The sequence below is a fragment of the Vipera berus genome (assembly GCF_964194415.1).
Source record: "Vipera berus genome assembly, chromosome: 2".
NCBI classification, from domain to species: Eukaryota; Metazoa; Chordata; class Lepidosauria; order Squamata; family Viperidae; genus Vipera; species Vipera berus.
The window spans coordinates 48,401,525-48,689,882 of record NC_138203.1 but is presented as its reverse complement, the minus strand read 5'-3'; the positions used below and the strand labels follow the sequence as shown (position 1 = coordinate 48,689,882).

The 288,358-nt window shown below is 36.4% G+C and overlaps 1 protein-coding gene across 2 annotated transcripts; it reads left to right on the top strand.

Moving 5' to 3' along the window:
• Positions 1–54,869: 54,869 nt before the first annotated feature.
• EFNA5 (ephrin A5) lies at positions 54,870–244,719 on the top strand (the record flags this gene model as incomplete). Of its 2 annotated transcripts, XM_081315580.1 has the most annotated exons (5): positions 54,870–54,994; positions 211,436–211,728; positions 241,018–241,083; positions 241,494–241,574; positions 244,598–244,719. In XM_081315580.1, 5 exons carry the CDS (start codon positions 54,870–54,872, stop codon positions 244,717–244,719), a joined length of 687 nt encoding a protein of 228 aa, XP_081171706.1. The 2 variants fall into 2 exon arrangements, with proteins under 2 accessions (XP_081171706.1, XP_081171707.1); XM_081315581.1 differs by lacking the exon at positions 241,494–241,574.
• Between the last annotated feature and the right edge of the window lie 43,639 nt (positions 244,720–288,358).

Sequence of the window (288,358 nt, the reverse complement as noted above, 5' to 3'; positions counted from 1 at the left end):
TCTTCCCTTTCTTGTGAGCTATGCATGTTATGGAATGCTTCAACATGCCTTTGAGAAGTGACCATGCACAGCTCAGTAGAAACAGCGTTAGCAATGTATAAATACATCCTTCAGAACTCTTCTAACTTAGGAGTCCAACTGTGTATAGTAAACATATATTAAAATTGTGCTGCCCCACACACAACTTCCTGTCAGGAACTCTCTTCAATAACAAAAAAGATCCAGAAACAAATTATTTTTCTGGCTTTAATGAACACATCCCACAATAACTGCAATTGTTATCACAACAAAAGTGATGAAATTAGTGACTGTGTCTGGAGTCTTGTAAAGACTTCTATTTTCTGGCAGAGCCCCCCACTGGGACTATTTACAACTCCTAGTGTTACAAGGCACAGACATCTAATTATGCACATTTGAATTGGTTTCTATTACTTTGCTCCTTGATTTACTCTTAATATTCTCCCCCTCCTTCCCTTTTGTTTTATTTTTAATCATTTAATGTTGAAAATGAAACATATGACCAGGCCCAGCAAATATGTGTTGAGATGCTAGCCAAAGGGAAGGGATAGACAAAATGCAATATTCTGGGATCTGTTGTGTCATCTAAAGAATATTTGCTAGATGAGTCCCCAGAGATATATTATATTATATTATATATTATATTAAGGCTGTGTGAATGATTTTGAGGAAAACTCAGGAAAGGAAAGCTAGAAGACTGGAATTGCTGCATTGGAAACTGCTGCACTGAGCCTTTGACCAAATTGCCAATGAATAATATACTGTTTATCTTAATTATTCCTTGGATCACAAGATGTTGTTTTCTGATATCAGACATTGATTCTCTCTTAAGTCTTATCTACATTAACTTTCTGGAGGTGCCAGGCAAGTATTTTTCCATAACTATTTGAGAATGCTAGAAACAATCCGGAATATTCTATAAAATATCCTTCCCTAATTGAGCAATTGTCCCTTTTCCACAAAATCTCTGTTCAGTATCAAGATGAATATCCCTGCCTACAGGAACCTATTATGATAAAATGGTTCTAGATTCCATGAAGAAGTTTATCAAGTAATAACTTGAAAATATCCTATGGGAATAAATTGATGCTTCTGTAAAACTGTTGTTTACAACTAGTGTAGAAGATTCTAATTAAACTAGAGACTTTCTGTAGCTAAGGACTACACAACTGAAACTCTAGGCCAGGGGTGTCAAACTTGCAACATCATGTGATGTGTTGCGACATATCGCAACTTTTTTTTCCATTGCCGGCAATGGGGTGGGCACATTTTTGGCATGACGCATCTGGCCCACGGGCCGGCAGTTTGACACCCCTGCTTTAGGCCTAGGGCCATGTATTATACCCCAAAGCCTTGATATTATCCCAACGTTTTGAAAAGTTGCCATCAAACTGTAAATCAAAGTTTTGAGCATGACAAAAGGGAAATGTCATGTTATCCCTGAGGAATAATAAGATAAAATTGCTTTTAATAAAAATTGTATTGAATCAAATAATGTTTATCCTGGTCTCATCTACATTTTTGGGCTATGGTCTCCAGAATAAAACTCAAAGACCAAAGGCTTTGTACCATGAATTATTTGATTGGGTTATGTAACTATAAATTAGTTAAATTTATATTAATACAAACAACTAAACAAAGCATAATAATATCTATTCATTTTTTCTGAGTGTCTAAATTAAATTTCAGTACCATTGCACATCCCTGAATTTTAATGACTATTTTCATCTCTTATTAGTATGGTTTAAAATTGCCATTCTGTCACTAACTGTATTGTGAAGCGAAGAACAAATGAATCTCTTTAACCCAAAACTGTCAGTGGTGCAAAAGGGTGGAACAGCTGTAAGGAAGAAAAGGCAGGATCTGTTAAAGGGGAAGGAGATCTACCTCCTGGGAGCAATTCTAGAAGAAATAAACATCAAAATGAATGACTTAACAAGGCACTGCAACCTCATTTGCTGGCAAATTGGATAATCTTACCACACAACTAAATATTCTTCAGAGTGATCTGATACTGTTGACTCTCAGCTATTAAAACAACATGGTCTTAACAGCATATGGGAAAAAGGTTAAGCAAGCCTATTAGCTGTAAAAGCCATTTTTGAGCATGGAAATCCTTGTCTGTCAGACTTTTGGCATTTGTATCTTGAGAAAGTTAGGAGTAAGTAGTGTTGGCTGAAGTAACTGTATCTGGTGCTAAATATCCATCAGACTCCTGACTGAGCCGATATGGTGTATTAGTAAAGACACCAGGCTAGAAAGCTTGAAAGCTCGTATGGTATTGTGGTTTGGTATGCTGGTCTGACAGCCGCGGACAGGAAAATATTACAGAGGGTAGTGAGCACAGCACAAGACATTGTGGGCTGTTCCCTGACACCACTGGATGACATCGCCAGGGCTCGTTGTCTTGGAAGAGTGAGGAAGATTCTCAGGGATGACTCACACCCTGGACGGTATCTCTTTACTCTCCTACCATCCGGTAGGAGATATAGGAATATAGCCAGCCATACCAACAGACTGAAAAATAGCTTTTATCCGTGGGCTGTTAGGCTTTTAAATGGGACATAATCTCTGTGAACTTATGCAGAATTGACTTGGGTGGCTGGTGTGTGGTGTAGTTGGTTCACATGGTGTGGTAGGATGGAGGGTTTGTTGTCACTGTGTGTTGGGGGGAGAGAGCACGGGGGGGGGAGGCTCAGCTAATCTCAATGTACACATGTTGTACTTTGACAATAAAGGTTTTATTATTATTTATTATTATTATTTGAGGCCGTGAGTTCTAGTTTTTCCTTATGCATGAAAGCTGGCTGGGTGTCTTTGAGCCAGTCACTGTCTTTCACCCCAGCCCACCTTGCAGGTTTGTTGTTGTGAGGAAAATAGGAGGAGGAAGGAATATTAGACATGCCTTGAATTATTTATAAAAATAATAATGGCAGGATATAAATAAAATAAATCATCACTATCACAAACATTTGGTTTGAACCCTTATAGAAATCAGAATTCTCAGTTTGAGTTGTTCCCTTGTAGTCCTACTCTTGCTAACAATATTAGTTTAGTTTAGTTTAGTTTTATTGAATTTTTATACCGCCCTTCTCCCGAAGGACTCAGGGCGGTAAACAGGGCATATAAATAGAAATACAAAAGTTAAAAAAGGATTAAATTATTGCCCAATTAAAACAATCAAAATATAAAAACATTAAAACCCTAACATTCCCCCATCAGGCCAGGCCAGCTTGTTCGAATAGATGGGTCTTTAACCCGCGCCGGAAGGAGCGAAGATCCGGTGCCATCCGGAGCTCAACCGGCAGTTGGTTCCATAAAGCCGGGGCGCCCACAGAGAGGGCCCTCCCCCTGGGGGCCGCCAGCCAGCATTCTCTGACCGGAGGCACCCTGAGGAGGCCCTCTCTGTGGGAACGCACAGGGCGGAGGGGAGTCAACGCCGGCAGCAGGTGGTCCCCGAGGTATTCCGGACCCATGCCATGTAAGGACTTAAAAACCATCACCAAGACCTTGAACCTCACCCGGAAGACAACTGGTAGCCAATGCAGCTCGCGGAGCAAAGGTGTAACATGGGAGTACCGGGAAACTCCCAAGACAACTCTCGCGGCCGCATTCTGTACCAGTTGGAGCCTCCGAGTGGTCTTTAAGGGAAGCCCCATGTAAAGAGCATTGCAGTAGTCCAGACGAGAGGTCACGAGCGCATGAGTGACCGTACACAGGGCATCCCGGTCCAGATAGGGCCGCAACTGACGCACCAGGCGAACCTGAGCGAAAGCCCCCCTAGTCACGGCTACTATGTGATCTTCTAGAGTAAGCTGTGAATCTAGGAGGACTCCCAAGTTGCGAGCCCTATCCACGGGGGGTAAAAACTCACCCCCCATAGAAAGAGATGGAACATTTTGAATGTCCCGGGATGCCGGAATGTACAGCCACTCAGTCTTGTCAGGGTTGAGCTGAAGTCTGTTCCTCCCCATCCAGACCCGAACCGCCTCCAGGCAACGGGACATCACAGCGAGGGCATCACTGGGATGGTTTGGGGTCGAAATGAAAAGTTGGGTATCATCGGCATATTGATGATACCCAACTCCAAAACCACGAATGATCTCACCCAGCGGTTTCATGTAGATGTTGAACAGGAGAGGCGAGAGGACCGACCCCTGAGGAACTCCACAAACGAGAGACCTAGGGGTCGACCTCTGCCCCCCTGCCAACACCGACTGCGAGCGTCCCAGGAGATAGGAGGAGAACCACCGAAGAACTGTGCCTCCCACTCCCAATCCCCTGAGACACCGCAGCAGGATACCATGGTCGATGGTATCGAAAGCCGCCGAGAGGTCTAATAGGACTAGGACAGAGGAATATCCCCTGTCCCGGGCCCTCCAGAGATCATTCACCAGAGCGACCAATGCCGTCTCCGTGCTGTACCCGGGCCTGAAACCCGATTGGTACGGGTCTAGATAATCCGCTTCATCCAGAACCAGAGGGAGCTGATGCGCCACCACACTCTCAACAACCTTCGCAAGAAAGCGAAGGTTGGAGACTGGACGAAAGTTACCCAAGAATATACAGTGCCCAGATGTACAAATGTCTACTGGAGGAAAATATTTGCAGATACAATTACAGTAATCACATGTGGCTTATATGTAGGGTAGGCATGTCAAACTGCAGGCCTGTGGGCTGGATGCATCATGCTGAAACCGCACCCACCCCATTGGCGGCAATGGGGGAAAAGTCATGATATGTCACGCAACGTCACATGATGTTGCAAGTTTGACATGCCTGATGTAGGGCATCTTATAGTGCAGATTCTAAGTAAAGATAAAGTTGCGTATAGAATTTCTAGGTATAGGTAAACTCTTATCATATATCTACTGAGTTTTTAAAAAGTCACTCTAAAAATATTTAGATGCCACTGATTATTCAGACAGTATACTATACAGAAGCTACTAAGAAAGTTCTGTGTACTGGCACCAGCTTTATATCAATATGTGAATTGTTTTTACAGCAGAAAATATTTTTATGCCACACATAGTGACATTCGCTACGGCTGTCACAGAGACTCTTTTCCCCTTACATGCTGGTTTTGATTCATAAAGTCTGACACAGCTTATGAGATTATTATCTGAATAGACCTCTTTTCTGTGTGTAATGTAGTGTGTACTGAGATCATAACCAGAGTCTCTTTTCCAATTCTCTCCTCCATCTGAAACATAGATGGGAGCTACCCGATGGAAGAGCTTTTCAGAGCTTTATGAAACCTAGCCTAGCACTTATTTTTAGGACAAACCCATGTTATTCTCTTGGGTCTTCATAATTCATCTTAAATATTATTTTACTGTGTAATGTTAATATTTTCTCTTCTAAAATACCTTATATTTTAACTCTGTTAGCAGATTTTCAACTTAATGCCTCCAAACCTTAACTAGTTGTTTTAATGGATTTGAAGAGAGTAAGATTGTGAAGGTTGTAATGAAATTTTAACTTCTCTTTCAACACAATGAATGGGACTGGAATGACCTTCCTATGGCTGACAGGCAATGGGTGTAGAACATCATTTCACCAGAATTTCCTTTCAATAACAGCTTCTTTGTGTTCTGATGAACTGATGACATCATTGATTGTATCTAGCCATCTTGCTTCTCATCAACCTCTTCCTCTATAGCCAGTGATAGTCCCAAGCATCCAGGCTCTCTCTAATGGTTCTTACCTTCATCAGGTGTCCCAAAGGCTTTAAGCTTTTAAAAGACTTTTGCACTGTTTTGTGACAACCTCTAATAGGAGTTCAAAATATTTAAGCATTAGCTTAATTATTACTGCTTTCAATGTCCAATCTAGTTTTAGTTTATCTGGTATTGAACAATTTGTTCTCCATGTGGCAACAATATTCTTAACAATTTTTCCAACATTACAATTCAAGGGTATCATTTTTTTCCTCTTCATTTAGTCTTTCTGACAGTTGAACTTTTGCAGACTTAGGTTGTAATTGTGAAGACAGTAGAATTGATATTAGTAACATATATTGTCAATTGAATGCCTGTACTTTTTAAAATAAAATTTTCATTCCTTTTGAAATAACAACAGAAAAAGAAGAAAAAGGGAACAAAACACAAAAATACAAACATACTGTAATTAAAAAAATAAGTGCTTAAAATATGTGAAAAAATACAACACAAAAAAGAAAATGTAAAGTATAATATGCTGTTACAATAAACAGTTACAATTCTATAATTATTTAATGTAAATATATTGCATATATTTGTATGTATATATATGTGTGTGTACATATATATATACATATATATATATATACGCACACACACACATACACATACATATGCATAATGTTTACATTGTGTGTGTGTATGTGTATATATATATATATATATATATATATATATATATATATATATATATATATGTATATATATATGTAAAGGTAAAGGTAAAGGTTCCCCCGCACATGCGTGCTAGTCGTTTCCAACTCTAGGGGCCGGTGCTCATCTCCGTTTCAAAGCCGAAGAGCCAGCGCTTGTCCGAGGACGTCTCCGTGGTCATGTGGCCAGCATGACTAGACGCCAAAGGCGCACGGAACGCTGTTACCTTCCCACCGTAGTGGTCCCTATTTTTCTACTTGCATTTTTACGTGCTTTCGAACTGCTAGGTTGGCAGAAGCTGGGACGAGTAACAGGCGCTCACTCTGCTACGCGGCACTCGGGATTCAACCCGCCAAACTGCCGATCTTCTGATCGACAAGCTCAGTACACACACATATATATACATACAAATATATGCAATATATTTACATTAAATAATTATAGAATTGTAACTGTTTATTGTAACAGCATATTATACTTTACATTTTCTTTTTTGTGTTGTATTTTTTCACATATTTTAAGCACTTATTTTTTTAATTATATATATATATATATATATATATATATATATATATATATATATATATATATATATATATATATATATATATATATATATATATATATATATATATATATATATATATATATATATATATATATGTTTTCTGAGGTTTTCGCGGGTGTTTGTATGTGGATGTTTGGTCATTCGGGTTTTTCCCCACGTAGAACTAAAGGTGTAGGAGCAACGTTTCGACAAAATCCCATCCGTCATCATCAGGCTAGTGGCTTCAGCTTCCTTCTTCTGGGAGAAGCATGTGTTAACTATTTAGATTACCTTGCTAGGCCCCAAACATGGGGCAGTTAACAAGTATTTGACACATATCTCCCCTTGCTTCTAAAGCTAACAAAGCGAGAGAGATCCTCTGGCTCAAGAGGTAAAAACAACTGCCTAATGTGCAATCAGCCCAGGTTCGAATCTCAGAAGGGTATGGCTGACTGATGAAAACTAATAAGTTTGAAATGCATTTCAGTCTTCCTTAATTCTTTGTTAGTAATTTACATAAATATATGAGCTGTCACCGGTGTGACTACTGCCTGTTCGATGGCCTTCAAGATAGGCTGAAACAGGAAATAAAGATTTGCCCCATGTTTGGGGCCTAGCAAGGTAATCTAAATAGTTAACAAGTATTTGAGACATATATATATATATATATATATATATATATATATATATATATATATATATATATATATATATATATATATCACAATGTTTACATTAGATAATTATATATAGAATTGTAATTTTATTTAGATTACTTTCTTAGGAATGTCATGTTTTTTTATATAAAGGTAAAGGTAAAGATTCCCCCGCAACATGCGTGCTAGTCGTTTCCAACTCTAGGGGCCGGTGCTCATCTCCGTTTCAAAGCTGAAGAGCCAGTGCTTGTCCGAGGACGTTTCCGTGGTCATGTGGCTGGCATGACTAGACGCCAAAGGCGCACAGAACGCTGTTACCTTCCCACCTGTATTTTGTAAAAATGAGTCCCATATTTAGCCATAAAAATTAATGCTTATAGGCAGTTTTTCTCGTAAGTAATGATTGTAGTTCAAGAATTGTACATTTGATTAAGGATCTTTTTTATACAGTTTTGTACAGTTCTTCTGTGTAGTCATTTCTCCTTTATATCATATATCTTTCTTCATTATATCTTTGCATTCTTCATCTTTTATAGTATTATGCTCACTTTGCATAAAAATGTTCTTTTGGAATTAAATACATTTCTTATCCTTCCCATTCAGTTGTTATCATCAACTGCTTAGTTAGAAATAATTCTTTGTCTCCTCATGATCTTCTCTGGAACTTAAAAGTTTAGTTGGGCATAGTTTCCTTTGCCACTATTGTCATTTTCTTTTTGCCTTTCTTTACTAATTTTCAATGTGTCTGCAAATAACCATTTTGGGTTTTTTTTGGGCTTTTGAATTTCAGGATGTTTTTGTTCTGTAATAATATCACAAATTTCAAAGTCCTCCAGAAACTTTGTTTGTCAAATTTAATTTTTAATGCATAATCACATGGAATATTGCTGAGATTGTATCCTGTTGGTCTGGTGATTTTATTCATTTTCTTTAATTGAAATTCTAATTTTGTAAAAGGAATTTATCTCAGCCACAGTCAGCATTAGATCTTGTTTTTGCTGACAATAAAGCTTCTTCATCATTGCTTCTAGAGTATGTAGGCAATTTGATTTTATTCTTATCCCTCTGGTGATGTCCATGTCATATTTTACAATGTTAAGGAATTGCATTTATTTGGCAGTACTCTATTAGTCTGTCTCATCTTTCTTAATACACCAATCTTTCCCATTATTCCAGATGCTGTTTTATTTCAGTGTCAGCATTCCAGTTTCCTATGATTCATACAATATATTTTTTCTGAATTGGTGTCAATCAGGTGTTTCAAGTTAGCATAGATCTGTTCAGCTTGAGGTTTCTCTGCAGTTACTGTTTGCAGAGCACAGAAACAGGTCAACAAAATCTTGATTGGCTCACATTGGACCCAAATTTTTTAATTTAATTCCATTTATATCCCGCCCTTCTCCGAAGACTCAGGGCGGCTTACAAGCTTAGCAGTAGCCTTCATTCTATGTATATGCCTGCTTATTAGGGCTTTCACACACACCCCAGCGGCATTATTACAAAGTCAGCTTAATTGCCCCCAACAATCTAAATTATCCCATCATTTTTGGCTTCCACATTTTTTCTGATTTTCTTGACTACAATAAAAATAATGTTCTTTTGGTGTGAAATAACAAAAACCAGTCTATTTTAATTTACTGATTCTCAGATGCCAATATTGAATCTTTGTCACCTTGTCCTACCTAAATATTTTTTCCTGAAAACATATTTATTTATAATTGAATATTGATAATTGCATAATTTAACACTAACCCTATTAATGAAATAATTACTAAATTATTTAATGAACTGTTATTATTGCACAACTTTTAATAGACTGACAAGTTCAAGTTTAAAATAACAGCCAGGATTCCTAGACATTACAGAATGAAATAATTCAAAATAATTCTTTACATTTTTAAATTAGAATTCCAATTTTAAGAGTTTATGTGCAAGAGCACATAATCAAATACCAAACACTAATATTGATGCAAAATTACATTGAGATATCCAGAAGGAAGTTGGGTTATAACTGTAAATTGTTATTCTATAGGCTAAAATTTAAGAATACAACCTATAATAAAAATGATTATACATCTACAAAATGAATAGTTCCTGAAAATTTAAACAGACTTTTGGCACTGAGTTTGATGCAGTTGTATAACCAATATGCTTTTTACTCATTGTCTTGTATCACTAGCAGGATATCAGATGTGTATCAATAAACTGAAAAGTTTTGTGATAATGTAAATATTTATACAGAGGGAAAGTAAGTGCTTTCTTTGGATAATATGAAAAAGGACACCGCTGCCACCACCATCCTGGTGTTTCAGAAGTCTGCACTGAGATGCTTCACTTTCTATCAGAAGTATTCATTTTCAAGCACCTATTAAATTCTTGTTCAATTATTAGTCCTTGACAACACAATACAGATTTAGAGTTTTATTTGGATTTTCAGAAGAGAAAAGGATAAATGGAGGGCTGCTTGTGTTTAGCATTTCCAGCATGGGAAGAAATTATATTTTTCTTCACACTTCAATAAAATCAGATTAGTGCATTCCAAGTCTTGGCTATGAAAAGTCTCAGAGCTAAAGAAAATTAAAATAAAGGTCACTGAAACTGGCTTCATTTATTTGTTTTCACCGCATATCTTGGCTCTATGCTTGCTTTTTTGTTGTAATTCCTTCTTATTTGTGTCTAGCATATTTAATATAATCATTTTTCACTTGTGCTTTCTTATTCACCTAGCGTGGATTTCTCAGGCTGAAATTGTTTGTTTGTTTTAAAATCACAGGTCACTTCTGTATGTGTATTTCCAACTGGTTGGGTAATAGCCACATCTTTCACCTCACAAGAGTGACAGAAAACATGTAAGCACTGAGTTTTTTTTGAAAAAACAAACAAACAAACTTTCCATTATAAGCAAGAATAGATATCATGGCAGATAAGAAGAAGAGAGAAGAAATATGGTCTCCTTTTCAAATATTTTAGTGTGATGTGGAAATATTACATATTCCTTTATTCTTGTGTCATTTTGATAGGGGATAGCCAATTTTTTTCTCCAGAAAGTGCTCTGGATACTAGAAACATATTTGTCACACATCAGGATGCTAGTAAAATATCAGAGCTGTATACCAAACCCTTAAGTATGTGTTGTTTGAAGTACTGCATGTAATAGTCAATAAACAACAATGTGTTAAAGAAGAAAATTAATCTATATTGTTTATACTGTCAGTCTTGGGATATTGCAGTTTTAAGCATGTTCAACAAGCAGTATTGGTTTGGTTCACCCTTAACATTAACCATAAACCATGATTTTAAAATACGGTGACTTGATTGATACACTATATACTAAGTCAAACCCAACAACACACTTTCTGGCTTAACAGGATATTTTTTTTTTTAATTTAATTTATATACCGCCCTTCTCCCTGGGGACTCAGGGAGAATTCAGTGAGGTTTTCATTCAGTTGAATTCAGTGAGGTTTTCATTCAGTTTTGATCTGGAGCTATTAAACTAAGCCAGGAGTACTTGGCCTTTTATAGAGCTGTTCAGTGGGGGGATTCAAATATGTGAACAACCGGTTCTCTGTGTGGATGCTGCTTCTGGAAATCCATTCTGGGCCTGGGCAACAAAAACGTAGCTACCGGTTCAACTTCAGGATTTGGCCTTCTAAAGAGCAATCAGGGTTGATCTCCTCTAGGACTGACTGGTTTGATCACCTTGCAGTCCAAGGGACTTGCAGGAGTCTTCTCCAGCACCATAGTTCAAAGGCCTCAATTCTTTGGCGCTCAGCCTTTCTTATGGTCCAACTTTCACAGCCATACATTGCAACTGGGAAGACCATAGCCTTGACTATAAGCACTTTTGTTGGCAGGGTGATGTCTCTGCTTTTTAGTGTGCTGTCTAGGTTTGCCATGGCTTTCCTCCCTAGAAGCACGTGTGTTTTAATTTCTTGGCTACAGTCCCCATCTGTGGTGATCTTGGAGCCCAGTAAAATAAAATCTGTCACTACCTCCATTTCTTCCCCATCTATTTGCCAGGAATTAAGAGAGCCGGATGCCATGATCTTGGTTTTCTTAATGTTAAGTTTCAACCCAAGTTTTGCACTCTCCTTCTTCACTCGCAACAAGAGGCTCTTTAGTTCCTCTTCACTTTCTGCCACTGGAGTGGTATCATCTGCATATCTTAGGTTGTTGATATTTCTCCCGGCAACCTTAATTCCAACTTTTGATTTATCTAGCCCTGCCTTTCTCATGATGTGCTCTGCATATAAGTTAAATAGGCAGGGCGACAGTATACAGCCTTGCCGGACTCCTTTCCCAATTTTGAACCAATCAGTGGTTCCGTGTCCAGTTCTCACTGTTGCTTCTTGACCCGCATATAGATTTCTCAAGAGACAAATAAGATGGTCTGGTACTCCCATCTCTTTAAGAACTTGCCACAGTTTGTTGTGATCCACACAATCAAATGCTTTAGCATAGTCAATGAAGCAGAAGTAGATGTTTTTCTGGAACTCCCTAGCTTTCTCCATGATCCAGCGTATGTTGGCAATTTGATCTCTAGTTCCTCGGCCTCTTCGAAATCCTGCCTGTATTTCTGGTAGTTCTCGATCCACATACTGCTGGAGTGTAGCTTGTAGGATTTTAAGCATAATTTTACTAGCATGTGAAATGAGTGCAATGGTGTGATAGTTTGAACATTCTTTGGCACTGCCTTTCTTTGGAATTGGAATGTAAACTGATCTTTTTCAATCCTGTGGCCACTGTTGAATTTTCCAAATTTGCTGGCAAATTGAGTGTAGCACTTTTACTGCATCATCTTTTAAGATTTTGAATAGCTCAGCTGGAATACTTTCACCTCCACTAGCTTTGTTGTTGTTCAGCTTTCTTAAGGCCCATTTCACTTCACATTCTAGGATGTCTGGCTCGAGGTCAGTGACCACCTCATCATGGTTATCAGGGACGTTAAGCTCATTCTTGTATAGTTCTTCTGTGTAATTTTGCCACCTCTTCTTAATCTCTTCTGCCTCTGTTAGGTCCCTGCCATTGAGGTCCTTTATCATGCCCATTTTTGCATGAAACGTTCCCTTCATCTCTCCAATTTTCTTGAAGAGATCTCTAGTCCTCCCTATTCTATTGTTTTCTTCTATTTCTTTGCACTGTTCATTTAAGAAGGCATTCTTATCTCTTCTAGCTATTCTCTGGAATTCTGCATTCAATTGGGTGTATCTTTCTTTTTCTCCCTTGCCTTTCACTTCCCTCTTTTCCTCAGCTATTTGCAAAGCTTCCTCAGACAGCCATTTTGCTTTCTTGCATTTCTTTTTCTTTGGGATGGTTTTGGTTGCTACCTGTTGTACAATGTTGTGAACCTCTGTCCATAGTTCTTCAGGCACTGTCTATCAGATCTATAAGAAGGATACAAAATATCTAAATCATTATCTGGATTCTCAAAAAATTCTCTTGATAAGATAGAGGGAAATTGGTCAATGAAAGTCTCATCTGGTAATATTCTAGGACTGCAGACATAACAATTCAGATTAGTGAAAGGACAGGAATGCAAGAGATTTTCTAGAATCACCATGCAAAGCAAGGCATTTTCTAGCATTTACATGGGACATTTCCAGTCCTGTTAAGATTGGGTAGCATCCTGGTTGAAGAATCCTAAAATCTACCCACTGTTATGACTTCAAATTTCATGAGGAAATCTCTATCCATTAAACACTCTTTATTTTGAAGAGTTTCTGAGGAGCTGAAAGGCGCCTAGTGTAGAGCTTAGAAGTCTCAAACATAATGAAAAATAGGTTCTCCTACAAATGCAACAGCCACATCATTGGAACTTATGTGCCTATAGGCTATCAATCAAACTCTCTACTAGTGAAAGAAGGTAGATTGATACGTTCCATTTCTGCAGAGAAGACAAGTTGCTTCTATCTGACCATCTTTTGTGTTTATTGACAGGAATTCTATGCTCATGAGCATCTACAGGGTGGGAGAGGGCTAATGAGGAAACAAGCATTGCAATATTGAGCTGTAAGATTCTCTTGCAATCATAATATTGCACCAGGTTAATCCAAAAGGAGCAGAGCTTGTGCTGCAATGATAGTTTTTTCATCCTGATATAAACACCAAAGGTTATGATTGCGTCTGTCAATGAGGTATGATTTCCTCCCATTTTTAACATATGTGTAAAAATTTCTATACATGTGGAAAGCTACAGATATAAATACAGATATAGATGTAAAGAGATATATATACACATGCAAATGTCTTTCCAATAATTTCCAAGAGAGTATGCAATCACAATTTTTATTATTATTCTGAGCTAGATTTCAGCTGGAGATTTAGCTGCTACAAACTGAACATTTTTATTATCAGTTCTTCAATTGTTTAATCGTATCTTTGCATCTTCATAGGTTTTCTTTTTTTCTTTGGCAGGGAAAGTTCTGTTTTTGAAAACAGGTGTTTTTTTTAATATCTGAATTTTAATAAACTCATATGTCCCCTATGGATAGACTAGCAGAATTGCATCAGTAGAGCTAAGATGATCAGAAATGATCATCGTAGATTGATTAATATAATATTCATATTTAGACCTGTGCTGTTTTTTGATGTTTAATTTTACAGTAAGTTACAAATGGTTGGTACACACATCACACTAAAGCATTAAATAGAGTTTATAAACTGTGCATGGCTAGAGTCACACAGAATTGTAAGTCTATCAAACAAACCATATTAGCATGGCATGTAAAGCCAGATAATATTGAACATATTCATACAAAATGCATAAGTAATTTAAGATGCCCAAACAAAAGTGCATATAACACCCTCCACTGAGTGCTAATTTGCATCTGGATCTAATTCAAGATGTTGATTGTGACCTATAAAGCCCTACATGACATGGAACCTGGCTACCTAGTCAACCTATTCCGGAGGGGGTAAAACATAGCTCTGCAGCTTCATGTGGATAGCTCAGAGGAATAGGCTGCTGCGGGGCTGGTTAGTCTCCTGAAAGGCCTCCCTTTGCCTTTTAACTATTTTTAATCTCCTGCCTTCCCTTAATTTTTTTTTAATTTAAAAGGAACCTTTATATATGCTATTTTATATTTTAACACTGTATTGTACACCACTCAGAGTCCCTCTTCGAGGAAGATGGGCAGTTCAGAAATGTGAAAAATAAATAAATAATCCATTAAAAATAATGTTAAGCATTTATACATATATATGAAATACGTTCCCAGAGAAACGCAAAACATAATTCGTTGTTTATATGCACATTTGTTTAAAAGAAATTATTTAGTTGTCCATTGTACAATAACTGTGTTTATTATTAAAAGCATCAATAAAATAATCAACCAATAATACTCGTGACTAAGGATCATGGTCAGGGGAAAAAAAACACACTCTCAATTTGCCATAAAGAATAATCCAACCTATTAAACAATCAACCTGCAGAATGTTAGAATAGTCCTAATTTATGTTCCTTCTGGAAAGCTAACAGGGTGTGGCAATCATCCCAATAGACTGAGTGGCTGTGCATATCGGCATCTCGGGTCAACCAGACTATTCCATCTCTAACGATGGGGGGTGAGGTGTTACCCCCTGTTGATAGGGCTCGCAACTTGGGCGTCCTCCTGGATTCACGACTCAATTTTGAAGACCATATAGGAGCCGTGACCAGGGGGGCTTTTGCCCAGGTTCGCCTGGTGCGCCAGTTGCAACCCTATCTGGACTGAGATGCCCTACGCACAGTCACTCATGCGCTCGTGACCTCCTGTTTAGACTACTGCAACGCTCTCTACATGGGGCTGCCCTTGAGGACCACTTGGAGGCTTCAGCTGGTGCAGAATGCAGCCGCGCGAGTTGTGATGGGGGTTTCCCGATACTCCCATGTAACACCTCTACTCCGCGAGCTGCATTGGCTTCCGGTTGCCCTCCGGGTGAGATTCAAGGTGCTGGTGATGACCTATAAAGCCCTAAATGGCTTGGGTCCGGGATATCTGAGGGAACACCTGCTGCCGGCATCAAGTTCCCTTCGTCCAGTGCGCTCCCACAGGGAGGGTCTTCTCAGGGTGCCACCAGTAAGAGATTGCTGGCGGGTAACACCCAGGGATAGGGCCTTCTCAGTGGGGGCGCCTGCCCTTTGGAACCAGCTGCCAGTGGAGCTGAGGACTGCCCCCGACCTCCGTTCATTCCGCCGGGGCCTGAAGACCTGGCTCTTCGAGCTCTCTGGCCCAGGCTGAGGATTAATCTTATTTTAACTGGGGTTTTATTTATTTATGCAGGGACAAATATAATTTTTTTAAACTTGTTTTTAACTTTTGTATCTTGGTTTTTTAATCACCCTGTAAACCGCCCTGAGTCCTTCAGGAAAGGGCGGTATATAAATGTAATAAAATAAATAAATAAATAAATATCTGGGGGAGATAATAATGACACTGAAAGAAGGGCAGAATTAAAAGGTGACAGTTCTTGCAATGAAAATAAAATAGCTTGTTTACCTGCTTAAAATGGAGTATTATGAAGCATAAATTACTAAAGCTGGCAATGGTTTTCCTGTAAATCATGTGTTATTACTTATCCATGTGTGGCTGCTTTTTTTAAGTATTATCTTTAGTGTTCCCTCTGTGAGAACATACTACTCATGTGCATGATTGTGAACCAGGTGTTGACGAGGACCTCTGAAATTTTATAAATACTACAGGTTTCTGTTGGCAAAAAGAAGGAGCAGATGACCATATATTCAGCTCTTTTTGTTTCCCAGAGTCTCTCCAGGCATTAGTGAGATCTTCCTACAATGATGGTAAAGACTTTTCCTGGATGGTGCATAACTTACCCAGTGACCCCAGCCATTCTTTAAATATCTGTCAGGATTTGTCTTGAATGCCAGAAGAGGCCAACTGCTGTGAGCTGATTTGTTTTCTGAAGATGAAGGCCCTGCCCCATGAAAACATCCATAAATGGACCAATCTGTAAAATGTTGTGTAGCATACACTTATAAATTACCAGGGGGTCAATGTACCTGTTTGTAGCTGAAAAACCTCTGCTGATAATGCTATGATACAGTGCACTGTTGTATCTGTATTGCTCAGATGATGTGATTATGGACAATCTGAGCTCTAGAAATTAGATTGGTCAAAAAGCTTTGTTCAGTCGAGTGATAAATGCGGCATGCCAGGAAAACATCAAAGAGACCGCTCTTAGTTTCCCACTTAAAGAATCAGTTGGGGAATGACATGCTAAGTAATTGTGTGGCAAGTTGTGTGTGAAAAATTATCTTGCTTGCAAAAATGCCATTGGTGATAGATAATCAGAAATTTCAATGGTCCTCTACATTTAGAAAGCACCTTAAATAATGGTGCTTGTATAAAACCATTTGTATTTAAGGGAAAGCCTAAATAATTTATTGCTGAGCAGAAATTTATTGCTGAGCAGAAAAGGGTGGATAAATGAGGAAATCCCAATGCAGTCTATCTAGCACAGTTGCCACACTAATTACAGATCAATTACCTGCCAGTTGTTTGCAACCTTATCAAAGAATATAGTAAATTTACTGAGGGGAGAGTGTGATAAGATGACTTTTCATCATTAGAGTAGATTTGTTGGAATAACTCTGGCACTGATTTAGTCAGGGCTTCCGTAGAAGCTTGAGAGCTGAAGAGATGAATCACTATTATCAAAGTCCTTGCTTATTTTTTTTTAAAAAATGGTCATTGAAAACTCCCTATCAGACAACTGGCCCAGTTCTCTGCACTGATTGGCAGTATCCATCTATGAGCTCAGGCAGGACTTTCCTACAGCCCTTGGAGATAGCAAGAACCGAACTTGGATCTTTCTGCTCTGCTACTGAGGGATGCTCCTCTGAGTAGATCATTGATTCCAGCTCCAAATCTACCACAATGCAAGAGCTCTACATTTTCAAAAAAAATAATAAAAAAATGGTATGAGCAGTAATAAACCACTAATGTTCCAGTTCCCTGAAGCCCTTCATAAAACTTCGAAGCAGCTCTGACCAACAAGACTTCTTTCCTACTTACATTTCACTCCCTTTTAGACATGATGTGTGACTTTCCATTTTTTGATGATCTGCTTCCATCTTGAATTGGATTAATTCTTATAAGCCATATCAGCAAGTAAATAGCCAAGTGGCTAGGGAACTTGTAAACTGAAATTCAACACATCAATTGCCATTTGATTAGAGAAAAGTGGCATGGGCTATTTGTCCAATCCTTCAGGGTTGTTGTAAGGTTTTATTTGTTATGTATTAGTTATATGATCATATAGAGATCTCTGCAGAATTAGCATCTTACCACCCACCATCCCAATTTTCTATTTTCTGTAAAAATAGAAATCTGCAAACATCATGGAGCTAAGTATAATAATTTCCAATGTCTGCAGGCTGCTATTAAAAGACCATGATTAGGAGTGATCCATGAGAATAAAAGTCTACAAGTAGTAATTTACAAGAATTGGCTATCCAAAATAAGGTGCAGGACTCAGAAACTTTGCTCAATGTAGGCACAGCATATTAGAAAAAAAATGTATAGTTTTTATAGATCTCTGGAATTGAAAAAACAGTGTTTTTGAAACTACCATCTTTTGGCAAGGATACCTTGGAAAACTGGAAGTGATTGATACCTGTTGAAGCCTGCTGGTTGCTTGCTGTGTATATAATATTAATTCCCAGTCTAATGCAACTCAACTAAAATTCAAAGGGAGTTACCTCTTGAGCAAGTGCCAAAATCTTTATTACTTTTTCACCCGAAATTGAGTATTTTCTTAGGGGAGTATAACATTGCTCAAAGGAAAAAACACCATAAAAGTTAAAACACAATATATACCCTTGGAAAAATATCATCTGATAAAGATATTTGTGCAATGGAACCCTTGGGAAAAGGCCAGTTCTGTGTCCTCATTAGCACTCTGTGCTGAAATATACTTAAGCCAGGACAACAACCTTTCACTACCAGACAGTATTTCAACCCATCCTTCATAAGCTAGCTGTCCCTGTGATGATTTCCCCTGTTAGTAACAGGAATAAAGAATTTGTAGTACAAAGTAGTGCAATAGTATATAATATGCATCTTGCAGAAGCAAGTGTTGTCTCCCATATGTTGTCTTAAATTTTAGCACAACCTTTCCAACGCATAACTTACTGATTTTTTTAAAAATGTAAAACTCCATGTAAGGAGTCTGAAATATATGTTAGAGGTAACTAGCTTTAATATTATTAAATATATATTAACTAATATCTTTACCTCAATTTTTCTAATAAATGTAGAATCGCCTGTCTCCAGCACTGAATATGCCAAATGTGCATGCAATAATATTTGCAGACAGAAAACTGGCCTCTGTGTGGCAAACTTTGTTAGTAAACCAGAGTAATAAATGAATTCTCTAGTACTCACCAAACTTTCACTTTGTTTTCTATTGTTGTTTTCTTTTCTTTCTGTTAATCGGGGTAGATCATAACCTTTAACCCTTGAGGCTGAATGGTTCAACCAGAGTACAACAGATCAGAGCTGTTCTCCATGTCCTTTGCCCTCCAATATGTCTGAAAGGCAACCTTCTCACAGAATCTGAGATAATCACTTCTGAAGACTTTGCACCCCTGGGGTTTCAAACAGCCAATTTAAAATCATGATTCTAGCGAACCCTCTCTGAAAGTTACAGTGTTGACTCCTGCCTACATTTTTATTTGAATGTAGTCTCTATTCCTATTTAGAAATATTCAAGATTTAGGTACAATAATGTATATATATTGTGTGACCCAATCTTTCTTTCCAAAGGAGAATCTAATATCTGCTAAAAAAAAACCATGATTAAAGATGCAAAGAATCTCCCATATTAAACTCACCTGAATCTACTTAAGAAAATATCCAACCATTTGATGACAGACTTTATTTTTCATTGGGTTGCTTTAGAAACATCTTTTTTTATGATTAGGATTGTCAGAGAGTGGAAGTGATTGTTGTTGTTTTTTAATTAGATCTGAGTAACATAGATATTTGAGTTACATTTAAGGTAATTTTTGTTAAACAATCACCTTCATGCCATGGAATGTTCTGTAAATAACTCTTAAAATCTTTGGAAATCCTAGAAAAATAAAATTGGAAGTAATATTTTAGCTAGATTTTTAAAAAGAAAAAAAAACACCAGCATTTTTTTCAGTTTTATTAAATGAATAGCTCAGCAACAGATTCTGGATGAGAAAACTCATTAGAATAATATTAATGATCATATAAATACTGGAGAAAATCACAAAATACAAAGACCTACAAATAACAATAGAATAATTATGGCAAAAGAAAAGAAATGTAACATCAATAGTAACAGGTATCTTGGGTGCACCACCAGTCATTTACAAAAAGCAGCTTTACTTAGAACAGCTTACATCCTATAACAGTATCTTTAACACCACCAAACAAACCCTGTGTATCCCAAATCCACGGAAAGACCTGATAGTCTTTCTGTGGATCTGGGATAGGCAAATGCAGTCTAAGCATCTACATAGCCAACCATAATAATAACATGAGAAAGAAGCAGTAATGGTATATGGAAAAAACTGCAAGAAATACCATTTGACTGCAAACAAGAATTATTTTTAGGTAGATAAAGTAATAGAAAATGAAGATGCTAAATAGATAAATTAATAGAAAGTGAAGATGCAAAAGTGCTCTGGGACTTTAGAATTCAAACAGATAGGCACCTACCACATAACACTCCAGATTTAACAATTGCCCATAGGAAAGACAAAAAAGTCAGGTTAGTGGACATTGCAGATACCTGGAAAGAGCAGAATAAAACCAAAAGGACTGGTCAAAATCACAAAATACAAAGACCTGCAAATAGAAATAGAACAACTGTGGCAAAAGAAACCAAAGGATAGCAGCAATAGTAATACAGTAGGTGTCTTGAGTGCTATCCCAAAACTGGAGCACCATTTAAATCACCATCACTCAATCACAAAAGGCAGCTTTACTTGGAACAGCTTAAATCCTGTGATGATATTTTTAACTCCATCAAACAACAACTGCCTATGCCAGGTCCCTGAGGTAGAACGACTTGATAGTTGGACAAAAATCCAGTCTAAACATCTGGCTGACTGCACAACCAACCACCACCATCACTACCACCATCACCACCACCACCTCCATGACCATCATCATCATCATCTTGTTGTTGTTGTTGTTGTTGTTGTTGTTGTTATTATTATTATTATTATTATTATTATTATTATTATTATTATTATTATTATTAATCACACAGTCAGCCAAATGTTCAGACTGGATTTGACATTTTTGTCTACCTATCGAGTCCTTATCAAGAACCTGGGATAGGTAGATGAGGATGTTTGATGGTATTACAACTATTGTCTCAGGATGGAAGCATTTCCTAGTAAGGCTGCCTTTTGCAATTGACTAATGGCGAATCTGTCAATGCCGATGGTGTTCAAGTGGTGCTCCAGTTGTTTGCACCTAAGGCAACTATTATTATTGGTACTACCCTTGCTTGCCTTTACCACAGTCGTTCTATTTCTATTTGTATGTCTTTGTATTTTGTGATGTTCTCCAGTCCTTTCTCTTTTATTCTGCTCTTTCCAGGTATTGTTTATTATTATTATTATTGCTGTTGTTGTTGTTGTTGCTGCTGCTGCTGCTGCTGCTGCTGTCATTGAATAATAACAACAAGGCTTTGTAGGCTTTTAAGATGGAAAGAAAAGGGCACAGCTACCAGCTACTAGGAATTTGACAGCAGGGTTCACAGGGAGAAAGAGATAAATGTCTCAGAGAAGTAAACTAGCAAATCTCTGCATGGTCACCTGTGAGTGCTGAAAAAGCCCTGTCCTCAACATTGAAAGGTTGTGTGTGGTCTGTGAGTTGCTGATTGCCTGTTGTGGGAGACTGAATAATTTTTTATTTTGAGCAAACAGAGACTGCTGTAGAAATTGTAGAAGGAAAATAATGCAGCCAGTTCCCAGGAGGAAAATCACGAAGAGTGAGTTCATCGAGCAAGTGAACAGGACTGTTAACATGAATTTGGCTGCAGACTTCAGCCGGACTGAACAAAGAAAGGAAGTGAGAAAACTGATCAGAGCTTTGTACTGTATTCTGAGGGATTATGTGCTCAGCAGTGTGAAATATCATTCAGGAGTTGTCAGGTCATCTCTTAAATAGCTGCTGATTATTAGATTGTCTAGAGATATGTTGCTAGTATAAGAGAGTATGAATATGGCTGTAGTGCACAAACCCTCATTCAGGGTTTGTATTTCTGAGCTTCAATCTCCTAGGGAATTCAATTTAATGTACATTCCCATTTTTGATGTTCACTACTGCCCGTCTAATTAAGGAGATGTGGATAATACATATTTATGGGGAGCTTTAATTGAATATACATTGGATGTACCATTTTATCATGCACGGTACTTCCAGAAGATGTGTCATTTATCTTGCTTGATTTTTTTCCCCAGAGAATGGAGTAAGGCACAAGAGCATATTCAATAGGCATACTCATTTAAGGAAATTGTTGAGGAAATGTTGCAAGGCTATAGTCACTATGTAACTATGAAATTGTTGATATTAAGGAAACCAATAATACACACACAAACACACACAGACACACACACACGTAGGTTTCCAGGGCAGGAAAGAATACCCTAATATGAAAAGGAATTCAATACAATAAGAGATTTTTGTAAAAAAAAAAAGCAGGAGGAAAAACATAGATAAACATGGTAAAGGTAAAAAAAAGATAAATTTCAAGCAATTTTATTGAGGGGAAAACTAGAGAAAAGCAGAAGACCACAGAAAAAATTAGTAATGATCTGATTTTTAAAAAATAGCATACAGGAAATAAAAATTTAAATTAAAATTCAGTAGGACCAAAGAAAAAATATAAACAAGAAGCTGGATTTGTAGAGATGATTTTAGGAAGCTAAAGTTAAAAATTAGCTGAAATTGATGAAGGACGAAGAAATAGTTGCTTCATAAAGAAGGCAAAAATGCAATAAATAGCAGAGAAAAGCAGACCATTTACTTTATTCCTTTCCCTGAAAAGAAAAAAATGGAGTCTAAGAAAACTTTTTTTAAAAATCCTAGAAGAAATCGGTATCAAACCATTTCTGTGTTATTGCTAAGAAAATTATACAAATTTAGTTGCCAAGAGTCAACTTATCTAGAGGGAAAGTTTTAAAAACAATGGGTAGTTATTAGTTATTCTGTACCATTCCAGAGTGCATGACACATCATAATGGCTCTGATACAGAAAGGTAATTCTAATTGAATCTTAGAGAAAAAAAGAAAAAATCTTAGAGGGAAAAAAAGTAAGAGCAAGTCAAAACTACAATCAGTTAATGACAGTGCTGGTGAGTGCCCCTTTATAGGTAATCTCCACTTAGTCTATGTAATTGGGACTGGCAACTGCATTGCTAAGCAATGCTGTCCATAAAAAAGGAAAAATCACACGACTGCACCCTGCTTGAGAAGTCAGTTCTGGCTGCAGCCTTTTAAGTGAATTGCTGTGGGTCATTAAGCACAATGTCATGTGACCACAGCTTTTGACTTCCTGCCACCTTCCCCCAATGAATTTGCCTGTGGGAAGTCGGCTGTGGGGGGATACAAATGTTGATCTCATGACTGCAGGATGCTGCAATGTTATAATTGCGAGCTGATAGCCATGCACCCACATTGTGTTCTTGTAATCTTGGCAACACTGCAACAGCTGCAGATTCAAGAGCCCATTTTAACTCCCCTTATTCAGTGCCGTCATAACTTCCAATATTCATTGAACAAGTGGTCAGTAAGTAAGGGCTACTTGTATTTGAAGTGTTTAAACAGAGGCAAGAATACTCACTCGTCTATGAGATGAACTCCTGCACTAAGCTAGAGTTTGCATTCATTGGCCCAATTGTCCCCTCTCAGCTCTGTTATTCTGTGGCTATTAAGTATATATGTCTTTTTTTCCTGCAAGGTAAAAGTCAATCTGGTTTGCAAAATTTCAATAATGTTCTTTTAGTTGAAATTAGTGCCGTACCGAATGCCCCCTTTTTACCATTTTCACTCAAAGTGGTAGAAAAGGAATTGTTTAAAACTATTTTAAAAGGAGAAGAAAAAAGTTATGCAATCCTCTCATGGGTAAAAAGCAGTATTTCTGTGCTTAGTTTAGTTACAAATTAAAGGATGTGTAAGTATCCCCCCCCCGCTTTATAAACATATCACTAGCAACATGTCATCTGCAACTCCTCAATTTCCAATACTCAAAGTGCCATGAGTTATCTGTTTGCATGCTGTACTAACAGATCAAGAGCATGGGTGGCAGGCTATCAACCTACCTTACCAGTAAGAGTCTTTGGGCAGAAAATCCCTAAGGTTTCACCTGTCTATCTCAAATATGAGAGTGACACAGAGAGTATCTAAATGGGGGAACTGGAAGGTAATTCTCAGCATAACACAAATAATTCCAAATAGGCTGTTCGAAACTCTTCAAAGCTTGAATTTGAGAGGGGGGAGGATGTTACACTTAGTTGTAACTTTTGGCACAGCATTGGAAGAGAAATATATTGCAGTTGAGAAATGCCATGTTTAAATAATCTATGAAAATAACTGTGCATGGGCTAGGCTATAAAATGTTTTGAAAATATCACCCTTCTTTGCAGCATATTAGTAAATGTGTTAACTTCTCAGAATATAAAGTCAGCATTCTATATTATATTGATTAAATACCTGTCATCAAATTTTAGTGTACCTCTCCTGGTATTTATAAACCACAGATATTTTCAGCAAACTGCCATGATTTTTTAAAGTATTTATTTTTAAAAAGAAAAATATCTTGATGACAAATAACAAAGTGTATAATCACTTATTCCTGGAAGATATTTCCTAGTTGCCCAATATATTTATATGCCTAATTATTTTATTCTGATGAGAGCTGCAGTTACAAGAAGGATTAAAGAGCTCTTAATGACACCACATTTTGAACAGAATTGCCCTAAGAGGTTTTACAATTGGTTATATATTATTCCACATATAGATTTTACCAACTCCATATTGTTTTAACTGGTGCTTTGATTTATTTCAATTTTCACTTCTTTATTTTTAAAGCTTTGTGACAGGTAAGAATAATTTAAGAGGAAAATACCAAAAACACTTTGCCTTTCCTGCCAAGACACTAATATGCAACTAAATGTGATGCCTGAGGAGGTCAAAACACAAAATATATGTAGCTGACTTTCTAGCAGGATGTTATGAAGAAAGAATGTAAAACATATACATGAGTTATATACAAACTGAGGTAAAAAAAACCCGTATCTTGAAAGGGTTCTCTCCAAAATGAATGAAAAACAAATGTAACTGCATACTTTTTAATCTGACTTTTATTCTGGATCAAACATCAAAGGAAACTTTTAGGAAAGGAATGTCTGGATTCCAACCGTCTGTCACATAATTTGGCTTAATGTGCTATATGAATTCAGAAATTGTGAATGATAAACAATGATTTATGGCTAGGATCCCCCATGTGGCATTTGTGGGAATCAACTTGACTTTGATTACCTGCCTTGGAGTTGCCTAGACACTCATGCAAAATGGAAAAACAAAATGGAACTGGCTCATTAGGTCTTTCTAAGAATGCCCTTGGTTTCACCTGAAAGCCAATTGCACAGCAGTTGTACGTATAAGATACAAGAAGCAAGTGGGTCTCAGATAAAACCATCAGAATTACCAATTGATATATGCAACCAAAGCAGCAAGCAAACTTGAGGAAGCAAAGAAATTGAATGCAGACCAGCAAGGAAAGTTACTTCGACCAGCAAGCACCTTGAAGAGGATGGCAAGAAGGGCCACACCATGAATGTATTTGTGTAAGTCAAAAGAATTTGAACACCATTTCCTGTCCATAAAAGCATCATCAATGACAAGCAAGGGAAATAATTGTCTGACCAACAAGGTGTCAAGAACAGATAGTGAGAAATACAGAAAAGCTGTATGCCATCAACAAAGAGCTTTACTCTCGTCAAGATGATGAGGAAAGGGAAGCAGGATTAGAACCACCCATCCTTCAGGAAGAAATTATTGCAGCAATGAAGCAACTGTCAAACAAAAAGACCCCTTGTGTATAAATACCATACTTGCAAAAAATATGGGAAAGGAACATATGGTAACAGGATTGGAAATGATCAGTGTTCATTCCATTAGCAACATAGGGCGACTCCAAGAATTGATCCAATTACCGCACAATTGTTCTCATGCCTTGCACTAGAAAGATTTAAGATTACACAACCATGTTCGATCATCAGAAAGAAACTTACCAGATGTTCAAGCTAGCTTCAGAGGGGGCTGTGACACTCATGACTTTATTGCAAATTTGTGCTGGATCATAGAAAAAAACTTAATAACATCAAAATAACTTTGATTTCTGCTTTATTGGCTACAAGGAATGTAACCAATGACAAGCTGAGGAGAACTCCAAAAGACCTGGGGTTGTCTACACATTTTGGTCAAACTGATGCAGTCACTATACACAAATCAGGTAGCTACTGCATGAATGCCATATGGAGACCCTGACTGATTCAAGATGGAAAAAGGAATGTGGCAAAGTTTCATTCTTTCACTTTTTTATTGAAACTCCATGCCAAAGTGTTCATGAGAAAGTTGGAACTTGATAGATGAAAAATCAGAGTAAAGATTGGAGTAAGTTAGATCAACAATCTTCAACATGCTGACAACATAACTTTCCTCTCAGAAATCAAAGACCTGAAATATCTGATCAAAAGGATTACAGAAGAAAGGTAGAAGTTTGGCCTCTTCCTGAACATCAAAAAGACTATGCTCATGACCACGGCAAGAAATGAAAATGTCAGAATAACAATTGACTGTGTGGAGATTGAATGTGTGCAAGAATTCATTTTCCTAGGATCACTGATTGATCAAAGCAGTGAATACATTCCAGAAATAAAGCATTGAATTGCATAGCAATGATGAATAAGAACTGAGTATGGAAAAGCAAGGATATAGGCCTGGCAATTAAGTGCAGATTAGTCTGCATTATCATCTTTCCCAATTGCTAAAGTTGGACTGTGAAAAAACTAGACATGAAAAAATCAATCCATTCGAGCTGTGATGTTGGGGAAGGCTCCTGCACATTCTTTGGACAGCAAAAGTGACAAACAAGTAAGTACTGTATGAAACCAGAGGCACATTGCTGCAAGGCCAAATCACAAAATTCCACTTTACTTATTTTGGACATATCATGTGATCAAACTCACTGGAAAAAGCAGTTATGCTGTGAAAGGTCAGCAGTCAAAAGAAACGAGGCTGCTAAAAAACATCATGGCCTGACACTATCAAAGTGACACCAGCCAGAGTAAAAACAACAACAACAACAACCAAAAGAAGCTGTACAATATCAAAATTTGTGGAGGGAACTGTTTCATAGAATCACCAAGAATCGAACAAAATTGAATGGATAACCTCATCATCAAATCCAGAAACAGAAACCCAAAATAGTAACACATCCCATTTTATCCCTGATCAAATACAATAAATATATCTTCTAGAATGATCTTTCTTTGAAATCCTTTCAGATAGTTGTTAATCCTTACTGCAAAGTTCTTCAGTGCTTTGAACCATCCTTTTTGTGAATCCAACAAAAGGAAATTATTCCAATTGTCCTCTGGAATTGTCATTTTTATTTCCTTCTTATTTTTTAATCCTTATGAGGCTTTCTCTTTATATCTAATAACAAATTCTTATTCAGAATAATATTCTTTTTCATATTACCATTTTTTCTTTCATTTTTTTTCCAGGTAAAAACATATTTTTTTCAAGTAAATTTTGCTGCATATCTTGTTTCGTAACATCTTCAGAAAGAAACTGCTCCCAAGAAGATATACCACAGCAGACATAATAGAATAAAATTCCCAATAAAAGTTGTGGTTCAGTTTCTCAAAGATATTTCGGAACCCTATTATAAGTTACCTATCTTATTATGTGACCAATCTCAAAAACATTTTCCCCCACATATTCACACATTTACTCTTTAAAGATGGTTTTAAAGTCTCAATATTCAAAGTTCTAAGCTCTGTTTTCTGAGCTCTTAAAACTTTCTATGCAAAACTGTCAGGAACAAGTAACCATACCTACACATGTACTGTTCAAGCCCACTACTTTATTATATTATGCCTATTGTACAGGAATCTTTCCAGTCTACCAGCCATAGTCTGTGAACAGATAAATAAGGTTCTAAGGAACTTAAAGGGGGGGGGTCACTTCTGGACTTCTTGTGGCTGTGTAAGGACTTGGATTTAATTCCACACTTGAGGTCTTCCTCGTGTCTGGCTAGGTGTTTCCCAACAAAAACCTTATATCGCTTTTTGGTGTTGATTTTTAGTTCTTGAAGGTTATAAAAATAGGACTTCATATTCTTATACTGAAGATTGAAAGAACTCACCCAGTATTTCCAGCCTTGTTATTTTTCAGGCGTTTAACTTCTTTGAAGTTAGGAATTTTCTGAACATGGCAAGGAAAATGCATGAATTTGGTGTCCATTGAAAAGGCTGCATTTGTGGCTGAAGCAAGTATGGTGAATTCTCCCATCTCCCAATTCCACCCCCACTGCTACACGCCACTGTCTCGTGGTCTCTTTATGAGAGGCAACTGCAAGGAGAAACAGCTTGGGCAATTTCATGTCTCTCTTTTACACAGAGAGCATCATAGGAGCCATTCTACTCATCAGTTCCCTTGCTAATGCTACAAATGTTGGCTCTATTTTTCCACAGAGCTGTCTTCAGTTCACTATCTTCTCCTGGAAACCAACAATAGTTTAATTCTAATCATACATAATAAAAAATAAAGTGCCCTATTAAGGTGCTAGTAACATTAAAATGTCTACATCAAATTATTTGTTTAGGGATATGTAATCAGTCTTCCAAAGTAGGTCTGTTCAAGAATCAGATATTGCAAGGACTATTGGAGTACTTTATTGTTACAGAATGTGATAATAGAATCATGAAAGCATGCCAGAATTTCTTTTTGTCTTTTGTTATATGATGCAGAAGCAAGGTAAGGTTATTCTGAGTCTCTTCTTTATAGTTACTTCTTTATCAATATTTTGTTTACTGTCCTTTTTATCTGTTAATTGCTTTGGATTCATTTTATAGCTCTTCTTCCCTCATACAGATTGGATTCAAAATGTAATTTTCTGAGCTATAAGTAGAAACTGGGAGAAAGTTTGAATACAAATCTAACAAACAAATAAATGCACCAACTGTGCAGTATATACTTGCCATTGAAATCCCAATTTGCTATCGCTATTCAGGATGAAATTTTGAAGTGCATCCACTCCCCAAAACTTGCTTTAAATAATAGTTCTGTAAGCAATGAAAAATTCATTATACACTCCTATGCATGCATATTGGGAACTGTCCTCCTATAGTTAATGAATTTCAGCCTCTGCAAACATACTTGGGAATGCTAATTCTAGTCAGTATTTAGCCATTTAGGAATCTCCCTGTATATTATTATGAGTTTTGAGTTTCATAATGGAAGAAAGGCATAAAATAAAACCGAAAAAATTATGTTCAAGTAAGGACATAACCTTGGATGTTCTGTGAGGCCTGGAAGATCTTAGGCAGGTTTAAATGAAATAGCAAGCTTTGTAGGGCTATTAAACAAATCTGTCCTAGATGAAGCTTCATTTGGAACCTTATAAAAGGGTTCCTGAAAGAACTGAAATGATCAGGGCATCCTTTTTAACAAAGGAAATTCACAAGATAAGAACTTTTTCACTTTCAGTAGGACTCATATCAAACGATTAGAATTTAGATGATCCAATTAAATTGATTGGCATAAAGTTTAAGACCAGAAAAAGAAATAAGTTTTTCCTACAATGAATAATTAACATCTAGAATTCATCTCTGAAGTTGTAATGATATGTTATTGACGAGGTTACACATAAGAAGAATGAAATATTATCTAGCCTTATTTTTATGATCTTTATGATAGTTAAATGTGACAGCGAGAAGCAATGCATTTCTAATTACCAGACGGAGGGGGAAAAAAACCACAGGAGAATCCTGTTGCCCTCATATCCTGTGCTAATAAATTTCTCAGTAGCATCTGGCTGGTTAAGACAAACTATACTGAATTAGGAATAACTTTTTGGTCTAAACAATGAGGCAGTTATTAAGTTCTTGCTACTGAATATCATTAGAATAAGAAAAAGAGAATATTTTGTTCAAAGAAAAGGCTTACCTATTCCAGTATCTCATTTCCAAAGAAGTTAATCAGATGCTCTGGGAAGCCCATAAATAGGATATTAAGCAACAATCCTTTAAAGACTATTGCTCTCAAGCAACTGGCAATTTAGAAATATTCTGCTATTGAATTTAAAACTATAGAGCAACATTTCTTAGCATGATACTATCCAGCTGTGTGAACATTCTGACTAAGAAGTCAGGGAGTTGAAATCTATGCATTTGTAGGATGCTCAAAATATAGTATGACTTATAATTATTAGTAAACTTATCTTTTCTACTGCACTATCTAAAGAGGTTCTTTGTTTTGTCTGTGTTATACCTTCCATTTTGCAGTATCATTGAACATTTCAGGCTTTCATATTATAAGGGAGAAAATAATACTTGTACTTGTACTTTGCCCGTAGCATGTATCATTGTCATTTTGCCTTAAGTGCCATTTCTCTAAACAAAAAGCATTAAATATTATGACCTTTCCTTGATTCCCATTTGACTTAGTATGCATGCTCTATAGCAGGGGTAGGCAACCTTGGCTCTTTTATGACTTGTGGACTACCCCTGCTCTATAGTGTGGCTAACCTTGCAAACCCCAATCTGCAATTGCTACAATTTGTGGCAGAGGATTCATAATCCAAGGCACTGCAATGCAGAATGAACATCGTGAAACAGATTCACGTCCAGATTAAAATAGGACTAGATAAGTCATTGGATCACTGTTTCAGAGATATGGTTTTTTTAAATTTTTTGTACCTTACCCCTTTTATCCTCATTTTTCATCATAATGAAGATTTCATCTGATTACTTTGGTTTTCTCCTTATAGTGTCATAAAGAAATTTACAGAAAAAAAATTGAACCTAAGACAGTCAGAAGAGTTATGTGAGTTTTTTCCCCTTCCTAATTTAAGAGCGGTAATCACTCAGATGGTACAGCTTTAGCTGAATAGTTGAGTAGGATTTCAGCTTCTTTTCAACTTTTTTCTGTGATCACATGCTGGATGATGCCATGACTCTAGTTCTGCATATTCTGTAATTTGCATAATGAATGATGTATGTGGCAACTGTACTTTCTGGCCTAGTAGGAGTTGAAAAAAATAATAGTCATTCCCAATATTTCTATCCTATCCTAAACTAGAATCTCATCCGAATGGCAACTAATGAAGTTCTTCTGCACCATTACTATGCCATGATTTACTTCATCATGGTGTCAGTAAATCCCAGTTAGCTGAATTTATAGAATATGCTAATTCAAAACCATGATTCATCATTCACAGTGTTTGGATTTGCTCAGCAGACTAAATCAAAACCAGCTAACCCACTAATGGGCACACAATGTGTGCTTCTCCTAAGGTAATTAACTACAATTCCCATTACAACTCGCAACAGAATTATAGCTGATTGTGTGGGAGGTTGCAGTATATGAACCAGTTCTGTTCAAAAATTGGAAAGTTAGCTTAGATGATGATGGAAAGGTTTAGTAGCCTTTGATATGCCCCTCAACTTGCTCTCAGCATAAAATAATCTCATCTGTTGTCTGATTTCAAATATTTTAAAAATTGCTTAGAGGAGACAAATGTTACACAGCAGAATCAAGCAGACACTCCTTACTGACATTTACTGAAAGTAATTTTCCTTTACAGACTCTTATAAAGATGCAAGTCAGGTACTGTCTGGAAATGTGGGTATTTTAAAGTGAATGAAGAATATGTAATTGTGAGACAAAGTAATGTGGCAATTTTAAGATAGCTTTGTGTGAGGAACTGGGGAGGAGACATGGGGCATCAGGGAGAAGCAATGATACTTTTTGTGTTGTAGACTTTTGTGTTGTTTTTAGTTGTTGGACCAGTAATTCCATGAAACTGTTATTTGCCTTACTGGATAATTTGCAATGTGCCAGTCAAGGCTTGTAGTTACTTTTTTATTCATATGCATAATAGAAAATGATAGGGATCCTTTAACTTGAGATCTAACTATCCCTGACATTAAAAATTTTGAAGAAAAGAATGCTGATCACAGCATTTTATATTTTGGAAGAAGAACTGCTAAATGGATAATAAGAGCTAAACAGTGCAGAGTAAATAGAAAAAGGTTCAGCAGAGGCTGGAAAATGTTCTCCTTTGCTAGCTAATCTGGTTGCTGACTGTCTGAATAAGTAGTCTGAATCCAGCATGTTATATACTTGATAAACTTTTAATTATATTTAGAATCAAAACAGAAAAGATGGATTTTTTTTAAAAAAAGATAATTCCCTGAAAGGTTATGGGCAGAACTGGGTTATTTCAGAAGGAAAACATCATAGTGTACTTAGGTATAAAAATATCCTCTGCTGTGCCCAGTTTTTAGGCAGCATAGAAGCAAAGCTGCTTGGATATAATACACATATGGTTTATGTTCCAACATTATTCCTTCCTTTGGACAATGTATGTGATCATCCAGAAAGAAGGGAGAGTTAAAAGTTGGTACTCCACACATTCTCATTAGCTTTCTCTAATGGGTGAACTGGGAAGGGATGACCAAAACAGGAAGCAAGTAGATATGCCTGCCCCCAGACCTCATACACCTAAGAAACTCAGCCCAGACAACGATATTTGGATTATAGTGATGTATTTCTGTAAGATAACTCATTTTTTCAACAAGCATGAAAATTTGGCATCCAACTTGGAGAAAAGGAGGAACAGTTTTGCATTCAGAATGCTTCACTAGGCCAATTCCCTTAACTGCTTTCCTAATAATTTGTGACCAAATAAGTTTGAAAAAAAGATGCAGGCATACATATTAGTTTCCTACTACTCCTCAGTTTTCTTGAAATTGAAAAGCTATGCCTACTACTGAAGTACAACGCACAGAATATAGAAAAACTTACTTCTGAGTAAGCATGCATAGAATTAAACTGCACTACTTGTTGTTTTTCCCCCTCCAAGAACAAAGGCATAGCTTCCTTTTATTGTAATTTTTGTGAGACAAGAATGCCTCCCTGTGCACAAGTTCCCTTTACAAAAAAAAATTTGCTATTCTTTGATGTAGTCCATTTAGTTTGCACTTCTTTTCTTTTAAATGCATGTTCTGGTCCAAATTAAATGGTGAGAGAGCAGACAAACAAGCAAACAAAACATACCTCTCTTGGTGCTGACTCTCAAATTGGTTTCTTCTTGTTAGGGAAGACCATCTTTTATTTTTAATAGAAAACGTCTGACAGAGACAAAAGACCAAGAAAGGAGTGTGTGCCTCATGTGAAAATGCCAATGGGGAGAAAAAATCTCAACCATCACAGAACACCTCGGTCCTGTAAATGAATCAAGCATTGTTGAAGCACATTGTAATTTATCCAGCTGTGTATCTACATCTGTTAGCTTAATAGGTGTCACAAGGCTCAATTTTAAATGACTTTAAATCTATAACTTTGCTCACACAATAGACTTCAGGAAAGAGGAAAAGAGGCTTCGGTGTTACGAGACCCTAGCTCACTGTATCAATTCAATCAGCTGAATGGCTGACATTAAAACTTTCTATTCTCCGCTGCAGCTTTTCCTTCTTTCAACTTCTTTGCACTATTCCTCCTCCCTTTGCCCTCTCCATCAGTCTCCACAAATGTTCAGGTGCATGCATTATAGATGAACAAAGATGCTCTATTGTTTGTGGGATGCCATCCTGATTGAGGTTTCTTACAAAAGATGTATACGACATGCTGCCATTTTCCCTCTTAATTACACCTGAAACTTCAGCTATCAGATTCAGCGTCCCGTTCGTTCTTGTTTCCCAAGTTGAAACTTTTTTTCAAAGGCTTTCTTATTTGGCTGCTGATGATTGGCAGGAAATCATGCCTCTGAAATTGACCTTGATTTAAAGTATGGAAGGAGGACATATCTCTTAGGTCTCCTCTGATGCCTTTTGTCTTTTCTCAAGTTTGCAAGTAATTGGCAAGAACTTTCTCACTTGTCTATTTCTTCCATTGCACAATATCCTAGCAAAAGTTATGTACAGTAGCATCCTAATTTGTTCAGTGTGCCACAAAAATAATTTGTATACATACAAAAATAGCATGTGGTTTCGGCTTAATAACAAGTTTGAAGCACAATTGTATGCATATTTGCATAGAAGAAGCACAACATCCATTGTGCCCAGAGAAGATAGGATGCCAGCTGAACGTCTTCACACAACTAGTTAAAAATGATTGAAAATGTGTGGGTGTGGATGTATATATATACTTACATACATACACACACACACACACACACACATGCACACACACGTATCTTACTTGAATAGTATCTGAGTAATGAATTCAATTTTGCATTGTTTAAAAATAAATTAAAAAGTAAGAAACTTTTTATATTTCTGAGTTAACCAATGTGCAGCAGAGGGAATCTAGTGAAACATACCTTACTCTGTTATTCACGGTTATATTTTATTTATTTTTTTAGATAGTAGGCTTCCTGCAGGTTTTAGAACAATCAATTTCTCACTTCTATCTAACTATCACTGACTGTGCAACTTCCATTAATTTTAGCAGGGCTTGGTTTTAGAGTCTTTTATTGAAATGAATAGAATTGTGTACCAGGTGTCTGACATATTGTTAGTACAGGCTGTTAAGATAAAGGAACATGATTAATTTGCCTTGTTTTTCTCTTTCATAATGATACAGTAAAGTTCACTTTTTCTAGGATTACCTTTGTTAGGGATGGAGAAAATAGCATCATGGTGTGTGTGCGCACCTGTGGCCTTTAGTCTGTTTCTTTAATATCAATTTGTCTGTTAGTTCCCAGTTCAAACTTATCTCTCTTCATATATAGACAATTCCTTTTCCTCAGCCATATGGGCTGAATATAGCCGAAATATATGAGAAAGAAAATGCCTGAAGAAAACCAAAGAAGATCTTAAAGTCCAAACTTAGTGATGGAAATACCATTAATAGCAATAGAAATAGCACTTAGGCTTATATACTGCTTCACAAGGCTTTACAGCTCTCTCTAAGTCGTTTACAGAGTCAGCATATTGTCCCCAACAATCTGAGTCCTCATTTTACCAACCTTGGAGGATGGAAGGCTGAGTGAACCTTGAGCCAGTGAGAATCGAACCGCCAAACTGCAGGCAGAAGAAGCCCTGGGTAGGAAAACCAGAAAAATATGACATTGAATCATGTATTGAATAACATTGAATCACGATGCAGTGATATTGACATAAAGATGGGTCATACAATAAATCAATCCAAAGTTCTTATATGGATGGACTTGATTAGAGCAGCAATGGTACACTGAAGGCCTGAAGGGCTAGACAGGAGACAGATGATCCTGGATAAAATCTTTCAGTATGGTTGCTAAGAGTCAACATTAACTTGATGGCACATAAATAAATCACATAACCATCCCCTTGCTTAGAAAAATTCCTTCCATAGCTTTCCTTTCTTGATTTCCTAAAGGACATATCATACAACTAGTACTTTCCATTTATAATTAATTTTGCTACTACTCCCTGAAGAACTCTCTGGAAGATGCAGTGGCAATATTTACTATCTCCTTGCTTCCCCTGTTCCACTGCTCTTCTTCATTATAAGTTCTTTTTCTTCCTACTGACTATCTATGACAATATGCTGTATCATCAACTTGTCCTACAAGTATCAACTAAAATTCTCAGAACCTCCATCAGTGTGCTGGGAGTTCAGTACCTCTGCAGCAACATAAGCTGTATCTTTAGCTCTTTCACATTTTTAAGTTTACAGCCTTGCCTTATTTTTCTCTATCAATACCTTTCTTGTTGATTTCAACATTCTTGCTGACAATTTCAGGCCCAGCTGACTGGCCCAATCAGTCAGGCTGATAGATTTTTTTTTTAATCTCTAAGAACTACTCTGTTGTTAGCCTTTTCTGGATAGCTTTTTTCTGACCATGTTAAACAACATTTCAACATTGCTCGTTCTCTGTCTTTGGCTTCCCCTACTTTCTGTGACTTGTAATGAATTGTTGCTGGCTCAGAAATATTCTAGCCTTCTGTTTGTTCCCACTCTCTGCACCTTCATATTATCAGTTCTTCTCTGTTTCTACCTGTTTATTTATTTATTTATTTATTTATTTATTTGTTTTTATATACCGCCCTTCTCCCGAGGGACTCGGGGCGGTGTACAGAGTAAGGTAGGTATACAGTTGAACAATAGTATAAAAAACAATAGTAAAAACAACTGAGACCCCAAGAGCTATCAGGCCAGGCCGGACTGCTGGAACAGGTAAGTTTTTAAGTCGCGGAAGGTGCGGAGGTCGGGGGCCATCCGGATTTCGGTAGGCAAGCAGTTCCAGAGGGTTGGCGCACCCACTGAGAATGCCCTCCCCCTGGGGGCCACCAGCCGACATTCCTTGAGCGGTGGCACCCTGAGGAGGCCCTCTCTGTGGGAGCGCACAGGACGGAGGGGCGTTGACGTTGGCAGAAGGTGCTCCCGTAGGTAGTCCGGACCCATGCCATGTAGGGCTTTGTATGTCATTGTTAGCACCTTGAATTTCACTCGGAAGGCAACCGGAAGCCAGTGCAGCTCACGGAGGAGAGGTGTGATATGGGAGTATCGGGAGGCCCCCAATAGTGTCCGTGCAGCTGCACTCTGCACCAGTTGAAGCTTCCGAGTGGCCTCTGGGTTTTTACTTTTGTTGTTTTTGATCACTTTCCTGGTCAAGCAAAGCTATTGCCGAGCTGAAATGAAGGACATGATGTATTGCATTTATTCACATCCATCTACTATTATGTTAGCCTCTTACAGAACTTCTGGTTGCACAAATTAAATTTATTTTGTAATATATTGAGATAGAGATCTTTCTTTTCCTTATAATAATCTGTAAAGCACAAGTATATTGATATGCAGTTATTGTCATAATTAATATCCTTGATCCTTGGCTCACCTTCTTATTCACTGATATTATTTCCTTCCTGCACTTGAAAGTCATTTACTATATGCCTACAACATCACAGCCAAGGACATTTCTATATAAATAGGTGATATATAAAGTTAATCAGTCTTCAATAGTCCAGTATAATAAAACAAGCTTGTTAGGAATAATGCCGAATTATTTTTGATTGGATCAATTATAGCGATTTTTCTCAATGTAGCTACTATTGAAAAGTCCAGTTTTTCCCCTCCAGGAAAAAGCAAGCTTGGAAAGGTGCAATTGATTTTAGATAAAGCAAAGACAAATAAAAACATGGTGCAAAATAAGGGAGCTATTTGTATTGTTTAGAATCAGAAATTAATGGTGGTCTTCTAAATATCATGACATTCACCTAGAAGACTAAATTCAAGGTTATCTGCAGCAATGACCAAACAATACACAGTTTGTGTTCAGAAAGAACTGGAGCAAACCAGGAAATTATGAGTTTTTAGGCATGAAAGCCAGTTGGGTGACTTCAGGCCAGTCATTCTCTCTTAATATAACTCATCTCACAAGGTGGTTGTTGTGGGAAAAATAGAAAGTGGAGGGAGTATTAGGTTTGTTCACCATCTTAAGTTATTTTTAAAGGAAATAAAAGTGGGATCTAAATATATGCATAAATAAATATATAACAATTTTAACCCAATTTTCCTCTGAAGGAAAAATAATATATTTTTTGTTCTACTTTGAGTAAAGCAATTATTTAAATGGTAAAGGACATAGTTTTATTTTAGGCACCCACATCTAAAGGAAATGAAATTACGTAACAATCCAATGGGCATGATGTTCAAAGAAAGGGAACAAAATAACAACAGCACCAACGATAAACAGTCTTGTTTAAAGCAGGGCAATGGTCGCCAAATTCGCATTTAATGAGATTTTCAATTTCTTTCTCTAATCTCATACAACAATTCTGTTTATTTCTGACTTCTGATCAAGGACAAGGCCTTTCTATGAATAAAAGGCTAAAACAACAAAGGGTTTTCACAGAAAACCCTTTTCAAGAATGCAGAATATTATTGTGGCAAATGAGTGTACTGAATAACTGTACAAATTTTAACTTGTGTACCAGTTATGTCCACTCCTTGCAGATAGTGATTTGAATACCATCATCCCTCAGTCAAATTATAGGATACTACAAATGTTTCCACAGAAGATAATTTAAATTTAATTTAATTTTATTTTAATTTGTACATTGCACTGTTTTAATTTGCCCTGTAAACCGCCCTGAGTCCTTCAGGAAAAGGGCGGTATATAAATCGAAATAAATAAATAAATAAATAAATAAATAAATAAATAAATAAATAAATAAATATGCAGCTTTTAAAATTATAGATATCTAGGAAATTGTACAAGTGAGTCCTGTATGATGTGACCTCAGATTCAGACAGCTGCATTTGCTCTCCAGCACAATTTAATCCAACTTCTTTGATTTAAAAGGATGAATGCTATTTGTCTGAATATTTATAACTTATAACTTATTCCTTATCAATAGAGCTCAGAATACATGCAATAGTTAAAATACAATTAAAAACACCATAAAACAACCTCATATGCCCATGGTTTCAAGTGCAATCACTATAACTAGAAGTTAATTATCATGGTCAACTGCAATAAGAAAGATGGACTGGATGTCTTAGGAAATGTTTTTTTATTATTATCATTTGCTATTATTATATGTACTGTTCTCCAGTATATAATGTAGAAGAGATTGATCTGAATGGTGAAGTATCTGTATACAGAAAGACACTTTTGTTCAATCAATGAAGTCAACACCTAAGTATATTTGGGGGCAATGAGATCTTTATGAGAGCCAGTTTCGTCTTGTGGTTACCTGCTGATGTAGAAACCAGGAGATTGTGAGTTCTAGTTTCGAAAACTGACTGGTGGTTTTTGGCCAGTCACTCTCTCTCAGCTCAACTCATATCATAGGCCTGCTGTTGTGGGGAAAATAGGAGGAGGAAGGAGTATTAAGTATGTTCGCTGCCTTGAGTTACTTATAAAGTAATTAAGGCAGGATAAAAATATAATAAATAAAGAAATAATCAGGATTTTCTCCTTGTCTGAGATTTGCCTGATAGAACAAAATTAAAGTCTCCCCAATTGTGGACCTACCCTGATTTGAATTATTGCTCTAGATAAATTTGTCAGATCCTCTCTTTTCAACATTTGAAAATCATTCACCCCCAATATAATTCTTTTAACACTTCATCTGACATGATCTTGTTTTGCTTGATCTAAATAGTTTTCATAGAGGTACATACAGATTTGACTGTGATAGTTCCTTTCTATGTAGTGTAAATAATATATTATTAATGGATTGTCTTTTGTAAAAGACCCCTGAAGCTATATAGTAGAATACAGATGCAATAAATAAAAAAAATATCCTAGTAATACAAATAACTATAGTCAAATTATTAGGAAAATTCATAATTAGATAATGTTTGATTCTGTGCAGAATTTAATAATGGACTTTTAAGACATTTTTGTATATGTGGAAATTTCCATTTGCATGTTAAAATATTGTATTCTTCAAAGTTAATCAAAGAACTAGAAATTGCATACAGCTTAAGTCCCAAAAATGTTTTAAGTCCAAAACTGTGGGTTAAAAAAACAGAATCAAACATTATTTTAGCTGTTCTTAGGTGAAATTACATGCTAAGAGGTTTGATGTTACAATGTCAGCACAACTCCATATCTCTTCTTCTATGTGGTTCTTCAGGAATGTTCCCTGTAATCAGTGCAAATCAAAATAAAGATATTATTTACTTTCTGCATGCAGCTAGGATTCAAAGATCTAATCATAGGATGCTGCATCTGTAACAGGTTTCCCCCCCAGTTTTTTATATCATGTGCCATGTTTTCTTTGGCCCCCATAAATACCCCAGGAAAAACTATTCTGAGCTACATGTGAACAGCCAAGAATTATTTTGATTGCAGTTGCATAGAAGATGTTTAACAAAAAATACATAAATTTCTTCAACTTGTGGGAATTTCAGTGGAAAATTTCTCAATCAATTGTATTATTTCCATGAATGCTTTTTTTCCTGTAGTCTAATAGCATGCAACCAAATCACATGCAATTCAACATGTTTTATATTTACTTCATTCTAAGAACGTTTTGAATAACTTAAAAAAGTATTCTGTGCTGAATCTTAAATTAGTAATACTGTAAATCATATTTACTTAGGAGCGTATGCCATATACTTAATTGTGGCATATGCATACAATTCATAATTATATAATACCTTTATTAGGATTTGAGAAACTTGCATGCTCTTTGGGGTTAGTTTGGTTTATTGTGAAAAAGTATTAAGTATTAACTGGTTGTTGCAATCATGATTTTTCTTTATACTGAAGGTTGGGCTACCAGTGAATTTCCACAATTTTCATCTTTCTTTATAAGTACAATAGTGAGCAAATTCGTACACGTATAGTTTATGTACAAGAAAAATCTCACTCTTCTCCTGATACAACCAAAACTTGCATTCCCCTATAATAGGGGTCTGCAACCTTGACAACTTTAAGACTTATGGACTTCAGCACCCAGAATTCCTCAGCCAGCTGGCTGAGGAATTCTGGGTGCTGAAGTCCACAAGTCTTAAAGTTGTCAAGGTTGCAGACCCCTGGCCTATAACATGGGTAAGTTGGGATGAAAACATTGTGTCCTGGCAAGCAATATACACTGGCTTTCTCTTCCCGCTCCCCAAATTTAATGAATAGAACTTCTGTTTTAACCAAACAAGTCAAATTCTGTGTTATCTTTTCTTCTTTTTCCATCTTCAAGCTGTGAATGCCATTGTTGTAGTCATCAGGTGCCACTCCCACCTTAGAGGGCTACACAGGGTTTTAACTTGTGGCCCAAAATGCTGCGGAGGAGTCAAAAAGCCTATTTAGATAAAGTTACCCAAACTAAAAACACGGACCAAGTATGCTGAATGACAGAGAAGGTGGACCACCTGAGGGTAAGGACAGTGGATACTATAGAACAACAGGCAGAATTTTACAACTTGTGTCATTCTGTTACGTTGTTGCTCATATTACAAAAACAGCATCACTCCGGACAACCCAATGCAGCCAAATGAGAGCAGAATGTGCTGAAAAGCCACAAAAAGCAGAGAGGCAAAATAAATTCAGATGTAAGGAAGCATGGAATACAGTATCCAAGAAGATGGCACAGGTCACTGACTGCAACATGATCCATGTCTTCCAGGTCCCACTTGTATTGTATATTACAGTAGTTCTTAAACTTGGGATAATTACCCCCAAAGGCGTAATTTGGGCATCTCCTGAATAATGGAATAATTTATAATTGCTTGTTTGTGAGTCAAGATCCAGTTTGGGAGTTCTGCTGCTGAGATGCTATGTAAAACAACAGTGTCTTTTGTATTTGTGTGTGTGTGTGTGTGTGTGTGTGTGTGTGTGTGTGTATAGAGGCAATAACATTATTTGAGACCAGGAAAAGGGGTTATTGCACCAAACAGTTTAGGAAACACTGATTTATTGGAGGGATACTATTGCTTAGTAACATGGAACTAGTTTTCATTGAAGTTGTAAATTTGTCTCTTGGCTGTGTTGGTGTCAACGCTGTGGCAATTAAGAAATTGCAGCCATTTTACCTTTTGCTTTCCTTGTGCTTTTTTGGTTGTTTGGGATTCTCAGATGTAGAAGGGGGGGAAGGGGAAATGCTTGAGCATTTTCAGTTAGCCTAAACAATTGCAGTTGGGTGAGCTTCAAGGTCAATTCTAGATAAAGTTTTGGCGGGCTGAAAAGTGAGGAGAGCCTGCGTTTTAGATTAATTGGTGAATGTGATTTATGACAGCCTTTCAGGGGTGGGAATTGCAACATTGTTACATTGTTTCAGGGGGGAGGGAACTTTAGTCTTGGGGTCAACTATCTAAGTGCCGATACTTTGTTTCCTGAATAAAATGTTCTTTAAGGAAGAAATCTTTGCCTTGAAGTTTTTTTAATTGGTTTCATGTATCGGAACCATGACAGTTGGTTGATATAACAAAACAGTTTTTCACTATCTACCTACCTATTATACTGAGCTTTCTTAGCCTGTTTCCTGCCCTTTCTAATTTTCTATGTAGATGTTGTTATTCATTTCTATAATGGTTCAGTCATTTACTAAGATCTCCCTTGCATTCTGGATATAGTTCAGATACAGCTTGCTAACTGATCTTAGTCTTCAAGAACTTTATGAGTATGTCCATCTGTGATATACACTGTTTTCTAATTAGTGTGCTTTACTTAAACATGAGAAATATACTTCTACACCATTTGTTGAAACATTTTAAATCCAATAACTTTGGCACAGGTAAAAGGCATTAACTGCTTTGGGCAGGTGTGGAAAAAAATACCTCATTCTATATTTGAGGCTGATGTTGAGTTAGCATGTTGCAATATCAAATCATTCAACAAATGGAAAGACCATTCATTTATCACCAATTACAGCGATTGCTTCCAATACAGTAATTAATTAGATGGACTTCGGCCAGTTCTTCATTCATTATATATTTATGACGTATTAAGTTTACAGGGATATTCAAATGACTTATTATACAACAATTGATGTACATTTTCTATGTGTAAAAACAAACAAAAATTAATATCGAGACAAAATTATATTTGTGATGGACTTTCCTCTTTGGCATGGCATGTTGCCTCCGAGTTCTCATCAACTATTTAGCAATTTCTTGTGCAAAAAGGAAACAAAACAACTAGGTCTACATGCAGAAAATTCCCATCAATTTTTAATATAGCACAGCATAGACTCTCTTCCGTACACAAAGAGGAAAAGCATTGTATATATTGCACCATTTCTCAATTCAGCTATCATAGTTAGGTTCTATGTAGCTGCTAACTTTTTATATACTTCAGTTACTTGTTTTCAAACTTTACCTCTATGTTTCCTTGTCTAGATTTCTTTTTGACCTACCACACCTACCACTCTTCTACTTCATTCACAAACTGCCTCTTTAGCATCCTTAGAAAAACAGTGGTTTGAAGACTATCATAAAACAAATTTCCATGTCTGACTTTTTGACTCCCTAAATTATTATTCTCTTTGAAGTGATAATGTTCAATGATGTTAATTATATTTCTGTGTATGCTTTCCGAGTTCTAAATTCTTGGGCTGGATTTCAGTGAGCAGACATAAATATGTGGGAAAAGTTTCATATTCTCTGCTTACAATACAAATCTGCCAACTCGTCATCTTAAGAGTTCTGTTAGACTACATATCCTATTATCTCCGGCCAATATGATCTTCCCCAAAGAGATGCAAGCTCCTTTTCTAAAACACCATCTTAGTTATATGATAGGAAAATGCAATTAAATATATTTATCTGTGCATGCTCATATAAAAGGCTACAATGTGCAAATTACTAACTTTTGGATGATCTATATCAGGGGTATCAAACTCAATTTCATTGAGGGCTGCATCAGCATTGTGGTTGCCCTCAGGGGGCCGGGTGGGTATGGACTGGGTGGGCGTGGCCTACTGGGTGGGCGTGGCTAGAGTGCGTATGGCCTACTGGGTGGGCATGGCCAGCTCTACATCGTTTGCATCAAGGGTGCCTATGGGGGCCTGGGCAGGAGTGGGACATATCTGAGGGTCTCCGGCAGAAGGAGGGTCTCTGGGCCAGGGCCAAGGAAGTGGGGGCCGTTCCCTCACTGTTTCCAGGATGGCTTCACAGGCCACATGAAACCACTTTGCGGGTCGGATCCGGCCCCCGGGCCTTGTGTTTGACATGTCTGATCTATATTGTCCTTATAGAAAAGACAGAAAACTGAATTAAATCAAAGCAAGCCAGAGCTGTCCTTTTCTAATATCATCCTTGACGATCAGATATTCAACATATTGATTTTTCCATGGTTGAATATCAACAATTTGGGGAGTTAATTCACTGAGGATTAGGCATATGTACACTGCTATATATGTCATAGGTATATTGCCTGAACTGAAGCATTTATTTAGAGATGGAGGAGAAGAAGTCCCCTTTGTATATTGCACTATTGAAAGAGATGCAGGCAAAATTTAAAATTAAAATTATGTATAAATAATTTATCATTAGTGAATGCTAACATTCAAATATATGTAAAGTACTGAAATGATTAAATGTGAATTTAAATGTCCCCCACATTTTATTTTGTGGTTTTCATGCAAGTCAGTGTCATGAGGAATATTTTTGTGAAATGTTTTTAACTAAAAAGAAAAAAGATATCTCTGTGAAGTAGGGACATTATTATGCATATAATCCAATTAATTATGTTACACAGATGAATTGTTTGGCCTCAAGTTCTCAAAAATGCAGAGTCAGAGCAAAATAATTTGGCTGTGTGTATGTACATAACAGATGCTTCGGGCTCTGCTTCTTCAAATGTGTTAATATATGAGAAATACACATACTGTAGCTACTTTGTTGTTGATGACCTTATCCATGCATTCCTTGAAGTGCTCAGAGCTGTCTATGGCCAAAATCATGTAAATGCAGCTTTTAAAAACACAGTCAGAATCACATGTAAATGCTTGATTTTAAATTTAAATATAAATACAGTCATTTAAATACCATGAATAAGGACAGATTGATTTTACTACCCATTTCATAGAATACGCAATACAATAATATTAAAAGCAAATTAAAATGTGATATCTTGGTTGTCAAAAATACTGTCGTGAATGAATCTGGAGTATTATTGAACCTTGTCACTGAGTTTACAATCCCTGTAGAAACAAAGTTGAAAAGTGCAGAATGGTAGAACGGATAGCGCATAGTTTGCAAGACACGGGAAGACTTTTGGAGTCTATAATATTGATATATTTTATTTTCATGGATAGTGAAAATTTTCCCTTCAGTCCATCTCGCTTCACCCAGCCCTTAAAAGGGACTTAACCAGCCAACCCCAGAGAAGAATCAAACATTCTGCTGTGCTGCCTTTTGTTGTACATAAGTACTTTAATGTTGTAATTAGTTGCTATTAGCCATGTTTATAATCCTATGAGATCTGAGGCAGCTTAATTAGGAGAAGGCATGGGCACTATTGTGGCATGCAACGGGCATCTGGTACCCTTGTCTTAATTCATTTCATTTGAACAAAACACCTGTAATCCAAAGGAAGGATTCTTTCATTTCTTAGAGACACGCTATTGATACACTCTTTGTTTTAGCTGAGCCTTATTTCTGAATATAGGATATGATACAAACAGAACTATTGTGATTTAATTCCAACATTTGCCTAATGATTGCCACCTTAAGTCTTCCCCCCCCCCCAGTACTCTTTGTTTTCATGTCTGGTGTTGAATCCACAAGGCTAACCCAATTTGGTTTTCAGCAAATTATGGCTCCCAGCATCAATTAAGAAACAGACATCAAATGAATGGATACATAAATGTGCATGTGATTTTCCTAATGGGATTTTATTTCCAAATAAGAGGAAACAAAAAAGGCAACAGAAAAGAATGTGCAAAATAATATAACATGGACAAAGATGGTGTATTAAAACGTTTGGACTGGCATTGGTGTATAGCCTGAACTCCCAATGAAATAGCTGAGTATACAATGTGGCCTGTATTAAGTTTCTTAATAATGTTTTAAATGTAACCTAACATCAGATAGCTACATTTTTATATAGTGTATCAAATAAAACCATTAAAGACACAATTTGGGTTGGTATCTATTCCCTGTTCTCAATTATGACACTTCCAATATAGTTATTTTTAAAATCCATGTAATCATATAACTTTATTATACCATAAAAATCCATGCCATCCAAATCTCAAGTCACACTCTTGTAAAACGCTTATTTCTCAGCAGCATTCTCTTTTTTATCCAAACCAATATACAGTTTCAAACCAGGAAGTCCCAATCCTCTTCAAACTTTTGTATTTTGAAGGATTTTGCACGTGACCCCTGCCTTTTTCCTTGCTGTACAAAACCAGATATATGTATTCTGGCTATTATTAAAGCATATTACATTACATTCTCAGACAGCTAAGAGCTATAGTAACTTCCAGGGACATCCATACAAGGTGTCAATGGCAGCTGCCACACTTAGCCCTTTTTTATTCCACTGGCAGATACCTCGGTTCCAACTATTTTTGTTAAATATAAAAATTAGCTCTTGGTTCCTTATAGGCAACTGAACTGCAATGACGAGAGTTGTAAGAAATGGTATTGTGAGTCAACCTTATATAGTTAGGCTGGCAATAACTACGATCAGTGATCATATAGCACATTGGCAGGTTTGATGGATCAGCAGCCTGATTTTATTTAAGCAAGCTTATTCTGGGTATTTGAATACATATGCACCATACAAATGTCCCTCGGCACCATTGCTCTTTTAAATAAATATGCTAATTAAGATCAGACTACGGAATTCAGTACATTGTTACCCAATTTAATTTTTATCCTATTACTTGATCCTTATTTGCAAAAGAGGACTTTAATAGGGCTGTCAGAAGGATGATTTTATTGTAAAGAAAAGGCTATTTGCATGTTAGATAACATCAGTTGTCTTTTACAGAAAACTTTATGTGTAATAGGCAGTATCTAATGTCAGTTATGTCCTCTGTATTGAAGTTACTTTCTCCTGCTTCCTCAAGATCTGATTAAAAATGTCACACTAGTAAAGTCAAAATCCTTTTTACTATACATGCTTTTATAAAAAAGATAATGCACAACTTTGTAAAAGTTACTACCATTTTTGTTTAGATGCCTGACTTGTGAATTCTTTTAATTAACTTTCTCTTTTACAATTTACCAATCATTATACAGCTCTTGACGGCTCTGCACTCATGTTCTGCAAAGCTCCAGTGTGTTCATGCATCTCAGAAAGACTCTTTAGAATCAGCACTGCAGCTGCTACGCGTTCTTATGATTGAAACAATGAAGGTGCATCTGAAACCTCTCTTAAAAAAAATCATACAAGGAGGCAGACATAAGGATCTTTGCTTCTGCTTGGATGTACCCCTCTGTTCCCAACAAATGTGCAAACCAATTATAATGATATTGTGTGGAACTTCAAATTTATAATTATTCGGCCTCTTTTGAAAACATCTTGGCATACTTATACGACTCTCTCTCCCACAATCTCTCATGTTATTGTCTTAGGGGAAGTCTGATGCCTTTCAATATCTGAAATTGCTGAAAAGGATGACAATAAACAGATGCTTGGTATACTGGAGAAATGTGATTAGATGGTGTACGGCTGAGTTGTCCTGCCTTCTACTTTTATATCTTTGAAGTTTCTAGTTCCCAACTAGACCTCACTAATCTCTGGTGAGAGAGATGAAATCAGTCTAGATTTTGATAAGCCAATTTGTCTATGGATTTTTCTTCTATTAAGCAAGAAAAATGTAATGTTTTGTCCTTTATTATACATTAATAAATAGATATCATGATTATTCATGTCACTCTACAATTAATTTTAAAATATCCTCCTCAAGACACTTTCTGAAGGCCCTCTTTAGTAAACACAAAATGTCTTGTGTGTTCCAAAAGAACTGGAAATCAGGCTTGGTCAGAGAGAGTCTTTATCTTTTTTTTTTTAAGACATTCAAGTGTTCAGTGTCAAGCAATCAAAATCTATACCAGAGCAGGCAGCTTTCTAAAAGTTTCCTGACTTTAATAAAGTGGCAATAAAGATTGACACATACCTGTTTTTTCCTCCTCATCGCAATAATAATAATAATAATAATAATAATAATAATAATAATAATAATAATAATAATAATAATAATAATAATAATAAAAATAAAAAGTTGGAAGGGATGTTGGAGGTCATCTAGTCCAACCCCCTGCTGAGGCAGGAAACCCTATACCATTTCAGGCAAATGGCTGTCCACTTTCCTCTTAAAAACTTCCAGTGTTGGAGCATTCACCACTTCTGGAGGCAGGTTGTTCCACTGGTTAATTGCTCTAACTATCAGGAAGTTTCTCCTTAGTTCTAGGTTGCTTCTCTCCTTGACTAGTTTCCATCTGTTGCTTCTTGTCCTGCTTTCAGGTGCTTTGGAGAATAGCTTGACTCCCTCTTCTTTGTGGCAGCCCCTGAGATATTGGAACACTGCTATCATGTCACCCCTCACCGTTCTCTTCGTTAAACTACGCATACCCAATTCCAGCAACCGTTCTATGTTTTAGCCTCCAGTCCCCCAATCATCTTTGTTGCTCTTCTCTGTACTCTTTCTAGAGTCTCGACATCTTTTTTTCATCGTGGTGACCAAAACTGGATGCAGTATTCCAGGTGTGGCCTTGCCAAGGCATTGTAAAGTGGTATTAGTACTTCATGTGATCTTGATTCTATCCCTCTGTTAATGCAGCCTAGCACTGTGTAGGCTTTTTTGGCAGCTGCAGCACACTGCTGGCTCATATTGAAGTGATTGTTCACTAGGACTCCAAGATCCCTCTCACAGTTACTACTATTGAGCAAGGTACCACCTATACTGTACTATACCTGTGCATTTGATTTTTCCTGCCTAAATGTAGAACCTTACATTTTTCACAATTGAATTTCATTTTGTTAGATAGTGCCCAGTGTTCGAGTCTGTCCAGTTCCTCCTGTATCTTAAGCCTATCTTCTGGAGTATTGGCTATTCCTGCCAGCTTGGTGTCGTCTGCAAATTTGATGAGTTCCCCATCTATCCCCTCATCCAAATTATTGATGAAGATGTTGAAGAGCACTGGGCCCAGAACAGAGCCCTGGGGCACCCCACTACACACTTCCTTCCATGTAGATGTGGTTCCATTGAGGACCACAAGCTGAGTACGGCCTGTCAGCCAGCTACGAATCCATCTGGTGGTGATGCTATCTAACCCACATTTTTCTATCTTATCAAGTAGTAGGTTGTGATCTACTTTATCAAATGCCTTACTGAAATCCAAGTAAATTATATCTACAGCATTCCTTTGGTCCACTAATTTTGTCACTTGGTCAAAGAATGCAATAAGATTTCTCTGGCATGATCTGTTTTTGACAAACCCATGTTGACTTTTAGTGATGACTTTGCATCACGGTGTTCGCTGATTTGTTGTTTATCTTTTCCAGAATCTTCCCAGGTATTGAGGTCAGGCTGATAGGTCTGTAGTTTCCTGGATCTATTTTTTTCCCTTTTTTGAAGATGGGAACTACATCAGCTCTCTTCCAGTCCTCTGGTAGTTCCCCAGTACTCCAGGATCTTTGAAAAATATAGTTCAGTGGTTCTGAGATCACGTCTGCCAGTTCCTTGAGAACTTTGGGGTGTAATCCATCTGGTCCTAGTGATCTGAACATGTCTAGTCTGGACAGGTGCTCACTTACCATTTTCTTGCCTTTCTTGCCTTGCGTTTCTATTCTGTTTTTATGGCACTGGTTTTGGTAGGTTGGACTGTTTTTTCCCTTTATGTAAAGACAGATGCAAAAAACGAGTTAAATAGTTCTGCTTTCTCCCTGTTGCTTGTCACCTTCTTGCCATTTTCCCCCACTAATGGACCAATCATTTCCTTAACTTTGTTTTTTATATGTTGAAAGAAGCTTTTTTTGTTATTTTTGACTTTGGTCACAAGCCTTAGTTCATTTTGAGCCTTAGCTTCCCTCACTTCATCTTTGCAGGCACGGGCTATTTGCTGATATTCTGCCTTAGTTATGTGCCCCTCTTTCCAGTTTTTATACTTGTCCTTTTTTTTGCAAAAGTCCATGCTGATATTTAAAGGGAACCTGCTTCTGTGCTGGAAATCATTTTAAGGAAGCTTCTGTTTCTTGCAAATATTAGGGCTGAATGAGGAGTTTGTCATTTTCCCCAACTTTTGAGATTTAAGTCAGCATGAGGGAAGGCAAAGTCAGTAAGTTGTTTTCTTTCATTTTATCTTTACAAGAAGAAGGCGAACAACTTAGTCTTCACAATTGCTGCCTTTTTCCTACTGTGCTGTCCTTTCAATCACAAGGCACAAGTAACTATTGTAACCAAGATCCAATGAAGCTGCAAGTTTATATTTGAGGATGCAAGAGCTGAGCTGACCCCAGGATCTGTGAAAGTCAACCCTTTTTTTTTGGCTGCCATGGGGAATCTTTCTCTTTCTTATCATATAAGGCAAAATATTATGTGGATCTATTTCATCAAACACGTTAAGTCTTTAAGATGCTACTTAACTGACTGAAACAAACTAACATGGCTACCTTTCTAAAAATAAATGCCAAAATGAAAGGCTTCTGAGATTGTCAATAAACCATGTAATATACTTTTCAAACATGATTTCCTTTTTTGTGTTTTGCCAGCTTCTCTTCTGGAAAAATGAATTTAACATGCAGCAAACGAATTTTACATGCAGAATATTCTTTATACATCCTCAATAGTATTAGCTATGTGTTAATAAGCCTAGTTTATTATTGTGTATGTTAGCAAAGTCAAAAGGCAAGTAAACCCCTTGCAACAATACTTTAAGCATGGACTATTTGGGTTTAATTGGCTAGTATCAGGTAGCCATCAATTTTTCTTTCTCCATTCTGCATTCTTAATTAAAATGGTAAAGGATGGGAATTAATAAGCCCCCTTAAAACAGCACAATAGCCTAAATGTAACTCTTGAGCCCAGTTCAAGAAATGAAAAATAGTAGAAGATAAATGGACCAGTGAACTAATTTGTACATTTTTATGTTGAGTAATAAATATCTGTAAAAAAATATTATTCCATTTTAAAATAATTGTCTTCTGCATTTATTTCCTATTAGCAACTCCTATGTCATGCACTCTAGATATAAGACATGACTTGTAAAATAATCTCCACTCTTTTAGTAGGTCCCTTTTTTATTTTTCATTTTAGCTAAGGAAGAGGTTCCATGGAAGTATTTGTTGATTGTTACAGAGTGGCCAATCCACAAAGGGAAGCTTTGTGACTACTGAGTTATATTTTTTTGCATTCCTCAGTAAAAATTATTTATTTCAATTTTTAATGCATCTTCATGCAGAATAAATCACTTATTAACTACCTTATGATTCTAATTATAGGCAAAAGTCAAAGATATTTATTGGCAAAAATAAGTAGCTTCAATAATTGTTTAATTACATCATAATGAAAGGCACATAGATTAATAGATAAATGAACAAATTTAAGTCAATAAACTCATATGAATTGTTTTGTAGTGGCTCTTGCCAATCTGAAAACCATGTTACTTTCCTTTGGGGAAGAAACGCTAATGGATCCAAAGTTATTGTGCTACTGCTTCTGTTTATTCTTTAATGTCAACTGCTTCAAAATAGAACTATGACAATTGCATTTTATTTGTAACCTGTTATTCTATTAATAATTTATCACTATACCTGCTTAGCATTATAGTGGCCAATTTTAGGAAAAAAACCCAGCTTCAGCAATATGGAAAACCATAATACAGAATACTGTGGCATGCTTGTCTGTTTCAGTCTGCGTCACACTGTCACTAAATATTATATTTGCTATCAAGGTACTTCTATTATGGTATTAAGTTGAATCAACCTCTCCATGATATGAAATATATTTTGGTAGATTTGCATTCTCAAAACCTTTCCTATTCTTAAGATTGTCTGAAAGGACTAATTCCATATTTTTAAAGCAACTGTTAATAGATTTCTTTAATATTGAAGTTATCTTACCTAGTATAGGCAAACTGATTGAAATAAACTCAGTGCAATCCCTTATTACAAATGCCTCAGGTGCTGTCTTACAATTCACCACTAGAGGGAACATGGGCACTTTGAAACAACTGAGAAGCCTCAAAACATTAGAGCCAAAGAGACAGCTCAGTCAAAAACACATACTTTTAGGGGAGGGGAGGGGTTGCTGAAAAACTATTTTGTTACACTTGAAAGAACATTTCTCACAGAATTAAAAAGTAATGCTGTTAGAACGCAAGGAGGAAACCCCTGCCCAAAATGTATTGTCTTTCCCCAAGTTGCTGAAAGAACAGACACAAAGCAGGCTATATTCCTTTAGGATTTATTTTATTTTACTTATAGATCAAATTTAGAAACTGTCCATCTCACTTACAGAGCGAATGTGAAAGGCGTACAATTAATTACACTTCCTTTCTTCCTAATTTACTTCCTTTAACAGTAAAGTTCTACTTGTGGGACAGCGTTTATTCTTATAGTTATTGGCCTGGGATTTTGATCCCCACCCAGGTGTTTTTTTTTAATGTGAAAAGATGATGGGTGGATCCATATAAAAGTACAACACAGTTGCTTTCTGGAGAAAGGTTACCTGAGCTGGCTCACTAGCAGGGCAGCATAGAAATGCATCCGCTTGCAGACACTAAGATGTCTCTCCTGGGAACAAAGCTAATGAAATGGGACTTGCTAAGGTCCACAATTTCTCTCTCAGCAGCACCTCTTCTGACATTATATTCCTCGCTTGCACCAAACCATGACATGGCATTAACCTGCTCTGGCATACTTTTTTCTGCCCCGTCATCTGAGTTTGCCTTGATCTCGTCCCCACCAGGAATAACACAGAGTTAAGGCATCATCCTCTGTGATCTTTGTAAAATAGACTTTATCACCTGATATTTTGGAAAGAAGTCAGGTGGGTAGCTGGCAGACCCTGGAAAAAAGAGAGCAGGATATAGATGGGCAGGTACTGTAATTTTCTGCTGACTCCAGGGTGGGAGATGGCACTTCAACTCAGCAGTGGGGAAAAGACCTGCAGAACTAGATGCAGATTGAGAAAAGAGCACTTTATTGTTAACAATCTTACTCAGACCTTCAGGATTGACCTGCTTTTTTTTATTTTAGCAAGACATCCACTTCCAACATCCGCAACAGAAGATTCCACGCAAATTGTTTACCAGACAGTTAAGTTCATTTCTCCCCCCTACCTCCCTTCCCTTTAAAAACAGATCACACTCAAAAGAGCCAGATTAAGCGGGCAGGTTCGGGTGAAATCCCACGGATCTCGGCAGACAATAGCTTCGTCCGGCAGCCGATGCGGCATTCCTTCCTCCCAGATCTGGGTAAATTGGCTTTCGCTTGGCTCTCCCTTCCCCTCGCTTTCCACGGGGGGGGGGGGGGAGGCGAGAAGAGCCAAAAGCCGGCCCCAGACATCGCCCTGCCATTCTGCCTCGCAGTCCCCCCGCGGAAACGGTTACCTGCCGCATCAAGAAACCACTTCTTGTAATTCAATTAGTCAGGTTTTCAGAATGTGGGCGAGTCTGTTTGGCGTTAAGGGCGGGCCCTCGAAGCGAAGGAGCCACCTCTTTTGATAAGATCGGAGTCCAATCGGGTCGGAGGGAAAGCAAGAGGGAAAGCAATCGATAAGCAAACAATCTGGGCTCTGACTGGCTGCTCCGCGCTTCCTCCTCCTTCCCCCCCCCACCACAAGTAAACTGCACGCAAAAATCCCACAAGATCTACCGGCAGCGCTTTCCGCTCCCTAAGTCAGCCTACGTCTGTGCACAGGCACAGACTTAAAACGGAGCCTTCCAAACCCGACACGCGTACACACGTGGGTGTCTGCTACAGTCCCCGTATAGCATCTACGCAGCCGTGTCTGTTTGCCCACAGACAGCCATCCCGCGAGCATCCCCGCTCGTCCTTGGTGGCTGCTGACGATTTATATACGCGGGGAAAGAAACCGGTCGGTGCAAAATATAGAAGAAAGGGAAAAAAAAAAGGGGGGGGGGAAAGAAAGTGGGCGTGACTATTTAAAGACCCCCCTCCCCCTTTTTCCTTTCCTTCCTCCTCTTTGGCAGTGTTGACTTCTGCTCCTCCAATCCCGGCTGCTCCTCGCGGTCCCTGCCTGCCAGCCGCTGCATTCGACTTTTCTTTCATTTGCTTGGCGGACTGGGGAGAGAGGCGCTCCCCCGCTTCTCTTTCCGCTCCCGCCGCGGCCGATTTCTGAGAGCGGGGAGCAGCTGCTGCCTGCCGGGCGAGCCCCGAAAGCTTTCCTTCCTCTCTCTCTACCCCCCCCCCCATCTTGCTTTTCTTGCCGGCCCTCTGATGTAGGCGTCTGCTAGGTTTCCTCAACCTCCCCCCTCCCACAACCCCGTTTTATTTTTTAATCCCACCACCGCCTCCCTCTTTCGCAAAGTTGACATTCCGGGGACTCGGACCCTTCCACTTGGGTGAAGCTTGAAGGCGAGGCCGCCTTGCTCCCACTTCCCGCGGAGCGGAACTGCTGCTTCCTCCACCCTCCCAGCGAAAGAGACCCCCCCCCCGAGAGCTGGAAGACGTCCTTTCTGCCACTTTCCGCTTCTCATCCTCTTCTTTTTCCGAGCACCCCCCCCCCCGCCTTCCTTCCAGAAGCCAGTCGGTTGGGATTGCGAACTCCTCTCCAGCTTTCCATCCCCTTTTTCCAGCCGCCGGTTCTGGGGGGTCTGTGAATTCCGGCCGGGTTTTCCTCCATCCGTCAGCCAAAGAAGAGGAACGGAGCCATCCCTCCCCAGAAGCCTCAACTCCGGCCTCCCGCAGCAGGTCCGAGATAGGCGAGCCCGAGCGGCCCTCTTGCTGCTGCTGCTGCTGCCGCCTCGGAAGATTTGCCGCAGCAGCTAAGCCTTCCTTCCCCGGGTCGGCCTCCGTCTCCGCTCCCTCGGAACCTTCGCGCCAAAAGGCAGAAAAAGAAGAAAGTCGTCCCAGAGAGGGAGAGCGCGGGGCGGCGGCGGCGGCGGCGGCGGGGGGGGCAGAGCAGTCTTTTCCAAGGGGAGGAGAAGCCAGGACGGCGGAACCGCCCATAACAGAGCTGGACGGGGCAGGGCCGGTGCATGTCTCGCCTTAGGCTCCGCACAGGACTCGCAGCCGTGAATGAGCGCCTCCCGCCTTCTCCTTCGCCGCCTGCTGCTGCTGCTGCTGCTGCTGCTACTACTACTGCTACTACTGCCCGACTCGTCGCCCAGCTCCCCCTATCGGGGCGCTCAGACTCCCTACTAAGGATCTCTCCTCGGGACCGGCTTTTTTTCGGCGGGCATCTCTTCAAGTCTCCTCGTTTTCCTCGTACTTTTCTCTTTGTGTGTGTCCTGTGACTTTCTGTGGTTTGTCCTGCCTTCTTTGTTTTTTTTCCCTCCTCCTCCTCCTCCTCCTCCTCCCTCCTCCGCTTCTCTCGGTGTTTTCCTTTGTTCTTGTCTTCTTTTTTTGAAAAGACGCACACGCGCTCGCAGCTTCTCTTGTCTACTACCACTTCGCCGTTGTCTTGTGGCGGGAGTGATGTTCCACGTGGAGATGTTGACGCTGGTCTTTCTGCTGCTCTGGACGTGCGTCTTCAGCCAAGATCCCAGCTCCAAAACCGTGGCCGATCGCTATGCCGTCTACTGGAACAGCACCAATCCCAGGTAAGGCAGGAAGACGGCGCAGTTTTAAAGCACCGGCGCAGTCTGAGGAAGGGGGGGGGCGGCGTTGTCAGGGGTCCGGTGCTTCTTTCAAAGGGGAGCTTCGAGGAAACGGGACAAACGACCTCTCTCTTTTGGGCGCTCCCGGCGGCTTTGCGCCTTCAAGGACGCGTAAGTGTGTGTCTAGGAGGGGGACGCTTGTTTGTTAAAAAAATAAATAAATAAAAAGGGAGCAAACTTTTTTCTCCTCGTTATCAGCCCGGGCAGCTTCTAAAAGGCGTTTGCCTCGGACCTCGCTTCTCTTGATTTAACTAGGTCGCCTCAGAGTGATTTTCACTTACCGTAAGTGACCTATTTGTACAGCTGGCAAAAATCTCTTCTTAGATCGTACGTCCGTCGCTCACGGAGGCAACTAGGTGGGCTGAAAAAGTCCTTCAGCGCGATCCTGAGGAGGGGCCAGGTTTGGTGGGTTTCTGGTTGATAGGTAACAAATGCATCAGGGAAGAAAAGAAAAAAAATACCCTCGGGAGATTTTTGAAGAGGCAGCGCAGCTAGAATTTACCACGGCGCTCTGAGATCCTGTCAGTCTGAAGTGTGCTTAGGTTTAAAATATTAAGCTATGTTTATATTTGTAGCCGCCCTGGGCTGTTGCGGGGAGACTCCAGTTACACGTAGCACCTGTTCTGAGGGTGCTAGAAAGCAGAACTGTTGCTCTTCCTCTCGGGGTTCGGTTTTCCCTTGGTTCAACAGGGTTAGTCTGGAGTAGAAGTGTTCCAAGTCAGATTAAAGATAACCTCATCCTCCCTTCCCCAAGGTTTCAGTGCTTTCAGATGATCCTTGCTTGGGCTTGGCGGCTTTCCACAGCAGAGTGACTCACGCTGTCAAAAGAGTATGCATTCACTCACTTGCAGTAGTTGGTGATGTTCTCGCAAAGTAGTCTCCTCTTATCTGTAGCTGATGATTTAGCATCATTTGACAGTGAATGAAATTAAGGTTATTCCGCTATTGACTCTACGCTTTAGATCACTGAACAAAAACATCCTTAATATAAAATGTTCAGTCGAGATTATGCAAAAACAACTTTTCTGTTTTTTCTTTATTTTCTTCGCTTTTTTAAAAAAAACAACCAACAATTGTGAGTACAGTAAAACTTTTTGGGGGGATGGAGGGTTTCTTAACTCTCATGTAACAATTCTAGAATGAATCAGGCAGTTGGATAAGAAAGTTCTTTCAGGGTCAGCCTATCCCTGGCATTTTTCTTATTTTTCACTTGCTGATGATAGCAATCCTTCCATTGCTGTTTGTGCATAAATAAGGCACCTGAGTGTTTTGTCAGCTTGTTAAAATGCAAAGAAGTTGTTCAAATGTACTTCAGTAGAATTTTTGTTTTGCTTTTCTTAAGCCTTAAGTCTCAGTTTGTGGATGTTTTTCCTTACATTAGCTCTGTGCTATGGATTCAGAATACTGTAACATATTGATTCTGTTGCTGTTGTAGGTAATGTTTTAAAATAGTTTAGTAGTGCTTGCCAAAAACTGTTTTACTGTGTTTGATGGTAGAGAGAAAGTAGACGTTGCCAAAATAAAAAAGAAAAGGTAAAAACTGTTTATTTTTAAGTACATCAAATTTAGCTGGCTGTTCAGCAAGTTAATTTTAATGTATTGTTTTAAGCAAAACAATAACTGAGGATTAGCAGTGAAAAGTGTTTCTGTAAGTTAATTTCCTTGATAGTTACTGTTGTACTTCCAAAGCTTGGCACAACTTTCCATCCTATCAAAAATAAAACTAGCAAAAAGATGTTAGGTAAAATCAGACAATTTTGTAGAAGGTAGAGCTTTGGGAGAATTTGTCTTTTCTGAATGATGAGTGTTATGTCATAGAATAAAAGTAACAAACTGAAATATGCATTTGTCAAAGGTGGTGACATAATAAACTGAATTTGCCCACTTTGCTTGTGAAAGCGGAAATGTTTTGCTGGCTTTGAATTTGACCAAATGACTTGCACATGTTGCTCTTTTGCTTAAATCAAAGCACAGTATTAAATGTTTTGTTTCTCTGCCTGTTGTGGTATCAATTAAACATGTAATGTAGTGCAGTACTTCAATATAAATAATCCCTAGGACGGTGAGGTCAGAACTTGAACATTTAAACCAATGAACCTAGAAGCCAATTGCATAAGTGAATATCTTTTTTTAAGACTGCAAAGAAACAGTCTTGTACATGTGTATTTTGAAATACCAGAAAGTAGTGAGTTATACTATAGAACTTTATCAAAGTAACATGTGGTTGATGGAGTAATTAATACATTTCCTACTATATTGCTGTATTAAAATGTTTGAACTAGATTTTCTGGTTTTAAATAGAATATGCTGAAATTATATTTTTTCATACTTGTTCATTCATTTGACATACTATAAGACTTTTTTAAGACAAATTCTAGAATTTAATACATTTTTGCAGTTTGTTTTATCATTGAAGTTCAAGGCCCATAGTCTAATTCATCACTTGGGTTTTAATTAACATGAGAGATATTACTCGACAAGAAGACTTTTACATCTTTTGATTCTTGTACTGTTAGAATGCTCTTCTATGAGTCTTACTAGGTTAAGCTAGAGTGATATAAGGGGACTTACTTCTGAGTGAATAGTTATAGTACTGCATTGTAAAATCAAAAGCCATAAAAGAATCAGAATATTGTGACTTAATTTAAATAAAAAAGTTCATAAAAGGAAAAAGTTTATGTAAAGATTTCTATAATAATTTCTGAGTTTATAATGCACTTTTAGAATGTTTACACAAATTTTATATACAATTAATATACAGAATTAGATAAAATAATTTAAATGGGATAAACCAGTAGTCTTCTGAGATTTAAATGAGTGCCCATTTACATTTTAATTAATTAAAAATAATGTAATGCATGAGTTTATTCTTCAAAGGTATTTGTACTTCTTAGTACTTAAATGGGTTGCATCATTTGTGCTATGAAATATTTAAAAAATTCTTTTAACTCTACAGTTGAGTTAGGGTTAGGGTTGTAGATGCTGTTAAGGGCCATACCTTAAACTTTAAACACTGCACTGATATCTGTGACTTAGGAGTCTAGATTTATATGTTGTGCGTAGAACATCTGAATTCTATTTTCAGTTCTAAAGTGATAGGTTTGATAGTTTTGACTATTGAAATATATATTCCTGGGTATTGTGTTTCTAGATTAGAGATACATTTTGAAAACTTGCAAATGCAGATTTATTTTGAGCAGTATTTTATACAAATGTACTCATAAGCCCATCAAGAATGTTAAAGCATACATATAGTTAGTATTTCCATTTGTATAATTAATTATATTAAAATGAAACATGTATGAAAGCTTTGGCCATTTAAGTATTTCTAGAGTAATATATGGACATGGGTAAATTTGGAAAAGATATTGCTATCTAATAAAATGATATTATTAACATGCAATACAATCCTAGGGAATTTAGGAATGTAATATTAGCCATAGATTCATTAATAGTAGTTACCTCTACAATTTATCGGAGATGTGAAAGGGAATATAAAAGTATAAAATGAATTGTTCATCTTCAGACTGCTTTCTGTTAAAGATATGTTAAACGAGATTCAAAGATGACCACAAAGCTATAATAATCAGTGTTCTTGTGAATTGTCAGTGAACTTAAATTAGACTTAAATGTATTATTATAGTGAGACTGCACCTATGCTTAATTGTATGAGGGACTTTAAACTGAGTTATCATCAAGCAGGCTACTTAAATTATAACTTTCAATAAATTTCATACTATATTAAAAGTGCTTACTCTTCATAATGGAAGGTCATTCATATTGATAATATCTTATTGTATGCATTTTTTTCAGAATTTTGGATATCACTTAAAGTTCATGACTTAAATCTTGAAACCCTGTAAAGATAAGCAGATTACTTAAGTAGTTTTGTTCCAAATAGTGTATAAATTTCTACTAGAAATAAATCCCTGCACAATTGTAGTGTTATTTAAATATGTTTTAAATTTATTTTTCTTTAATAAGAATATAATACTTTCTTTAATAAAAACAATTTTATTTTTAATAAACAGTGATTTTATTTCAGGCTTTCCCAACATAAAATATTGGCAATTAAAAGCTGATGAAACCAGTCTCCAGCCTAGTGAATTTCCTATGATTAGAAGTGCACAGGAAAAAACTTCAGAAGTACCTTACAATACTATTTTGTTGGTCTGAAAATTGTTCTCTGTATACAGTGATTATTAGTACAGTCTAGCCTTTTGCTTTAGACATCCATTCAGTAGCTATGTAGACTTTTCCATTCATCAGTAAAAGTAAAACAACTAAACACGTCTCTACTTTTACAAATAATCTTTAGGGATGTGTTTTAGAATTTAGGACACAGTGGCCTTTTTTATTGTTAGAGATAGCTAGATAATGCTGTTCCTTTCCCTTCTTGAGACCTAGCAGTCTGCCAGCTCTGAAACAAATAGAATAAGTCCAAAAGACATCCTGGGCTTTCTGCCTGTGTTGACTTGATGAGATGAATGTACACACAAGCACACAGGTGCTGACATTAAGGTTATGGTGGGAAAAATGTTGAGATTAGTTGCTTAGTTATCATTATACTCGTATTTTTTAAATTAGATGGTTAAGTATTTTACTTTTTTGTTTAGGTACTAACAAAACGTAAAGTATAATGATTTCACTGTTTGTGTTTAATGAGAAAACTAAGCATTTCCTGTTATGATCAATAGATCTCAGTTTATAGTTTGGCTTCAGCAGGCCTTATAGTATAACTATTACTGATTATGCATTTTGCTTCCATAAATTATTATCCAATATGTAATAAAGTATGTTCCTTGAAATAAAGTTTACTTAATTAAAACTAAGATTGATCAGATCTTATCCTTCTAAGCTGAATATAGTGGTTTGCATAGTCATATACTTTATTTTCATTAGTTTACACTGAATTATTGTTCATTGTGAACTAATATTACAGTAGCAAAATTTGTTTTTGCAGCTTTTAAAACTCATATTGCTGAGAGCAATATAGTGCACTTATAAATCTTTTATCTTGTACATTTTATTTTAGTCAGTATGTTTTATCTTGTAGTTCTAAGTTGTAAATGTTAGTTTTATTCAGTCTAGGTTGCTGACCTATAATAAAGAATTTTAGTATTTGAATATTACAATGATAATTCAAACTAAATTCCTACATTAAACATGTTACTTTCCAACTTCTAGATTATTAAACCATTTTTCTAGCATTACAATTCTAGTGAGGTATAAGCCTTTGAGAGCAGTTTCTTTGTGTGTGTGTGTGTGTGTGTGTGTGTATGTGTGTGCGCGCATATATTTCTTCCATTTATGTTCAAATCTCTAGTCATTCAGAAATTAAATGTCAAATTTATAAGACAAATGTTTTTGAAACCACTTTCTGCTGACCTTAGAGCTATTGATTTATCACCCAAATGTAACACTCAACACATTCAATATTTCTTGTAGCTAGTCTTAAACCTGGGTATGATTCATACACATTATTCTAAAAGCCAATAGAGATAGGTTGTGATTTTAAACAATTTCAATACCAAGTCTATTTTTTCTTCTTATAAAACAAAACAAAACAAAAATCACACTGAAGAAGTTGATTTTGTAGCTAGTGCTTCATTAGTCATGTAAATATAATGAGGTGTTTGGTTTGATTGCCAAAGAGATCCTCTGTATATCTGATAGTTTATAGATCAGTGAAAATGTCCTGTGAAATTCTGATTTTTCAGTCTTGTGGGTAAAATGTGATCAAGTCTAAAGATGTTACTAATAAATGCAGAAATTGAAACTAAATAAAAACTGTTCTTTGACTAAAATACATTGTCCTCAGTGCCTGTGCACGGCTAGTATCTCTCTGTAAGTAGAATAGAGTTGATAAAAATGGGTTAGATAAGAAACAAAGCCATATATATCACTTAATTAAAAAAACACAGATCACCGACATATATTTAAATTGCACATGGTTGTGATGATGCAAATGGGTATACTTGGCTCAGTTTCTCCAGCACACCAAACTTTTCTGAATTCCCCATTACAAACATATGTACAAGAAGTGTTTAGAGTTTAATGATCTGCAAGAACCATGTATCATACTTCCCAATTCTTTTTGACTCTAGCCCCTAGCTCTAACTCTTGAAAAAAAGAAAATCCAGGGTTAGAATATAAATGAAAAACTATACAAGAAAATTGTGTACTAATACATACTTTTAAAAAAGGTTGTTTTTTTAAAAAAAAATCAGTATGTGATAAATCTCAAACTGCTCCATTTTTATTTATTTATTAAATTTATATTCCACCCAACTTGCCATCGAAAGCAGCTATTAGCACATTCATATATCCATTTGTAAATGTACAAATTATCCAGGCAAAGAATTGTGTTATTAATCCATTGATTCCATTTCCAAGTGTAGCTTTCACCTCTAATTTTTTATTTGTAGTAAATTACTGAATTATTTTGAGTCTAGTTTATTATGAGTAACAAAAGGAGATTAAAAACAGCAAGTGATATATTTTAATATTTCATATCAAAACTAAATTATTGTAGATGCACAAGACTCAAAAAGTTATTATACTTTTTAATATAAGTAAAATAACAGATTCCTTCAAGGACCCCAGAAATATTTATGCAGACAAAATTATAGTGATGAATCTTACTTTGTAGATTTCATTTTTTCTGTCACTTAATAACTGTGGCTTTAGGAAGCTTTTTTACTTACATTGCTATATGTTACGCCAGTGAACTAGGGCTATTTTTTAAATGCCAAATGAACATTAAAAATTATAAAATATTGGTCATAAAATAACATTTCTTTTGCAAACCGTTTCAAGTTCTTCTAGTCAGATTTGTTTGCTTAGTAAACATCACCCATTTCATTGGATGTTTATAGGTTGAAATATGATTCAGATGAACAATCTCTTAAAATGGGATTTAATTTAATGTGTGTGTGTCTACACACACACACACACACACACACACACACACACACACACACACAAACACTCCCATGGGGTTGGGGGAGGTAATTTTTGCCAGTTTTTTCTGTCCCAGACATTTAGATTACTACTGGTTTTTGGTCAAAGATGTTGAATAGGAAGGAGAAATTTATGAAAAGCGTTTTGTTTTCTTCGGCCAAAGCTTCCGTTGCACTCAATATTCTCTATTATGAAAGACATACTCATTTTAGACCTACCAGTTTTAGAATTATTAGAAGTTTTATAATCTCTTATATCCATGTACCACCAACAAATAGTAATGGTTCAGATTATAATGATGCTTTATTTACATATAAAATAATTCATTTTCTGTATTTTTTAATGTAACGTATTCTAAATTTTGATAATACATTCACAGGGATTGAATACATAAAAAGTAGATTGTTAATTAATAGATACATACACAGATACAAATGCACACTTACTGTCTACAGGATGTGTCAAAAGCACGTCAAAGTCTTTTCTTAATTAATATATTTTTTCAGAGAAAAGGAATGTTCATAGGTCATGTATCAAGTGAGAAAATATTTAGAACAAAATGGAAACTAATCAGTACATTTAATATAATTTATATAACAACTGACCTTTGGTATGGTTTGTACAGTATATATAAGCTCATACATCTAAATATATTGAACATAGTTTTCTTACTTTAAATTTCAAGATGTTCAGTTGACTGTTATGTAAAAAAGTGGTGTTTGTAAATCCTGTAGTTGGAAATTGTGGTATATAATGCTAAAATGTTTCAAAGAAGCATTATCTATTTTGTGAGTAAAGTAAAATGCACATTTTAAGAAGTCCAATTTTGGTGAATTAGGTCTTCAATTTGGAAAGCTACTCTGCAAATTAGTAATAGAAATAGTTTTAACAAATGTAAGGTAGTAGCAAAATATGCCATTAGTATCACTTTTGTTTAAAAAAATTCTTGTACATTTCTCATATTCACAGAAAAATTAGTATCTTGTAACAAGTGAGTTTAACAATATATAATACTTTTTATAAAGAGGGATTAGTTTGAAAATAACGACCTGAAACATAATTTGAACTTTTTTTTATTGCATTGAGAAAAAAAAACGCCATCAAGTTTTAATTCTGTATCCGCTTAAATGAAAGCAAACACAATGAAATTCACCAATATAAATGCACCAATATAAGATTCTACTGTAAATGAAGGCTGTTCACATCCTTCAGAATATAATTTGGAAGAAGGGCTTTGGAATTTGGGATTGTGCAGCACCTCTTTTGCTATAATTTTGAGCAACTTGAGTTTTTTTAGGCTTTGTCGTGGAGCTTTAAGAAATTCACTCATTAAAATTTTGTGTGACTCCAGAAAACATCTTTCTTTGCATTGAAGTGTGAAAAAAATATATGTTGCTTTATTTATCACCAGAGAAGTACTGTGTGAGCATAAACTCTGAAATATTTCTTCCAAATCATAGTTCTATACCAAAAAATGGTAAAGTGTATATTTCATCCATTCATTCAATTTCCACCCAACTCAAACAAGTGACTCTGATCTGCTTACAATTCGAAAATAAAAAAAAATTAAAAGCAATAAAACAATATTCAGTACCATTAAAAGAATAGCAGTAACTGAACCTGGTCTTTCTTCTATAGCTATATGGAAACTTTAAATTTTATTTAAAAGTTTAAATCTATAGGTATGGAAAGTTCCAGGACATGTCATGAGGTTCTGTAAATGATTACATAAATTTGCTCCTAACCATGTTAGATTTTTAGGGCAGTTCTTCAAAGAAAACTTTTGTAGCATAATTTTATTTATTGGTGGAAACAATTCCTGATACTTGCAGAAAAAGTATTTGTTGTTGTTACTTTGCTTCATATTTTTTCAATTTTTTTTGGAAACTGATATCAGCTGTTTTGCCCATACGTATGCATTTATATTTTGTTAAATGCATTTATTATTGGTAAATTCATTCAAATCAGACAAGCCAAGAACATTTCCATGCAAGGCAACATCATTCTTTATTTGTTTACTGTTGTTGGTTCAGTGATTTTGCCATTCTTTAGCAGCTTGGCTTATTAAAAATTAGTGATCCATCACTAAGAGGGATACAGTAGTATTGTTGCTTCCTAGAGGAATTTTGTGCCAAGCAACAAGAAATAATAGCAATTCAAGAGCTGCCAAACGTGTGCTTCCTAATTCCTAATTAGGCAACAACTAGAGGAACTGACATTGTAGGGAGAGGCAGTTTCTTCTACATATCGAATAAAAATATAGAAAAAGAAATAAAAGGGAGATAATAGTCAAGTATTTGTTACCCCTGTTTACAAGACTTTTCATCAGTTCAGTCTGAAAAGCAGAATAGATTGTGGGATTTGTGAAATAATGGCTAGTGATGCTTTCAGTTACTTGAACATATTAATAAGCAACAACTTCAGCAGAACATAAGGACGAAAGGTGTAGTCCTTTCCCTCCAATTATGGGAGTAATGGCGTATGAAAGTAAAGCAACATATCAATATTTCTGCTAGCCAGGTTTGCCAATAACTCCTGGCACAGACTTTATTATAGTTGTGATGCCATAATTAGCACATTTTCTTAATATGTACAGTGGAAAAGGCAAGAGTTACAACTGTCATGGGATTTTTTTTAAACCCTATTACTCTGCTAGTGTTTTTGTTTGGCATTTAAGAAAAAATCTATATATATATATTATTTGACTATTTTTTAAAAAAAGCTGTTAAGAAAAATGTCATGTGATTTATAGTTTCTAGTTATTTATGTATTTACTCAGACTTGTATGCTGCCTCATTCTATAGAATCTAGGTAGATTACAAATACAATACAGATCTGATACCGAAAAACAATCTTATGTTAAAATGAAACAATAATCAAAATGTTGAATCTTCATTCCCATACTGTACATCTTCCAACTAATCCACCACTGCATGGTATAATTTTATTCCTGCAAGGTTTTGTAGAAGAGCACCATGTAACTACCTTCTTGTACATAATATGGAGTAAGCTACTCTGATTTAGGGATGCAAGTTGTCCTCCATAATATGGAGTAAGCCACTCTGATTTAGGGATGCAAGTTGTCCCAGACCTGTTTGGTTTCTGAAGTCCCCCTCTAGCTATTTCTCTTAGATAGAAATTCTCAGCAGTCCTCAATTTAATTGGTGCTATTAGATGATTAAGATTTAATCAGAATAAATGGACACAAAGATATTGTGGACCCACCCAACCCATTTATGATATTGCAATGAATCACCAGTACCTAGAATAAGTTGATAACCAGTACAGCTCTTGCTGTAGAGGTATTAGGTGACTTTGCCAATTCTAACCGTTACAGTAGCTATTTTATTCTCCAGTTGAAGCATCAAAGCGACTTTTGTTTTTTAATCAAATTATAATAATTTTTGAATGATAACTTAATGGTATTGTCCACTTGTATCAAATCAATTATATTTTCTATTTTATTTATAAATATACATCACACAAAATTATATTCCCTTCAGTTTTAGTAGGGTTTTGAGTAACCTTCGGTATATGCTGAACCTTTGGAAACGTCTTTTGGAATTGACACCATTAATAAAATGCAGCTCTTTTAACATTCTTACAGCAATTCTGTCTCTTTCCATGCATGTTGTAAAGTGTAAAAAATATAAAGGATTGTACTGTAATATTTTTACAGTTTGCTAAAACAGTTAGAATCCTTAATTAAATGTTTATTATCCATTTAGCTAAGCCCATTTATTTGGTACCTGCTTATCTAAGACAAAAAAGTCTATTTATTTTAATGCAGCTTTTGCATTGTTATATATCAGATTCAGACAATGTATCCATGTATCGCGCAGTTCATTTTATTTTCCAGCTGCACACTTTATGTAATATGAAATATCAACATAAGGGGCCAGTAATTTCTGTTGTGTTTCTGTGTCTGTCTCTGATTTTCTGTTTGTACAAATTGCTGTTTTAGAAAAATAGGTAAGACAGTAAAACCCCGAAACATTCAGAGTACTTTACATTTTCACCATACAAAATGTTATTTTGTGATTGAACTCTTTATTTTCAAAGGTCAGATATCTGCAGAACAATTTTTGTATTCACGTATGAATTTAGTTATTTTTTGGTAATAAATCATTTGCATAAATTCACTTAATACATTTTTATTTTCTGTTTTAATTATTGACCGCTACATTTGTTATGTTTCTTAACTAAAATCTTTTTCAACAAAAGATGTTATATATAATAAATGTGCTAATCTCTGAAATACTATAATATGACCATTCATTCATTTTGCTGCAGCAGATAAACAGAGTTATTGTTTTCAAAGTTTATATCTAAGCAACTGTTTTGGATATCTACAAGTTTTAATCCCAAAATAAATCCATTAGCACTATGAAATAAGTAATCAGTGAAAACATAAACAAATTGAGCTTTTTATAAACTTAAGATTTAAATCCTGGGCATTCTTAAGCAAAACAAATTTCTATTGTTTTCAAATGAGATTCACTTTCTAGTAAACATGTTTAGAATTTCAACCCATTTTAACTGCTTCCACATTGCATACATTATATGAATTATAGTGCATTATATTAGTTAAATCAGCTAAGTTTTTGTATTAATTTGGTTTGCATTTGGAAAGTTATTTGTTAAAATAAATAACTATTCTGATAGCATGGACAATATGAGATCTAACCTTTTAAAATTGCTGTTTTTGCAATACAAATTAAGGACCTTTGTGCTTGCAGTTTAGATACCTAACAGAGTCCTCCTAGGTATTTTTAAAAAAATGCAAAGTGAGCTAATTGGGGCTGAAATCCATGCCATGGGTTAAAGTAGCCTTTTGTAATAAGATTTGATCTGGATTACATTTTCCATGCTTAAATTTGAATTGAGAAAATATGCAGTTGCACGTCACAAACAAAAAGTAATATTTAGTTTCACCCTAAAGTATTTGCTGCAGGTGGAAAACACTAGAAATTATTCTTAATTAAAAATAAACAAATGTATTTCTTATATATTTTATGCATTTTGTACCAAATCCTTATATATGTAACTTCAAAATTTGATACCAAATTTTGGAGTTACGTACGTAAGATCTTGAGGATGACATGCAGTATGTGAGGAGGAGTATATGATTTATATATTTCCATTTTTATCGGCTTCTAAATTGAGATTGACAGTTCTTTGGGCATCCCTGGAACCCTCTGAAATTGTTCTGTGAAAAATTGGTGCAATTGCTGTATAACAGCACTGGATTATGATAAGAAAACAAACAATAATAAAAAAAATCTGATATATTAAGTCTTAAGTAAGATTTGGGTAAGTGTTTATAAAGCTCCCAAGTTCGCAACAAGTGAACAAAACCCTAGTCTTCAAAACTATCTCTTCCTTTTGTATTCATTTCAACAAAAAAAGAAAAGGAAAACTGGGCATTGATTGCCAAAAAGTTGCGAAAGCAATTCAGAAAGGAATAATTTTGCAGATTTTTTCCCCTTTTAGTTCAATAATCTTTAGGTTCCAAAAAATAAATAAGGTGGTAGAATTTGTACTGGAAGCTAGTGCTCCTCAATGCATAGCAGAACAATTGCTTTGAATTTTCTAAAGATTAAGGTAGTAAAATGGAGCAGAATAGAAAGCGTGGGCTACCATAGTAACTCAATGACCCAATTTTTTAAAAGCTGATTTAATGAAATCATATAGTCATCCCTGGCAGCCTTTTCTATTAATAACTAAAATGTACTGTGCAACAGAGGGATATTTTTAATGTATTTTATTTTATTTTTGCTGCTAGAACACAAGTCTGGTAATCAGATTGTCTTATAATATATATATGTATGTATATGTATATTATCCCGTCTCCTTAAGCAATAAATATTGCATACTGCATATTTTGGCCTAAAGTATAATTGTATCTATTGAACAAATAATACTACAATTATTTTATGATGGAAATTATATAGTATGCTATCAAATGATTTATTATGCCACATACTACAAAATAATTCTCAAGATATTGAAATTAAGTAATTCTTAAAGACAATTTTATATTATTAAATAAAGAAATAGTTCTTAGATTAAGTGATCTCTGTCTTAATTTCCAGGACCTAAGCCAACATTTCTAATTTCAAGAGGGATTTTGCAATAATATGGGGATTGGTTAAATGGTTTTATGCTAATGGACTAATTAGCATTTAATTGAATATATAGGTGAATTGGTTTTTACCTTCTTACCTAGGGAAAAACCCAGTTGTTTTTCAAGTAATTAAAAATTTCATAACATTTTTCTTAAAAGAAAGTCCAGGTGAAAAATTTATTATGCTAGAGCTCTCTCCCTCAGTCTTGAAAGTAATACTTCACTATTTATAGCTGGTGCTATCAATGAAGAGTAAGTTCTTGAAATCTTTGATTTCAGGTATGCTCAATTGAGAAAAGACCTGAACTTTTCAATAACTTTAGCACATAGAATGACACATTAAATAGAAATATTGCTCTCCATGTGTTGGCAAAGCATAATTTTCAGAAAGCTTTGATGTGCCTAATATTGAAACACTCTTTCTAGAATTTAAAATGTTCCTGTACCTCTTTCTTTTGATTCTCCAAAACTGAATAGCCTAACGGGTATTTGAACATGTCTCTCAATACCTTTAATAATTATAAACCCAAACAGTTATAATAGCAGTAATGATCCTTTTTATCTGGCTGTAATATTCATTTATTTATTGTAGTAGACTAATTTATTTGTATTTCTGCAATCTCACAATGAAGTGAAAATTATACAGATTAAATTGTGTAGTATTTAAAGCACATTCTTTTTAATGGGATATTTCTAAGGCACGGGGGTGGATAATTTAAGGAACTGCCTCTTCCCAAAGATTTCTACCTATCATATCAAGTCTGGCAGGAGGGCCATGGTCTGGATCCCATCTACTTGAGAAGGTCGTCTGACAGTGTCCAGGGAAAAAAAGAACTTTTCTGATGTGACTTCTGTCTTTGGAACATCCTCCTTGCAGAGATTAGATTGACCCTGACCCTGCTTACTTTTGATGAGGCGTAAATACATGGTTCTGTCACTAAGTTTAGGTGTTTGGATCTGTAGTAGAGCTTGTGCAAGGGTTGTATTACTTGATATATTGTTATTTTTTGTTCTTTAGCTGCTGACTATATTTGCAAGGTTTTTATATTGTATTTTTGTTTTTTATATGATTTTAATATATATAACTGCCCAGAGGCATGATTTTGGGATGGGTGGCTGTATATATTGAAATAATTAATATTAAATGAATATTCTGATGATTTTTTCACGCTATTACCATATTTTTGTCAGGTGATTTGTTTTAACGTTTGACCTCTTCAGTAAGTTTATAAGGTTCCTGCATCATAGCATTTTCTTATAATTAGACTTTTATCCCCAGTAAAATATTTAATATATTCAAAGTTAGTATGCCATTATATGAAGGATATGTATCCAGTTTTTCTCTAGAGCCACATAATACTTGCATTATTCCTATGCATTTATAAGAGTAATATTATGTTCATGTTTTTAGGTGAATTGTTCAAGGTGATTTTTTCTATAAACTTTGGCAGTTCAAGGTTCCCTAATAAAAAATAATTAAATCAGAAAATTTACTTATATATTTAATTTGTTATCATTAGAATAATTACCTAAATCATCCATTTCATTGTTCTCTTTCCTTTTTTTACCCTATCCTTATTCTTATCCTAAACCTCTTTCTTCATATTCATTGTCTATATTCTGTTTATATTTTTGGTTAAAATAAGATAGATTAATCTTAGATCTAATTGTATATTCTGCTTTGGAGTATTTGCATATCAAATCTAAACTGCTGAAAATACTAACGGGATCTGTGAGCTAAATTATTTTCAGATATATCTTCGACTGTTTAAAAAGTCAATTGTTTTTCCTTAGTCACACATACACAGAGGCAAGATTGAAGTATGCATCCGTTAGGAAAAAATAATGGTGGACATAAAACGCAGAACACAGTTGAATTCCATTCTACTCTATTGAGAAGAAATGGATGTCAGCATGAAGGACAATAACTTATTCTACACTTTTGAAACTTTGGATGTTTTAGAAATAGATTACTCTTTTCTGTAATGGAATAGAAATATGTTTATAAATTTGTGACCTATCTCACACTTTTGACTTCCTTTAGCAAGGGGGCAGTTTACGTTAAGTTTCTCAGGATGAAGGATCAGAGATAGGAAAATTGGAAGAACAACCCAGAAGAATGCATTGGAATTATATCTCCTCTTCCGATCCTATAAACAACAGGCCACAGCTTGAATACCCTTTAGAAAAGCTATTAAGACCTATCCAAAAGGTGTTTTTGTTTCCAAAAGAATAATTGGACTTTCTTGGTTTTTTTTAAAAAAATATTTCGCTTCTCATCCAAGAGGTTTCTTCAGTTTTAAGAAGGTGGGTAAGAAAAACCCCCAAGAAAATCCATTTACATTTTGGAAAAAGCGCTTTTGGACAACCATGACCTGGATGACTGAGAATTTCCATAAACTGTTAAGACCTGTGGTTTTCTTTTTTTGTTGTTTTGTTTTTGCACATTTGGGTCCAATTGACTCCTTTTTTTGATTGCTTCATTATTGTGCCAAAATAGTACAGATTTTGGGGGAAGGAATAATTTTTCTGCTTCCCCTTATCACCTTATAATGTAGATTGCTATTTATCTTCCCTTATCACATCAAAAAATAAACAGTTTTATTCTCTGATTTGCAGTGTGTTTTCTATAGTTGCAGTGACAGTACTGTTTGCCTTTTAGTTCAACTCATTCGTAGAATGTTAACACGAAAATTTAAAAGGAAATAAATTACTTTTCCACTGTATTTATTTAAAGGAGGATGTTGCATGTGTGAAATTGGTTTGTGTTGTAATAAATGTTTAATAAATATAGTTGAGATATACATAATAACTATTACATTTATCTTTTTCGGTTGTATGTTTGAATATTTCTAATCATGTTCATGCAAAAACAAGTACTGGTGAAGAAATCATCTTGAGGTGATAAATCACTTTAGTGCTAGTTTTTATTCTGCTTAAAATAATACTTTGATATAATGTTAACACAGCTTCCTAAGGTGCAATATTAAATACTATGTATATTACAATAAGCCATGAAAAATTGCAGTATTCGAAACCATGAATGTTTTTATGCAATATGGTATATGGCTTATAAGTTATCCTGAATATATTGTGGTCTATTTGCTTTTCTTCAATAAAATAACAGAAAAATGTGGAATGAATTGAATTTATTATAGAAATCAGCTAGATTTAAATACAGTAGACTATGTTTTATTTATAAACTCTATGAAAAAATCAACAAATAGTAGAAGTAATATGGGTGCTTATTAAGCATGAAAATTGCGGTAAGATATTTTGAAGCACGTTAAAAGTATTTAGAAGCATATTAAAGTAGTTTGGAATTTCCCGACCAGCAGTAGTTACAATTTCAGATTATTTCAATCAGCTCCCTGAATTAATCAAAATAGATCAGATAATTTTCCTATGAAATTTAGCTTTGTTAAATTAGTTTGCTAAAAGTATGGAGCATAATGAATTATCAAAAAGATAGGACAGGTTGTTTCAAGTAACCTATATTATTCATAATAAATAAATATGAACAAAGCTAATTAGGCCTTTGAATAGCATGTTTATTTAATTCAGTTGTTTGTTTAAAGTTATTTAATACAGTTATGCATGCTTTGAAAACTAATAGTGTTCTATACTGAGACAGCAGCTCTCTTCTCTTCATTATAATGGCCTTTTCTTTTGTAGCTTCTTCATATATCTTAAAATAGATAGATTTCTTATTTATTTATTTATTTATTGATGGGATTTATATCCCGCCCTATCTCCCGAAGGACTCAGGGCGGCTAACAACAGAACATATAATAAGTACAGAAATCAAGATAAAAATGAAATTAAAATCATCTGTGCAATAAATTAAAATTAAAAATTAAAAGTAAATTAAAAATTCTAAATATAATTAATTAAAATGCCTGTCAGCCCAGGTCAGCCTGGTGGAACAGGAGTGTTTTGAGGCCGCGGCGAAAGGATTGGAGATTTTGGGCCGTCCGAAGCTCAGGGGGGAGCTGATTCCATAGGGCTGGCGCTCCCACAGAGAAGGCCCTCCCCCTGGGGGTCGCCAGCCGACATTGCCTAGCTGATGGTACCCAGAGGAGGCCTTCTCTGTGTGAGCGTACTGGACGATGGGAATTTGTTCCTGGCAGCAGATGGTCCTGCAAGTATCCCGGGCCTAAGCCATGTAGGGCTTTAAAGGCAAGTACCAGCACCTTAAATCTCACCCGGAGGGCAACCGGTAGCCAATGCAGCTCACGCAGGAGGGGTGTAATATGGGAGTATCGGGGTGCTCCCATCACAACCCGTGCAGCTGCATTCTGCACCAGCTGAAGCCTCCGGGTGGTCTTCAAGGGCAGCCCCATGTAGAGAGCATTACAGTAATCTATACGGGAGGTAACGAGTGCGTGGGTGACTGTACGTAGGGCATCTTGGTCCAAAAAGGGGCGCAATTGGTATATAAGGCGAATCTGTGCAAATGCCCCCCTAGCCACGACTCCAATATGATCTTCAAAACTGAGTCGTGAATCTAGGAGGACGCCCAGATTGCGTGCTTTATCAATGGGAGGTAACATCTCTCCTCCTATAGTCTTGAAAGGAAATTAACCAAAAGCATTACTGTGAGTCTTTAAGCAGCAGTACCACACCAAGAATCCTGTCTGTCTATCACATTTATCGCCTTTATATAACCAACAATTGTATTAAAAGTGACCCTGGGTGGTATATATTGAGAAAAATATTTATTAAAAAAATTAAAATATTCAAATTCCACAGAATGAGTAAAATATCAATCTCATCCAGCAGTCTACTTCCAGAAAAGTAGGGGTTGATACTAGATAAACAAGTAGAAAACAACACCCTAATCAAGGAACTACCAAGGAAAAAAATTCATCCACACTGAGGATTTAAAATCATTAATTTAATTTAAAAGTGGATAGTTTGCATGTCATGAAGTTTATATCCATTAGTCTCAGAGAATTGCTTAATAAAGTGGCACATCAATCTCTTATAATCACATTTTATATCAAATAAAAATAGTCTCTTAGCTAACTAGTTCAGATAGCCAGTTGTATGCAGAAGATAACAGAAGTTACATTATGATACATTACATTCTAGAATTCAGTTTCATTTACAAAGGTTTTCTTTTTACATGGCACAGAAAAGCTTAAAGGTTTGACTAAGAGTAGAAAACCTCTAAAGGGATGCCATTACAGTTTGTTAAAAAATAAGTGGGGGAGCTTAATAAATTACTAATACATGAAAGAAACCCTGACTTCATAAGTTTTGTCTGTGTGTGTGTTGTGTGTCTGTATTAGGGTGGCAGATACACAAACACACACACACACAAACACACACACACGTTCTTAGATTTTTTTAAAGGAAAAATTATAGTTGTGCAAAATAGCTACGGCTTATGTACAATATTAGTTATATGTTATTCTGCGATCAATATATCTTGAAATATCTTCACAAATGTTTTTGCTTTCAATACAAACTGATCTTACTCTAATTGATTGGTTTTTACAATAGATCCCTTAAGGACTATAGTATTATTATTTTTTTCGACTTGGAAAACGAATCCTATTGAATTCATGAGTAATGACTGTACAAAGTTGAGTTGCCTTTCTGTGATGGTGGTTTGAAAAATAATATCCCTGCTGGTTATTTTACTCCAGGATCATAGTAAATGATCAACTAAAATTGAATTAGAATATAAGTTTTCGAACAAGACTTTGCAGTACTTTAGAATCAAAGGCAAAAGAAAAAGTCCATTGGAAAAAATAGGACCTTGTATTGATCACTTATCTTCATCTTCTCAAACCAACCATATCTTTTCCTGGGAATTACATGTGCTCCCAGGTACCATTTGCGTTGAATCCTGAGGGCTTCACATAGTGGATAAGGGGAACTTATCTAGGATCTTATTTAATTGAAAGAACTACTATTAATTTCCATTTATCCATCTATGCCTTGTATCCTGCTTATTAGCTGAAAAGGTCTTTCTTTCTTTCTTTCTTTCTTTCTTTCTTTCTTTCTTTCTTTCTTTCTTTCTTTCTTTCTTTCTTTCTTTCTTTCTTTCTTTCTTTCTTTCTTTCTTTCTTTCTTTCTTTCTTTCTTTCTTTCTTTCTTTCTTTCTTTCTTTCTTTCTTTCTTTCTTTCTTTCTTTCTTTCTTTCTTTCTTTCTTTCTTTCCATAGTTTGGTGGCTTAAAAATGTATATACCAAAAACTCATGTAGTTTGGAATGGTTAAACCCTTTCATGAAAGTTACTAGAAGATAAAGGAGTGTTACAATGTAATGTTTGTCTAAAGAATTTGATTCAAGGTATCCATCTGTTTCTAATGGAGGGTGACAAGGAAGGTTTTAAGAAGTCATCCTATTCATTGTTTTCAAATACAAAAGCCTTCTGCCCGCATCGTTCAACTTGCTGCACCTCTTCTGAGGAGCCATGAGCAAAGTACTGAATGTTTATTAATCAACTCACACAATTGAAAAAACTTCTAAAAAAACCAAGAGCTTTATATTTTTGATTGTTTTTATATAAACACATTTTAGGATTCTTCTGTCTGGGGAAATTTGAGATTCAGTTTGGATTTTGGGTTCTTGATCTATTCTTTCCAATTCACTTAGTTTTAGACTTTCCATCTCAATATGTTAATGAGATATTTTAAAAATACAAAGAAGTTTGAACAAGAGCGTGTGTTTTGTGTTTTGTGAGGAAAAGGAAAACAGCAGGGAGAGAAATACCTTTTGGGAACTGAGGCAAGGAAACCTAAGCTGATAAAACATGACTCTTCTCCCCCTACTCTCTCCCCAAGGGAAGTTGTTTGGATAACTTGCCCTTTTCTAAATTCTTTTCTCTTTCTGTAGCCCTTTCCTCTTTTCTCTCTCTTGTCAAGCCCACTTCATAAATGGTAGCAGCTGGAGATCTTTTTAGTGGCATTCAGGGATTACTACCCTTCAGGAGTTTAATAAGCTCCAATGCTTGAGATGTCTGTAAGGGTGCTCGCTGAGACAATTACCATTCAGGACCAAGAGCTGAGGACCCTTCAGAGGCCCAGATGGTTGTGGTTTTGCATGTGAGCAGATAGTATTCCAAGAACAACAGCTCACTGGAGCAAAGAAGGGGAGGGAACTGAGGCAGTAAGGAAATAGAGAATGAAATAATGTGTGGGTGCACGTGTATACCTAGATTCATCATGTAGCCAATTAGATTCATTCACTCCGGTTTTGTATATAATCAAGCATAAAATTCTCAAATATAAAGAAAAAATTAAGTTAAAGTATTTAAATAAATAATCTATTGCTTGTAAGATGTTCAATAATGCTGATTACAAATTGAGTTACTGAACTTTAGAATTTTAGTTCATTTAGTTCTATCCTTCAGCCACAAGAAGAAGGCAGTAAGTAGCAAGGTGCTTTTGAAAATGTTGCCCAGAAAAAATGCTGGGACTTGCTTAGGCACTCACCCATCACCGAAAATGACTTTAAAGCATATGTTTCCTTTTTATGGATATAAAACTGAGTATACTGAAATTCTTGAGAATGAATAAATGTAGCTGCAGACATTTCTTTTGTTTGTGTTTGTTTATAATAGAATTCAGAAAGGTTTATAATCATGTTCAGCATTCAGTAGTTCACCCCAGGATTCACCCCAGTTTCCCTAAGTTTTCAATTTTTCTCTAAATGTATTTTTGGGTTTACCCCATTGACTTAAGAAAACATTTGTTATATAGGCAGTACATGTAGACAGTGCAAAGTTCAAAGACAGCTCATGAACATATAAGGTTTGTTCTTCTGTGTTGTTAACGCATTTTATTACTGCATCAGTCTACTTACAGCAGTAATGCAAATATCTCATAAAATGCCAAATACCAACAATGGGAGCAGAATATAGTGATACCACTTGATACTATGCTACTTCTAGCATCAGCTATAAGATGGATGTGTCAGAATGATCTTAGATTATTTGTAAAAAAATAAGCACGGCCAGTCCTGTTAACGCTGGAAAGAAAGGCCGGCAGGATATCCAGGGAAGTGTGGGCTAGTATGAGAAGTATTTTTTTTTAATTAAAAAGAATGCAGTGACAATTTTCCCCCCTATTTCATTATGAATCAAGCTCAGTACATTTACTGCTTATTACAACAAGGATACTGAATTAGGATTCTGTGGGTTATTAGGTTTTGTATTTGCTAGTCAACAAAATACACTTGTTTCTTACAGTTGTGTAATGGATGTGCCTATTTCTGGTTTAGTTGCAATAAAATATATATTTAAATTTTAATCAATCCAAATTTTAGATTAACTGGAATTTTGGAAATCAGGTGAAAAGGGATAAAGAATAAGAAAAACTGAAGTCCTTTGCATCTAATTAAAGTCCTGAACTTTTGATGTCTAGTGAAAAAGTATCTATTATGCTTCGCCTTCATCCTAGCTTATTTATTATATTGTAACTCAGTATAATAATGCTGTGATGGTAAAATGCAGAGAATTGGTGATTAAGCCAGAGTTAATAATGAGAAACCTTAGCGTGATGTAGAATTATAAATTCAACTGTATGTTTTTTTTGCTATAAACATCTGTATTGTAAATAAAAACAACACTCTCCCAAAATGCAATTGTTTTAGAAATTCTGGAATGTTGGAGAACATATCTATCTCTCTATCTCTATCTATCTTATCTATCTCACAGAGAAGGTAATTATACATTTTGAGAAAAAACTATGTGCAGTCCTATATCTGTTTGAGGTATATCCATCTTATTCAGGAGGCATACTTTTAAATTTAACCTAGACTTTGTTGCAAAATAAATTTTATATTTCTTTTGATTATTCAATTTTGTATATATTTAACTTTATTAATTTAAAATAAGTATGATATCTAACCTTAATCCAAAGAATATTGTGATGTTTTAGAAACATCACAGGAAAATCTGTTTCCTTACTCAATTTATATACACAGTAATCAAATTATTCATTATTTTGTGTCTATTTAAGTATTATCTGTTGGGTTTTTCTATATATATGAAACACTAACAACTATGAAAACATTGTCTATATACCTCAATATAAAGAGAATTATATAAATTTATCAGTATTTAATTTTATCAATATTTTCATCAGTAGAAATATGTTTTGTAGAAAGTTCAAATGTTATATGGGAACAGTGCACGGGCAAATATAATTGGCCTTAATTTCTAGATAAAGGAGGTACCTATTGTATATTCTTTCAAAGAAATTGACATTTTAGTCTTAAATCTTAATAATTGAAAAAGTGTATTTGCATATGTTTGTAAGTGTATGAGCGAGGTCAAAATGTTAGGAAATTGGTAAAAAGGAGTAATAGTACAAGATATTTATTCTTTGGTATTTACAGAAAGCACCTCAAAATTAAACGGATTGTTTAAATAGCTTTGTAATCTTTTGCAAAAAGATTTTTTATAAAATAGAAGTTGAACCATGTCCTTTGAATAATAAGCCTTTACTTAAAGTAATATATGTGCTTCAACAAATTAACAAGAAATTGGCAATTATTCAGCCAAACAGACTATTTTAATTGTCTCATATACAGCTATATTCAATAACATTTAAGTTTTTTTAAAAATAAAACACTAATGATGTAATTTCTTGATTTCATTATAACTGATACTAAATAATTACTTGTAAATATTATATATGTTTATATTAAAATAAATGTAAAATGGCTTTATTCCTTATTGATTTATTGACTAGACTATAATAAAATGCTTAAAGCAACTACATGTCATTTCTTCAGAATTTGCTATGAATTCCCTGGTGCTTCTGGTTTTATTTGATTATTAACCTATGATGGGTCAGATAAAGCATTTCCTCATATTGAATTTGCACATGCTGTGTGCTTTGAACTAAATTAATTATTAAAAGCTGTGTGCAGGCTTACAAACAGGAAGGGCAGGCAGACCTTAGCATGCAATGCTGAGAAAAAAATTCCCAGGAGACTAGATAAAGCCATTGGACATAGCTTGCATAATTTCCTCGTATACCTTGGATATAGTGGTCTCTTAGATAGTGTCTGAAAATATAATGTAACACCAGGAACAGGAAAATGGTCTTTATTGAATCAGGAGTAGGGTTAGTCTATGCCATAGACTCTATGGGAAGGACCTTTTCTCTATAGTATACACTTACAACAGGCACTAGGTTTTGTTCTAGTTTTGTTTAGGGACTTGATGCAGGGGGAGACTGAATAGCCTTCTATGGCTTTAGTTAAGATGCCCCTTCTGCACCTGCTGTTGGTCATAGTGGGCAAAACATGTAGCTTAAGGAGTCATAAGACTGGGATAGTTAGAATGATATACTGAGCTGGCTCTTACTGTTCTGTAAGACCCAGTTAAATTTTCCGGATTTTTGCTTGTTGAGAACAGATCTGAGCCATGATTGCTGACATGATGATCATCTGTTTGACCCCCTAGAGTTGCAGCACCTCAGTTTCAAAAATACCTGGAGATGTTGGTTTTTTTAAAAAAAATTCAGAGACCTGGTTGTTAACACTAGTAATAGTCCATGCACAAAGAAAACAAAGAGCAGTGGTCAATATTACTGGTGTAACAGATATGTGCTAAATTGGCTTTTAATATAGTAACTTAACTGGACAAATAAAAGCTTTCTTTATGTTGTTTTTATTATTTGCTGGCACTTTAGTAGAGATATCTTGTTCATGAGCTTTCTGCTGAACCTTTCATACCATTAGTGGGGAAAGGTTGTTTTACAAATATGGTCTTATCTATCATTCTCTACATGTAGCATTTAGTGGAAATGCATTTATATTACTTAATTAGAAACTTTGCCTTTGCTGAACCTTCCCACTATGTGGTTATTACCTAAGGCTTAAAAACCATGATAATTACTACCTCTATAAAATGCCTCTCATTACAACACATAAAATGTGTTGAATTAGAGGGACTGCTATGAGCGGATTGTTTTTTTCTATTCCTGCATGGATAAAATGGATAAAAACTCTGTGTGTGTGTGTGTGTGTGTGTGTGTGTGTGTACATGTATGTATATATATGTGTGTGTGTGTATGTGTGTGTGTAATGTAACCATTGAATTTAGTAGAATTTGTACAATGGATGTGAAAAAAATGTTTATATATATTAGTTTATTTTATGTGTTATATAATAGAAAGCCAGGTTTTTCTAATATATGTGTGCTAGATATAGATAAGCAGGTCAGTCAAGTTATGATTGTTTTACAATAATTTTACAATGCATTTCAAACATTTTATGAAAGATGGCAATAGTCTGGCCAATGACGAATAGGATTTACTAGAGTGGGCTCGAATTCTTGTTAGGAAAACTAAAACCTTAAAAAGTTATCTGTAAATGAGAGGTTGATGGGTAACATGCCGTTGGAAAACTGCATTTAGTTCAGGGAAGGTTTTAAAACTGCTCATTTTAAAAAAATACTTATGACTTATGGATAGTATGAAACAAATCATACTGAAATGTTCATAATGGGCAAATCACTTTCTGCATATGAGATCTATAACTTACTCCACTTTTGCATTTAAGCTAAAATTTGAAGATAGATCTGGTGAATGGAGATGTGAAAGCTCTTGATGGTTAGCTCAAACCAGATAATGAAAGCTTTCACAAAAATGACTGCATGATTGTTTATTGAGTCTGACTATGCTGATTGGTTCCATCATATGGATACCATTAACTGAGTTTGGTTTTTTAATCAACTACTACTCTTCAATTTGAAATTGACATGGCTAAATCTCAACTTTTTCTGGAAGCAGTGCTTTCAAAAGTATATCCCTTTCCATTTCTATTTCTAAAAAATATTTTGGTTGGGGGAGAGAGGAGAAAAAGATATAATCTTATTCAAATTGTTAATTTTCTTTCTTCTCTGTTCTGAACTTTGTTTACGACATAGATTTGTCTGCAAGGATTTTGTAGGAGCTGAGTTTGCTTTAACAGCAGTCTTTCTGTTACTGAAGCATGAAGTATACTTCTCAAATGGAAACATTCCATTTGCTATGTCATGTTATTAGTGGATTTCAAAAGCAAACAAAGTGTAATTTAAATCCATCCTTCTCAACTGCACTTCATTATAAAGATTTCCTAGTTGTTTTAGAACTACATGAGCTGTTATTCCATTTTTTTAAACTTTAAATTACTAGCTGGGAAATGCTGAATCATGAAACTACAGTATGTTTCTTAATGAAAACCTACATGTTTTTCCAAAATTATTTGGAACATTATTTCAAACCACTTCTTCTGTTCCTTTTTGCTGAGCTCTTATTTTAAACATGTGTTGTATAACAATAATGCTGATAGCATTCTATAGCTAATTCTTGGAAGACTGAGAAGTAGCTTTGCATTTTATAATAAAATCCAAGTAAAACCTATGTGAAGTTTGGAACCTATAGCTTTTTGCTTCAGTTATTAGTCATGATATCTGTGTGGGAAATAGCAATTGTTAATGTTTTGCATATGCTTAACGCTACTGTTTCCTTTCTCCAATTGTAAATATATTTAATGCCAGTGCTGGTAATATAGTTGATTATAAATGCATTTGTCTCCTTATTCCGTCATTCCTTCCTTCTGTCATCTCCAGCAATTTTGTTTTCTTTATGGAATTTTAACAGAGATTTACCAAATACTATTTGAAGCAAATTATTTTCAAACTAAGCTAACTTAAAACACAAGAAAACTCTGTTCCAATTTATCTAGAGTCAATCATTTGCTGTAGCCTTAGGGGCTAAATTATGCACCAACCATACTTTCTCTAAATTCAGACTTTGTACATTAGCAGAATGAGCAGTCTTTACCAATACGTATATAGCATTACAAGAGCTATGTATCAGTGGTAAAAAGAACATGGCATGCAGGTGTTTAAATTATTTACTCCCATAATTGCCCTTTATGTTAGATTGCCGAGCCAGGCCTCAGTTATTCTAGTGCATAATTGATAGTGCTCAGAAGTGGAAAAGTTATAAAAGCAGAAGTAATGTGACGTGAAAGTGCAGTGAGGCAACTCCAGTTGGTGAGCCTATTGAGGCCGAGAGAGATTGGAGGCACAATAGAATTGCATGTGTGTTGCCACTAAGGAAAACACATCAGAATTAAGTTTTTATTCTGGCATGTTGTTTGCATTTTATTTACTGGGAGTGGAGACAGTAAAAGTTAGCACTTTTGTTGGTAGGTATAACTCTTTGTAGCAGGTTGTTAGATAGCTAATGGATTATGCAGATATAACTAATTTATTGTCAAAACAATTTACAGCAAATTAATTTTTGGAGCCTGTCATTCTCACATTTTAAATATAGTTATAACAAAAAACATGCAATATTTTTAGTGTCTTGGTGACCAATTGTCTTATATTGTAAATTCATTTTAAGACTTTTACCCCCCCCCCAAAAAGATTATATTTACTCTTTAACTGCTAAAGCATCTACCCAAAATAGGCGTTATAACTATTCACTATAATTGTTAATGAATAAAACTCAGTCTCATGAAGACAAAAGCTGTTACTCAAATATCTTTGGTATAAGCAAATGGAGATGTGTATTACATCAGAAAAATAGTTGTTGGATATACTTTTGTTTTAATTTGTGTAATTTGGAACCTCTGTGATTAAGAAACATATTTAATAGCTAATAATTAGACATTTATATCTAAAGAGGAAGGGATGTTACACTGAAAATGATCTACACCATAAACTCCATGCTTGTTTAAATCACTTATTTTTTACAGCAAGTAGTACTGGTACAGATAGAATGTTCCTTCTGTGATAATTTTTAAAGTGATAAAGTAGTTAATAGCGTTTATTTCTGGACTGCCAAAATGAACCTTTGCCTTTCATTTGGAAAAACAGTACAGAGATCTCAGATCTTCTCATTTAATAATCATGCCTCATTAACATTTTTTGTATTAATAATGCCATGTAAAACACATAAACACCAACAGAGAACAATGAAAGATGAATAATTCAAAGATTATTATAGTACTAAAAGACAGACACTGTAATACATAATACAATATTTCATCCATTAAAAAAAGCTTCAAAGAATTTAATGAAGCAATACAAATGCAGATTCTTTGATGATAGTGTGGAAAAATAAATGTTTTAAAGAAGAAGTTCTTGTTTTATTGTAGTGGAATTGTATGTTCCATGCATAATATTAACAGATTTTTCTAAAAATGTCTATTATTGGTGTAATATTCCTAGTGAATTTTCATGTTGGTGAAGCCACATGAATTTTAAACATGGATAATTGAAACATGTCCTTTACAAATGAATAATTTTAGAATACAAATTAGATGACTCAATTGTGGGGCCATCAGTGTATTTCAGAACTAAAATGGACAAAATAATAGAAAATAAAGAAATGAAAATAATCTGAGACTTTAGAATTCAAACAGACAAGCACCTGTCTGTAATACCCAAGACTTAATAATTGCTGATATGAAAGGGAATAAAGTGTATAATGGACTTTGCAGCACCTGGAGACAATAAAAATAGAAGAGAGAACTGGAAGAAAAATCACAAAATACAGAGACCTGCAAATAAAAGTAGAAATGACTGTGGCAAAAGAAAGTAATGATAATACCTATAGTGACCAGCACCTTGGGTGAATCCCAAAAATTCTGGAACACCCCATGAACACCATTGACATTGACAAAATCATTGTCAATTTCAAAAGAAAACAATTTTAACACTATAATAATATCTGCCTATTACAGGTGCTTGGGAAGGACTCAATAGGTAGATAAAAATGCCAAATCTGTCTAAATATCTGGATGACTATGTATCCAACAATAGCAACATATTAAATTTGCATGCCACTCATCTTCTCTCCCTTTTATTGAAGTTCTTTTTTAATTATGTTTTTGTAAAATATGTGATCGTTAAGATGTGTAGTGAAATGGCAAGATAAGCACTATTCTAAACAGAAATATAAAACTCATTGTGTGTTACATAGTGGTAACCAAACGTTGTGATTTTGTTCTCTTACAAAACTGGAAAAGTCCAATTGCTTATTGTAACTTTAAAATTACAATATGGAATATAAACATATATGCTATATCAGCGGCTACATGATAGTACTAAAAATGCATGTAGTGCATTTTAAGAAATAGTGTGTATTCTTTCCCAGATGAAGACCATTGTACATATGGAATTCAGTGAAGCATTTTATTATAAACTTAAAACTTTAAGATTAAAAATCTTCATTCTGAAAAAAAATAAAAAGTATCCAAAAGGGTATTAATGAATAACCAACTCTACACATGCTAACTTCCAATTTAATTAAATACTCCTTTTCGTTCCTTGAAGAGACAGTCCTTGGTTATTCTGTTGTGTGCTTTGTCTCCAATTTACATTTTATATTTTGTTCGTTGTTTGCTGTTAGATTATTATTTGTTTGAATTATTACTGTTTATGTTGTACATCACCCAGAGGCACCCTCTTTCAGTCGAGTGGCCTTATAAATCTTGACATAAATCTTGAAACATCTGAGAGTGATGGGCAGTTAAAAAAATAGAATAAACAAGCAAATAAATAAGACAACCTATTGTGTTTCATGAAATTAAAATTACTCAGTTGTCCCAATAATTTTAGTGACATGATACAAAATGTTCATTGTGTGAATCTATACTAAAGCATTTCCAAAAGTCATAGATTATAGGTTATTCATAATTTGATTGAGATCATCCATAGTAGTTCTAATAGAGTAGAAGAGACACTGTTATTATTATATACATATAGCTTTTTAAAAAACATTATATGACAGCAAGCAGTTATTCTTGATGAGCTTTGTTCTTTTGTACCTCTATTGCTGCTTGTTAATATCTATCTTAGTATATTAGTATGTAATGGATTGTATTTAGGGAAGAAATGCACTGTCCTCATTGGAGTAATGGTGCTATAAGAAGATTGATTTTAGGTTTTGTGAAAAATGGATTTAAATTTATTTTTTTGCATTCAGAAAGAGGAATGATATTTGCCTAGTTCAAATATATTTGTGTAAGAAATTCAGTCCACAACAAATGTATCTGTCATATTTAAAACTACTAAGAATTTTTGTAAGGTAAATTAAATTTAAACATATCCATGCTTTAAATTAAAATTTACTCATGCTGATATTTGATAAGAATTACTAATTCTCTTTTTATAAATAATTTACTTTGAAAAATGTCTGTTTGCAAAATAGCTTGTGAAATAAAGCAACAGAACCATTGAAATAGTAGAAATACATTGATATGAAATATGTTTTGCTATATAGGGATGTTATTCTTAGAAAGTAACATGAATCTATATGGAATAGTATGTGACTCTATTCACCTTTCTTCAGTGACAGATCACATTTATTTGGATCATTTCAGATTGAGCTGCAAGAGAATTTTATTTTTAGAAAACCAAGGGAATTATTAGCTTCTTCAGATGCTTGATTGGCTAGCTTAAAAAGCATAATGAAATTACTAATGTATTGCAAAAGATTTTGTGATTATGTTATCTCTTGGCATTAACATTTCAGTAGACTGAAGAATCACATCTTTTTGGGATGTTGGGTGTGCAGTCACTGCAGCGGCAATAAACGGGGTATTATTTTAATGATTACTGATTCAGAAATTAGGTAATTGTAATATATATGGAATTAGAGTGTTTTAATTTTTTAAATTATTCTCTGGCTGATATCTTTTTGTCAAATGCCAAAATTACAGTTTCATCGCTCACAGAATCCCACTACAACAAGTAACTTTTTATAATGGACAACAAAATGTTACTTTTTGTCAAATATACAAGATGTCATTTATTAATGGAGCATGTATATTTTGATATAATTAGAAGTAAATACTTGTTTTTACATGCCACACACCCTAAATTCACACAGAAACTTGCTTTTCATTTGCTCTGATAGAGACATAGTGAATTTTCCCCCCTATCTTAAGCTGTTGAAATTGATAGATAAAATCAACTGAGGTGCAAAGCACAATCTTTTATATAGTTTCTATGAATTCATTCATGTGACTACTTCAATAAAATGAAGACAGTGTGAACAGGCTAATTAAAAAGATTTTGTTTCAGATGAGGACAAAGTAAATGTTTTGATATAATATTTTTCTACAATAGACACAAAAATAGGACTATGGGAAAAAGCCCAACGTATGATTTTTCGATCATAAGACGTTTGTCCCTGGATCAGAGGGTTCAGGTTTTTTTAAAAAATTTTTTAACTATCAGTCTCTGTTATTTCAAACAAATTTGAAAGCCCTTGGTATAGCATATCTAAACAGTGTCCTCAGATATTATTTAGCTTATGTTTTGCTGAAACAAATAAGTAATTAATACATAAGAGAATGTCAGAGTTATGATTTAACCATTTTTTTTTGTATCAGCCAACTGCTCAAAAAGGTTCTTATAAAAATAAAATATGATTATAAACAATAACTTTCGGTACTGCTTGTCAATTGACCCCATGTACTTCATAAAATGTTTTTATTTTGAAGATGGACATTTAGGGCATTTAATGAGCATTTATAATTGACATACTCAAATGGCCTAATGGGCTTCTAACTTATAAATATCCTATTGCTTTAATTTACCTTTAAAGATTTAGCAGAACATGTGCAATGTCATTGATAATTTGTTTAACTTGAAGAACTATTCTTGGCTACTTGGAATAGTTGATGGAACGACAATTTTAGTTACTGCAATGTAAAAATAAGACTAGCCAAAACTGCATGAAAAATAAAATATTTATTTTATTGTAATAGATAAAAAGCTCTTTAGATCCAATTTTTGTAGTACAAATAATACTTTTCTTCTTAATGAAAGCTGTATTTATAGTCAAGTGAAAAATATGAATGTATTGCCATAATCTTCAACAGTTATTATGGTGGGAACAGAAGGTGATGTATTAAATGAAGATATTATGTAGCTTATGTTACAATCCAGTCCCATGCCATGAAGGACTTTAAAGGTTAAAATCAACACCTTAAATTAGACCCGGAAGCAAACTGGCAGCCAGTGCAGTTCAATCAATCAATTTTTATTTGATCATTGCCCAGCAAAGTCAGGAGCAGAGATGTAACCTGCTATTGTGAGAGCACACATAACTGCTTGGGCTGCTGTATTCTGCACCAGTTGAAGCTTCCAGTTACTCTTTAAGGGGAATCCCATAGCTCCTGAACGAGAATCGAGCATACTGGCATACAACATAAAGCTGCACAAAATCATTATTAGCCATGACTGCCATTGTTATATGATATATTTACATTTTTTTAATCATTCTTTTCTCCAATTACAATTAGAATTACATTAAAGGTAAAGGTTCCCCCGCACATGTGTGCTAGTTGTTTCCAACTCTAGGGACTGGTGCTCATCTCCATTTCAAAGCCGAAGAGCCAGCGTTTGTCCGAGGATGTCTCCGTGGTCATGTGGCCGGCATGACTAGATGCCAAAGGCGCATGGAACGCTGTTACCTTCCCACCGTAGTGGTCCCTATTTTTCTACTTGCATTTTTACTTGCTTTTGAACTGTTAGGTTGGCAGAAGCTGGGACGAGTAACAGGCGCTCACTCTGTTACGTGGCACTCGGGATTCGACCTGCCAAACTGCCAACCTTCTGATTGACAAGCTCAGCGTCCTAACCCACTGAGCCACCGCGTCCCTTCCAGAATTACATTATTGGACACAAAAGGAAATTATAATCAGAGCCCAAATTGTTTTTGAGCATCAAAAGTAAAGTAAAATAACACATTGCTCATAATTCGATATCTTTTCTGTTGCAGTTAAGGTCTAGTTCCATTTAAACTACTATTGGGCTTTAGCTAGAAATTAAAAAAAACCTGTTGAAATAAACAAAAAGATCCATTTTAAATAAGTAGCATGCAAGGTTATATGAAGTATTCATGGACTAATGTTAATGGTATTTATTTTCAATGTGTACTAATGATGCTAATGTCTATTTTATATTATTAAGGTCTTTCTATAGTAATTTAGGGACGTGGTGGCTCAGTGGGTTAGGACGTTGAGCTTGTCGACCAGATGGCAGTTTGGCGGGTTGAATCCCGAGTGCCGCGTAACAGAGTGAGCACCTGTTACTCATCCCAGCTTCTGCCAGCACGTAAAAATGCAAGTAGAAAAGGGACCACTATGGTGGGAAGGTAACAGCGTTCCGTGTGCCTTTGGCGTCTAGTCATGCCGGCCACATGACCACGGAGACGTCCTTGGACAAGCGCTGGCTCTTCGGCTTTGAAACGGAGATGAGCACCGGCCTCTAGAGTTGGAAATGACTAGCATGCATGTGCGGAGGAACCTTTACCTTTATAGTAATTTAAATACAATTGTATCTGTTTTATTTTGTAAAGGCAATATCTTTGTAAATAAAAACACAAAATCTAGAATGGATAAAGGTCAGAAAGAACAGTTGACAAGCAATAAAAATAGAATATAAAGCTTTGCTTATATATATTTTATAAAGGTTCTGGACCTTAATACAAGTGCTCAATGACAAGTTTTTTGAAAGAAATATGAAGCATAAATGGCATATTTCATGATTAAAGAATAGAAACTATGAGCTGGTGCTGAGATTACTGTGGTCTTTTTAGGATCAGAAGGTTAGACAAACTGCCCCCCCCCCCAGAATTTAAACAGAGCAGTTATTTCATGTCAGTTTAATTATCTTTCTGTTTTAGAAACTGTCAAGTGATCTGGAAACCTTGAGAAATTGGAGCTTTCACATCTCTGAGGGCAAAGTTCTGATTGGGGTTCATTTGGTAATCTTTCTCTTTGTGAAAGCCTTAATGTAGCTGATGGACTGTTAGAACCATAAGAGATACTTAATACAAGAACAAGTTTAATCGGTATGGGATCTTTTAGTAGAACATCTTAGCAGTGTGATTTTTTTTCCTCTTTGGGTCATATAGCCATTACTGTGGTCATTACCTATTTTATCATAGTATTTTAACTTCCAAAGTGCTGTGAATAATATATAATAACAACATACTTGAAAGAAATACTATGTTTTTAAGTAGCTTGCAATTGGATTTGGGCAAAAATAGGATTTTAATAGTATATGTGTGTACTGGTATAAATAATGTTCATCATATGTTTCATTGTTATTTTTGTTGAATATTTGAATTTTTTTCCTTGTTCCTAGAAATAAAATTCTTAATATTTATTATGTCTGCATCAAAATTTTAAAAAAATATTGGGAAAAGGACATATTTGTGTAGTTAAAAGTAATGATATAAAAATAGAAACATTTGAGATTTTAATTTCTTTGAGTCACAGTCCACAATTGGAATTATGTAAGTAATAAATTAGGAAAATAATTCAAACTTATATTTGTAAGTTAGGAAATCTAAAAAAATGAATTTTCATTATTTTTTACTATTTGGAATTAAACAGCATAAATATATAGATTGGCTTTATCTGTTTTATGCTTTTATGACTTTGAAATAGAAGCTTGTTAAACTTTTCAACAAGGTAAATAGATCCTTTTAAAATTGGTTTCATTTTTTACTTTATCATTTAGAATATTACTAATTCTTTAGTTTTTTAAGTGTTAATGTTATATGGACTACTAAGCAGAATTTATGTATATCTTCATGTTATTTACTCTTTCGTTAAACAGATTGAAGGGCATTAATTCAATGGTAAGAATATAAATTGTCTTTCATATAGTAGGGTATCTTACAGAACTGAACATGGTGAATTTTTTAAAACCCCTTTTCTTTTGTTTATCTATTTGAGACCAACCTTGTTTGGGCTTAATGTATGTTAGAGAAAATAAATAAATGGAAGCTGAGTTGTCTTTTAAAATTAGTTAGGACTCCTTGTGTTATTTGTTTAGGAAGTTTTAAATTATACTGATAGACTGATAATTATACTTTTTTCTTGCTAATATGACATTTGTCAACTATACGTTAATGTTTTGTAGATATCTTCTAAGAAATAGAAAGAGAAGAAAAATTGAGACATAGATCCCAAACACATTGATGTAACAAACATGTGCATTCTATTTATACAGTATACAAAATAACAACTCAAAACTTCATAGATTTTTTTTTGTTAGTGCGGATAATAAACTATTCAGGTTTGGGGTAAATGACTAATTATTCTTCAGTGTACTCAAGAATTTATTAATCCTTTTGGTGGTAATTTCTTGATACTGTATATTAACAGCGTAAATTTTCCACGAACACATTTTTAAATTGGATCCAGAAATTAATATATATTTATTTTGAGCGCATATTATTCTGGTTTCACTTAAACTCAATTCGGAAAAAGTTGTAATTAGTATTTTTCAAGTATTGGTTTATCCCAAATATACAAATGGTTTGGCATGGTATAGATTCTTTTTAAGAGTTGAGACATCAATAGTTATCTTTAATCTACAATACTAAGGAAAAAATACTTTATTTGTGCATGTAAATAAAGTTTCATTACTACATGCTTCAGTATTTCTGTTTATCCTTTTTTTAAAAAGTTCAACAAGATATGAATTAAGTCCTACACTTGGACCTGCTTTGTGTGAAGATGGTTGAAGTCATTAAACAGTTAATTTCCAGTGAAAACAGGAGCACATCTTCGCTACGAATCTGTCATTGCCCCTCTTTCATGCTTGTGTGAGTATGGAAATGATTTGAGACAGGATATTGTACAAAGTGGGTGAATGCATTAGTAGCTGTACCTCGTGACCATACATTGCATCACCATGAAAGCCTCTGTAGAACTCCTCTAATATTCTTTGCACGCAATGGGATTGAGAAAGCACAGATCAAAATTTGCACTTCTAGAAAATTTCTTATTCACCACAAAGCACATAACTATTATTTCTAAAAACATTTTCCATATTCCAGGCTTTCAGATGCATTAAGGTTGCTTTTAAAAGTGTCAGAATTAAAGTACAATAGCCTGCCTGTGCAGTTAGACGTATAATTGTATTAATGATATTGAATAAATGTTTAAAACATCACAATTACCTTGAAATATTTTTTTAAAAAACGGGTGATTTTATTAAAAAGTTAGGGGCCTGTGGATTCTCTCTTGTCTCTTATAATTTCTCCCATTGTAAGAGAATCAGTAAAAGAAAAGTTTCTATTTTGTTCAGGTAGCATAAAGAGTACAGTTCGAATCCAATTAACTAATACTCATGGTTTGTCAATAATCATACTAAAGTGTGTTTTCTATTAGTCTTTTTTGCAGTACATATTCAAAATTATCGTTTATACTGAACTCTGGTATTTTTATTTATTTAAAATTATTTATGGAAATGATATTAATTTGTGCATATATTTTGCATATGTTTTGATCAGATAAGTTGAAGAGATAATTATAATAAACTAATAAATCAGGTATTGCTGTTTTTTGATATTCATTAAACGTTGGGTATAATCCTGAATTTATAGTATATAAGATCCTTGCTCTTGAAAACTTTTGCTGACAACCAAATTGCTGCAGTCCTTTTAAAACATCATAATGGATAGATTAGTAAACTTGATACTTTATAATAATGATTGAATTTACACTATCCAAGTGTATATTAACAAATATTTTAAAATGTGGAGGCTCATATCTAGCTGCTGTTGACTCCGTACTAACAGGCATTCTTCAGCAATGCAATCCATTGACCTCTTATTATATCCTGAGTCTTATTCCCTTTCTTTCAGTATAGGATTTTATTTTTAACATAGTTCGACAGCTGCCTGCATGTGGGCTTTGGCTTTCTTCTGTTTAAAAATTATTTACTTTATTTTGACTTGAACTTGCTGCCCTCACAGTTCCTGTTAATAACACAGACAGACAGATCAAAAGAGAGAAAGCCCCTGGACAAAGGAAATGGGACAGCCCTGGTTGGTATGAACACCATTACTTTTAATTCGTTTTTATAAGCAAAAGTTTCAGTAATGGCAGATTTTTAAAAAGTATAAACTATTCAAAGTTTTCACTCAAGATTCTTATTCGTATCTTCATATATAAACCATGGAGTTATATTAAAACAATAATTTTACTAAAACAGGCCTATTTATTTGAATTACTGGGAAGAAATGTATGTAGTTTGTGTTACTATATTTTGACAGAACGTGTTGTGGTCCTAGATTAAGAAAAAGCCACAAGACAGAGTACATATTGTCCAAAGTACGAGTTTTAATCTAGTTAGAATAATGAGGAGAACTGTCTGTATTAATTTCTGCTATCACATTTTTTACAAGTTAAAAATTAAACTTTTTTGGTGAAAATTTTCATTTTTAATTTCTGTTTGAAAAAAGATTAAACAATTGATATATTCCCATTACTGGAGAAAACAAATGGCAAACTATCATATTTTTAAAAAATAATGTAAATATTTTTTCTCAGATTTAATTAATAGCTAGGGTTTTCTATTACAATTTATTTTCACATCACTGTTGTAAAGTATGACGTGCAATAAAAAAGAGCAATATTTATCAGGCATTTTGGATTCTGTAGATTAATGACAATTGTATTGTTTTGCTTTATTGTTACAGTATTACATCATAAAGTATTTTTAATGTTATATTTATCAATGAAATCATTTTTTATTAATATGCAGTTCAGATTTTAACTTCAATTTCTGTTGAAAAGTATTTTAATAATTTATAATTAATGATAAGAAAAAAGTTGCATAAAGGTATATATTTTCAATAATTGAATGTTTGAATCAAAGTAATTTGTGCATATATATGACAGCTTCTCTTATCACCTGGCACTGTAGTTTATGTGTTAAAATAGTAAACCTCACACAATTATTAAAAAATTCCTAAGACATTGTTGATGCATATAATTTTGAAAGATTTGAAATAGCACATTTATTATTGCCTTTTTGTGATTTTGCTTCAGATTAATGAAGTTATATTTCATAATCGTATCTTTGTTTCATGGAGGTATCAGAGATATGAAAAATGTACCAAATCCTGAAATTTAAAAAAATAATTTCCATTGAAAAAACCTTTGATAAAGGTCTCTCTGTCTCTGTAACTCCTAATATTTCTACCCAGTTTTAAAAAGTTTATGTCATCAAAAGTGACACAAATTGTAAATTCTAAAGCCCCTAAATTAAAAAAAATGTCATTTTTGCTTCTGCTAATACTTAATATGTATACGGAGATAAAATGCCACCTTTCAGGTACAGAAAATTATTGTGCTTTTTGTGTTGGTTTTGTCAAACTGTGAGAAAAATGTATGCATTATGAAGCATGTCGAATTGATATATTTGTTCACCCAGCAGGGAAAGCCAAACCATCTGAATTGTTAAAGAAAACCCACTTTTGATTGCTTTGTTTCACATGGGTAAAGTCATTGAATTTTGAACTTGATTTACTCTTTTGTTTTCTTGCTATTATTGAATTTAGCCTGGGAATAAAGTAAGTTTATCTTTTGCATCTCTTCTTTTATTGCTGTGGATTGCTGGACTCTTCTAAGCTGTCAGTGACTATTTGTACTTATACAGTGATATTACTGTAGCAAGATTTTGCATTACTCTCGTAACATAGCATGTAATATTAGGGAAAATTTAAATATGAGACCGCTCATGTTTATTTACGTGGCTTATATCAGCTCCTAGTAAATGCTAGAGAAAATGTATAATGCTTTGTACTTGAAAGTGATGCAACTTTGTTGAGATAATATAGGAATTAACTTATATCCCCTAGTTAGTGGGATAAATATTTTTCTAAAGACAGTCTCAGTACTTTATTATGGAATTTTGACAGAAGATAAGGAGACGCACAATGCTTTACAAATCCATTCTGTTTGTTTTCTTTGTTCAAGAACATACAAATCTTTTGAAATAGGTGCTTTGCAATCTGTATACGTGTGTAGGGACATGCTCACGTAGCTGCTTAGCAAACTGTTCCCAGCTGTCTCCATCTAAGTGTATATCCATATTTATTTTTCATGCCACTCTTTAAAATATTGTATAGTCCTACTAAACTCAATCTAGATAAAGTTATGATGACATGACTTTATTATAGAGGATAAAGTTGATCACTATGTATATCACTCTTTTCTTTAACAATTTTGTTCTTGTGGCTCTGCTTTTCTGCTTTTCATCCTCTTGCTTCAGATTGACAAGCAGCATCTCATTGTTCCTGTGACTCTTCTCCCTATGGAATGATTGTCTATTTCCTTGCTATTAATTTGATCTAAAGGAAACAATAAGTAATAATTGATTTTTATTCACCTTTTCAAGGGTAAGATTGGCAGATTATTCCATTAATAGAAGGGTAATTTTGAAGAGAAATGGTGACCAGAATCTATTAAACAAAATTTTGTTACAGTGTGCTTGAATATAACAACAGTGGTGCATTATTTGTGTTTATTCAAAAATATATGCCACTATTTTACTCCTTGTTAGTGTATTGAGGATTGCAGCCTAAGATTCTTTAGGCTAGGTTGCACTGATTATTATTTAGAGAAAAAATATAACTGGAGGATTTTGTTGACTTCAAATCAAACTATAGGTTTGCCTGTGAGCTCAGAGCATTCAGCATGATACAAATACATCTAACAAGTCAGTATGTCATCTATAGTCTTTCCATGCCTGATGCTTATAGTCAGGGCTTTTTTTCTAAAAAAAAAGGTGCTGGAACTCTCATCTTGGCGGGTGCAGGAGGCGGGGGGGCGGTGCTGCTGGTCATGGGTGCGAGGGGTGTTGGCAGCAGGCTGCCTCCCGGGGCAGGAGCCGGCGTGGCTGGTGCTGTGGGAGCAGCAGGGCCCGCTCTATATGGCGGGACTGCATGGGGCGGGCAGCGGAGGTGGGGCGGGCCGGGCGATGCAGGGCAGCCACTTAGGCGCGCAGGGCGAGGCGACAGTGGTGCAGGTCCAGTACCGGGTAGGCCACCAGCCTGGCTGACACGGGTGAGCACAAGGAAGGAGTGCACATGGACTCCACAGAACCCACTTCCCACTCCTTGTCCTCACTTACCTAGTTAAGATGGTGTAATTGGGCAGCAGGGAGGGGTGCAAAGTTCCTGCCTTCACTGCAGACAACTTGCCTGTGCAACGTTTGTCGGCCAGGTCTTTTGGCATGCTTAGCAGCAAGCCAATAGGCCAGGCGTAGGCAACCTTGGCTCTTTTATGACTCATGGACTTCAACTCCCAGAAGATGTTACATAACATAACATCAACTGGAAGATGTTAAACAGTCCTTCTGTTTCTTTCCTTCCCAGAAATTGTGTTAATGAGTCCTCTCTAAGCTCTGCTGATCAGCTTGTCCTGGATTGTTTTGCCGCAACATGGAACAGTTTGCAAGTTGCAGTTGAGACATCTCATTTTAGATATATCACATATAATTGAAGAATGTAATTAGTTGCGTGTGCACGTTCAACAAGTGTGGTGTATTTGTGCTAGCATTTCAAGGCTTCTTTCCAACCACATCCAGAAAAATTTGTAACAAACATTGGAATTCTTAAGGCCATGTTTGTTATTTCCCAGCAATCTGTTACTGGAAGGAAAAAGCAATCCTTGCTGCGTTACTGATCCCAGAGAAGCATTTGCATGTATGCAGGTATCCTTAGGGTGCCATAGTTATGGATGAGAAATATTGGTTGCAAAGTCGGCATTTCTGGATGTAATACAGATATTTTGGACTTATTTTTGTTTCTTTGCATGTTTGATATTTTTAAAAGGCATATGCTACTGACTACGCTTATGCACATATGCAACATCTTTTGCTAGGATACATGACCACTGCTTTTCCAGATTGTACTAAATAAAATTTTAATGTACGGATAATACCACCAGAAATTATTTTAGCCTTTTTAATAAATGTTGTTATTGATGTTAAGCTTACCATGGAAAACATCATATATTGTTATGTATATACTAGGTTAATTATTTAAAGACTGAAGTGCAATATAACTAGATTCTAAATAATCTATTTTTCAAAACACACAACAGTCCAAACAGTAAAACTAAAGTCCAAATTAAGAATATTTCATTCTTAAGAATTGTTTAATTTAAAGTGGTTTAGTTGTAATAGATGGTTAGATTTAAAATAGTTTTTAAGAGTATGTACAAAAGATACTATTTTTTTCTAGCATCAGCTAAATTAGACATATTACATTGAGAAAAATATTTCTCATTTCTTTCCTGTTACCTTGATTTCATTGCAGAGATGTTAACATAGGAAATAGATTATTTTGTTATCTAGTTTTACCTTCCAAAAGACAGAAGCAGATGAAAAATGTGAGGTTCTTTCCTGTTGGCTTTTTTGAATTAGCTGTTTTAGCTTATAAAAGTTTAGTTCCTAAAGAAGTAACCCTGGAAATAATTTTAATGTCCTCCTCTAGTGCAGTCTCTTTTATGACTCAAGGACTTCAACTCCCAGAATTCCTGAGCCAGCACGGCTCAGCTTGGAAACCTCTCCCTTTCCCCTCAGCATGGCTGGCTCAGGATTTCTGGGAGTTGAAGTCCACGAGTCATAAAAAAGGGCCAAGATTGCCTAGCCCTGCGATAGGCTTTCAGAGGGAGGTTTTTTTTTGTGCAAAAAAAGGTGCCGGAACGCCGTTCTGAGCGTTCTATGAGAAAAAAAGCCCTGCTTATAGTACTGTTTTGTTTTTATTTTCTATACGTATCCTTCTGTAATCAAATTATTCTTATATTTTTTCAGTGATTTTGAAGGGAAAATTTTTTCAGACTTCATTAATTCTAATCTGTTTTTAAAGAGCATAGCACAACAATGATTGTGCTGTTGTACATATTTCAGCCATTCAGATCATTTTTGTGCTGCTTTTCTCTCTTTTAATGGCATTATTTTGTTACATTTGTTGATAAATTACAGACCATGTGATCATACAGTTTGTCAAATCCTTTCTCACTAGCTTCATTTGATCATAGATTTAATTTGTGCTGCAATATCTTTTGCCTATAATTTTATTTAATGTTATTGACATTGTACCAAAAAATACCATCTATTATGTTTGTTAACACAATTTTAACAGCATCCTCTCCCCCCATATAATCTTTTGTCATTAAAACACAAGTACTATGAAATATTGAAAATAGAGTTTGAAAATATGGGGAAAATTGAAAAAGATGATACTTATAGCTGTCTGTTTGTCACTGCTGCTGTAGGCTGGATATAATAGAATCAGATATGGGTACGGACAACAGTGCTATATTTCTTGAAGTATGGAAAATTATCAGAAATGTTTTAATACTATTTGTATTAATAAGAGAAGCAATATAAGCTTACAGTCTTCATGCAACTATTTTTCTGATGTAAAAGCAATATATAAAATATAAACATTATTGAACAAAATTTATATAAAATAGAATTTGTTATGTAACCTAAGTACAATTATATAAAATTAGGAAGAATAGGAGGAGGAAGGCACATTACTCCTTGTTGCCTTTTGTTATTTATAAACATATAATGGGGATTTGAAACATTCTAATTCCCCCCAAATCAGTAAAAGTCCTCAATAGAATACAAAAGAAAAAAGTTGTTGGGCAGAATTCTAAAAGCAGGCAATAGTTTTCCTTATCTTTTTCCAGAGCTGTGTAAGATGATCAAGATTTTTAGTTTATCCCAACTAGAGTAGAAAGATGCTATGTTGGATAAAACTCTTCTGTAGATAACAGCAACCTCCTTGATCTTAAGAAAAAGATGTTAATTCAAGATTGGACAGCCTATTTTGATGACTAACTAAGCAATTTCTTTCTTCACCGTTTTCCGATCCTGTGGATGAAATTGCTCATATAGACAGCTGAATGGTGAGTGATTAAACTCTCACAATTTGCTTTAGCAACTTGGCATAACTTTATTTCAATGATATGCTTTGTAAAATTAAGAAGAAATCTTCCCTTCAGTCATCTCAGATAAAGATCTCTATTCCAGTTAAGGGAGATAAAAGAAAACTAGATGAGCTAATGGTCACCATCCCAAACTTAGAGGAGGGGGCTGTGACTATTGTCTTCACTCTGCCAGGCAAGGTGGACAACATTAACTCCAGATGTATTATTGTATATAAAAAAAGATTGATTGGTGAATGGTGAAGCTTCAGTCAATGTCCGGCAGATGAACTGCTTACTTACGAGTCTAAAAAGTATATATCTAGCATCCATGGTGAACTTAAAACCATGAAAATTCAATCTATTACATTTCAGAAAGATTTGGAAGCATTAAAAGTAATCATTATAAGTGTTCCAGAAAATCAGAATTCCAATTTTAGAAGAAAAGGAACAATGTTGTGATACCCTTACTATAAATCTGCAGACTGAACTTCTTTGAATTGAAAGGTAACTCAACTTAAAAATAATCTACCTTTGGATGTAAAGCAGAAGATTTGTTTGTTAATTTACATGGAAGAATGCATTCAGGGAGTCTTCTCACTGCCAGTTCACTTTAAATTTGAGGTCCTTCATATTGACAGATGAAGGAATAGAGGCAACCCCTTACAGCAGGGGTCCCCAAAGACCCGTGCAAGCCAGCAACCAATCCACACAAACAAGCAAAGCCCCATCAGCGGGATGCAGGCAGTGCACAAAACCATGCACCCTCCGGTCTGCGGAAAAACCTCTCTTCACGGAACCGGTTCCTTGTGCCCAAAGGTTGGGACCCCTCATTCTAAATAATTTCTAATGTCAGAAATACAGGTCCAAATTTCAAGATGATCTACTGAATTAAATATTATGAAAGTAAACCCTTTTCACATATTTTAAGAAGATATTGTTATTTGCCATGTACACCAACAAGAAATAAAAATATTAGATATAACTTATTGTATCCAGCAATCTTCTGTCTTTCTCTTGGATATCAAATTACTTACAAGCCTGTCTGCTGCTGTGGAATTTTTAGAGGCTCTGTGCTGATAAGCAACAAGCTTATTTTTTCCTCCCCCCCCTTTGCTTCATACTCATTAATGCTATATTACAGTAGTGGCCAAAATTGTGGAAACCTTTTGGGAAAAGTGTACAGTAGAAATACCACCTTTGGTTACGTTTCCACCATTTTTTCTTCTAATTTCTTTATAACTGTAGCCTTGTTCACTTAATAATACTATTTTACATTGCTTTCTGGGCAACAAGTCAACTTTTTGCACCATTACTTTAATTTTATTACGTTTTACAAGCTCACTAAATGAAAGGGGAAAAAACCCCAACTAACTTGATAGCAATCACATAACACACTGACAAATGTCATCCTCCCAGCTTCAATACATGACATCAATAACTGAATCCTACTGTGATCTGATTGGGTCATTGCCAAAACAAGATGACACCTGATTGGCTCTCTAAACACTCATGCTCATTGGCTACAATCAGATGAAGGAAAGCTACCTGATATCAACCTAAGTAAGTTGTGCTTCCTTTTTCTGGTTATTTGGCTATAACGTTTCATAGAATACACTACAGATAATTGAACAAACTTTGTTACATTACATTCTTGATTAAATTATCTTTCCATTGATATATAATTTTATGGTACTACTCCAGAAAAAAAGTGGTGTTATTAACCACCAAACCTCAAAAATACACTTTCCCCAAAATGTTTCCACAATTTTGGCCACTACTGTAACATGGAAACTTACATTTATGTCTTTTGTTAATAGAGTGGAGAATGGAGGGGCAATTGTTGTTAGCTGCGAAGTCGTGTCCGACCCATCGCGACCCTATGGACAACATTCCTCCAGGCCTTCCTGTCCTCTACCATCTTCTGGAGTCCATTTAAGCTCACGCCTACTGCTTCAGTAACTCCATCCAGCCACCTCATTCTCTGTCGTCCCCTTCTTCTATTGCCCTCGATCTTTCCCAGCATTAGGCTCTTCTCCAGCGAGTCCTTCCTTCTCATTAGGTGGCCAAAGTACTTGAGTTTTAGCTTCAGGATCTGGCCTTCTAAAGAGCAGTCAGGATTGATCTCCTCTAGGACTGACCGGTTTGATCGCCTTGCGGTCCAAGGGACTCGCAGGAGTCTTCTCCAGCACCACAGTTCAAAGGCCTCAATTCTTTGGCGCTCAGCCTTTCTTATGGTCCAACTTTCACTGCCATACATTGCAACTGGGAAGACCATAGCCTTGACTATACGCACTTTTGTTGACAGGGTGATGTCTCTGCTTTTTAGTGTGCTGTCTAGATTTGCCATGGCTTTCCTCCCCAGGAGCAAGCGTCTTTTAATTTCTTGGCTACAGTCCCCATCTGCAGTGATCTTGGAGCCCAGGAAAATAAAATCTGTCACTACCTCCATTTCTTCCCCATCTATTTGCCAGGAATTGAGAGGGCCAGATGCCATGATCTTGGTTTTCTTAATGTTAAGTTTCAACCCAAGTTTTGCACTCTCCTTCTTCACCTGCAACAAGAGGCTCTTTAGTTCTTCTTCACTTTCTGCCATTAGAGTGGTATCATCTGCGTATCTTAGGTTGTTGATATTTCTTCCGGCAATCTTAATTCCAACTTTTGATTCATCTAGCCCTGCCTTTCTCATGATGTGCTCTGCATATAAGTTAAATAGGCAGGGCGACAGTATACAGCCTTGCCGGACTCCTTTCCCAATTTTGAACCAATCAGTGGTTCCGTGTCCAGTTCTCACTGTTGCTTCTTGACCCGCATATAGGTTTCTCAAGAGACAAATAAGATGGTCTGGTACTCCCATCTCTTTAAGAACTTGCCACAGTTTGTTATGATCCACACAGTCAAATGCTTTAGCATAGTCAATGAAGCAGAAGTAGATGTTTTTCTGGAACTCCCTAGCTTTCTCCATGATCCAGCGTATGTTGGCAATTTGATCTCTAGTTCCTCTGCCTCTTCGAAATCCTGCCTGCACTTCTGGTAGTTCTCGATCCACATACTGCTGAAGTCTAGCTTGTAGGATTTTAAGCATGACTTTACTAGCATGAGAAATGAGTGCAATGGTGCGATAGTTTGAACATTCTTTGGCACTGCCTTTCTTTGGAATTGGAATGTAAACTGATCTTTTCCAATCCTGTGGCCATTGTTGAGTTTTCCAAATTTGCTGGCAAATTGAGTGTAGCACTTTTACTGCATTGTCTTTTAAGATTTTGAATAGCTCAGCTGGAATACTGTCACTTCCACTAGCTTTGTTGTTGCTCAGCTTTTCTAAGGCCCACTTCACTTCACATTCTAGGATGTCTGGCTCGAGGTCAGTGACCACCTCATTGTGATTATCAGGGACGTTAAGCTCATTCTTGTATAGTTCTTCTGTGTAATTTTGCCATCTCTTCTTAATCTCTTCTGCCTCTGTTAGGTCCCTGCCATTTTGGTCCTTTATCATGCCCATTTTTGCATTAAACGTTCCCTTCATTTCTCCAATTTTCTTGAAAAGATCTCTGGTCCTCCCTATTCTATTGTTTTCTTCTATTTCTTTGCACTGTTCATTTAAGAAGGCATTCTTATCTCTTCTAGCTATTCTCTGGAATTCTGCATTCAATTGGGTGTATCTTTCTTTTTCTCCCTTGCCTTTCGCTTCCCTCCTTTCCTCAGCTATTTGCAAAGCTTCCTCAGACAGCCATTTTGCTTTCTTGCATTTCTTTTTCTTTGGGATGGTTTTGGTTGCTACCTGTTGTACAATGTCGCGAACCTCTGTCCATAGTTCTTCAGGCACTCTGTCTATCAGATCTAATTCCTTAAATCTATTTGTCACCTCTACTGTATATTCAACAGGGATATGATTTAATTCATACCTGAGTGGCCTAGTGCTTTTCCCTACTTTCTTCAGTTTAAGCCTAAACTTTCCAAGGAGAAGCTCATGGTCTGAGCCACAGTCAGCTCCTGGTCTTGTTTTTACTGACTGTATAGAGCTTCTCCATCTTTGGCTGCAGAGCATATAGTCAATCTGATTTCTGTGTTGACCATCTGGTGATGTCCATGTGTAGAGCCGTCTCTTGGGTTGTTGGAAAAGAGTGTTTGCTATGACCATCGTATTCTCTTGACAGAATTCTATCAGCCTGTGCCCTGCTTCATTTTGCACTCCAAGGCCAAACTTGCCTGTTATTCCAGTTATCTTTTGGCTTCCTACTTTAGCATTCCAATCCCCCATGATGATAAGAACATCATTTTTTGGTGTTAGTTCTATAAGGTGCTGTAGTGCTTCATAGAACTGGTCGATTTCATCCTCTTCAGCACTGGTGGTTGGGGCATAGACCTGGACTACTGTGATATTGAATGGTTTGCCTTGAATTCGAACTGAGATCATTCTGTCATTTTGAGGATTGTATCCCAGTATTGCTTTTCCTACTCTTTTATTGACTATGAAGGCTACTCCATTTCTTCTGAAGGATTCTTGCCCACAGTAGTATACCTGATGGTCATCTGAATTAAATTCACCCATTCCTGTCCATTTTAGTTCGCTGATACCTAAGATGTCAATGTTCAGTCTTGTCATCTCTTGTTTGACCACATCCAGTTTTCCTTGATTCATGGATCTTACATTCCAGGTTCCTATGGAGAAAAAATCTTTACAGCATCGGACTTTCCTTTCACCACCAGACACATCCACAGCTGAGCGTCCTTTCGGCTTTGGCCCAGTCGCTTCATTCTTTCTGGCGCTACTAGTACTAGCCCTCTGCTCTTCCCCAGTAGCATATTGGACGCCTTCCGACCTGAGGGGCTCATCTTCCAGCGTCATATCGTTTTGCCTTTTGGTACTGTCCATAGGGTTTTCATGGCAAAGATACTGGAGTGGGTTGCCATTTCCTTCTCCAGTGGATCACGTTTTGTCAGAACTCTCTGCTATGACCTGTCCGTCTTGGGTGGCCCTGCACGGCATAGCTCATAGCTTCATTGAATTACGCAAGCCCCTTCGCCACGACAAGGCAGTAATCCATGAAGGGGGAGGGGCAATAACAAAGCTAAATTAGAGATTTAAAAATGCAGGTATTTTCTTTTTTTTGTTTTAATGTTAACGTACATGGGAATGGCATTGTCTTTTTTAATCTATTTTTTATTTTTTTTGTTACTTAAATAACCCTTATATATTTGCTACTCATTAAGCTTACTACAGTTATGAGAAGTCTATAATGTGTGGAAATTAATTCTGAGAATTGCAGCATTTTGCTTACATGGAGACATGGCACTTAATCAGACGGAATAATAATAGACCCAGATTTTATAAAAGGTTGGTGTTGGGGGGGAGTAGTGTTAATAATAACCAGAATAATTCTATTGCAAAAAAAAAACACTGGCTACTCCATGGGCAGCTTTTTTGAGGCTTAAGACCATTGTTAGAATGGATATTAGTAGATGCTCAAATAAAGCATATGAGGTAAATACTACAGGTAGTCCTCAACTTATGATTGGTTACCTAATAACTGTTCTAAGGTGTGATGGACTCAAAAAAGTTACTTGTGGCTCATCCTTAAAGTTACTATGGTCACACCACCCCTGCAATCATGTGATTGCATTTTGAGTGCCTGGCAACTGACTTGCATTTGTGACTGGTTGGAGCGTCCCATGGTCAGGTGATTGACCATGTTTTATGATTCTTTTTACTGGTCTCTTTAAAAAAAGACCCATTGTCTATAATTTGAAGGTGCTTTTGACACAAATAAGGAATCAAAAAATGTCCATTGGATAAGCTGGTTTCAGATTCATGATGACATGATCCAGTTAATGACCTTGGTTACTCACTTAATGATTGTGATAAAAATGAATGTAAAATCAAGACCTATAAACATGATGCCTTGACCACAATGATTTACAGCCATAATTTCAGGCTATATTCTTTTTGTAAGTTGAGGACTACCTGTATATTTAACAGTAACTCTAAAATTAATGTACAATATAAGCTCTGAGGTACTGAAGTATACTTTATTTTTACCATAAAGGAAGCCAGTGATACTATTGCACTAATTATCTTTTATGCCCCAGTTTATATTTTGTATCAACCTAAAATAAAATTGTTAGCTAAATAGAAAACTATTATACATATTTCAGAATTGTAAAGTATTGCAAGAGTACAAATTAGAAACATTTGTAATTTGTAATAGATACTAAGTCTAAAATGTAGTACATATATTATTTTCTTGTATGTATCAAAACTGTTTTAAATTAGTTTATTTTTAATTTCTCCTGCTTTGATGAATCAAATTGTGGATTTCTCAAATGGCCAAATTACAGTCTTAGACCATGACTCTCACTTTAAAATCTGAAAACTGAAAATTAGCTGATTCAAATGAGTCTCCTCTTTCGTGAAATATTAAGGACATTCTCCTCCTCCTCTTCTCTTAGAAAAAAAAACATTAGGGGTTTTTCCACTATATTAACTCTTGAGTCACAATTAAGGCATTTATGTAAGGATTCACTGTTGCGAACAGTTCAATTTGATTAGGCGCAAATATGCAAGATTTTTAAAGACTCACTTTTGTCTTTAGCTAGAAAAACTGCAGATTTCATACAATCTCTAGATGATTTGGAAAAACCTGATACAACCATTTATTTCATAAGAAACATAGAGAGAATTCTCTCCATGAAAATGTGGAAAGCCCTGATGGATTTCCAGAGGAATGATGGATAATTTTTATAAACTTACTGGAATCTATATTATTACAAGTGTTTAATACTTTGATCTTTCTACATTCTCTCCATTCTATAATCGTATATTACAGTAAAAGCTTAAGAAAGACCCTACTATAACTTACTATGAAATGTGATGCCACCTATAATTCACTGATTCAACTCATCTAGATTGATAAAAATAGACAAACATTTAATATTTATCTGGTGATTAATATTGTGGACAGTGTAATCTTTTAAGGTACAGAAAAGGCCTTTGATAGGGTTCAAATTGAATTGTTTCCCCCCCCCCCCCAAAATCTGGGATTTTAAAATCTTTTGTATGGGATTACTATTTGGTATCTTGTTCTGTATCCAGAATAATTAACAAATTAATTACAAAACAATAATTTAGGTTGTAGGTTTTTTGTAGTGCAGTAGCATGTGTACATGCTTTCTTTGTTCTTTAATGTAAGTTTTCTTACAAAAAGGCATATTATCTGCAATCAAATAAATTTCTTCTCCCAAATAAGCTTATTCTACAGCTTGTTACAGCTTATTTTCCCAAAAAACTGTAACATAATTCAGATAAATATTTGGTTTAACTTTTGGATTTTAACACTTTATAAATACCAACAAAAACATTAAAAATCATCAACCTAATAACTATGTTAAAGGGACTACAGCAGTTTTAAAAAAGTAATATTACTTATAGATAAGGGCAGTGTTGGGGTTCAAATAACTGAACAACCGGTTCTATTATGTGATGCAGGCCTGGGCCTCCGATGCCTAGAACGGACTTCCGGAAGTGGTATCCATGCATTCCCGGTGGATTAAATGTTTTGCTGATTTACATTTTCAAATCGTAACAAATGAAAGATTTTAAGACTTCTAAAAACATGTCCTTGTTCATGTTATATAACTGTTTGTGATAACATCAGGGGCTACATATATTTGGAAAGAAATGAATTGGAACTGGTAGTATTGAAAACAATATCACCTTAATACCAGTCATAATTTTTGGAATGGCTTACCTGCTTATTCTGAAATCAGTCATGACATGACAGTGATTCATAATAAATTAATTAGGCTTTTCAGCTTTTCAGATTTCATTGAAATATATTTCAATTCACTCATTGTAATCAGTTAAATTTTAAAGTGCATAACTTTTGCAAAATTGGGCAAATACTCAAAAAAACTTTATTCTAAATTATTTGTTGAAAAATTTCCATCACCGTCACTACTTTCTTTCTTTCATAGTTTCACTAGTTAATGTTTGGATGAATCATAAAATAGGAGATGACATTTAGTAGCTTCTTGGCTGTTGATAAGTGGAATATGCCAAATATGTCCGTCCTTATGGCTGAAGGATGAAGAAGAGCCACAACACAGGCACAACAAAGTAAATTCTGTGTATTTAGTCTTCTGGGTGTATTTCATGTGGTATTTTCACATGATGTGCAAACCAACTGTGTTTAATTTTAATTGACTTCAGTTAATGATGTAAGTATTATTGTGGTAATTTTAAAAGTGTATTTTGCAGTAAAGATGATATTTAATAATGATAGAGCATTTTGTCATTTGACATTGTATTGTAAATTTGTTCACATTGGCTTATTTCCCATATTTTCCTTACAAGCATGTCAAGAATCTTACACTGTGCTTCTCAAAGCTGCATTTAGTTTATGTTTAAGAAGAAATCTCTCTTGGAAAGAGATCAAGCTCTTTCTTGTTGAACTGCAATATGGGCCATGAGCATAGATAACACAAAAGCATTAAAATAGGTAATGTGTTAGCACTGCTTGCGTGGTCATGCCAAAATATAACAGATCAATGCATTTTGCAGAACTAGTAGGACCTAGTTTCTTTTGAGCAGCCTCAGTTTTAATCCCAGGATTCATTGATTTGCCCCATTGTATTGTTTGTTTTACAGTATTAGTTTGAACAATTAACGCTCGAAGCTACTTTCATGGAACATACACTCATAAAATATTTTGGATTCTCTTTTGTGAAGCAAATGTACTTTCATTGGGAGGCGAAATGTTCTGTTCTACTATATCAATTTACATGTAAAATATTGTGTTTTTAAGAATTGAAGTCCTTGCGTACTAGTAGAACTTTTACATTTGATTGATCACATTTGGAAAAATCATTTCTGTGTAGAAAGTAGCCAGTTTTACATGATAAGTAAATTTGCTTCCATAGGTACTTTTTGAATTTTCCATGTTTAGCACCAAAGATGATTATTTATTTATTTAGATTTTTTTATGCCATCCAACTCCAACTGAACATATTCTTTATGTGAAGGTGAAGGCAGTTTACTTATGTAAATTTGAACATAACGACCTAAATAGATCTGGCAGTCCCATCTTTTCTGTCTAACTTGTCTATCTCTGTGGCAGCTTATCCAGAAGTTTTGGATTTTAGTCAGTTTTGTAGTGATAGCTCTGGTACTTCTTACTTTAAGTCTAGTCATATTCATCCTTGACCTCTGGTTATATCACTATTATTTGTGACTGATTTTGCCATGCTATCACATGTTGATTACTAGAATGGAATTCCATTTTCATGGCCAATTCAGGTAGTTCTCGACTTAGGACCATCTGTTCAGTGACTGTTCAAAATTATGATGGTGCTGAATGAAGGGACTTATGACCTGTGTTTGAAAATATGGCTATTGCAGCACCCCATGGGTCATACGATAAAAATTCAGAGTGCATGACAGTCTGTCTAGGCTTATGACTCCCTACATTTGCCTATTATTCTCCTGATCTCACCTCCCCTAGTCGTCCAGTGCAAGCAAAGCTGCTATATCCAGGGAAGTCTCACCACCCATCTGGCCTACCACTATAAGCAAAACTGTCCAGGCCCAGGAAAGCTCTCTACTCACTACTCACTGGCTGTGGTTTTGCACAGAAATACAGCATCTCTGCCAACTCATACTCTCTCTGACTCAAACTGCAGCACCCCTTCATTCAGCTTCCTCCACCCCCTTCCCAACCACCCCCTTGTTCCTTACCTGGGACTTTGCTTGTTAAAAGACCCATGACATCTCTTAACTATCACAACTGGGAGTGCTAGGATTATGGTCATTGAGCGAAATGGTCATGTGATATCTCACTTAATTTGGGATTCTCCTCTCCAGTTCTGTCATAGGTTGAGGACTAGCTATAAATATTTAAAATTCTTATTTATAGAGGAGAACAGATTTAATCGGAAGTGATAATACTGTATATTATCATATAATCTACAACTTGAAAAAAAATCACATGTTATAGAACAGTAGACACAAAAACAGTAGGCTAACTGTTGAAATATAATATAATGGATGTATGAATAAAATCAAGTAAAAATGGAAAATAGGAGTCAAATCAAATTTGATAGAATTACTAAAACTTAAAAAGGTAAAGGTTCCCCCGCACATGCATGCTAGTCATTTCCAACTCTAGGGGCCGGTGCTCATCTCCGTTTCAAAGCCGAAGAGGCAGCGCTTGTCCGAGGATGTCTCTGTGCTCATGTGGCCGGCATGACTAGACACCAAAGGCGCACGGAACACTGTTATCTTCCCACCGTAGTGGTCCCTATTTTTCTACTTACATTTTTAGGTGCTTTCGAACTGCTAGGTTGGCAGAAGCTGGGACGAGTAACAGGTGCTCACTCTGTTACGCGGCACTCGGGATTCGACCCGCCAAACTGCCGACCTTCTGATCGACAAGTTCAGCGTCCTAACCCACTGAGCCACCGTGTCCCAACCCTTTGGAAGCAGAGCACACACTGACCCAGATGCCATGGAGCCATGGAATTGAGTGTTGAATCCAGCCATCTACAAAAAGCCACCATGCAACCTGAGGATGTCCCAATTTTTACCAGTCCCCAGATACCTGTGAAAAGCTGAAGGAAGGAGCCATGGGACCCCATGTTAAGCCTTAGAAGGAAAATAGGACTATGAGGGAGGGTGGAAACTCATTGTAAAGTTTTCTTTCTTGCTCCATTTGTATTGTAATAAGCCAGTTGAATGTATTTATGGAGAGATGGCATTTGGGAATAGTTGGCACAGCAAGTCCTGAACACCTTGGGACTTCTGTCTGGGAGGAAGGAAAAATTTAACCAGAATGTTTGCCTGTTTAGTTTTCAAAACTTTTGAAAATAACACAGCTTCTTGAATATTTTTTGGAGATAAGATTTGTAGATGGACAAATTGTGGGTAGTTATTAAATAATTTATATTTATTAGAATTTCTTCTTAGCTTGGTTACTTATGCTTTGCACAAAACTTTGGAACTTGTATTGAATTATTTATTTTGTGTTCATATGCCAATCTATCTGGGACAGAGCCCACTGAACGTACTGGTATTTATTTCTGAATAAAATGAACAGATTGCATTGCTAATTTAGTAAAGATAAAGAGAAATGTCAGGTTTTTTAAAAAAAATGGAAAAATGCTGAAACATGATTTATTCAGCAGTAAACTTTATAAAGCAGAATGCTGTTGAATATATATTTTTTTCTTTTTGAATGTGGATGCTCAATAGGAAAAATAAAAAAATACTAAACATAGTTAATATATATATAAGGTTATTTTTTCTTTCTAGCTAATGGCCAGTATTAGAATATATATGGATCTTCTCACCCCTTTCTCTTTGCTGCCCTATTTATGTCTCTGTCTCTGTCTCTGTCTCTGTCTCTGTCTCTCTCTCTCTCTCTCTCTCTCTCTCTCTCTCTCTCTTTCTCTCTCTCTCTTTCTCTCTTTTGCTTTGTGATTGCTAGCCTAGCCAGATAATTCTTTAAGCTACAAACTTTTACTTTAGTTTCTTACATACCTGAGGTTTTAAAATCTGATGTTGGATCCTTAAAAATATAAGTTCCTTGTATTTTAACTGCTCCCAATTTCTGGTCCTGGCTAGCATTTGTGTAGTGATTTTGATCTAACTGCAGTCTTTTCATTAAACATCCTTCAATGAAAGTCTCACTTCCAAGCATTGGAGTATTCTTGGTAAACAAAAGATACCATGACATGACAGCTCAGAAGTAATCAGAATTGGTGTACCATATATAACTGTTAAGAGACATCTATGCTTCAGAGGCACTTGGGTATCCAATTATCTTTATTCTTTAAAGAGCGTGCAACTGCTATCCATAGCAAACTGAATACTGTCATTCACCAATGGATTGCTCATCAATAGCAGCCAATCCTTATCAGCACTGAGATTAAGTTAATTAACCCTTATCTAACCCATAATTTGTCCAGACACCAATTTAACAGTTCATTGCTTTCTAATCTCAATCAGCTGTAAAGAAAAAGTATATTGGTGACACTTTCAAATCTTTGCATGACCTTTTTCAGTACCTTAATGGGAAAGGCATGAAGGTGAGATAGTCTTTATATGGATCGAAAAGTTCTATTCCATGTAGCAATAGAAATAGAGTAAAAACAATGTAATTAAAGAAAATGAAACTGTATCATGCCTGTCATTTTTCTATTTTATTAATTTTCTAATTTTATAATCATGAGTATTCAATAAACAGCATGTTGTCTGGGTCCATTGGTAATTCAGTGGTATATATTAATTTTCTCAGTCTAGTTTCAATATTACATCATCCAGTGCTTCCTTGATCCTCTCTTCTTCCGATGGTATGCATTTTTCCACACTGGGCAAATACAATTCTTGTTACTATTAATACATATATGATTAAATATAGATATCTTCATCACATTTTTCTGGTATTATACATAATATCGATAGTGTCAGTTTATAATATCTTTTCTAGCCAGTACATATCTCAATTGCATTTGCACTTAAAATCCATTTGTTCAATCAATATCCTGTTTTTCCTGCTTTAATTTTTTTTTAAAATTTCCCATCAATGTTCAAATTATCACTTATAATTTTCTCATAATAAATTATATTTGGGTAACTAAAAGCTTCCCTTATTCAAATCCTTTTAGAATTTTCATATTTCCCATCTCATAACAAAGTATAATATTCTAGTTACAAATCCTATCCTTCTAATTATAATAATTATAATAATAATTATAATAAATACTTTTATTTCTAACATCTATTTTCTTAACCATATTCAAACATCTGTTTAATAGTATAATATCCCATCTAATAGGTCAAAACCTCTATTTTCTGCAGTCTTACTCTAGCTTTCTTCCTTTGCCAAATAACTTTCCAAGTCAATGCATTTGAATCATCAAGTAATTCTTCCTCTCTTTTTGTATACATTGTTTGGAATGAGGAAGAAAACTTGATTGAAGTATTTTTGGAAGAATGCTCAGCCCATTTATATTCATTACAGCCTCCATCCTTCTCATTCAGTTTTTCTTTTCATTTCTTGTTTGTCAGTGTTTAGCATTTCTCCTAACAGCTTTATCATCTATTTGATCAGCTCTTATTCTTTATCCTCAAATGTTTCTGAGATCTTGACCATTTCTGGTGTTATCACTGCATCTTCTAATGCATCTTTTTCATTTGTCTGTATCTATCTGTTAATTCCTTCCATTAGGTCCTCCATCTTTGGATCCGTTTCTTCTAATTTTCCTTCTGTTTTCTGGGTTGCTAGTTCCTTCTTTGTAGTCATTGTCTGGATTTGTAAGTTTAGGTTAGAAAATTGTTCTTTGATCTCATTTGCATTATTTTTAGTCTCATCATGGAATAAAACAATTGTCTCTTGGATTGATTTCAACATAGAAAGAATTTCTGAGATTCCTGAACATTTTCTTGTTGGTATATCAAGCTGGGGGCTTCAAAACAAGTATTAAAGATGGTTTTTTTACCCTTTGAGACTGAGTATGAAACACCCACTTTGTTTTTGTATGTAGTTTTTATAGTCCAGTAGGGTCCCCAAAACAGCTAAGCAGACCAAGAGTTTTTTTTTCTCTTTTCCCAGTTGCAGTCTGCAAAAGTAACAACAAAGAGTCTTATCTAAGTCCGGGTTCAAGCCAAGTTTCCTTTAAGCATAATAAGTTGTAGTGCCATGATCTTCTAGCTTTCCAAATCCAAGCGTATTTTACAGACTTTCAAATATATTTTCTAAAAAAAAAATCTCAAAGGTACGTTTAGTTCCTAAATTTCAAAGCTGTATATCTGTATTAATTCCAAACTGATCTTGTAGTTTTCTCTTTTTCCCGGAAAGCAATTAATTCACCACATTTCTTTTCCTGAGGGAGCGGGGCAAAAACTTCCCTCTCTCATCAGGGAGGATTCTTTGCTTTGGGCATTTTTTCCCCAGGAGAGTAGTATTAAGGTCATAAAAAGAGGATAAAGTCTTACCTAGTTCCATCCACATTGCTCAAAAATTGCTAATTAGTGCTTATCTTTGGTTGTCAGTAGCTTCTGACTGGCCACTTGAATGCAGCCAGTCTTTTCCCCGCCAGTTTGGAGAGCTTCCTCAAATCCAGCAAAAGGACCACTGCTCCTCTGCGATCGACGAGGCTCCTCTCTTGTCGCCTCTCTGGGACGACCTTTGACCCTTTTAGGGTCCCCAGTGGGGCAAAATCAAACATGGAAGACAGAGCCCTGTCTTCCTGCACCTGGCACGCCATGACGCCTAACCAGAAGTCTCTCAATACTGCTCCATTATTTAATAATGTCCATTATTCCAAAGTTTATTTATCAGCTAATTATTTTAACCATATATGAAATTATAGACCAATCCTTCTTTTTATCTGTTTTCTGCTTGTAGAAAGTGCCTAAAGATACTAATCTAATGCTAAACACAGCATCATTCAAAAATCAGTAAAAAAAATTGCTCTGACTATTTTATATCAGATCTCACTTGTGAGTGTTAGAGTAAAAAAATTCAAGTAGAAGTTCTAATTAGGATAAGTTAAATTTTAATTTTATAATTTATATTAGATTCAGTATGGATGCTTAATTGGGATTGTGTTTCTTCACAATCATATTATAGCTCAAAAAGAAATTATTCAGGTCACTGGTACAAATAAATAAGAGCACTTATAAATTAATGGAATGATTCGCTATGTATTGGACCTGAAAAAAATACATTGCTAATCACTATATTTTTATCTTTTACTGTATATGAATATCTGCATTTATGGTATAATATTTACAGACAGAAGATGACATTTCATGTATCTGTTAAGCCATTTTTTGTTGTAAAGATGAAGCATTTTAGAAGCTGAATAATGAATAAACAAAATACTGAAAGATATCTAAAAGTCAATGTAATTGTCAATCTCGAAGTTTTTTGGGGATGTTGTATGTTGAAGAGATTCCTTGTGTGCTAACATCCTTAGTTACTGTCTTCCTCATGTATTATGCTTACTTTTAATTGTAGGTCATTGTAAATCCCATTAGAAAAGCATTTAAAATTTTGATTTGAATAATCTAGCAGTGAGGAGGAGGGAAGTATTAGGCAATTTGCACAACATATGAATCACCAAGTGTACTCGTGACTTTAATTAATTTTCAGATACTAGAGAAGCAGTTTGAGCAATGTTTAAACAAAGAAGAGATTGTTAATTGAACACAAATCCATCTTCTCTTTTTTCTTTTCTATCACATGAAGAATGACAATTCCTCATGGGGCAAGAAGTGTCAGTACATAGATGATACATTAGACTATTTTTCAAATAAGCTTGCTTGTCCTCAAACTTGTAGCTCTACAGAATTGCTATTTTCTCTGTTTTTTCATGTTTCACTTCATTTTATATGAATGTCAGTTTGATGGAATTTCTATTTTGCTGTTACAGAAAAGCCAGTAAGTAGATCTAGTTTTTTTCCTTTTCATTGTTTTCCTCTATACAAGGTGGAAGTAATATAATGGAATTATGCCATTTAATATTCAAAGCCAGAAGATATTCTTTCCCCTTTGAGGTTCTATCTGTTGAAACCAGTGGAGGTGAGAAAGAGTAACCAGCTAAAGCATATGTTGCTATGTGGATCAGGTTGAGTCTGGGAGCCACACATTCCATAACTCTCCAGGAATGTGTTATTTTTTTGTCCTTTAAGCCAGGGGACTCTAAATTTTGCAACTTTTAAGACTTCTACAGACATTCTCAATCATCCTTAGCCAGCTCTAGATCTCTGCTCTAAACTCTTGTCAAATCAAGGAGATAATTGTGTTATTCATTATTTCATGTTGAATTAATATCACATTTTAAACCAACTTGATAATTTATTTAAGGTATGACAACGTACATGGAAATAAGAAATAGCCTGTAATAAATAGGTTTTTTCTAGTTTATAAGAAGATGCTGCTTTTCCTTCTATCTTGAAATTTTACATAGTGAACAATACATAATATTGCTTTATCTGATGCTATATTGAGAGAATTGCTTATGTTATTTAATATTTATTAATTGGAATGGTAGATATAAAATACAGCTATAAACTAAACGTATGTGAATGTCTAACATTTTTTTATGATACATTCTTTCATTCTGTATGTTTAAGGAACAGTAAAAGTCTTTCCTTTTTGAACCCTAATTTTGCTATTGAAATCATACTCTGTTCCCTTAATATTGGTTCATACAAGTCAGGAGGAAGAGGTATTTTAGTATGTGATTATACAGTATAGCTATTAATTTTTATAATGAACTATCAGCATTTGGTAGAAGGTTAGTCTTAATTTTGTGAATTGCTATCACTGCAATTTCTTCTAAAAGAATAGTGCAGGGAAAATGAAAATCTTTAAATGAAATTGTGGCAAAGTGTTCTATCAGTAGAAAGAAAGATTACCTCCCCACACACCTGCCACCCTTTGATTTAACATCAGGGTTTCCTGCACAAAAGTCTATATTCAAGTACACTATGCAGCTTATATGGCAGCCATCTATACTTTTGCATTAAAAGTTCTCTAGATATATTTTGGAATTCATTCTTATAAAATACTATTTTCCATTTTGTCTTGTGTGAAGAATTTTGTTTTTGAAATTGCATTTTTATAAAAGTCTGGAAACCTCTAAATGGACTTTTGCCTGAAGATAGGAAAAATGAAATGGCTATTTATGGATTCACTGTTTAAAAAGGTTGAATATGAATAAACTAAACTATTTAATGCAATGTTAAAGAGGGAGGAAGGATAATTAGTTTGTGTGTAACTGCTGTACAGAAGTTTGGAATTAATTCCTTTATATCTTCTTCTATCTGTACTTCTGCACTTTTCCAAGTCTTAATTTTCCTTTATATATTTTCATGTTCACTTTTTACCTATGCTAAAATCTATAATAAAATATATATTTAAAAAAATAGAAGAGAAAAATTGCTATTAATTTGTGTGGTAGTGCAAATATGATACTAGATTAGAATAAAATCTTTTATTATAAATTATAATAATAAATTTATTATAAATTATAAAATATTTTGTCTCTTGCCATAATTATAGAAGAAGCCAGGTTATGATTATCCAATACGAGTTTAAGTTTATTCCAATTGTGCAATTAAAGTTGAGAGAGCCTATCTCTCCTCAATTCTCAACTTGGCTGAAGCTGGAATTTCCTCAATGAAATTTCAAAACTAGAAGAAATTTTGTTTCCAACTCAGAAATGGAGGTGACAAATGTTAACCTTTTTGCTCTAGCTTTAGAAGGTATTCTTAGATCACAACAGAAGAACAGAACTGTTGAAATATAAAAAAGGTAAAGGTAAAGGTTAAGGTTATATAGGGTTTCTTTATATTTGTCTTTTTAACTATGGAAAAACAAGCAGTAGATGTTTCTCTGAACTTTTGTTATATTCGAAGTAGCATAGGTTCATGAACAAGATTTGCTCCCCTTGGGAAGCGATTGTGACAATAAAGATGATGTGGTTTTGCCTTGATGCCAATCAAAATAGATTTTTCCCTGTAGATAACTTTTAATGGTGCCATAGTAATGAAAAATGTTTTAAATATTTGTGTTGTTTAATTAGCAGTTATGGTTTCTATGTGTCTACGATACAAAAAAATAAGGAAATTGGTTTGGTTAACTGTTATTGTAGTCCCTTAATAAAGCACTGAAATACTCAATTTTCCCATTTTTGCTTTAAGGATTAGTAAGAAATTGTGTCATGCTTTGTCAATGGACAGTTTTTGGTATTATTTCAAAAGAAAAGACAGTGTCCTGTGCTGTAATTCTGTACCATTTTAAACATGAACGTACTTCAGTCTTTTTCAGTGATGCTTTATAAATCAAAGAGGGAAAATGATACATGCTGAATTTAAAATTAATGTATTTTTAATATGCAAGTAGGATTAACTTTTCCTGCCTTAAGCCTGTCATGATCAAACTCAAGCAGGCGTTCAAATACACGATTGAAACTCACCAATCTTTTTTTCTTAAGTTAACATTTGTCCAAATTCTCCCCATTGGTTTTGTCAATAGATCTTTTAAAGGCAAGCATTAAAGTAGAGATTGCATTAGTCTTTTTTCCCCAGTAGCTTCAGGCCCAAGGGCTTCTTTTAATAGGCATTAGTTAAAGGACCCAAATTGAGTAGACATTTGTGAAGGAGACTTGAAGTTTGGAACAGAATTGTCTTTTATAGTTTTTCCAGGGGGGAAAATCTTCTTATGTGAATAAAGGCTTTAGACTAATCTCTCTCCATCTGGAAAATGGAGAAGCCAGAGGTTGTTGGCACCAGGTCACATCCCTTATGTAAACTGTCAAATTCTTTTCATATTAATGGTGTATTAGCTTAAACCCATGGAAGGTGGTTTTTATTTATCAGCCGCATGGTTGCCGGCAAGAATGAATTATACTGACTGATATACATTGGAGTCTGTTTTAAATAGTCCCTCTTGTTTTCTTAAAAAATGTTGACTTGAAGTAGCATTATATTGGATTTTTTTTCAAGTGACTCTTGTAGCTAATTAACCTGAGGTTTTAGATTTCCATGAAAGTGAAATGGTCTATGAGATATGTAATATTTGCACTGCAAAGTACAGTAGTAGAGGGTTGCCAACATTAAATAAGAATGATTCCAATGCTAAAACAGAGCATCACAGAATATTAAACATCCCTGTTGAATTAATGTGATATTTTTATCTTGGCTACTTCAGTCTTCATTTGTACACAAGCTAATGATGATGAGAGAGAAAATCAATTTATTAACAATGAAAATCTATTGAAATGAGATTAAAAGAAGATATGCTGGCTCACATTTTAGTGCTTGTAAATTGTGCTGACTTTCTGATAGATAATTAAGGCCAGGTAGTTCAATACTAGGGACGCGGTGGCTCAGTGGGTTAGGACGCTGAGCTTGTTGATCAGAAGGTTGGCAGTTTGGCGGGTCGAATCCCAAGTGCCATGTAACAGAGTGAGCGCCTGTTACTCGTCCCAGCTTCTGCCAACCTAGCAGTTCGAAAGCACCTAAAAATGCAAGTAGAAAAATAGGGACCACTACGGTGGGAAGGTAACAGCGTTCCGTGCACCTTTGGTGTCTAGTCATGCCAGCCACATGACCATGGAGATGTCCTCGGACAAGCGCTGGCTCTTCGGCTTTGAAACGGAGATGAGCACCGGCCCCTAGAGTCAGAAACGACTAGCATGCATGTGCGGGGGAGCCTTTACCTTTACCTTTACCTAGTTCAATACTATAGCATTTGCATTTCAGAATTAATATTGTGATAAAAGTAAAAAAAATATCTTTACATTCCTATTTTTCCTCTCTTTCTTTCCCTTTCTCAATTTGGAAAGCTTTGTAAGCATAGGGCAAAGTAGTTTAGGATTCTATGCTTTCTTAAAGATTATAATTTTCATTGGTATTTAAATACAGTGGTACTTAGGATGAGAAACTCTGGAGTATTACAGTTTGTATTGAAAATCTTGTGTTACTAGGAAGCATTCTTCACCTTGTGGTGAAATTTCAATCTTTTTGTAATTTTCTTCATGTGCCAAGAAGAATTTAAGAAGTATGTTAATGCATTATCTCCAATAGTGCCTTACAGCATCTTTTTAGCATCATCTGTTGTTGAAGTGCTGTATAGTCTGCATGATTACATGACTTTAGAAAATATTGAGGGTAATTAACTTAAAAAGATACAAGATAGCTCTCATCTATGTCTTACTGATTCTACAGTCTCATTTCTCTCACTTTCAATACGTGGCTATGAAGGTTGGAAACAGACAATGTTTTAAGGAAGCTCAGATGGCTTAGGCCAAATGGCTTGCTTGCATCAGTGTGACTAATATGCAGAGAGTTTCCTCAGGAAACAAGAAAAATGGATGAATGCTTCTGACAGATAATCAGAGCTATTGCCATCAGGTTAAATGTTGCATATTTTTTATACTGGAGCTTTTGTCATCCTGGTGACATAGCTGACTGGAACATATTAGCAGCCGTTTTCCTTAAGTAACCGTTTCCAATTGATGATGGTGGGAATGTGCTTTCAGATAATCTTGCTGCTTGTGTTACACAGGATTTTCTGTCAGACCCCTGAAATGCTACAGCAGTGGTGTTGAAAGGAGGCTGTCTTAGTGGGGTGGGAGGTTGTTGCTATGTAAGATCAGTGTAATTTTATGAAACAACAGTTGTTCTTCCCAGCTTCCGTGGAAACCGACAACTGATCTCTGTAAGGATCTCAAGGAAAGCTGTCCTTTTCTCTACTGAGGACTACAAAAATTGTTCTTTAAACTTTTTAAATTTCTGATCCTGAATAAGTTTAGTTTAAAAATTTAATTTACCACGACAGTGGTAATACCTACTTTTACTAATTTTTATGAAACTAAGTGGTTATTATGTGCAGTTTGAAGGTAGGTTTTTTTCCCCTTTAGAATGCTCAAAAGCAGTGATAAATAATCAGTTTCCTTCATGGAAATTGTTATTTATTTGCAATTTTTTATATGTTAAACTTGAGTTTCAAGGAATATAGAATCCCACAGGAGAAGTGATCGCTTTTTGAGAATCTGCTATTATCTTTTGTTATTAATATCAATGAATAACAAGTCAGATTATTACTTTGAGTTCCTTTACTCTTAGTTGGAACTCTGAATGTGATTTTAGGGAAGAAAGTATCTTTTCTGCATCCTATGGCTTTAATATTTTTCATTGTTAGAAATTCAGTTGTAATACACAATGGGAAAAATTTAAAATCAGTGCACATTTGGATTCTGGCAACTTTTTCAGTTTAAAATATATTTAAACTATAAAGGACTCTGAAATATATTTTGGGAAAAAATTTTTTGGGTGGGGGTCAGAAATTTAGAGGAAAAATAAAACGAGAAATTTCAAAGTAAGAGCCACCAGGTGGTGCCATTGCTAGTTTAAGCTAGATAATATAATAATATGTATGTCATCAATATATAGTTCTATGGACTTTTTAAATCAGATTTCAACTCCTGTCAAAAAATATTTTCAATTTCCCATCCTTTATGTAAAGGAGCTATGTATAACCATATTCTTTGATGGTTGTGGCCATGTGGCAAACAGTGCAATTGTGCAGTATTTTGACTGCTGTCTTTGCAACACTGCTAGTCTCCAAAATATTAACTTCTTGCAATAGAATAGAATAGAATGCAATAGAATCATGTACATACACATCCACATCATGTTCCACATCATGTTCCAGAGAAATGTGAAGGATAGTGGAGGAAGAGTTCTTCAGAGATCCAGAAGTTACCATAATATCTCCTTATTATATTATGAAATTACAGAGGATTCTCACTTCTCTCATCTCATTGGACTAAAATTATTTTTGTTCAGTATATGTTTCAAATATTCTGATTAGTGAAAGTGTATTATGCTGCCCTTGCTATGGATGTGAGGTTATGAAAGGTGTTAGCAGTTTGATTAGGAAAATTGGACACTGTCTATATTCCATTTGTTTAGATAATAAATGAATTCCTATTTTTAAGTCAAAAAGCAACAAAGCTCCTTTTCAGTCTGTTTTGTATAGCAGTGCACTATTTTTTATTAAAAATGATATGAATGTAAGAAAAAAATCGTGCTGTATAAAAATAGCATGATAATGATGAAACTTTCTAGAGTGTAGTCTTTGTTAAGAAAGAACCTAAGAGTTGCAAATGTTTTTTCCTGTTTGTTTAATAACCTCAGAAAAACACAGTTCTTCAAACTTTTAGGAAATATTTAAATGGGTTCTTAGTTGTTTTAGATATAATTTATAATATATTTGATAATAGTTGATAATATTTTCACCCAGTACAAATTATTTCAATTGGAGGGTTATTATGAATAATTTAAACATCTCCAGTGTTTGCAGTGAGGATTGAATTAGAACTAATTTTGCTGTCATACATGCTGTCAGTTAAATTTGCATTACCGTATTGTAATTTTTGCATTCTGTTCCATTGGATCCTCAGTGGAGGTATGCTCCTTACTATTTGTTAAATTTATTTGCCATCTGTCTTGCCATGGGGCTAGTCTAGGTGGCTTGCAGCTACACAAATGGAGAAATGAAAAGATGTGTAAACATAACAGTGGTAAAATAATGGAACAATAGAATAAACAATAAAAAAGAAAACAGTGAGAATACTGTGATAGGAGAATAAAAGATGGGCAGGTGGGGACGCAGGAAGCAAGAGGGGAGGTGGGATTTGTTATCAATCTAGTATGGAACTCCCCCATTGGGTCTCCAGGCCAACAGGCAGAACCAGGTCCTCAGGCTCATACAGAAAGATAGGAGTGGTGGAGGCAGATCTCACCTTGGAGGGTAAGATGTTCCAAAAGATGGGTGCTTAGGCAGAAGAAGGCTCTTCTTCTGGATCTCATCTCATGATATCTAATCCCATCTCATCCTATCTCATGACATCGTGATATCAGGAAATGTTATATTCAAAAACTCCTTTTCCATATAGCCTGTACAATGTTTAAAATATTGGGACTGATGTAGTTTGTTTTTCCCCCCATTAATAACCAGACGGGATCTAAAACTAGATAATCACCTATTTGCAGTATATCAATACATTTTCAGATTTTATTTAATTTATATCTTCTCATCTAGTTATTACTACATTAGTTTGTTACATAAGAAATTTGATAATAACTTATGTGAATTTTGTGTTGTTATATTTATACTCAAGCATCATGTTTTATAATAAAATTAACTTTTTAAAAGTGCCACATTTGTTGCAAAATGGTTTATTAGGACAGTTAAGAAGAAAACTACGTGAGTACATGGATGAATAGGTCAATGTATGCATATGAAGAGAGAACAGAAATAAATTTTAAATAATGAAATAGAAAAACGGTTATTAGGATGGCAAAGGAAACAACAGGGAGAGAACAAGGGTGTCTGTGACCAGTTATGAACCTATCCTTGACAACAACACTTTGTGTAGCCACCCATCTCAAATCAGTCACTCTGGGAGGCAAATAGTGTAAATAATAAAACAAATAATTTTATATTACTATTATTAAAAAAGATTAAAAAACCTCCAACCTCTGGCTACATCTGTTATGGCAAATACAAGACAGTGAGTTTGATTGCAATCTTTCAATGAGCCGGGAGAATATAACGTCTTAACAATCTTTGATTGATTAAACACAATGATAAAGCTTGCAGTCTTATATTGTATCACTCAATTGTTGACATCATTGTAGAGCAAATGCAGGTTGTTTGACTACAGGTTGGTGAGACATTTTCTTGGCATGTGATATACAATCTGTTTGATATTTCAAAAACGATCAGTTGTGATATACTTGTTTATTCTCAGTTTATTACTTGATCTGCTGGGAAGAGGTGTCCTTCTCTTGATTAAAGATTATTTTTATCTAAATAAAAGACTATATACATCAAAAATATTTCAAACTATAATAACTTTAATTATCTTTGCAAATATGCTGTGTTTACCAGTAATTATTAGTGTAAAGCCATAAGTTTCTTTCTTTTAAAAAATATATACTCCCTTGCCTTTTAAGCTAAAACAACTCTGAAAATCTTTTTCTTTTTACATATCAATGTGTCTACCATAAATTGCTTGTAGATGGAGTTGAATCAGTCTATTTCCATTGTCTGAATGGAAATAGGCACATGAAAACCACAAATTAATCAAATCTAAGGCAAGAATAGAGAGCTCACACCCTTTTACATTCCTATGAAAGAAGCTTTGAATTGGAGGGAAAGAACCTATCAAATACACATGAAAAATGGTGAGTTTATGAAGGAAACTAAATTGTGCAGCTTAACTGAACCTGCATGCCACCATGTGTCTGGGAATGAGAGGAGAGCTGTGGATAGAAGACAAACAGTCTGTGAGGATTTTCTCCTGAATGATCTCATTTAATTGATTGATTCTTGTGAGGTCATAAATGAGCTCCTTGCTGAGTCAGGGTTGGAGGTCAGAGTGTAGTGCCAGCTGCCTCTCCAGCCATAAAACAATGCAGTTTCCTTTCCTGTATAAGAAAGAGGCATTCCAGCATAATGTTTTATTAGACTTCAGGGTAACCTTTCTTTTTACACGCCTCAGGATTCTCTTCAATAGAAATTATACAGTGTCACTTATAATTAACCTATTCTTCTCTGTATCCATTTGCACTTGTGAATTCCTAAAAATCCATCCATGAATACTTTGCTGTGACCACTGTAACATCTTTTTCTATTTTTCTCTTTTGCTGTATTTCCCCGTAGTCAGTGGTGGAATTCAAATATGTGAACAACCAGTTCTCTGTGTGAATGCCGCTTCCGGATGTCCATTCTGGGCCTGGTCAACAAAAAATTAGCTACCGGTTCTGCTGAACTGGTGTGAACTGGCTGAATCCCACCACTGCCCATAGTACATTGCAGTTCATTTATTCTATTATTTGAGTTAGAAACAAACAAGGAATTTTCTAAGGCACAAGAAAGTGACAGTATTCCTTTTGTGTTGTAGTATACATTTGTTTTTAATGTTTAGTGGTAGCACACATATTATTGCTTCATCCTTTAAATACATTTGCTTTTATTTACCAAGTACGAATGATCAAAGGTAAAGTAAAAACTAAAATATCTCTAACTCTTGTGTTTTAAAGGCTAAAATATCATTTTATAAAATTTTATATTTTAGAACATACTTTATTACCTGGGCTGTAAAAAGAATGCATGATTTCATATATTCTGCTGACTAGTGTTAACTTGCCAATCAAAGAGATCAGTTTTAAGTTGCAATAGCAAAGCAATATAGGCTTAATTTTAAAAGCAAAACAAAAATAGTAGCAGAAGAAAGTAAATGAAAGTTTACATATAAGAAAAGTAATAATTTTAAAAAGTGTGCAATTCTCAGCAATAGGCTTACTGTACACAGATCTTTGACCACAGAGACAATACTGTGCTAAGAATTTAGATGTGTGTGTTTACTATGTGTGTGAAATGAGATGCAGCACTAGTAGCTTGGTGGCAGGGGTCCAAAGACAATTACATTGGCTGCCATCTATTCCCATTCTTGAAGTCTTTAAACAGGGATGATACAATAATCTATCTGCTGTAGAGAGATTATAAAAGTTTTGGAAGTATTATTGTACTCATGGATATCAGGTTCTTGGCAGGCATACTTAAACAGTCTTTATTCCCTAACTTACCCTAATTTAAAGCTGAAGACAACATTTTCTTCCTTTGCCTTAGGTTTGTATATTGTTCCATACTTTGGTTTTATAGTTTTGTTGAAATTACAGATAATATTCTAGAAGGGGAATAAATGTGTGTTACATTTGATTTTTTGAGATACTTGCATAGGTTTTTTTTCTTTGGTCTTAGGGCTTCTGGTAACTTTTATCCAGTCTTAAAATCTGTTGGAACTGCTTTGCTTTCTAACCTCAAGCTTCCAGTCATGTCAGAGGTCATATTCCAACCAAATCAAGAGGGTAACCACAAAGCAAAGAATGTACAGTTTCTCAAAGAAGTGATACTCTTCTGTTTGGTTTCTTGGAAACTTTAGTATAGTGATAGAGCTAAGCGGCTTGTAAATACATAAACAGCTTGGGTAAGTCATGTTAAACAACTAGCTGGTTCTTATTACTTTTTTCCTATCATGTTTTAAAAATGAGAAAGAATTAAGAAAGTTAAGAACTGTTAGGACATTTTGAGTAGATAAAGATAATTTCTCATGTTTGTTTGTTTTTTTAAAAAAAACCTTTGCAGTGACAGTTTAATTCTCATATGCTTGAAAACTTATTTGTGTCAAAATAGAAATCTCTCTTAATGAACTTACTCTCTCCATAAATATTTTTAAATTTCTTAATTCAATCTTTAATAGAAAGTAATATTCAGAGAATTTTTTTAATACTAGTTTACAGAAAAAGATGAGAACCCAACTTGGCTGGATGTTTTTTTTACAGTGTTGGCCTCTTCTTTTTGATAAGTCTGAAGTTTGCAAAGTAAGTAGCTAAGGAGGGAAACTTCATGGTTTCTACTTTGTGCAAAGCGATTTCAATAAAAATCAGTCCACCATATATTCACATGCCAAAAACAGAAAAATGTTTGCAGAATAAAACTATTTTTTTATTTTCTTTATTTGTGAATAGGGAAAAATCAGTGATTTAAGAAATAAACGAAAAGAATTTGACTGACCCCTCCCCACCCCAAAGTCATTCCACTTAAAAATTATGTGTGTTATTGTGTTGCAAACTCAGTTTTATGTAGTGTTTAACTGCTTATTTTCATAGTATTGTGTTTCTTTTATATTCCTCACAAACTTAACAATTTGCAAAATTACTAGAAGTGCGAGTGTGGGGCAAAGTGGCCTTGGAACAGAATAAGAATTAGAGGCAATAATTTATGTTTTGGCTATGCTGTTACATTCTTCCTGAGCATACCTTTATTGCCCAAATTCAATATGTAGAAAAAGTTCTGAGATGCACGGCTCTTTATGTTTTAAGAAAATATGGATCAATATATCTCTTTCAAAAATAATAATTTTAATATATTTTTCAAAATATGAGGAACAATGCTAACATTTATGAGTTTTGCTTTCAAGACATCTGGCATATCAAGTTCTAGTTATATTTTATGGAAGGCACAGTAATTTGTCCATTCTGTCCTAATTCATCTCCAGCTATGAAATACATACAGAATGTCTCAAAGTCTTTTTGAAATTACATTTTTAATGCTATATAGTAACTGGGAGCTGTACAGGTAAGATATTTTGTTAAGCACAAAATAGCACCTTCCTGCAGAGATTTGCAAAAGTTCCTGTAAATGTATAAATTTATGGAATGTTTAAGGAAAAATAAATATCCCTAGAAGTTAAAACTGTACAATGTATGCTCTTCTTAACCACTGAAGAAAATAAATAAATACAGATGTTGGTTTCCTAACATCACCTAAGTATCACCTGGTCCAAACTTATCATGGGGAGGCTGAGCACCACCACATGTTTATTGGACCCATGCCCTTCCTGGCTGGTCTATGCAGCCCGGGAGAGGACACGCAGCTGGTTCCAGGCAGTTATATCGGCTTCTCTGAGTGAGGGTAGCTTCCCCGCCGTCTTGAAGGAGGCGGTGGTGAGGCCTCTCCTCAAGAAGCCTGCCTTGGACCCAGCTGTATTGAACAACTTTCGTCCTGTCTCCAACCTTCGCTTTCTTGCGAAGGTTGTTGAGAGTGTGGTGGCGCATCAGCTCCCTCTGGTCCTGGATGAAGCGGATTATCTAGACCCGTACCAATCGGGTTTCAGGCCCGGGCACAGCACGGAGACGGCATTGGTCGCGCTGGTGAATGATCTCTGGAGGGCTCGGGACAGGGGATATTCCTCTGTTCTAGTCCTATTAGACCTCTCGGCGGCTTTCGATACCATCGACCATGGTATCTTGCTGCGGCGTCTCAGGGGACTGGGAGTGGGAGGCACAGTCTTACAGTGGTTCTCCTCCTATCTCCAGGGACGTTCGCAGTCGGTGTTGGCAGGAGGGCAGAGGTCGACCGCGAGGTCTCATTTGTGGAGTTCCTCAGGGGTCGGTCCTCTCGCCTTTCCTGTTCAACATCTACATGAAACCGCTGGGTGAGATCATTCGTGGCTTTGGAGTTGGGTATCATCAGTATGCTGATGATACCCAACTTTTCCTTTCGACCCCAAACCACCCCAGTGATGCCCACAACGTGATGTCCCGTTGCCTGGAGGCGGTTCGGGTCTGGATGGGGAGGAACAGACTCCAACTCAACCCCAACAAGACTGAGTGGCTTTGCATACCTTCATCCCGGGTTTATTCGGACATCCCACCTCTGGCTATGGGGGGTGAACTATTACCCCCCGTAGATAGGGCTCGCAACTTGGGAGTCCTCCTAGATTCACGGCTCACCTTGGAAGACCATATAGGAGCTGTGACTAGGGGGGCCTTCGCCCAGGTTCGCCTGGTGCGCCAGTTGCGGCCCTATCTTAGCCGGGATGATTTGTGCATGGTCACTCATGCGCTCGTGTCCTCTCGTCTGGACTACTGCAACGCTCTCTACATGGGGCTGCCCTTGAGGACCACCCGGAAGCTCCAACTGGTACAGAATGCAGCCGCGAGAGTTGTGTTGGGAGTCTCCCGATACTCCCACGTTACACCTCTGCTCCGTGAGCTGCATTGGTTGCCAGTTGTCTTCCGGGTGAGATTCAAGGTACTGGTAACGGTGTTCAAAGCCCTCCATGGCATGGGGCCGGAGTACCTTAGGGAACATCTGCTGCCGGCATCAAGCTCCCTGCGCCCTGTGCGTTCCCACAGAGAGGGCCTCCTCAGGGTGCCACCGATCAGAGAATGTCGATTGGTGGCCCCCAGGGGGAGATCCTTCTCTGTGGGCGCTCCGGAGCTGTGGAATCAGCTACCGGTAGAGCTCCGGATGGCGCCCGATCTTCGCTCCTTTCGTCGCGATCTCAAGACGTTTTTGTTTGTACAAGCCGGCCTAGCCTGATGGGGATCGGTGGGGTTGTTTTATTTTTGGTGTCTTAATTTTATCTTGGGGTTTTTAGAATTGTATTCCTATTGTTTTAACTTGGGCAATCATTTAATCTCTTTTTAATGTTTGTATTTGGTATTTTATTCTGCCCTGTGAACCGCCCTGAGTCCTCAGGGAGAAGGGCGGTATATAAATATTATTAAATTAAATTAAATTAAATTAAATTTTCCAAAACTAGTATGTTAGATTTTTCTAGTTTGGTACCTTAGAGATGTGCTGAATTTTGAATTCATAGATTTTGATTCGTAGGAGTTCTTCAGTTCTGGAGAATATCCCATTGACAAATGTTGAATTCTTATGGAGAAATATTGTTCCCCAATTCAAAAGATCCATAGAATTTGATCTTATAATTAGAGTCCGCTTTTTATTTCCTTAAACTGAGCTTTTACAATTTCATTGAAGGGGATGGTTTGTTAAGAAGAGCTATGTGATCTGTGAGTCATGCCTATATATGTATATGGTGCATTATTGAACAACACACTGAACAACTTACTGTCAATGTGGCTCACCAGCTTTTTACCAGTTAAGTAGTAGGTTAGCAAGAGAAATGGCAGCTTTCTACTCATCCAACACCTGGAAATGTCTGACAGATCCAAGTATGCCTTAATCCTAACTGATAAATGAAACTTGACACAAGCAGTTATGTAAAATAGAAGAGTTGGATTCAGAAAGTGTGTGGAAGGCATAGCTTTTAACTTGATGCTGCTTTTCATAGAAATAGCAAAAGTAGACATTAAAAAAAGGCTTGTCTGGCAGTGTCTAAATTTAGAAATAATACAACTTTAACAAAAATGCTTTTTGGAAATAGATATTAAATGAAACAGCTATTACTCAAGGACAGAAATCTGGAAATGAAGACAATCTGAATTTTACTTATCCTCTCAAAAGGAAGTGGATATAGATGTAGATACATTCAGGGAGTTCTTGAATTATGGCCACAATTTAGGCTGGAACTTCCATTGCTAACCATGGTGATTGTTACAACCTTTTTTTGCCATTGTCATTAAATGAATCACCAGTCATAAAATGAAACAGATGAAACATTTGTAAGCAAATCTGGCTTCGTTCATTGACTTTGCTTATCAGAAGCCAACTGGGGAGTCACAAATTTGATCATGTGACCCTGGGACATTGCAATTAATGTACATACAATTCCCATAATTTTGATCATGGGATTAGAGAGATATTGTGATAGTCATATGTATGAGGACTGGTTGTAAATCACTTTTTTCAGCACTGTTGTAGCTTTGAACAATTGTTAAATGAATGGTCATAACCTGAGGATTATCTGTAGAGAAAAATATATGCAATGCACAGCTGAAACCAGTCCTCCAGATCTCCTCATTCTCAGTAAATAAGCAAATGTGTCATATTTGTGTATGCCCTAAGCAATTCATAATTTTCTTGTTTTTATGCTTCACACACTTATATACACCCCATGGCCTGTTGAGTTGTCATTTCAGGGATAATTTCTTTACCTGATCCCTCAGTTCCTTTAACAATGGCAGAATTTCTAACGTGTTGCCTGTCCTGAAAAAGTTCAGCGAGTTATTCAGAGATCTGTTTGCCTTGAAAATAGCTCATGTTGAACTATATAATACAGTCAAACATAAGGAGCTAACTATAGGAAATTTTTTGTGACATTTTGTGTTACAGTGATACCTTGGTACTCAACTGCTTCGAAACTGATTGAATTTGGTATTGAACTCATTTGGGCATGAAAATTTTGTCCCAGATTCATTGTTTCTTTGGTACTCAGACTTTGTTTTTGGCTGCCTTGTAACTCACTATATTATTACTTATGAGAATAATGGGAATTTCTTATGGAAAAAAATTGTTTGCTACTTTTTGGTATTCATTGCACCTCCTGGAAACAATGATGAGTGCCAAGGTACCACTGTATATAATATTTTATGATAATTTTAATGTAATAAAATGTTTTATAAAGTTTGTCAAATTTCAGTTTCATGGGAGCCATGCATTCTGGATTTTGGACATATGCCTTTTTGAGGTACTTTGGTTCAGAAATTGTTTTCCTATGGTGCAAAGTTTCACCCTGTTAAAGGTCACAGACACAAGCATTTTAGTCATGTATAGTCGATATACCCACACACACACATACAAACAAGCAAATTATGAATGTGCAGATTTGAAGATTGTCTGCATTGGCAAATGTGCAGAGAAACTCTTGCTCTTCCATTGCAGGGTTTTCAAATCCAGATTACTGCACCATCTCAGATGTGTATGGACATATATACCAGGGTGTGCATATTTACAAAGGTGTTCATGTACAAACCATCAGAAGTCACATTCCTGAGGTCAAGCCACCTGCTGCTGCTGCTACTAGTACTACAGTATTAGGGTGTACCAATGAAGGGGAAGAAGTAGCTGGATGGGGGAGAAAGAAGTTCTGTTAAAGTATTATAAAAGGGGTTAAATTCTCCAGAGAAACATCCCTTCCAAAGCAGCAGGCTAATCTTATGGCTGAATTTCAAAGCACTGCCTCTTTTCTGCAGCAGTTTTTATAATTAGTTGCACCTCCTGACCAATTCGTTGTTTTAACGGGTTCTTGTAATAAAGGTGCATAAGTACAAGAGTAAGCTGGATGAGTAAACTTTCATTTCAGTTGTTGGACATATTTTTTCATTCCACATGATGAAAAGGTTAGATTTTCAGATACTAAAAGAATGTAATCTGAGAGACTCAGATTTAAGAACTGTAGTTAGCTGTGAGTCAGCATGCTTCCTAGTAACTCAGTGCTTGCTAACTCATAAAACTCTTTATGATTCTGTTTAACAATTTGTAGAATATCATGGGACCTTTGTTGTGCAATATCTCATCATTTTTTGCATTTTTTGATAATGGACAAACTAAAATAATACTTTTGTTCTGTGACTGAGGTTATTAATGCTAAAATTCTAATTAAAGGTAAAGGTAAAGGTTCCCCCGCACATGAGTGCTAGTCATTTCCAACTATAGGGGCCGGTGCTCATCTCCGTTTCAAAGCCGAAGAGCCAGCGCTTGTCCGAGGACGTCTCCGTGGTCATGTGGCCGGCATGACTAGACGCCAAAGGCACACGGAACGCTGTTACCCTCCCACCGTAGTGGTCCCTATTTTGCTACTTGCATTTTTACGTGCTTTCGAACTGCTAGGTTCTAATTCTAATTAGACAATGCTTATTTTGTTCTTTCTTATTTTCTTTATACTGACCTAGTGAATAAGTCAAAATTTAATTGTTCTTTTTTGGTTTGTAGCACCCTGTGCAGAGGTTGTAAAAAATCTGTACAAGCAAACGTATTATTGAGAATACAACTTATGTAAGTCAACCTCTAGGTATGGAAAGTGTTCAACAAAGTTTGTTTTGAAGTGTGCAGTAACTGTGCCACTTAGAAAAATGATCCTCACAACAAGAAAACATATTCTAAAGTATTAAATTTTCCATCTAGCATCCATATGGCTTGCTGTCATAAATGTATATTAAACACATTTTAAATAGTTTCTAGCTGCATTTGATGGATGATTTCAGAATAATTGTAATGTGTTTAATGTAAACAATACATCTGTCAGGACCTAGATTGGATTTGAAGCACTTATTATTACATTATTTGAAACACTTATTATCTCATTAGTTACATTCAGAGAAATTATACAGTTAAAAGTAAAAGTTGAAGATAAACTGCTTCTAATGTGTTTTATCTGTGTTGCATTGTTAAACACAAGTATTACCTTTTAGGTTTAAATAGTTAGGGTTATTCTGGCAAGTCAGTTGATGAAATTGGGATGTTATGCTTGTCAGTGCAACGATATCCTCCTTGAAAGAAAATACTGGTGATTATGGCTATGGTATTCATTTAGTAAAAGCAAATTATATTTCATTATTATAGTTCATTATTATTTCATTACTAAACTTGGAACAACGTTGCATAATCTTAAAAATTAAAAATTACTTTAATGCAAATCAAGTTTGTAGGATTATTCTAAGAACACAAAAACTAGTCAAGAGAAGAAGTGAAGCATAAAGTGACACTGACAGGTTAATTGTGTCATAGAAAGATCTAAACTTACTTATGGCTCTTCATGACATGTACTTAATTTTGAAAGATATTGAAACGTGCTTTTTTGGTTGGATAGTTTAGCTATGATAGATTATTCTGAGAAATTGAATGATTTATTCATGTTAGAACTTGTATCTACGAAGGGAAGGTTTGCTTTTACACTTTTATCTTTTTCTCCTCAGCTACCTGTCCATAATATGGGGAAAAGGTGGGAATAGAAGTAGGTGCTAATAGCAGTTTTAAATGCTCTTCATGGCATGAAAAGTATTATTAAATCTACAGTTGCACTAGGCAGCAAAACCAAATGAAAAGATTTTGCATAATTGCTTTGAAAAGGGACTTGGCTAAGTAGATGAAAATATGTCATATTAGAAAACTAAGTTTTGTTTTCAATTTTGCATGCAATGATTTGCAATTATTTATTCCATCATTGGGCATATGCAAGTGTTCATTCCTTTGTACCATTTCTGAAGTCATATGTCTGCTAAACAGTGAATAGTGCAGAAAGTAGAACTGCTATTAGTGATCCAATAAAATCAAATTACTAATCTCTTACAAGGTTAACCAACTTGTATGCTCTTAAAGAAATTGTTATGGCTAGTTGGTGAAAGGCAAAAAAGTCTTATCCTAACTGGATTTATATTTAGAAATGGGAAAAGCCTATTCCTCTAGTTCATTTCAGAAAGAAAAAAGTAATTAAATACCTTTGCGGAAAGAACATACTGCATATAAATAATAAATAAATATAAATAATAAGATTTTCTTAATTTTTTTTATTCTAAAACTGGCATACATAAGGGTTTTGGGTCCTGTCTCCCTTGTATCATGCTAGCTAACTTAAAGTATCTGCTTTTAGAAGAGTGAATGCTGCAGTTGGTGTTAATAATACCTATGAGTAGGGCTAAATTATTCAAATGTTTGCAGATAGGGCTTTGTTTTCTTTTTTATCTCATGGACAAAGCAAAGAATTTACGTCCAGTTCATATTATCCATTTGGAATTCTGTAGCTATGAGGTTTGCGCAGTTGTCCTTGAAGGATTAAGCATGTTTGGTTTGCAGCCAAGATCATTAGATCAACATACACTATTCTGCATGCCAAGACTTGCTATCTTGACGAATAGGTAGTGCTTGTGAAAGATGTTAATTTGATGCATTGGCAACAGTAGCATTGTCTAGTTTTTATTTTCCTGTTTCCTGGAGGCTTAAAGCCAAAGTTTGACAAGGACAAAACCTACCATTGAGTTGTAACTGCTACCTGTAAACGTTATTTAAGCATGATATTTTAGTTTCAGAAAACATGTTCATATAAAGATCTGTTTCAAAATTACAGAAACAAAACAGTTTTGAGATTGTTAGGAATTAGGAAAAAACTTAATGAACTGTTCCTGTTATAATTACAAGTTCCTGATTTCAAATGAATATGACTGAAGACATATTCATTTGGAATCAGGAACTTGTAATTATAACAGGAACAGTTCATTAAGTTTTTTCAAGAAGTTTAGGTACATTTCCTCAGTCTTCCCAACCGGCGGGTGAATCTTGAAAGTTTTAAGTAAAGAGAAAAAACTTAAACTGAAATGGCTTGCCATATTTGACATTTGCTTGTTTACAGAAATTATAAGGCCTCCCATCTCTCTCCAATAACTCTGGGTACCTAACAATATATAAAACTAGGTGGCAGTGTTCAACAGCACTATAGTGAATTGCAGGACGGGCTTAGCTGTGCGTAGTATGAAGTGTAAACCATGGATTATTGTTTAGCAGTATGCATGTAATAAGTTTATTCAATAAAACACTTTAAAACAACCAGGGCTTAGCTAGGGTATATAAGCCCTTCTGTATAAAGTATGTATAACTGTTAGTTTTAACTGTTTTTCTCATGTGTTCTCAGTGCTATGCCTGAATTAAATATAAGAAAATAAAATCCGAGTCAAAGTAAAGAGTTAAGAGAACATTTTAATATGTTGCTTCATCTGCATATTTCTCTAGACAATTAGGCAATATTACCCTAATTAATATATAAATAAATGTATACATTTATACTAATTTAAATATAAATTTAATTAATTTTAACAATTTTCAAAAGTTTTCCTGCCTTGATATGCAAATAAATAAAAATAGACAAGATTTTATTAAATTAATATTTTAAATAGCTTTATTCTTTATATTTTTCCCCAATAACTATATTTTTGTCTCTACCTCTTAAGATACACACACACACACACACACACACACACACACACACACACAGTATTGTTATTGCAAGTTTTTAAATATTTCTTTCGAATAGAGCATTGTGTGCTATTGGAATATGAGAAATTTTGTAATAGGCATCTTATGATGCAAAAATTTTACAATAGTTCATCTGTTCTAGCATAATTTACAAAGAAAACAAAAATAATAACATTGCAGTAAGCCTGAATAGTCTTGTTAGTTGCTGATTTTATTAGTAATAATATTCAATTTGCTGCATTATCATTTTTCATGATATAATTTCTGAAGCTACATGCTATAAAAAGTTATAGTCTTTGTTCTGTTTGTTTGGAAATGAATTTCACTGAATTTTATTGTTATGACTCATTTAATATTATAAGAATGTTTAATATTTAATACTGCATGAATAATTCAGTGAAGCTTTTTGTTCTGTTTTGTTTTTTATTATACGACAGATTTTTCAGTCCTAAATAGTGCTAAATAAACTTTTTTACATTTTTTCCCATGATTTCTTCCTAAGGCTTATTCAAATTTTGAATAACATTCCAAAATAAATTACTTCATTAAATATATTGATATTAAACATGATGGGTTTGGTGGCTTCATTTGTTTACTTAGTAATGTATAGTGTATATGGGGCAGATTTCTTTGAAGATACCAAACATAAATTTCAAGAAAAGACGAAGTTGCATTGTTGCATTCCTAATTTTACTAAATCATACTGCATATAAAAATTAAAGTTGCTTTTCTCAAGTGCTAATGTTTTGATTTAATATATGCCTGGTTCTAAAAATGTTTTATTGTTTTATATATTCAGAAATGTTTGCTTAATTTTTTTCTACCATTCTTAACTTGGAAGAAAGAGAAAAATTAACAAAGCCAAAATTTCTATATCAGATATTACCTGGTATCTAAATAGCTGGATATCTAGGTTTTTTAAATCAAAAGAATCAGGAGAACAGTATTATTAATTATAAATATAAAATGCAGGACATAATAAGTACTGTTGCTTCATGTTTGGGGGAATATCAATCATGAAATCTTTTGTCTTCTTTTTAGCATCTTTTTACAGCTGTGGACATATTTTTTTGTTGTTTTCAAGCTTTAAAGTCTTGGGTTAATTTGATGCTGATGAAAGTTGGAGCCTGAAAGCACATTCATCAATGAGTCATATTAAAAACAGGTTTTCAACAGATTTCCTCAAGCATATCTCTCCATAATGTCAGGTTCTGATCTGAGACACCTTGGCTTGCTTGGAACTGTGTTTCACCTGGGCAAAGGCTGCTAGTTGTGATTAATCAATGTGCAATGAAATGACAGCTAAGATTAGACTAACACATAAGTAATTTGTGATGGCTTTACTTACTTACAGATATTCAAAGCTTAAGAATATTTAATTAAGAAACACACTTCTAAAATTATTAATTTACTTGAAAATACACAAGTTTTCCTAAGCATTTTTCCAAATACAGTAAAACCTCAATAGTTGACTACCTCCCTACACTGACCACCTCCTAAGTTGACCTAATTTTCGTAGACTGGACATAGACTGTATGTACACAATAGAAAGCCAACCTCTATATTGACCACCTCTGTAAGTTGTATCTTGACCACCTGGATCTTGACACATGATATTAAGTTACTCTAACCTAACCCGCTCTCAATAGAGGGGGAGGGATATGTCATCATCTACCTCCAGTGTACAATATTGTCCTTTCAGCAGTTCCAAGAAGGCTCCACACCCATTTGCATTACTCAAGTGACCTTCAGGACACAGATAAACCTCCAATTGGGTGGGACAAAGAGTGAAATGTTGTTAACTATGGTCAGATTCATCACACACATTCAGTAATCCATTTCTTAACCTCTGACACTAAGACTTACTTTCTTCTGAGTAGCAGGCTCTCGTTAAATCATTAGAAAGAGATGGAAAAAAGCGTAATATTGCTCCTCACTGCTGTTACTAGAAGATTTAAAATCTGTTTTTATTGCTTTCCCATTGTCATTTCTATCTGGGATATGCTTTGTATTTACTTTAGATGCTCAGAACATGATACACACAGTGGCTTTGTGTGTAACGAGAAGCTAAGCTTTGACAAAAGTCCAACATTACTAATCAAGCCAAAAGTTGAAAGGAAGAATAACTGATGTAGCATATGAAAACAACTTAATCAGAGTTTGGGGTTTCAGCCAAGATTCTGTAAAAGTACATAACCATACTCATGGGAATACAGGCAGTTCTCAACTTAAGACCAGATTTGAGTCTAAAATTTTGTTGCAAAGCAAGACATTTACTAAGTAAATTTATATATCAGAAATATAGAGCAATCAAAATATGTGAAAAGTCTTTACTGAAAAGAAATTTAACTTAAAAAAGCGAATTCATTGCATGTATGTATGTATGCAGGTCAGTATGTTAGCACATGGGGCAAGTTCATTCTTCTAACACTATCTTTTAGCTTTTCTGGTTTACTTTTTCAAAAGTTACTGCAGTTTTGTTGTTTCATGTTCTTCCTTAGTGAATCTTGTTAAGCCATCTGTCTGAGACAAAGGAAATCCTAACCATCCTGAATAGAAACATGTCTTTTGAAAGTAAATTTGTATGGTTAAGGTAATGTGTTAGTGGAAAGGCAATATAGCTTGGTTCTTCAATTAAACTGTGTGATCAGTTCAAATTAAATTATAGTTTCAAAATTATCCTTCTACTTTGAATTCAGAGCTTTTCCATAGACGAGAATAAGCATAAACATATAGTATTAGCAAAATATTTTAACCTAATTGTATTTAAATTTAGGTTATGTTTAGACTTTATTCACTACAAAAAAAAACAATGTTTTATTTCAAGCTAAGTTAAAAATATTAAATATTTCCCATATCTTAAGATATTGGGATAGGTCATAAGAAAATTTACACACACACACACACACACACACACACACACACACACACACACACATATATATATATATATATATATATATATATATATATATATATATATATATATATATATATATATATATATATATATATATATATATATATAAATTGAGATGGGGCTAGAGGCCAACTTTCACAATCCGTGTCAACTCTATCCATATACATATATATGGAGGTATCAACTATCTCCATCTCTCTCTCTCTCCATAGATATAAAGGTAAGGGTTTCCCCTTTCCAGTCTTGTCTGAATCTAGCAAGCTGTGCCGTGCTCATCTCTGTTTCTTAACTGAGGAAGCCAAGATTGTGCAAAGATATTTATATGCCAAAGGATTCGGGACACTGTTACCTTCCCACACTGTTACCTATTTATCTACACACATTTGAATGCTTTTGAACTGCTAGGTTGGTAGGAGCTGGAGCAAGTAACAGGAGCTCACCCTGTCGCTTGGTGTTGGGTCTCAAACCCGGGCTGTCAGCTAGTGTCTCTAACCACTGAGCCATCACATCCCCCTGTCCATAAATGTAGAGCAGCAAATGAAATTAATAAAAATCACCTAAATCCCAAGTTTAAGATTCCAGGAAAAGAGCCCTAGTAAAAAGCAGGGAGGGAGGAAAGGCAAATTTTCACTTTCACTTCATCTCTATGAAGCAGATGAAATATCATAGAAAGGATTTCATCATGTGTCAAAATTCTCTCATACAAGTTTTATTTCAGTTGCTGATCTACCACCTTCAGCAGCATTTAATAATAAACTTAATACTGTGAATATTTTGTTTAGAATAAATTATCGCTGTCTCAAAAAAAATCTCTTTAACATTATTGTTACCCATTGTTTGTCAATAAGTGTAAGTAGACTCCAAGTATAATTAAAGCTCATTGAAAATTGATCAGGGCTTGAGTTAAGTTATGATAATATCAGCTGTTCCACATTTACACTGCTGCATTTTTAGAAATCACTGTGAGATATACCTTTCGCTTTGCTTATGGTTTAATTGGTTTTATCTCTTTTTGTCATCAGTCTTATCTTCGCAGATTGTTGCAGGGATAAGATTTAGAGAGGAAAATTCAAGTTATACAATGCTTTCTGTCAATTAATTCTTATTTGATATTTCTGCCTGCATTTCAATTCCTGTGATTAAGGTCTTCGGCTTTTAAAATAATTATTTGGCACGGTTAGGGAATTGTATTTGGATGACTATGAATGGTAATATGTAGAAAATCTTATGTAAGTTATGCACATTTCTTTATTCCATTGCTTTTTTTAAAAAAAATTAATCTCCCTAAAATGAATTTTTATGTCTGAGATTGTCTATTGTATAGATTCCTGAGAGATCCACAGTAAATTTAATGGGGGCAAATAAGTCACATCAGTAAATGTATACGGATGTCCATTGCTTCAGAGTGCTCAGAAATGATACACTTGTCAGCAGCTCCTTATAGCTGGTGCCATTATTCCTGGGAATCCACAGCAGTTGTTCATAACTGCAGCATGATCCTAGGAAAAATATATATTTGTTTAAAGGAGTTGCTGACAGGTCCTGTATGCATGTCTTTGTGGGCTCAATAGTACCGCTTCCCTTAGACCAGTGATGGCAAACCTTTTAGAGACCGAGTGCCCAAACTGCAACCCAAAACCCACTTATGTATCATCGGGTGCCGGGTGGGCGTGGCCCTTTGGGTGGGCATGGCCCATTGGGTGGGCGTGGCTGCAGGGGTAATGGCAGACTGGGTGGGACTAAAAAGTTCAATCAATTCCAACTTCACGAGAACTTTTTTTTCCCACGAGAAGTTGAAATTGATTGATTGAACCTTTTTTTGTGTACATGGCGGCGGAGGCCTAAAGCAAAAAGGTTTTATAAAACCCAGCTAAAGGCCTAGGACTGGGGTGATGGTGCGCGTGCCCACAGAGAAGGCTCTGCGTGCCACCCGTGCCATAGGTTCGCCACCACAGCCTTAGACCCCAAAATTGTGTATTATCCTAATATTAAATAATATTAAATGTTTCTAATGTACATCGATTGAATTGTGGTTAACTACATTTTTGTGGAAAAATTATATAAAAAAGTATGGTATGTTACAATTTTAGGTTCAACAGACATCTATAAATTGAATTTAATTTAATATTTTTGTAAATTATAACTGATTAGGCAATTCTATGTTTATAGACATTTTGGCTCTATTATGTTACTGAAAATAAAAAATATTTTATACAGTAGTCAGCGAACAGTGTGGAACTTGACATAGGTAGACATACAGGATTATATTTTAGCGACATACATTTTAAATTCAGATTTGTGTTGTTTTGCTTGTAAATGTTTAAATGAGCATTGACTGAACATAAACATAGGAGTTGTGTTGCAGTTGTTACAGTGCAGTATTTCTGCCCATTGCCAGGAGTTCGATCCTGACCAACACAAGGTTGACACAGCCTTCCATCCTTCCGTGGTCGGTAAAATGAAGACCCAGATTGTTGGGGGCAATATGCTGACTCTGTAAATATATAAGTATATAAGTCTTAAGTGCTATTGCTATTGCTAAATAGAGATGGTAAATTCTCTGTTTCTCTTAGAGAAAAAAATACCATGGTTGTTTGAATTGCTGGTAAGATGATACTGTATTGAAAGAGATAAGGAAGGATGCCTTCTTGTAGCTTGACAGCTAGGGATTCATCTGGTCTGCAGGGCCTTGCCAAATGATGAATGGCTTTCGCAGATGTTGTACTTGAGCTCCAGTTTGACCTGTATGATTCATTTATTTCCATATGGTAGCTATCATACATTGCTATTTTATGTCATAGCTTTTCAGAGATTTTCTGCTGTGTCCACAGAACAAAATAAAAGGAATAGATGAAAGGAGTGAAGGAAAATAATGCATTTGGTCCCTCAACTCTGGTGGAGGTCAGTGTGCTCGTCAGGAGATAGACAAAAGAATAAGTTTTTGCTCTATATTGTTTTCAATCCAGGCTGTTTACTACTAATCCATGTTCCTAATCCACAATTCAAAAATTGTGTTGTGGTGTCCTTTCTATGCATCATTTGCCTTTCTAACAGAACAGTAGACTATGTAGAAAGAATAGTTGTGTTCATACTGGAGGTAGAATTGTGTACGTGCCAGATTGTATGGTTCTGAAATTACTATATAAGCTTCCTGTTTAAAACTTCAACACTCTTCCTTGCCTGTGTTATTTTGTGCTTTTCTTCTATTACTATAACACTCAATTCAGTGAGGCTTGTTTCTAAATAAGGCTTACACAAAATTATATGGTTTTGCAGGCAGATATCCAGAAAATATCAGTCACTTAAATTCACATACTAGGTAAGAGTAATTAATCTTTAATTATTTGGGTTATATTTCTTAAAATGTTAATTTAAAAGACATCATTGACTTTCTTCCATATGACTTGGGATAATGCTATATAAAGTCCATAAAAGGTTAGTAGCAGTTTTATAGATAAAAATAATGTTGTTAACAAAGCGAAGTTGTGAACGTAGCATAAGTAGAAAAGTCAAAATTCATTGTGTTATTAGCTTCTAAAATATTTTTGCATAATACCTGTTCTTTCACTAGATTAATGGTAAAGAATAGAAGTGAAGAATGCAAATTAATTTACATGACTATTAATTTCTTGCATGGTATTAAAATTTGTTTATGGATCATAGGTGTGTATCCTCTTAATAATAAAATAATGATTATTATTGTAATGTAATGTACTTTGTTATTAAAGAGTTTTAGTGATAGGTTAACATGAATAGGAATATTGTGCTTTTTTAAAAAAACCCTGCTATATAATATAAAAAGAAGTGTCTGCTGATTTTACTCCACTAGTTCTTATTGACTACCATGTTTCCCCGAAAATAAGCCTGGGTCTTATATTTATTTTTGGCACTTCGACAGAACTTCAGCACCCAGCATACACCAGGTTGAAGAGAAGACACCCCACACAAACCAATCACCAAACTGAGTGGAGTCCTCCAATAAGCCAAAACCAATGGGTGGTGCTTTCCTCCTTTCAGGGTGGGGTGTGTTCTGCTGCTGAGAAAGTAAACGAGCAAAACATTTGCAAGAAAACAGTCCCAGAGAAGAACATGTGATGAGAAAGAAAGCCTGTCCCTCGTGGGTGGAAATAGGTAAATGAGGAGGTGGTAGTAGAAGGAAGGAGGTGGGGTTAAGTTTGCAGGCTGGGAAGGTGGGAGAGAGCTGAATTGCTGAGGCTTTGAGGCAGAATTGGAAAGAAGTGCGGGGAGCTTAAACCATGCTGAAGGAAAAGAGGAGTGATCCCTGAATTAAATAAACCCTTACTAGTCAAGGGACAGTGTAAAAGCTAAAACCATATTCACTGCTCACCTGGACTAAATGGTTTTGATGCAGTTAATAGTATTTTATACCTCATTTGTACCATGAAAAACTCTGGAGTTCTTGTCCCTATTCCCGCAGCCCCGCCCAGGCTCCCTCATGTCCCCCCACATGAGAGACATCAAACTGGCCATGTCCATCCCCCACACCCTGGGCAACCACAAAGCTAGGGCTTATTTTTGGGATAGGGCTTATTTTCGGGGAAACAAAGTATATATAGGTAGTCCTCAACTTACAACAGTTCATTTAATGACCATTTGAAGTTACAACAGCACTGAAAAAGTGGCTTATGACTGTTTTTCACACTTATGACCATTGCAGCTTTCCCATGGTCATGTGATCAAAATTCAAACACTTGAGAACTGACTCATATTTATGATGGTTGTAGTGTCCCAGGGTCATGTGATCACCTTTTGTAACCTTCTGACAAGCAAAGACAATGGGGAAGCCAGATTCATTTAATAACTATGTTACTAACTTAACATTTGCAGTGTTTCACTGAACAACTGTGGCAAGAAAGGACGTAAAATGGGGCAGACTTAACAAATGTCTCACTTAGCAACAGAAATTTTGGGCTCAATTGTGGTTATAGGTCGAGGACTAATTGTAATATGGTTGCCAACTATATAATACACTTGATAAGTATTTCAGTCTGAAACACAAACTTATTAGATTTAAGCACTACAAAAGTTTGCTTTTCTATGGTAGCATTAAGGCTGTTATCTTTCTACTTTTCACCAAGCTAGATCATGGTCATTCTTTTTTCTTTCTTTCTTTCTTTCTTTTTTTTTTGCATTTGGCTCTTTATGTTTTTCCTGTCTGATATGGCCAGGACATTGTTGACATATAAGTAGGGAGATAGATGTATAATTCTTAGTGGAGGCTGGCCCAAGAAAACACAGGACTTGGGCATTTTAACAAAACATTACACTAATTAACTGTGAAGCTCAGTGGAAATTCACGAGAGGGGAAAAGGGGATGGGGGAGATCACTGGTCAGACTGCAGGTCTAAACTGATTTAGCAATTGTATTAAATGCTCTAACTCATATTAGAAGAAAGATTCCGGATTTTAATACAACAGTTAACACTATTGTAAATACTACTGTGGTATACTATAGCACATTAAGTATGAATCAAGAAAGAAGTTTGTCAGTAGAATATAAATATCTATTATTTAAATACATTCAATTCAGCTTAAAATGTTTTACTTGCATATCTAACAATTATCTCAAAATACTCTATCAAATACAAAAACAACCTTATAAAAATATAAGTACATTCTTTTATGTTCATATAAGACAGGGGTCTTCAAACTCGGCCCTTTTATGACTCATGGACTTCAACTCCCAGAATTCCTCAGCCAGCATGCCTGGCTGAGAAATTCTGGGAGTTGAAGTCCATGAGTCATAAAAGGGCCGAGTTTGAAGACCTCTGATATAAGATATACGAAGTGAAACAAAAGACTCATAAATATTTCTGAATTCTGATGTACTAGTAGGTAAAATGGTCTAGTGTTTAAACTTAAATTAGAAAAATGGTTCTCTTTTTTTAAAAAATGTCACCAGGAGGCTTATAATATAGGTTTATGATTTACTGCTTTAGCTAAAATCTTATTTCTCAAAGTTATATTTAAAATATACCTTGTATAGATTAGATTTTTTAAAATTCTATATAGCATGTTCCATAATACTTTTTAGTAGAGATATATTCTTACTAATATAGTTACAGTCCAAGAGTGAACATGAAGAAATAGGATGGTCTCTCATCTGTTTTCCAGATGACAGAAATTTACTATTTCCTTAGATAATACTTATTAGCTTTCAGAGATAGCAATGTTCACCTGTTGCTGAAAACCAAGAAAAGTACTTATGACAAAATATGAAATATGGTGGAAGTTGTTGTGGCTAAAGGTATACTTGCCAGGTCCAGGTCATCCAACAGGTTCCATATTCTTGAACTTTGTTTAAGTTTGGTTACTGTGAGATTGTGTGAATGCATCAATGCAGTGCATGTTATCTCAGCTTGTAGAGCTTGGATTCATTGAATGAGTGTACCAACAAGGTAAATATTGCAGAATATACAGCCTCATGCTACATAACTAAGCTCCATTTCATGCTGAGTAAACTAAATTATTAATGTATCTTAAATAGAAAACTACCTTTAGATAGATTTTACTCCAAAAGCATTTTATTAAAATAAATTTGATAAAAATCAGAAAAAATCTGATTTAAGTAAAAAAAAATCCGATTTAAATAAAAAAATCTGATTTTTTTATTTTTTTTATAAAAATCATTGATTATTATCCATCCTGGTTCCACCCTGTTTTGAAATAGCAATGGGACAGCTACATCTTATTTCTTCTTTCTGTCTTTGGAAGATTCCTTCCTCCCTATCCTGCCATTCTGTCAACCTTTCTACTTTCATTTCCATCACACAGATTCTTACTGCTTCGTTCTTTTCTAATAGTAAGGTAAAAGAGCTTTCATCTCTAATTAAAATCTGATCAAATAATTTGTCCATACCCTTAAAGTGGTCAGTCGACTTTATTTTAAAATCGAAATAGTTTTAAAACTAATGATTTCTTCTCCACACCTGCATCCCTAACTCCTATTTCCATAATGCAAGGATTTGAAAATCTTCTTTGATGTAAATTAAGACCTTAGCACCCAAAGTACAGTGTTTTTTTGTGTGAATTGTGGGGAAGGCCTTGTAGATATTCCAGTTTACCTTCCGGTTGTGATTAGTTTACTTTTGTGAGTCTCCCTTTACTATGCTTGCTTATAATCAATTCAGCTTAAGGCTGAAGTAGATTTTGCATCATTATCTTGACATACCGTTTTGCAATCTAGACCAAATGAAGTCCTAGCCTCAGTTGATAGATACTTTATGTAAATATAGATACCATACTTCTATGCATACACAGATATAAGTAAGTTTGGAATGCATATAATTTATACATACTGTATGTAACTCAAATGAAATGTAAGCTTATATACATGTTTGATAATAAAATAATTTATTTATTTATTTAATTTAATTTTTATACCGCCCTTCTCCCGAAGGACTCAGGGCAGTGTACAGGGCAATACAATAAAATACAATATATAAAAATTAAAAAATATTAAATACAATAGCCCAATTTAATAAATTACAAAACGTTAAAATACCCCTAAACCCATCAGACCAGGCCGGCTTGTTCAAATAAATATGTTTTTAGGTCACGTCGGAAGGAGCGAAGGTCGGGAGCCGTCCGGAGCTCCACCGGTAAACGGTTCCACAGGTCTGGCGTGCCCACAGAGAATGCCCTCCCCCTGGGGGCCGCCAGTCGACACTCTTTCACCGATGGCACCCTAAGGAGGCCCTCTCTGTGGGAGCGCACTGGACGAAGTAAGTTGATGCTGGCAGCAGATGTTCCCGTAAGTAACCTGGACCCATGCCATTTAGGGCTTTATAGGTCATAACCAGCACCTTGAATCTTACCCGGAGGACAACTGGAAGCCAATGCAGCTCACGGAGTAGAGGTGTTACATGGGAGTATCGGGAAACTCCCACCACCACTCGCGCGGCTGCATTCTGCACCAGCTGGAGCCTCCGAGTAGTCCTCAAGGGCAGCCCCATGTAGAGAGCATTGCAGTAGTCCAAACGGGAGGTCACGAGTGCATGAGTGACTGTGCGCAAGGCATCCCGGTCTAGATAGGGCCGCAACTGACGCACCAGGCGAACCTGAGCGAATAATAATGCCAGTAATGATCATGCCATCAAACAACAAAATTGTTTTATCTCAGATCATTGGAAAGGTGGATAAAAATGCCAAATCCTGTTTAATTTTTAAACTTTTAAATTTTTAAACTTTGGGCTACTAATTGTTATTTAATCTTATTTTAATTCTATTTTAACTCTTATTTTGTCTTTTAACTTTGCCCTGTAAACCGCCCTGAGTCCTTCGGGAATAGGGCGGTATATAAAACTAATTAAATAAATAAAATAAATAAATAAACATCTGGCTGACTTTTCAATGAAATATAATAATATCAGTAATAGCATATTAGATTTGCAGTGCTTCCAAATTAAATCGATTCAAGGAAAGCTGAAATTAATAAATTAATCAATAAAATCAATCAGGTACACAAAATAAATGATACTCTTGAGAAATGCTTCATGTTTTTTTATCATTAACTTTTCTGTTTATTGGTTCCTGTACCATATGACTGAAATGTAGTTTCAAAAGTTTGCTGTGGTATTAAAATGGTCAGATCCACAAATCCAATCTTTTGCTCCAATCTGTTTCTTGCAGTAAATGAAAGTCTCTTAGTTGCCTTTATTGTGCATTGATTCCTGGTGCAGCAAATGTATAAAATCTCAAATGTCTAAGTCTAGTTAATTTTCCCTATTGTGATCTCTTTGCTGTTTCTTTACATCCTACTTGCCCCAGGGAGAACCAGTTGTCATTAAACTTAAGAGAAAAAAAATTACTGATGTTGAGAAGGTAAAAAGATTGCTGTTTCTCAATTAAATAAAAAATGTTTCTGTTTATAAAAAACTACTGATATGTTTTTCTTTAAAGTGTATGCAGCTGGCAGTTGGAAATTTAATGTTTCACAAATGCTGATCATTACTTGTAATATTGTTTAAAACTGTGTATGCTTGCTTCAGTCTTTATTTATGACATTTAGTGACAAGCTAGTATTGCTTTATATACAACATTATCAACTAGATGTTGTGCAGAAGTATAATGTTAGGTCACAGTGCAAAAGCTTACTGTGACTTCGATATGATTTATGAAGCGTGTGAATAACATAGAAAAACTTCAGTGATTACATGAGTCTTCAGTGTTTACTGCTATAATTTTCTTAATACAGAAACACAAATAAACAGAGAGCTCCTTTTAATATATTGCCAGGTATGGAAAACAAAGAATTTAGAAATACTGGAAAACCATTTTTGAGTTTTGCTATAATTGTGTTATTTTTATCTGGCCTGATACAGATAGAATAGCATTTCCAATTCAAGGGACGTGAAGCTTTTTCCTCCCCTTTATTTTTAAAACAAAATTAAAATGCTTTTAAGGTGCTTCTAAGGTGGCTTCAGTATACCTTAACTATACATATATTCTATATAAATCTTAAACTTCCATCCGTGAATAATCAATGTGTCCATGAAATTACCAAGAGTCAAACTTGACTAAAAATTTGTCATTTTCCTCATTATTCAGTTGGTTGCCTGATTGATCTCAGAAGTAAGAAGATGAAAAAGATACTTAACAGAATTGTCCCTCTTTGGTCTTTCTTTACATCAATGTAGTGATGTTTTATAGTTTGCTGAAAACCTCTGGAGATAAAACATAAGGATGACTACCTAAAACAATACAAGCAAAAGGCAAAGAACAAATATGGCCAAACATGGAGAAAATCCCAGATTTTGGACATACACAGTGATGCTGAGAGTAACAAAGCATCTGTGCTAATTGTACCTGCAGTTCTCATCTATTGATCTTCTGGGGATGATGGGTCAAAAGAATCTAATGCAATCTTCTTTTGCTAGTGTATAGTAGACAAAATGACTTATATTTCCTCAGCTGGGTTAGAGATACTTAATCCTTGAAAGCAGCAGTAGCATGTAACTTCCTCAAAAAGCCATTCATCTACTCAGTAATTTTAAGTAACATTCTATCACTAACCCTCCTTACACGTACAGACTTTTTATGGATGGTTGTTGAGAACGTAGTGGAATAGCAATTACAGAAAGTCCTGTTTATCTAGATCCTTCCAACCTAGGTTCAAGCCTGGGTTGGGACAAAAATGATACTATAGGTAGTCCCCAACTAACAATACTTCATATAATGACCATTCAAAGTTCCAATGTCACTGAAAAAGGTGACTTTATGACCATTTTTCACATTTCTGACCATTGCAGCATCCCCATGGTCACGTGATCAGAATTTGGATCCTGGGGAACTGTGTCATATTTATGATGGTTGCAGTGTCCTGGGGTCATGTGATCAGCTTTTGCAAGCTTCTGACAAGCAAAGTCAATGGGGAAGCCAGTCTTACTTAATAATGATGTTATTAACATAGCAACTGCAATGATTCACTTAACAACTGGGTAAGAAAAGTCATAAAATGGGGCACAACTCACTTAACAAATATCTTAGCAACATAAATTTTGGCTCTGTTATGGTCATAAGTTGAGGACTACCTGTAGTCATTCTTGTGAATGGCCTGCAGCAAGACTTAAATAGGAGAAATCTGAGCCTCATCCTGATTGATCTCTAAGGAGCATTTAGTATGATCAGTCATGGTAACCTTTTGGGAAATATGAAAAAGTTGAAAGTTGAGAGTACTTTTCTACAATGGTTCAGCTGTTTATAAATGCACAGTTAGAATTAGTGAGAGAGGAGTTAGTGACCCAGTGGTGACTTCATTCTGTGCTGGCCTAGTCCTTGGTTCTTTTCCCATTATTTTTAATAGCTACATAAATTGCTAGGAGAACTAATGAGTTCAGAATGTAGTATCAGCATGCTGATGATACCCAACTTTGTATATTTTCACATCAAAACTAAGCAGGAAGTAGATTTGTATTTGATTGGTACTCCATTTGTTTCTTACTTCTTTTTTTGCTAGATTGGGTAAATCAAATTGTCAAAAACTTGTGAAATAAATTGGAGTACTTGGTTTAGAATAATATATAGTCCAAGAATTTGTCTCTGTGGATGTACAGAATTGCATATATGTCCAATGGGTGGACATAATGGATCGGTCATTTAATTTGGAAGATCAGTAGGGCATAAACTACACGGTTTTCATTGACTTTTGTCCTGAAAAACTGAAGGAAGTAATGTTTTCTGTGATGAAAACACAAGGCTGTTTTCACTCAGTTCTTAGTAGTTTTGAATTAGTTGGAAAGAGTGCTATGTAAAGAATAAAATATGTGTTTATAACTATGTCCTATTAACATTCACAGGAAGGTAAACATCTGTCAGTCTATTTGAAGAAAACAAAACAGATATTACCAGTGTACTGTAGTTAAAATGCTAAACATGATGTATTACTTTCACTGCATTCAGATCTTTCGAGTTGGAAAAGTACATGCTTCGTAAGGTGCTAGTATTTGAATCTTAGTTCTAGGGACCAGAACATTGGGCTATGGAATTGGGGAAAAAACCCTGGTTGTTTTTCCATTTTAAAGTACCCTTTGCTTTCTAATTGGTATTAGTTGGCTGAGGAGGCTATTTATTATATTTGAATTATGTGGTTTATATAGCATTATTTAATCTAGTTCTTCAGTTTTCCTTTTGAGTATGTTTAGAACTGCTTGGAGCGTTTACCTCTCTAGAAATGTTATGTACATTATCTACAATTTCAGAATTACCAAAGACTTTTGTCAATCACTATGACCTGTAATGATTTCTGTCAAAGCAAGGAAACAAGGCAATAGGGTCTGAAATGATCTTTTCTTCTTCAGATTGTATCCTTGTGCTATTTGTTTGTTGTGTGTTAGAAAGGGGTATGCAATATTCCCTAATTATTGGAACTATATGCAAACACTGCAAAGCACTTAGAAGAAATCCATTCTAAGCCAGGCCAATCTACTGTTTGGGAAAGTTTAATGTAAAATAATGTAATTACCAGACTTGCTAACTTTTAAAAGGAAACTTTTTATATTGCATCTGTTTGTTGTTTAAATACACTTTTATAAACTATGTCTATCAACATTGCTTCTGTTTCCATCAGGAAAAAATGCAAATAGAGCAAATAAAATAAGCTCTCTTCCCTTTTCCCTGCTCACAGTTTTTGTTTAATTCAGTTTGTCTGATATCCACTCACCCTTGCTGTTCCTGATACAATTGTCTGTATAATACGTGTGTCTTCTGTCATCCTATTGAAACCAATTTTCACTTTATTCTCATCATGCCATTTATCTTCTTTGCAGTATATTTAATGGAGCTTCAGTCTTCCTTTCAACTAAGACACGGGTGTCAAACTTGGCACAACACGGGATGTGTTGCGACGTATTGTGACTTTTTTTTGCATTGCTGGGGTGGGTGTGGCCTCCGTATGATGCAACCGGCCTGCAGGCTGGCAGTTTGACACCCCTGAACTAAGATAAAAGTATTTTTGAAAGGTGGATGAAAGAAAAGGACTTAACAAAAAACTGTGAAAAAATATTGTGATGTTTTTCTCATTGATTTCTCATAATTTTTAATTATTCTGTTTTGAAATTATGCTATGCATAACCTGTACTTAGGTTATTTTTGTCATTTCTAATGTTTTGATAGGCAAATCAAAGCACAAACAAGCTTCAACTTTTGGGGTGCAGTATTGATCATTATCTGCATAATTTGCAATATGGAATGATGTGAAACAGAACTTGTGGGCGTCTCCTGAACTCTTAACTACATTAGGAAATTGCTCAGAAATGTAATTGAACTTTGAACAAAAGCAAACCAAATCCCATTTTCCTGAAAATAATTTTCTAATAAAATTAAGTAAGAATTTGGATTGCTCAAGAATGCAATAGAAGTTTTTTTTTATTAAAAAGTTTTACAAATACATTATAAACATAACATAAACATACATTATAAACATAAATGGGCCCCTTTCCTTGCTTGAATCAAATGATATGTGATTTGATTTTAAAAACTTTTTTAAAAAATTATGGACTACACATGTTATTCAGCTCATGCAGTAATCATTAAGGGGATACCTATATGTATGATTTTTTAAAATATAAACCATTTATGATTTAAGTGGTATGGAATTAATATGGAATTAACATCCATATTATCTACCTTTTTAAAAAGTTCTTTCTCACAGTATTGAGGCATAATTCTGAATTTAGAATAAAAAAATATGATACCCTCATACAATAAGATTCAACATTCTTTTTAGAGTTTATTAGAGTTCAGTGGATATTTTTCTTGCTGTATAACAATAAAGTGGTTATGATGTTTTTACTCACAGATAGCCATAAGAAAAAGTTGATAAAATATTTTGATAAAAACTAATTATGCAGAAGATTCCCAGAGGTCAAAACACAGCTAAGAAATTAATAGTTTAATTAGCATACAATTTAAAAATCTTCATGTACCATTTACACAGTTGGTGGAATCTGTATCACCTTTTACGAAAGAGAAAATAAATGGAGTAATTGTATTGAATAATTTTCAGGACAAAATCATAATTTTTTTAAAAGGTCATTGCGAGGACATTTTTGTTGGTATTTTGCTTTTTCTTTGACATACAGATTTTAGTTTTATATAATAAAGATGTTTATGTAAATTGGCAAGCTGCACCATTTCCCAGGGGCTACGTGTTGATAATGCAAGTTTTGAATGGAAGGAGAGGATTGAAGCATTCTTCCTACTTCTCAATCTGTCACTTCTCAGTTTTAATGGATAATGGTATGCCTCTAAACTGCACACTAGGGCAAAAGGAAGTCTTTTTGCAAGATTCATTCACCTAATATTTCTATTGATGTTTGAAATGAATTCTGAATGTGTTATTTATTTATTAAACCAATTTATATAGCTCCCCCTCATAAACAAATGGCTCTGGGTGGCACAACAGAGCTGAAACAGTTAATAATTGCTGTAAAATGTGTAAACCCGTACTTTTGTACAGGAAAGAAGAAAAAAATGGTGAGGTTTGCTGTCTTCCCCCCCACACACACACACTTTTTAAAAATCAACACATTTTTTCAGGAGAACAGAAGTACTTCTGTATAAAAGATATAGCTACTTTAGGTAACTGGATTAGTTCGTTTTAATTACTTTTTCACACTGAGTTCTCTTCTCTTCTCTTCTCTTCTCTTCTCTTCTCTTCTCTTCTCTTCTCTTCTCTTCTCTTCTCTTCTCTTCTCTTCTCTTCTCTTCTCTTCCCTTCCCTTCCCTTCCCTTCCCTTCCCTTCCCTTTCCTAAACCATAGAAAAGTTCTCAATTATTATTAATTTATATTGTATTTACATATTAATTATAATCAATATTATATACATTTATTCTATAAATACATTTGAAACCGATTTAAAATTATTTTGACATACTAGAGAAGATTACAATACTGCTATTTGAAATGTTACAATTATGTGCCCACCTGTGTTTTTGCAGTTAACCATATAAAATCTGATGAAAAAGGTTTGCATTTGTACAGTGGTTGTAACATTCCTTGTTCACATAGTATGTCATATAAATTGATTCTTCGCTGAGATGTGTAGTGTGTTAAGCCAGTAGCTAAGCATGTTTCAATTTATATAACTGCCCATCTCAAATAGAAAAATGTGGGTTAGACAGCATCACCACCAGATGGATTCGTAGCTGGCTGACCAGCCGTACTCAGGGTGCGATCCTCAATGGAACTGCATCTACATGGAGGGAAGTGTGTAGTGGGGTGCCCCAGGGCTCCACTCTGGACCCAGTGCTCTTCAACATTTTCATCAATGATTTGGACAAGGGGATAGATGGGGAACTCATCAAATTTGCGGACGACACCAACCTGGCAGGAATAGCCAACATTCCAGAAGATAGGCTTAAGATACAGGAGGAGATCTGTATCTTGAACACTTGAACACTGGGCTCTATCTAACAACATGAATTTAGTGGTGGAAAAAAGTAAGGTTCTACATTTAGGCAAGAAAAGCCAAATGTACAGGTATAGTATAGGTGGTACCTTGCTCAGTAGTAGTAACTGTGAGAGGGATCTCGGAGTCCTAGTGGACAATCACTTAAATATGCGCCAGCAGTGTGCTGCAGCTGCCAAAACAGCCAACACAGTGCTAAGCTGCATTAACAAGAGGGATAGAATCAAGATCACATGAAGTATTAATATTGCTTTACAATGCCTTGGTAAGGCCACACTTGGAATACTGCATCCAGTTTTGGTCACCACGATGTAAAAAAAATGTTGAGATTCTAGAAACAGTACAGAGAAGAGCAACAAAGATGATTAGGGGACTGGAGGCTAAAACATATAAGGAACAGTTGCTGGAACTGGGTATGTCTAGTTTAATGAAAAGAAGTACGAGTATTCCAATATCTCAGGGGTTGCCACAAAGAAGAGGGAGTCAAGCTATTCTCCAAAGCTCCTGAGGGCAGGACAAGAAGCAACGGATGGAAACTAACCAAAGAGAGAAGCAACCTAGAACTAAGGAGAAACACTGACAGTTAGAACAATTAACCAGAGGAACAACCTGCCTCCAGAAGCAGTGAATGCTCCCACACTGGGAGTTTTTAAGAAGAGACTGGACAGCCATTTATCTGAAATGGTATAGGGTTTCCTGCCTAAGCAGGGGGATGAACTAGATGACCTCCAAGGTCCCTTCCAACATCATCATCATCATCATCATCATCATCATCATCATTATTACTATTATTATTATTATTATTATTATTATTATTATTATTATTATTATTATTATTATTATTATTATTATTATTATTATTATTATATATGACTGTGGCTTACACACACACACAAACACACACACACACAAATAATCCCCACTGTCCCTCCCCAAAACATGTATAAAAAAATAGAAAGCAACATAAAAACCATAAAACATGGGCAAAATATCCTCAGAACTGTGGTGGGATTCAGCTGGTTCGCACCACTTTGGCAGAACTGGTAGCTAATTTTTTGTTGCCCAGGCTCAGAATGGACTTCCAGAAGTGGCATCCACACAGAGAACTGGTTGTTCACATATTTGAATCCTACCACTGCCCCAGAATATTGGGTTTGGTTTATTCCCTACTGGAATGCTTCTTTGTAACAAGATGTTTCAAAAGAGGTTCAATATTAGCAAACCATGTTAATTATCCTTGTGACAGTGGTCAAGTATGCAAGTATCTCATTTGATTAAAAAAAAATCTCTGTACACTATACAGTAAGAATTTGGCAGGTTGTCTAACAGAAGGGAAAACTGACCCTTCAAACTGATTGGAGAATGTGATTTATGACAGCAATGAAAAGGTGGAGAATTGTGTTTAACATATTGTGCTAAGGGGAGAGGAATTCAGATTCCAGCTTCTCTTAGCAAGGATTGCCGATGTTATAGGGCTCTAATAAAAGACTTTTAAGGTAAACAATGCCTCAAAGTCATTTGAAGAGCTCATCTGTTGAAACTTAACATGAGATTTGTGAAACTTTAATTGCAACAGAGATGGGAAATCATTTTTCTTCTTTTTTAGGCTTTTGCAATATTTATGCAGATCTCAAGGGACAATATAATACTATGTTTGAATTTCATGTTGCTAAGCACATTGATTTGTGCTTTAGATTGTAAGCCGCCCTGAGTCTTCGGAGAAGGGCGGGATATAAATGGGATTAAAAAAAATAGCCTTGCAAAATTCTCATATTATTAAAATAATAGGCATATCAGAATAAATTTAGAAAATGCATCTTGTTGGGTAGAATATATTTTAAGTCATTAAATCATAATACCGCAAGATATGATCTTCCAGTAAACAGTATAAATGGAAAATTTGACTGTACTTTGTTGAAACTATACGAACTGTGGACAGGCTGCTGCAAAACCTAGATGCTCTTGAAGATTAGCCTTTGCTTGGTAAGAGTTACTTTCTTGGTATGGGTTGTCTCTTTCCTTTCTTTTTTTTCTTCTTTCCTTTAGTTTTGCTTTTTACCTCCTTTTTCAGTGTATTATTTCTCTATCTGTACCTACATTCTGTTCTTTTGTTTCTGCAGAAAGAGGGGAGTAGTAAATCAATCCCTAGACCAGGGGGCGGTAACCTTGGCTCTTTTACGACTCGTGGACTTCAACTCCCAGAATTCCTGATCCAGACATCCTGGCTCAGGAATTCTGGGAGTTGAAGTCCACGAGTCGTAAAAGAACCAAGGTTGCCTACCCCTGCTGTAGACACACACACTCTGTCTTTATTATTTTGTAAATGAGGTACTTTATCTCTTAAATTGCTGATTTTATAGTGGGGCACTTTTTGCATGTAATTAATTTTAATTATTATTAATATTTATTGCACTTGATATCAATTGTTCTAGTTCTATCTTCTTAGATTTTGGAGTATTCTTTTTGGCAGATTATAATTGCAATTGTGGTATGTGAATTTCAGATGTTTATAGAGAGAGTTAGTAATCTGTTGTGTAGTGAGTTCTTTGCACAGGAAAGGAGACGAGGCAAGTGAGTTCAGCAATGGTCATGTTTATTTGTTTGCAGGATCTGAACTGAGAACTAGGCTGCAGCCTGCAGCAATTTATAGCCTGGCCCCTAGGCGGCAGCCAATAGGTTTAAAGCAACCCATTGCCGCCTAGTAGCAGCCAATAGCAGCACTGGAGCCAGGGAGTCTGAGTTGCTGTAGAGCCGTTAGCTGCTCCAGCTTACCAAGTGGTGTTACAACTGAGCCCAATACATAACACTCTTCTCCTCTTAGAACAGACAACATCATAGCAACAATTAGCAAACAATACAAGTTACAAGATTTAACATCATAGCATCAGTTAGCCAAGTTATACAGTTTTAACACCAGGATGAATTGGCTTCCATTAACAGCATACTATACAGTTAACATCATAGTTCCATTATTGTTTCAGTACAGCGACAAGTCAACAGTACAGACAACATTATAGTTTCTTTATTTTTCAACATAATCAGCTAGATAAGTAGGAGGCTTGCGTGCCCTTGTGGAACGCCTCAGTATTCCAGTCACTTTCTGGTCTACCAACTTACCCATTGGGCCAGGTAGGCCAGTGTCCCTTGATGCACTTGAGTCAAAGGAATTAGATGCTCTCTGGCTGGCCTCTCCAGGTTGGCTCACCCCAGAGTCAGATTGAACAGCAGAGTCAGCACAGTGGTTGTTGAAATCTGGTTGGCTTGCTTCGTCAGGGGATCCATGTTGCACTTCTGGACTCCCCTCCTCTACACCCAATTCCTCATTGCTTATTAAGGAAGAGTCTTGATAGTCCATGAATGGGCTGGCCTGGCTGCAAGTTTGGGGACTTTGGGAGGGACTTATGATGTAGTCCTCGCTTAGTGGCTGTTCTGGAAACCGTTATCTGAGTTCATCAGTGTGGCGTCTGACAACTTGCCCTCCCTCCAGCCCCACTTCGTAAGAAAGGGGACCAGATGATTTGGTAATTTTACCAGGAACCCACAGATTCCCATGTCCATAGTTTCTGGCCCATACCCAATCACCCACTTGCAGCCCCCTTGGGGGTTTTTGTCGAGAGGCTTCTGCTGCCACTCTTATCTGGATGCAACCTGTCCAGTTTAGTAATCAGATGCCTTGCCCAACAAAGTTCTGCAGGACTTTTGCCTGTAGCAGTGTAGGGCATAGAATGCTGGCAAAGTAAAAAATGCCAGTGTGTGATGCCAGTCCCCTGTTACTATGCGTTTAAGTGATTCCTTTGTGGTCCTCACCATACGTTCAGCTTGACCATTAGAGGACGGGTGAAAAGGGGCAGACGTTGCGTGTCTGATGAGATTTGCTCTTAGGAAGGCCTGAAATTCAGCAGCAGTGAATTGGGCCCCATTGTCTGAAACTAAGATATCTGGCAACCCATGTGTGGCAAAGAGTTTTCTCAGCACCTGGATGGTCCTAGCAGTAGTCATGTTAGCAACAGGGATTACTTCAAGCCATTTGGAGTGGCTGTATACCACTGTGAGGAAGAGCTGTCCCTGAAAGGGCCCAGCTTAGTCTATGTGAATTCTAGACCAAGGAGTGTGCGTTTCCTCCCACCTGTGAACTGGGGCGTGTGGCATTTCAGGCCTTGATTGCTGGCATGTATAGCATCCATGTACCTGTGCCTCAATGGCCTTGTCTAGGCCTGGCCACCAAAGGTAGCTTCTTGCTAAAGCTTTCATTCTGACAATGCCTGGATGGCCTTCATGTAGTAACTGCAATACTCTACCTCTCGGTGAAGTGGGAATTATGACCCTGTTCCCCCAAAGGATGTAACCCTTGTGAGCTGATAGCTCATGTCTTCTAACAAAGTAATTCTGGAAATCAGAGCCTGGGGTTTTATCTAACCACCCTGTGTGCACCCATGAAAGCACTCTACTAAATGTTTTATCAGTAGCTGTTTCTGCAGCTATGTCCCCAGCATGGAGCAGAAATTCTGGCAGGTCCTGAATGGACAGAATTCTGGCTGCAGGGGCTGGGTCTGGTTCTGTTAGTGGCAGTGGGAGTCTGCTCAGGCCATCAGCATGGCCCATTTCTTTGCCAGGTTTGTGAACCAGCTTAAATGTGTATGCAGATAGAAAAATAGACCATCTCAACATTCTTGAGGAAAGCATGTGGGGAGTTTGTTTGTCTGTTGTGAAGAGTCCCAGCAGTGGTTTGTGGTCTTTGAAGACCTTGAAGTCCCTGCCATATAAATAGTCATGGAATTTTTTAATTCCTGCTACAATGGCTAAAGTCTCTGTTGTTTTGAGCGTAATTATGCTCAGCAGAGGACAATGTCCTTGAATAAACTCCAATAGGGACTTGTGTTCCGTTGTTTTCTAAATGACTCAAGACTGCTCCCACCCAATAAGGAGATGCATCACATGCTAAACAGACTGGTTTAGACTCCCTAAAATGAGTTACAGTAGATTTAACTGACAATAGTGCCTTTAGGTCCTGGAAACTTTTCTCGTGAATGCTGGTCCATTTCCATGGAGCTTTTTTATCTAAAAGCCTGTGAAGAGGCTCAGCCAACGTGGCCTTGTTAGGCAGAAATGCATGGTAGAAGTTGAGGAGGCCCAAAAATGCTTGTAGCTCTCCTTTGGATTTAGGACTAGGAGCCAATTGAATGGCCTTCACTTTGGATTCAGCAGGGTGAATGCCATTAGCATCAATTTGAAATCCCAGAAATTCAGTTGAAGAAACCCCAATACTACATTTACTCTTTTTTAATTTGAGGCCTGCTTCACACAGCCTCTGTAGGACAGCCCTGAGCCTGCTGGCTAACACCTCTGTAGATTCTCCAGCAATAAGTACATCATCAAAATAAGGGCAAACAGCCTGAATGCCTTTAAGTGTGCGTTCCATGATTCCCTGGAAAATGCCTGGAGCAACACTAACCCCAAACTGTAAACGCTTCACTTTGAAAGTCCCCCTGTGAGTCACAATCGTCTGAGCAGTGGCTGTGGCCTCATCAACCGGCAATTGCTGATAGGCCTGTGCCAAATCTAACTTCATGAAAATAGTGCCTCCTTGCAAAGAAGCTAAAATGTGGTTCACCACTGGGACAGGGTAAGCGTGTTGCGTAAGGGCTTTATTAATAGTACATTTATAGTCTGCACATATTCTAATTTCTCCATTGGCCTTAAGTGGTGTGACTATAGGAGTTTCCCACTCCCCACCATCAACTGGTTGTAAAACACCCTGTTCTATAAGCTTGTCTATTTCTGTGTCAATTTTATGTTTGAGGGCAAAGGGAACCATTCGAGGCTTAACTCTGATGGGAACCACGCTGGGATCTAGCTTGAATGAAATAGGCGGGCCTGTGTATGTTCCTAGGGCTGAATCAAATACATCTGCAAAGTCCTCGCAAACTGACATTAGATTCACAGCTTGTATCCGGTTGATACCGGTTACTTGAATGCCTAAAGCATCAAATCAATCAAGTCCTATTAGATTCGTTCTCTGGCCCCCTACTACTATGACATCCAGGTGCCCATAAAATCCTTTAAATTTTACTGCCACAGTGGCTTCCCCCTTAACTTTGACTTTGGCGTTTTGGAAATCAGTTAAGATTATATCAGAGGGCCTTAGTTTGGCCCATTTTCTACTGCAACTGCACACAAAATTAAAAGTGTCCAGGGAAATAATGGAGACAGCTTTTCGACCCTGTGTCCAACTCCATTTTACAGGGGACGCCTTGTAGCTCCACCTGGAGTTTAAATTTGGGTCTGAGGGGACGTCGGGCCCTGGTGCGGCATACTCTTCTGCAGCTTTCACAAAACCCCACACTAAACAGTTCCTGGGCCCCAGTACCTCTCCTGGTTGGATCTTCTGACTGGTGTTTCAGTGGTTGGTCCCTCTGGCGAGCTCTGTAAACTGCTGCAATGTGGCCGGTTTTTCCACAGGCTCAGCAGGTGGTTGACTGGAATCTGCAATCAGCGTGTTGGTGGCTACCACCACAACCTTTACATCTAGGTAAGAGAACAGCCTTGTAAGGAGTCTCTTGTTGCTTGCTGTTGCGGTGCTGTGCATCGGGCTGCTTGTGTAGCTTGTTGACTTCATCCTCTTCTTCCTCGGATGTTCCTTCTGAGCCTTTGGCGTCCTCGTGGTGGACTGTTTCTTTGTTGTTTTGATGGGTTGGACTGTTTGGACTGCACCCCCGGCAGCTTTGTCTGCCATGACTTTGTCCTGGGCTCCAGAGAAGTTTAAATTCGGTCTAGCAAAAAGTCTTTGCTGCAGCATTTGGTTTCTTAGGCCGCAGACGAGCCGGTCTCACAGTCGCTCTTCAACGTCCAAAAATTTACACAGGCATGCAGCCTGCCTCAAGGCCGCGATGTATTCTAATGCCATCTCACCGGGCTGCTGCATTTGCTGCTTGAATGTGTAATGCCAAGTAATCACCAACATCTTCTGCTGGAAATGTTCTCCTAGTTTCTTCTTAAGCTCAGCGTAGGAGACTGATTCCAGCGGCGTTGGGGAAAACAGATTTTTGGCCAGGTCGAATGTGGCTGGGCCGCACACACAGAGCAGCGTGGCAGCCTTCAGCCCATCTTCTGCAACCTGGTTCGCCCGGAGGTAGTTTTCTACCTGGGACAAGTAGGATGGCCATCCCTCTGAACGCTTTATCTCGAATTCGCGCAACCTTCCAACCTTGGGCATCTTCTGATCTTCTCGGCTGGTTCCTGCATCTTCTGAACCTGCTTCTCCAAGGCCCAGGGATTGATCCACTGAGCACGTGGTTGCTAGCGTGTCTGGCTAGCCGACCGTATTGGGGGGAGAATGCCTTTTCCCGCCAGGCGTGCGCTGCCTTTCCCCTAGTGGACTTCAGCTCTTTCGGAGAAGCAGGATCCCACCTTCGTCGCCAGTGTTATGTAGTGAGTTCTTTGCGCAGGAGAGGAGACGAGGCAAGTGAGTTCAGCAATGGTCATGTTTATTTGCTTGCAGAATCTGAACTGAGAACTAGGCTGCAGCCTGTAGCAATTTATATCCTGGCCCGTAGGCGGCAGCCAATAGGTTTAAAGCAACCCATTGCCGCCTAGTGGGAGCCAATAGCAGCACTGGAGCCAGGGAGTCTGAGTTGCTGTAGAGCCGTTAGCTGCTCTGACTTACCACGTGGTGTTACAACTGGGTTGTAATTAAGAACCTGGGTTTTTAATATGAGTTTTAGCTTGTGTTTATACTGTTCCCCTTCCATAAGGTTTACGGGATATACCCATCTCCTGGTGTGTGTGGTTTTTTTGGAAATTTATCATGAATTTATGGATGATTTTCTTTCAAGAAAATAGATGCAAAATTGCCTATTGGAATTGCACATTAAAACATGTGCTGAATTAAATGCTTAATTTATGGAGTATTTCATTGGATGGCTATTAGGTATGTTACATTTATCCATATCATTAGCCTAAATATATCATTCTTTAGATTTTTTTGTGAACAGTGTTAGGAAACATCTAGAACTTCTATGAGCGATATATACTAAATCATATTTGAAATACAGTGCATTTGCATAATCAGATGTATGTACTTTAGGAACATTTTGTACATTACATTTACTATTATGTACCCTATGACAAATCCTACGTACTCTAGGAATACTTTGTACATTAAATTTACTAGTATAGAACAAAAAAAATGACAATAGTTCTAGCGATTTTTTTCCTGTCTACTACAGAATGAGTTGCTATTACTTAATATGTCCAATTTATATTTTTTCTATAAAAGTAGAAGTTATTGTATTTCCCCCAAAATAAGACTGAGTCTTATATTAATTTTTGGCTCAAAAGATGCATTAGGGATTATTTTTCAGTTAGCTTAACTAGGGCTTATTTTTGGGGTGGGGCTTATATTATGAGCATCCTGAAAAATCATGTTAGGGCTTATTTTCCTTTTGGGTCTTATTTTCGGAGAAACACGGTAGCACCCTGACAATCATAGTTTATATAAATAAGTACACAAATGTTTACAACAATACCTTTTTGCTTCCTTTAGTGATTGTCATATTTTGTAATCATGATCTACCATGTTAATTGATCTGACTTTAAAAAATCTGTGACCTGAATGGAAAATGTATTTCAATTCTTTTCTCTCTCAAAAAACAAACAAAACAAAGTTGAAATAAATTACCTATCTGAAAAATGTAGCGCTTGTACTTAACATTTGAATGCAGATTACAGGCATCAATGCAAAATGTAAAGGACTTGTTTGAAATATACTTGGTGGCATGTGAAATAATTTTGCAATATCTTACAATTAGATTTTTTTATAATTTACCCGTGGTTAGTTTTTTTTATGTACAGTGGTAAAATATTAGTGTGATATTGGACACAAAACTAAGACTTCAGTTCAGAGCCTAATGTGGATCATTCTCAGCAAGAAAATGTTCTCTTGGCTGTTTCTTTCTAAAGGTAGGAAGATTTGGGGAGAGTGAATATCTAAAGTCTCTTCTATTGTTCACATGCACTGTGGTGTAATAACAAGGCCTTCATTTTGGATTGCTTTAATTCATAAGTTTTCATGATGTCAGCAAGGGGAAAATTGAAAACTTTTGCTATACTTTTTGCAGTTTAGATTATGTGTAAATCCTAATCTTAGTCAGAACAGGTTTAAACAAGACAATGTCATAAGTAGCTTTTAAATAAATAATTATTTAAACAAAGTAGAGCTTGTCCAATTTTGGCATTGTGGACTGGCATTGTGATTAATACATAACCAGACTTCTTTTCTTATTAAAGTTTAAGAGGGATGAAGGCATCTGCATGGTTAAGCTCCAAGAATTCTAAAGAATGATATAACAGGTGACCCTCAATCCTTACAACTGCAATTGAGCCCAAAATTTCTGTTGCTAAGTAAGACAATAGTTAAGTGAGCTTTGCACCATTTTGCGACCTTTATTTGCCACAGTTAAGTGAATCACTGCAGTAGTTAAGTAATAACACAGTTGTTAAGTGAATCTGGCTTCTCCATTCACTTTGCTGGTCAGGTGGCAAATGGTGATTGCAAGGCTCCAGGCCTCTGCAACCATCATAAATACATGTCAGTTGCCAAGCATCTGAATTTTGATCGTATGACCACGAAGATGCTGCAGCGGTCAAAAGTCTCTTTTTTTCAGGACCATTGTAACTTTGAGTGGTCACTGAACGAATAATTGTAAGTCGATGACTGCCTGTATTCTTTGAAAAATTCTAGTATGCATTTCTAAAAGGATATTTTTGGGATTCTCCTTTTTATCTTTCAAAGTACTTGTAATAATTTTCTAAGCTTCTAAATAAGCGGAATCAAAACTTCTATATCATTTGGGCCATTTTTTAAAGTTGTATTCCTATCGTAGAGATACATTTTTCCCCCAAAAGATTCTTTTCAAATACTGTCCTAATTAGAAATGTGTTGAGGCTTCCTAGGCATCAGCACTATTTTGATTTAGAGATGAGATAAAAATGCATTTAGTTACCTAGGTATTCAAATAATTGTCATTTGTTGAAAGAATTTTTTTTAAAAAAAACATTTTATGTACTATTTTTATTGATTTTGTACTTATTTCCCACTCTGAAATCTGATATGGTAGGGGCCAGAATTAAAATGCTTTAAAAATAAAATGGAACAATCTGCCCACCTATATAACTTTGCTAGGATCAGTTACAGAAAGTTAGCAATTCTGGAACTCAGTTTAAAGCATTTGGTCCTTCTTTTCTTATTGAACTTTGAATTGTTATCATCTCACTGTTAAAAGTATATACCGAACTCTGTATACACAAACTGTGGAAAAAATAATAATTTTTCACTAAGCTAGCTGGCTCCTTAAGTTTTAATAAGATTTTTAGATTTATCTTCTTGGATTTAAATTGTAATTTTCATTAAAATGAATGAATGTAGTAACACTACCATAGATTCATTTGTTCAGTAGCTTTTTGTGTATTTAAGAACAAGTCTTTTTATTCATTTATTAAAGCCTCAAGTAGCAGTGTGATTTTAGGTATATCTTTAGTTACATTGTCTGTATATTTGCTGCTGGCACATAGTGAAGTCATTAACCTTGAGGGAGAGTGGAAGAGTCCTCTTGAGCACAGAAGGTCACAAATCTCTCAAGAATTTGGGGTTCACAAAGTCACAGCTGTATTACTTATTCTGCACTAATTAAGAGTTACCATGAATCTGTTTGACAATTAAAGATACAATGAACTTTAAGCACATATGGGCACTGTGGGATAGTAAACTGTTGTAAAGCAAGCAAAAAGTCAACCAGGATTTATTGCTTTGTATACTTTGTTTAATGATATTTTTGGTAAATGGCTGATATAAAAGTAAAAATTAATTATTTCTGCACCAGAAGTGGCATTATCAAAAGCATGTATCACTAAGAATATTTTTATCACCTGTGGACATATCTAACTAGTTAGAAATGAATGCACACTCTCCATCAATGTTTTATCTTTTGTGACTACATAAATTATAGTAATAGCTCATTTTCTTCACATTATTAATATTTTAATGATTGTTTTAAATGGAAAACTTTTTTTAACAACATGCAAGCTAAAATCTGTTCCCCATTAAAACATCTGATTGAATAACATTATTTTGAAACTGTTGGGCTAACCATAACTCAGAAATTAGTTTCACAAATTATCTGAAATAAATACTGTATTCCATGCGTGGTGAATGTCGTGGTAGCCTAGTTGTGAAGATGCTCACCTCCCACTTTCAAGATTGAGAGTTCAAACCTAGGTAGCAGCAGATGTTCATCAGGACGCAAAGAGAAAATATCTGCTGCAAACTCTGCATAGGCATCAGGAATGGCATCCACCCAATAAACTCTCAGGTTCATTCAGTTGCCCGACTCCATCCCAAATAAAGGGATTAAAGGATAGAAAAAATAAAAAAATACTGTGTTCCTTGTTGAATTGGTGGTTCCACTGGTGCAACCCACAGCAACCACACTGTCATCACCTGGCACTACTAAACCCATCTTATGAAGGGCCATAGGAATTTCAGATACAGATAAAGCCCTATTTGTCATCAGTATAAAAAAAAGTAGTAATTGGATTTTCTGTTGCTGCTTGGAATTATGAAAGATGCAGAAGACTTCTCTCAGAATATTATTAATCACAGGAGAGAAGTCTTCTGCATCTTTATTAATCCTGAAATGGAAATAAAATGTTTTTTTAAGATACTAGCTTTTCTGTGCAAATTGTTGATTTTTTATTTATAACTGCTAGCCTACTAAATAGTATGCTTAGACAATTCTTTGTTTGGATGGTAGATAAAGCAGGGGGGGGGAAATCTAGGCAGCAACAGAGAATATAACTGCCACTTCAGTCTATTTTTTATACTGATGACAAATAGAGCTTTATCTGTATCTGAAATATCTATAGCCCTTGTAAGAAGAGTTTAGTGGTAACAAATGATGATAGTGCAGTTGCTGTGGATTGCACCAGTGGAACCAGCAATTTAGCAGGGAATACAGTATTTCTTTTAGACAGCTTGTGAAATTAATTTCTGAGTTGCAGATTGTACAAATAAGTAAAATATTTCAGATGGATTAATTAAAAAAAAGCTATTTGAGTACGGGAGGCCATTTGAAGTACAGTGGAATTAATTCTGCCTTATTTGTCTTTTGTCCTAGAAAGGAAAGAGAGAGTTGTATGAGTAATTCAAGTAATCTTAAGAAATAAAAAAGATTATATTTGTTAAACTGTATGAGAAAAAAAGTTAGAAGATAATATGGCTTTGTTCAGAGTATTACATAAAGAAGATTAAAGACGGGAAACAAGCTGCTTAAACACTGTAAACTAATTAGTTCGATGAATTGTTTTCCCGAGGTTCATGAGATATGAAACATTGGCATCAGTGCGTGAAATACACTCTGCCTCAGTGCTCTTTTCAATTTATTTTTCTGTTAGTGTCATACGTATATAAAAAGGAAGCAACCAAAAAAAGAAAGAGGTTACAAAAAGAAATAAAAACCTGGCTCATGATTGAAACTGACATTTTGTCATTTTAAACTTGATGCAGAAGTGCCTTCCTGTAATACTCTTGTATAAATACCACCTTCATTTTCTGCCATCACCAGCTATATTGCAAAAAATGATGTCATGACAAGGCCCAAAGGAATTCCTTTTGTTGCTCGGAGCCACTTTGGCAGCTCCAAGCTAAACTAATCATGAAGGAGCTGAGGCATTATTAATTAGTTTGCCCAGTATCAAGGTATTTAGAAACAAAAGCAGAGGAGGGAAACCCCGCATGGGTAAGAAAACAGAGACAGGTGTTTGGCATTGACAATTTAGTGTTTGGTTTGCATTTACTTCCCTGTAAACGGATGCCTGCATCACTTGATGTGGGCGACAAGTACATGTATTCAAGATACAATGCTGGGAATGCATAGCGTTGTATAGCAAATAAGTGGTCATTGAAAAGCCTGAGACATATGTATATAGCATAGAATAGAATTTTGCCACAAAATAGCCCAAAGCACATATTCCAGTAGAAAGAAGTTCCATGGAGTGGGGGGGGGGGGGAGAGATTATATTGATGCTGAAGAACCTTAAAATTTATACTGCATGTATTTGTAATCCCTCCCTTGTTTGAACTGCATCTGCATACAATTATTGCTATTGTGTATAAACAACAGAAACTGAAAGACCTAGCATGAATGATGTTGGCAGCACTACCAGTAACACAGGGCCAGCTTGTGGGGAATGGGGGTGACTGCCAAAAGTGACAAACAACATGCCAAATGCATGTATGGAATCTAACCACAAAGTACTGTTAATGAGGTAACAACTTCTGTTCAATTTGACAGTAACAACTTTAGCTAAGGGAGGAAGGGAGATATTGCCCTGCAACATCTGCAATGTGAACTAATTACCTCACTCAACCCAAGCATAGTTAACAAAAAATGATATTGCTGGGCATAAATATACATGTGGACTATGCATATTTTAAAAAGAATTGTCAATTTGGAACACAAATAATACTTTAACTGAGGTTTTAAAAGAGATTAAAATGTATAGATAGGTAAATATAGGGAACTTCCCCAGTTCTCCTCTAGGCCAGGAGTTCCCAAACCCTATGGTTCTTCAGAACCACGATAGGGTTCTGCAAGAAAATTGAAGGGTGTGGGTCAAACCTATTGCTAGAGTTTTCCAGTTTTAAAGGCTGTTTCTGCAGCCTGGAATCAAATTTGATTATATATGAAAATGTATCATGCAACATTTCTTGTGGATATATTTTACTTCATCTGGAACACCAGTAGCCCATGTTTAACAACATAATGAGAGCCATCAGTTCTGTTTCTAAGCAACATGGTCATAAAGTGTGACATTGCATCATCATATTGACTTACGATGACAGTTTCAGTACTTCTACTTGTAGTCTGAATCCTGTCTAATTCTTAAGCATGTTACTATTTGTGAGCTCCTGCTGGCTTCCCATTGTCTCTGCTTGTTGGCAGCTGGCAGTGAAGACTGCTAATCTAGTGGTTAAAATGCTGGCCTAGAAACCAGAAGACTGTGAGTTGTAGCCCCAACTAAGTATGAAAGCCAGCTGGGTGACTTTGAGCCAGTCACTTTTTCTCAGCGCAGCCCACCACACAGGGTTATGGTTATTGTAGCTGCTGTGAAAGGAGATTACTATAAATTCAGTCACATGTTGTTAAACTATTGTGTATATAGATATTCTTTTTCTACCAATACTATCAACTGGGCAGCAACTCCCTCCTTTCTGTACTTCATATTGTACATATGTTTATTGGTTTATTTTCTTTGGTCAAGTTTCCCTTAATTTTCCTTTTCAGTATTAGAAAGCTAATTTTTAAAAATATTCTAGTCAACCGTTAATTATTTTGTTTCTTTTATTTATATATTTTAAAGGCTTGAAAATTTCCAATCTGTCCCTTCAGTGATTGTTTTATAATGTGTTGAAAGAAAAATCATCATCAGGGTCCAATTCAAGCCTGGAATAAACAAAATGAAGGCTTCTTTGGAAAGAAGGTTCTTTATTGAGTTGCAGAAGCAGACAGAAATGTGGTTCTGGGGCAGCTGACCACATGGATCTGGGAGTGGTGGGTTTTTATACCTTCTTGAGCTTTTGCGTTTGGAGTTGTTCCTGTTCTTGTGGCATTAAATTTGACCTGAGGTTCAGTGTGCTCTTTGGTGGGTTAATCCTATCATGCAGGGCTTTTTTCTCATAGAACGCTCAGAACGGAGTTCCGGCACCGTTTTTGGGTGGAACCTTGTAGGGTAGGCAAGGCGGGTTGTATGACGTGTGAGTTCCGGCACTTTTTTCTTTTACAAAAAAAGCACTGCTATTATGTCCTAAAGGTCATGTCCTGTTTCTCTGGGGCTGTGGCTGATGGCTATGTCCTGTGTTGGATTTTTGGGTGAGAGGTTGCTGGTTCTAATATTATCACTCTGCTGTTGTTAGCTATCAAATCTTGCTCCAAGGGATTTCGAAAGATCCTGTCTTGAATGGGTTTCTGCAGGCAGTGTTTGCTCATGAATAGGGCCTCAGTCTTTCTGAATGGGATTATCAAATCTGAATTTCTATAGACCTGGCCTGCTGAGTTTCTGGCTGGGGGAGAGGGAGAAGTTTCTGCCTTTTAAGATTTTCTCTTTTATTCCTTTGAGGAATAAAATATTCTGCCTTTTTAATATTCCCCATAATATTTTCTTCTCTAAGTAGTTACACATTATAAAGGCTGCAGTTTTTACTTTTAACAAGTTGGTGGAATTCTATAATTTTATTGCCTTTTTTTTCTTTTGACTGGGTGAAATTGATGAAGCTTTTACCAAGTTTCTCCTTCTTAGTCCAAGTGGCAGAATGAGCTATAAACTGTTGTTGTTTTCACCAGTCTCCAGAAGATGTAGCCAAAGCGAGAAAGGATCTGAAATCCAGAAAGCATTTCCTGATCTGATGTCACTTGTAGCCAGTTTGCACATAGGAGTCAATCATTTGTGGGATACAGTGCAGATAAGCCCATAAATAGCAGTGCATTTTAAATACTAACATTACATAGAATATTACCTCTATTTAATACTTTTGAGGGGGGAAAAACAGCAAAATTCTGAGTAGGTTGCAGAACGAAATTCATTTGATTGTGTCCAAATAAGTCGTTTCACTATTTCTAATAATTATTCTTTCTCCCCACCCCCATTTTCATAATTTGTCAACAGGTTTTCACTTTGTATGCTATTTTTTAATGCACTTTACCAACAAATGTTATGGAAAAAATTCAAAGGTTCTAGCCTGATAAAATAGGCACTCTGATTTTTTAAAAACGTTTTTACCTCAGACATCTGTGTAGGTAGCTTCTGCAATTTACCTTTGTGTGTAATCCCGTAGCTAGACCTACACATTAGAAAAACTCAACTAGTGTTTGTTTCCTGCTAATTACTCCATGTAAACCTGTGGGAACGGAATCTCTATTAATGAATTTGAGCAAGCAGTTAGAAAACTTTGCATAATTTTGAAGAAATTATCCGCTTAGTTGTTTTGATTCTCCACCCCCGGTTAGGTCTTCTTGTCCCTATGCAGTCACAGTACCACTGGTGTGATTTTATTCATCATTAATTAGGCTAATAAATAAGAAATTTTACTTGGCACTACTGACTTATCGAGACAGCTGTGTAATTTAGCACTGGTGGGATATCAAATATGACATAATGATAGCATTTTTATCATGGCATTATATATTTGTCATAGCTTTTGTCAGATACGTTTTTTTAAGATTTGAATTCCTTTACATGTATTTTCAGTGGGTATTTATTTTAAATGTCCAGAAGTCCCATTGCAACCAATCTGGTTGTCTGTTTCTAAATACCTTCCTTTGACTGATGTCTTATTAGGCAAAAGAGAACTGAGTTTTACTAAATTACATGACAACAGTACCTTGGCATAAGAAAATTTCTGGCATGTTTCTTGGGGTGCATTTTACCATATAATAAATCAGAAAAATCTGATGCAAACATTCCGAAATGTAATACTGTGTTAAGTACTGTGAGTCACATATAAGCATAGATTGTTAAGTTTATGCTTTCAGTTAGATATAAATATACTGAGTTGAATTCAGCTGTAGTAATGCTTGAAATATATCCATAAATCAGTGGAGTGTGTGAGTGTGTGTGTGTGTGTATGTATGTATGTATGTATATGTACACACACACACACATACATTTTTATGTTATGTCAATCTTGCTGTTCTAAGTGGAGTGTGATCCATTGATTTCAGTGGATGTACTCTAAGCAACATTAAGTTTGGATCCAGTTTATTATTTAAAGTTTCTGATTTAATTGAATACATGTGGGGAAAAAACCCATGTATTCAAAAAAGCAAAGATTTAGATGGGGAAGATAGACATTAAAGCTAGAGTTCTACCATTAACTTTCAGAAGGTGCAGTCAGATTAGACTTTTATTGCAGTTTTCTGTGCTTGCCAATGAACTTTGCATACTCTTTAAGAAGATGGTGTTCTTTGCCCTTTGTGCACCATCTTTTGCTAATACTGCTTCTACAATTTTTTCTGAGAAAAAAAAATTAAGAAACCATATTCATTTTCAATACCTTTTCATTGAAATTACATAGAATTGTTTGCCTTGAAATACTTTGAATTGTTTACTGATATACCCATAAAGTAAAGGTAAAGGTTCCCCCGCACATGCATCCTAGTTGTTTCCAACTCTAGAGGCCGGTACTCATCTCCGTTTCAAAGCCGAAGAGCCAGCGCTTGTCCGAGGACGTCTCCGTGGTCATGTAGCCAGCATGACTAGACACCAAAGGTGCATGGAACACTGTTACCTTCCCACCGTAGTGGTCCCTATTTTTCTACTTGCATTTTTTTATGTGCTTTCAAACTGCTAGGTTGGTAGAAGCTGGGACGAGTAACAGGCGCTCACTCTGTTACTTGTATACCCATAACATTTATTTATTTACTTACTACTTATTTATTTACTCACATGCTTACTTGCATACTTATTTATTTATCAAATTTATTTGCCATCCATCTTGGGGTTCAGGTGACTCTCAAAAGCTTACATCAGGATAAACGATGCATAATGATTATAAATGAATTAAAATTATAAAAAATAAAACAAGTTAAAATACAGGAGAAACTGGAAGGGAGAGAGGGGATGCCTCCTCTATTAGTGCATCAACCATCTCCAGCCAAGAGCTTCTCCTTCCGGACCCCATGCCAGACAGCATAGTCAGGTTTTAAGGATTTTCCTGAAGGCTGAAAGATGGAGTGCGAATGTTACCTTCTGTGGCAAGATGTTCCAGAGTAGCTGTGGCAGAAAATGTTCTTCTCCTGGATCCCACAGCCAAAATTCCTTGGCTGAAGGGATCTGCAGTAGGCCTCTTCAGCCAGCATGAGAGGGATAGGTCAGTCCCCCTGAGGAAAGATGATTCTGCAGATAACCGGGACCCATGTTATAAATCACGGGTCAAACTCACTGCGTCAGGTGACATGTCACAACGTATTGCAACTTTTTTTGCATTGCCAGAGCTGGGGTGGGCGCGGCCTCCACATGATGCAACTGGCCTGTGGACCGGCAGTTTGACACCCTTGCTTATAAAGGGTTTAAAGGTAATCAATTCCTTGATTTGCATTTAAAAGCAGATCACAGCCAGTGCAGGTCGTATACTATTGGTATTACGTGTTCTAAAGGCTAAAAGATACTCAAATGACAGCTGCCACTCTTAACCGTTTGATGTTAGATTGTGTAGTTTGAAAAAGTTTGTAAACTTTCTTATCTCTGTGATATAAAATGTCACACCAATTAGGGATTAAAATGAAAGTATCAGTCATCAGATCATCTTCAGCCACTCTTTCCGCTTGCTTTTATGAGCTAGAAGTCACTTAACAATTGAGATAATGTACCATTGGAATAGCTGTGATTTTACTAATGCTACATAAGATCTTTTTATTTAAATAAAATGATACAGGAATATTGGTTTTGTAATGATATTTAATTAGTCTTATTTTAATCAAATTGTGTCCTATATCATTTTAAACATTATCACAGTTTTAAAAGCCATAGCGTCAGGATGAATTATATATATTAATTATGCACAGCATTGAAAAAGTGTTTTGACTCCAAGCCATACAGTATGTAGTATTTGTTAGTGTCTGGCAAAGAGACAATATTGTTGCCTTCCACCTTTTAACAAAGGATAACGGCAAAGGGCATGAATATGAATGAACAATGGAAATGCAAAGAAATATTTTTTTAAAAAAATACCTTGTAACTAATGTGAAACAGGCTGCATGAAAAAGGTTACAAGTAGCTAAGAACTCCATTTATGGTGTTAAAATTTCAGCATATCAAAGTGTATTTTTACTCAGATCTGCATCTACATTACTGAATAGCTTTATTTCAAAAGTGAATATGGCTCAGGTAACTGTTCAGACTTATGTTACTGATCCGTATCTGTTTGTGATTCTGTTCCCTTTACCTCCCACATGAGTTGTACCTTTCTAGTGCAAATAAGCTGCCACTAGTACCTCTGCTTGATCTCTGTGCTACAGATGTCTCTAATTAACTTTACTGTGACAGGCCACAGGATACAGTTACATAGGCTGACAGAACCCAGTATCCTTGGAGGCACTACCCTGTCACCTGACACATTCCTTGTGCTAACATCTTTTTGGCAAGCTCTTTTTAATGATTAAATCCATCTTGTACCTGAGTTTAATATGAAAAGTGGGGAGTGATAGCCACTAAAAGATAACAAAGAATTTATAGTTAGAAAGCATTTACACTATCAGCTTTGATTCGGTAATGTAAGAAATGTGCTATTAGGTTCCTTTTGAAAAATTCTTATACAACCATACAGCAAAAACAAAACAGCATTGAAATAATATTTTGGAATATTATTTAAACAGTCCATAACGCATTTGCAAAACTAAATGCTGGAAGATATAGCCTTGAAGGATAATTGTAGTGTGACCTTCAAGTGGGAAGAACAAAGCCTTGAGTTTATTTCTAAAGAACTAAATCCTCACCTCAACTGTGACTGTTCAATTTGAATGCTTAAGTCATGAAAGAAAGTGAAATTCATCAAGTTTTCATTGTATCTGATTTTTAAATATGTATGTTGCCTGGCAGGCTCTGAGCTTGGCAATGATTTCAGTAAATTAATGGTACCTTAAACATTTAGAATTTAATTCACCTACCCAAGGAATTAAAACAGAGAGGCTTATATAACTAGGCTAGATGTAGGAAGTAAATAGAAACAGCAAAACCAGAGATGTTCAGAATGGATTAATAATTCTGGCAATTGAAATGGGTATACAGAGGGTGGCCTCCTGAAAGCCCTTTGGCATTTGAATTAAATTGATATGTGCATAGATTGGACAATAATTTGTGAAGTTAAACTTATTTCATAATATGACCTGGCATGTCAATTCAGAAGGGGGATAGAATATGGGTATTATGCTCTTGTGGACAAATCACGTCTTGGTACAGGTTCAGCTGTGGCAGAAAATTTCCCTTTACAAGGATGAAGTTCAAATTATTATAAGCCACTCCATTAGTACACTACTTGAGACATAGAATAGCAACATATTGTGACTCCTAACCCTTCCCATATCAGTCTTTAACACCCAATGATATATGGAGCTTGGGTAATGAAGTAATGACAGGCAGCTTAAGTAACTTTGGCATGGTTATAAAAATGTATACTTGAATGATCTGAAATATAAGTACAGGGAGGTTCTTCCCTCATGGTATGTGAGTTATACCAGCCAGAAGACTTATATATCGAGTTATTTTGAAGGTGATATGAACATTACTGAATATAAAGTACCCAATTTGTTGCTTGTCTACCCAGAAAAAGATTCCTGGATCAGTTGCTAAGACATTTATTGGTCTCCTTCTGAGATTGATTCAAAGAGTCCAAATTTTATTAATGGTTTCTGAGATTATTAGCATTTGTCTAATCCAAATGGAATTCCTTGTCACTTTAAAGGAAACTCCATATTTGAACCTGACTGATTTTAACAACTATGGGTAGGTGTTTTATAATTCACTGTTAACCAAGACATAGCAGTGGTGCTTTGTCATATAAGTCCAAACTGTTTTTTTCAGGTGGAAAGCCATCTTTTTTTTAATGGGTGATTATACTAGGAAACCAAGGGACGCGGTGGCTCAGTGGGTTAGGACGCTGAGCTTGTTGATCAGAAGGTTGGCAGTTTGGCGGGTTGAATCCCAAGTGCTGCATAACAGAGTGAGCGCCTGTTACTCGTCCCAGCTTCTGCCAACCTAGCACTTTCGAAAGCACGTAAAAATGCAAGTAGAAAAATAGGGACCACTACGGTGGGAAGGTAACAGCGTTCCGTGCGCCTTTGGCATCTAGTCATGCCGGCCACATGACCACGGAGATGTCCTCGGACAAGTGCTGGCTCTTCGGCTTTGAAACGGAGATGAGCACCGGCCCCTAGAGTTGGAAATGACTAGCACGCATGTGCGGGGGAACCTTTACCTTACCTTTACCTTTTATACTAGGAAAGATAATAGGAATGCAGTCATGAATTTTGCAGTCTGTGATATTACTGACCACAGTTTGATGAAGCTCACTCAGGTTCAGAGACACTGTGTCATATGACTTTACTGCTACCACTTTATGAAAGCACCTAGGAAGGTATATATTCAGCCTTTATATATTCTTAGGGGAATTTTTTTTCAAAGTTCCACACTGTTTCTTATGTTGTTTAATATTTTCCCAAAGCAACAGGGAAGCATTGTATGTGAGTTTGGAGTTGTTACCAGCATGTTTATATTACGTGGGTAAAATTCTCATTTACTGAAAACTTAGATGTGCCCTGAACTTACCGGTAAGAATCTTCTATTGTTTCCAGACCTTAAAGAATTGGATGTGGAAAAACAAGGTGAATGCCAGAGCCAGCTTTGATTCTGGAGGTTGGTTCAGATAAACAAGTGGAACTGCTGCCCCTGCAGATTATTTGGGGCAGCTGGAAGCAACACATGATGAGGTGCTCAATCTGAGACTTCCTCCTAGCCCATAAGGCATATAGGGCTGAGTGAAAGGCAGAACAGAAGGTTTATCAGTTTATCACAAGACAAGCCTATTCCAGCCAGTGATTGCTTGCATGTAGTGGAGTCCCAATTTTAGAGCCACTGCTAGCAAGCAATCCCTTGTTGGGTACAACCAGTCTCCTTGCTGGATACTTAGTCTGTTTGTGCCCTGAACTTTTACCTGTGAAAAACTCTGTTCTTTTAAATCCAGACCAGCTGACAGCCTTCCCATGACTCTGAGACTTTTGGACAATGCCTTGATGACATCTTTGCTTTGTACTTTGGTTATTGCAATTCCTTTGGAGCAAGTTTCAGGCATTGAAATTGTTCAAAACTGCATACAATTGTTTAAATACTGTGCCTTCTATTGCTTGTAATTTTACAAAACCAGTTGTAAGGTACAGGACACCGAAGCAGAATTCAGAAAAGTCAGATTTGTTGCTGATTCTGGAGTTAGAAACTTCAAAATTGGGGTGATACGAATGCTTTGGTGGAGCCACTATATTCTCTGGTATTTAGCAGTGGTGCTGAACATCTATATACTCTTTATGTATGAACCCTTGAAAATTTCCCTGAAATTAAGGTAGAATGCAGCAGTACAATGCAGACTATATAAGTAGCACAGACTATAAGTAGCATCTCTTGGAAATTTCATTTTCCATAATTTTTGAAACAGCTTTGCTGGTTGCAACTTTGACCTCCCTTCAAAGTTCTCATTTAGTATATGAAGCATTACAGTATATGACTTAGGTCCAATTTACTTATAGGTTCACTTAATTCTTTGCAATCTATCCTACAGGGTTTTAGAAGGACACATTTTGCAGACTCTGTCGTAGATACATCCAACATTGAAAATAAACCCTGCTTTTTCATGATGGTGCTGGGTTGTTATATTGTGGAAGCAGAGACACTTATTGTTACATTTAAGGAAGGGACTCCATAAACTTCTATTTAGTAAGATCCTTTTGTTTGTATTTAAAACCTATCAACTTATAATGTTACTTTCATGAATGCATTTATTGTATATGTCTTAAGCTGCACAAACCTGTTAATAAAGTAGGAGCATATAACTTTTATACATAAATAAGATATAAAAAATTCATTAGTCATTAAGCAATAATACCTAGCTAGATTTCCTGAAGTTATTTACCCTGCAGAAATTATTTAATAATAATAAAATAAAGTTGGAAGGGACCTTGGAGGTCATCTAGTCCAACCCCCAGCTCAGGCAGGAAACCCTATACCATTTCAAACAAATGGCTGTCCAGTCTCTTCTTAAAAACTTCCAATGTTGGAGCATTCATAGCTTTTGGAGGTAGGTTGTTCCACTGGTTAATTGTTCTAACTGTCAGGAAGTTTCTCCTTAGTTCTAGGTTGCTTCTCTCCTTGACTAATTTCCATCCATTGCTTCTTGTCCTGCCTTCAGGTGCTTTGGAGAATAGCTTGACTCCCTCTTCTTTGTGGCAGCCCCTGAGATATTGGAATACTGCTAACATGCCACCCATCGTAGTTCTTTTCATTAAACTAGACATGTCCAGTTCCAGCAACTCTTCCTTATATGTTTTAATCGCCAGTCCCCTAATCATCTTTGTTGCTCTTCTCGGTACTTTTTCTAGAGTCTCAACGTCTTTTTTACATTGTGGTGACCAAAACTGGATGCAGTATTCCAAGTGTGGCTTTACCAAGGCATTGTAAAGTGGTATTAATACTTCACATGATCTTAATTCTATCCCTCTGTTAATGCAGCCTAGCACCGTATTGGCTTTTTTGGCAGCTGCAGCACACTGCTGGCTCATATTGAAGTGATTGTCCACTAGGATTCCAAGATCCCCCTCACAGTTACTACTATTGAGCAAGGTACCACCTATACTATACCTGTACATTTGGTTTTTCTTGCCTAAATGTAGAACCTTACTTTTTTCCCTAAGTGGAAAAGACATCTTTCTTCTTTGAAAGAAATGGCCATTTATTTAAATTTTCTTTTCTAAAGTGGAAGCCTTCTCTTCCAAAAACAGAGCAAAAGTTATATCAATGCCTAATAAAAAGTCCAAACTAAATATACTGCTTGTCATATTCGATTAGTTCTAATTAAGTAATTACTATCTTTAGATTTAAAGTAAATTCACCTTTACAGAAATCTAAATTAAGTATGTTTAATTATTGGTCCTTTAGGATCAATTCAACATAACTCCCACAAGTTTAGCTAGTTATATCTGGTGGGAGAGAAAAAAACCTGGTGGCTGATTCACAGATATCCTGATCTTTATTTTACAATGGAAATATTCAAATAAATAAAATTAGATAAAATGAATATATCCATAATTCAAAATACAAACAGACTGTTATTGTGAGATTTTCCTTATTAAAGGAAAAAGTTAGAGAATTCGGATAACCACACTTTAAAACGTTTGCAGTATTCCTCATAATTGTCTTTTGTTCCTTTCTGAGATTTAGGGGGAAAAATCATTAGGGGCAAGGACCTGTTGACTATCCAGTGTTGCTCAATTTGACTATCAAATATTAATGAATTAAAATATCCAGCATTACCACAAGAGTGCTACAACTTGTAATTCAGTAGCTGGTCACAGATTTCTTATCTGTGTTGTAATGCCAAATAACCACAGATTTGAAATGGCAAGATCTACCGTATATACTTGAGTATAAGCCGAATTTTTCAGCCCACTTTTTGGGCTGAAAAATTCCACTTCGGCTTATACTCCAGTCAACAAAAAAACTTACCGAGGACTTGTGCGCGGCCGAGGCTTTGGTGCTTCCGGGATCGCCCGCACCTCTCCCAAGCCACCGCCGTCCGAGACCTGCCGAAGTTTGGGGAGGTTTGGGGAGGTGCGCGCGCACCTCCCCAAACTCCGCGCCTTGCCTGCCTGCTTCTTTCCGCAGCGGAAAGAAGCAGGCAGGCAGGGCGCGGAGGAACGGAGACTTGCCGACGTTTGGGGAGGTTTGGGCGCCTCCCCAAACCTCGGCAGGTCTCCGTTCCTCCGCGCAGACCTGCCGACGTTTGGGGAGGTTTGGGCGCCTCCCCAAACCTCCCCAAACCTCGGCAGGTCTCCGTTCCTCCTGCCGACCTTTGGGGAGGTTTGGGCGCCTCCCCAAACCTCCCCAAACCTCGGCAGGTCTCCGTTCCTCCTGCCGACCTTTGGGGAGGTTTGGGCGCCTCCCCAAACCTCCCCAAACCTCGGCAGGTCTCCGTTCCTCCTGCCGACCTTTGGGGAGGTTTGGGCGCCTCCCCAAACCTCGGCAGGTCTCCGTTCCTCCGCGCAGACCTGCCAACCTTTGGGGAGGTTTGGGCGCCTCCCCAAACGTCCCCAAACCTCGGCAGGTCTCCGTTCCTGTTTGGGGAGGTTTGGGCGCCTCCCCAAACGTCCCCAAACCTCGGCAGGTCTCCGTTCCTCCGCGCAGACCTGCCGACGTTTGGGGAGGTTTGGGCGCCTCCCCAAACCTCCCCAAACCTCGGCAGGTCTCCGTTCCTGTTTGGGGAGGTTTGGGCGCCTCCCCAAACCTCCCCAAACCTCGGCAGGTCTCCGTTCCTCCGCGCAGACCTGCCGACCTTTGGGGAGGTTTGGGCGCCTCCCCAAACGTCCCCAAACCTCGGCAGGTCTCCGTTCCTGTTTGGGGAGGTTTGGGCGCCTCCCCAAACCTCCCCAAACCTCGGCAGGTCTCCGTTCCTCCGCGCAGACCTGCCGACCTTTGGGGAGGTTTGGGCGCCTCCCCAAACGTCCCCAAACCTCGGCAGGTCTCCGTTCCTGTTTGGGGAGGTTTGGGCGCCTCCCCAAACCTCCCCAAACCTCGGCAGGTCTCCGTTCCTCCGCGCAGACCTGCCGACCTTTGGGGAGGTTTGGGCGCCTCCCCAAACCTCCCCAAACCTCGGCAGGTCTCCGTTCCTGTTTGGGGAGGTTTGGGCGCCTCCCCAAACCTCCCCAAACCTCGGCAGGTCTCCGTTCCTCCGCGCAGACCTGCCGACCTTTGGGGAGGTTTGGGCGCCTCCCCAAACGTCCCCAAACCTCGGCAGGTCTCCGTTCCTGTTTGGGGAGGTTTGGGCGCCTCCCCAAACCTCCCCAAACCTCGGCAGGTCTCCGTTCCTCCGCGCAGACCTGCCGACCTTTGGGGAGGTTTGGGCGCCTCCCCAAACGTCCCCAAACCTCGGCAGGTCTCCGTTCCTGTTTGGGGAGGTTTGGGCGCCTCCCCAAACCTCCCCAAACCTCGGCAGGTCTCCGTTCCTCCGCGCAGACCTGCCGACCTTTGGGGAGGTTTGGGCGCCTCCCCAAACCTCCCCAAACCTCGGCAGGTCTCCGTTCCTGTTTGGGGAGGTTTGGGCGCCTCCCCAAACCTCCCCAAACCTCGGCAGGTCTCCGTTCCTCCGCGCAGACCTGCCGACCTTTGGGGAGGTTTGGGCGCCTCCCCAAACGTCCCCAAACCTCGGCAGGTCTCCGTTCCTGTTTGGGGAGGTTTGGGCGCCTCCCCAAACCTCCCCAAACCTCGGCAGGTCTCCGTTCCTCCGCGCAGACCTGCCGAGCTTTGGGGAGGTTTGGGCGCCTCCCCAAACGTCCCCAAACCTCGGCAGGTCTCCGTTCCTCCTGCCGACCTTTGGGGAGGTTTGGGCGCCTCCCCAAACCTCCCCAAACCTCCCCAAACCTCGGCAGGTCTCCGTTCTTCCTGCCGACCTTTGGGGAGGTTTGGGCGCCTCCCCAAACGTCCCCAAACCTCGGCAGGTCTCCGTTCCTGTTTGGGGAGGTTTGGGCGCCTCCCCAAACCTCCCCAAACCTCGGCAGGTCTCCGTTCCTCCGCGCAGACCTGCCGACCTTTGGGGAGGTTTGGGCGCCTCCCCAAACGTCCCCAAACCTCGGCAGGTCTCCGTTCCTCCTGCCGACCTTTGGGGAGGTTTGGGCGCCTCCCCAAACCTCGGCAGGTCTCCGTTCTTCCTGCCGACCTTTGGGGAGGTTTGGGCGCCTCCCCAAACCTCCCCAAACGTCGGCAGGTCTGCGCGGAGGAACGGAGACCTGCCGAGGTTTGGGGAGGCGCCCAAACCTCCCCAAAGGTCGGCAGGTCTGCGCGGAGGAACGGAGACCTGCAGAGGTTTGGGGAGGTTTGGGGAGGCGCCCAAACCTCCCCAAAGGTCGGCAGGAGGAACGGAGACCTGCCGAGGTTTGGGGAGGTTTGGGGAGGCGCCCAAACCTCCCCAAAGGTCGGCAGGAGGAACGGAGACCTGCCGAGGTTTGGGGAGGCGCCCAAACCTCCCCAAAGGTCGGCAGGAGGAACGGAGACCTGCCGAGGTTTGGGGAGGCGCCCAAACCTCCCCAAAGGTCGGCAGGAGGAACGGAGACCTGCCGAGGTTTGGGGAGGCGCCCAAACCTCCCCAAAGGTCGGCAGGAGGAACGGAGACCTGCCGAGGTTTGGGGAGGTTTGGGGAGGCGCCCAAACCTCCCCAAAGGTCGGCAGGAGGAACGGAGACCTGCCGAGGTTTGGGGAGGCGCCCAAACCTCCCCAAAGGTTGGCAGGAGGAACGGAGACCTGCCGAGGTTTGGGGAGGCGCCCAAACCTCCCCAAAGGTCGGCAGGAGGAACGGAGACCTGCCGAGGTTTGGGGAGGTTTGGGGAGGCGCCCAAACCTCCCCAAAGGTCGGCAGGAGGAACGGAGACCTGCCGACGTTTGGGGAGGTTTGGGGAGGCGCCCAAACCTCCCCAAAGGTCGGCAGGAGGAACGGAGACCTGCCGACGAGCCGCGGCCACACAGGGTATTCCTGTGTATTCAGGCTTGCAAAATGGCGGATCGAGCCTCTGCTGGCGGCAGAGGCTTGCAGAACGGCGGATCGGCTTATACTCGAGTCAATAACTTTTTCCAGTTTTTGGGGGTGAAATTGGGGGTCTCGGCTTATACTCGAGTCGGCTTATACTCAAGTATATACGGTATTTCTAAAAGTTTTTCAATTTTGAGCTTTCAGATATTGTACCACACCTTGAAACAATGGCATAATTCCTGGTAAATTGATATGATTATACTAAACCTTTAGATTTGCTTTTCATCAATTGCAGTTTTGATCAATAACAGTTGATCAAATGACAGTTCAGGAAAGCTGCATGATAAAATGGGCACAAAATATTCAGGAACCAATTTCGTTGGACACCTGGGAGATAATTTGGGTCAGAAATGTTAAATTTACCCAGGCTCAAAATCTAAGAGAAAATTTTTATAAAATGTTTTATAGATGGCATCTGGATCCCAAGAAGTTGTCCAACATGTATCCTAATTTACAGTCTAAATGTTGGAGGTGTGGTAGTTTAGAAGCTACCTATTTTCACATGTGGTGGACTTGTAGAAATATAAAAGCTTTTTGGATTAAAATTTGATGGAACATTCAAAAGATTTTTAAGAGAAAGATAAAGTTTTCCCCGCAATTGTTTTTATTGGGCATTGTTGTAGATTGTGATGTTAAAGAAACTAACTTGATGTTGAACATGATAACGGCAGCACGGTTACTGGTGGGACAATATTGGAAGAAGGATAGTTTGCCCACTGTAGAAGAATGGGTGTTTAAATTTTCAAATCTTGCAGAAATGGCTAAGATTTCTGCTTATCTTAAGGATCATTCACAGGAAAGATATATTTCAGTTTGGAGGAGATGGATAAATTATATTCAAAACAAATATGGGACTAAAAAGTACCATTTAGCTTATGAGTAGATTTTAGTGGGATATTGTTATTGGTACGTTGTTGGTAGTTATGTTAAAAGAGAGTTAAAGCGCATTATGAATTTGGTTAATTGTATATTATGCATAATTTTTATTTAGAATATGATTATTGTAACTATAATCCTGTATTTAGCTCTGGGAAGTGGGGGGGGAAGTGGGGGGGGTTGGGGTGGGAGGGATTTGGGGATATATTGTAAAGTTTTGTTTTTGTAAAACTCTTTAATAAAAAAAAGGAAAGCTGCATGTCTGAAGGTTCTGCTGTACACTTATTTCCATCTGAATGAAAAAGAAACTGACACTGTGCATACTATTTACATTTTGCAGAAATATCTTAGTGTGTTTAAGATTTGACTTGAAATTATATCACAGTCTCTGTTTCAAAATCACTTCTATAATTGTTGACACTGCCTTGTGGAGTCCAGTTAATGGGATATTGGTAATCCTGGTTGGTCTTCAGTTACCGCTAGACAAGCCAGATGATATCACAGTCCAGTGATTAAGGAAATTATTATTAGCAAAGAATAGACTTTTGCAGACCTGGCTTGTAATCAGAGTTGTAGAATATACCTAATGAATTTTAAGATTGAGAATGTAATTTTCTTAGAGCTGTCACTTGAGAATCAGAGTAATTATTTCCTATTGCTCTTTGTGGAATACACTTATAATTGCATTAGAGTAGGAATGTTCACATAAACATTTAATTGTTAATCTCATCCCAATTTCAAGGAAATCATCACCTATTTATATGTCATTGTCAGAAATGATTGTTTTTTTTTTTAAAAAAAGAGAACATGGTTGTATCTCCGAAGAAACATAGGGGGGAAAAACAGGTATCCTCTAGAGAAGTCTTGAAATGACCCAAGGACTCTTATGATATCTATTACTCGGAAACATAATTGTACCAGAATGTTTTTTTAAAAAAATACAGATTTTTTTGTTTTATAAAATACATTGTTTTTGAGAAAAAGTTAAAAGAATACTGAAACAATAATGCCATCAATATGAAAAATAATGAGACTCAAAATGTCCTTACTGAATTTTGAGTAAATATTCTTAATCCAAGATTTTTAGAACAGAATAGAATAGAATACTTTCTTTGGCCAAATGTGATTAGACACACAAGGAATTTGTCTCCGGTACATAAGCTCTCAGTGTCCATGCAAAGCAACAGAGTAATAATAATAATAATAATGCTACAAATGAGAAGGATAATAATCTACAGCCATACAACATGGGTGAATATACTTAGACATAAGACAATACTGTGAGAATTAGTTTTTCAGCAAAATGATGGCACGAAGGAAAAACCTATCCCTGTGTCTAGGTGTTTTGCATCTAATGCCCTACAGCGTGACCCAAGGAGAGGAGTTGAAACAGTTTATGTCCAGCATGTAAAACTAGACCGTTCTAGGTTTTTTTCCCCAGCCTTCTTTCTGAGCCATACAATATACAGGTTTTTTTATGGAAAGCAGGCTGCTTGCAATTACAGAATGACAGAGTTGGGAGGGACCTTGGAGGTCTTCTAGTCCACCCCCCTGCTCACGCAGGAAACCCTATACAATTTTAGACAAATTAAAAACTTACAGTGTTAGAACATCCACAACTTCTGGGGGCAAGTTATTCCACTGATTAATTGTTTTAACTGTCAGGAGATTTCTCCTTAGTTCTAGGTTGGTTTTCTCCTTGAGTAGTTTCTATCCGTTGCTTCTTGTTGTTTGTGCAGTTGTTTTTTCTGTAGTACTAATTATCCATTGGAGTCTGTACCTGTCTTATTTAGTTGCTGTACCAAACCAAATAGTTATAGGAGTACAAATGACAGACACATTAATTCCTCTGTAGAACTATATCAACAGCTCCTGGCACAGTGTTAACTTCCTAGGTTGATGCAGGAAGACCATTCTTTGTTGTGCCCTTTTAATGATAGGTATCCCTTTCAAATCCTGGAAGATTATAGAACCCCAAAACTTGAAGGATTCTATTGCTGTTACTGTGCCATCAAATATAATAAGAGGTGGTAGAATAGGAGGGCTCCTCCTAACATCCATTCTCATCTCTACAGTTTTAAGCATGTACAACTCCAGATTGTTCTGACTGCACCACAGGGTCAGTTTTCAGCCTCCTATCTATATACCGACTCATCACCATCTCAGATGATACCAATGACTGTTGTATTATCTGGAAATTTCAGTACTTTGACAGATGGAACTTTCGAAATGCACTTATTGGTATATAAAGAGAAGAGCAATGGAGAAGGGTGCCAGTGCTAATTGTCCAGGCACTCAATATGATTTTCCCTAGATTCACCTGTTGCTTCCTATCTGTCAAAAAGCTAGTAATCCACCTACAACTATGGACATGCACAGCTAGCTGAATCAGTTTAGAGTGAAGAATTTCTGGAATGATGATATTGAATGCCCAGCTAAAGTATACAAAAAGAACCCAGGCATAGATCCCTGGGGATTCAAGATATTGCAAGATATACTGTAGGTTAGTGCCATATTGATAGCATCATTTGCCGATCTATTTACTTGGTGGGCAAACTGCAAGGGGTCTAACAGTAGATCTGTGTGATGATATTCAGGTAGGCCACCACTAACTTCTCAAAGGTCTTCATAGCTACAGATGTCAGAGCGACCAGTCTGTAGTTATTCAGTTCCCTGATGGAGGGTTTCTTGGGAATCGGGATGATAGCAAAGTGTTTAAAGCAAGAAGGAATAACGTATCTCTAAAGGTAAAGGTTCCCCCGCACATGTGTGCTAGTCGTTTCCGACTCTAGGGGCCGGTGCTCATCTCCGTTTCAAAGCCGAAGAGCCAGCGCTTTTCCGAGGACGTCTCCGTGGTCATGTGGCCGGCATGACTAGACGCCAAAGGTGCACAGAACGCTGTTACCTTCCTACCGTAGTGGTCCCTATTTTTCTACTTGCATTTTTACGTGCTTTCGAACTGCTAGGTTGGCAGAAGCTGGGATGAGTAACAGGCGCTCACTCTGTTACGCGGCACTCAGGATTTGACCCGCCAAACTGCCGACCTTCTGATCGTATCTCTAGTGATTTATTAAAGATTTAGGTGAAAATGGGGGCCAGTTGTTCAGCACAGGTTTCAAGAAAGAAGGAGTTATTCTTTCTGGGTCTGGAGTTTTTCCAAACTTTTGTCTAAGATCATATATGATATATCTAAGATGCACACACACACATATAATATGTAGTTATGTGTAAGGTATTTAATAAATTTTCAATATTAAAAGAAATTTCAATATGGAATTCTATAACTGTATCTAACTTTAGTATTACTTCATCATTGTTATATTGTATAGGAAAATGGCTATTGTGTTTGTGGTTATTATCATGTCAAGTTGTTTATTTCTTAGACACACATAAACAAATTTGCATATATACAAATTGATTAAAAATAAGAGATATTTTACTGTGATACTGCATGTTCATCAATGATGCATGCAATTGTGTGCAATTTGTTTCAAAAGAATGATTAGCTAAAAGAACTACTGTATCACACTTTAAAAAATGCTTTTAAGATGTTTGCATATGCATTAAAAAAGGAAGATATCACAAAACAGAAAAAGCAGCATTGAATAATACTAAGACTACAGTATATACTATTATAAAGTGTTCTAGGATAAAAATATATTTGGGACAAATAAAGAAAAATTATGGAAATAACAGTAGATTGCTTGTTCTGTATCAGTGAAAGAGTAATGTTCCTCTTGGGAGAGAAGTAGATGTTTTCAAGAGTGGAATGAGATGAAGTAAATTGTACACTGTTGCAATGTCTTTTTTTGAAAGAAAGTGGAATGTAAAAAATAAAAAAAACACTTTTCACTTCTTGCTTGGCCACTGATAATTTGGAAAATACAAAGGCCAGCCATCTCCTAGTATTTAGATTTGAATCCAAATAATAGAGGGGAAAATCTTAATGGTTCTTAGGTTTATTTAATAACTTTGTCATACATTAAGAACCAATTTTCAAGTTTTAAAATAATTTTATTTTTTTCTTTCTTAACAAAACTGCTAGCTAGTATGTTACAGGGATGTTCAGCTAGTAGGCTAACCAAACATTTCCAGTTTTGATTTTTTTTCTTCTTCTCAACTTCTGGATTTGCCAGTTCGATAGTTCTTCAAGGTTAAATAGTAAATAGGTGATTGTTTCCTAATCACACAAAAATTTTAATTCCTACCTACTTTGGTGCACGAAGTTTCTTTTTACATAATAAATTGAGAAAACGTACCTTCTGAACTAAATATTGAATTTACACATAAAACATTTCGCCTTTATTCATTTCTACCAGATGTTCTTTTTTCTTTTTATCTTTTTCCTTGTATCTGTTACAAGTTCAGAAATCTGTTCTTTACGTTATCTTAATTATTTATAATTATTTATATCTATAATTATTCCATACCTGCACATTTCCAAAAATGTACATATTTGGTATTATTAAAAAGCATAATGTAGAGGTTTTTTTTTAAAAACTGGACAATTCATAACAAATTCATCATAAGCAAGTCTGTTTTAATATTATTATTTCTGCATGAATACTAACTTGCAGGATATAATTTGGGTTGGTCACCAAGACCAGAGATTTGGTCTTCTGAGCTTTTGCACTCATGTTGGAACCCATCTTCAGATTGGATCCTGCAACATTATCCTGGGGCACATTTGTATATTCTCCCTTTGTAAGTGATATTACAGGTATATGAATAAATAGCTTCATCAGCATCTAGTTGACTCACGATTACATTGCCTTTTCTGGACCCTTTTGAGATGTGTGAGAAACTAGGCCAAGATATACCATCCTATAATAAGGAAGTAAATAGGATTGAAATTTGATAAGAACATATGGCACTATATATGCTATATATGAAAAATTATAGTGATTACAATTATCACTAAACCTGCACAAATACAGATAAACCAGAGTTTCAGTGGTTAAATAGGAATGACTACTCACATTTCATTTAAATACTAATAGAAACTGTAGCTGGAAAGTGAACAATGTTGTATGAACCTGTTAATCAAAATGAGTGGAAACTTGATTCAAAAGTATGATTTTATTTATTTTTTAAAAATATATATCCTTGTGTCTGAGAGAAAGGTTTAATGGACTTTTGAAAAAACCCTGGGGAACTCATTTTATGAGATTGTGATAACTCAGTCCTGGAATATTTCAAAAACACCTCTAAAAGGGAGTCCTCTTGTCAAAAAGTTTGACTGGCATAATTATAGTTCATAGATTGCTGCAAAACTACTTTCCCTGGCATTAGGTGATTTCTTATCAAACTACGCTGACAAGTAGAAAACAACAAACTTTTTTTTCATCCCTGTACGTTACTTTTGTTTCACAAGTCGCTTCTCCTCTTTATTTCTTATAATGCAGGGTGGAATTTTTTTGTGGCTTTCTAGAAAAATAATATATTGCTTATATTTTACTGGCAAAATGTAAATTTTATTTGTAAAATGTTACATTGTAATATTTCTTGTACTAATTATTTGGTGATTGAAAAATCCTATTTAATAAAAAATTATTTTAAATTAGAAAAAATATCTAAATACTTGATAGAATAATTGAGTTTAACAAGTTAATAGTGTATAATGGATTATAGCATACCTATTCAAATATAAGCTTCAGTGAACAAACTATACAAAATCCAGAAAGAATCATTTTTTTAGTTATGCAATAACGAAATTCTGAGTGTGGAAAAAAATGTGTACAGAGTCGACAGGTCCCAAAACCCAGAACCACTCAGTCTTGCCAGGGATCAAAAACCTATTCCACATTCACACTCCATAGCCTTCAGGCACTGGCATTATCAGCATCACTTAATTCACCAGGGACCCAGATGTATAATTTGGTATCAACCACGTTCTAATGATACTTCACCCCATGGTGACAGATGAACTCATTGGTGGCTTTGTATAGATGATAAATAGGAGAGCACTGAACCCCACAACACTGCACATAATAGGATTGAGAACAGTATCTCCTTGCCCCCCCATCACCACCCACTGGTATTGACTCCAGAGAAAGTGGCGAACCAGCATAATACAGTGCATAATTCAGTTCAAAAGCAGCTGAGAACTCAAGCAGGGCAAGGATGAATGCACCACCTCCATCACACTTTTTCTGAAAGTGCAATCAATGTGTTTTTAGTGTGATCTGACGGTGACCAGAGATAACTAAAAGCTTCCCAATTTCAGATAACATTGCCATTGCTCTGATAGAACAGCTAATATTTGTGTTCATGGTCCCATGTCTGGCCCTGGATGACTTGGAATAGGCCCACATTTGTCAGGATCCACTTCCTACCTCATTCCCAGAGATGGCAGATTGAAGTCCCCCAAGATGAAAGGTCTGAGGAATTCTACCTCTGACCCAAAAATAAAATCGTGCTGCTCAGACAGGGAGATTGCTATGCAGCAGGGAAGCTAGTACAGTAGCAACCATCTCAACTGATCCATGGAGGCCAACTTAATGAATAGTCTCTTATATCTAGCAATCTGTGGAGCAGCATCCTTCAAAGGCTTCAGAGATTCCCAGATGACAATCATCATATCTCCACCTCTGCCTTGAAGTCTCAGCTGATGAAATACCCCAAATCTGACTGGGAAGATTTCTGAAATGACCACCCTCCCTTTCAGACCTAGCCAGGTCTCAGTAATAAATGTTATGTCAGACATCTCATCTGTAATCACAGATAATGGGAGCCTAACTATAGCCTCAATTGGCATTTAGTAGAAACAGCCAAAAGCCAGGCCTCTGAAAGTTTGCTAAGTGGGGACAGGGGTTAAGATCAGGAAGTTTGAACATGAGATTGTTAAATATCATGGCTTAGTTAACATTTAGCCATGTGCTTCTCAGCATTGGAGCTAGATGATTGTTGCTTGTTAACAGGGCTTTTTTTCTCATAGAACGCTCAGAACGGCATTCCGGCACCTTTTTTTTTTGAAAAAACAAAAACAAAAAACAAAAGCTCCCTCTGAAAGCCTATTGCAGGGCTAGGCAATCTTGGCCCTTTTTTATGACTCATGGACTTCAACTCCCAGAAATCCTGAGCCAGCTATGCTGAGGGGAAAGGGAGAGGTTTCCAAGCTGAGCCATGCTGGCTCAGGAATTGTAAAGTGGTATTAACACTTCATGTGATCGTGCTTTCGAACTGCTAGGTTGGCAGAAGCTGGGATGTGTAACAGGTGCTCACTCTGTTACGCGGCACTCGGGATTCGACCCACCAAACTGCCGACCTTCTGATCGACAAGCTCAGCGTCCTAACCCACTGAGCCACCGCGTCCCTACTTATTTCTATAGATTTATGCTAATTACAATATTCATGTAAGTGATTTAGTAAAATAAGTGAATGGTTACAGCAGCATACTTTGGACATAGCAGCACATCATGCATTTAGTGAGGCTGTAAGAAGAAAGCTATAAGCTAATGTTGACAGTATTACAAAGACAGTAATCCTTGATTTAAAAAAACAAGATACAAGAACAACCTTTGAAGCAAGAACAGTGGGAGATAACCCTAGCAAAGAAACACCTTATTCAGAGAACATAACTTTTGTCTAAACCAAGTAGCTATTGTTACTGTTATCACAGCAATAGCAGTAGCAATAGCACTTAAACTTATATACTACTCCATAATGCTTTACAGCACTCTAAATGATTGACAAATGTCAGCATATTGCCCCTAACAATCTGGGTCCTACTTTTATTGACCTCAGAAGGATGGAAGACTGAGTCAACCTTGAACCAGTCAGGATCTGGTTGTAGGCAGAGTTAGCTTGCAATACTGCATTCTAACCACTGTGCCACCACGGCTCCCGTTTGCCGCATAATCCATTTAGTAGCATTATTTCTATCCAGAATTGTGAGAGGAAACCTAAATTATCTTCCAGTGTTTTTTTTCAAAACATCTTTTCCGAGACAAGAGCCTTCTTGTCAACAAATGGGGCTCAAGCCAAAGTTTTGAAGCTTATCCACAATTTAACACAAATGTTGATCCAAACACTTTGTTTGATAACCCAGAATCTTATTATAGATTATTTCAGGTTGCTAACTTTCTACATACAGGTAGTCCTTGACTTATAACTACAATTGAGTCCTAAATTTATATTTATAAGTGCAAAATTTGTTAAGTGAGTTTTGCCCCATTTTATGACTTTTCTTGCCACATTTGTTATCTGAATTACTGCAGTTGTTAAGTCAGTAGCTTGGTTGTTAAGTAAATCTAGCTTCCCTATTGACTTTTCTTGTCAGAAGGTCACAAAAGGTGACCACATCACCCTGGGACACTGCATCCATCATAAATATGAATCAGTTTTCAAGCATCCGAATGTAAATTATGTGACCGTGGGGATGTTGCAACAATCATAAATGTGAAAAATGGTCATGAGTCACTTTTTTCGGTGCTGTTGTAACTTCAGACAGTCACTAAATGAACTGTTGTAAGTCGAGGACTACCTGTATAAGTAGATTTAGGCAAGAAAAACCAAATGCACAGGTGTAGTTGTCACCCGGCTCAGTAGTAGTACCGTAACTATGAGAGGGATTTTGGAGTCCAAGTGGACAATCACTTAAATATGAGCCAGCATAGTTGCAGGCTGCATTACCAGAGGGATAGAATCAAGATCACATGAAGTGTTAATACCACTTTACAATGCCTTGGTAAGACCACACTTGGAATACTGCACCCTGTTTTAGTCACCACAATGTAAAAAAGATGTTGAGGCTCTAGAAAGAGTGTAGAGAAGAGCAACAAAGATGATTAGGGAACTGGAGGCTAAAACATATAAAGAACGGTTGCTGGAATTGGGTATGCTTAGTTTAATGAAAAGAACAACAAGGGGGGACATGGTAGCAGTGTTCCGATATCTCGGGTTGCCACAAAGAAGAGGGAGTCAAGCTATTCTCCAAAGCACCTGAAGCCAAGCCAAGACAAGAAGCAATGGATGTCTCATTAAATATATTTCATATACAGTGCTTTTCTGCTTTCATTGAGCTAAACCATTTGAAACAGTTTTGCAACATATTTGAGATATGTGGCAATATCTCAAAATATGGTGATACCAACTATGTCAAGGAAAACCATTTCAGCATTAATCAGTGGTTTATAAAGGCAAAAAAATATTAGGCAATAATTTTTCTTGAGTGCCTCCTGCCCACACCCCGAATCTCCCAAATTTGGAAATATAGTGTAATGTTTATATAATACTTTATTACTACAGTTTTTAGCAAACAAAACACAATATATTTTTAATAACAAGTAAATAATAATAATAATAATAATAATAATAATAATAATAATAATAATAATAATAGAAGAAGAAGAAGAAGAAGAAGAAGAAGAAGAAGAAGAAGAAGAAGAAGAAGAAGAAGAAGAAGAAGAAGAAGAAGAAGAAGTAGTTGGAAGGGACCTTGAAGGTCATCTAGTCCAACTCCCTGCTAAGGCAGGAAACCCTATACCATTTCAGACAAATGGCTGTCCAGTCTCTTCTTAAAAACTTCCAGTGTTGGAGCATTCACCGCTTCTGGAGGCAGGTTGTTCCACTGGTTAATTGTTCTAACTGTCAGGAAGTTTCTCCTTAGTTCTAGGTTGCTTCTCTCCTTGACTAGTTTCCATCCGTTGCTTCTTGTCCTGCTTTCAGGAGCTTTGGAGAATAGCTTGGCTCCCTCTTCTTTGTGGTGGCCCCTGAGATATTGGAACACTGCTATCATGTCACCCCTCACTCTTCTCTTCATTAAACTACACATACCCAATTCCAGCAACCGTTCCCTATATGTTTTAGCCTCCAGTCCCCCAATCATCTTTGTTGCTCTTCTCTGTACTCTTTCTAGAGTCTCGACATCATTTTTACATCGTGGTGACCAAAACTGGATGCAGTATTCCAGGTGTGGCCTTACCAAGGCATTGTAAAGTGGTATTAGTACTTCACGTGATCTTGATTCTATTCCTCTGTTAATGCAGCTTAGCACTGTGTTGGCTTTTTTGGCAGCTGCAGCACACTGCTGGCTCATATTTAAGTGATTGTCCACTAGGACTCCGAGATCCCTCTCACAGTTACTACTATCGAGCAAGGTACCACCTATACTATACCTGTGGATTTGATTTTTTCCTGCCTAAATGCAGAACCTTACTTTTTTCACAATTGAATTTCATTTTGTTAGATAGTGCCCAGTGTTCGAGTCTGTCCAGATCCTCCTGTATCTTAAGCCTATCTTCTGGAGTATTGGCTATTCCTGCCAGCTTGGTGTAATCTGCAAATTTGATGAGTTTCCCATCTATTCCCTCATCCAAATCGTTGATGAAGATGTTGAAGAGCACTGGGCCCAGAACAGAGCCCTGGGGCACCCTACTACACACTTCCTTCCATGTAGATGCAGTTCCATTGAGGACCACATGCTGAGTACGGCCTGTCAGCCAGCTACGAATCCATCTGGTGGTGATGCTATCTAACCCACATTTTTCTATCTTATCAAGTAGTAGGTTGTAATCTACTTAATCAAATACCTTACTGAAATCCAAGTAAAGTATATCTACAGCATTCCTCTGGTCTGCTAGTTTTGTCACTTGGTCAAAGAATGCAATAAGGTTTGTCTGGTACGATCCGTTTTTGACAAACCCATGTTGGCTTTTAGTGATAACTTTGTTCGCATCAAGGTGTTCGCTGATTTATAACTAAAATATGATATGAACCTGAACATACAGGAAAAATCCAGTCTATGGAAAATGCATCAAAATGATCTCAACAAAGTTTCAGCTTTTCAGATTCTGGCCTTGACTTTTGGGCCATTGTGGTGTATTTTTCTTACAATCGTAACACCTTTTTTGTATGACAATGTGGATGGTTCATTAGAGACAAAACTTTCTATCAATCGTAAAATAATGACCAGTTATTATTAATGGAGTAAGTGATTTATTTAATGCTTATATGCTAAATTTGTCCCTTTTTAAGAAGAAAACCTGGAATGCAGAAAAAGAAATAAATATAGATCCACTGCGTACGGCCTTAGAGATATCTTACTCAATTTTACTCTTTGACAAAGAACAAGGATTTCTATCCCTTATCAAAGCCCATACTTAATCACTTAAATTACATTTGAAATGAAACCAGTCTTGTAGGGAAATTGAATCAAACCAAAATTAAGTCACTTATTTGCATGAACATTGCCAACTCTTTAAATGGATTCCTAGCATTTTGGTTTAGTAAATATACAGATTTCAAGGTCTAAGGTCATAATTCTAGAATAAGGATTTCCAAAATCGTATGTTTTAGGAATGTCATATTTAAATTATATGTTGTTATGAATTTCAACAAGGAAATATCAAGATGTGAAACTTCTTGAGCAGAGTTCAAGCTGTTTTCTATTAGCTATGCGAACATATTTGAGGGAATTTCAATGTGCACTGTTGTGTTAGCGCATTACTTGCTTACAACAGAATCTGCTTTTGTATATGTAAACAAACATATAGTACAGTTTTTCTGGATTCTTTTAACTCAGGGAAAAAATTGAAATGACATCTCTCTAGAAGAGAGGTGCTTACAAAAGAGACACATATTAAGAACAAATTACTTATATACATTCTTTTTAATGAGTAAGATTTTAGACAAGTTTTCAATAAATCAGACTAGTAAGCTTTCTGTTTGACGCATTGCTAAGAAATCTCATTATTTGTATATGTCTGTGAGATGTTATTGAATCAATTTGTGTTATAACCACTCAAGGATAGTTCACAATTGTTTATGAGTGTATAATAAGGGGAACTGTGAGAGAACAAAAGCGAAAGCTTACAATATTTTATAGCACAGAGGTTTTTCTGCTTAATTTGTGGCATAGATAATCTCACAAATACTCATAAAATTGTAGCTAAGTTAGAATCAGTACTAGAATTATCTACTATCACTTTACAAATCAATCTTTCTGTGCCAGGCATTGAGCTAAATGAGGTTCTGAAAAGGTCTTTATATTATCTGATTGGCAAAAGAGAATGATGAAGAATGTAATAGCTTGTTGGAGGAAATTCTGTTGAAAGACACTGACTTTACATTCTAGCAAAGGCCTACTGCAGAATAAGCCACAGGCAAAACTATTGATGGGCAGTTAATTAGAACCTGATAATATGTTTAATTCTCTTGCAAGGTAATTGTAATGGTTTATATACAACTTCAGGTGGTGATCTGAAATATGCCTATTTTTTTTTTAGTTTTAAGTAAGTAATACTTAATCCAAGTAATAGGTAAGCCAGTTTTGATAAAATAGTTCTGGAAATGCTTAGGAGCAGTCAGATATAGTGGTGTGGTGTGTATTTAAGAATTGTCATATTGTTTTGGTGAAAGTACTAGTTAAGTTCCCACTTCCCACCTTTCCTCAGGGAAAAAAACCCCTGTTTCTTCCTTTGGTAATTAGTTCATAAAGAAGTGTGTGGCTTGTGAGGGTTTCTATAATACCATCTTTCTGATAAGCTGTTTTCTGTATTCCTTATAATAGTTTAACAACCACATTTTAATTATCTAAAATGATTTAAAACTATAATTTCAAAATTAATAGAATTAACTAGAACTGAAACATCACTGGTGTCTGAATATTTATTATTTGAGTCATCGGCAATAAAACAAATTTTTGTTTTGCTTTGAAAATATGCTTATTTTCCATCAATCCCTTCCAGTGTTCATTACAGAGTAATTATTCAAATGGATACTAACAAAATAATCAATAATATGAGCCAACATAATACAAAAATACATTAGGCCTAGATTAAAATAACCTATGCGCTTAGTATGTTCCATTCTAGAAAAATAATCTGAAGTGTGACTGAACATAGAATTTCACTTATCTTTGCTAAGGTAATCAAAAGGAATATGCATGAGGAGAATCTGAAACATTATTTTCCAATAAATGAATGACTTTGTACTTTGAAAATGTGCAAGACTGGATAGCCTGCTTTGATAAATCACTGTGGCCTCTGTTATGATGGTTCTGAATGGATGCAGATGCTAACTGGACCAAAGTGATGGCTTTTAGAGTTCATTGGGGATCACGTGGGGGGGGGGGAAGAAAAAAGAAAGAAAGCAATTTGCCCTGAAAGAAGTGAAGAAAATTTCCATTACCAAGTTGCTCTGAGCTCTAACAGCAAGGAGACACTACTGATTTTCTTAAATCTCTCTGTTTTTGTGAAGGATTTGGTGAAGGAGGGAGGAAGAGAGGCCGTTGCTTGCATGCCATCTACAGTTGCAAGAAAAAGTATGTGAACCCTTTGGGATTACGTGGAGTTTTGCATGAATTGGCGATAAAATGCGCTCTAAACGTCATGTAAGTCACAACAATAGAAAAACAAAGTCTGCTTAAAATAATACTACACAAACAGCTGTTGTCATGTTTTAATTGAACATAAGATGGAAACATTCACAGTGCAGGGTGGAAAAAGTATGTGAACCCCTAGCCTAATGACTTCTCCAAGAGCTAATTGGAGCCAGGAGTGAGCCAACCTTGACTCCAATCAGTGTGATGATATTGGATGTGTTGCTGACAGCTGTCCTGCCCTTTAAAAACACACACCTGTTTTGGGTTTACTGGTCTCAAGAAGCACTGTCTGATGTGAACCATGCCTCGCAGAAAAGAGCTCTCAGAAGACCTACGATCAAGAATTGTTGACTTGCATGAAGCTGGAAAGGGTTACAAAAGTAACTCCAAAAGCCTTGATGTTCATGTGTCCACGGTAAGATAGACTGTCTACAAATGGAGAAAGTTTAGCACTGTTGCTACTCTCCCTAGGCGTGGTCATCCTGTAAAAATGACTGCAAGAGCACAGCGCATAATGCTTAATGAGGTAAAGAAGAATCCTAGAGTGTGAGCTAAAGAACTACAGAAATCTCTGGCACATGCTAACATTTTTGTTGACACATCTACAATAAGGAAAACATTAAACAAGAATGGAGTACATGGGAGGACACCACGGAGGAAGCCATTGCTGTCCAAAAAAAATATTGCAGCACATTTGAAGTTTGCAAAAGAGTACCTGGATGTTCCACAGCACTACTGGCAAAATATACTGTGGACAGATGAAACCAAAACTGAGTTGTTTGGGAAAAACACACAACACTATATGTGGGGGAAAAAGGCACAGCACACCAACATCAAAACCTCATCCCCACTGTAAAACATGGCAGAGGGAGCATCATGGTTTGGGGCTGCTTTGCTGCCTCAGGGCCTGGACGGATTGTTGTCATTGATGGGAAAATGAATTCCAGAGTTTATTAGGACATTTTGCAGGAAAATGTACGACCATCTGTCCGCCAACTGAAGCTCCGCAGAGGATGGGTGATGCAACAGGACAATGACCCAAAGCATACAAGTAATTCAACAAAACAATGGTTTCAACAGAACAGAATATGCTTTCTGGAGTGGCCCAGTCAGAGTCCTGACCTCAACCCGATTGAAATGCTGTGGCATGACCTTACGAGAGTGATTCACACCAGACATCCCAAGAATATTGCTACACTGAAACAGTTTTGTGAAGAGGAGTGGTCCAAAATTACTCCAGATCGTTGTGCAGGTCTGATCTGCAACTACAGGAAACGTTTGGTTGAGGTTATTGCTGCCAAAGGAGGGTCAACCAGTTATTAAGTCCAAAGGTTCACATACTTTTTCCACCCTGCACTGTGAATGTTTCCATCTTATGTTCAATTAAAACATGACAACAGCTAATGTTTGTGTAGTATTATTTTAAGCAGACTGTGTTTTTCTATTGTTGTGACTTACATGACGTTTAGAGCGCATTTTATGGCCAATTCATGCAAAACTCCACGTAATCCCAAAGGGTTCACATACTTTTTCTTGCAACTGTATGAGCTAGGGCAGAGAGTGTAATGTCTAAAGGATTTCTCTTTAAAATAAGCAGGGCTTCTAACAATCTATGTAAAAGCGTCAGGATAATTTTGTCTTATATGCTGAATTTAATTTTATTTCTGAGAATAAATTAACATAGAGCATATCAGGATAAAGCTGTTTGCTTGTATCCCACCAAATAGCCAGAAAGCCATTTTGCCTTCCCCCCCCCCCCCTATAATTTTAAAAAGTGTCTTATTAAGGCTGCAGTCCTGTATTCATTTCTTAGGAGCAAGTTCCTTTGAGTTCAGAAGTCTAGTTGGGAATGAACGTATGTAGAATTTAATGTTCATGATGTCATGGAAATAATAATTTCCAATTGTTTGATGCCCTGCTGCTATCCTAGTTAACCATACAGTGATAAGAAAATACCCAATATTTATTTTGCAATTCTAAATCAATAAACATTTAATCTAATGTGGGGCCTTCTAGCAAACAGGCTGAATGACAGACCCCTAACCTAAACTCTTATGCTAACAAATATACAAATATAACTATGTCATGTTTTCCATGGGGAAATCTCCGGAAGTAACACTTTTATTAAAGCTTCATCTAACAGTCATGGATGTACTTACAATTTTTTTAGTCTACAGATAGTCTAACTTAAACCATCATTAAATTGGAATGACCGTATATATCAGGGGTGTCAAACTGCCAGCTTGTGGGCCAGACGCATCATCTGGAAGTGGCGCCCACCCCATTGCCAGCAATGGCAAAACTGTCATATGTTGCGCAACGTCACATGACGTTGCGAGTTTGACATGTCTGATATATAGTATACAATGTATAGGATAAGCCAGTGGTGGGAATCAGCCAGTTCGCACCACTTCGGCAGAACCGGTAGCTAATATTTTGTTGCCCAGGCCCAGAATGGACTTCCGGAAGTGGCATCCACACAGAGAACCGGTTGTTCACATATTTGAATCCACCACTGGGATAAGCCAATAAATATAGGTGCACTTAATACATACACTGCTTCTACCACAAGCATGCAGAATACAAATTTGCTTGCCCCATGAGAAGTCTGCTTAAGTTAAAATTGGTCTTTGAGTGATTTCTGCTTTCTGTAATCTACTACTGTCCTTATCATAGGTTACAAAACAAATGTCAGCTGTGTTTATTTGAATACAAGATCACTTGTAATGCTAGATCAGGGTTTAAAGCCCTCCGATTCATAATCATCTGTGTAGACAACATGCTATTAAGTTATGTTAAATGTTATTTGTTTTTTTATTAATAGAATGTATACATTGTTTCTCTGCAAGGTATACAAGATTATTTAGCACCCCAAGATACATGTAATGTAAACAGCATTCTCAGTACAAAGATGTCATTTATGTTGCTGCCTGATGAGATCCATATTTTTGAATAATATGTAAATGATAATGAAGTTTCTCATATTGAAGGATAAAGCAACAAGATATGTTTTTATGAAATTGACACCATAATTTTTGTTGAATATTATTTTGCATTCAAAAGAATACGTGTACTTTTCTTCTGTAAGGGAAAAAAAGCTTTAATAGAAAGATGAAGTCATTACAGTATAGCCAGAAAGTAGAAAGAGTAAAGTATAACAGAAAAATAACGAGGCAAGACTCAAAATAGGTTTCCTCTGTTTGAAGTTTTTCTTGCAAGGAGCAGCTGAAATTACAGTAGCTATGATGAGTTAAATAGCATTAAATAACAACTAGATAGGAAATCTTTATTAAAATATTTTATTTTTTTATTGATTGCTTGATTATATGAATTATAACTCCATTTAGTTATGTTTATTATGAAAATTGATATATTACAAAAGGTAAATACATTCTTTGGAGTTTAGAAGTATTCTACTGATGTCATGTGCTTTGGTCTCTTTTATCCTGTGAATTTTCTTACCCTTCATTTTCAGAGCTGATTAGGTGTGAGTAGAGTTTTAAAACTTCAATCAGTTTTATCCGTGGCTTTGATATAGAGAATGACTGTTAATATTAGCACAGGAATATCATTGCATCATATTCACTAGTACAGCCAATACAGAAAATACAAAACACCATATTGATGTAACCTTGATAAAAGGCTATTTCCTCTGTTTCTTTAATTATTTTTAGAATTTGTATTCTTGGTTATCTTGTAAATCAGGGGTCTCCAATCCCTGGTCTGTGGACTGGTACTGGGTCGCGGCATGTCAACAACCAGTCTGCACAAACAAGCAACGCCCCATCAACTTTTGTCGTTATAATGTTGTGTCCACAACAAAATGATTTCTTATAGTCAAGTCTCAATTTGTGTTTAAAACTTGAGCTACAATATTTTTTATATCTGCATGGTAAAAAACTAGAGCTACCGTATATACTTGAGTATAAGCCGACTCGAGTATAAGCCGAGACCCCTAATTTTACCCCCAAAAACTGGGAAAAGTTCTTGACTCAAGTATAAGCCGAGGCTGGGATCCGCCGAGTGGCTTTCAGCACTGGAGAAAATGCAAAATCGCTCGAGACCAAACTCGAAGGAATCAGCTGCCGGTGGGAGCGAGGCGATCCGTGCGGTCCCGTGACAGCCAGTCGGGCAAGCAATGCGAAGAGCGGCAGGGCTTTATTTTTGCACCGTGGAGCTCCCCCTCCCCCTCCTCCCAAACTCCCCCTCTCTCCCCCTTCCCCCCACTTCCCAGAGCTGAATACAGGGTATTAACCGGCGGCGGAGGCTTGCAGAATGGCGGATCGAGCCTCTGCCGCCGGCTGGATCCGCGCTCCGCAAGCCTCTGCCACCGGCGGAGGCTGGATCCGTGCTCCGCAAGCCTCTGCCGCAAGCCTCTGCCGCCGGCGGTTCCAGCCTCCGCCGTCGGCAGAGGCTTGCGGAGCGCGGATCCAGCCGGCGGCAGAGGCTTGCGGAGCGCGGATCCAGTGGGGGGGGAAAGCCCTTTAGCAGGATTTGCCTGCATGCCGGCGGAGGCTGGATCCGTGCTCCACAAGCCTCTGCCGCCGGCTGGATCCGCGCCCTGCCGCCGGCAGAGGCTTGCGGAGCGCGGATCCAGTGGGGGGGAAAAGCCCTTTAGCAGGATTTGCCTGCATGCCGGCGGAGGGTGGATCCGTGCTCCACAAGCCTCTGCCGCCGGCTGGATCCGCGCCCTGCCGCCGGCAGAGGCTTGCGGAGCGCGGATCCAGTGGGGGGGAAAAGCCCTTTAGCAGGATTTGCCTGCATGCCGGCGGAGGGTGGATCCGCGCTCCGCAAGCCTCTGCCGCCGGCTGGATCCGCGCCCTGCCGCCGGCAGAGGCTTGCGGAGCGCGGATCCACCCTCCGCCGGCGGCAGAGGCTTGCGGAGCGCGGATCCAGTGGGGGGGAAAAGCCCTTTAGCAGGATTTGCCTGCATGTCTCAAGTGCTACCTAATGTGCTTTCAGCCTCAGTCGGCCACTCCACATTGTAATCACGAAGGTAGCTCTCTAACGGAAAGGGAAGGGAAGGAAAGGAAAGGAAAGGAAAGGAAAGGAAAGGAAAGGAAAGCCCACCATCTCTCCTCTGCCGCTCGCTCTCGCCGCTCCAGCCCTGGCAAGCCAAAGAGACGAAAGGCCCCGAGCGATAGGAAGGGGATCTCTGCCCTAGAGCGGGAGGGAGGAGGGAAAGGGGGGGGAGGAAAGGCCCAATCGCTTTGTGTTGAGCTGGTTCAGCTCAGCCGGACTAGGCGGGGCTGCGGCTCCCAGCTGATGCCGCTGCCGCCATCCAAGTCCGGCCGGCAAGAACTTTTTTTCTCCCCGCCCCGCAGTGACGAGTAAAGCGCGACTTACTTCCTCCTCCATGCCCACGTCGCCTTCTCGCCCAACAATCCCAAGTAAGGGGCGGCCTCAGAAAGGGGCTCTAACTTTCCCCTACCGCTCGAACTTATCTTGGAGAAGAAGGCAAAATCGGGAGAGGGAAGAAGAGCGAGGACTGGAGCAGCGCTTACCCGGCTTCTCTCCCCTGCAGGGAGCGGCGGGGTCGGTTCCGCCTCCACCATGTTCTCTCTCGAGAGCCTTGTCCCACCCGCAAAACGCCAGCGCCGCCGCCGCCGCCCCCTTCCTAGCCAGCCCTCAGCCGCTTCACAAGCACCCGTTGTCGGCCCAGTTCTATCAGACCCGCGCGGCGCCGCACGTACTCCGTTTACACGGCCCCCGTACTTCCCCCACACGTCCCTTCTCCCGCCTCCTTCCCATAACGGCCTCTACCTACCGGACGGTGCCTCAGCTCCCCGTGTCCGCCGCCACCGCCGCCGCCACCCTGACCAAACCCTCTCTGCCTGCGCGCGCCCTCCCTCCCTCCCTCCCTCCTTCCTCTCTGTCTCTAGCTGGGCGAGGCTTCCAGCCGTCGCCGTGACGCTGCACGCCCAGCTTCTCTCTGATTTCCCTGGCCCAGTCCAGTGATGCTTGAGAGGAAAAAAAAAGCGAGCGGGCGGGCGAGGGGGGGAGGAAAAGGCGAGAATGACCGCTTTGTGTTACCTGCCATGAAACCAGTCCTTGCAGGCGTCGCACTCTATCATGAAGCGGATTACATCATAGGGCAGCCAGGCAGCGGAAAGAAGCAGGCAGGCAGGGCGCGGAGGTCCGGAGACCTGCCGACGTTTGGGGAGGTGCGCGCGCACCTCCCCAAACCTCCCCAAACTTCAGCAGGTCTCCGGACGGCGGCGGCTTGGGAGAGGTGCGCGCGATCCCGGAAGCACCGAAGCCTTGGCCGCGCGCAAGTCCTCGGTAAGTTCTTTTTTTTTTTGTTCACTGGAGTATAAGCCGAAGTGGATTTTTTCAGCCCAAAAAGTGGGCTGAAAAATTCGGCTTATACTCAAGTATATACGGTATTTGCTTTACCTTTTATGTTTGTTGATTTTATTTAGACTAATACTTTTATTTGAGTTGTATTTATTTTTTTTGCAAAGATTTAATTCTCATCTGCAGCTTTTATTTTAAAAAAGCTTATTAAGTCGTTGTTTAAAAAGCAAGACGAACTGTTCAACAGTGACAATTTATTCATTAATATTCTTCTTATTCCCTGTTCTACCTGGCTTTTTTCCATACTTAAAACTTATTTTTAAAACACACAAAGCTGATACATTGCCAGGGCAAGCAATAGTCTAGAGTTGCCATCTTTATTTCTTAAAAACATCTAGATTGAAAACTGGCACAATAAACTTTCTTTAAAAAAAATGATTGCATGGCAGCATTCCAGTGCTTTGTTTGGAAGTATGTCTATTTGCCAGGAAAAGGACACAGGGATGGTAGGTAGAGCGTATGGGAAGAGAGGGAAATGGCATTCTGATAAATGCTTTGTAACTGCTTTTATTTCTGTGGCAACTATTGTAACATTTTCTCAAAATCCCAAATATAAAACTAAAATATTGTACCTCTTGTGGTTAAATTTCCAAATAAACTACCTGCTCCTGTAAACACATTTTATGAACAGTAATTGTGACAGTATCCCCTCACCATTTCTTTAAAAATAAGAAAAAAGAAGAAATGCTTTGGTTAATTACAAAATAGTTACAGGCTTTGTTCATATAGAAATTCCTTTAACATTTGAAAGAAGAACTATAATGAGATCTGGAATTCATTTTGTTCTGTATCCTCATAAAGGGAGGGAAAACCCTTGGATGCTATTTTTGCCTACAGGCTGCTGAGAACTGATTATTCTTCTAATCAGAGCCGCTACAATCAGGGGAGACAATTAGCTAGGTTAGGTCTCTGCTGATTTCTCATATGGCCCTTAGCATCAGATGGCCTTGAGCACTCTTGAATCATGCCCAACAAGTGTCCCTGTAGTCTGTATTCAGCTCCACCTGCTGTCATTAATATTCTTTTTATCCGTAAGGGGGTTGATTTTGCGTATTCTTATTTATTTATATAAAATTCAGCTTACAAGAATTTGCCACCTTCAGTAGATACAGTATTCTAGAATTGACAGTAACAGATTAGTTTAAGCATCTGACTTGTGCTATACATTTCATAATCTGAAATGTGTGATATATATATCTGAGCTGTCTTTTTTCTTTTTTCTTTTTTAATGATTTAAATAGCATGTACTTAGTTTAAAATATACTGTAGAAAACAGGGATTAAGAGTTGCAGCCTAAGAGATTTGCAGAGATAAAATATGTACTCCTGTGAGGTCCTACACATACTACCACTTTGAGACAAGAGAGATATTATTCTACATAGTAGTTGCAACCATGGAGTTATAGAGGTGGGTGCATGGGATCATCTGAGCTTATTGAAACCAAAGGAAATGCATAGATATGTCTGAGAGATAAAGCATTTTTCCTCCTTCCTATTTACTGAAACATTTTTTTTCATTATCTTTTATCAGCCACATAGCAATGATAAATCAAGCTGTAGTGCTACATTATTTTATCCGGTTGTCCCTCACATTGGGTCCTCTTCAGAATATTGCCAAAACCCACAAATAAGAATATCTACATTTCACTCCTACTATTCAGCACTAGCTTCTAGTCAAGCTCTTCAGCACTAGCATCTTCTCACAGGCTGTTTATGATATTGCCTTTTTCCCCTTGATGCCAGATAGAAGGAATATGTACAGATAATACCATATTTTGGCAGTTTAGTCTGAAAATATTGTGACTTCTAATTATTATTATTTTACTTTCATTGTTCCAAAGTAATCCTTCTTGTAATGCCTTGAAATTGAATATGTGGCTGGATATCCAACAATTTCACATTCTGTTATGTAATAGTGTCACTTTGCACATTGTTGTGCTGTTTAGTTGATGTCAAGAATGAACATGTTTTTGGATGCATGACTATTTCAACAGGTTTCATTTGTGAGGGTACATGGTACATAGGGATCCTGACTCTGGGTGAGACCAAATGATAGGTTCAACATGTGAAGTTAATTGGTCCTGAGGTAGTGGATAAATTGCATGCATATTCATGTACATATCAGGGTCTTTTGTATCTGTTCTTCTCCAGTTTGTGCCTCCTATTTGTGTTAAAATATGGGCTCCCATACATGTTGGCAGAACTTGATAATCAGATTACTAATACCTTCTTATCCATCTAACAGTAAAATTGTGTATACAAATGTTTGAGCAAAGATCTGTACTCCTTCATATTTCGATTGGACTAACATCTGTGGTTGTACTGGATAAGTCAGCGTAGCTGAACAAGGAAAGTAAATCTGGCTTTTCCTTTTCTACATACAAAAATAACAAAAACAAAAACTTCCAACCTCCAAGTTTGTTTAAGAAGAAAACACTTTTTTTTGAGGAAAAACACTATTTCCATATGAATTTCAAATTAAAGGAGATTTAACTTTCAAATAACACTTTGCTTTTTTTTTCTTTAGTTGGTTAGTTCTAGCTGAATTAAAGAAGTATAAACAGATTTTCTTTTCATGCAGAATAATTCTCCCAGCTTATGTTAGGCAACAAAAACCCAACTTCTCAGGATCTTGGCATTTTGCAAAATTAAGCATTAGAATCATTCTTAAGAGCAATTTTTAGTTCGGGAAATGTTCCGTTGTGTTTCTTTTTTAAACTAGGTTTAAAAAAGATTAGGTGGATGAAAGTCCACTCCATTTTCTCTTCAGAAATACGCTACATATTTCTTTTATATAGCAACCTTCTAAACCTTAAATCACGTTACACTGCTCAGTGGTTCTTAACCAACAGATTGAAGTATATATTTACCTTTTATTGTGAACTACTTAGAAATTAGAAGACAGCAATATTTCCAAGGTGAATCTATGTCTAATATATGTAGAAGTAGCTCTTAAAGCATCCTGTCATCTTCATGTTATATGGTTGTTGCCATAACTTTAAAAAAGAAATATAATGGCTATTGTATTGTATGTACTTTGGAAATAATTGGGGGGGAGACTTTTGTTGTAAACATTGAACTCCCCTCCTTCTTCCAAAAAACTATTCAAGCTGGATTTATTCATCACATAAAAAGGCTGACAATTTGAGACTATTATTAGAATATGTAGTTTTAATACTAAAATTGCTTTCGTTGTATTTTAAGTCTGTTAAAAATAATTGATGACAAGCTAAATTTTCTAGTCTAGTAGCAAACCTAAAAAATTACATAAGCAGTATACGATCTAATTAAATTGGGTTTTTTTATTACAGTAGATATATTTTATTAACTTTTGGAAATGTTAGTCATATAAAGAAGTTCTATGTAATTAAAAGATATAATACTTCAGTATAATGCTTTAAGGAAAAGACTTTCTGAAGGGTTTATTGGCAATAAGAAACATCTGTGGAATCCAAAGTACAAAAGGGGTGGAGCTTTCATCATCATGTCTCCAATGCAAATTTCATCATAACCCTAATGCTTTGCCCCCATCGTTTGCTGACCCATGTAGGTAAACCTTTTATTCTCTCTTTCAAAGCTTTATTTTCCTTTGGCGTTCTTAAAATGATTGCATTTGAGAACTACTGTATTGGGATTTTGCCTAATCTTTTATTGGTGAGAAGTACACATACAACAGGATTGTCCTCTCATTCCCTATAGTTGATTTGTGTTTAGCATGTGCGATTATGTGAAATATTTAGCATGTGCAGTCAGGCAAAATTATGAGCTTGATTGTTTGAAAAAACATATAAATAAAGAATAGAACATAGTTCTGGTCTGAGCAAGGAAGAAACCAGAATTGCTGGTTACCACATACAACTAACAAATAATGTTCTCTTTAGTTTTCTACAGGCAGATAGGTTGAGCAGGTTGCAGCAGCACACTTGCTATTGTTGCATTATATGGCAAGAATAAGGCAGTGAAAAACTAAATGTAAGCTCATAGAAATGTTCATAAAACATTTCCCATTAAATTCAACTGATTGTCATTCATCGATAATGTTTAAAAGAAAATGAAAGTAAAAATTACAAAAGGGTGATAGCATTTGTATTGAGAGAAGCTACTTTCAGAAAAACAAAGTGATTTTCAGTCTGTCTCTATCAATCACTGTGAATATCAGTTTTCTGAGAATGAAAAGTAAGACCTTTCTTCAGATGTGCCCTTGTTCACCATATCTATTAATGGATGTCAGTGAATGCCTCAGGTCATGGTTAGCAAATATCAGTCCTAGCTGCATTCCATCAAACCTGCTGATCTGTAATATTTGAGTCAGATAAAACATGGTTAACACATCTTACATGATTCAGATCTGCTTTATTTAACAGAATATACATAAATGCCTTTAAAAATCATTTTTTCTTTTACTAAAAATATGTAACAAATACATTTAAAGTCTGTTAGAAATAATTAATGACAAGTTAAGTTTTCTAGTCTAGGCTCTAAATAGCAAACCTAAAAAAATTGCATAAGCATTGTTTTTTTTAAATTACAGTAGATATATTTTATTAACTTTTGGAAATGTTGGTCATGTATAGAAGTTCCATGTACTTAAAAGATATAATACTTTAGTATAATGCTTTAAATACTATTTCCCAGAATATTACCAAATCAAATAGCCTCTTCTGCCTTTAATTCCTTGCTAGAATATCAGCTTTGCAAATCTGAAAATCAAATCTTTTCAAAGCTGATGCATTAATTTATACATTAGGTAAAGGTTCCCCCGCACATGCATGCTAGTCGTTTCCGACTCTAGGGGCCAGTGCTCAGTGCATTTGTCCAAGGACGTCTCCGTGGTCATGTGGCCGGCATGACTAGATGCCAAAGGCACACGGAACGCTGTTACCTTCTCACCGTAGTGCTCCCTATTTTTCTACTTGCATTTTTACGTGCTTTCGAACTGCTAGGTTGGCAAAAGCTGGGATGAGTAACAGGCGCTCACTCTGCTACACGGCACTTGGGATTCAAGCCGCCAAACTGCCGACCTTCTGATCGACAAGCTCAGCGTCCTAACCCACTGAGCCACCGCATCCCTTATTTATACATTATTGTACCTTAAAACTGCATGTTCTAGAATGTGTTAGACATTAATTTGGGAGTCTCTGGCTTTAAAAATTTACAAAAATTTACAGTAAATTAGAGAAGAGACAGATTAAATCTGTGTAATATTTTCTATATGGCCTAAACTGGAAGAAAAAAGAATATGAAACAGTGACATCACCATGAAACAGATTAATATTATCCAGAGTTTTGCCATTGTCCTTTATATTGAGTCAATTTTGTGAATTGGACACCAAATGTAACAATTAGGGGTAATGATTAAGGAAGTATTTCAATATCTATAAATTATGTGGTCAAAGAAGCTGATACAATTTGGACTGTTACCCTTATATCAACTGGTGACAGACTAAAGATCCCTGGCTGACTTTAATAGCTGCTGGGAAGAGATACCTGCAGTTTATGAGATTCAGTATAAAGTTCAGTTGATAAGTTTAATTGATGCCTTTGACAGAGTAAGAACTTTTCTTGTACAATTGCCCACACCTTTTCTTTCCTTACTACTTGCAAAGTTAAATGCCTACAGCAATGGAAAATCAATACTGCTAGATGGAAGATCCTACTTCAGGGATTAAAACTGTGGAGTCATTTTGAGAATTTGAGGATAAGAGTCTCTACTCTGGACTTGGTGCTGTGACATGTTGCACAGCATGAATATTGCCCTCTTTCTATATTATTTTGAAGATTCTTGAAATTCCACATCCTAGACAAGCATGCTATTCTTAACATTGGAGCAAGAATTTCCACAGGAAGAAATTTATGTATACTTCCTCTAAAGGATGGCTGTCTAGCGTATGCATTCTATTCCAAAGTTTAGTTTTATCAAAATGAAAAGAAAGTAATAAGAGGAAACATTAAAAGAATAAAGAAGTTGCAATATTAAATTAAGTGACACTAAAAAGGCTGGATTTATAAATGGCAAATGATGTTGATGTTTGTGTATTTTATGAAAATGCTAAGTAGTTTTATGACTGTTCTATTTTTGTACGTTTGCTTCTTTTTCTTAGTGTAAGCTATAATGCAAGAGACCACTGTATAAAAATCACAGCCTTTATAATTTAAGAAATAGATCTACATTTTTGAAAAGTGACAGCGTGCAGATATGGTCTTAAAACCATTATGTTGAGCTTTATGCTCTGGTTTACATTTTGCATGCCATCTCAGACTGCAAATTGTCCATTAAGTTACAAGATTCTGATGGAGATATATCTTGGTGTTTTAGAATTTGGCAGTTAAGTACTGATTTGTTTTTCTGTTCAAACTAAGCTGCTTTTTGGATTGAGATGTATAAATTGTTCCTATTTCTTAGGGTTTTTTTCTTCCAACCAATTCCTTAAATAGCTGAAAGGTTTTGTCAAAGTAAAGGTAAAGGTTCCCCCGCACATGCATGCTAGTCGTTTCCGACTCTAGGGGCCAGTGCTCATCTCCATTTCAAAGCCAAAGAGCCAGCGCTTGTCCGAGGACGTCTCCGTGGTCATGTGGCCAGCATGACTAGACGCCAAAGGCGCACGGAACGCTGTTACCTTCCCACCGTGGTGGTCCCTATTTTTCTACTTGCATTTTTACGTGCTTTCGAACTGCTAGGTTGGCAGAAGCTGGGACAAGTAACAGGCGCTCACTCTGTTACGCGGCACTCGGGATTCGACCCGCCAAACTGCCGACCTTCTGATCGACAAGCTCAGCGTCCTAACCCACTGAGCCACCGCGTCCCTTTGTCAAAGTAGGGTGTGATAAATGGTGTCAACCAGCAGGACCATATGTGAGGCAGGAAGTGGCGCATTTTGTTAACACGTGGTTTAATCGGAGGTCAAATTCATACTACCTGCTTGGTGAACTTTTTAAAAACTGTATACTAGATGTTCCACAAATAACCTTTATGAAACAAATTTTTATTAAAGTAATGAAACCAAACAAAACCAAGCTCAGAGACCACCAAGAACTCCAAAATGCTTTCATTATCTCGCTGGTCTCAAAAGGACGGAGCCATTGCTCAGGCAGCATATTCTCATATCAGCCTGTTAGCAGTTATCTTAACTAATACAATAAGGCATAAAACAATACCCTAATCAAGGAACTACCAACGAGAAACACCAGAGTCCACCAACATTGGTAGTGTGGCTACTACATATAAAGAGGGAACAAATCCCATATTCTCTAGCACTGGTTATGCTACCTAGTCATGTAATGAAACCAAACAACCAAGCTCAGAGACCACCAAAAGCTCCAAAATGCTTTCATTATCTCACTGGTCTCGAAAGGACGAGCCATTGCTCAGGCAACATGTTCTCATATCAGCCTGTTAGTAGTTATCTTAAAACACTACAATATCTAATCATACTGCTAATCTATCTATAGGATGTCAAATTTGGGGAAAATTAAGCTAAACTGTGCCATATGTTTTAATGTGTGTGCTTGTTTTGTGTTCTTGATTTTTTGCTTTATTTTAAAGTTTTAGTAATATGAAAATATATCTTTGTTTCAAGTATATCTAAAGATGAAGATTTGTGAAATAAGTTATTGCTACATTTTTCTTCCATAGCTGTGGCTTGTCCATTCAGATCTATGAAGCATTCTGTAGAAGAGCTTGATGTTAAATCCATGGCTTTTTGGTATAAATTAAAAATAAGAAGGAAGATTCTATGCAAGCGTAATCCACTTATTTTAGTCTATTAAGAGACAGCAATGCCACGTTCTATCAACTCTTGGAGGGACCTGATTCTACTCAGCTGTATAATAGTGATGGCAGTTGGCCAATCAGAGCAACAGATTAGGAGTGACCTTTGGGAGTTTTGTTCCAACAGAGTGAGTGACAGAAAAAAGTCAGAGAAGTTACAGTAATAAGCTTCGTTGCCTGATTTGTAATGATCAACAAAAATATATCTTGGCTTCTTATAGAAGCCTAACGATTACAGAGCAGGTACATCTCTATGTCTGGACTGTATTTTATTTTGATCAGCTGCAGCATAACAGAGACAGGTAATTATCATAATCTGGCAATTAGCCTGACATTCTTTCCCTAAGTTTAATTATCCAAATAAATAGTAATTGAATACTGAGGGTTTAATGACAAAAGGAAGACATTTTCCCCTGTCTTAGACATTGCTTTCCAGGTTTGAGCATGATTGTTATATCATTATTATTTTCACAATGTGCCATTTTATTTTACTTGCAGAAGTACTTTTCTGCATGTTGTTAAACTTAAACAAGAAAACCTAAAGATCCAGGCTCTTCCTATCTTAAATTAATTGCTTTAGTCTGCTTGATTTCCAAGTAAAGCTAAGCTCTTATACAATACATTTTTCTTCTTCTATATCATGGGTGTCAAACTTGCCATGTCACGTGACGTGTCATGACATATCGTGATTCTTTTTGCATTGCCAGCAATGGGGTAGGCATGGCTTCAAACATAAATTTGAGGAAAAGAGCATACAAATTTGAAAAAAGCATAAAACAATTAATAGCTATTTCTGAATAATGATTTAGCATAATTTAACTTTCAGATGGAACCAAGCACTATTTTTGCAATGACTGTAAATAATTTTATATTTCAATAGTATCTGGTGAGTAATTACGTAAGAAAGAATAGTGAGGCGGGAAATCTAATTAATGCAAATTAATTAATGATTCAGAATAAGGATGATTTAAGTCCAGAATTCAGTTTGGATAATATTTTACTGTGCATATTGGTTGGTTGGTGACTTTGAATTCATGAACTCTGCAAGTACTATACTGTATCACTAGGAATTATTTATGAGTGGTTAAATGTTGATTTATACATTAAAGTAAGGCCTATTTAGTTGTAGGCTGGAAAAAGTACAGACAGCCACTAGAGGGCAACAAAATATATAGTAATGAATCTTTTCTGCTCTCTAGTGATCATCCAGATTTTTGCATCACAGTACTAGTGGCTCTAAGAAAATTATAATTTAGGAATAATAATATTTCACTTTTTTAATAATTTGGTCACATTAGAAATGATACCAGGATATCATGCAAAGCTGCTATTGCAGTTAACTTCTTCCGTACTCTGGACACCACTGTTTTTCATCAACTTGTAATTTTACAATTTTATCCAATGCACAGACCTGTGTGTATATGTCTAATAAATAAAAATATAGTTGTTTTGTATCTGCAGTGTAGCATTTTAGTTATTAAATCTTCTGTCATCCTAAATAAGTTGATCTATGTGGGTTTAAAACACTGTTATCTATCTATGGAACTTTCAAATCTATCTTTGACTGTTATTTTCCCCCTATTTTATTCTCACAGATAGTGAACATCAGCTCATTGCGGTGGTTTGAATACCTATGTGCCAATGAGTTAAATTAGGTTCTTGTCTATAATGCAGATTATCTGCAGAAGGAGAAAATCTGCTACGAAAGTGGAAAATAGGGGATGCTCCTTTCAATTAGAAATTCTAAGCGTTGAATTTTAAAATGCAAAGGTGATTCAGATATATTTGATTTGTATGGAAAAGCTGCAAGCAGGAGCTATAGTATTTTTCCCCCAGCTATGTGATAATGAACACTTACTGTCTTGTTACACTTTTTTGAATGCCACAATTTTATGGCATTTCTTTTTTTAAAGAGAATAATATGAAAGGGATTAATAGACACAAAATGTTGCAACATTCTGAATAGTTAAAGAAATCCCCTCTTGAATATTCAGCCAATATAATTAAAGTCCTGATTTGCCTTTACATCAGAAGTACTATACAGTTATGAAAAAAGGCACACAATACTGATTTTGCATACATACTAGTTTGGAAGAGGTAATGCAGATTGTTTTGTTTTTAATTTACTTGCACAGTTCTTTAGGAATGTTTTCAAATATATTAGTAATTTAGTGTACACATGTCTGTATAACAGTTCACATTTTTATGATAAACCTATGCCTGCCATACAGTACTCTTGTACCCAGTGTTACAGTTTAAAAATTGGTGTCACTAGTGTGTGAATATGCTGAACCAGTATCTGGGTGCAACGATGGGGTTTTGAGAATTAATAAAGTGATACTGAATCCTGATAGGGTAAACTGGAGTAGTAGGGGTGAGAGTTCATGCATTCAGTCATTGAGATTTTGAGAATCAGTCATTGAGATTTTTACATGATGTTGGTCTAAGAAATAACAGGTACCTAATTTGGGGGACGCGGTGGCTCAGTGGGTTAGGACACTGAGCTTGTCGATCAGAAGGTCGGCAGTTTGGCGGGTCGAATCCCGAGTGCCGCGTAGCAGAGTGAGCGCCTGTTACTCATCCCAGCTTCTGCCAACCTAGCAGTTCGAAAGCACGTAAAAAATACAAGTAGAAAAATAGGGACCACTACGGTGGGAAGGTAACAGCGTTCCGTGCGCCTTTGGCGTCTAGTCATGCCGGCCACATGACCACGGAGACGTCCTTGGACAAGCGCTGGCTCTTCGGCTTTGAAACGGAGATGAGCACCGGCCCCTAGAGTCGGAAACGACTAGCACGCATGTGCGGGGGAACCTTTACCTTACCTTTAATTTGGGGGAGGGGGAATAATGTCATCACTGTCACTGCACTATGAGTTTCATACCTAGGAGCATCAACCTTCACTTTGTATTCCAGTTATATCCTTGGAATAAAAGGACAACCTAGCTACTAATACATTCTGTGTGGGACCACATTAGCACTTAGTCCAAGTTCACCTGGTGTAGAATGCAGCAGCTGAATTGCTGAACTATGCTGGCTTCCATTTAGTTACCAAGCAAGGTCCTGGTTTTCGGTTATGACGTACAAGATGGGGAATCAGAAGAACTGTTAGACCTTCACTGTTATAAATGTGGTCAGTGACAGAGATAAATCGGTGTTGAAAGGGGAAGGGGAATGAGGAGAGATACTACCACATGTGGCAAGAATTGCCTTCTTCCATCTGGCAGATGCTTGTGGCAGGGTGGTGCTTGTGCTCATAAAAGAGGAGGGCCTGCTACAATAGCTTTAAGAAGCTCACTGAAAATATACTTTTTTATCCAGTCATCCCTAGAATGAATGTTAAATATTTTTTCAACCATTACTTTTTTAATGAATATGGTTTATTTTTGTTGACTCTTATTTACTATGGTGTTATATTTTTAGCTGTTTTTTTTTGTAAAGTAGTCTGAGATGCTTTGCTGTATGAAGTAGAGAATAATAGAATGTGCATCAAAGCAACTGATTTCACGTAACACTTTTATAGAGAGTTATTGGAGAGCTGTGTTGAGGTCTATTGCTTAAAGATCAAAACAGGTTATGGTATGAGACCTTACTGTCAAGATGGGAATATTATAAAAAAAAAGCACCTGCCTGTCTTTGTGTGAGTGTCCCCAGATGAGATGAGGGCAGAGAACAAGAGTTAAGCATTTACTATATCTTTCAAAAAAAGAGAGGCTTTTTTGTCTAATTTGTAAAATAGAACCACTGGGAACAGAACAGCACACAGTACCTATGACCACAATTGAGTCCAAAATTTCTGCTGTTAAGCAAAACAGTTGTTAAGTGAGTTTTGCTCCATTTTAGGACTTTCCTTGCTACAGTTGTTAAGTGAATCACTGCAGTTAGTAACATGGTTGTTAAGTGAATCTGGCTTCCCTATTGCCTTTGCTTGTCAGAAGGTTGCAAAAGGTGATCACATGACTCCAGGACACTACAACCGTCATAAATATGAACTGGCTGCCAAGCATCCAAATTTTGATCACGTGACCATGGGGATGCTGCTACAGTTATAAGTGTGAAAAATAATGATAGGTCACTTTTTCAGTGCCATTAAATGAATGGTTGTAAGTAGAGAATTACCCATAGTCCTTGACTTACAACCATTCATTTAGTGACAATTCAGAGTTGCAACAGACCTATAAAAAGTGACTTAGAACTGGTCTTTGCACATACAACTGCTGGAACATCTACTGCAATTTGGTTGCTTACAAACTAGTGTGTATTTATGATGTCTGCCATGCCCTGGGGTCGTGTAATTGCAATTTGTGACCTTCTCAGCTGGCTTCCAACAAGCAAAGTCAATGCAGGAAGCTGGATTCACGTAATGTCCATGGCAAAAAGTTTTCTAAAATTAGATGCAGTCAATTGATGGCTCATTAACTACTGCATCACTTAGCAATGGAACCTGCCATCCCAATTGTAGTCATAAGTTGAGGACTCACAAAAACAAATGGCAATATTTGAGAAAGAGAATTAATAAGAAATGGTTTATACACAACCATAAAGTAGGGCAGAAAGATTATCTGAACTACTTTTTTTTGAAAGAGAGAAAGAGAAGTAAGTGATACTGGGAGTTACAGTGATGAAAAACTCTTATGTCTAATTTGCATTAATATTTAAGACAAAATAAATCCATATATTAGTGTACCTCGACAGAATTAGAGTTTATCTCGACTTTCTTTCTGTACCACAAGCAACTGTTGTTAAAACCTGTTTTTTCAAAAGCAAAATAATGATAAAGGTTGAATAGGTTTCTCTGCATATATCCTTGGAGAAGGCTGTATTATTATTGCTTTTCTTCTCAAATTAAATAGAAGGATCCAGTTGGCAGATTTCAGATCCATTAGGTACTTAAACTATATGCCTCAGGTGACAAGGATCATTATAGTTAAATATGTCACATTGTCTTTATTACTCTCTGTGCACTTGACAGATAGCCTGCTGTCAAGGAATAGAAGCCACAGATAATGATATAGCAGTGATGACCAGTATATAGAGAGTGAGAAGAATTGTGTCGGCCAAAGATAAATAAATTATATCTATATTTTCTCTATTTATATGCCATCCATGGTATGTGCAATATATGACTTTCAAATAATCTCCTTTTCAGAAAAATAGAATACCATAATATGCCTCTTATATACTCGTTATTATAGAAAACAAAATAGCTTCTGTATTGTAGGTAAAATATGGACTATGTGGCACAATCATAATCTCTTGGCTAATTGTGTTTACATTTGATTAGTGTATTTCAGTGCGTTGTCTAGTTTTTAGATGTGCTTGATAAATTTGATAAATATTCCAAGAATATGTCACCTTAATTTTTAATGACTCCCCATGTTCATATGCAAATAATTACCATATTACCAAGTTAGATTCATGTGCAATTTGTATGTTAAAAGAATTTCTTGATCCATTTACAAATTCAACCTGCAGTATACCATACCACTAAGAGTTTGAAATGAATTGTTTTAGCTTTACCCAAGCACCATTATAATGACAGCAAAACCAGCCTTACAATTGTTGCAACTAATACTGCTGCTGATAACAAAAGTGCACTGGTAAAAGTGCCTTGTACTACCTTTCTCATCTGGCTCTCATTCCAAACTGTCAGGTGAGTGCTGATAATTCATAGCCTGGAACTCTTTTATCTGAACAGCAGTATCTCTCCTCTGTACTTGGCAATGGAATTATATTGCTTTTTTAAAAAAATATTTCAAAGGCATACCAGAGTTTTCTTGGATCTTAACTCTTGCCAGCTGTAAGGAGAAAGTCAAGATGAGTGAGTGTTGTAGCAAATGCATGTTCTTGCAATTAGCTTGGGTTGTGATACAAAAAAATACATCCCCATTTGTTGGCATATACTTTACTCGAAATATACTTTACATATATTCCAACCCTAATCCATGTTTAATTAAAACAAAACCTTATAGAACCAAAGATTCACTTCTGAAGTAAACAGATTGGGGAAATAAATTATTGTACGGATTTAGAAGCAACTGTATAAGGATGAAGGATCTGACTGTGTTTTTTAAAGGACAGTTAATTCAAAACAACTGATCAAATTATGACTTAAGTTGTCTGTAGGAAAAAAAGTTTTATATGGTCAAGATGTAATATATATTTTAGAAAAATCTGAGTTGTTTTTTTCTTGATTTTATTTTTAGATTCCAGCGAGGAGATTATCATATTGATGTCTGCATCAATGACTATTTGGATGTATTCTGTCCTCATTATGAGGATTCTGTGCCAGAAGATAAGACTGAACGGTATATACTTTACATGGTGAACTTTGATGGCTACAGCTCCTGTGATCATACCTCCAAAGGATTCAAGAGATGGGAGTGCAACCGACCTCATTCTCCCAATGGACCATTGAAGTTCTCAGAAAAATTCCAACTCTTTACTCCCTTCTCATTAGGATTTGAATTCAGGCCAGGCCGGGAATATTTCTACATCTGTGAGTATACGGAGATTTAACACTTATAAATCAGGAGACCAGGGTGATTTTGCTCCTTTGCAGTGGATACATTTTTATGTTCTGAAGAGGTGCCTAATTAGATTCTGTAAATCACCATGGGTTTGGAGAATGTACATATCTAGTTGTATCCATAGGAAATAAATGAGCTCTTGAGTTATTAACAAGGGTTTCCCTCCCGACTCTGTCCCCATGCTGCTACAACAGAATTATTATAGCATTGTTTTTCATATGTGGGAATCAAATGCAGTGGACTTCTTTTGTTTTAGTAAAAATAGACACTTAAACACTGTGAAAACAGAAAAAGTGACCTGAAAATACACAAAACCCACAAGAAAGAACTTTTGATATCATTCTCCTTCAAAGATTTTCTTGTTCTATTGTATAGTTTCAGAACAGAGCTGGATAAAACAGTACAGTCCATTACTTAAACAAAAATTTATTTGAGCAATATCATTATTGTTAAATTTAATAGTTATTAAATTCATTTTCATTTAAATTAGTTCTTAGTATGGAAATATTATGACAGTATGGAAATACACTATGTACAGACAAATGGTATAGAAATAGATAGTATGGAAATACTTCATAACTCATTTAAGATGACAGAAACCACACTGGCCAAAAACAATGAAAGAATCATTTCAGATTTATAAGATTCTTTTGTTTTTCAAATTTTATGCTGAAATGCCCTTGGTGCCACTAAATAATATCAGTGAAAAAACCGTAACCTTATTTGCACCAATGCTCCAAGCCTGCAGTATTGAATACAACCGCAGTCTTCTTAAGGCTGAATTGTCTTTTAACTCATTGAGCTTTGAGCTATTCTTGAGCTTAAAGGAAATACAAAATACAGTTGGAGCAAATTTCCAAGTAAATTACCAAGAAAGAATCTATACACATGCATTAGTAAATCACCATGTGGTAAAATAGGCAGCTAATAAGTTTTAAAATGAAATAAAAAATAAATAATGCACGCTAGAAAATAATGTTATTTTTCTGTCTTATTGCATCATCAAATAGCCTGCCAGAGGTCTCATTCAAAATGACCCATTCCCTGCTGATTAGTCACAAGAATATAACAGGTCTATTTGAGGAATATGCTAGGTATCTGGTATATATAGGTGTTTGAATCCACTCTAAGTTAAATTTTGTCTGGGCAAAATTTCTGTTTCCTAGAAGGTGGTTGCTCTTGTAACTTTTGAGGAAGCAGACAGTATTCTCCTGACTGTTAGTCAGGCCACTGTGCATCTGCCCCTTGTTTAATTAAATCCATTAGTTAAGATGTGTAGAAGTTGATGTGTAGTTAGAGTCATGCAGTGGTAAAATCATCCTTAAAAGAGGATGTCCAGTGATTTTGGAAAAATTTCATCAAGTCTGCAGTCTTCTGTTCTGGGATGCGATTGTTGACGAGGACTATAATTCTAGAGAGCTCTGGAAGAAACAAATTATCTAAACTCAAGAGTCAGGTTTTGGGGTGGAATATAATATGGAGACAACTGATTGTACTTGTGGATGACCTTTGTTGAAACAAATAGTAGAGTGGTTTGTATTTAATTCTGTAGAATATTTATACATTTGCCCAGATTATGCCATTGTGATTTCAGGTATTGTATAAAACACGCAAAACAAAATTGCAAATTAAAGCCGTACAGTGTTAGTAAAAAAGAAGTTAATCAGCTATCCCATGAAAAATCATACAGCTCACCAGTTTTATACTCCTCAGAAAACAGGCTCACCTATCATCCTGGTCTAGTACCTGCAGGAAAACCCCAGTTTTTAAAACTTTTTTGAAGGCTAATTCAGTTGGGCCAATGCAATATGAGGGAGTGGGATTAGTCTAAGAGCAGATCTTGCAACAAAAAAGGTGTTCTCAAAGAAACGACCTGGATCATGCCGATCTTATGAGGGCATGTGGACAGGAACCTGGTTTTTCTCCCCAAAGCATTGGGTCAAACATTAGGTGCGCTCTGTTAAAAAGGTTTTTTTTTAATAAATGAGGAGTGTTGTTTTAATTTTGGGTGTTGTGGTTTTGATTGTGAAATTGTTGCTGTATTATATGTCACCCAGACATATTAAGTAAAATACGTTTTGTGCCATATAGGACTTTATAGATGACAAGCAATACCTTAAATTGACACATTCATAAAATAGTTATGTGAGACACTGTGGTAAAGCCATAAATATTTGCACCGCTGCATTTTGTATCAAATACACTTCCATATGATGTTAAAAGACTGCAGTAGTCTAACCAGGGAATTATTAAGGCAGGGCCTTTTGATCCAGGAATGGGCATTGTTGGCACACAAGATGGAATTATATAAAGGCCTTCCAGGGCTACAGCTGTCACCGTACATTGAGCAAAGGCTCCAAGAGGAGCCCCAAATTGCACACCAGTGCTGAGTGGCACAGTATAGTTAGTGTCCTTCCAGAACCAACAGTGGAAAATATTAAGCCTTGAGCTATTGGCTTTTCCTAGGATTGAGTACATGTGTTTTCTAACCCATCCAAGCCCCCACAGCTTCCAGATACTGGGAAGGCCTTGACAGTATCATCTGGTTAACTATAAATATACAAGTGAATATCATCAGCATTATGTTGATACTTCACCCCATGCTAACAAAAATACTTTATCCGGTAGTTTCATGATCATGTTAAACAAAACCGGGGAGGAAATACACATTCTGCAAAGCAAGGCTCTAGGGCTGCAGCTTTCTTCCTCCGTAGCAAATACCTAGAGTTGATCCTAGAGGAAAAAAGGAAACTGTGACTGGTTTTAGTCAATGTTGACAGGTGGAAAGTAAGTACAGGTTGTTTCTGCCTTCTGCATAAGAGCTGAAAAGGTTTTTGTCACATCCATTAAACAATATTATCTGATGGGAAATAAGATGTGCATCTGCCCCTTGAAATAGCATATAGTTCAGACTGATATGTTCAGATCATGTTTATATGTTCAAGACTATAGTTCAAGGTTCAGACTTTTCTGACCATTCAAGCCTGAAAATCTATTTTATTCCTCAAGCTCTGGATGGATCAGGATGTACCTTTCTGGTGTACAGTTTCTTTTTTGGTTAGAATTCTTTGCATTACGTTTACTTTTATATTACTTATTTTTTATTTTCAAGTTTTATATCTTTTAAAATCTGTACACCAGTCAAAGGTAGTGGTGAGTTGCTCTATAAATCTAAATTGTAATCAAATGAATCAATAAAAATTTCCCTATCACAGCATGTTCCCATAAGACCTGAAGCCATTGTGTGTCAATATCCCTTCTTTCTCCCACATCCTGAGCATATGGAAGAAACATATCCAAGAGTAACTGCATTGTATTCCACACAAGAATGACAGCTGTCAAAGGCCGCTCCACGTGGCTGCACTGACAGCTGTCAAAGGAAAGCTGCGCACGCGCGGTAACATCCCCAAGCTGTCAAGAGGCCGCTCCACGTGGCCGCACTGACAGCTGTCTAAACAGCCGCGCATGCGCAGTAGCAACCGCGAGCTGTCAAAACAGCAGCAGCCGCGAACTGTCAAAGCGGCAGCAGCCGCAAGCTGTCAAAGTTGCGCACGCGCAGACACCTCAGCCACTGACAGCCGCTAGCTGTCAAAACGCCGGCTAGGTCTACCCGGGCCCCCGGCTGATAGGGCAGCCAGCTGACAGGACTCCCCAGCCCAAAGGCGCATGCGCTATCACTGGGGAAATGTCAAAAGCTGCCAGCTGATTATTGGGTGCGGCCCCCTCGGCGGGAAATCACCCGTTCCTGATTTGCTAACCTGTTTGACAGTTGCCTATATAAAGGCTGTTTGTACCGTTCTGCCCCGTCCGGGCTGAGTTAATAAACTTTGAGCTGAAGCCGTCGTCTCACTCGTCATTGCCTGAGCTAATCTAGTAACAGTCTTGTCCTGGGAGTCCAGCACAAGTCTTGTATTTGCACACAGAAATGATTGTGACTTAGACCAAATTTTCAATTATTTTCCCATGTGTTAACAAAGACTCCACTTCATCTAACTTACCAATATGATGTCTAATATTTTTTCAGTAAATTTCAGCAAGTGTGTTTGGAAGATTTGCATATACTGTTTGTTTATTTATTTATCTATTCAACGGAGCTTAAGTGGCTTATGTAAAAACTAGCTGCATGGAGTCCATGTTAACCTATTGGGTGATTATCATTTGTTCAAATTTAGATATCTTAGAAATGAATAATAGGAAAATTAATCTTTATGGAATGTCAAAACCTGATATCTACTCAAAGTGATAGTATGTCAGCCAGGTCTCAGAGGAGAAGCACTATGAGCATGTGTGCATTCATTCTCATTTATACACTCATACCGCATGCCAACTAGTAATGAAAATAAATTGAAACAGTAATAGTTGAATTGTTTAAGTGCTAAGTTCCTGAGTTACACATGAAGACATGTCAAAATTAAACTTTGGCTCATATCCTGTGAATAAATATGAAATAAAACTGAAAAGTGGAGGTGACTATGAAACACTTTAATCTAATTCATGTAGTACCTACCTCGTTTATGCCAGCAACTCAGTGGGCTTTGAAAAGCTCCGTGTCTCTATTCATTATGCAAGTATATATTTCTTTGAAAAAAGCTAAACGTTAAGTATTTTCTTAACATGAATGTTAACAATAGTTGTTTAATTTTCTGTCTGACAAGAAAGAGAACTCATCTAATATATTTAATTTTAAGTCTATGGTCTTGTTTTGCATTTTACACTTTGCATTAAATAACCCTGCATTACAAATGTATATATGCCCCCCTTTTCTTTAACAGGAAAAGCTCAATAAATATACAAACCATTTTACTGAAATTATTACACTGAAAAATAGTGAGGAATTTCAGTATGATCTTATCCTTTAATAGCTGGCTTTCATGAAATGCAAAATCCACCATATTTATAAACAATAAGTTGTTATTATTAGCATTGATATTAAAAATATTCTGCAATGCTTACAATTAGGTTTTGCGTAAAAGTTATTAAAAGCTATATGTTACTTCAAAAAATTGGGTGCTCCTCACGTAGTTTTCTGGAATTCGCATTCACGTCAAGAATTTCACCAAGATGATTATTTGAAAGTATAAATTTTTATGCTTTTTAACTAAATTTACACGTTCTTTTTAAATGCAAAATTAAGAGTAATTGTTCATTACTTTCAATTGTAAATCTGAATTTAGTGAAGTTAAATATTTGATGATCTAAATATTTAAATTATATTTGAAGAAGAACCAAAGCTTATTTGTATTTCATGTACCATTACAGTCCATCTTCATCAGTTCTGGAAAGTGTTAGATGAGTAGTCCTATAGACCCATAGAAAATAGTGGTTACTCAGACCTTCCTGAAACCACATCACAAAAATGCCCTATTCAGAATTTTCTGACAATCTTGTTAATTCCACTATCATCTTATACCTAGCCTAGTATTTGTATGTTCTTCTCTTACATCTTAGTGCTGTAAAAAGTGTGATTTTCTTAAGATATCTTCCCATTTGTACAATTATTTAAATGTTGAAACATTTCACAATGCTTTATCATTTCTGATAGGTGGTCTCTTTGGGATATTTTATAGAACAAAGATGAATAAATTAACTTTTTAATGCTCCCCCTTGAGAGCCCAATCACTGTTAAAGAACAAGAGAGGTATAGTGCCTTGCCATTTTCAGGCAGGAAATTATAGAAGAAGTTAACCAAGGCTTAATGTATTTAAAATACAAAGAGATGTCACAAAACCTATCCCCAATTTAGAAACAAATACTAGTCCTATCCAATATCTTGTTCTAGCAATGTATTCAACAACACACAACACCTGTTAATTATAGCCCTGAGCCATCAAATGATTGCTCACCATGTTTTATCATCTTGTTCTGACAAAAATTGTTTATCATACTGTTCACATATCGGTCTGTTGGGAGAAATGAATACTGGAATGAACTTTTAGGAATGAAAAGTAAATCAAAGAATTTGACAAGATCTACTTAGCAGCTTTGGAACTTTTTCTTTTACAAATACGGGTAATTCTCGATTTACAACCACAATTGAGCCCAATTTTTCCATTGATAAGGAAGACAGTTGTTAAGTGATTTTTGCCCATTTTACAACCTTTCTTGCCACCACTGTTAAGTGAAATACTGCATTTGTTAAGTTAAAAACACAGGTGTTAAGTGAATCTGGCTTCCTATTGACTTTGCTTGTCAGAAAATCGCCAAAGGAGATGACATGACTCGAGACACTACAACCATCACAAATACATGCCAGTTGCCAAGTGTCCAAATTTTGATCATGTGACTATGGGGGGTGCTACAACAGTTGTGTGAAAACAGTCATAAGTTACTTTTTTCAGTGTTGTAATTTTGAATGGTCACTAAACAAATGGTTGTAAGTCAAGGACTACTTGTAGCTTTTATTTTTATTATTAGGCATCCTTTTAAGTATTTTATGGAGGTCTAATCTTCATGAACATAATGTTGATGGCTGTGAGCCATTAAAATAAAGCAAGGAACCTTGACCTCGATATTGAACTCAGCACAGTTGCTTTAGATATTCTAAGTGAAATCAGAATAATTGGAAGGATTTGGTAGATTTGCATGTTTATTTTTATCATTGTTTGACTTTTTTGGGTAGCACTGATAATGAAACATTAAATGGACAATCAAGGTGACTTTTAAAGGGGATTTTTTTCTTAATTTAGTATGCTGATTAAAGGCTAGTTGTTATTAGAAGAATTAAGTACTAGTCTTGGAAAAAGAAAAGCTGGAACAATCATCACTGTTTAATAGTTTTTGATATCAGTAGTGTTCTTAAAACCCTCAAAGGGAGTGTTAAAAGCTATTGCATAATTTGCAGCTGAAGAAATAGCTCTGTAAGAAAATGAAGATAGAGACCAAGTAGCACTGGCCTCTATTGTTTAAGTGTCCTTTCCCCTAAATGCCTATCATATAACAATTTGAAAAGAGATTATTTGAATTCCTGCTGTTCAAAAATTCAAGTATCATTAACACGCTAGAAACAGAAGTATTTAAAGGACTCTGCTTATAATCTGCATCTCATAAGTATATTACAGAAAAGAAACTCTTGGCCTTTGCACCTGGATAAACAAATGATTTCCACTGTTAATGTGTTCTATTGGTAATTGATTTTGGGGAATGTTTTGTTTTACATTTTATCTTATATTTTAAAAGTCCATCTTACAAGAAAAATTAATAGCATCCTGCAGCATAAGCAGTAATGGCTTAACAAAGGGTGAAGAAATACAAAGTATTTCTTTAAGAAATACTTAAAGAAACTATATTATAGCTGATTACTTGGTATGTAATAAGTGTTCATCTTTCTGCTGCATATATTAATTCAAATATAGGAAATGCATGTAGCAATTCAGCATTATATGTATTATAGAAATTAGGGTTATCTTTTATGAATATCACAGAGAAGAATGATAGAATAAGTCCCATTTCATATAGGATAACTATATTTGAAGCTATCTTGTATTTGGAGAGCTGTTTTGACTAGGTCAGGTTTTAAGAAAAGAATTGTAACAAGGGATATATACAGGACTGCCAAAAAAATCTTAAGTATGGGTAGTATAAATGAGGTAGGCTAAGCAGCTACCAAGACCCAGATGATCACTTTTTCCCATTGTGATGATATTTGATATTTATATTTTAAATCAGAGCAAGCAACAATGTTTAACTTTTAAAATTGAAAATTTTTAAAAAATATTTTTTAAAAAAAAATTTAAAATAAGAAAATATAGTAAGTTTCTACAAAAACATTATGAGTCAAATTAGCATATTCATCTCTCTATTCATACTCTACACAAAGTCCATTTTTAATATAAAAATATAAAGGTGGGCCCTGTTATGTTTGAATAATACATTTTCAAAAAAAGATCAATAACAATTATTGTTATTTCTTCTATCAAGGGCTAAAGAAGGAATACTGAATTATGCATTTATGTCTTTGAGAGCATCCCTCACTTTCTGGGCCAAAGATTGTGTGTAATCCATAAGGTATACCTAGTTGAAGGGATAGCAAGTCTAAATTGGCATCTGATGTAATTCAGTATATTCAAATGTTAACCAATCAATGGCTTTAAAAGATTTCCTCTGTCATTGGCAAAATATGTAACTACCTTACTTATGTACCAAAATAATAAATGTTATGTGTGGTGCTATCTTTCCAAGTCTTCTCTTCAGTGTAAATGATGATTATCTATTTACCTGAATAAAGTGAAACAAGTCATTTTATATTGGAATTACTGTTCTGGGAAGAATAGATAGGCATGCAAGCATTTCACAAAAGTTAGTAGTGGATTTAAGCTTAATGAATGATATACTCAAATCATGAAAATCAAGTTAATGCAATAAGAACTTGGAGAGAGAATACTAGAAATTTCTGGTTAATGGTCTCAAAGTAACAAAATGGGTAGTTTCCGAGTGGTTAAAATATTGACAGATTTAATAGTACTAATATACTTTTAATTATAATAGTGGATGCATCTTGTCATTCCTGCATTGTGTTTGTTCAGAAGAGACACTGACCTACACATCATTAAGTGTGTGTGTGTGTGTATTTGTTTGTTTGTTTAAAAAGTCAAGACAGAAACTAGGATAAAAAGGAAAAGAAAGAACAAGCATGGTATATGAAAAAAGAAACAATTGGATATATATGTATGTGTGTGTGTGTACACAGTATACTGTATGTGTATATACTGTTAGCAAGCTGGCATAGAAAATAAGAAAGAATATGAAAAAAAACTTTGATGGAGATATGCTTAAGTTCTGAAACATCTTTTGAGTCCAAAAGGGCATAATTTTGGAAGTAGCTCAGGCAGACCATATGCTTCCCTAATTTAATGGGCTATAAAGGAGGGGAATGATACCAGAATCAGATTTGCAAGATTTAGTGGTTCTTAAACTCTTTGACTCAGTTACCCTTTTTTCCACTATTGAATGATGCTGTTATTCCCCACACAAACACACACACACACAGACAAAACAGCTGTTTGTTTTACAAAAATGTCTTGACAGTGGCAGTCCCATAGTACATCCTTGACTCACAGGCAATTAGAGATTGCTCCATTATCCTGTGAAATTATTTATTCCCCAGTTTAAGTACCACTGTTACACCCAGTGCCATTAAAAGTAGCATTCATGTGGAGTTGATTTCCTGGTTTGGTCTGCTAGTTTGGCATCTAAAAATACTTTCAAATCTTGCCTTAGTGGCATTTATATTAAAGCTAAGATCTCATTTTTATATAGAATATTATATAGTAACTTGCCCAAGGCCTTCCAATAAAGAATTAGGGAGGACATTTTCTAACAGACCTCAAGCAGTCAATTGTTCCTGTGTATATTGCTGTCCCATTTTAGCATGTATTTGAGGCAATAAAAATTATTTCTACCTTTACATGCTATAAGTGTTTGTGATAGGTTTCTGTGTATGTTTACTGTATGTATCCAGCACTTACATTGAAAAAATGAGATATTGTATTAGTGTTTCATTTTTATACCAAAAATGATTGTTACACTAATGCTTATATCTGCTTATGTGAATTTGTTGGCATTGTTTATATTGACGTGTCTCAAACTTGGTAACCTTAAGATGTATGGACTTTAATTCCTGGAATATTCTAGTCAGCAGAATGGCTGAGAATTCTGGGAGTTGAAGTTCACATATCTTAAAATTTGCCAAATTTGAAAAATGTTGTTTTATATGAGTATGTGCACATGTGATCACACTTTCATTCATAGCAATAGCACTTAGACTTATATACTGCTTCATAGTGTTTTACAGCATTCTCTAAGCAGTTTACAGAGTCAGCATATTGCTCCAACAATCTGGGCCCGCATTTTACTGACCTTGGAAGGATGGAAGGCTGAGTCAATCTTGAGCCGGTCAGGAGCAAACTCCTGGCAGGGACAAAGTCAGCCCTCAATACCCTTTTTAACCACTGCGCCACCATGGCTCTACATACATGTATGGGTACATGGATGTCAGAAATGAAACCTTGAGGTACACTATGGTCTTTATAGTGGGCTGTAAAACTCTGAACATGACATTAGTATCACCACCATTTATCCTTAGTTTGGGAATAAATGTGCATGATTACAAAGAAAAAAAGAACAATTAGCTCTCAGTTAATTACAGTAATTGGAACCAGGAACTCCATCGTTAAGCAAAGTGGTCGTATAGCGTAACAAGCAAAATCAGTGGGAAAGCAGGCAGAAGATTGCAAATGGTGACCTCATAACTGAGGACCCAGATTGTTGGGGGCAATAAGCTGACTTTGTAATAATGCCGCTTGGGGGGGCAAAAGCCCTAATAAGCAGGCATATACATAGAATGAAGGCTATTGCTAAGCACATTTAATTTGTGCTTAGATTGTAAGCCTCCCTGAGTCTTCGGAGAAGGGCAGGATATAAATGAGATTAAAATAAATAAAATAAATAACTGTGCTGACTTACAATGGAGGCTCTAGTAGTTCCGGTTGAAGTTTTGGGTGAATCCTGCATAATTGCTAGATGTGATGTCACATGATTGCCATTTGTGACTACCTGCCAGCTTCCTTGTTGTCTTTGCTTGTTAGAAGCTGGGATGGTAGATTGCAGTTGGCAACCATCTGATTGCAGGACACTGTAGCTGCCATAATTGCTAGCCATTTGCCAAATGCCTTTGCAATCACATGAGTAAAGAGGGGCAATTACAAGAACTGGCTGTAGGTTTTCTCATTCACCACCCTTGTAACTTGAAATAGTTGCTGAGTGAATGGTCACTAATCAAAGATTACCTGTAAATAAAAACAGGATAATAAAACTACTAATTAGTTTTAAATTATCTCCATTATATCCCAATTGAGATTTACATTAATATGTTTTTAAATGTTGGGATTATTTTTGGTTTTAGTTATTACATTAATTGTTTTTCCCTTAAAAAGCATACTCTAATACAGGCATGTCAAACTGCTGGCCCATGGGCCGGATGCATCATACTGAAACTGCGCCCACCCCATTGCTGGCAATGGGGAAAAAGTTGTGATACGTCACGTGACATCACGTGACGTCGCGAGTTTGACATGCCTGTTCTAATATAATATAATTGTGTAAAATATGATACCTAGGGGACTCATTCTTGGTTGAATTTGGTCAAGCTTTAATTCTTACATTTTTAGACACAAATTATACAAGTTTTGAAATGGTAATGAATAATCATTTAATATTTTGCAAATCTATAGGTAAATCAGGTGGAATATTGTATTTTTGACAGAAGATAGAGAGCCAGTGGGACTAAAAAGAAACAAATCAGAATGAATATAAAAATTCTTAACAGCAACATAGGGCAAACTATCAATATGGCCGTCACACTTTCTGGATCTATCGGCAAAATACATATTGCCATATACCAGATTTAGGAATGTTTGTTTCATTGCTTTAAGTGTAGGCATTACTAACATTCTTAATTTATTAATTTAATTTGACTTTTCTTTCCTCCTTGAAAAGAACTGATTGTCTTTTTTAAGACATTGGAAACTTTAGAAAGGAGAAACCATGATCAAAACAAACCCATAAAGTTCAAACTGCTTGCTACAGAAGATACAAACAAGAAGTGGGAGGTAGGGAGAAGCTCATTATGAAGAGATTAGAAAATTAATTGATCCATGGCTTTGACAGTTCCCACTGGACATCTGAGGATTCTACAAAATGAAATTGCAGTCTTAAATATGACATTCTTCTGGATTATTTCTTTTTTTTCCCCTTGACTAGCGACTTCTCTGAAGGATCATTAAGTTCCAATTATTTTCAGTGAAATATTTCACAGGAAAAGGGCATGATAAAAATCTTTCATGGCGGTATAATTCCCTAGAGAAACCTACTAAGTCCGTTATCGGGATTTTACAATAAAAGATTCCTATTCAGAATAAAATGTAGAAGCCTTGAGAAGATTCACTTCCACCAAGCATTTCAGAATACAGTGACAGGTTTTTTAACTTCTTTATTACTATCAGGTAGTGGATGAATTCAGTGATAGTAAAAGTAAAGTCCCTCTTTTGTAAATAGAAATGAAATCTCTTTTCCTATTTTAAACATTGTTGCAGGTGAAAATATTAAAAAGAAGACTTCAGGTTTAAATGCAACAAAGTTCTTTTAAGGAGGTATAAATGTAAATAAATACAAGGAACTATATCTAAAACTTTTCAGTCTCTTTTAAATAACTTGTGGATCTCTTGTTTATTGAAGCAGACATGAATTAACAAAGTATTGCCTAGGAAAATCTATGACAATATTCCAGCTTAAATTGTTTTCCAGCAATTATCAAAATTTTAGTTATTTATGTATAGATTGCAATTTCTGGTGGTATGGTAGGAAAAAAGGGAAAAATTGAATTATTTGGTACATTTTTCATATGAAAAGCAAAAATAAAAACAAGTGATCTGTACTTCCTTAATTTTATAGCTGGCTATTTCTCAAATATCATTTTATAAATAATATAAAATTTCTGTTATATTCTAATATGACAAAAAGTTGTATTTATTTTATTAATCCAATTTACTTGACTGCCCATCTCACAAAATGTGACTCTGACTAGCTTACAACAATTACAACTATAATATAGAAGTATATTTAAAAAAGCAATAAATGAAAAGGAACACAGTTGAGAAGAATCGGTTTATCCTAAGTATTGAGGCAGTAGACTGAGAGAAGTTTTATCTACCACCAAATAATATTCCACAAATTGCCTCATTTTTTCGTGAATGAATGAAATGATGACACATTATCTGATAGAGAGAAATTAAATACCAGTGTGAGTAAATTAATGCTGCTTCACATACTGGCTGACATATGCATGTTGCAGTATTATAAGGACAAATTGCTGCAAGCCTTTTTTTTTTGAAACTCAGATTTCATCATGTCATAATTTCAGCTTAAGCATTAGGTTTGCATTTGGTTGTAATTAATGACAACTAGAGTCAATAAATGTATTGGAAGTGAGACTTCTCTGTACAGTTATATTTCTCTCAGAGCTTCATTAATGATTCTAGACTTGATCAAGATGCTGAATTGTTGACAAGATACTGTACGTGCAAAGGTTGATCTATGTTTGCCATATTTTGTTTTGTATGGACATTGTATCTGTCAGTAGAAGCGCTTGGATTGGCTTAATAAGGATCATGGTTTTAGAGAACTATTTCCTAAAATTTATCTCATATCAGAGACCAACACTAAGCTTTCCTGCCTTTTAGGAAGTGTACTAGTACATTGTCTCATTCTTAATTAAGAGCTGTAAAGGAAGATAATGAAAATGTTATAAATATATGCAATTTTCTTTCTTTGATGCAGCTGTGTCAGTCGCTCTGCCTGCTGTGCTGCCTAACGCACTGGCCATTTGTTGGCAAGTTCAGATTTCACATGGTAGGGAATTAGGAAACTAGGCAGACAGGCAAAGAGTTTTATTTTCAGTAGCCTATGTATCCCTAGACTCTGGTTTGACATTAAACATCTGCTTCGTGATCTGTTTCAAGGCTACTTCCCTTCCACTAACAAAGGTCATGACTTAAGGCAAGCTGTGCTTTCACTGGCAGGGGAAATTTGCCTGAAGTCTTGATCTAGTCAGAAGCAAAGCACCCCTGCCTCTGGAATCTTACTTTCAATTATTTTCATGACTGACAGGCAGCAATGTATTGATACAGGAAAGGTTATCAATAGGGAAAATAAGTGTTTCATTTAATATGTGCACTTTTTGCAAAGATTTGCATAGTTGTTAACAAAAGAAGAATGCAGCTTTTGCTTTTGGACACACACAGCCCTTGATTTAAATGTGTTTCAATATTTGAAATAATGTGATATTTTTAAACCTTTCATATTGATACATAAATGTGCTTTTATTGACTTTCAGCTGAATTTTATAAATGAAAATTTGTATTCAGATATTAATTACCGTAATATGCATACTCCAAAGCTAAAGAAGGTAAACTATGTCCTGAAGTAATCCAGTCTAGTTATATTTTTTAAAAATATGTAAGGTGAAAGTTTAATTGCTAATTTTACATTACTATAAAAACATACTTTGAGAATTTCATAAAAATTTGTTTCAAGGATTATTATTTTATTTCATCCTGGGACCCAAACCTTAGTTTCCTCATTTTCAATAAGGTAGAGTTATTCTTGATCCTGAATTAATATTGATTATAGAATATCATTCATAGGATTTGCTATTATTGGTACAAAGTCTATTTGTAAAAAAAAAAAATTTGCTTTAGAATTTTCTGCAGCTAAGAAAACCCCTAATTGAATATTTGCATATCTCCAAGGACCCATGTGAATTAAATTCTGTATTTGTCATTTGTAGTTCTTAGACCATTTTCATTTAAAAGTAAGAGTATTGCTTATACGAGGCCTTTTTTCTATAAAGTCAAAACCCCTCACAGCAGTGCACAGAAAACTAATAGTTTAATAGTATGTAGCAGAGTGTTTAATAGAGAGAGCTAGGTTGTAAGTGTTTTTGTTCCCACAGAGCAGATGTATTCTGGATCATCTGTTCCACATACACAAAAAAGAGCTCACTTACAGGAGAGCCAGTTTATTTGGAATAGTCTTCCTTTCATTCTTCTTTACTTCTTTCCTTCTTTCCCAAAATCAAAGAATATGGTCATTTACATAAAGATAAGTGGACACTTCAGACATACATTTTTCTGTCACTCAATTTTGCACATTTTCTTGACAAATTCTAAATAAAATCTTTATCTTTTTCTCATAGCAGTTCATCTTCAGAATTGCTTTTCATTTTATTTGTTAAGAAAAAAAAATAGAGAAGTTTATTTAAAAAACAATGTACAGTACAGGTCAAAACAGATTCATGCTGTTGTCACTTAATTCTCAATGATGGAGAAGTATACATTAAAAAACAGAAAAAATTACGTGGAAAGACGGGATTTATAGAACAATTCACTTTCAAATCATTTTGCCTATTCATGTTGTACTAACCCATAAATTCTGTAGGCTACAAAGAGTTATCTTTTTAAAGAAGGAAATTCTAAAATACATTCATTACAGACACTCAAAAAATAATCTGTAGATTTGCTCTCTGAGGAAATGATACCAGTAGCTCAGCTGCCTTAAAAGGAAATTTGACAGATTCATAAAAATAGTTTGTAAAGTTTAAATACGATCAAGTTGGTGTTCCTCTAATACTCTTGCATCATATCAAGAATATAGTGTTCTACTTGAAAACATAGTTTCATTGATATTAACAACATTAAAACTATGCAATAGTTTCTGCTAACAAAACATTCCAGTTAAAATTTACAAGTGCTTTACAACTCTATCTAAAATGTGCTACATTTTGACTAATTGTATATCTTTATATATTTAAATATAAAATACTAAAAATTTTTCATATGGACTAAACATTTATGCTGAAGGGACGTGGTGGCTCAGTGGGTTAGGACGCTGAGCTTGTCGATCAGAAGGTCGGCAGTTTGGCGGGTCGAATCCCGAGTGCCACGTAACAGAGTTGAGCGCCTGTTACTTGTCCCAGCTTCTGCCAACCTAGCAGTTCAAAAGCACGTAAAAATGCAAGTAGAAAAATAGGGACCACTCCGGTGGGAAGGTAACAGCGTTCCGTGCGCCTTTGGCATCTAGTCATGCCGGCCACATGACCACGGAGACGTCCTCAGACAAGCGCTGGCTCTTCGGCTTTGAAACAGAGATGAGCACCGGCCCCTAGAGTTGGAAACAACTAGCACGCATGTGCAGGGGAACCTTTACCTTTTCCTTAAACATTTATGCTTTGGGGAAATTGTTTCACAAAAGCACAATCAGTCATAATGGATTCATTATGTGCAAATTCAGTCATCATGGTATGTAATCTATGGTTTATGATTAAGTGTGTTGTGTGAACCCTGTCAGATGTGATTTATTCAGTAAACTACAGTTAAGCAAATAATTACAAAAATAAAAGTTGAAAATAATACTGATATTTGCAGATAAATTTGCTGGTTTATCAGGCAGATAAATGTAATTCAAGGCCAGAAACTCATTGATGGTTCACATGAAACCATAAAGGTTTCTAAAAATAGTTACTAACAAGGACTAATAAATCTAATTAATAAATACGGAAGATTTAGCATGCCGTGCCTTGGAAAAAAAGGATAATTAGGACTGAATTAGGTTATCTGCATATATTTTTAGGTTTAATTAAACAATCTTAATTTTTTTAAGTAGAAAAAACAATATTTTAATCATGGAGAATAATAAGAAATAATAAGAAAGTAGAACTCCAGTTCATATATCTCTTGGAATATCGCTTTATTCTTATGATATCCAAAGAGTTGAGTTTTGAAAGAAAACCAGACTCTCAACACAACATTTAAAAAGAACAGAGGTTCTATATGATAAAACATTTAGATGTAGCTTGATTCAAGCTACGTGATGGTGGTTCTGCCTTGTCATTTAAGCACTGTATGAATTGTTCTCGTTTTAAGACACTTTTTTCACTATTTGCTAACAGAATAACTTACACCATTTCATTAGACATATTTTTATTCCACTTTGAAAAGGAAGAATGTGTAGGTATATTTGGTTATATAATAGGAACAGACACTTCTTGAATGGTGTTACTAATTTGTATGTGTCTCCTAACTTGTGGGACTTAAGACAAAACTGTCTTTGGATTATAGATCCTACCTTACATAGAACACTATGACCTTGCTTAATATAAAACTGGATTTTGGTTCTGCTAGAATACTAATTAAAAAATGCCAGTGTTAAAGAATGCTGCAGGTGGCATGAATATGACAAAGGCTGACAACATAGTCTACAGATTCACCATATCAATATGAATTGTTATGTTAAACACTTTATTAACCCAAGCTATATTGAGCAGTACATGTTAATACCTTGAATCAGTTTGGTGATAACCAGGACATTTGAAAGAATATAAGAAGAATAAAATTTGAAAGATGAGAGAGAGAGAGAAATATTGGAACTGTGAAATAGTGAAAGTGATGTGATTTTGTGGAATGTAGTTGAAGATTATATGTAGGAAATGAAATTGTACATTTAGTTAGGAATGAAGTGTTTCAGAGAGTGTGAAGAAACGTCATCTAGATTGTTACAGCTCTTTCTGAAAATAAGAATCCGTAAGTTTATAATAGTCCTATATTATCTCCCAGTAACTGTTCCAAATGGATGAACCAGAGATTAGTTATGGTACAAGTTGTATAACATTCTTAATTAATGCAAACCCAAATCAACAGAGAAAAAAATCTACATGAATATATGGGTAGGAACTATGTAACATAGAGTACAGAGTGTCAAGAATAATTAATATTGTGACTTGTAAGTTTCTTAGTAGAAAAAGACCTATTTTCATGAATACATGTACATGAATTAAACAATTGTCTATTAATGTGTGCCTATAAAAAAGGAATGACTCAAAAAGCATGATTGATCTGAATATTTATGAGGATAAATTGTGAGAGAATTAGTGAAGGTCAAAAGGATTGCAGGTGCTAAATATGGGACAGGACATTTTTAAATATGTGAATAATGGATTTTGTGGGGGGAAAAACCCATAGAACAACAGATATGAAAGTAACTAGACTGAAAGTGGAACCAGAGAAGAAAGTATGAATTGTGCAGGAAAAAGTATTAGAAGATGGATTAGTCTCACATTTGAATTAATGGAAGTGGACATCAAGAAAAAGAAGGTACAAGATGCTTAGAACAGAGTGAAAAGAAATACATTGCATAGTGCAACAAAAATATATTTCATTATGGAATATGAGACAGTGCTTTGTGGAATGATAAAGTGAAAAAATGCATATAATAAAATAATTATTACTATATAAAAATAAGGAAAATATATAATATGTTTACAGAAAAAAAATTGTGACAAAAACACTGAAATAGAGCAAGGAATTGAAAATATTTTATTTATTTTACCCATTGCAATTCAGCCACTAGTATTAGAGATTATATATAGAAGTATAGGAAATGAAGAATGATTAGTTTGTTAGAAATAAAAACAAATTTTAGAAGTAAAGAGAACCAGTTTGAACTAATTATTAAGGCACCAGGCTAGAAACTTGGAAACAGTGAGTTCTAGTCTCACTTTAGGCATAAAAGATTAGTTGGGTGACTTGGGCCAATCCCTCTCTCTCAGCCCAACCCACCTCACAGAGGACAGGGATGTTGTTGTGGGGAAAATAGGAGGTGGAAGGAGTAATATGTATGTTCTCCGCCTTGAGTTATTTAGAAAAATAAAGGCAGCATATACAAATAAATAAAAATAGGTGCAAGAAAGCTAAACAAGAAGCTACTGGCAAAGAAAATGGAATTAAAAATAACAGTGATTTGGGATGAAACTATAAACTATAAAGTAATGAATTCTAGAAAGAGCATTTTCAAGATTTTTATGGAAATAATAGTGGTAAGTTGAAGAGTGGAATTGAAAGAAATTTTATAGATGTTCATGTCTGTGGGAGAAATTTTTTGAAAAAGAAGCCATAAATGCTGTGAAATTATTGAAAAAGGGTACATTTTAGGTATACATGGTATGTCTGAAGAAATGTTAAAATAAGGGTGTGGTTTACTTATAGATTGGCTGGGTGGCTAGATGTATCATTTGGAAGACAGCAGTTAGTATTTCCCTGTATAAAGAGAATAATAACTAGAAGGATTATTAGAAGTATAGTAGGATAAGGGGTTTTTTTTCAACTCGGTGAAACATTGGAAGTAAATGATCTAAAGACTTTCAGGACTCTGTTTATCTTGGTATCAGTTGGAGAAGAATAGGACAGGACAGAACAGAACAGAACAGAACAGAATAGAATAGAATAGAATAGAATAGAATTCTTTATTGGCCAAGTTTGATCTAGAGATGGGAAGGCCTGGGGGGAAAAATGGGGAAAAATGGGGGAAAAAACAACTGGGTTGGAGTATTAAGAAATAATATGGTGAAATAACAGTTGATGTCCATATATAATTCAAAATTCCGAAACAGATCATTGACTGAAGCCCTTACGATGTTGCTTTTGGAAAATATCTTATTAATCAGTTCATGAAAATACTGATGAACACTTGCATGACATCAATATACATATGCATATACACATGTATATACAGAAATACAAGAACTCTAGTGACATAAACTATCATAGCAATATCTCAAATTCCTGACAGCATTTTCCCTTCTTTCCAAAGAAATCAAGGCAGGACTACCTTGAGTTTCTTTCTCTTACCTTCCTGATTCCTGAGTTAAGCTCATGATGTTTTTCCAAGGTCATCACAGATAGTAAGATCTATCAAATTTAGGAGAGGGTGCCTTGACTATTTAGAAAATAGTTAAGACAATGTCTTCGCCTTTTTTATATACTAGTATTCATTGGCATAGACCGGGTTCAGCAACCTACAGCTCTGGACTGGCTCTGCCCAGTCCTCTGCCCAGTTTTCCGCCACCTAGAAAAAAAAGTTAAATTAATCAATTCCAACTTCTCATGGGGGAAAAAAGATCTCGCGAAGTTGGAATTGATTGCTTGAACTTTTTTTAGTCCCACAAACAAAAGAAGTTTGTGGGCAGTCCAATAAAAGAAGTTTGTGGAACTGCCCACAAGCTTCTTTTGTTTGTAAGACTGCACACGGCGGCAGAGGAAGTAATGGAGGACCGCGTTGGAGCTGGAAAGAAGGTGCCGCATGGATCCGATCGGGGGCGATCTGCCAAGCATCTTGTATGGAGCTGGGAAAACGGAACGTGTGAGGGGAGCTGCCAATTTTGTTGCCATGAGGCTTCTCAGATTCCCTCCAGTGGCCATGATCCCCCCAGCTAGCCAGCCACCATCGCCCAACCTACCCCTCACCTGGCCGGCTGGCTGGCACAAAGCCTCACCATTCTTCTTCTCCTCATTCTCCCCACTCTGCTCCATCCGAGTTGAAGAAAGCGGAGGCAGACCAGCAGGATTGCTTTCAATAAGGTGGGTGCACACAAGTGAGTAGCGCACCCAGCTCTTATTGTTTGAGAGCAATCCTGCTGCTGCACCTCTGCTTTCTTCAACTCAGATGGAGCCAAGGAGCCACTGGGGGCTTCTTGAGTGGGAAGGACGAGCTTTGCTGCTGGGCGATACCTGGGCTATGCCCTGCCGCTGCCTCCAAAACTCCACCTTTGCTGCTGGGGAATTCCAACTTTTGATTCATCTAGCCCTGCCTTTCTCATGATGTGCTCTGCATATAAGTTAAATAGGCAGGACAACAGTATACAGCCTTGCTGGACTCCTTTCCCAATTTTGAACCAATCGGTGGTTCCGGGTCCAGTTCTCACTGTTGCTTCTTGACCTGTATATAGGTTTCTCAAGAGACAAATAAGATGGTCTGGTACTCCCATCTCCTTAAGAACTTGCCACAGTTTGTTGTGAGCCACACAATCAAAGGCTTTAGCATAGTCAAGGAAGCAGAAGTAGATGTTTTTCTGGAACTCCCTAGCTTTCTCCATGATCCAGCATATGTTGTATGTTTGTATCATCTATCAATTGACCCTGAAATTTCAGGGTCTGTATAAAAAGTAGTTATATCCATCTAATACCAAGATTATATGGAAGTAATAACTAGAGGTTATTAATTCTGAATTTTATGCTATATAAGTTTTATTAAAAAATAACAATGAAAAGTTATAACAGTTGTTCAAATTCTGTAGCTCACTCAATCTCCTTGAGGTTCAGAATTTCTTATTTCTTTGACTGATTTGTGAATATTCCCTGTTAACATCTTGCCCTAGTAAGTTTTGGCTGAGTGTCCAAATTATGCATCTCTGAATTCTCCAAGTAACTCTCAAGTTTCACTAAGATGAATATTAAATTTCCATATTTGTATGATTCTTGAATGCTACTCAGGAACACCTCAAATCTAAAAGAAAAAGTTGCTTATTTTTTTTCTTTTTTAAGGACTGAATATTAATGTCCAAGAACAATTGGCCTACTGCTTGGGGCAAAAAATAAAATACAGGTTTTTCTATCTTGTTGGTTTTCCAATTTCTACTGTGACTTTATTTTCACTCCATATCCATCAAAGGGATATCTCTCTGACAATATAATTACTCATCAAACTATCCTTTCTAATCTAAAGCTTAGATTACCATTTTTAAATACTTTTCAATAAAACGTCATTTCTGAAATCTCAGTTCTTATCTCCCAAACACATTCTGATCATTCTAGTAAACAGTCTGAATGTTTGTATCCTCTGTGGTATTTTAAAATTCTATTTGGCTAGAAAGATAGCATCCTGTTTTTAGCAAAATAGAGTCAGAGGTCTCAATGCAGACTTGAACTAAGTTGTCAAATTCCATTCATATTCAAGGTGGACTGTGTATAGAGACATATATTGGAGTAACCATGACAGTACAAAACATTTAAAGGGGGAAATCTAAACTATGTATTGGGATGAACACTACCCTCAAAGTATTGAGACAGCCATGCGCATGAGAAGAGTCAGCCACCTTCATGCACAAACAGCCACAATCCACTGAGATTCCCAGTGGAATGAAGCAGTTGTACCCGCATGTATGGAAAGTCATCAAAGCAGACACATCAAGCACTCTAAACTACCTAACTGTCTTTGAAGAGGGATACTTCATTCAAACCAAGATGCTTTGTGAAGTGCTCCTTTGCACAGTTCTAACTTAACAATATGTAATATGCTTACAACTATACAGAAATTAAGTCTTCATAGACTTTAGGTAGATTGTTAGATGGGCTTACTTTCCTGTATTCAGTGTAACATTTGCATAGGAAAAGTTCTTCATATTTGGGCTGAAATGTTGGACTCCAGGAGTTCTTACCCGCTTGCATCGGCCTGAGGCAGAGTAAAAAAAAAAGAGTCCAGAGGGCCCAAGCAATCCTATTTGTTTTTGTAAGATGTAGGGTCCTTGTCACTTTACATTTCAGTTGTCCTCCTGATAACGTAGGACAATTTGAAATATGCCATACACAGTGTTTTTGAATTTGATGGCAGGCATTTAAAATTTATTTTCATTTCCATGAGAGCATTATACAATATGTTAGAGTAGAAATGTGATGAAATAAAATTTCCTATAAAAGTTAGAGTTTGGATCCATTAATTAAAATATATAATAAGCAAGACATTGTGGCAAAGCTCATAAAATTTCTCCAGCAATAATGTAATTGTACCTTTTGTAGTTGGTGTCGTCGTGTTCCTTGCTTTAAGATGTTCTAATCTCCTGCTTTGTTGGTAACTTAACCCATTTATAAATTAAATGGAGAGAGTGAAATCAAATGTTGCCAGCAAGTTGAGTACCGTAATTTGCTACAGTAGTTTAGCAAAGGAATTTATCATAGAATTTGTAGGGATAAACCACATACCAAAAATAAGCACATAATAAATATGCAAGACTAAGTTTCTTACAAGCGATTAGATTTAATCACAATTGACACTGAATCCTTGCATTGAAAATGGAGCCATAGATTTCTGAAGGATGGCATTACTTTGTATGTAAAAAGCCTGGTCCAAGTTACAGATTTTATAATATCTATAACTATATAATTTAAAAATATGTTTTGTCAGCAGGTTTTTATTTGTTTTTCGGCATATCATATACATGAAAACTTCCTTTTCAGTTCATTAAACTTCAGCAGTCTCTTAGTAGCATTTATGTCAATGGTAAATTCTTTCAATTTCCATTGTGAGAAGAATATTAATGTTTAAACTGCACTTACCTGTCTAATCTACATATGTTTGTGTTGTAGAATAAATCACATCAAGTCCTATAGGAGAAAGGCTTGACTCTGCTAATAGGCTAACTTTCCCTCTCTCTTTTTTCTTTGACTCCTACAAATTGAGAAATATTGCCTTTGGCAAACATAATGGGAAACTGCATTTTTAATGCTTCCACACAAGCTCATTTTTTCACTAAGAATGAAGCAGATGGCTGTTCTTAAAAATGAAACTTCCCAATCTCTACAGCTGACACACAATATTAGCATTTTGGTGCTTCTGGCAATTAGAATTTAGAACTAAGAATTATATAAGGTTATGTGGATCTTGGATTTAACTAATAAATATCATATTCTGCTGAAAATGGTTAAAGGCAAATCTCTGCTATTAATAATTTTTCACACACTTCAAAGGGCTTGTCCATATAACTTTGTTAGAAACACTATCTGCACTTGAAATTTCTGATTTGTCTGTATGGGGCTGCTTCAGCTTCCTTCTTGTCCACAGGTAGTCCTTGGGTTATTATGGTGATTGAGATAGGAATTTTCTTTACTAAGCAATGTGGTCATAAAACACGATGCCTAATAACAGCAATCTCAGCAGGTCTGGTTGCTGTCATAAACCCAGGACTGCGTAGGTTGTTAAATGAGAAAAGGTGATAGTCCCAGGCATGCAGACTGCAAGTGAAAGATGCAGACAGGTTGGGGGGAGGGGGAGAGAGTGCAGTGGTCAAATGCTCTGTAGTGCAGGTGGGGGGATGGAGTGCTTCAGTCAGGTGCTGTGGAACATGGTCAAGTGGGTAAAAACGTGGCAGGAGAAACATCTGTCTTCCTGCCAGCTTTTCCATGGATTTTACTTGTAGGAACCCAGCAGAAGATTAAAGTTAAGACCAAACATGACAGAAAGCACTAGCAATCCTTGTTTAGTGACTGCAGTTGGGATTGGCAATTCAGTCATTAAGTAGGGGGTTGCTAAGTGAAACCACAACTGATCTTCAGTTTTCCTTTGCTTTTCAGATCTGAGAAGGTTGTAAATGCAAAATCTGGTTGCAAAGTTAGTTTCTCATCACTGTCATAACCAAACAATCACTAAACAAGGAGTGCCTGTATTACAACCAGCCTTAGAATTGATAGGATGTTGAAGTGCTGAATAGCTTCTGCCTTTTATTAACAGTATATGTATTAGCTGTCAAGAAAAACACAGCAAGCACTTAGCAGAATAGTAATAAAACCCTTGAAGAATATATACAGATATTGAATTTGTCTATGCAGGTAGCCGTCAATTTACGATCATAACTGGACCCATCACATGTTCGGACCTGATTTTTTTTTAACATTTTTTTGCAGTAGTCATTAAACATATGCCACAGTCATTAAGTTAATCCATTTTCCCCAATGAGCTTTATTTGCCAAAAACCAAAAATAAACACCAAAAACTGGCAAAAATAAATATATTGCAAATTATGGTCAGGTGACCATGGAATGCTGCAAGGATGAGCCTGTTGCCAAGTGTCCAAAATGCTACTGTGGGGGAGGGGGGGAGGCAGCTGCTGTAACTTCACATGGTCATTAAGTAACCAGTCATAAGTCAAGGACTACTTGTACCTACAAAAATCAGAATCATGCAAGACATGGTTTTCTCAATGATACTCTATGGAAATGAAAGTTGGATATAAATAAGCAGGATTGATGCTTTTTAACTTTGCTTGAAGAAAGCTGCTAAGAATTCTATGGATAGCCAAAAAAAGAAACCATCAAATAGTTCAACAAACAAATCAACCATTGGATTTGGTTACAGTGACGATGGCTGCACTGTTAGATTATCTGAAGGACCAAGTTGAAGAGGAATGATCTTGGAGAAAATGTGCTCATTAAGAATCAACATTGATAGTTGGCACACAATCAGTCAATGAATATATTAAGAATGTAAGAGTAAAATATACAGTGATTGGAAGAGATGAAATAAGACAATCATTTCTGATTTGGTGTTCAAGTTAATTTTTAAGGATATTCAGTTGGGAATCTGAAGAGTCCTTGGTGCTCTCTGAGCTTGGTTATTTTCTTGCAGACATTTCATTACCCAAACTAGGTAACATCATCAACTAGCACTTACTATGTTACCTAGTTTGGGTAGTGAAACATCTGCAAAAAAGCAACCAACCTCAGAGAGGATCAAGGACCCCACATTTCAATCATGGGCTACAAATATTCTCCTTTATTAGTTGGGAATCTATCAACCATTTTAAGCAATGTTAAAGGGATGTTTATATGAAGATTCTTTTGAACTAGTTTTACTCTTTTGAGCTATTTGAATAGTATTTAGTCACAAGATAATTTCACTATTTGGGTTGACTATATGTAATAATCATCACATTTTTTAAACTTTTTCTGTGGTTGTTAAAGTTACAATTGTATTTGGAGTTTTCCATTGTAAGAAAAATATTTTGTAGTCTGAAAGCAAGTTTATTGCCTTGGTATATAATAGAACATCATATATTGCTTTGCAAAAGCACAACTTACAATGTATAAATATAAAAATGGACATCCTGCCTTTGAATATGCTTTTATGCTTTTTTGTGTCATTTGTAAAGGCAATTAAAAGATAGGGTGGCATAGAAACAATCACACATTTTTGTCATTTAAGGTAACAAGGAACTTTTTTCTGTACCTGTACCCCTGTTGTTAGGTAGATAACATGATATTTCTATTTTATTAAGCCACCTAATCTGTCTTGAATAAGATTTGTATATTCATCATAGACCTCTGGAAGGTGGCCAGTTTCCTGCATGCCTCCACAGAGTGCAATACTTTGCCCTGTAACACATTCTTTACAATAAATGTCAGTAAAGGCTTCCCCCATATTTGATTTATTGAGAGCACACAGGGAAGCCAGCTGTTAGCACTTCTTAAGTATTTGTCTTTGAATATGAATTAGAGCTGAGTAACACCATTGTGCAATTTTGTTTATGATTAAAAGAGGCAGACTTCTTATGCCTCTTAATCTTTTTTTGTCTTGGATTTTTTCCCTCTTAACCTAATATTTTGTCATTTTGAAAGCAAATATCTTTACATCAATGCTCAGAAGAGTTCGTGATTCTATTTATATCTATATGCTTTCAAATTAGGATCATTTTGGGAAAAATCTGAAATGCAGCATTGCATCATGAACAATTGTTTTATAAAACAGCATATCGTTGCTTTTTTAAAGCAAGTTATCCTTTAAATTCCTGTAAGCTCTACCTACCTTGAAATTTAGTATGTGGAATATTGACTGGCTGTATACACAAACCATTGATTATCAACCTTAAGTTCATGTTCATCTAATAAGAACTTTCAGAACTATTTATCAACATATTTGTTCAGTCTTCATGGGACTGTCTCTCCAATTTTCACTAAGTCAAGTATATCATTTACTGTTGCCTTCTTGGTGGCATCATCATAACATTTATTATTTTTGAAGAATTCTCTGTTACTTTCTTGAATTTATATCATAATCAGCAAAAATGATCTTAATTTAGCATTGTGTTATCTCTGTATTTCAGATATACTCTTAAATCTCCAATCTTTGGTAATCTATTATCTGAATGCCATAGAATCATAATTCATTTAGCTATGCTGCATAGGTTTGGTGAAATAAATAAAACTATAAATATCAACAAACCATTAATAATATATCACATATATTAATTTATGAGCAAACAAAATCAGATATTAACAGACATAATTATTTGTAGTATTCAAAAGCATTTTTTAAAAAATAAATAATAATTGGACATCAGGTTAAATAAAGGCTTCCAAGTTAAATAGCGTATGAATAGTCCCTTATAAAATGTTCAAACTTCTGAACTATTATAGCAATGTCTCTTTACCAGGACATTTAGTGATAAAATCTGTCCACTATCTTTACTCCTGGGACTATATGATAATTGAATCATATTTTCCCTACTCTAATTCCCCGTATCATAATAAAGGATTGAAGAATGTGTCTGCTGATTGAAAATAAAAGTCCTGTTCTACCTCAATATTGTCAGGAATAATTTATTTCTCATGGTTTTCCTCCATGTATATGTATATAATATATACACATTTTACATTGTTATGATTGATTATGTGTTGTCAAGCCAGTATTGAATCTCAGCAATCACATAGATAGATACATTTGTTTATGTTAATATATTACTTGGACACAAGTTCTTACAATAATGGCCCAAACCATCAAATGCTTTTGCTGAAAAAAAGAAAGAAAGTTAACTTTGCTTATGTGAATAAATCGCAATCTCTTGGAATGTCCAAGTCAGACAGACAGCTTGCTTAGAATCTTTATTCCAGATTAGCTCAGTTATGTATAGAGCTTAAGTCCAGGGAGTTTATAAGAGAGCATTTAGCATATAATTCTACATAGTACAGATTTATAATTTTCAGTTATTTGTTAATGAAGGTAGATAAATAATATAAACTCAGCCTTGTACGAGAGTAGATCTATGACTGCTTGGTTTAAAGAATCAGCACCTAGAAGTAGTCCTTGACGTATGACCACAATTCAGCTCAAAATTTCTGTTGCTGAAACATTTGTCAAGTGAGTTTAACCCCATTTTATGACTTCTCTTGCCACAATTGTTAAGTGAATCACCGCAGTTAAGTTAGTAACACAGTTATTAAGTGAATCTGGTTTTACCCATTGACTTTGCTTCTCAGAAGATTATAAAAGGGGACACTGCAACCATTATGAATATGACTCAGTTACCAAGCATCTGAATTTTGTTCATGTGACCATGGGAATGCTGCAACAATCATAAGTGTGAAAAATGCTCATAAGTCACATTTTTCACTGCCGTTGTAACTTTGAATAGTCACTGAATGGACTGTTGTAAGTCAAGGACTACCTGTTTTCGATGCTGTATTGATACATTAAAAGCCAAAGTGAACAAGATTAGAGCCAAAAGCGTAGAGTGCAAGAGAAATACCCCTATTTGAAGCATTAAAACAGCCATGTCCTTTGGAAGACTCATATGGCTGCTTTAAACCTAGTGATTTTTATGAATATATACATACATAGATAATTGTTTTGTCTGATCCAATAGTGAAGAAAAGTAGTTACGCATGGAAAAAAAACAAAGCCTTTCAAGCAGCCATACAAGCCTTCCAAAGGAAGTTGCTTCAAGCAGATGTACTTTGTTCATCCTAACCCAATTTTCAAAACAAATATTCTTCATAGCTGCAGAAAATTTGAAACATTTGTAAAAAAAAATCATTTCTCACATGCATGTAAGTCACTTAAACTCCTAATAGACAAAAGACAAAATGTCTATGGAGATTCTCAGACATCCGGTCATGATTGTCCCAAAGAAACTTTTTCAGAACTGAACTGAAGAAGCTTCTTGGATGAGAAGCGAAAAGTCTTCAAGGAAAAACAAAGTCCAGTTGCCTTTTGAAAAAGCGTCTTTGGGTCCTATTAGGCTAATTTCTTTTTAAAGCTGCAATGGAAGCTCCACATAAAACCTTGTTTTATTTTCTGAAACAAAATGCAACTTATTATATACACATATGCATCATGAATGTATTTTGATTCAGGCCATGTAGAGATCTATTCTGTAATTCCACTATTGTATTCAAATTGCCATTTTCTCTAGACCCATTCATGATACAAGTTCTTTGATGAAGCATATTATGGTTCAAATTATGAAGCATAATACCGGTAAAGTAGATGTGAGGAACCTATTTCTATCTAGTTTTTGTGTTTTAACTGAAGCAGGAATAAATCCAATAAAATTTTCCCAGGACTATTAGCCAACATAACCAAAAGTAAAGGATCATTAGAGATACAGTTCAGCAACATAATGGAGACCATATCGCTATCATCATCTGGTTAAAGTAAACAATTTGTGAATTTTGGGCTCTCAAGGAAAGACCACCAATTTAGCCTTCTTTGTTATTTATGTACATTGATGCTAAGGGATAGAAAATTTGGCATATCAGTGCTGTTGTTTTAACCCCATGTTTTGGGAGGAAAGCAAAATAAAATGAATAAAATAAAGTAATTATATATAAAAATAAAGAACACTGGATAGTTTAAAATTTTTGTTTGATATTTGAACATCCCCAATAATATGTAGATGGTGTTAGTGGATTGATTACATCCAGAACAAATATGGGACTAAAAAGTTTCACTTAGCATTTGTATAAGTTTTGATGTGATATTAGTATTGCTTGTAGTCATTTTATATGAGCTAGAGTGCGATAGACTTAATAGTTTATTGTTGTTAACATATGGTTGTTTATGATTGTTTTTACCTTTATACCTTGTATTTAGCTCTGGGAAGTCGGGGAGGGGGGAAGGGGTGGGGGGAGGGTTAGGGTGGGTTAGGAAGGGTTGGGTGGGGGGAGGGGGGGAGGGATTGTTAAAGATAAAATGTATTGAAAAACTTTTTAATAAAAAAAATATGTAGATGGTGCTGTGATTACTTACTGAAGTAAAAGAAGAATGTTGGATGTTGTCCTTTAAGATGGAGAATAACTATGCTCTCCAATCTCCTGTTTCTTTTTCAGCATCTGCAATCCCTGATAATGGAAGGAGAGCCTGTTTAAAGCTGAAAGTGTATGTACGGCCTGCAAGTAAGTGCCGTATGCCTTGCTTTAGAGGGTGGCTTTATAGTGCATGCTTCGGTTTAGTAAACAGCAGTATAAACTTCTTTTAACTTTTAAAATCCTATGTGGTATCTCTTCTTTTCAGCATCATTTCTTTTTGTTTTTGCCATATCTTTTAATCATTTTTCACAAAGCAGTTTTCTTATTTGTTTTTCATATGCATCAGTTGCTAACTTGTTGTTTCTTAAATGGTGGTACAAAAAAAAAAACAACTACTGTGGTGTTTCAAAGCAGGCCACAGTTAAGATATAAATATATGCCTATAATAGAAATAGAAATCAGACACGAAGACAGCAGCAAAAAAAAAAAAAAGGAAAATGGGGATTTTAAGGGTGTCTCACTAACTTATTTGGCTGTTATCTCTATTTTTGTTATAGACAACTGTATGAAAACTATAGGTGTTCATGATCGTGTTTTCGATGTTAACGACAAAGTAGAAAATTCATTAGAACCAGCAGGTTAGTATGCTTAGAGACTCTCTTTTAACAAATGCCTCTGTCTTTCTGCAGCTTTCGCGTCTCTTTCTTTCTTTCTCTTTGCATGGTTTGCATGGTAAAATGATTCTGCTTTTACTCATTTCTTGCAGCGCTAATATTGCTTATGGTGTATCTAATTTGCTAATGCTAGAATTGTCTTGTAAGATGTTGAGAAAAAGTATGCTTTTTCCATGACAATCTGCTTATTCAAACATAGCACCTCATTTAAAAACATAACAGTTCTTATCCCATTCCCACCCCATTTTTTGGTGTTTCCATTCAAGAGATGAATATTTAAGTAAAAAAATGTGATGTATACCTATAGACACACACACACACACACACACACACACACACATATACACTGCTCAAAAAAATAAAGGGAACACAAGATAAGACATCCTACTATTAAATACAGTACATTGTGTTGTTTAAGTGTTCCCTTTATTTTTTTGAGCAATATATATATATATATATGTTTCAAATGTTAACTATTTAGATTACCTTGCTAGGCCCCAAACATGGGGCAAATCTTTATTTCCTGTTTTCAGCCTATCTTGAAGGCTATCGAACAGGCAGTAGTCACACCGGACAATTCATATATTTGTGTAAATTACTAACAAAGAATTAAAGGGAAACTGGGATGCATTTCTGACTCCTTAGTCGTCATCAGAAGGGTATAGCTGGCTGATGACGACTAAGGAGTCAGAAATACATCCCAGTTTCCCTTTAATTCTTTGTTAGTAATTTACACACATATATATATAAAGGTTCTCCTGCACATGCGTGCTAGTCGTTTCCAACTCTAGGGGCCGGTGCTCATCTCCATTTCAAAGCCAAAGAGCCAGCGCTTGTCTGAGGACGTCTCCATGGTCATGTGGCCGGCATGACTAGACACCAAAGGTGCATGGAACGCTGTTACCTTCCCACCGGAGTGGTCCCTATTTTTCTACTTGCATTTTTACGTGCTTTAGAACTGCTAGGTTGGCAGAAGCTGGGACGAGTAACAGGCACTCACTCTGTTATGCAGCAGTCGGGATTCGACCCGCCAAACTGCTGACCTTCTGATCAACAAGCTCAGCGTCCTAACCCACTGAGCCACCGCGTCGCTTATATACATATATACACATATACACATATACACATATACGTATACGTATACATATACATATGCATATGCATATACATATATATATATATTGTCCATGAGAATTTAAATGCATTTTATCTAGTTGCTACCCTGCCCCAATCTATAGATGAATTTTGGACAGAATTTTACAATGTCCTAGAGAAAAATATATGCACTGTATTTTGCAGTAAATGGGTAAAATAAAATTGATTTCAGGTTTAAAAGATGGACAACTGGATATGATAATATTCTTGGTACATTTATGTTAATAGTGTACTGTAGATACTGGGGAGAAAACTTAAGAAATATTCAATTTCTTGATTTTTGAGTGTCCTGTTCTAGAGCTACCTGAGACCTACAGAGGAAGTCAAACAAGGTTAAGGCAGAGGTTCTCAGATGAAGGAAGCTGAAGGGACAGCAGGGCAAACAAAGTCCCTCTGATGAAGAGAAAAGCTGACAAGGAGTGAATACAAGGCACAGACCCTCTGGCAAAGAGAGACGTCAGAAAGTCAGAACCTAAGATAATTCCCCAAAGGAGCAGGAGGAAGTTTTCAAAGGAATACCCTAAAGCTTGTTATAGTCGTTGTCATTGTCCCACTCTACTAATTTGTACTGCATTCCTATCCTCTAAATTTAGCAGAATCAAACTTCTACAGAGACGTAGATATAGAAATTACTGAGTAAAGCAAGTTTATGTCCTTTGGTTGTTAGGGCGCTTAATGCAAAATAAATGTGCTTCTCCTAATGAAAGAGCCATAGCCTTACTTTCATTTTACATATTGAAAGATGTACGTTCAGGGAATTGTAATGCTCATATTCCTAAAAGAGACATTCCTGGTACCTAAACTGAATGTTTCCAACATCAAATTAAATGTATTATAAGTTGTGTATGTTTTTAGGGTTAGATATTGTTTAATGTTATGATTTTTATATTATAGACAGCAATGAAACTTTTAGAAATAATTATGACAATTTAGATGCATTTGCTCATAAACATAGAAATTAGGGAACCCAGCAACTGTACAATTAAATTCACTGTCTCTGGATAGTTTTAAATCTTAATCAAAGTCTCTCATAGTTAACATTTAAATTTTCTAGGTAAGTATTTTCCTACTTTACAACTTAGATGCCATGGAAAACTAATTTATACAGAAAAAGACCATTTGGGATTTTTGGTGTTACTTCCAATCATTTCTTCCTTTTCGAAGAGAGAGAAAGACTCTTTAGCACTATTTAGAAATGTCAAAAAGCAGAGTAAGTCATTCTGCATAATTTCTGCTTGTGGCCATCTCTCAATATCTTTATGGTGTGATTTTTGCTGCTTTCTCAAATGATGTATCATCTGTTTAAATATGGTATCATTTCAGAGCTTCTGTTGTTGTCTACTGATAGGCAGCTACAGCAGCTTTTGAGATTTGTGCTTAATTGCTTTCATTTCCCATTTTTCAAACAAAATCATAATATTCTATATCTTAAGGAAACAATATGCATTGATATAATTTTTCTCTTCAACAAGATCTCTGATCAAGTCAGTCTTCCTTACAACCCTCTTATCTTTGTTTAAAATTTTATGTAGCCAGATTTTACAAGCAGAAACTTTGGAATCATTTTGGAACTGGTAAATTATCACTTGCACATTCACTGATTTTCTGCATGCTAACTACATAAGACAAATACAAATCTAAAACTAATTCAGAGAACAATGTCCAACGTTTCAATGGGTGTTCCCTTTTGGTTTCATTTTTTTAATTGGAACACATGGTATTTAACCAAGGAACTATTAAAAAGTTTTACAATAATATGTTTTAAAATATATTTATTTTTTTCTTTATCTTTGGAGGAAAAAATTACAAATGTGTGCTTTCTGTTTGAACAGATGATACTGTACATGAATCGGCTGAACCATCTCGTGGTGAGAATGCAGCTCAGACCTTAAGGATATCCAGTCAGCCTTTCACAACTCTACTGTTCCTTCTAGCAATGCTTTTGACGTTATAGCACATATTCTAGCAAGCTGCCACAGTCAACTTCAGGATCCTGGAACATCAAAGATCCACTTTGCTCATCCCAGCAACGGGACTTTGTATTGGTTTGCAGATGTTGGTTTGTTCTCCTTCCCCAGTCTTCTCCCTTTCTCTCCTCTGCAACCTGAACTTTGAGCAGAAATTGAAGAGGAATAACTAAACCTCTTCCTACTCCCAAGCTTTCCCTGGCTTTCCTTGATCCCTTCTAAAATAAATGGACTCCAAATGAAAATGCCAAATTTCAATATTGACACTAGTGATTCTTACTTTCTTCTGCAGCCTCTCTTAAGATACTGCCTAGTTAATTCACTGGGCCATCTGTTTATGGAGAAGGAAGAATAATAGGAGATGCAGTTAGTCGAAGAATAAGAAAGTTATTTGAAAAAAAAAACCAAGAGAAGATTTTTTTTACTGTTTTCAATAAAATATTTATTTCTCCTTGTTCAGCACTGTAAGACGATCATGCAATGCACTGTGTCACCATGTCAGGACTGGAGGGAAGATATTAAGAATAGATATATCTCAGTGATCAGGCTTCTCAAAGGAAAGAGATATTATTTGTATGCAACTGCCTTGAAAGGTCCTTGACTGTAGAAGTTATGCTCCATAACATAAGCTCTGTCATTAGGGGAGAATAAAAATGACTACCGACATGCAAGGTCAGATTTAGGAAACTATGTTGGAGTGATAGTGCCTGTTATCGCTCTAGGTGGATATAGTGCACACCAGATTACTTTTCTTTTGACTCAGATACCGTGGTGCTACAACAATTTTTGTTCAAATGCAAAAAGGCATTTCTGTACTTCTAAAATATTTTTTTCTGTGTGAATAAAGTGACCTTTCCCAAGGCTGACTTAGTAGCCAAGTAGCCTTGGATCCAGCTCTGGGTGGTGATATATACTATGTTGATAATAGCTCAGGGTGGAGTAAACCTGGTGAGTGATACAGAACCCCCAGTGTCGTGATAATTCTGCCTCCTTGAAAGTTTGGCAACTCTTGGAGTAAAATGCTGCTGGAGAGGAACCAGGACATTTGTCATAGAGGGTGGAGGGGAGTTCTGCATGGAAAGAACAGAGTACAAGAAGATTGTTTTGAACTGTAGAGTGAAAGTTGAGGCATTGATCTCATCTCCCTCTTCCTTTCCAACACAGTTGAAAAGTAGTGTAAATGTCTTCATTGACAGGAGATAAATTAGACAGACTCCCAAAGACTTTTAACTATTTTGTTGCTTTTAAAAATCCACTAGAGTAGAAAATACATTATCTAGATATACCTTATGCTGAAAATAACTATATATGCTTGTCCTATTTAAAGATGATAAAATGTGGTAATTTGTGACAAGATTATGGGGTGCTGATTGGTTGAAATTGGGTGAATCCTTAGGCAGCTGTGATATAGCCTCATAAAACATTTACCAGGAAATGCCTTCTTTATAGTATTCCATTAACTTAGGCAGACCAAATTTAGATTTACTAAATAAGAGAGATCATGAAAATTACTTAGGAAATTTAGTTTTCTCTCAAAATTAGTGAGAACAAAACTTTACAAAAATGTGGTTAGGGTTCACTGAATTTTCACAAGATAGCAAAAAAAGAAGAAGAAAGAATTTAATACTAAACCATAATGCAAATGGACAGAATTTTGTAAATGCCTCTTTGTATTATGAAAAGGAAGCATTTTTCTAAAACTTTTTTGCAGAATTTCAGGATTCAAAAATAGCATGAATAAAATGGTAAATGTAAGGCGCCCTGGGCTGTATTTGAAAGCACAGAGATATAGCACACAAATAAAAAAAGTTTCATAATCAACCCTGAGGAATGGCACTGTTTTCCTCAGAGTACAATCAATCAATCTCCTCTCTTCAATATGTATTTTGGGTGCATATGTAGGAAGGGATGACCTTGAAAATAGTGATCAAGGCAAAGACAATGTTGCACATGAATTAAGATCCTACAAGTGTAACCTACCAATTGCAAATATGAGTTGCACTGTTCGTTGTCCTAACAATGGCTATAGCTGTTTTTTCATCATTTATCTACAAATAATAAAAGGCTGGACTCACTTGCCTCAATAGCACGCTTTCTAAACCACAGATTGTCACCACAGTGAATTCAAACTTTTGCTTTGCCACGGCGCCACTGCTAATCTAATGAATAAAAGCAACACTGTAATTACAGTTCAGATGCTAATTGCTACATTGCCTCAAATGCAGATCTTCTCGGCAGTAGGTTCACAGGACCTTCGGATATTTGATGGCATCAGGCAATCTTATTAAGCAAGAAATGGCCATGTTCACAGGACATAGTGAGACATAAGACTTGATTAGTATAAATACTTCTGAACACTGAAGATACTAAACCATCCATTTGTATGTTCCATCTGAAAGCAAATCATGACTCCTTATCAAAGAAATTAGCCATAAGCAAGCCATAGTTATGTTCTATGGTATGTGCAGGCCATGAATTGTATCTCCTTGGAACTGATATTTAACAAGGTTTGCTGCTCATGCAGGAGCACTGATGCTAACCAAGCCTTATGGTGCATTCATGCAAATGTGGCCAGTGCCTGAAAATGTTTTAATCTCTCCCACATGTGTGTGTGTGTGTGTGTGTGTGTGTGTGTGTGTGTGTGTGTGTGTGTGTGCTGTCCTGGCGTCTTCAAAAAGATGTCAGTATGTACGTTTATTATAGCCCCTGTTCTCAAGCATGGAATATGAGATACAACATTTGATCCCCTCAATTCAGACAGTCTGCCCTGTGTCATCCAGTCCGAGTTTGCTAAGGGCTTTGAAAAGGGTAGCAGGGAAATAAGGATTGATCTGTGTGATGGATACTGTGTATCCTTTAATAGACAACAAGGTAACATTTTGTGTTAGTTTAGAAATATTGTTTTGTACTGTACTTTCTCAGCTGGCGAAGGAAAGACAAGTTAAGACAAAAAAAATGCTATGTTCTTTAAATTCTGTATTATTAGCAGCCTCTGTTGTACATAGTGTTTGATAATAAAGTATTAATTTGATTATGTCTTTTGTAAGTGAGAAGAAAATAGATTTTCGTGATATTAAAATTTAAATAAACCATTCAGCTTCTTGGATATATCCCCCCCCAAATCCATCATGGTTACTGATGATGTAGCCACCACAGGTCATTCCCCATACAGGATTCACTCATGAAAGCCATTCAGCCACTCAAGATTTCACAATGGCAGGACTTGGAGCATTGTGGCATCTGGTTATTGATGTTTTGTCCGTGGAATTAATGGTCTATTGTTGGAAGCCCATGGTATTTTTCTTTGGGTGTTAGGTTTTCATTAGCATGTGGATTCACAATAGTTTGGGATTTTATTCTTCCTTCTCGTGAAAACAATTTTTTTCCTTCTAGTTGTTTATTCCTTTTTCTTTTCATGGGTGATTGTTTTCAAAAGGGGCCTTCCCAGCGACATATGTGATAATGTACAGTGACTTGATTCCTCACCCCATTGAACATCAAATGTAGCAAGGGGTTATACTGTATGTAAATAATTTTCTTTCCTATATAACCGTTGAAGGAAAGAAATAATAGCTACCAAGGGAATATGTGTGTTTGGGGTTTTTTCACATTGCCAGCAGTGGCTGAATCAATTTTTTTGCAAATTTTGAAAAATACCAAACTTTTTCCATAGTCCAGTTATGTAAGTTTAACAATTTTGTTTCCATCTACTGTAAGTCAGATTCCTCTTTCTCTTCCCTGCTACCAAGTCCCCCTTAAGTTCTCATTAAAAATGGAGCAGCAAATGGACGAATCTATTTCTGACCTGCAGTGCCCTACTTTTGCCGTACCTTCACCCATGTTTTTCAGACTTGAGACTAATCTCGCTGCCAAAATCTTACTGCCATTATCTGACCAGTTTAATAGATGCTAGCATAGTGGAGGTTGCCCATGAGCCTACAGAATCTGCTTTCCATGGTTACCCTTGATGGCCTATTGAAGCCACTTCTTGTGTGCTTCTGGGTATGACAGTCCAACTCAGTGTGGTCCTGTCCTTGTACTGCCCTGCTTTGCAGTTTCTTTGCACTTATTTATTGAGTGCTGTTTTCAAAATGCTTACATTATATGAATTTAACAAAAAGTGTTAAAAAACAAACCCATAAAATCTGTATTTGTATATACACATGTCCGTACAATTATATCTGAATAAAAAATTAAAGATTTTCATCATTTTAATAAATTTCTTTTAGGCTACATTTTTATTTACTGAATAATGCCTTTGGTTCAGTGGCTTTTTTTTAATCTTAAATATTTGTGGGGGAATGGAGCCTGCAAGGAATACAACACTGAGCAGTTCTGTAATGTTTGGAATGCAATTTCTGCACAGATTAAATACCTTGAGCTGTCACCACCAGGATCCACTCTGATCTATATTTTGGATGCTGTGATGTTGTTTTTTTTTTCCTTAGCCGAAGCATCTGCTTAAGGATAAGTTGTTAGGGTGGTTATTCACATCATCTTCAACACAGTGACTGTACAAATAATTCAGTGTTTTAAATTGTGCTTTCCTGTTTTTACGATGAATGGCAATTTGATGCAGAATAAAGTAAGATATTCTGCTAAGTGTGGACTGGCGGGGATGTAAAGGACTGCAAACAGGGCAGACAATGCACGGCACCCCTTTTGCCAGTGTCCCTTGGCTAAAAATGCGTGGACTAAATGAGTTTAAAAAGTGGAGAAAAGCCCGTGTTGTAGCTGCAGATCTCCCCAACTGTTTTCAATCAGTTTGAAATGCTGATACCCCATTCCTTAAACACTCTGCATTAGAAACGGTACACAGCTCTGCAAGAAGTTATCAACTGGTGTTCAGTATGCTTCATTATCTATTAATGGCAGATTTCTTTCTTCACTCCTGGAGCATTGAAATGTCAATTGTTGTGTTTGTATATTAAAACTCCTAAGGGCTATAGTGAAAAAGAGCCCCCTCTAGGAACCAAGGTATGCTTAAGGAAATCTCTCCTCATATTCCATCTTTGCTATGGTCAACTAACTAGACTGGGAGGCTTCACAGGCATTGTTAAGACTTTAAGCGGACTAGACAAAGTTTGGTTGTTTACTTAGCATGCAGTTATCATTTAACCATTCTTCTAGAAATTGTTACACTCCTGTAGCAAGGTGGATATCTGATTTAAGTAAATACAGTAGCCCATATATTAGCAAAAGGGAAGCGGTGTGGCTCAGTGGGTTAAGACGCTGAGCTTGTCGATCAGAAGGTCGGCAGTTTGGCGGGTCGAATCCTGAGTGCCGCGTAGCACAGTGAGCGCCTGTTACTCGTCCCAGCTTCTGCCAACCTAGCAGTTCAAAAGCACATAAAAATGCAAGTAGAAAAATAGGGACCACTATGGTGGGAAGGTAACAGCGTTCCGTGCGCCTTTGGTGTCTAGTCATGCCGGCCACATGACCACGGAGACGTCCTCGGACAAGCGCTGGCTCTTTGGCTTTGAAACGGACATGAGCACCGGCCCCTAGAGTCAGAAACGACTAGCACGCATGTGCAGGGGAACCTTTACCTTTATATATTAGCAAATGTTTTTGATCAGTAAAGGTGATAGGTGCATAGAACATCACGTAAAAATAAGGTGAGGGATAAAGGAGCACACAAAAAGTATCTAACTCGCCACACATTTTCAAATCCAAACTTTAATTACATTCATGTTAGCATTAACCTCCTTGAAAGCTTTTTATTAAATTTAATTGGTTAACAGGGCAGCCAGTACTAATTATAACTTGCTTTGACTTCTCTTTACAAATTATGAGTGACAGCCTACTGTGGAGAGAAAGAGAGAGAGATATACAAGAGCTGATGTGCTGAACCCTAGTCTCTGGAAGTATCAATTTAAGATTATGATTAACATACGCTTGGTTTAGTTTGGCATAATACCCTCAAACAATTTTTCAGATTTAACAATGACTGGTTATAATTCTGAGGGATCCTCTGCAGTCATAAACAACATTTTTTATGTTTTTATTTAAGTGGGTTTTTTTCTCTTTTCTCTAGTTAGGTCCTTAATATTTCTGTTTCCACACAGTGTGGCAAACTATGTAACAATTTTAACCAAATTTAAGAATATTTTACAAGTTACTCAAACCTGTGACAACATTAACTTGTAGGAGAAAGGAGGTTTCAGGACCATAAGAAGGAAATCATGATTCAAAAGGGCATAAGTGGGTCCACCCACAGCTAGATCAGAATCATTGCCCTCACACATGCAGTTGTAGAAATTGTTTAAATAAATGAATAATAAATAATCCCACTGCTGGCATTTGTCCCTCTGCAGATTATTCTAAGTTTATCTGCCTTTCCTATAGTTAATAAAAATGTTGGGAGAAGAGGGAATTAAGGCTTTGATTGTACAAGATGTTCTGCAGTTCTAAACATGGCTTGATGGGCGTGTATCTGTGTGTGCTATTGAATGTGCTTTTATTCTGTTTAAAAAAGGATATTTTGCTTGGTTGATTTACAACAAGCAAAATATGTTCTTTTTCAATTAAAAAAAAGAAATAGGGATAAATGTAGTGTTGAACTATGCAAGCTATAGGCAGATACTGAAAATGCCTGGGGAACATCAGATTCTAGCTGCAGAGTTCTACTCATAAATACAATCCAATTTCATGCAGATATCCAAGTTAATGTCCCATATAACTTTACACACACACACACGCACACAGTCATTATTAGGAATCCATCTAAATTCAAACATTACAGAAATAAAAAATAAAATTGTATAGAGATTTGCATTTTTTTCAGAGATTGATAGAACCAGTCATTTTAAATGGCTGGTTTAAAGAAACACAGAGCAACAAAGATTATTAGGGGGATTGGAGGCTAAAACATATGAAGAACAGTTGCAAGAACTGGGCATGGCTAGTCTAGTGAAAAGAAGGACCAGGGGTGACATCATAGCAGTGTTCTAATATTTGGGGGCTGTCACAAAGAGGAGGGGATCAACCTATTTTCCAAAGCACCCAAAAGCCAGACAAGGAGCAATGGATGGAAACTGATCAAGGAGAGATTCAACCAAGAAATAAGACATTTTCTGACAGAACAATCAACCAATGGAAGAGCTTGCCTTCAGAAGTTGTGGGGGCTTCATCACTGGAAGCTTTCAAAAAGAGACTGGACAGCCACTTGTCAGAAATGGTATAGGGCCGTGGTGGTGAACTTATGGCACGCGTGCCAAAGGTGGCACACAGAGCCCTCTCTGTGGGTATGCATGCTGTAGCCCCAGTTCTAGGCCTTCAGCTGGGTTTTATAAAACCTTTTCACTTTAGGCCTCCGCCGCCGTGTGCAAAAAAAAAAGTTCAATAAATCAATCAATTTCAACTTCTCGAAGGGAAAAAAAAGATCTCGCAAAGTTGGAATTGATTGATTGAACTTTTTAGTCCCATGCAGTCTGCCGTTCCCACCTCAGCCACGCCCACCCAATGGAACACGCCCACCCAGCACCTGATGATACATAAGTGGGTTTTGGATTGCAGTTTGGGCACTCGGTCTCTAAAAGGTTCACCATCACTGGTATAGGGTCTCCTAGTTGAGTAGGGGGTTGGACTAAATGACCTACAATGTCCCTTCCAACTGTTATTCTGTATTCTGTACTCAGTCGTGAAATTTTGCCAATTATACTCTCCACCAATACATTTTAAATCCCTGTTATATGCAATATTGAACACAATACTAATGAAGACTTCAACCTAGATCTCCCTGATCTTCACCCAGTATTATTATTGGCCCTTTATGTGGCCTAAACTGGAGGTGGGAGTGCTCATTGCCAAAAAACGGATAGATTCACATCACATGAATCGGGAATGAGATTTTGAAAAAGTTGTGGGAAGTCTAGGGAAGTCTTATTGTTTTCAACTGTTCAATAACAGAGTTTATCAACTTTCCATTTTTAGAAAACATGGTGATATGTATGTGGGTCTAGGGGTCATCGAAAGAGACCATTATGTCCTGCCAGCCAAGGTTGCTCATCCGTGATCTAAACATGAGATGCAGAGGTGTAGTGGAGAACATATGTATTGGGAGCTGTATCTAAACTGAGCAAAGGGAAAAGTTAATAAGATTAAATCAAAAAAGATATTGTAATTTGGCATAGTTGATCTCCAAAGAAATTTTTTTATGTCTCTTCAGTAAGTTTGACTTCCATCCATTCCCAAATTCGAACAAGAGTGTAATAGAAAAATACTCACTGGTGGTTGGCCCAAATCCCTACTTCTGTTTTTGATACTTTTTGCCATATGTTGTTTGAATGGCACGTTGATTAAATGGACCACTGAACTGTCCCATTTGTGCCAACATCAAAGACGTATCTTCATTTGCTTGCTAAGTGCAGCATCAGGTCTGTACTGAGTTGGATGAGCTGCTAATAGAATGGGACAGCTATTCTTTGATTCCTTTAAATATGCTGGCATCTAACACTGGAATGTGAGCAGAAAGATACAAGCCTTTTGGTGTGGCAGCCCCTCTCTCACAATTGAACTCAAAGCATTCATATATAGAGTAGAACCTTCTACCTAACAGAAACAGAAAGGAATTCAATGATTTGATTCATGTGTCACAATATAAATGTTTTATTAAAACTTCAATAAACCCAGTTGAATGGATTTGCATAGAACTACAGTATGTCTAAGATAACCTCTATTTATTGGATTTGCCTGTTAAATCAAGGATTGCTCCCTTAAGCTGAGGTTGATACAAATTATTTTTATTATTACGTCATTTATTTCAATGGCATAATTGAAGCAGGTACATATACTGGCAGAAATAACATAAATTTGGATTTTAAAAAATGCCTTCCATCAAAATGGTCCATCATTTTGAAGTTCTACTATATATTATGGAATACTGTGTAATGAGAAAGTTTTAAAATAATTTTTAATCTTAAAATGATGCTCACATAAGAAATTAAAGTCCTGATTATAGGGAAAAAACAATCAAGTATTCACATTTCATTGCATACCTCTAAAAAAAGTCTCAATTTTTCTTTTAGTTTTCAATAAGCAATTCCAAATCAAGCCTTTTTATGATAAGTCAATGGTAAATGTGGGTGTGAGCCTACAAAAAATTGCAATTTCCATTGTAAGCTAACTCCTACAATGGCTTGGCCCTGTGCCACATTTGATGGAAACCACAGTTGATGGCAAAGAGATCTTATTTCTTTCACTTGATGATGATGCTGAAGAAAAACAAATGAGAGTCTTATGGCTGTCATGCCAAGGAAGTTTGCTGTTGCTATTTTGATTTTTTTTCCCCTCCATATTTACATATATACTGTATATTAAAGCGGCTTGGTCTCTAGGTATAAATAGGCAAACCTGCCTACAGTTCTTATGTGCTGCGCTCATTAGCCAAACTTTTCTCCTCTAAAGAACCTTTGCCAAAAGGTTAAATGGAATGCATACAGCTGCAAATGTTATGAATATTTATGATAGTGTGAGACGGAGATTTTGCATCCATGAATAATAAAGGGTTTTTTCCCCTCAAGTAGAGATAACGAGATGGGGACAAAACCGTGATGTTGCAAAGTGTGGAAACCCCACTGAGAACAGCAGGGGCAGCCCAATTCTTCCCACCCTTTCCTGCTTGAACTGAAATATAAAATAGGATGGAACATACAGAATTTTTAAAATAAAGTTCATAGCAAATGGGGGCTTTATCTACTGTGTATGTCACCATCCCCTCCTGTGCACTTCATTTGCAAAAGATTGGGGCACGGGGTATGTGTCAATGATAAAGTCACCCTCCAGTTTGGAACACAGGATCTTATATGTGAAATTCCTGGGGTAGCCGTTACATATTAAGCAGAGGCTGAAGGAGCTGCTTTGCATTCTCTTCAGGAGCAATTGATGGGAAAGCCTTTACAACAGCATAAAATTTAAGATCCATTTATTGTGTAGCTTTAAAACAGTCTGGTTTGCTTTGGAAGAAAAGAAGCAGAACAACCAAGTCAACCGTATTTATTCCGGAAATGGGCAGGTGAATAATACTGAAGGGATGTACAAGTTCTGTTTCAAAACACCCTTATTTAAAATTCATGTTTAGGTGTTTTAAAGCCAAGAATATCACACGTGAAAGAAACTTCAATTTTCTCAGCAAATTTTGATACCAGGAGACTCCTCCTACAGTTAGTCATGCTAGCATGAGAAAATGTTGTGCTAAATTTATTTTATTTATTTATTTTAATTCCATTTATATCCCGCCCTTCTCCAAAGACTTAGGGCGGCTTACAAGCTTAGCAGTAGCCTTCAATCTATGTATATGCCTGCTTATTAGGGCTTTCATACACCCCCCAAGCGGCATTATTACAAAGTCAGCTTAATTGCCCCCAACAATCTGGGTCCTCATTTTACCTACCTCGGAAGGATGGAAGGCTGAATCAACCTTGAGCCTGGTGGGATGCGAACCTGCACTAATTGCAGGCAGCTGGTGTTACTTAAGGAGGCATTAGCCCACTGCTCCACCAAGGCTCCATAATGTTGTACACATGGGAGTTGTACAATTTCTTAGTAAAAGAACATTGGTTCCTTTGCATTGCCCTTTGCTAGTATACACCACATCTATAGCTCTGACCTAGCACACTTGTTACCATATTGAACTTGATTGTAATCACCTTTTCACTGATCAGGGATCCTATCTGTATATATCATCAACGCATAAGAAGCTGCCCTAACTGTGGTTTGCGAAACATGTCCAAAGGCGCATCATCCAGCACCTTGAGGATCCGGCCTTTTGATCCCATGAAATCTTGTCTGCACATATGTGTACTTCTATATTGGATGAATCAGAGAGTGGAGTGGAAACTCACATGCTAATTGTTTGCCTTAGAAGAACAACAAGATAAGAAAAACATTTTCATTGTCAACATACCATGCTTGAGTTATTACTTTGTTGGCAATTTATTATTTATTTATTATTTATTTTTGGGCACTGAGCTCCAGTGGACTTGCTGGTGTCATTGTACTATTGCTTCAAATAATGTAGTGTTTTCATGGCCAAGGCAGTAGAAGAAGCTACTAATAAGTCTTGGGTAATAAACAAAAAAGTGTGAAACATGATTGCATTTTACTGCATCTTAGATTTCTGTTAAACACAATTTAGGATGACGAATCACTGGTGACAGCTATTACTTTTACCACTTAAACAATTTTCTCTTCATTATTTGCTATTAAAGTAATTTTCCAGAAAGCAAATTATGTGTGTTTGTATATTTATTTTTGAAAGCATTCTCTGGGCTGATGAGACTTAACAGTAAGCATTTGCTTTCTGCTTCACTTTGTGTTCGGCAAAAGATTACTGGCAGGAATGGTCCTGCACATCAAACATCACCAAGACAAAGTTCAACTAAATGAAATTATATTTTCACTTGGTTTCCAGGATGTGAATTATTGCTTAATGGTAATGCTTTAGCACAGATTATCTCTGTGAAGTGGGTTAGGCCGAAACAGTGTGACTGGCTCAAAGTCACTCACTCTTAATACCACAAAAGTCATCATCCCACACAGAGCCCAATCAACGTTTTCTTTTTGTGCCCTAACCACTTTGTTTTTTGTTTTGGGGTGCTAGATTATGCCATGTTTATTCATTTTAATTATTCCCAGAAATTAACCTTGTTTCAATCTTCTCTCACCAACAATCCGATTTTACTTGGGGCAAACAATAAAAAAAATGTGTTGAAATCATTATCCAACAGCAGAGGTGTGTAATAGTGCAATAAAAATTATATAACCCCCCTCCTCCCCTTTATTAAAAAAGTTTTAAACTATAAGCTACCTCTAAGGAACAGTCCACTAATGCATAGCATATATGTGTTTTTTTCTATGATAATTCACAGTAACAAATTACTGTATACCATTGGTTAACATTTTATTGCACCCAAACTTCCTTGCCTATTGAATCATACAATGTTTCACACATTTATTTTCCAGATTCAATTTCAACTCTTTATAGCCCTTAGCAATAACATGTTCATCATTAACACACAATCCATTTTTTACGGATTCAAACCCATAGTTTTTTGCCAAAATTAAATTTTTCCTTCAGTTGCAAATATGTCAGCCAGTGACATACATGTCCTTCTGATTCCAATCCTTCTTTTGACTAGATTAGGTTCACCTTGATTACAAAATATTATTTGATCATACTTCCTCCAGTTTGGTTTCACCCTCATTTCTTTTCTGAAGGGACAATCAAAGAGGTACCTTAAGGGAGAACCTGATTTTATATTTATTCCAAATCCTTAGGATAGCATGCCTAACAAACTGTTTCTTAAAGTCAGTACTCATTTTAACCTTTTCATACCACAGGTAGGTATGCCATCAAACTCTAATCTCCTGATCTTCCAGTTCAAGTAATTTCTTATTTCTAAGAGTCACCCAATGTTTTCATCCAAAGCTCACCAAGTCCATGCTTCCACCATTTGGCTTTTGTCACTGGCTTTATGTTGGCTTCATTTAATTTTCTTTCAAACCGATTCATGCTTTTCTGATTGATTTCAATTTTAGAGCTTCTAATGGCTTTCAAATTTGGGTGGTTTGATTCATTCTGCCTTAACTGTATTTATAGCCGCTACAGTATGAGTGTTGTGATTCAGGGTCAGCCTGTGGGTTCGGCAGTTGGGTCGGATGACTCAGATGAGGGGGAGGAGGGGGGTGTTGAAGAAGTTGCTGATGATGGCTTTGAGGCTCCGCAGAGCCCCCAGCCAGGCCCCTCCTACCTGGTGGAGACCCAGACCCAGCTGTGTGAGCCTGACAGTGTGGATGAAGATGACCCACAGCTGGCCCTGTTCAAGGACGCCCGACGCAGGAGGCAGTCAAATAGGAGCAAGCAGAGGAAGGCTGTGGGGCTTCTCGGAAGGAGGCAAAGAGAGGCCACGCCCTGAACTCTTTATAAAGGGAATGTTTGGGGGAGGGCTGGTTTGCTGAAAGCAACCGCTCCGATAGAGTTTCAAAGCTCCGGTATCTTGTTTCATGTTTTGTTTGTTTTTGTAATAAATTTGGCAGACGTATTCCAGCCTTTTGCCGTCTGTAAAGGGGTTGCCTTTTCTGCAAGGCCGGTAGCAGGCTGGTACAGAACAATGAGTGTGTTTAAAATTGAAAAGCAGGATTAGACATATTTGAAATAAGCTAAGGCTTTTGCTCAAATTCCGTCAGACATTTCTCATCATGTTCTGAGAGCAAAGGCGGGAAAGTAGTGCTGTCCCCAATAGTTTCCAGGGATAGCTGCCAAAGAGCTGAGGTTGCAGATCTAAAAATAAAGAAAAATAAATAAATAGAAGTGTATCATCCTCTGGCTATAAATGTTTATATTCCGCAATTTCCATCTGATTGATGGCTGACCTTGTTTTCTGCTGCAGTCCGTCCCATAATTGTGGTTTCACCTTAATTCTGTACTGTCATAATACATGAATCTTCCACCAACCTCATCTGTTATAGAGCATAGCTGGAAGGCTAAAACCACTTGAGACTCATGGCACTCCAGAAACACTCATCACAAGACAAACCACTTTCAAAGATATTCTGTCAAGTAGCATCTTTGAAAATCTCTTCAGTGGGTTTGGTGTATATATACACACGCACACACACATATACACATGCATGTTCAAAAATACATGTATTGGCTGAAGTGCACCTATCATTCAGATCTGAATGAAGAATGAATGAAAGAAGAGTGCAAATTCTTTAAAATGTTTTTAAAGGAAAAAAAACAACCAAGGCAATCCAGTTGCCTTTTGGAAAAAGCACTTTTGGGGATATCATTCACATCAGATATTAAGTTGCTTAAGAACTCTGCTTGCCTTCTTACTGTAAACTGAATGTTTATTCCCATTTCATTCTTTCATACTCAAAAGGCTGGACATTTTAAAAAGTTTGCGTTTCATTATCTCTGCAATTATCAAACTCAAGAGGAAGGAAACATAAGAACATAACTGGTGTATGCCTGCCTCATGGCAGGCTTTTGCTTTATACAGAATGATGGATCAGGCTAAAGCATTAAATTTGGAAATTACAGAGAGAACCATTTGGAGTGGCAAGCTTGCTACCCAACCTATAACTTAGTGGAAATGCCCAGCAGTCATAGATCACATGGGTGAGAGTAAAAGGATCCGAGATTAAATAGAAGACACAAAACTGATGATAGAAAAGGGAACTGTGTTTGGAGATAAATGGACAGGGAAGGAAATCAACATTTCATTTAGATTAAAACCTAAGATGGTGGAAAGCTTGGAATTTGATAACACTTTTCTTTGGCTTTGAAACTGAATTATTACTTTTAAACAAAAATCTTAAAAGCTAGATATAATTTTCAGGAAAAAATATACTAATTCAAGTTGAAATTTAAATAGAAAAATAAAAGTTTACTTTAATAAGTTTTTTAAAATTGTTCCTGAGCTAGGTAATACAAATTTTAGCCCAATCACCCCCATGGATAAGACACCAAAAGCTGTTTTAACATCATGCATTGATAAGAAGACTTGCACTAATGCAGCAGATGAGTAGGTGCTATTATGTTAGTAACAATCACTGCCTAATAGTATGCGTGAGCACATCATTTGGAAAAGGAAGTGCCTTTTTGAATCCATTATTTAAAGCAGGGAAGTTGTAGCCACCTAAAGGGACGGTTGTCTCAAAGCATTCCTTCTCAAGGTCTTCTGAACAGATTTCCAGCAGGAGAGCTGAATGCCCAGACATCTTTGGAAGGGCTTCAAAGCAGCCAAGTATCTGTACCCCAGCTTTGAAGAACCAATTTAGAGGGTGTTGGTTTTTTTTTGTAAAAATGTATTGGCCACCCATCTTACCACAGGGTAACTCTTCATTCCCAAATAAAGCAACTTGCTTAAATGATTTTCCCAATCCATTACACAGTATTGTGTAGTGGGTCCAACACAAGGAAGAGACGCCAACCAGAGTGTGAGTTCAGCTCTTTATTGGAGGGGATGGCCAACTGGGGAATGAGGGTTACCTGGCCTCCTTAAATACCTAGCCAGGTAAGCGGACAGCCAATGGGGTTGGCCCTAGGTTTCCCGCCGAAACTGGGTTTCCCGCCAAAAACCGTTCAGGCCAACGCCCCCTGGTGGCTGTTGCTATGCAGGTGCCTGCATACATAACAGTCAGAACTTTGCAAAGACAGCATACTGACTGTCAGAAAACTTTTGCTTGGTGCTCAGTTCCAAAGGCCCGGGGTGGAGTGGATTTTCTGGATCTTTTGCAGCTGAATTCAGTAGTGAGATAGCATTAGTCACACTTATGCATGATCTCTGGAAGGTTTAGGGAGGGAGTGGAGATGGTCCTCACCCTTCTGGATCTCTCAATAGTTTCAGTACCATGATGTCCTTCTGGATTGGTTTAGAGAATTGGCAATGGAAAGTATGGTGTTTCAGTGGTTTTCTTTCTATCTCTCTTTCTAGCTTCAGTTGGTGCTGGGGAAAGGGAGAAGAAAGCTTGGCTTTTCTCACCAAAGATTTCCATGAACCCACTCAATGACATCATCCAATAGCATGGACTGTAAGACTGATAATATTCAATTGCACATTTCTAATCCCAGGCTGGACAAGAGATGCTATTTAGGTCCTTACCTGATATCAGTTGCTTACTTAGGCTGTAAGTGTCTGGATGAAGAGGATCCAGCTGCATTTGAATCCTAGAAAGACAGACAGTGGCTTTAGGATTTGCAGTCCCCTGGATTTTGAGAGTTGCCAGCTTTAATTCCTGATAGGATAGTACTCCATGGGCCAGAGATGGTATGCAATTTTAGAGTCCTCACGGACACAGGTCTTTCTGGGCATTGCATAAGTTCATCTTAAATGCCAATTGCACATAATCCTAGACTGGAAGTCCCTATTCATGGTCACTTATGTCCTATTCACTTCCCATTAGTCTTATGATTTAGCCTCCAGACCCTTTATCATATTTGTTGCTTTTCTCTTGCTTTGCAGGGTCTCAGTTGATGTCATGAGGAATTACATACTAACTTTGATGACCAGCTCTCCCTTTTGGAATACTTGAGGGAATGCTGGTCTAATGTCTCTTTCTCTCACTTGTTTGTTAGAATTTGTTTAGATAAGGTCACTGGGGTGAAGAAAAAGAATGGGCAGGGAATATAATCTGATTTATTTATTGAATAATGAGTATAGGGTAGTTGCTTAATATTAGAGTACTGGAAATACTATATGAAAATGCTTTTCATTAGTAGCACAAGAGTGATATCACACACATTTCCCAGGTTATTTTTAAATTGTTACACAAGCAACAGATATTCATCCCCAGAAGAAGCTAATTTGCTAAGGAGGCATGCCAATACATCTCCTAACTCAGAAAATCAAGTTTTCAAGGAATGATGGTGTCTACAATCTTTATTAAAACTTTACTTTTTTAAACAACCTATAAATTAGGTTATTCTTTTTTACATCCTTGCTATTTTTTATTATTATACTGATTTTAATAAACTTTGTAATATATTTAATCAGTGAATTAACTGCTGAAGTTTATTGATTTATGGGTACTTCTGTACATGATAAATTTTATTTTTCTGTTTAAAAAATCTTTTGAAAATGTATTGGAGTGAAACCCTTGAAGCTAATCTTGGTGACATTTTTCAAGGCCTCTAAATCAGTGTTTCTGAATCTCAGCAACTTTAAGACATATAGACTTCAGAATTCTCTCAGCCAGCAAACAATCTACTCATCTTGCTATTTTCATCTCATTCTGGGAAATACTGAAGCAGCTATAGGTATTTTGATAGCCTATGGTCTATTTTCTATAATCAAATCAAACTTGATGTTGAGTCTGTTCAATTTTTCTTCAGATCTGCTAGGCAAATGTAAGCTGACAGGTAAACATTTTTCTTTTTTTCTAAAAATGATGTCAGAATTAAGAAGTTATGTGGACAATATATTTTACAGAATCCTTGGTGATGAAAAGCAAACTATAATTAGGATGTATATCTTCATCTACACAGTAGTTCTGTTTGGGGATAGTGGAGGAGGAACAATTGGTTTGTGCTTAAATTGTAAGCCGCCCTGAGTCTTCGGAGAAGGGCGGGATATAAATGGGATTAAAAAAAAATACCCCAAATCTTACCCTTTAAGCTTCTTCTGATCCATGTTTTCCATTCCAGCATGCCTACTGAGATTGTGTAGTTACTTTCTTGTGATTAGAGATGAATATTCCCTCCCTGACATCCTTTTGGCAGATCTACTGTATTTTTACTTTTCTTCTTCCTGCATTCTGTAGCATTCTTCTTTCCCAGATATCTGTAATTATTTAACACATCTGTGATGATCCATGCTGACTGTCTCATATCTTTTTGTTGTTGTTAGTTGCGAAGTCGTGTCTGACCCATCGCGACCCTATGGACAATGTTCCTCCAGGCCTTCCTGTCCTCTACCATCTTCTGGAGTCCATTTAAGCTCATGCCTACTGCTTCAGTGACTCCATCCAGCCACCTCATTCTTTGTCGTCCCCTTCTTCTATTGCCCTCAATCTTTCCCAGCATTAGGCTCTTCTCCAGTGAGTCCTTCCTCCTCATTAGGTGGCCAAAGTATTTGAGTTTTAGCTTCAGGATCTGGCCTTCTAAAGAGCAGTCAGGGTTGATCTCCTCTAGGACTGACCGGTTTGATCACCTTGCAGTCCAAGGAACTCGCAGGAGTCTTCTCCAGCACCAGAGTTCAAAGGCCTCAATTCTTTTGCGCTCAGCCTTTCTTATGGTCCAACTTTCACTGCCATACATTGCAACTGGGAAGACCATAGCCTTGACTATACGCACTTTTGTTGACAGGGTGATGTCTCTGCTTTTTAGTGTACTGTCTAGATTTGCCATGGCTTTCCTCCCGAGGAGCAAGCGTCTTTTAATTTCTTGACTACAGTCCCCATCTGCAGTGATCTTGGAGCCCAGGAAAATAAAATCTGTCACTACCTCCATTTCTTCCCCATCTATTTGCCAGGAATTGAGAGGGCCGGATGCCATGATCTTGGTTTTCTTAATGTTTAGTTTCAACCCAACTTTTGCACTCTCCTTCTTCACTCTCAACAAGAGACTCTTCAGTTCCTCTTCACTTTCTGCCATTAGAGTGGTATCATCAGCATATCTTAGGTGTCTCATATCTTTAATAGTTATTTTATGAGCACACATGACATCATCTTCTCTGGACTGAAATTTGGATTAAATTGCTTCAACTTTATTATACATAAAGGGAAGTGTTTGCTAAGTTCTGCTAACAGCTGATACAAAGCATTTACACATACCTTTAGATCTTGTGTGATGGTTATGACTTGGTATCAATCAGTTGCACTACTATTAAATCAGCTGCTTATGATAGACTGCTTGGCACAGGTGCTGAAACCCAACATGTTACTTTAAGTTACTTAGTACTTTAAGTTTGGTATTAGATCTACAGAGACCCGCATTCAGATCCATTTCCAGCCACTCTCATCAGGTGCTTTGGGTTTTGTCTTTAGAGGGTTCTCAATGTATGGTGGGGGGAAAGGAGTGTGTGCCATTTATTCACACTTCGAGGAAAAGTAAGATGCAAATCACATAATAAATATATAGATAAACTGCTTGCTCCAATGTTTAACATTAATAGTATTTTGCTTAAGGCAAACTACAGATCTTTATACATAACTTTATACATAAGCCTGTGATTTAACTGAACAGTCAGCATAAAGGTGAAATTGTTGTAAATCAAGCAATTAAAGAATTGTTTTTAGGCTACCTATAGACTCCTGGACCCCTTGCCAAGATCTCAACAGAAAAGTTCTTTGAGCCTAAGCGTAGTGTGACAGGGGATGTAGGGGCCCTTTAAGAAGAAAAGAATGACCTCTGACATCATTCACTGTGACACATTGTTCCTTGTGAGAGAATTAGTCTGAAAAAACCCTCCCATTAAAACTAACAAAAATATAAAGAGCTTCTTTCTTTAGTTGTGTTTGCATATGTCCCATATGCATGTGTGTGAATGGAAATGTGAAGATGGATAGGTGTGAATTGGCATGGAACTATATTTGGTTCTGACATTCCCCACTGATATATGTAATGCTGAGAAGTGGAATGGAAGTCCTTAGGTGACTTTTCCCTCTCAATATGAGTTCTTCAGGAACTAATTAATAATATTGCATTCAGTAGGAGAGGGTGGTGGAAAACAGAGATTATTATAAAACATGATTATGGATATTGGATTATGGATATTGTTTCTATGAAAATATATATGAACTTAAGTTGTTTACTTATTTATTTTTGTCACAGTTCTTGCCCCAGGCAGGGATATTTGTTCTAGAGAAAATATTTTCCTCTATCTCAGTATTTCTCAAATTTAGCAACTTTAAAATGTGCGGACTTCAACTCCCAGAATTTCCTAGCTGGGGGACAAGTTCATACATCTTAAAGTTGTCAAGTTTGAGAAACACTACTCTGCCTTAACTATTATATTTCACAGTAGAATTAGAAAGAATATTGATGAGATAGAAATTATTTGACTTCAGGAAAGAAAGAAAATTGTGAAGGTGAAATATTGAATGGAAATTTGTTATATCAGTATTTATTTCATTAAGGTTCATAAAGCTGTTCCACCAATGTGACAAATTATATACAGAAGTTGCAGAAATGAAGTGAGTAAAATGTAACACAGATTGAAAGAAACATCTATCAGTTGCATTTGTACTAGCCTAGTTGATGTGAGCAGAAGTGAGACATTAAGCCTTAATGAAAAATGACTTTAAATCACAGCAATTTTGCAGGCCCTTTTCATCTAGCTTGTGTCCTAGCCATTAACATGTCTGAAATAGTTCAAGATGAAAGAGCTCACATCAGTCTTGTTAACACATACACACGAACTACTTCCTTAACTTACAGAGTTGTAAAGGCAAGAAATACTATCTGTAAAGGTTGTGCAAAACTGTGGATGTTCTCCAAGAGGTTCTTGGAAGATGTGGGAGCAATGAAAAATAGTATCTTTCTACAATGCCTTAAGGCAGCTGCCCCTTATCTTGCTCCTAACAACAACCACATATTCTTTAAAGTTGTTGCAGATACTAAAAGCCCTTTCTGAGATCAAAGGAAAGCACTACAAGGGATATTTCTATCTATATGATGGACCCACCTTTTACTTAGGTATTTTAAATGGGACAATAAAAATGTTATACAATCATGAGGTTTTGAATGTCTGGTTAGATTTTGCAATTTTGATACCTCCATCACCTGGCTTTCCTGCCCTTTGATCACAAACCCTTCTTTCAGCGTAACTGAAAAAGATGTGATCTGATCAGGAGAAGAAATTTTTCCTGTTATGTAAGCCTCATCTATTAAGGGAACTTTGGGAGGGGTTATGTTGGATGCAGGAAAGGATCCATGGAGCAGTTGCTTAAAAACAGAATAACAAAATGAGTTCAGCACAGTTTGCCCTGGGGTGTGGGTGTCTGACATGACTTGGCTTGATGAAGTTCCACACAGAGAATGGCTTTTATTTTATTTTTAGGGCACTCTATCTAGGGTTAGCAATGATAGTGAGACAGTAGGAGATAGTTTGTCTTGATGGCTGGCACTTATGCTGGAAAAGAATGGAACAGCATATTTAAACTGTCAGACCTTAATTGTTTCATTAGGTAGTGGTACCTCCCTCAGAAAGGGAGCAAGTAAGCCACTGAAAGAATGAGTGATGATCAGCAATTCTGAGAGGGCACAGAGGCCCTGCATGGCTTATTTCTCTCTCTCTCTCTCTCTCTCTCTCTCTCTCTCTCTCTCTCTCTCTCTCTCTCTCTCTCTCTCTCTCTCTCTCTCTCTCTCTCTCTCTCTCTCTCTCTCTCTCTCTCTCTCTCTCTCTCTCTCTCTCTCTCTCTCTCTTTCATCTCTGTCAAGAAGGCAAAGATTCAGGATGGTGCTTTTACTTCTAATTAAGTCTGCATTCTGATCCGATGTCGTAGATCTAGCAAATGGTAAACAGATCTAAACAATCAAATGCTCTGAGCCAACTTTCAAAGATATTATCCTGTGTTTTAAGGAAAAGAGGTGAGGTTCCTATTTCTACTCTTAACAGAACTGGGATTTTTTTTTGAGGGGGGGAAAATGCTTCAAATAGTTTTGCATATAGTAGTTTTGAAATACCTTTTCTGATATTAACATCTCTATATTATGAAATAAGATCCTCAGGGCATAGATTAAGTTCCAAAAAGCTTTGGATATGATATGGAAAGGAATTCTCATGTATCTTTCAAAACTATAATACATAGGAGCTTGATAATTTAATATTCAACTTGGCCTTTTCAAAAACCAGGGCTTGTAAAAAAAAATTCTTAAATCAGCCCCAGAAGTATAATTAATAGTGCCTTTACAAATGCATCCAAGATCTTATAATCTTTTTAAAAAATAAATCCTGATAAAGTACAATAAAGACTATTTCATCATTCAGATTTTGGAGATTTGCTTTCATGATCACCCAAGGCTCTTTTCCAGGCCATGCATCAAATGATCCTTGTTCATGTTACTGCAAACAAACAAATACAAGGAAATTGAATTCACTATTCTATTGATTTGATCTTTACAACATCAAGATGTTTGAAATAGGTAATAATTCCCTCTATGATAGGGCCAAATGTTTCCAGAATTTCCATAGATTGTGCTTTTTTTTTCTTTGCAAAATGTGTGCTCTCCTTTTAGTAATCATATTTGGGGGGGCTTAATGGGAAACTAAGAAGCAGTACAGAGTCTCTCTTTGGTTTATTCCCACCTACCATGTAAAATAAAGGTCCCCAACACACTTCCCATTTATGTTCTTTTAGGGACTTAATGGTTCTTTGTGCAAAGCCTAGTAATGCTTTGTCAGGAAGCAAAACAGGGAAGTTTTCTTTCAGTTTAAGCTCAGGTCGGAGTGGAAGTAAGTGTGTGTGGGTGTGTGTGTGCATTTCAACTCTATTTATCCTCTATGAAGAGGATGGTGGGTTTTTTGTTTTTTGGTGTTTCTTTTCCTCGGGTATAAACAACTGTGTGTGATTAATAGGTTTTTTGAGAAAAAACTTGCTTGGAGTGGGCAGCTACAAATGGGAACATTTCTCACAGGTGTCCTTTATACTTCTGGAGTGGGAGGAAGGCTGCCAGCCATAGGCTGGTGAAGGCACTCAAGCAGAGAGCTTTTGTGCTTCTGCAGATGGGGCTGTTGAGTAATTTCAATTTATCTGCTTTAAGAGGTGTTGTTTAAGCAGGTTAATGCAGTTCATCTTCTGGCTCAGGCTTAACTTCATGCTAATGACTTTCAGACAAGGCAATGTGTTTCCTCAAAGCATTTGTGACCAGATTAGATGAATTGCAGCCTTGTTTTTCCCTCATTTTTGTCACTCTAGTATAACATGGTAGTTTAGCTTATTGAACCCTCAGGAGAAATTTACAATTCTGTCTAGTACAGGCCTGTAAACATAATTGCCAGGCCTGTTCCTGCAGAAGCATCCAAAAATGCTCATTTTGATTGTGCCAGGATGTTGCTTGTGGCTACAGTACCATTGGACAGCAGCCAGTGTGTTGGTCTCTTAAGCATGACTAGACTTTATAGGAATTATTAAAATGTTTTAGTGGAAGCTTAGAAGGGGAAAGGTCCCAATCTCTGATGTTCTAGAGATCTTTGAACCCTATGGAGCCAGAGTTACCATCATAAGCAAATAACTATTGTTATCTTGTAATAAGGAAATAAACAGCGGTTTTCTGGGCAAAAGGATACCAAGATCAATCACTCTTAACAGCAGAGATATCGATCAAATCTTCCTGTGCTACTGAAAAATTAGGTGGATTCAACAATTTTGGAATAACACTAATATTTTTTGGGAATCTCTTCATGATATTCCTCTAATTTAGTAGCTGAAGGAACTGGCAAATTTTCTTGGGGAATTGCTTTTGATGAGATTTGACAAATGTGTGAGCCAAGAAGTCCAGCATCAAATCTCTCTTAATAAGTAATTTTGCCATAGCCAAGCTAAATGTTCTTGCCTCAGTGATTTCATCTGCATCAATGGAATAATCATACTTTATTCCATTGATCCCACCAAAAATCAATGTTTTGCCAACTTTAACATGTGTGGAACTCAACTCTCAGAATTCTGGAAGTTGAAGTCTACATATCTTAAATTTGCCATGGATGAGAATCACTGGTTTAAAAGGGAATCAAATTGTGAAAATGTTGTTAATAGCTCTTATTAATATGACTCCAACCCCATTTGGTAGAAAAGTTTAAAAGTAACCTAAGTTTCTCAGTTCATTTCACCCTAACTGCGGTGCTAACAATCATCATGCTATGATGCTACAACTGCAATTTTGGGAAGGAGATTAATTCTTGTCAGCAGTGACTCCTCTTAAAAATGTAAGGTAATTCCTGAGGACTCCCAGTCCTCCACAGTATCCACCAATCTGTCAAGAAAGTTAGATTAAGTCTTGGTCTTTACAATCATAACATAAAACACCTATCTTTCTTCTTACATCGTACACCTTGGGATTTCTGGAGCTCCCCAATATCTCATCAGAAACTGTACAAAAATAGTTTGGCTCCTGAAACTCTACTAATTCATCCAGTCTGAGCAAGACTCTTGTTGACTATATAGTCACACTCATACTGTTTTCTTGGCAGCAATATGGAAGGGCATTTTTTTTCAAATTGTAGATTAATTTACATCTAGGTGGTTTCCCAGTGGTTCCCCATCAGTTCAAATAGCACTTAGCTTTTTCAGAATCAGTTATGGTCTTCTAGATCCTGAAATTTGCTCTAGACCAGTGTGTCTCACCCTTGACAACATGTTGGCTAGGGATTTCTGGGAATTGAAATTTACACATCTTAAAATTGCCGAGGCTGAAAAATACTGATTTAGCACTATAAAAATTAGTATTAGATTGGTGGTTTACAAAAAAACCTAATATAATAAACATTTACAAAGATTTTTAACTAATCTGAAGCAGTTTAACCTTAACTTTATGGACAAATACACAACATCTGATATTTTAAAACTTTATGTTTTAAAGACACTGAACTATTCTGGCAAAAAGTTGTGCACAGAATCATGATCTATAAATAATCTCCAAACTGAGTTAAATATAAAGCTTATTTTTTAGACACAAAGTTATTTTTGACTGTTGCTTCAAACAAAGTAAAGTTAATTTTCTTAAAGTGATATAGAGTTGATAGTAAGATTCTCCATAGTTCAGGAAGATTTTGTGGGATTAAAAACCTGGTGGTTAATGGGATTTCTGCTCTATGTGAAATGTTAGCAGTAGGCTTTATCAAAGGAACTCATATTCTTTTCACAACTAGAAATATTAATAAAAAATGTCAATACTGACAGTATAGTGATAGATGGCATTTTCTCCTGTCCTACTATATATTAGACTCCTATCCACAATTATTTTGCAAAAAATAAATCCATTTACCTTTGACAATTACCCCCCCCCCCTGGAAAGAAAAGTGCATTCAAGGTTAACTTTCAGGTAATGTAGATTTATTTTAAAATGTTATCTTCATTTAGACGTGGCTGGTAGGTGGTTAGGATGTATGTGGTGAAAAGCCAGCTGTAAACATGACTAAATGCATGTAGGAGTCAGGTTCATTGCTATATTATTCTCTGCCATCATTTAGTTTGCAGGATATTGTCCCAAAATATTATTCAAATTGAGAAAAGTGGCATCTTAATGGGACAGGAATTTTACTATTACTCAGCGGAAACATGAACATCATAATGCAATGTGACAGTTGCGAGTTTTTTCAACGTGGCCTCCATGAAAGGTCATAAAACATTTTCAACTCATTTTAACATTTGATTATTTCTTTCTTTCTTTATCTTATTTCAGTTATAGGCCACCCAGTTTCCAAATTAGTATTTATATAAAAATATAAAACTCCAAAAAAAAGTATTTAAAACAAGGTCAAACAAAACAAAAAGGACAAAGGGTTCTCCACAACTACTCTGTTCCCAAGGCCTGGGTGAACAACTAAGTATTCAATTGTTTTTTCAGTAACATACTGTAAGGGTGGGAGCCACATAAATCTCTCAATGTTGCTGAATGACAGGATACCAATTCTGAGATTTCAAATCCTTTTTGGCCTTGTTTGTTGATCTTAAAGCCTGATAAGATCTGTTCATACAAAGTTTAAACATCTGTCACTGTGGGTGTGAGCTACCTGTGGTGAACTAAATGGTCCATGCTGTTCTACAGAGATAGAGAAGTGACAGTGTTATCTGTATCTGACTAAAAGCATGACTCACCTTAGTTAATAATGTGTGCTTCCCACTAATTCACCTTGGGAGATAAATTTACTCATTCTAATTTACTTCTTTCCATCTCTTTTGCTGATGTTTCAATAACTTCTATCTTCTGGTAGCATTTTTGTTGCTGTTTTTATGATTATTTTTTTATGATGACCTTTTTTGAATAAAATGCTTTGGAATCCATTCTTGTATTTCTTTTCAATGAATGTGTGAACCACATAAGCCTTTTACATTATTATTATTTATTCAAAATGGGTCTACTTTACATTTTTCATAGAAACTTAGGACTATTAAAGAAAGAAAATATTCTATCCACACAACAGCAATAAATAAAAAAGAAGCCAATAGAAATAAAATATATTTTATTTTTTTCTACAGAAAGAACAGGGTTTTTTGGGGGGTTTCCTAATGAAAAGAATTCTGTAATTATGGGAATGTTAAAGAAAAGACTCCATTCCTCATGCAGAACCTTATTAAAAGTACACATGTTGAGATATATCACATCTCAAGCTCTTCAGATCTTGGAGACAAACTGGAAGCCAGTAAAATGCTTAAAAATATGTAGTTATGAGAATTTCAGATTGTGTATTAAGAAGCATGAAGTGACACTCAATAGAAATTTTGGTCATTTTTCAAAATAACCAACCATGAAAATTTGACCCCAAATCACAAACAGTTAAGTCATTTCATTGGTATTTTATCCACAGGCAGTATTTTTGTAGCAAATCCCAATCCTACTTTGTCTGCCATTCTTCTTAAACAACTATGTGAAACAATTGAAGAACAAATAGGTAATTTATGTTTGTTTCATGTTGGCAGATTTATAGATTTTCATTCTTCTATATTCTCTGACAGCACTGTCAGCTGAGTCTTATACAATATTTGCTCTAACGTCAGTCATATGAGATTTTACTGAATTAGGAAGAACCGGTCATGTAGTATACAGAGGAAAATACAACTCTGGCATTAGAAATTTGTTGTTTTTAACTAAAGAATCTATGGTCATTGATCTTTTAATCATGCTACAAGCTAGTGGAATGGTTGGAATAAGGCTATGTCCTCAATTGGCTGAGGGCAGTTTTGAGAAGAGCAGATTGGAGGCATTGAAAAGACTTCCACGATATAGATCAGCAGGAGCAGATCACAACAAGTCTGAAAATAACGAAAGAAGCCAAAATACCCTCTTTCTGAAGGGGAATAAACTGAAATCAATGTGAGTGGACTACTAGAAAATGTTTGTACTCCTTTCCAGTGAAAGCCTACCTCCTTACTCTTTTCTGATGGTCTTCAGTTTGCCTATCTAGCTTATTTATACTATCTTCATTATACTGTCTTCTATCTGACATTCTGCTGTTGCCACTGATTGTCTTACCTTGCTTCCAGAACATCAATACTATGAGGGAAGAAGTTATTTGTGAAGTGCTGTCCCTCATTTTTGTTTTCTAATGCTAAGGAAGTAATGGAAACCTGAAGAGGTTCTTTTGGGATGCATTATGTGATGCAAGATAAAGCTTAACCTAGACAGCATGAAGATGTTTTGGGTAGCAAGATGGTGGACCCTGAATGTGGGCTATATTTTCCCAAAGTCAGTAATACTTAGAAGCTATTTTGGAGACAGCAGAGATGATGCACATGGAGATGGTGGTGGTGCCTATTGCCAGACAAGCTTTGTTGTTGTTCAGTGCATTGGTTGATTGATAGTGGAAGTTTTAAATCTCACTAGTATGTTTTGTGATTACATATAGGCTTGATTATTATTTTATGTGGCATTAAACTTTATTGTCTGGTCTATCTATACGAAATGTGACATTGGTACCACTGAATACAGGTCTTTTTTTCTTGATGGTTCAGAGTTTTTGAATAACTGCAAGAAAGGCAAGATACTGCTTTATCTTCTGGACTTCAGAAAATGTTTAGAACTTTTTTATTGTCTGTATATGATTAATTTTAGCACACTGTGTTTTAATTTTTCATTTGGTAGCTATTTGATCTATTATGCCAGGGGTGTCAAACTCAATTTCACTGAGGGCCGCATCAGCATTGCGGTTGCCCTCAGGGGGCCGGGTGGGTGTGGCCTGGGTGGGCACGGCCTACTGGGTGGGCGTGGCTAGAGTGCATATGGCCTACTGGGTGGGCATGGCCAGCTCTACATCGTTCACATCAAGGGTGCCTATGGGGGCCTGGGCAGGAGTGGGACAGATCTGAGGGTCTCTGGCAGAAGGAGGGTCTCTGGGCCAGGGCCAAGGCAGTGGGGGGCGTTCCCTCACTGTTTCCAGGATGGCTTCGCGGGCCGCATGAAACCACTTCGCGGGCCACATCTAGCCCCCGGGCCTTGTGTTTGACATGTCTGTATTATGCGATAGATATATTTTATCTATATAAAGTAATGGGTTTACTTTACAATTTGATGATATATTTTTGTTTTTTAAGTAGTAATCAACTTGTGAGAATTTTACTTTGAAAAGTGGGTAATAAATATATTAAGTTAAATGCAGGGGAGAATAGAGAAATTGCTGTACGGTTTTTGTCTTGGCATTCATTCTAGGAAGAAGTGTAGATTCAAGTGCTTTTCATTAATGGAGAGTAGCACATGGTAAATCATAATTTAGAATCCTTGTTCTCTGTCCACATGATTACCAATGTTCTTGATTTGACATATTTATATGAAGATTAAAGATGCTATACAATCAGTTTCACATTTTTCATGTAAAATATTTTTATATAATAAGATTCAAAGTTGACACTAAACAGCCACTTGGTTGCTTAAACCTGTGATTCTTGAAAGACCTATTTAGTGCAACAGCTTCTCTGGTTTTTCAAAATCCAAGTTATTAAGGGTTTAAACAAGTCCTCCAAAGTACATGTACTATACATATTGATATATGAAGATTGATTGTCAGTGGTTAGTAAAAGCTAGTTGACATTATCCAGTAGTACAAGAATTTAAGTGTTTTTATTATAGAAGCAGTGTCTGGGAAAGTGTTCCTATTGTCTTATTCAAGGACAATATTTATAGCTCAGGGTTGAAAGACTGGGTCCTTGGTGCTCTCTGATTTTGGTTGTTTTCTTGTAACAAAATAACAGAGCTGGAAGGGATCTTGGAAGTCTTCTAGTCCAACCACCTGCTAAAGGGAGAAATACAATACCAGACAAATGGTTGTCCAATTTCTTCTTAAAAATTTCCAGTGTTGGAGCATCCACAACTTTTGGAGGCAAGTTGTTCCACTGATTAATTGTTCTAACACTCAGGAATTTTATCCTTAATTCTAGGCTGCTTCTCTCCTTGATTAGTTTCCATTGTATATGTTTCATTATCCCAACTAGGTAACTTCATCAATACTAGCAACTAATACTGTTACCTAGTTTGAGTAATGAAATGTCTGCAAGAAAACCACCAAGCTCAGAGAGCACCAACGACCCGTCCTGTCTTATTCAAGCCCTGACACTATAGAAGAAGGCTAAGCTTACTCAGAAAATATAATCAGAGTAGAGATGAAAACACAAAGTGTTATTGTCTATGCAAATCAGTCTCTGTTGGCAGTCATCCCATATAAAAGGCTTGTATACTGGAGTTATTTCATATGGTATTCTTATTTCCCTGACACACATACATATGTTGATAGAAATAATTGGTGGATTCGGTTTAGTTTTTCATTTCCATTTGTTTGGATAAATGATTAGTGCTTACTTTATAGTTTCCAATGGAGTGATTTGGCTGTTAACATACTTCTGTTACTCCAGTGGTGGAGTCACTTTTATAATAATAAATAATAATAATAATAACTTGGAAGGGACCTTGGAGGTCATCTACTCCAACCCCCTGCTCAGGCAGGAAACCCTATACCATTTCAGACAAGTGGCTGGCCAGTCTCTTCTTAAAAACTTCCAGTGTTGGAGCATTCACCACTTCTGGAGGCAGGTGGTTCCACTGGTTAATTGTTCAAACTGTCAGGAAGTTTCTCCTTAGTTCTAGGTTGCTTCTCTCCTTGACTAGTTTCCATCCATTGCTTCTTGTCCTGCTTTCAGGTGCTTTGGAGAATAGCTTGACTCCCTCTTCTTTGTGGCAGCCCCTGAGATATTGGAACACTGCTATCATGTCACCCCTCACCCTTCTCTTCATTAAACTACACATACCCAATTCCAGCAACCGTTCCCTATATGTTTTAGCCTCCAGTCCCCCAATCATCTTTCTTGCTCTTCTGTGTACCCTTTCTAGAGTCTTGACATCTTTTTTACATCGTGGTGACCAAAACTGGATGCAGTATTCCAGGTGTGGCCTTACCAAGGCATTGTAAAGTGGTATTAGTACTTCATGTGATCTTGATTCTATCCCTCTGTTAATGCAGCCTAGCACTGTGTTGGCTTTTTTGGCAGCTGCAGCACACTGCTGGCTCATATTTAAGTGATTGTCCACTGGACTCTCTCTCTCACAGTTGCTACTATTGAGCAAGGTACCACCTATACTATACCTGTGCATTTGATTTTTCCTGCCTAAATGTAGAACCTTACTTTTTTCACAATTGAATTTCATTTTGTTAGATAGTGCCCAGTGTTCAAGTCTGTCCAGATCCTCCTGTATCTTAAGCCTATCTTCTGGAGTATTGGCTATTCCTGCCAGCTTGGTGTCGTCTGCAAATTTGATGAGTTCCCCATCTATCCCCTCATCCAAATCGTTAATGAAGACATTGAAGAGCACTGGGCCCAGAACAGAGCCCTGGGGCACCCCACTATACACTTCCCTCCATGTAGATGCAGTTCCATTGAGGACCACACGCTGAGTACGGCCTGTCAGCCAGCTACGAATCCATCTGGTGGTGATGCTATCTAACCCACATTTTTCTATCTTATCAAGTAGTAGGTTGTGATCTACTTTATCAAATGCCTTTCCTTGGGAGGTGGTGATGATTTTTGTTGTGGTTATCTTTACTGTTCCATCTAAAGGCATCTAAGCTAGCATAAAAAAATGGAATAACCACTCAAAATAAAAAATAATTAAAAATTGCTATAATTTATTTAATCTGATAAAGCCTGGCTAATTAGGACAGTCTTTATAAAAGCAGAAAATATTCAGGAAAGGAGAAATCCTGAAGAAACAGCTGACCAGAGTCTCCTGGAGTGGGTGTCTCTAATAAAGTTAATCAAACAAACAAGCAAAGAAACAAACAAAACCATGTATCATAGTCAATGTAATGTTTACATGCCTATTGCCATGGCTCATCCACCCATGGGATAAATCTTTGTGTAGAGCACTGAACACTGGCACAGATCAGTCAGAATGATATGAGAATGCTCAATGTTATTTAATTTATTATAATATTTAAAATATTATAATATTTCTGCCTCCAGTGCCAGAATAACTTGACAGATCTTCAGTTATGTTTACTATATCTCTGTAGCAGTAACTTGTCACAAGATATCCCTACCAGTGATTCCGGACCTGCCCTAATTATTGCTAAATTTGTTAAATCTATTGAAAGAATTACATAATGAATTAAACATCGTATACTGCATAGGTTTTCTGAATAGTTATTTATTATTAAATTTATGTGCTGCCCATCTCTCCAATAAGGTGATTTTTATATACAGGTAATGTGAATATGCATAGATAACACTTTCATTAGGAAATGACTATGTGCATAGGGATTCTGAAAAAACCTTGAAACAGATGCACAGATCATTCTGGAAGGCAAGGATGCCTCATTGTTTCAAATAGTGGCATTTTGATCTTATCCATAAATACTCAGGCTGGATTAACAAAGCCTAAATTCTCTGCGTATCTTTTTTAATGTGGTGGCCCACCAAATTGGGAACCAGCTGTATGTAGCATGGGGTTGAAATAGTGAATGGAAACATTTTGACTACTTTTCATTCCTCCTAACCACAATCAAGGAAACTCGGTTGGGTCTCTCTAATAATAGGGTGAGTTTATAATTAGCAGGCTCTGCTTGGGTGGTCACTAAAAATTGTGCTAACATATAAGTCAGCACTGTTAACTGAATAATATATAATCTGCATATGTGTATCTGTGTCTGTTATTGTCACCCTTTCCCCTAAAGTGTCTTTTTATAGTTTTGCACAGTTCAACCACCTGTTATTTAAATGTTCATTTTGAAAATTGTTTTCTTTATTGGATCTGTTTCATCAACAGAATTATGCATGGCAGATAGATACCAATATGTCATTGTAGATCTGTCTTCAATGCCAGTTACATAAGTGGACTTCCCTTATTAAATTATATTTAGCATTGGCTTCTTACAGATTTTTTTTCTCTTTGTTTATAAAAGCTTTTTTTCCCAATGAACTCTTAAGTAAAGAACTTTCAAATGATAACCACATGTGTGGATAGAGAACCACCATCTTTGACTCTATTTTAATACAATATAGAAAAGGCAGAGAGAAAGCCACTTTGAATTTTAGTAGAATATTGTAATGAAGTGAGAAATTTAAATGCTTTGAATGATGGGGGATGTGCCTAAACATGATAATCAGTAAATGAAAGAGAATGTGCCTTGTTCTTTTGTCTTCCTCAGTTAAAAATATTTGTTGAAAGCTTTTAAAACATAGAAATGGAAATTACTTAAGCTGCTGAAAAGGCTAAATGAGGAATCTGATGTTGAACAGTATACATATAATAAAAACATTTTGCTGTATTTGTTAATTACATTTGTAAAATATTCAACAGAGACATATTTGAGGTCAACATTTCATATTAACACCCCTACCCATAATTAACACATTGAAAAAACATGACATCTAATATTAAAAATAAACTATATTGGCAATGAAAATAAGATACTGTGTTGTTTTTTCTCTTTGAAAAGACTGTAGTCTTCTAGATGTCTATGGAGATTCTCAGTTATCCAGGTCATAGTTATCCCAAAGATGCTTTTGCACGGAGACATTTGGACTTTCTTGTTTTTCTTTGCCTGCCTGCCCGGCGGCACTCTTCCTCCTGTCTGAGGTTTTCATTGTTGTGAGCATTTCTGTTGAGGATTGGCAGTGGGGGTGTTTGCTTTTTATTCCCCCTGTCTACTGGGTGGTTGCAGTAGGTTTTGGCCACTTCTCATGACCCTGGGACACTGTGACCGTCATAAATATGAATCAGTTGCCAAGCATCTGAATGTAAATCACAAGACCCTGGAGATGCTGCAGCATTCCAGCTGATAGGCACTTCTTTTGGGCTCAGAATTGCCAGGATCAGCGCCGAGCTCCAGCTGGAGCCTGGTGCTGATCCTGGCGCTTCCACTGAGCCCTGACAGCCCTGCAGCTCCAGTCATCTCTCGCTGAGGCTTGTGCGGTGCTGCCACCGGTTCAGCTCATTCCCCTCCCCCGCTACCACTTTTCTAGGGTGGTCACGTACCACCTGCTAGGTGACAATGTACCACAGGTGGTACTCGTACCACTGGTTGGAAAGCCCAGCATTAAACTATCATCTTCACCAAAATTGTTCCTGCTTACATTTTGAAATATTATTTCCACTTATTTGTGCTTAGAAAATGGTGATTTTTTCTGGAAAGATAACTTAACAAAAACAAAAACTATAAATAGAAGTGTGTGTGTGTGTGTGTGTGTGTGTGTGTGTGTGTGTGTGTTTGGAGGAAAGAAGACCATATGTTTAAGGCATATTGCCATGTTATCCAGACATAGGAGCAGTTACTTAAGACTCCAAAAGTGTCATATTTAGACAATAACTTACTTTGTTTCAGAAGTATCCAAGTATGGATTTTCTCTGCAGTTACTGATGGACTCAGCTGTCTCTATTAGTATGATTCAGTCTCCTGGATACTGTTACTGGTATCCAATTTGCTCAAGGCAGAAATAATATCTTTTTTTCTGTGTACAATTGAAGTTCTTGCATCCCCTGTGCCTTTCTTTGCTAGTCAAAGAAACTCTTTAGAAACAAAGGATTTTGTTTTCTTTAAAATGTTATTTCTATTCTCTCCCTAGAAACCTCTAAAATACTGTGAATATCCCATATTTGACATTTCAGCTAAGCTGACAGAATAGATTTACAGGATTGGATCTAGATATACTTGTACTTACAGGAGTTATACTGAGAGACGTGAGAGGAGTTAACCATAATTAAAATAAAACTGATGTATTAAAATGGTATTTTCAATAGGTTAGGACAAAATGTATTACATCTGGGTGGATTTACTTTTCTTCTAAACCATTAGTCAGCTCAGACTATTGACATCTTTTTTTCATTCATCTGCTAGCATTCAGTCATCACCACTCTTCTAGAAACATTATTTGTGTTGTGACTTAACATTTTAAATTTCTGAGAGTTTAAACGTATTTAATGTAGTAATGAATCCTGGTAATTAGATCTACTCTTTTAATCACAGATACAAAATAGTACTTCTTGTCCCTAAAGAAGCTTCTGACTGACATGATGGGTATATAGCAATGAACTGATCTTTTTGTGAAATTACATGCTCATCCACTCTTCAGTTTTCTTTATTATTCTAAAATGATCTTCTTAGTTCCCCATTATTTTTATGAATGTTAAGGGAAACATAAAAATCTTAAATTATATTATCCAAGGAACTAGGATGGTAGCTTGCTGTGAATATGGCAGTACACTATAGAGATAATTTTCTTGGCAGAGAGAAGACAAAAACAGAATACATTATTTCTCTAATGATAACAAGATTATAAAATAAATTAGAAATATAATTTTTTAGGAGTGAAGACAAATATACTTGTCCCAAAATAATGTTGTAGGATCCAATCTGGGTTGGTCACCAGGACCAGAATTTTAGTCTTATGAGTTTTGAGACTCATGCTGGAGCGCATCCTCTGGGAACTTGTCTCTACTGAAATTTGTCCTATTCTATGCATAGTATTTTGTGTGGTGCCTGGTTGTGCGTGGCTTTTTATTGGTTGATTGGGGTGTTGATGGCTGGCTATTGAATTGTTGACTGTTGTTTCCTTGTGCTGCCATGTCTTGGCTCCTAAGTATAAGTATAAGCTGGTGGTAAATCAGTATTCCTGACTGACAAGGGGCCTGTTTCCCAGGTTTCAATCAATGAGTTTGGGTTTGTTTGTCTGACTGCTTACTTGTGTTCTTGCAATCTGGTGGTTACCTTTTCCCCCATCGGTCCTACATAGTCACAGGCACAATGACCAGAACTCATTGGTAGCCTCACATTGCAATGAACAAGGACATACATTCAATTTTGCAGCTACTAAAATTGTTGGCCAAGCAGGTACAAAAATATCCAAGGAAATGATTGAAGCCTGGGAAATGGACCCTTTGTGAGTCAACAGGAGTGCTGATTTACCATCAGCTTATCAGGTAGTTAGGAGCCGAGGACTTGGCAGCACAAGGAAACAATAGCCAACAACTTAAAACTGGCCACCAACATCCCTATCAACAACCAAAAGGCCACACACAAGAGTAGCCCAAAGCACACATTCTAGTGAGGGAGAAGTTCACTGAAGTTCACTAGGCTCCAGCACAAGTCTGAAAGCTTGTAAGAATAAACATCTGGTCCCAGTGACTGACCCAGATTGGATGCTGAATATAATTTTTGTTCTTTAAAATAAAGTAGGTAATTTTTTTCCTACTAAATTTCTTTCCTACTGAAGAAATATATTTCATCTAGAACTCAACAAGTGTTTGCTGTATCAACCAAACAAAAATTAGAAACTGATTTTGGGGGGTAATTTAGCAGAGTCTGCCGAGATCTTGCCTTAGAACATTCATTTAAGCACAACCGAATTTGTCATTTCTTTGCAATTGGCCTTCCTCTCCCAGTGAAAAATAATCTTGTTTTGATTTATGTATTTAATATTTCATGCTGAAAATGCAAAACTATGGTGGTTGTTTTATAGTGCCTGGAACAATTTATTATATTTATTATTGGGCTTTATAAAACTATAAATCAACAATATTGAAAATTAAATGTAGTTAGTGGTTAGATGTGGCTAGACTATAAGGAACAATTGAGGTATAGCAATGTTTTACATATGGCTTCTGAAGATATGATAAGAAAATGAATTATTCATGTAAAATCCTAGATATTACTTGAATTTAATCGAATTAATAAAACAATTTTGTTTCAAGACCTATTAGAACTCAGCAGGAGCTTAGTAACAAGATACATTTATGGTTCATTTCAAAGTTGAGTTTTTTTCTTTGGTTTTAGTTCTGGTAAAAGAAATTCAAAAGTTGTGCTCATGTGTGCATGCATGGATCACAACTTTTATGACAGGCTTGATAGATTTGAAGGTTGTTTATTATATTTCTCAGTTAATAGCACAGTAATTTTGTATATAGAGAAATATTTAATATGCATAAATCTTGTACTAAGCCAGGCCACATTCTGTCTAAATATGTGTTGGGATTCTGTGGTGCACAGAAAAAAAATAAGTGATGGAATCATAATCCAAAGTGGGTACTTTTTTGGGTACATTAAGTTCAGATCAGGATAATAAAGAAAATCCAAGAAAATCTTTAAAAACTTTAATTTATATGCCTTCAAGAGATGCTGGACTGCATTATGACTAGACAGGCAATGCGACATGGGGAAAACATGGATATAATTCTCATACAAAGCAAAGGTTCACTGAGTGACTTTAGACTAGTAAGAGTATAATCCATCTCCTGGGTTGAAAGGGGGAAGGAATTATCTTGGCCACCCTAAAGTCTTTACAGGAAGAACGAGGAGAGAAAAATGTGATAAATAGAATAATACTGTAAGTCCATATTGTATAGGTGACTGCATAAGAAGAGACGAAACAGTGCATGTTTATATTAAATAAATATTCTGGTCAATATTTTGTTTTTAAACTGATGTCCTGCATTATATATTATACTGACCTGTTTTATAACCAAACAGCATTCATAATGAGAATATGTCAAATGATCAAAGCCATATGATTTCCTTCTTCTTTTAGATCAGGCATGTCAAACTGCAGGCCCATGGGCCAGATGCGTCACGGTGAAACTGTGCCCACCCCATTGCTGGCAATGAGGAAAAAGTCGCAAGATGTCGCGCAAGTCAGGTGATGTCGCGAGTTTGACATGCCTGTTTTAGATGATGCAATGCTTTTATGTTCTACTGTAGTTTAATTCCACCTTCCATCCCATTTGAATTCAGCTAATACCACAGTATTCTCTCATTCTTAGGATTTTCTGTGCAAGTTCAATTAAATGAAAATGTAATTGATGAAAATATCCTAAAAAAGTTGAGAAACTGATCCTTCCATGGGAAAAAGTTTTAACTTTGTTATAGCAAAAAGGCCTGATTGGGTTTTTGTGAAGTCTCATTTCTGCAGGATCCAATCAGGGTCGGTTACTGGGAGCAGAGGTTTAGTCTCACAAGCAGAGTGTGGCTAATCCAGATTGGATCCTGCAACATTATCCTGGGACATGTATATTCACCTTCATTTGTGTTTTACTTCTAAAGATTATAGCATTAACTTTAACATTGTGGAATATTACTGTCCACCCAATTTTATTCAATAATAGATTTGCAGAAATAAAAACTTTAATCTAAATTTTCAGCATTTTTTCAATTTATTGGCAGTCTATACCAAAAGAAATATAAATATTAGGATATAAATAAAATTTAGACTTCCCAGGAATGGATTATTCTAAGAAGGGTAATAAATACCACTATATATTGGAAACAATTAAATTTTCAGTTAACTTTAGGAACAACAGATCAGAATATAAGACCTTCTAGTGTAGACATAGTATAGCAAATATGACATCTTGCTTGAGCTGAGTCCAATATCTGATGACTTCATTAACAAATCCTTTGGGAGTTTTTTACCATTTCTTTTTTTCCTGATATCTTTTGGCAGCTTTAGTATGGTTGGGTGGTTAAGATTAGGGTTGGCATATTTGGTGGTCAACCATCTAAGTACTACCTAGTAATGCTAAGATAAATTCCTGGAAATGAGAAAACAGGATTTGAAGGCCATAGTTCCTCCCAAGAAACAAATTTTTACTGATAACAGAGTGTATCCTAAACTGCATATTTCATTTAGATGCTCTGCCTTTATTTGCTCTACTAAGTGGAGCCATAAAGTTATGTTTTTTTTATTTGGGCTCTTGACTTATATTTTACAATGTAGAGATAGGCTGTTTTCAACCTTTGGTTTATACACGACACATCTGTGGAGTCCTTTGTGCTCTCTGATGGTTGTTTGCTTGGAAACATTTCATTACCCAATTAGGTAATATTAGCAAGGATGCCATTAGCATCATTAGCAATGATGGTGATTAGCAATGATGACTGTGATCATTTATGATCAATATTATTTGTGATTTTTTTAATCATTTGATCATCATCATTGCTCATTTATAAATCTTGTTACCTAGTGAGGTAATGAAATGTCTGAAAGAAAATAACCAAGCTCAGAGACCACAAAGGATTCTACAGTTTAACCCTGAGCTGCAAATATTCTCATACATTGGGCACAACATATCATCATCATCAACAACAACAACATCATCCAGTGGATGAACAATACAAATCTACAGTCTCTGTGGAGTTGACTTGAAGTGAGATGGGCAGCAATGAAAAATAATAAAATAAAATAATGCAAAATAAATAAAAACAAAAAATAAAAAATAAATTAAAATAAAGTAGTAAAATAAAATAAAAGGAAATAATATAATATAATATAATATAATATAATATAATATAATAATATAATATAATATAATATAATATAATATAATATAATTAATATAATTAATATAATATAATATAATATAATATAATATAATATAATATAATATAATATAATATAATATAATATAATATAATATAATATAATATAATATAATATAATATATAATATATAATATATAATATATAATATATAATATAATATATAATGGAAGCCCAGGGTAAGTGGATGTTAAGTGGTTGTTAGGGTTAAAGAAAGATTGGAGACTAGATTCTAGTCCACCAGCAATCATAAAAGCTCATTAGGCAACTTTGGCAAGTCACTTTCTTCCAGTCCAACCTGCCCAACAGGGTTGTTGTGGGGAATAATAGAAAAAGGAAATGCAATGTATATCATCCTGAACTCTTTTTTTTTTATTGAAAAGTTTTAAAATACAGTTTTCCCTTAAGAAACCCCCCTTCCCCCTCCCTGCTCCCCCCCTACCTCCCCCCAACCTCCCTCCCTCCCCCCCTCCCTCCACCCCCCCTCCCCCCCCGACTTCCCAGAGCTAAATACAAGGTATATATATATAAAAAGGCAACCATAAACAACCATATACTAACAACTATAAATTCTAAAATCCATCACTCTCTAGCTTATATAGGATAAGACACACCTTAACAATATTAAATATATATAAAAAACTAGAATAAAAAAAAAGAAAAAAAAAACGAAAGACGACTTATTCGAATGCTACATAAAACTTCTTAACCCTATACTTGTTCTGGATAAACTCAATCCATTTTCTCCATTCCATAATATAGCGTTCTTGCGAATGATCTTTCAAATAAGCCGAAATCTTCGCCATCTCTGCCAGGTCGGAAACCTTTAAAGTCCACTCTTCTATGGTCGGCAGTTCCTCTTTCTTCCAATATTGGCCTATCAAAAGTCTTGCCGCCGTAATTAAGTTCAACATCAGCTTGGTGTCCACAACTGTAGCGTCTGCAATTATTCCCAACAAAAAAAGTTGCGGACAAAACTTTATCCTCTGTTTAAAAATCTTCTGCATATTCCACCAGACTTTTATCCAAAAAGCCTTAACCTTCTTACATGTCCACCATATGTGAAAATACGTTGCATCTTCATCACCACACCTCCAACACTTAGGCTGATAATTCGGATACATACTTGCAAGCTTTTTAGGATCTAGATGCCATCTATAAAACATTTTGTAAAAGTTCTCTCTTAAATTTTGAGCTTGAGTAAATTTTACGTTCCTCACCCAAATCTTTTCCCACATGTCCATTGTAATAACTTCCTGGATATTTTGGGCCCATTTTATCATACAATCCTTAACAAGCTCTGTTTCCGAGTCAATCTCTATCAATGCAAGATATATCCGTTTAATATGTGCTGACCCCTGATTTCTAATCTGCTTTATCAAATTTCCATCAGTCATTGTAAATCCATTTTTCTGGTCTTCTTTCCACCTGGCCTGTAATTGAATATATTGAAACCAAGATTGAACAACCTTCTCTTCTCGCAAGAGGCTATATGATTTCAAACACCAAACATTCCTTTCCAGGCTTAAAATTTCCTTGTACGTAGTCACATCATGTTTGAAACCAGCATGTATATTTTCTATTGCGTGTTTTGGAATTGCCCACAATGGTATCTTGCTGCTTAGCTTATGTCTATACTTCTTCCAAACTCTCAGCAATGCCTGTCTTAAAATATGCATCCTAAACACAGTATCTACCTTCTTATCATACAACAAATATGCATGCCAGCCAAACAACAAATCATGGCCCTCAAGATTTAATAACCTCAATTGCGTCAAATTAATCCAATCGCTTATTCCTACTAATGCAGCAGCTTCATAATATAATTTAAGATTAGGCAATTTAAGGCCCCCTCTCTCACGAGTATCCTGCATAATCTTAAGTTTAACTCGTGGCTTTTTCCCTGCCCACACAAATTTATTGATACCTCGCTGCCATTCCTCCAGATTAGAATCTTTCTTAAGAATCGGTATCATTTGAAACAAAAATAAAAATTTGGGCAGGACATTCATTTTCACTGCTGCAATCCGTCCCAGCAAAGACAATTGCAATTTTTGCCAACTCTCCAATTCCTTTTGAATTTTCCCCCATAGTTTTTCATAATTATTTTTATATAGCTTTGTATTAGAGGGCGACAAAATCACCCCCAAATATTTAACCCTTTTAACAATCTCAAATCCAGTTAATCCTTCTAAGAGAGCCTTCTGTGAAACTGTCATATTTCTAGCCAAAATTTTAGTTTTCTGTGTATTTACTTTAAATCCAGAAACCTTCCCATATTGTGTTATTATCTCCATCAGGTCCACAACAGAGTTCTCTGGCTGGGTCACTGTAACAACCAGATCATCTGCAAATGCTCTCAATCTATAGTCCTGATCTCCAACTTGTATCCCTTTAATTTTTTCCGAGTTCCGAATCTTAACCAATAGTATCTCTAATGTTAACACAAATAACAAGGGCGATAACGGACACCCTTGCCTTGTGCCATTCTCAATATTACATGCTACTGTCAGGCTATTGTTAACTATGATTCGGGCAGTTTGTTTTTGATATAATGCCCTAATCGGCTGTAAAAAATTTTCCCCAAAATCCATTTTATCTAAAACTTTCAACAAAAATTGCCAATTCAATTGATCAAAGGCCTTTTCAGCATCTAAAAAAATTAGCGCTGCAGAGATCTGGTTGTGCCTTTCCAAAAACTCTAACACATCAACTATATGTCTCACATTATTTTTCATTTGCCTGCCACTAATAAACCCCGTTTGATCCCCATGAATCACCTGTTGCAGAACCCTCATCAGTCTATTAGCCAAAACCTTAGCAAATATCTTATAATCTGTATTTAAAAGCGATATCGGTCTGTAGTTTTTAACTTGAGTAGCATCCTGGTCTTCCTTCGGAATCAAAGAGATAAAAGCTGTTCTCCAAGACGGTGGCACCTTTCCCCCCCTCTGAATTGTCTGAAACAGTTCCTTTAACGGCTTTATCATCTCAAATTGTAAATTTTTATAATAGGCCGCAGTCAAGCCATCCGTACCTGGCGCTTTATCCACCTTCAACTCCTTAATTGCTGTAAGAATTTCTTCTTCTGTAATCAGTTGATTAATCCCCTCTTTTTGTACTTGCGTAAGAACCGGGATGCTAGCATTCTCCAAGTATATATCAATATCTTTTACATTAATTTCCTCTTTAGTATATAATTTCGAATAAAAATCCACAAAAGCATCCTTAATAAGATTCTGTTGAAACACAACCCTTCCTTATCCTGAACTCTTGAAAGGGATGAAGTAAATATAAAAAATATATAACGGAACATATGTGTACGTTAACATATTTTAAAATTAAATGTTCTTTGTTATTCCTTAATTAAATGACTGAAATTTTACCGAAGGATCATCATATGTAGTAGATGTCAATGCTGCAAACATTGACATGTTTTTGCACTGACAATATAAGAGGCAGACTTTTACTTTAACTGTTTGGCTTTGAGTCACTAAAGCACAGGAGGAATTCAACTTGGATGTTTTGAGAAGATAAGGGATAGTGCACTTCAGAAGGGAAGTGAAACTTCGTGTGTTAAACTAATTGGTGAATGTGATTCATGATGTGTAAGTATGGGAGGGAAATTCTGTATGATATGATGTGTAAAGGGGAGGAGAATTCAGATTCTGGCATCCATCCATGAGTGCTGATGCTCCTTTCTCATTATTATAGACTTTTTTAGAATAAACAATCATGCAGTGTTCTTTGATCTGTCTCATTAATCGCAACCATGACATCATGCCAGAATCTACTTTCTTTCAAACATCCTGGGGGGTTCTGAGCCCCCACTGTTGTTTCTAGTAAGGGAGAGAAGCTGGCAAAGATTCAGGGAAGAATCTTCATCATGGGAAGAGGTTTGGAGAAACATGAAAACGGTGTTAAAAAAGACTTCTGAGACTTATGAAAAACAGGCTAATAAAAAGAGGGCTCCCCAAAGAACATTCCAAGTTGGGGAAAAGGTTTATCTGTCAACTAAATATTTACACCTCAAAATTAGGACCGAAATTCTTGGGCCTTTCCCCATTGTGAGAATCATCAACCCGGTCACAGTAGTATTGAAACTCCCCAGACTTTTGGGAAAAATTCACCTGGTTTTCCATTGTAGCTTACTGAAACCTTTTCAGGCCTCCACTTTAAGACCTCCCACTAAGAAGGCACCTGGACCCCTCATAGTAGCGGGTCAGACCCATTATGAAATGAAATGTATTCTTGACTCTAGAATCTGTAAGGGAAAATTGCAGTACCTAGTACAATGGAAGGGATACCCATTGTCTGAAGCCATTTGGGTGAAATCTAGCAATGTGAAAGCTGACAGACTTATCAAAAAGTTTTATGAGAAACACCCCAACAAACCAAAAGCCAGCTCCTAACTTGTGTTTTGTTTACATTATAGGATCTGTCCTTTTTGTAAGGGGGGGCGGATGTCAGTGCTGCAAACATTGACATGTTTTTGCACTGACAATATAAGAGGCAGCCTTTTGCTTTAACTGTTTGGCTTTGAATCACTAGAGCATGGGAGGAATTCAACCCAGATGTTTTGAGAAGATAAGGGATAGTGCACTTCAGAAGGGAAGTGAAACTTCGTGTGTTAAACTAATTGGTGAATGTGATTCATGACGTGTAAGTATGGGAGGGAAATTCTATATGATATGATGTGTAAAGGGGAGGAGAATTCAGATTCTGGTATCCATCCATGAGTGCCGATTCTCCATTCTCATTATTATAGAGTTTTTTTAGAATAAACAATCAGTGTTCTTTGATCTGTCTCATTAATCGGAACCATGACAGTAAAATCTTGCAAAATTAGGGCCAAAGTGGCCAAATTCAATGTGAAAAAATTAATATGGAAATCTGATAGTCTGCTATTTTGACCATTTTCCATTTTTGCAACCACACAGGGACTACCTGGAGTACCCTTATACAATGGTTTCCATTCTTTTAAGTATAACTTTTCTTATTTCTAAGAATATCAAATACAGTATTCTAAAATGTTCTTAACCACCCTTCCAACTATCAGACGTTTTAGTAGACCAGACTTGAACACCAAATTTATAACTACTAAAACTATTTTTATTATAGTATTAAAGTAATGAAATAATTCAAATCTGAATGACCTTCCTCCTTCTGCTTTTAACCCAAAGAGAACTAAAGAGAACCAATGTGAAATATTTTCTCAAATTAAATTCCTGGTTTTGACTCAGATTCCTCTTATCTGACAATTTTCTTGTCTGTGACTCTTCCTGCTGTTCGTCAGGGTTACTCTCACAGCCCATTCACCAACAGTTTTTCAAAAATTGCACACACAATAAGAAAACTAGGTAATACAGTTAACTTCATGAAGAACAAAATTAACATATTGTGTGAATATGGAACCAGAATGACACTGTAAGTTACTACCTCCCCTATCAAGCCATTTTATACAACTCTGCCAAATCATCCTTCAAGAAAAACAGATGTATAAAGATAATCTTTATATATATCAAGTCCAGCAAAAAAATTATTTCAAATCCTGATTGGTTGTGTTGCCCAAACTATTCATGTGGTATCCTTCGTCCTTAAGACAGAAGGGATAGTGATGTAATAAAGCCTTGCCAGTGTTTAAATTAAGGACTCATGGTGTGGTGTC